Raw genomic sequence first — 288358 nt, 5'->3', positions numbered from 1 at the left:
GAGGCAGTTATATCCCAGGTCCTGACATTCCAAGCCCAGGGCTCCCTGTACTAGAGACGCCATTCCTGGGCCCAGGCACTCCCTCTGCCTGAAGTGCATGTCTCCAACCTGTTCTCCCCATAGCAGCCAGCATGGCCATTAGAAATAACAACTAGTTCAGGGCATTCTCTTCTCCGGCCTCCACTGCCTGGCCACAGCAGAGAATAAAGTGCTAACTCCTTTCCATATTTCATTTCTTTCAAGTTATCCCAGAAAGGAAAACACCCAATTTCATCTTGATCATGCAGACACTATAGGCAGAAGATAAGGCTAGTTCTCTGGTCATGTGAATCTGATGCGAGGGGGCTGATGCATCTCTGCTGCCTCCTCTTTCATCTAAAGGTGTCACACACAGCAACCTCTTCCTCTGAGGTCAGAGTGTCTGTGGGATGCTCAGGTTAGCCACTGGACCAAGATCTCTTCATACACTCATGAGCTGGCCATGGGTTTGGCTTAGAAATGAGCTCACTGCAGTGGATGGTTCTTTGGTCGTTAGAGGTCATTAAATATAAATGTTATTTTAAAGTAGAAAACTATGATGATTTTTTTAAATGACTTGTATTGATTTGACAAGGCTGCTATAACAAAGTACCATAGACTAGGTGGCTTAGATGACAGAAATTCCAGAAATTGCCCAGTTCTAGGGGCTAAGTTCAGGGTAACTGCAGGGTTGGGGCCTTCTGAGAGCTGTGGGTTTTTCCCCAGCTTCTGAGCTATCTTAGTTCATATGCACTGCAGTAGCAAAAATACCATAGACTAGGCGCATAAACAACAAATCTGCATTTCTCATAGTTTTGGAGGCTGGGAAATGTGAGATCAAAGGGCTGGCAGATTTAGTGCCTGGTGATGGTCAGCTTCCTGACTCACAAGTGACCGTCATCTTACTGTATCCTCCCATGGTGGAAGGGTCTAGGGCATTCTCTGGGGTCCCATTTATAAGGGGACTAATTTATTCACGAGAGTGTCCCCTCATGACCTAATCACTGCTCAAAGGCCCCACCTCTTCAGACATCACAGTGGGAGTTAGGATTTCAGCACATGAATCTTGAGCAGACACAGACATTCAGTCCATGACAGGCAGTTCTCTGGCAAACCTAGGCATTCCCTGGCTTACAGATGTTATCACCCAGGTCTCTGGCCTAATGTTCACATGGCATTCTCTCCATGTGCCCATCTGTCTCCAAATTTTCCAGTCATATTGGCTTAGGACCCATCCTAATGACCTCATTTTAACTTGATTGCCTCTGTCAAAATCTTAACTCACAGTGCAGTTGCATTCTGAGGTACTGAGGGTTAGGACCTTACCAGAACACAATGTACCCCTTAACACAGCCTATCATCATACCAACATAATCCTTGAAAACATATATGTATATATATATATATGTATATATGTTTTCATATATACCTATATATGTATACACACACACACACACACACACACACACACACACACACACACATATATATATATATATATATATATATATATATATATATATATGAAACATTGGTTGAAGGAGAAGGAAGGAGGGAGGAGGAAGAGGAGCATACAAAGGTACAAAGTCTGTTGTGCAGATTAAATAAAATAATGCACATAAAATATTGTTGCTTAATAGGTGCTAATTCTCCTTCCATATTGCCTGACAATTTTTTCTTCAGTGAAAAATGCTAAAGGGTAAGTTTTTAAAAAGATAAAATCATTATATGCAAATATAAAATGAACATATATTAAAGGTCTTGTTTAACCTATTAATTAATGAGGGAACCAGAAAGATATTACAATTCTCCAAGAAGAATTCAAAGAATAACATATACGGGCATAAGGAATATTACTGAAATAAATTTGCAAGTGCAAAACTACTTTTTAAAAAATATTTATTTTTCAGTTGTAGTTGGACACAATACCTTTATTTTATTTATTTATATGTGGTGCTGTGGATGGAACTCAGGGCCTTGCACGAGCTAGGCAGACGCTCTATCACTGGGCCACAACCCCAGCCCCGCAAAACTACTTTATTGAACTGCTTCATTTGCATTTTAAAAGATAAAAATCATTTGCATGAACTTCTTTACAACTTAAAAATTTGTAAGTTGACTCAAATATAATGGAAGAAAAAGTTATCCGAAAGAGGGACTAGAAAGGACAGCTCACACTGGTTTGTATTTGTTTGTTTTTATTGCAACAATTTTTTTTGACAGAAATGAATCTTGAACAAGTAGACCTTCTTGCATTCTTCTACTTTTCAAACAATGTAACAGTCAGCAAAACTAAATTTATAATGCTTCCAATTATAAAAGTGTTTAAAAATATGTTTTGAAACCAGCCTAGTATCTCAATTTGAAGGAACAAAAACAGTCATTAAAAAGATGGGAACATGCCCAGGGTGGAGGCATATGTTGTGGTGTGAACTGATCAATATAATCCATAAGTCATAGACATAGGTTATAGATTATAGGAATAAGGTAAGATAACATAAAAAAGCAACAGTAAGACATAAGTTCATGGATAAGTTCATCAGGCATAAGCCTAAGTAATAGTAATAAAATCATGTAAATGTAAGACATAGGATTTAAGCCACAGGAAAAAGATATGGCACAGTGAAAGGTGATAAGTCAGTGTGCCAGTATAGTTATAGATAAATATAGGCTGATAGGTTAATATAGATATTATATTATAATCAATATAGCTGTGAACAATTGTGTTAGCTTGATCATGTAGACATAGGCTTATAGATATCAGTAGTGAAATGATGAGTAAATGAGATAACTGCAAGCATCAAATAAGTCACTAGTACTGGGATAGCAGGAATGGAGTCACTGTGGCTATATGAACAAAACGTGTGGCCGTAGGGACTCCATCTTAGCTGTTCTAGACACCATCTTAGTTTTTCTGTTACTGCTCCTGTGAGGAGGGACCTGCATGACCCATTTCTGAGAAACAGAAATGAAAGCTTTTTTAAAAACTTTTTTTTAAAAACTTGTTTTTCAGGCTGGGGATGTGGCTCAAGCGGTAGCGCGCTCGCTTGGCATGCGTGCGGCCCGGGTTCGATCCTCAGCACCACATACAAACAAAGATGTTGTGTCCGCTGAAAACTAAAAAATAAATATTAAAAAAATTCTCTCTCTCTCTCCCTCCTCTCTTTAAAAAAAAAAAAACAAAACAAAACTTGTTTTTCTGTACTTTGTACCCCACAGAATGTACCCAGCTCAGGATATGTTGGTGGTCGTGGTGAGCTGCATCCTGGGTTTGAGTGCATTTATGGGTCTACATGACTTTAGAATAGATTATCCCCCCCACACACTCAGCTGAAAATCACTCAGGATATGGTTGTCTAACACTTGTTCCAACCTGAGATGCGGTTAAGCTAACTAGTTTTTTAGCTTCTGTAACTTGCTTGCTTCATGACGCTGAGAAAAGCCCCCGAGTTGTGGTTTTCGTCCTTAAATTCCCGAGACACAGGCCAGGAAATTGCTGTTCTCCCACAGAGCATCAGTCTCTATGGGACCTGGCCAGGTAAATAAAGCTCTCTTGGATCTGAATTTGGATTTAGAATGTTTTCTGAAGCAGTTCCTCATAACAACATACACCTGTAAGCCCAGCAACTCAGGAGGCTGTGTCAGAAGAAGAGCAAGATCAAGGCCAGCTTGGAAACTTACTTAGTGAGATCCTGTCTGAAAACAAAAATAAAAGGTCTGGGGATGTAGCTTAGTAATACAGCACCTGGGGTTCAATTCCCAGTACGGGGGGAAGGGATGCAGGAGTAGAAACTCTCTACAGACACATGATAATATAACAATATTGGAGTCCCTGCTGGTAATGACCTTCCCTTAGAAATGTGAATGAAAAAGAGCAAAAAGTAGGGAACAGCCTCATTTCTTCTGGTTGCCACTCCTGACCCATGGGGGCAGCTGAACTTAAGGTCGTTCCTGTGAATTTCCAGGACACCAAATAAAACACAGACACACACTGTACCTTTAAACAAGCTTCAGGCCGGCTCCTCCTCTCACGGCCTCAAGCTCCCCAAATGGGAGGGCGGGCGAGGGATAGTCAGGAGAGGCTGAGGAGACAGCAAGCAAGTTCAAGTTCAGAAGTGGGCTTTTATTGGGAGGACCCTCATTCTTAGAAAGTTCCATCCAAACAAGGTAAGAAGGGACATGTGAGTGTAATTCAACCCAAGGGCGTAGGGCGATGCCTACATCTGAAAACGTGTCCTCAAACTTCCAGGACCAGGGCAATGTCCAGGTCACTTCGAGATGTAGTGATGGTCAAAGCCTCTCCGCTCCAAGACAGAAGACATGAATCATTCAGAGTGGCTCCCCACACCTGGTCCTCATAAATCCCTCTGCTCCCTTGACCTGAAATGAGAGCCAGCCCCTGAAGGGGATACCTTGTGTTTTCCCCCCTCTAGGATTTCTGCTAGCTTAGCTCCTCCCACTCAGTGGGGCTCTGCCCTCCTGGAATTCTGTCTCCCTCATGGAGTGCCATGAGGGCAGAGGCCCTGTCAGAGTCATTTCTTGTCCCTTGCACCAGCAACTAGTAAACCTGTTTTTGGAGTCAGGTTAAAGCGAAGTGAATCTAATTGAACTCCTTTTCGGGGTTGTCCGCCTAGCAGATTTGGCAGCACTGCTAAAGCAGTACAGTCTTTTAGCCTCACCCACAAACGCAGCTTCCTTTCAATTGCTAACTCCTACTTAGCAGGCAATTGTACAAACACACCTTGAAAAGAGAAAAAGTCAATTTGCCCTCCTTTGACTGCACTGCAGCGTGTAAAGTTTGGAAAGTCACAGAGGTACCATTTAGTGGAACAAAAGGCCTACACAATTAATCTGATTTTCAACTTCTAATTACATATTAGTGGTAAATAACAATTGCCTTTTCTCCCTGGGCATAACAGGGCATCAGGTATTCAGGGCCTCCATAAGTGCCACCCTTTCCACTGCACAGACTGAGAACTTTATGGGAAAGGAACCCACATACAGATGAGTTAGAGTCCTTATATGTTAATAATTACCAGCAGTTGCAAAATAGTTTATGGTTTGCAAAGTATTATTCATACACATTATCTTGTTTAATTCCTACCATCATCCTGTGAGGGATGGATCGTCTTTCCCATTTTTAAAACAATGGTGCTATTGGCCAATGAGGGGAAGCTAAATGGGTATGGGCAAGGCTTAGACCATCTAACTGCAGAACAAATTCTCTTTTCCCTTCCTCACTCCTCCAGAGAGGGGTAAAGCAGAAGGATGTTCACAGCATCTTAGACACTCAAGTTAGAAAACAACCTGAGAAGCTCTATATTTAGGACATTACTGAAGTGACCTACCTATGTAATAAGCACACAAATCAACTATGACCTCTTTTAGCCTTTGAACATAAACATCATACTCCCTACCTACACCACCCCTCCAGTGCCTTGTGCATAGAATAGAGGGCTGGACAGGAAATGAGCTAAAATCCATAGAGAGATTAATCCTTGTCAGACCTTCATCTGAGCCCTTTACAAATATTAACTAATTTAATTCTCACAGCCATCTTTTACATAGAAAATACATAGAGAAGGAAGAAAATAAGGAGTGGAACAGGAGTCAGCAAACAACAACCAGTACACTAAATTGGCCCACTGATAGTTTTTTTTTAATAAAGCTTTATTGGAACACAGCCACACCTATTCATTTACATATGCTCTGTTGCTAGTTTTACAATATATAGCAGAAATGAATTGTTGTGATATAGACCATTTGGCCCACAAACCCTAAAATATTTACTATCTAGACCTTTACAGAAAAAGCTTACAAACCCTGACTTAGCTATACATCCCTATTTTAGCAAATACTTTATAAAGATATTTTATTCATGCATTTGACCTTCCCAAAAGACTATTTTCATGCACTTTATATGAAATGAGTTTCCTTCTTTCTTTCTTTCCCTCTCTCTCTCTCTCTCTCTCTCTCTCTCTGTACCGGGGAGTGAACTCAGCGGCACTCGACCACTGAGCCACATGCCCAGCACTATTTTGTATTTTATTTAGAGAGGCACTGAGTTGCTTAGCACCTTGCTTTTATTGATCTCTATGAACTCCCCATCCTCCTACCTCAGCCTCCTGAGCCACTGGGATTACAGGCGTGTACCACCACACCCGGCATAGGTGGCCTTATTGTGCACAACTCAGCACTTAGCACAGGGGCCGCCACAGAGGGGGTGTAGAAAAAGAATATTTGTTAAAATAGCTGTCAGGAAAAATTGTGAAAGTTATCAAAATGGAAAAAAAAAACACTGCATGTTCTTTCTAGCAGATCCTTAGGAATCTGTATCAATACAGAAAAAAAAAATCTGATATTTAGATCATTGAAGTTTCAGCAGAACAGAAGTACAAAGGCGAGAAAGAAAAAGTAGCCAAAGAAATAATGGTTAAAAACTCCCCAAATATGTTAGACATAAATCTACATATTTAAGAAGCTTCACATAAGATGCAACCCTCCCTCCCAAAACCCACATGAAGAAGATAACCCCCCCCACACACACACACACAAAAGCCCTCAAGAAGACATGTAATGGTCAAACTTCTGAAAGATTAAAAATAGGGGGGGATTCTAAACGCATGGAGGGAAGAATTATGTATAGAAGAAAAACAATTCAAGTGACAAAGGATTTCTCATTGAAAACTGTGGAGGCTCGAATAAAGTGGCACAATACTTTTCAAATACTGAAAGAAAATTGTCAACCCAGGATTCTATACCCAGCAAAATTATCTTTCAGAAATGAGGGAGAAATCAAACATTCTAAATTATCTAAACTAAAAGAAAATGGTAAAAAAAAAAAAAATCTTAGAACATAAGAAAGGCCAAAAGAAGAGAATTTTTTTGTACTTCTGTAAGTATGGAAACAAAATATGAGAAAACACAATATAGAGTTTGCATCTCCTCTTTTGTTTTCTTAATTATGTTATATGGTTGAAGCAAAATATTTCTAACAGTCTAATATGGGACTAAATGTATTAGAGAAACACTTAATCAATTAAACCATTAACAGTGAGGGTAAAAGAATATAAAGTAAAATAAAGTAACTACATTTACTTGAACTGACAAAATCATGAGATAATATACAGTTATAAGTTTATATATACTATAGTAGCTCAAGTAACAACTAAAAAAGCAATCAAATAAGCACACTCAAAACCAGAATAGATAAACTAAAATGGCACTCTGAAAAATGTTCAGGAAAAGCAGAGGAAAAAAAGCTGAAAAAAAGAAAAAGAAAACAAAATGGCAAACTTAGGTTCTGACATATCAGTGATGTTAAATATAATAGACTAAATACACTGACTAAAAGACAAAGATTAGCAGGGTAGATTAAAAGGCATGACTCAAGGACATACTACCTGGAAGAAACTCACTTCAAAAAGAGCAACATAGGCAGGTTGAAAGCAAAAGGATGGAGAAGGTTAGAATTGGTTTTCTCTTGCTACTGTATCAAATAACTACAAATTCAGTGGCTTTGGACAACACGGATTTATTACCTTAGGTTTCTGTAGATCGGAAATCTGATACAGTTCTTACTAGGTTAACATTTAGGTATTAGAAGGATGCACATTTATTCCTGGAAACTAGACAGAATTTATTTTCTTGGGTTTTGTTTTGTTTTGTTTTTTTCAACTTTCCAGCTTCTAGAGGTCACCCTCATTCTTTGCATGAAGACTCCCTTCTTCCGTCTGCAAAAAGTCAAGTCTTTTTAATAATGCATCACTCTGACCTCCTTCTGTCTCTCCTTTTGACTTTTAAGATACTTGTGATTACATTGAGTCCACCTAGATAATCCAAGACAATCCATTTATCTCAAAGTTCTTAACTTAATCACATCTGCAAAATCTCTTTTGCTGTATAAGGTCACATGAAAATTAGGACATGAACATCTTTGCCTACAACAAAGATATATCATATAAACATTAATTAAAGAAATCAGATGTGATTATATTAATATCAGATAAACTTCAGAGTAATGATTATTATCAGAGATGGGTTTTACATAATGACAAAGGATCAACCCACCAAAAGCACATAGAAACCATGATTGCGTATGAAAATAAACCATAAGATATATGTCTTAGTCCATTTTTGTTGCTATAACAGAATATCTGAGGCTGAATATTTTATAAATTAAAGAGCTTCATTTAGCTCACAATTCTGGTGTTTGGAAAATCAAATAACATGGCACTGATACCTGGTGACCCCCTCCCCCAACTGCATCACAGTATGTATATATGCTTATGAAGCATACAGCAAGATATACCATATTCTGGGTCATAAAATAAACTAATAAATACTAATAAATAATAAAATAAACTAATAACTACTAATAAAAACTAATAAATACTCTGTGGGTAGTAGATTCAACATAGTTCAAGATTCAATTCTCCCTAAACTAATAGACAGATTTAATACAATTCCTACCAAAATATCGGCAAGATGTTTTGTATACAAGATTATTCTAGAATGTATCAGGCAAAGAAATTAAAATAATTAAAGTAATTTTGAAAAAGTGGGAGGAAGCAGTCCACCTGATTTATATATATATATATATATATATATATATATATATATATATATATATATAAGTTTTAGGTGGACACAATATCTTTATTTTATTTTTATGTGGTGCTGAGAATCGAACCCAATGCCTCATGCATGCTAGGCAAGCGCTCTACCACTTGAGCCACATCCCCAGCCCCAGTCTACCTGATTTTAAGACTTATGATATAATTAGTAATCAAGACTGCATAGTATTGACAGAGGGGTAAACACAGATCAATGTAATAGAATAATAATTTAAAAAAAAAAAAACAGAAATTGACCCAACAATAAGCCCAACTGGTTCTGATGAAGGTGAAAAAGCAATTCAATAGAGGAGAAGTTGCCCTCCCAGCAAATGATGCCCTGGAGAAGTTGGATATCCACAGGCAAACAGACAATAAGAACATCAGGACACACAGGGATCATGCGGTATGACAATGATAGAAACAGATGGGAGCTATGCCATCGCAAGCCCAAGAATGCCAGGGGTTTCCAGTGACTCGGAAGCCAGGGAGAGGCATGCCTAGAGTCTACCCTTGCTGACCCCTTGATTCTGGACTTTGGCCTCCAGAACTGTGAGAGAATCCATTTCTAGTGAGCAAAGCCACCCACTTTGTAGTAATCTGTCATGTCAGCCCTAGGAAATTAATTTGGCAGTCTTCACTGTTTCCTAAAAACCCTGAACTCACGCTTGGCATCTTCACAGAGAAGTGCTATCCAACCACAGGGAGAAGTCAAAACTCAGACTTTCTGGGTCAAAGGCAGCTGCGAGGACCTTCAACTGCCTGGGCAGGTCATCCTCATGAGCCATGCTGCTTCCGGACTGGACACGCTCCACGAGACCCTGCTGCCTCCGCAGACAAACAAGGCACTCTGAGGTGACTGACCAGGAGAGAAGTAGCCTCCATGTTGCCCACTGAACCCCACTCACACCTGGCACACTAAAAATTGTAATGGAAGTAGCGATTGTGACATGCTGTAGATGTCATGAGAACTTACAGCCTGACCAAATAAATCTGAGTCCAGTTTCCCATCTGCCTTTCGTGGAGAGGTGGGGTGAAAAGGAAGTTTCTCATCCTACCTTTGGGTGAAGTTGCTACCTCCTCCTGTCACTAACTGCAGTGACAGGTTAAAATGAAAGTCAGAACATTGCTCATAAAGAAAGAATGAAAATCAGAGCAAAAACGGATTGCCATTGTTCATCTAGGAAATGGAAAAGTTAAATTGAAGTGTTGCTGGGGACAGAGGAGACAGGTGGCATTTGGTAGTCAGTCTCATAATGTTGGTGGGAGTGGAAATGTTTGCAACTGCTTTGGAGGATAATTTGGTAATGTCTATCAAAATATTTAATGTACATACATGTTGACAAAAGAGTTACCCTGCTAATAGTTTACCCTGTGGTTATTCTTGCAAACTTTGCTAATGATGTATAATAATATTAAGGTAAGAATTTTAATTTAACTTATAATTCCTAATTTAATAATTTGCTAATAATGTGCAATAGTAATAATGATACATTTGCTGATAATGTGCAGCACTATTTTAAAAAGTAAAGTACAAAAATTGTAAAATTCCAAAAACCAAAACGTTTTTCAGTAGAAGACTTGATAATTTCATGATGTACATCTATAGGGTGGATACTAAAACAGATATTCAAGGATATGTATTCAAGGATAGTTTTATTTTGGTTGGATTATAAGTCAATAAGTCACTTTGGAAAACTAAATCTGAATAAATGCATATCCTATACCTTCACATGTCTACTCCTATATGTACCCATACCAAAATGCGTGCATACAATCACCAAAAGCCGTCAAAAGAATTTCCCTATATTAGATGGAACTGGGAACAACCAAAATTTGCAAACATTGAATTGGATCAATAAATTGTGAAATGGGTATACTATTGGAATATCACCCACCAAAGAAAATAACAAACTACTGCTTCCTGCAGCAATGTAGATGAATCTTATAAACATAACATTGAGAAAAAGAAGTCAGAGAGAGAACATAATAATACATACTGTATGATTCCAAGTGTCTAAATCCCCAAAGCAGGCAAAACTAAATGAAAATGACTGTAGTCAGGGCAAGGTGACCTTTGTTGAGGTAAGTAATGACTGGGACAGGATATGAAGGAACCTATGGGGGTGGTGAGTAATGCTGCATCTCTTAATATGGGTGGTGATTATTTGAAAGTATTCACTGTGAAAATTCATCAAGTTTAAATGTTTATTGTTTCAATTGAAAATTTACTTAAAATAAATATATATAACTAAAAAAAAATTAAAAACATTGAAAAATGATGGAATGTTAAAATTTAAATGTCCTTGAGAATTATAGTGCTGTATTAACTCAAAGTGAAACACAGACTTAAATGTAACACATTAAACTATAAAACTTATAAGAAAAAAAAAATCTATAGGACTTATGGCTAGACAAGGAGTTCTTAGAATTGACACCAAAAACATAAAAAGCTATCCAGGAAAAACTGATAAATTCAACATCATTAAAATTAAGGATTTTCCCTGCATGGTGGTACTTGCCTATAATACCAGTTACTCAGGAGGCTGAGGCAGGAGGATCTCATATTCCAAGCCAGTCTCAGCAATTTAGCAAAACTCTGTTTCAGAAATAAAAAATAAAAAGGGCTTGGGGGTGGTGTGGTTCAATAGTAGAACACCTTTGGGTTTAACACCCAGTACAACAATAACAAAATTAAGAATTTTTGTTCTGTGAAAGATCCTGAGAAGAAGATGAAAAAGACAAGCTACATACACTTGCAAATCATTTATCTGACAAAGTAATAGTATCTGGTATGTGCTGTTAAAACCAGCAAAAGTATTAGTACCCACAATAGCCTAGATGAATTCCCAATGTTTATAATGAGTAGACAGGACAATCTAAGACAATCTCAGAACCAATACAGATTGTATAATTCCATTTATACACAATTTTGGATGTAACAAAATTACAGAAATAGAGAATATATTAGTGGTTGATTAGGAGGGTGTAGGAGCAGGTAGCAACAGACATGACCCAGGTAGTGACAGAAACGATCTTTGTTCTAACTCTATCATGATAGTATCATGACTGTGCTATTTATTATACTGTAATCTTGCAAAATGTTGCCCCTGGGAGAAACTCGGTACATATGGAATCCCTTTATATTATTTCTTACAATGGCATGCAAATCTATAATTAGCCCAAAATAAAATGTTTAATAATTGGTAAATATTTTGAATTTTGAACATCATGGTCAAGTAAATAATAAGCCTTTATAACTGTATAATCTTTACATTTTAAGGGTGCCTTCACATCTATCATTGTCTTGTTCACTCATGCATGCGTACGGTCATTGGAAACTTCTCTGTCAAGTGTTGTGCTTGAGCTCAGATTATAGTTATAAACCCACAGCTCCTTCTCTCAAGGAGTTCTCAGGGGCTGAGGTTGTAGCTCAGTGACAGAGTGCTTGCCTAGCATGTGTGAGGCACTGGGTTTGATTTTCAGCACCACATACAAATAAATAAATAAAGATCTATTGACAACTAATATATATGTTTGTGTGTGTGTGTGTGTATATATATATATATATATATATATATATATATATATATATATATATATAGTGTGTGTGTGTGTGTGTGTGTGTGTGTATGTTTAAAGGAAGCTTCAGTTCAACCACCTGAGGTCAACAGGGCAAATTTCATTATCCCCGTTTTATAAATAGGAAAACTGAGAACCACGGGTTCATTCGACTTGTGCAAAGTCACATAGTAGGTTCACCATGGGGTTGGCAGTGGGACTGGAGTCTTCTTATTGTCTCTGTTTTTTCACCCACGATAAAGCCCTCTGGGGTTGAAATGGGCTCACTTCCACCATTTATTAGATGTGTGCCTTTGGAGGTACCCCTTCATGGTTCTATGCCTTAGTTTCTTCCTCTGTGGAATAGATATGCTAATAGTCTACATCTTATGAACTCTGTAAGATTTCAAAGAGTTAATACATATATCACACTTACAATAATAGTTTACAACACATAGTAACAGCTCAATCAAATGTTATTGACATTAAATATTGTCCTTGCCCCAAATAACATGACATAGTAGTAATAACTCAAACAATTTCTTTCATAAGTCTCCCAACTATCATCAAATATCAATTAATATTCATGCATTACTATAAGGCAAATGGGTAGAAACATTTAAGATTTCTGTTGGAGGGAATGGAGAATTAATATGAATGAGTATGCTGGGCTATCTCAACAAATCTCAAAGACAGAACTGGGACTAAAGTTAAAAGATCTTTTTCTTCATGAATGCCTTTAAGAAAATTTTTTAAAGAAGGCCCATTTCAGACCCTCTCATATTGACCCCAAAGGGAAGCTGTAGTGTCTGCTCATCATCATTCACACCTTACAATTCTCTCTCCTCTCCCCAGCCAGTGGCCATATGTCAGGATGTGCGAGTGTTTTCCTGTAGCCAGATGGGCAAGGCGAAAAGACCATAATCAGTTCCCTTATGTAACAATACCCCATTTTTTCATCTGTCCAACAATCATGAATTAATTATAAGCCTGTCTCACCAACAGGTGGCACCTGTGATCACATGACCCTATCAGACCCACCTTCAAAATCAGCAGACAAACAGTCCATCCGAACGTGTAATGTAAATGCTCATCAGCTGTGTGTACAGTGATATATTAAGAATATAAATATTCTTTTATTTACCAGACTGTTCTTTTGATAAGAGTGTTGACGAAGCAGCTCTAAATAGCCCCATTGTGGAATGTCAGTTTAAATCAGGCCAGAGTATGTCTTACATTCAAAGATTTGCCTGTTGGAAAGTGGAAAACCAGCATAGTCGCATCAATCCCTGATACCTTCCAGGAGGCATATGGCCCTCACCAAGTTTCTTGGTGGATACGTCAGGGATTTTAAAGATGGTTCCAATTTCAAATGATCTCTTGTTCAACCACAAACTATCAAAGCCATTGAAACATCTCTTTCATCTGTACCTCACAATAACACAGAAATCCTTTTTCAATCTATGTGTTCTGATTTGAGATTCAGAAAATAAAGTCCCCGTTATTTATTTAAGGTCCAAAGGCTAGGAATGGTTGCGGTGAGATGGAAGGGAAAGCAAACTGTTTTCAGCCATGACACTGCCAAAAGGTCAGTAGAAGGCTGCATGTTCAGGACAAGCTCACCCACATGAAGGGTGTGCCTCCATAGCTCAGCTCCCCGCTTTCTTCCAGGAGAACCACTCTCAATTGAAAGACATAGTGTGGCCATTCAGAGTTGGGTATTTGGCACAACTTTTCTTGAAAACGAATGAACCTGTCACTTCCACGAAAACAAATGACTAATTGATTTTTGTTTGTCAATATCCAAATTTTAGCTGGTAAACCAAAGAGAGTTTGAGAAAACTTGTATCCACAGTTAATGTGACTTACATCAAGGTGAGAGATGAACACTGGGATCTGAGTGTTTGCATGAGATCCCCAAGGGGATGGAAGAGAATTGGGGGAGGCAGAGAGCAAAGGAGATTCCAGATAAGCAATCAGAGAAGCAGGAGAAGAACCAGGAGGAGGTCATGGAAGGCAAGAGAGGAGAAATAGGGAATATCAAAGACCACAGTCAGCGAGCAATGTGTCCACACAGAGGACTTAGCCGGCAGCCTTGCAGTGGGAGGGTGCATCCCAAGGTGGGTAGAGACCGAAGGGAGCCTGAAAAGAAGGGAGTGAGTGTCACACACTGTATTTGAGAAGTCAGAAAGGGTCTTGGGCTGGTGGCCTGGAGAAAAAGCAGGGCCCAGGGAAGAGATCAGTTGCTTGTTCATCTTTGTTGGTTATACCTCAGGCAAGACCCAGTGCTCAGATGGGTCTTGAGGTCTTCTCATTCCCAGCCTAGGACTCCATTCTGGTTGGGTGTCAGAGTTGTGCCTCTTGCTTCTACTAGTTCCAATAAATTATGTGTAACTTCTTATTTCCACCTTGGAAGTGAGTTAACCATCCACTTCTTGGATGCATTTTGAGGAAAAACTACTAAATGTGACACAAAGTTGGTGCATGATATTAACCTGGTCCTACTTCCTCCAGCAAAGGGTCACATGGAAATAAAAAATGTAACTGCCTCCCAAACACCTTGATCACTAACCCAGGCTCTCACTGAAAATCTTTTCTTCACTCTTGGGAAGGACCTTAGAGGGTAGTTTCCCACAGGTACATCTCACACCATCTGCGTTGAAGGGCCAGGACTTTTACATCTCCAATCCATCATGGACTGAATGTTGTAAAATATAATAAAAAGTGAATAAATTGGGACTGGGAATGAAGCTGAGTATTAGAGTGCTTGTCTAACATGTCCAAGGCCCTGGGTTACATCCCCAATACTGCACCTGCAAGCACACGCATGTGTGCACATACACATACACACAGAGAGAAGAGTTAATAATTAAAGAAATTTAAATACATATAATGCGTCATGTTTTATGATTAAATTCAACAAACAAAATTGAATTCCAATGATGTAATCAGAGCTAAACATATAAATAAGAAATCACAGAAACTACACATGGTGGTTGACATTGTGTGGATGTGATTTATAAATAAAATGAATATTGCACTTGTAACTTTTGTTGTTCAGTAATTGTAATTCTTAAACAACCAAGCACGAATAAAATAACAATCATCCCTATAGACTCCTATATTCACAATTGAACTTTTTAATGTAAAAAATGAGTTTGCTTCTTCCATAGTAACTTATTTAATCTAGATCAGCTTGATGATACATTATTCATAAGGGATAATTTATACTTAAACTCTTCCCATATTTTATTTTAATATCATTCATAATAGAGACATCAGTTTTCCAGACGTATGTTGGCAGGATGGAAGATAAGATTTAAAGACATTTCAGGAAACACAGGATGATCATTTTTAACTTTTATTCAAATGAAGCAGGTGATGCTGTATTTTCAACCTTCACCTTCAATCCTTCAAAAGTTGTCCATTCCAACAAAATATCCAGGGGAGCTGTATTTAAATTATCTTTTCATTTAAAAAAAAGAGAGAAAGATTCTACATTGATTGATTTCCTTTGCATGGGTCTTCACTCAGTGGAAAATAAAATTTTTAAATGTACTTTCAAATTTGATAAGTATTCAGTGGTAACATTTCACAGACGTGCACTAACAAGGTCCTGGCTTTGTTGATGATCACTGTTTACATTATGGGATGTGTTGTAACAATCTATAGACACTTGGTTCTTCCAAACTTCATTTTTTTAATGTCCTTAGATCTTATCTGCTATTGAAAAAATACACTTCATACCCTTCTTGCATGGAAGTATCATGATATTTTAAATTATCAAAATATTAGACAAATAAGCTAGTCTGGCTATCCACTTCACAGCTTTTAAAAGTCATCCCAAAGTAGCTTGTCTTGCAGAAAACAGAAAGAGCCCAAATATGTTGACAGAGTTTTTCTCCTTAAAAATCATTTTACTTCTGCATGCAGCACAGGTCATTTCAAATCACCTTCCATATTACCACATAATGAGAATAATGAGGGGAACATTTTGGCCTTACGTGATTCACAATTTCTACTCCAAAACAGAGTAGAATGCTTAGTTCATCTGACTTTTTCAATAGCAAAATTTTGTCAGTGAAGGAAGTATATTGATTTACATTCTGACACAAATCTCCTTAATCTGAGTAACTATGTCATAGTGACATTTCAAGAAACATACTTCTAACCAAAACTCAAGCTCTAAATCATATCTGTTTATAATGGGATCCTTCATAATTCTATGCAGCTCAGGGCTAGTTGTGTTTTTTGAAAGATGAAGAAAAAGAATGATTCCTTCATATCACCATCACATTCTTCAGATTAGTGTCCTAAACACTAAAACAATTTTCTAAGTTAGTAATGTCTGTGTATTTGTCAAACTTCAGCTAAATACGCTTTGCAAACTTTTGTGTTCTATGAGTTGGATTATCCTATCATTAGTTTCTGCACACATTGAGCAATGGTATCATTTTAAAATGTCACTTGCACCATATTCTTTGCTACAAATTGACCCAGCATTTACAAGTCTACCTCTTTGGCCCTATCTCCTGGTCATGTCTCAATAATTGTCCAGTGAGCTGAGCATGGTGGCACATGACTGTAATCCCAGTGACTCAGGAGGCTGAGGCAGGAAGATCAAAAGTTCAAGTCCAACCTCAGAAACATAGAGAGGCCTTAAGCAACTTGGCAAGACACTGTCTTAAAATAAAAAAAGAAAAAGGGCTGGGGGTGTACTCAGTGGTAAAGCACTGAGTATCCCCAGTACCAAAAGTAAATAAAATAAAAATTGTATAGGTTTTTTTTAGACTGAAGAGATCTGAAATGAAATGCCATTTAATTAAAAGCCTATAAAGTACTAATGATAACATGTGAAATACTGAGCATCTGCTTTTGTTGGCTTTTTAATAATTACATTTTTACATTTGTTATTTCAGCATTCTTTCAAATAATTTTTTTTTTGCTTTGTATGTAAGACCACGTAAGTTTTGATGAGTTTATTTCTTTATTAGGTGATTTCTACAAATATAAACTCTGTTTTTAAACACTTCACCATCAATGAAGACTACAGATGTGTACTTGGTCTATGATATATCATATTCCCAGGTCAAATGGGTATGCATGGTTTTGATCATCAGTTTTTCAGAGTAACTTCCATTATCATCATTTGGCTGACTACTGTCATATTCACAGAAGTTGTGTCTTTTCTTGATCAAGTGGCCTTGTTGGCTTGTCCTGCCATCTTGAATTACAGTTAATAAGAAGGAGTACAAATTTTACCTTTCTAACTTCACTAAAATGTAAATCTTAAGACAGACTTGATTAAAATGTAACATGATTATAAAATAACCATTTTAATAGCTTACATTTTCTCTGATTTCTCTGATCTTTGGGGTTGCGATTGATGGACCTTAAATACTGCATGTTGTCGTCTGGTCCTATGCACTAGTCTTGAGCTTGCCCTCACACCCTGTTCTTCAAGTCCATGGATTGTGCAGTTGTTGGGTGTTGCAGCAATGTCAAATGGCTATAAAAGTTTCCAAATGCTTGCTTTCAGTTCTAACACTTAAAGAGTAGCACCAGTTTCTATATTGCTAATGTCTGGATCCTGATTTTTCCCAAAGGCCCATATGGTAAAGTCTTGGTTGGCACCACTGGGAGGTAGGGGAAGCTTTAGGAGGTGGGACCTAGTGGGAGGTCCTTAGGTCATTGGAGTCATGCCCTTAAAGGGAATTAGAGGAACCTGGTCTCTTCTCATTCCTTCCTCCCTCTCTCCCCACCCTTTCTCTCTCTCTCCCTCTCTCCCTCTCTCTCTCTCTCTCTCTCTCTCTCTCTCTTACTTCCCCCCCGACCCCCGTCTCCCCCTCTTCCCTCCTTCCCTCCCTCCCTCCCTCCCTTCCTTCCTTCCTTCCTTCCTTCCTTTTTTTCCCTTTCCTTCTTTTTTCTCATACTCGGTACTGAACCCAGGGTCACTCTACTACTGAACAACATTTTTGTTTTTTATTTTGAAACAAGGTCTCCTTAAGTTGCTGAGCCTAAACTCAAACCTGACCCTCTTGTTGCCTCAATCTTCAGAGTACCTAGATTATAGGCATGTGTCAACTGTGCCCAATATCCTCCCCTTTCTTTCTTTTGCTCCCTGGCTATGAGATAAATTATTCTATGCTGCCATGGGCTCCCACTATATAGTGTTGTCTTGCCAAGGCCCAAAGCAATGGGGCCAATCAATCATGTGCTGAAATTTCTGAAACTGTGAGCCAAAATAAATCTTTTCTCTTTATAAGTTGATTACCTCAGTATTTTGTTATAGTAAATGAAAGCTGACTAACACATCAAAACTTTATTAAGATCTTCTTGTCACTCAATCCCATTTTTTTTCCTTCTTGAAGTGCAACTCTTTCATCTTCTTTATCTCTCAACTTATTTCTCTAATATCCCTGAGCAAATCAAACTGCCTTCTTTATGAAGTAAACTGTTCCTCATATCTTCTGCCATTTATAGTGTCTTCTACTCCCCCTAGCTCAGCAAGTAAAAGTGCCTTCTGTAGACCTACTGTCCTCAGAGAGACTGTGTGTGGAAGGGAGGAAGAGTGAGGTGATGATTATATAGCTTGGGAATTGGAATACAACTGTAAATACACATATTTATAATTTGGATTTCTGTCCTAGAGCAAAATAAAAATAAAATAACCGAGGAAGCATTAGAAAACAGACAAATGAAAATATACCTTGAAGGAACGGTTTTCATTTATTTAAATAAATAATTTACTTAATTAATAAATTAAATACAAAATGGTTTTGAGAGGTGAGCTTTCTTTGTTTACATATTTGATTTTTAAAATAACAAGTATATATTTCTTTTATATTTTAAAAGCTCTATTTTTAAATATGAGATGGTTTAACAGATTATAATTTAATTAACATTTTTGATGGCTGACCATACACTATGTGCTATATTAAGAAACTCAGCTGACAAAACTCAGTTGTGCTCCCTCCTTCCCCATTTGGGATTTAACCCAGGGCTTCACACCTGACAAAGCAAGCACTGGGCTACATCCCAGCTGTTTCTATTTATTTTGAGATAGGGTCTTGCTAAATTGCCCGGGCTTGCCTTGAACATGTGATCCCTCCGGCTTCATCCTCCTGAGTATCTTGGATTATAGTCTTGTGCCACCAAACCTGGATATCACTTATGCAAATAAAAGGAGGATACCAGTGATTTATAAAAAAAAAAAAAAAAGCCCTTTATCAGAAGTTAAGAAAAACATTATCAGGGTTCAAATAGAAGAATGAGCCAGAGATAGGATCCAACTATCCATAAAACAAAACAGAAAAATATTAAGGTTTAAAAGAGAAAAATATTCACCTTCAGTAGCCATTAGATGCCAGTTAAGCAACTGGGGTCACCAATTTTTCATCTCTAAATTGTTGAAGGTGCCAAGCAGTGGGGACCCTGAGTGCTCCAGAGACTGGGTGAGGCTGGCTTCCCAGAGACTGCAGGTGGCAGTGTCAGCTGGAACGAACGTTTACATTTCAGAAGCTCTTCAGATTTCCACAAATGTTTATGAAATACCCACTTATTCTTTGGTAATGGAATGGAATTTGCCCCTACCCTCAGTTCCAGTCAGTAATTCAGATGTAACATGAGCTCCTGTCAGAGCAAGTTGATTTTTCTGGATTCCACAATGCTTCTAGTTGCTAACTTCATACTATTCTGAAATGATACAATTAGAAATCACATCAGGAAAATTTGGCATCTTTCATTTTCTTTACTTATCATCAAATCCATGACAGACATACACATGGTCAGAGAAATGTCCCATTAAGACCCTTATGTGGTGCTGAAAAAAAACGGTTAAACATTGCCCCATATCCTTCTTTGGAATTCTTGCCTGACAGGAAACCCTAGTTTCTATAAAGAAACAAAAACTAGTGATGTAGGCATATTTTAGCCAAAGCATTTAAGAAAGTCATTTCTGATATTCCTGTTTTCCTCTCCGAAGCCAATTTGAAAGACATTATTTCATGCATAACTTTGTAAAGTCTGCCCTCTACTGTTCTTCATAGTCAACACAGCCAATATATGCTGAGCACCTTCAATTTGTCCTGCAATGAGTGACACAATGTGACAATATGTCAAGCATAACAAATAAAACATGCTTAACTCATACTTAATACTTACTATAATACCATAGTAAAGTGCTATAATTCCTATTTTACATTTGAGAAAAACTGTTCAGAGACATTAAGTAACAAAGGAAAATACAGAGTTGATGAAGGTCCTGGATTGTAACCCTGGTCTGTGTAATGTTAAAGCTCTGTCTTTCCTCTTGGTCACATTGTCTCCAACCTGCTTACATCCTGATAATTTAACAAATAATCGTATGCATATTTTCATCAATGTCTATTATTGCAGAAAACCACACAGATGCACACACAAGTACAAAATTGGCCACAACAAACATTGAAGATGAAACAGCCATTCAAATGCAACTTGAAGACACATTCAGACTATTTAAACATTCTTGTAGTTGCATGTAATGCTTCCTTGTCAAATGGACATGAAGGTCCATAGACGGCAGGCTCCATTCCTCTGGGCTTGAGGTGAGGCAGAACATCATGGCAGAAGAGAATGGGAGAGGGAAATGGCTCACATGATGATCAGGAGAGAGAGAATCCACTCCCTAAATACGAACTCTACACCCGAAAGCCAGGCCCCCACCTCCTCCAGCCACACCCTACCACCTTCAGTTACCACTCAGTTAATCCCTATCAGGGGATTAATTCACTGATTGGGTTAAGACTCTCTCAACCCAATCATTTCTCCTCTGAACCTTCTTGTATTATCTCAATTTACGCTTCTGGGAGACACCTCACATCCAAACCATGTTAGTGGGTGAAAAAAAAAAAGGCATTTATCATTGAATGCTGTTTTTTCACTCCATGTTTCTAAAATATCACCTTTTGGTGATGGCAATCGATTTTAAGCAAAAATATTTCTGGGAAAGATCCACTCAGGATTCCACACTCAGACCTCAGCAGGGCAGAGCCCATCCTGTGAAGAAACCAGGAGACCCCATGTGAGCTTCCCTCCTCCTATGTCTGCTGACCAAGACAACAGGGACTTTCCCAGCTCCAAGCCACAAGTCAGGGGCTCCCTCTGCAGGGGGCAAGGATTGCCACAGTGTAGGAACAAGAGGGTGAGGAAAGGGAACAGGTGCACTGAGAACAAGCACCCAGGAGCTGTGGTTTGGGGCTTTGGGCACTATGGTCCCCAGTGGGTTTAATTCTATGTCCTAGACCATTGTTTAAGCTCTTCCTTTACTTTTTACTCTGGTTTTAAATCTGGCCCCACCCCAAGCCAGCCAAACCTAATAAGCAAAGAGGCTCTAGGTTAGATTGTTCAGGGCATCAGCAAAGAACAGATGTTATGCTCCATCCAACAGGTTAAATAAAGAAAATATAAGAACCAGGTTATTTATAAGGGTTCAAGGAAGCCAGAAGGTGATGCCCCTGAGACTTACAAAAGAAAGAAGCCATTACTACCCCTGGACCTATAGAAACAAAGGAAGGGCGAGGTTGCAGAACCCAAAGAGAATAGCTGCAAGAATGGGACAATGGCACATTGGAATGGAGCTATGGCATTTCATTGCAGGGTTCCCTGATCCATTGCTTGGTGGAGATTTAGAAGAACAAACACCTTGACACTCCACCCTCCCTTCTGAAGTCTTGGAGTGCCTCTTGCTGGCCAAACCCAGCTAGAAGCCAGAGGGCAGAGTAGCAGAGGTCCACACAGGTCAGCCTCAGATAGCACAGAGTTGGGAGAGAATGGCTTAATCAGATCTGCTGGATCATGTGAAAAAGTTAGAGCATGGGGCTTTCTCCACCTGCACCAATAACACATGAGCTGGTACAGTGGATTGGCTAGAGATGCAGGGTTTGCACTGAAAGCAACTATTATCCAAATACTGGCTCTATCACCTCCTGTCTCTGTGACCTTGAACCAATCACGTAAGTTTTGTAGGCCTCAATTTTCTCATCTATGTAATAGGTATATGGTTTCTGACTGTCTGATTCCACCCAGGTAGGTGTGCTGGGTTTTTCTTTTATAGTATCATCACTCTCAGTTTGTCCAGAAACCCATCCTGTATCCTGAAGGGACCACAAGTATCCTGGGGGGTATCCACATGGGACTATTCAGAGAGAGAGTTCCATGAGGTCACCTGACAGAAACAGGGATCCCTCTCTTGGTCATTCTAAATGTGACATTCAAGAAGGTCCTGCATGAAGGACCTTCTTGCCTGCATGAAGAACATCTGCCACAGCTTCAGTCCCTAGTGATGATATAAACTCATGTCAATGGCAAGGGATACAGAAGCATCTGGAAGCATTGGCTTGACTTCTACCCAACTCCCTGATGCTGGTCACAGACTCAGGCTTGGCTATTTTTCAATGAAGAAGCCTCAGCTCCCTTCCCAGCTCTGCATCTAGTCTTCTTTGTGTCTCCAACCCCACCCCTTACAAGACCTTTTTCTCTCTGGGGGCAAATGTGAGTGCAGGAGGAGGAATTTTTTGTTCTCCCCTATTATTTTTTTTATTCTATTGCCATAGAGCAATGAACTTTCAAGATACCTGCATCTATAGGATGGGGACAGATGATTGTTAGAAGGACTGGTTCACCATGCTACTCAAGGTTTTACTTATGGATGGATATACATAGGTCACTAGCATCCCTCCAGGAATCACTCCTGGCTACTTAACTAGGTAGGAAGGAGCTAATGTCTAATACATTCCTCATTCAGACCAATCTACAGCCTCTGGGACACCTCAGTTTCCCGAGTATTTATCCTCAGCTCAACCTCTTCACTTTGAAAGTGGTCACTTGAGAGAATTTCCTTTACTCTTTCATTCCCCAGAGTGCCACCAACTGAAGGCTGTGTGTGTATGAGGGTCTTTTCCTAGAGTCAGGAGTAACAGAGTCACTGCAGGTTGGTAAAAAACTGGGTGTCAGGAGTCACTATGCCTCAGAAGTCCTCACAGGTTTTGGGGAATCCGAGAATAGATTTGTCCAAAGTTCAAAATCAATGGAGAGTAGATCCAGTTGTTAGACTGACAGCTTATTAAGAAACTCCCCTTTAAAAAATGCTAATAAAGATTTGGTGCATAAACCTTTGGTGTATTAGCTAAGAGGGTCTCCAAACCCTTCATCCATAGGCTGGGTATACCTACCTTGACAGTGTTGGGAAACCATGGGCCTCCGTTAGAGGCTGGAGTCAGGAGACAGTCCATGAAATTAGATCATGGAGAAGCAAATAGAATATGAGCGTGTTTTTAAGGAAGTTACATCCCAGAATAGAAGAGAAAATAGACTTAGAAAATTTGCTGGGCTGCACATGACTTTTCCTTCTCCCATAGATAACCTGCACCCTCTCTCCTCTGAGGAGGACACAGTTCAAGGCTTAGAAGAGCCAGGCACGTGTTTCCTAGACCACGCCTCCCATGTGGAAACTTGAAGCCAGAAGAGACAAGTTCTGGTCTCCGATGCCCATTCAAGGTGCTTTTCACTGTGAGTCAGCTTCTCTTTGTAGTGTTGAAGCTGCTGTCCCAAGGCCAAGGTTCACAAACTCAAATTCATATGCTTTTAAATTTAATGAATATTACTCACAGCTAATTATTCGGAGGTTCTAAAAGCTAGGGGTACAACAGGGATCAAAGCAAAGTTTCTGCCCTCCTGGAACATTCCATGAGGAATACAGACACATTTATGATATAATGTCAGCTGGCTACAAATGCTACAAAGAAAAACAAGTCAAGGTAAAGACGAGGCCAGGGACACAACCGAGTGAAGTTAAAGAGGAATAAGACAAAGAGATTGGCAGGGATATGGCAAATGGCAAGCCTCATGCTGTCTAAGGGAAAGAGCTTCTCTTTGGTCCCAGCCCATTATGAAAGTGTGGAGCTAAAGTTCCTGGCCCTCTTGTTATAGAAGAGAAACAAGCAAGTAGATTTTATGTAAAATATTTCAGCTTTTAAATATTGGAAAATAGTTTTAAAACACTTTTTAAACATTCTACAGATTGATTATCTTGTCTGAGAAAATATTTGATCATAGCTACTAGTTTATAATTTTTTTTTCTAGACCAATGAGAATCACTGAGGAGCTTTTTTTTTTTTTTCCCATAAGTACCAATGTTTGGGTTCCTCTCTAGACCAGTGCAGACCATAGGACACAAGGCCCAGACTTTTTTTTTTAATTTAATCTCCATGTTACTTCTGTTTCTGATTAGGGGACACCAACTTGAATCAGACCAATCATATTTCCCAAAACAACTTAAGAACTCTTTCCCCTCCCTCGTTCCCATTCCTTCTTTCAAAATGTATTTAAAGGCATCAGAGAACTAAGCCAGCAAGGCAACCAGGTCTTTAGAAATCAAAACATCTAAGTTAAGTGCTTCTACAGTGAGATTGATATTTTCCACTTGAATCATTTGCTTATGTGTAAGCGGTGAATGGTCAGGATGTTGAATACATGAAGTAATCAGGGATAAATGTCAGAGAAGCTCAGAGGAGATTTCAGAGATCTTAGTATTATGAAGAGAGAAATATTGGAGTTCAAAATCAGCAAGAAGAAAGACATTAAGTTCTCAGCCGAGATACCAAGTTATCTCAGCACAGAAGTTATGGCTAATGAAAAATAGCCCAATCCTCATGAAGGCTGAAATCCAGTCTCTAGAATAAAGGTCCTCTACCTCTACTCTAATTGTCTGCCATAAGTGAAATTTTAATTTTCTTTGAAAAAGATAGCATGATCTGGGGCCCAAAATTATCTCCAAAGCTTTTAAAATATCTACCACAGAGTCAAAAATTTCTAGGCATGTTAGAAAATAATATTTTTTTTAAAAAAACCTTCAAATCAAGAGAAGAAATATACCCACAATGAGGACACATAAGTTATTAGACACAGGTTTTAAAATGATTGTGATTAATAAGTTAAAGGAAATAAATGACAATATGGAAAATTTTACCAAGGAATTTGAATCTATAAAAAAAATCAAATGAAGATTCTTTAACAGAAAGATAATGCAAAATCTAAGTGTTTTAACAACATATTAGATACTACATAATGGAGACTATTCGGTGGAAAATATCTAAACTGGAGGAAATATGAGGAGAAGAGAAGGATGGAAACACAGAAAAGAGCATAAAAGACACATGAAATACAGTCAACAAGTATATCGATTAGGTATACTTGGAGTTTTAGAAGTGAGAAGAGAGTGAAGCAGAAGCAATATCTGAAGATATAATTGCCAAGAATTTTCAAAAGTTAATGAAAGAACCAATCTACAGATTTAAGCATTGCAAAGACAACGGCATATTAAAACTGCTAAAGAAAAAAAATAATTTTATGCCTGCTAGAGACATAAAAACATATGATCTTTAGAGCAACAAGATTGACACCAGACCAAAAACAAATTATGGAAGCTAAAGAGACAATGAATAGAATAATTTCGTTAAAGCCTAGAAAGAAAAGAACTTCTCACTCTGAATTCCATACCCAGCAAAGATATCCTTTGAGAAATATTAACCAAAATAAAAGAAAAAGACACTGATAGAATTCATCACCAGAAGACCTATAACAAAAAAAATTTTAAAGAGACTATTGAGATGGGTAAAATAACAGTTCCAGTTGAAACCTGAAAATACAGGAAGAAATAAGGAACAAGATACAGGACAAGTGGGTGATGAATCTCAGTGCATCTTGACAACACAAAAGACAATAATTTCTTGTAGAGTTTGGAAATTTTGTAGAATTGCCTTGAAGGAGTAGAATAGTTTCTGGGAGGGGACATGAAAGGGGTTTCTGAACTAGCAATATTTACTTTCTTCAGGTATGTTACCTTGTGGAATTACATCAAACTGTGCACAGACTGTGACTGGTAAGATTTTCTTTATGTATGCTAGATTGCCATCTTCAAACTTTATTTATTTGTTTCTGTGGTGCCTGGGATCAAACTCAGGGCCTTTGTGTGTGAGATGGATACTCTACCACTCAGTCACATCTAGCCCCCAATTTTTTTTAAAAGTCTTAAAAATTAGGGGCTGGGGATGTGGCTCAAGCGGTAGCGCGCTCACCTGGCATGCACGGGGCACTGGGTTCAATCCTCAGCACCACATAAAAATAAAATAAAGATGTTGTGTCCACCAAAAACTAAAAAATAAATATTTAAAAATTCTCTCTCTCTCTCTCTCTCTCTCTCTCTCTCTCTCTCTCTCTCTAAAAAATTAATGTTTCCATGCAATTTTGATGAATAAACAAGGACTGAAGAAACATTTACCTCCTTCTCCATATCACCCATATTTTCTTGAGGATCCAGCAGAAGACAACTCCAATTCCAAAAGTGTTTTCTTTTCATTCTATCATAAATTATCTCCCCCCACTCTGCATTTACAATTAGTATTAATAGCATTTACTAAACATCTTTCTGTTTGATTATGCACAGGGAAGCCTCCACTTTAATAGCCAAGCAAGTCCATTAAGGGATGTCCCTAAGAAAAGAACAGGTCTCCCCATTCTGGGAGGTCCATCAACCACTAAGCAGAAAATAAACTTATTTAACCATCTAGGGATGCTGGGTTCATTGTCTTCATTCAGCAAAGAATTGAAAGACAGGACACAGAAATAGCAAACTAGCCCCAGCATCAGCCGGCAGCTGGATTGCTGGCAGCTGGAAGTTTGCTGGGGAACAGATAGGGAGAAAACCGCTCACATCTGAGGAAAAACTATTTACGTCTGAGGAACAGATAGGGAGAAAGGACGGATGCACATGTCAGGAGGATAGAAAGGCTATAATGACTTTTTGTTGTTCCCTTTTTATCTCATTCTGTCTCGGTTTTGTTTGGCGTCATCTTGTTGGGTTGTATTATAGTAGAAATACGGGATCAGAAATTAGTAAAAAACAAACTGAAAGAGTGTTAAGTAAATTGTTAGAGGAAGGAGGCATCTCAGTAAAATCAAGAACAGTCAGGGCATACGTTGATACAATACAAAAATGTAGCCCATGGCTTTTTAAGGAGGAGTTGTTAAATATATCACAATGGAACCATCATGGTGAAGATTTAAAAAGAATAGAAAAGAAAAGCCCAGGGACTCTGCCAGTTGGCACATTGTCATTGTGGACGTTCGTATCTTGTTTGCTTAGTCCAAAGCCTTCAGTTCAGACAATGGTAGAGGAAGGAGAAGACATAATGATTCAAGTAAAAGAGAAGGTCTCTCAAGTTAGTCAGACAGAGGAAAAGATTCAAGTAAAAAAGAAGGTCTCTCAAGTTAGTCAGACAGAGGAAAAGATTCAAGTAAAAGAGAAGGCCTCTCAAGTTAGTCAGACAGAGAAAGAAAGTGTAAAACAGAAAAAGCCATCAGGGGGAAAGTTACAACAGGAGATTGCTACTAACACCTTTCTATCACCAGAGGGTGTAAGTGTCCAACCAACAGCACCACCTCTACAGGAGACTGCTACTAACACCTTTCTATCACCAGAGGACGTAAGTGTCCAACTAACAAGGCCACCTCCATATGCTGGGAGGTCCCCAACCCCCGCAGTTGATAGTTGGGATCCTGAGACAAGATCTCAAATATTAACATGCCCTGTATTTGAGGCAGGAGGGCAGCGATTTTACCAAGTTTTAAATTTCAAAACAGTGAAGCAGCTAAAAGAGGCTGTAACAACCTATGGTCCTCAAGCACCCTTCACTGTAAGCTTGGTCGAATCCATTAACAACTTGAACATGACGCCAGCAGATTGGGCTAATATGTGTAAAGCTGTGCTAAATGGAGGACAATACCTGTTATGGAAGGTTGCCAATGAGGAATTTTGCAAGGAGACGGCTAGGCGAAATGCAGCAGCTGGTTATCCTCAGAGAAATCTAGATATGTTGTTAGGAAAGGGACCTTATGAGGATCAGCAGCAACAAATTGCATATGATCCTGGCGTATACGCACAAATTGCTGCAGATGCAATTAAGGCATGGAAGACTTTACAAGGACATGGAGGTTTACAAGGTCAATTATCTAAGGTAATACAAGGAGCTAATGAACCTTATGCTGAATTTGTAGATAGGCTTATTCAAACAGCTACCAGAGTTTTTGGGAATACAGAACAAGCAATGCCATTACTAAAACACCTGGCTTATGAGCAAGCGAATCGTTGGTGCAGAGATATCATTAGACCATGGAAACATGAAGATTTAAACACATATATTAAATTATGTAGAGACATTAATGAACAAGAGCAAGTCGTGGCAGCTGCAGTAAAACAGGCTTTAGATGCCAGAGACATTAATGAACAAGGGCAAATTGTGGCAGCTGCAGTAAAACAGGCTTTAGATGCCAGGCCAAGAACATGCTACAATTGTGAACAAACAGGACATTTTAAAAGGAATTGCCCCATTGGAGGAGGGTTTAACAAAACTAGGTATCCAAGGAGTAGAATACCAGGTATTTGCCCACGATGCCGTAGAGGGAGACATTGGGCTAATGAATGCCGTTCTCAAACCACCATAGAGGGTACTCCATTATCAAAAAACGAACAAGGACCAGGTGTTTATCCACGATATCGTGGAGAAAGGCATCAGGCTCCATTGCCAAAAAATGGACAAGGGGGCCCAATGCTCCGGGGCCCAAAACCACAAATATACGGAGCACTGGAGGAACCCAGCAACCCCATCAGGGTAGTGCCCAGGACACATTGTCCATCAGATCCCTCATCAGACAAACCAGAGGGAGCGCAGGGTTGGACATCTGCGCCTCCGCCAGAGCAGTACTAACTCCAGAGATGGGAGTTCAAATCATTCCCACAGGGGTGAAAGGACCTCTTCCCAAAGGAACAGTAGGCTTATTATTGGGACGCAGCTCTTCTACTCTAAAAGGACTTATGATAAGTCCTGGGGTAATTGATCCCGATTATGAAGGTGAAATAAAAATTATAGCCAGTTCTCCAAAGGGTATATCAGTAATTTCACCAGGAGATAGAATAGCACAGTTACTAATAATACCCAGCCTACATGATAAATTTTCCAGTCGTACTGTAGAAAGAGGTTCCAAGGGATTAGGTTCCACAGGTGTAGATTGGGCTATGCTTTCTTTAAATTTAGATTCTCGCCCCATGCTAAAACTAAATATTCAAGGACATGAATTTAATGGGCTACTGGATACAGGTGCAGACCTTAGCATCATCTCTCGTCAAGAATGGCCAAAACATTGGCCATTACAACAAGCCACTCAAACGCTTCGAGGCCTAGGAGTGGCGACTAATCCCCATAGAAGTGCAATGGTATTAGATTGGAAGGATCCTGAAGGATGTGAAGGAACTATACAGCCATATGTATTGGATCATCTTCCCGTAAATTTATGGGGACGAGATGTCCTAGATCAATTAGGTTTGACATTAACAAATAACATCAACCAAAATGCACCCACTATTATGACTAGACAAGGTTTTAGGAAAGGAAAAAGATTAGAAAAACAAGAACAAGGTATAGCAGCACCAATACAAATAGATCAAGGAACAGACAGACATGGGTTGGATTTTCAGAAAGGGCCACTGAGACAATAAAAATTACTTGGAAATCAGAAAGACCAGTATGGGTTCCTCAGTGGCCCCTGACTAAAGAAAAGATACAAGCAGCCCATGACCTGGTCAAACAACAATTAGCGGAAGGACATATACAACCTTCTGTATCTCCCCATAATACTCCCATTTTTGTCATCAAAAAGAAATCTGGTAAATGGAGATTATTGCAAGATTTAAGAGCCATTAATAATGAGATGGTTATTATGGGACCTGCTCAATCAGGGATTCCTCAATTGTCTGCTTTGCCAAAAACCTGGTATGTTTTAGTTATAGATATTAAAGATTGTTTTTTTTCAATTCCAATTCATCCTGAGGATAGTCCACGTTTTGCATTTACTATCCCTGCACTGAATCATGAAGGTCCTGATCAGAGATATGAATGGAAAGTACTCCCTCAAGGGATGGCTAACAGCCCAACTATGTGTCAAATTTATGTTAACAAAGCAATCCAGCCACTTAGAAATCAAAATCCTGAACTACAAATATTTCACTATATGGATGATGTATTATTAGCACACAAAGATAAAAACACATTTCTAGAATGTTATGCCACACTTACAAACTTATTAAAAAATTATAATCTAGAGATAGCAATAGATAAAGTACAATTAAATTTTCCAATTAATTATTTAGGAGTTCTATTATCCTCAACCATGGTCCGTCCACCAAAAATTCAAATACGAGTAGATCAACTCAAATCACTTAATGACTTTCAAAAGTTATTAGGAGACATAAATTGGATAAGGCCTTATTTAGGTATACCAACAGGAGAGTTGGGACCTTTATTTGATATCCTAAAAGGTCCATCAGATCCAAATTCACCCCGAATGTTAACGCCTGAAGCAAGAAAGGCATTAAAAATCATTGAAACATATATGGAAAATATGCATTTGGATAGAATTGATATAAGTTTGCCTTTATTATTTATTGTACTACCAACAAAAAATATTCCTACAGGAGTATTTTGGCAAGAAGGTCCATTATTATGGATACATTTATCTTATTCTCCTAACACTATTCTTACTAGGTATCCTGAGGCTGTAGGACAATTAATACTCAAAGGAATAAAAGCAGCAAAGGGAGTGTTTGGAATTTCTCCCAATAAAATTATTACTCCATATACTATGAATCAAATTGATGAGTTAGCTAATGAGTTAAATACTTGGGCAATAATCATGTGCAAATCTAATGTTTCATTTGATAACCACTTACCATCTAATCCTTTATTGTCTTTTTGGTCATTGCATCCTGTAATTTTTCCAAAAATGACAAGAAAAACACCTATCATGAATGCTCCAAATATATTCACTGATGGGTCAAATAATGGTACAGCAGCAGTAGTTACCCCTGATCAAACTTTTACATTTTTAGTACCCAAACAATCAGCTCAAAAGGTAGAGCTTAATGCAGTTTTACAAGCTTTTGTGATGTTTAAAGATTCTGTATTTAATTTATTTTCTGATAGTCAGTATGTAGTTAATGCTATAGTATCTCTTGAAGATGCTGGTAGGATTTCCCCTTCTTCTACTGTTTTCTCTTTGCTTTCCACTATACAAAGTCTAATCTGGGACAGAAAAGATCCATTCTTTATAGGACATATCAGGGCACATACAGGATTGCCTGGAGCCCTTAGTTTGGGCAATGATTTAGCAGATAAAACTACACATGACATACATATTTTCTCTACACTAGAAGAAGCTATAAATTTTCATAAAATGTTCCATGTCAATGCTAATACTTTACAAAAGCGTTTTAAAATAACTAAGGAACAAGCTAGACAAATAATAAAACAATGTCAAAATTGTGTGACCTTTTTACCACAAGTTAATCTTGGAGTCAATCCTAGAGGATTGATACCTAACCATATTTGGCAGATGGACGTCACACACTTGCCAGAATTTGGAAAATTAAAATATTTGCATGTTACAGTTGATACTTCTTCTGGATTTTTGATGGGCTCCCTTCATGCCGGAGAAAAAACTAAAGATGTTATAGCTCACTGCTTACAAAATTTTGCCACTGTGGGTGTTCCAAAACAGTTAAAAACAGATAATGCCCCTGGTTATACTTCTACCTCTTTTAAACAATTTTGCTCAACATTTGGCATTACTCATATAACAGGAATCCCATACAATCCACAGGGACAAGGCATAGTTGAAAGAGCTCATCAAACTATTAAAATGTACTTATTAAAGCAAAAAGAAGGAATTGGGAAGGGGTATATATTCCCCAAAGATAAACTTAAAATAACCCTTTTTACTCTAAACTTTTTAAATTTGGATTCATCAGGACTTAGTGCTGCGGAAAGGCATATGTGTCCAAAAAATGTACATAAGCCCAAGGTACTTTGGAAGGATATTCTAACAGGACAATGGAAAGGTCCTGACCCAGTAATTGTCTGGAGTCGGGGGTCTGTTTGTGTGTTTCCACAGGGAGAACAGCAGCCGATTTGGATTCCAGAAAGATTAACTAAAGCGATTTCTACAGACCAAAAAGAAGATGATTTGGCTCAAATCCATAACAACTGATATCCAAAACTCCAGTTTGGCTATTCTTACATCTGCAACAGAACCAGGATGCTTTTTTCAATATCTATTTTATTATTGCCCTTTGCCATATCATGAAGTTCTATTTTGTTTTTTGAGCTCATACAGACCTAGGTTAATGTTTTGCTGATCAGTTCTATTTTTTGACTATAGAGTTTTTAAACATTGCAATGGAGATTTCACCTGTAAAAAGTTATAAGGCCTTTACTATAATGTTATGTGTTGTATGTATTATGTTATGTGTGCACACTTGTGTTTTGTGTTATATGTTTGAATGTCCATATATCATATATGATGAGCGCTCATGATAAAATGGATCCAAATTTTTTTTTTCACGTGATTTATATGGTTTAATTTATATTGGGTAAACAACTGTTGAGGATTGTTTTAATATGTAAACAAAAAAGAAGGTTAACAGATCTGTTTGTTTACTTTCACCTTTCCTTTTCATTATATTTAATAATTCTCTTAAAGATAATGTAAATTGTTAAGAAAATTGTTTTCTTTTAGTGCCTTCTGTAATGTTACATAATTTTTTCTTTAGCCATTATTGCCAGAATTCCTATCTTCATCCCAGTGCCGGTGAAGACAATGTAAATTGTTAAGAAAATTGTTTTCTTTTAGTGCCTTCTGTAATGTTACATAATTTTTTCTTTAGCCATTATTGCCAGAATTCCTATCTTCATCCCAGTGCCGGTGAAGACAATGTAAATTGTTAAGAAAATTGTTTTCTTTTAGTGCCTTCTGTAATGTTACATAATTTTTTCTTTAGCCATTATTGCCAGAATTCCTATCTTCATTCCAGTGCTGGTGAAGTCAAAGATAAAACCAATCTACAGCTTCTACAATAGCCATCACTGAACTGCTTGCAGAACTTGCCTGGACACATTGTGAGCTCACCTGTATGCATTTTGAACTATCTGTTGGTGCAGCGACTTGTGGTAGTGTTGGGGTATTTTTGCTGATGATGTCACCGGTGGTACAATTTTTCAAAGGAGCCCTCAATTGGCTTAATGTCATGGCATTTTGCATCCTCCTCTACTAGTGATGATCTAAAATTTGGGGGCCAACAGAGGTGAGGCAAAGAACCTCACCCCCCCACTGGTGCAAAGGCCTATCCACAAGTATAGCTGTATGCTGGACCGGTAGTCAGTGACGGGTATGATCCAATTGCAGTGGTACCAACCTAAGACAGGAGGCTGACGCCTAGAGGTCAGTTCATCCGATGACGGGTAAGGACCATATGTTGAATTGGACTGCCTAACAGGCACGGTCCCTAAGCCACAAGCTTGTTGTTTAAACAGAGAGGGGGAGATGTTGAGAGCCACAGCCGAAGGGGCCCCAGCAAACTTCCAGCTGCCAGCAATCCAGCTGCCGGCTGATGATTGGCTCACAGCGGCCCCAGCAACATCTAGCTGATTGGCTCCTCGGCCCCAGCAACATCTAGCTGATTGGCTCCTCTGCGGTGATGCTCATTGGACTGTTTCCCTGCCCTTTCAGACCACGGAGCTGCTCATTGGGGGACTTTTTGGCTCTGCCCACGTGACCCAGCCAATCGGCCTCAAGAGCAGGAGGTTTGTGGGAGGTGGAGAAGAAGCTTAGGTGGGGAGAGACAGGCTTGTGGAAAGCCGGTGGTGGCAGTTGAGGCTCTGAGGATTTTTCCTGAGAGGCTGTTTGTTTGGCGTGTTTGGTTCTAAAAATAAAGTTAGTTTCTTTTGACAAGTGGCTCCTGATTGTGCCCAGCCAGACTGCGGCACCCCAGGTTTATCGCAAAGGTAACAGAATCAAAATTCTCCAAAGAGAAGGGTCAATGGAAATCCAATGGGGGACTTTTGGCCTGTTCTTTTTATGGTCTCTGGAATTTCCTCCTTTCCTTATCTCCTCCCTGTCCATTCTCTCCTCACTATTATTGATTGGTGCCCCCTCTGTTCACACGTCTGTTTTAGTTTTTCTATTGGATCTCCTGCTTAGAAGCATGAGTATGGAAGTGTCTGTCTGATTGGGGTCCCCACTTGCTCATGTAAAGCAGGAAGTTAGTTGACCTCCTTAGAAGACCCTCTCCGTGCTCCTTTGTTCTGGTCTGGACACCGGACCTTCTCACTTGTCATCTTGCCCTGGCTGCCTAGGCCCTTCTACATCTTCCTCACTTACTTGTGTATTTAAAGGTTGATGTTGCTCTAGTTAAGCCCTCCTGACTAATTAAGAGAAACGTTGTCTCTGTTGCTGATCTTAGTCTCTCTCCCTGATCTCTCAGTGCCTTGTCCCATCACAATGTCTGGTGACCCAAATCTTGTACATCTCAGTCAGCCTGACTTGAGGAGGATACCCGGATCTCTGATTACTATTCCTCTCTTACTTCTATCCCATTAAAGTAACTGCTCAAGCATAAAACCAGAGGGATTAGGTGAGACAAGAGTAGAAATCCATTCTGGAAGTGTTTATTAGGACTACTGTACTAGAAACTCCATTCATGGGAATTCATCCTGAGGAGATTAATCAACAGAAGCAGGAAGATATTCACTGAAGCATTAACCAGACTAACAAAATAATTAGAATCTGCCTGAATATTCAGCCATAGGGGATAAGGTTTGTAAATTATGATCAATTCACTCAACTAAATATTATGAAGTAGTTAATTGTGACAGAAAGTCTGTATAATAAGATAGAAAATTTATTAATGCAAAACTCAGAATAAAAAATAGAAAGTTGTGATATATAAAATTACACATGTATGTAGATAAGACAAATAAGAAACAAAAAGACACATCAAAATAACTTAATTTACTAAGATGTTTAAAATGTGGTATGCTTTTTCTTTTGTTTTGGTAACTAGTGATGCATTTATAATATTCTTTATGTATAAAATAAAACCTTTCCCCAAAACAATATTAGTTATGGACTAGGGAGATTATCAAATTGAAGTAATTCATTGGGCATTAGTTTCCCAGTACACGTTTACATTTCAAAAGAGGAGTTTGGGGATTCAGAAGTTTCAAGTCCATAGCATAGGGATATACCCTTGGACAGGAAGATCTGCCCTTTCTCTTTCTACTTCTTAGGAATAAAGGATAATTTTGAGACACTGGGGCCAAAATAAGACTTCAGGTTTCTCAATTTCCAGGATAAGTTCAGTTAGCATTCTGTAATGCAGACACATGGCAAAGTTCTAAGTCCTCACTTTTACCAGTAAGAGTTTTCAAGGCCAGCTATTCTTTTACTGATAAGGAAAACAGAAATAACCATTCTAGGTATTTTAAGCAGGAAGAGAGTCAATCCAGGGAATCTGATGCTTAGTAAACAAGGGGCTGAAGGAATAAAAATTGGGAAAATCTCTGAGCCAGCCTTAGCAACTTAGTGAGACCCTAAGCAACTTAACAAGACCCTATCTCAAAATAAAAACATTTAAAAAAAAAAAAGGCTGGGGGTATGGCTCAGGGGATAAGTGCACCTGGGTTCAATCCCTGGTACTCAAAAAAAAAATAAATAAATAAATAAAATAAAACAAAACAAAAAACTCAACTATCCTGGCAATAGGCAGAACTCATCCCTACTTCTCCAACCCATGAGTAATCCAAAATAAGCTTTCTTGACACTCAGGACTCCAAAATAAAAGTCATTTGCTTTGATACAGTTCTCAGACAGGAAATGTGATGAATTCCTCCAGCTCTCTTTCCCTCCCATTAATGCAAGGGTGAATTGATTGTTAGGACTTCCATAGTCTCTTGGGTCTAAAAAAGAATGGATGTGACTGCAATCATTCTTTTCTGGACCCACAGCAGGCTAGCTGGTCATGTTGTGATCTCTTTTATCATCTCAGGTTTTAAATGAAAAAGCAGGGTTTGGTCTAACCATTGTCTCTCAGAGACAGTACCCACAATAACCCCACTCTTGGCTTGACCCAGGACAACTGGCTATTCTTTTGAATCTCCACTTTTTAAAATTCGAAATGGGGCAGGGGCCCATGTCAATCTAGTTGGTACATAATCTGGGTCGTGCTCAGAGATGAGTGTCACAGCCTCATATTATCTTTGATCCCTTATTAGAAATTCTCAGAAACTTCATTAACAAAAGAAATGATACCATTCATCATAGCTAATATTCCTGAGAGCCTACTTTGTACCAAACATATTGCTAAGTTCTCTCTTTGTGTTTTATTTCATTCATTTTGGAAACTAGCTTGAGGTAGATCCTATCATTACACTTGTTTGATAAAACCAAGGATTTACCATTGGACCAAGGTGCTACAGCAAGTAGTGGCAAAGCCACTGTCTTATTCATCCAATATGACTTTGGTTCTTTTCCTATTTCTCCACAGCTATTTGCCTGCAGGGGACTTTCCAAAGCATAATACAAAGGGAGCTTAATGTTCACTAATGCAGTAGTACACTTGTTAAAAGCATTAATGACATGATACCAATATCGACTGTTGCAGTGAGACGGATCTGTGTGTGCTGTGGTAGAGAGGTTGTTCCTAAGATCATTTTTATCCTATTCTAGACAAGGAGCTCCAAGAAGTAGGAAAGACCTGGGCCTCCAGCCAGCCAAAGTTAAATACGAGTTGGAGAATGGTAAACTTCATGTCCTTGACTCTATCCACACTCAACAGAATTTGAGAGGGATTCCTAGCAGAATAGAAATAGAGGTGCTGGATCACTGAGGCTGATCATTGCTGTTCTTGGTGTCCCAAAGCCTTCCATTGCCCCTCAGGTACTGTCAGGAGTGTGTGTATGGTAGAGAATGTTCTTCTGTTCCCCTCCTTACTCTGTTCCCCAACACACACCTCCCAGCCCTAAAGGGGGACTGCCCCAGAGCTTGGGGTAGAGGGCCCCGGCATTGCACAACCCCAGGAGGTGACATCCACATCCAAGTTTGTGTTCATGGTTGTTATGGTTTAGGTGTGAGGTGTCCCCAAAAAGCTTGCATGCAAGACAATGCAAGAAGGTTTAGAGGAGAAGTGATTGGGTTATGAGAGCCTTAACCCAATCAGTGACTTAATCCCTTTATAGAATTAGTTGAGTGAAAACTGAAAGCTAGTAGGGTGTGCCTGGAGGAGCTAGTGGGGTGTTAGGGGTGTGGCTTGGGGTATATATTTTGTATCTGGCAAATGGATTTTCTCTCTCTCTGCTTTCTGATCATCCTATGAGCCACTTCTCTTCACCACACTCTTCTGCCATGATGTTCAGCCTCACCCCAAGCCCTGACAAATGGAGTCTGCTATCTAAGGATTGAGATCTCTGAAACCATGAGCCTGAAAATAAACTTTACTGCTCTACAATTGTTCTGGTCAAGTCTTTTAGTCACAGCAGGAAAAGAAAACTGACTAAAACAATGGTTTCCCCATGAGCTTTGCAGTCTGCAACATGGCCCTGTTAGGATGAGGCATCCGATGGCCAGCCAGACCAGCAATCACACACAAGCACCTGTCCTCTGTTGTCTGGGACCATTTATTAGGGATGAGTCCGTAATCCTTCCTGGAACTGCACCTACAGAATGGACAACTCCAGACCAAGGAAGACCCTGAGCTGGCAAGAAGAACGCTTTGCAGTAGCAGCTGGATAAGTCTATGTTCCAGGAGAAACAATGAAAGACAACTTGGCATTCTCCTACTAATGGGTCAGGAGGGACAAAAAGGTACATCTCCACCTTCAGGCATAGCTGCAGCCCCTTAAAATTTGCACCTGTGAGATGGCCTTTGCCTTACCTCCCAGGTCAAAGGGGACCTGCTCTTCCTTACCTGAGATTGAAGAGGCCTTTTCTATGTCAGAAGTCCAAGTGTTGAGCTATGTCCCAAGGACACAGCCTTGGAAGGGGAACCAGTGTTATCAATACCCTTCCTGGCTGCCCTGGGGGTGAGATTGATGTTCTGATGGGGACAAAATCAGAATTAGTTTCTATGACTGCTCAGTGCTGCACGAACACCAGACCAACTGGAAAATTTAGCCTGAGAATCCAGTGGCACTGGAACATCTTTGCAAGAAGAAGATAGGGTTTGAGTACCCAGCATGCTGGAGGAAGCCAGAGAATGTAGTGTGGGGTAAGAAGGCAGGGGGTGAGCAAGGTAGGGAACAGAGACAGGGAACCCTGAGGGATAGTCATGAGCACTGTGGGGAGGGGAGGGAGTGGGGGCACTCCTGGGAGGTGAGAGTTGTGTGGTGCAGGGCCAGGCTCCTGGGCATAGCCACTTGCCCCTTCAGCCTCTCTCCACCATTCCTGCCTGCAGCCTATGCCCCAGCCTGAGGCACCTGCTTCCTCCTGCTTCCCCATCTTTCCCTGCCCACGTGCCTTCTCTCCTTATCTCCCTTTTAAGACTTAGCCTATACCAGCTCTGAGAAGTGATTCTTGCTAATCCCCTCTCCTCCCACCCCAGCCTGGATAAGGGCTTCCTACTCCAGGTCCCCACAACACCAGCCACAGACCTCAGCTCAGCAGATATCACACTGCGTCATTATTTTAAATGCTTTTCCCCCCTTCTAATCTGTCAGCTTCCTGGGGCAAGGAACATGTTCTATTCATCTTTTCACTCCTTGCATGGGGCCTGACATATAAGATGCGTTCAAAAAGTCAAGTGAATGAATTTAAGAAAAAAAAAACAAAACATTTCTTTGGATTCGGCTGAAAAGGCAACTGCAGTCATTTGAGTTGTGCAATCTCCATTGTGTCCTCTTTGAAAAACAGTTTCACTTTTCCTCCTCCTCCTAATGACTCATTTCTGGGGCGGATAACACATTTCTGAGGTGTAGAATTTCACCTCGTCAAAGCCATTGAAAATCTGTTTTTGAATGTTCCTGTCTAAAGACAAAAACATGAAGGGCGTTTGGAATCTCTCAACTCGGTGTTGAGTGATAGAATACTAAAGATGTTTTGGAACCCCTTTGGTTATTGCAAAGCATCCAAAGAAGAAATGTGTGGGTGAATAATAAAAACAAAACATTCCCATTGGCTACCTGTTCAGATGCTTAATAAATGATAGTCCATGCTGAGTATTTGGTTAAGTGATCCGCAATCATTTTCTCACTCAATAAAAATAGCCCCTTATTGTCTCCACTCGAATGAAGATGCTGAGAATCAAAAGACAGAGATAAATTGCTGGTAAGGTGGTAGATGCATGATTTGAACCCAGGTCTGTCTGTTTCCCGAATGGTGCTGTCTTCTAGACTGAAGGCATTCATGAAGCTGGATTAATTTTTGACAAAGTAGTGTGGGCAAGGACACTCAGGCATTCCTGGGTACACATGGTTTTTAGTAGACAAATGAAGAACATCTGCCCCAGATGAAACTTATACCCTCACTAGCTGCAGCCCTAGTGGCCTTCTCCTGCCCCCACCTACCACCGACACCCCCAACCCCCACCCCACAAGGGCATAAAAGCTTTTCTCTACCAGTAGCAAAGATTCTAGCTCACTGCTTAATTACAACTTACTGCTCCTTGTCCCAGCAGTACCATGGCAACAAGTAGCATTGGCACAAGAATCAAAAGGGAGAAATGTTGCCTAGCAACACAGTAGTAGGAAGCACTTTAGGATTCTGCAGACCTGAGTTCTAGTTCTGATGCCAACCACCTGGAGCTCAGTGCATAAGACCCAGCTCCTCTGAGCCTCCTTTTTTTTTTTTTTTTTATCTGTAAAATGGAAACAATAATAACCGCCTTAGAGAACTGTGGCAAAGACTGTGTAAAAAGTAACTCATTCCATACATGTGCGATTACTCTCCAGGTCATTATTTTAGGGGAAAAAAAATTACAGGGCTTAACCAGAAGAGAAAAAGGTAAAAGATTTACTAGGATGTGACCTAGATACTCGGAGGAGTGTAAATTGATAAGGCTTCAGAGGGTCATTAAGTGTCATCAGTCAAAATCCAAATATAGATACCATTTGGTTCAGCAGTTTCATCTCTAGGAAACCGTGCTTCAGACATACCTGCTCATGTTCACAGATATATATGCAAGGTAAAAAAACTGGAAACCACCTAAAATGTCCATCAAAGAGGGACTACAAGAGATGAGCTCACTGGAAACTGGAGAAGCTGAAAAGAATGAGGTAGCTCCTATTCACCACATGAAGAGGTTTCTAAAATTTGATGTTGAGTGAAAGAAAGCAAATTCCAGACACACACTCATTGCAAGTATACACATCAAATGCATCTCAAAAATCGAAGAGAACCTATAAGAGAAAATTAGTTGTCCCCAAGTTACTTCTTACTGCTCCTGGAAGAGGCTGCAAATGTTTGGCATCTCTACTATTTTGCATATGCCATTCCACCTGCCAATCCTCTCTTCCACCTTGTGAACCCCTGATCATCCCCTGGAGGGTCTCTTCTCTCTGAAACGCTCCCTATTCTCTCACCAGTGGATTTCATATCCCCTCCACATTTTGTCTTGACCATAACCTTGGTGATTTAGCTATTTGTTTATGTGTCAAACACACCCCCTTCCCAGTAGACTTCGAGTTCCTTGGGTAGCAGAATCACACCTCACTCACCTCTTTAAGCCTGGGCCCAGCAAGCTCCACAGTGCATTAGTAGAAACAAGAAGTTATAACCCTGGTAGAAATAAGAACAGGTGGAAGCTCAGAGCCCCAGTTCTCCAAAAGTCACTCTCCCCAGCCATGGCTTTGTGTTTATTGACCTGAGAAGGGGCATTCTAAGGAGAAAGGAGAAAAAGAAAGCCATAGATAGGGAGGGACATGGGTAGAAATCCCTCGAAACAAAATCCCAACGGAGGTAAGGATGTCGGGAAGCCATTCACAATCTGGGCAGCAGGTGGCGGAAGTGACCTAAATTTCTTAGGCCATCCCTGAGGGAAGCCACACTGGGGAGATGGGAGAACCAAGAAGATGGGGGTACTGTCCTATGCAGTCTTCCATCTCCTCTGTCGTGGCACAACACATAACGGAGGGCAGAGGTGGAGTTCTCTCTAGGATTCTCCCAGTGGCTAGTTTTGTTTTTTGAGAATCCGCCTTCCTAGGGGAGGGCATTCCCACCCCAGACCAGTGGCAGTGGTGATTAGTAAAACCTCTCTGAGGGGCAACTTGGCAGCACTTCTCGAAAGGAGAACACGGAAACCCGAGGAGACAAGTGACAGATTAAAAGTCAGTTAAAAGATAGAGCTACAATCCCAGATTGGATGGTTATCATTATTTAATTTTCCTCTTCTGAGAATGATTGATTAGTAAGTTGTTTTAAGGATAGAGAAGTAAACAGATTACTCTGTTTTTATAGTAATAGTTCAATTTATATTGAGGTAGTTATTTTAGTAAGTTTAGTAGTTGTAGTTACAACTTTATATAACAGTATTTATTGTCATACTTTATGTAACAGATTTATTTATGGTGAATAGAGGCATGAAGTACATAATAGCTAAATGGGCTAATTAGATACCATCCTGTTGCTGGGGAGGTTTGTTGTTGTTATTATTGTGCAAAATATATTTATTCTTTCAAGAAATATTTATTAAACACTATTTATGTTTTTTTTTAAACTTATGAAATGACTACCAACTGCCAGGTACTGTTTTGAGTGCTGGGAATAAAACATCAGTAACGAATTCCCTGTGCTTATGGAACTTTCAATATAATGAGGGAGATACATAAATGGCAAGTGGTTATAACTGCTGTGAGAAAAAAACAAAACTATAAAAATACAAAGGAGTGATGGAGGCTTTTATGTTTAATTGGGTGCTCAAGTCATTAGATGATTACTTCAAAAAGAGGCGGCAGGTGTTCTGTGGGGACTGGACCGGCACGACTTGGAGTAGATACTGAATAGCTCAGTTAAGAAAACGTTGTAATCATCCTTGCAAATAATAATGTTGACTTGACCAGGGCTTCTACTAGTTGGAGTTCTAGAGAGATCAAGAGAAGTAGATAAACTTGAGAAGCTTTAAGGAGGGAAAAGCAGCAGCCCTTGGTGATGAATTGGAGATCGGATGTGCAAGATAAGGAGCTCCAAGAATGGCTCTTGAATTTCTGGCGTGGGTACCTGGATGGATGCCACCCTCTAAAAGAGAACACTGAAAGAGGAGCAAGTGGGTGGAGGAAGACTGTGGGTTTGGTTTGGAGCCTGTTGAATTTGAGCTGCTTTTGAGATTTTCCAATGGAAATCACAAGTCAAGAGCTAGATCTAAGGGCCTGGAATTCAGAAAAGAGGTCAGTCTGCAGATAAAAATTTCCAAGGTCTCTATAGAATCTGTGGAGAACTGAAGCTGTGGGTGAGGCAAGAAGCACCTAGGGAAAGATATAGAATAAGAAGAGGAGAGGAACACAGCACTTGATAGTGAGAACAAGAAGGGTAAGCCTGCCAAGGATACAGAAAAAAAAAATCAGGGAAGAAACTAGGAGAATGTTTTATTTTTAAAGCCAAGGGAAGAAGGTTTCCAGAAGGAGTAAGTGGTCAATACTGTCAGTCTCTGTGAGAAGGCAAGGAAGATGAGGCCAGAACAACAGCTTGGATCTGATGAGGTCACTGGTAACAGCTGGGAGCCATTTTGGTGGCATGTGGTGGCATCTATGGCATCCTGCATATAAAGTGAGGGGAGAGCAAGGGAGGAAGGAAAATGGAATAAGCTGAGATGACTCTATAAGAGCTTTACCAGAAAGGAAGAGAAAGAAATGGATGAGTCCACAATGTCAGGTGAGCCATTTGTGCAGTACCTGGAGTCCATCAGGTGGAAAGTCCATCCCTGGAGTCCATCAGGGGCCATGTATAAAGGAAGACCTTCAACCAGGGGCTCCCATCTTTGGCGGTGCTGAACTGGAAGAGGATGCAACATGGAGGCAAAAGAGTGCAGCTGAAGAGCTTCACCCTCGAAGGGCACAGAAGCAATATGGTAGAGGCAGCACTGGGAACAAGGAGGTCAGCAACGCCTTCCAGCCCTAAGACTGCAGGTGCAGAAAGTCATCAGCCAGGCTGGGGAGGGCTGTGGGCTGCATGGGGTCCCCAAGGCCAGCCGGCCTTCCATGCCAGAAAGGAGTAGAAAGGAGCACTTGGGAGGAGAGTGGTTTGGTAGGTGGGGAACACCAATTCCAGAGGATTCAGTTGCAAGATTTGGGTGGTCATGGGTCAGGTCCAAGACACAGAGGTAGCCGAGGGCACCATGGGAAGGCTGGAACATCAGGAAAGTGAAGGCCAGGAGCACTGGCAGTTTGGTTCTTAACTGATTAAAACAGGGATGACCAGAACTTTGAAGAGGGTAGGCACCAGGTCTGGTGGCTGCAGATGGTACTCTGTCATGCCCTGAAGCTCCAGGGACATCAAGTGAGAGGTGGATTGAAAACATCCTTGGAACTCTGACCACTTGCCGTCCAGCCCCAGGATGGCAGACCCAGGGGACTGTGTCCATGACACAGAGACACTGCAGAAACCATTAAATTTTTTAAAAGTCATCCAACCTCGAATCTCATAAATCAGAGCTGTTCTCTCTTAGCTTGCCTTCCTTCCAGATTCTCAGTGACTTTTATGTACTTACATTGATCACATGGTTTGAGATTCTGCCTTTTTTTCCCTCTGAATATTACATAAAGTATTTTCCACATTGTTTCATCTTATTCATAGTTAATCTTCAATATGGTATGAATAATTGCTGCTCTCACTAGGGGTGTTTTTTGTAACATGAATATCTAAAGCACTCCCTGCCTGCCTCCTATATGTATGTGTGCATGCGCGCGCGCGCGCACACACACACACACACACACACAGAGACAAGTAAATGCTTAATGCAGGTGTGTACCACTGCCATTAAGGATTATCTACAGCCCATTAAGGTGTCTCAAGATCTGTGATCCCGTCTTAATCTTTTTTAACACTTTAAATAATTATCAGCAAGCCTGTTTCAACCCTTCCTCTTTCTCGCCCACTCAGGAAAACACGCAAGTGAACGAAAATGACATCATTATAAGAATAACCTTGAATCCACCCCAATTTAAAACACAAGCAGCTCCTTTGAAAACTTTGGGACATTTACTACTGATGGTGCAAATCACTTGCTATGTAATTGGGGCCCGAGTGGATCTTTGCCAATGCTGTGGAGGGCCCTGGCTGCTGGGGAAGACACGGTACGGGTGTGGCATGGGAGTGTGGCCGGCCCCACTGTGGGCCTTGGGGCTTGCACATCTGCTCAGTGGAGGTGATGTTTGACTTGCCTTTCAAGGAGGAGAGAAAGCTATTTCCTGGAGAAATCTCAGTGCTGCCCAGCTGGGGACAGGTGAACTTTTTGCAATGACTTCAACTTGATGTACCGAGGAAAGAACTGCACGTTCTGCTGGCCAAGGACTCGTTGAAAGACTTGACTTCTCCCAGGGAGAAATGGGAGCAGTGGAAGGTTTTGAAGTCGATGATGTTATATGAATACATCTTGGTTTGAAAATTCCAGTAGGAGTATATAAGAGCAGAGAGCGGGGAAACGGGAGGCCAGGCTAGAAGGGCTGAACAAGGAGGTGGAACAGTGGGGGCTGGAGGACCTACCTGATCAATGGCTGTTCTCTGAACTTAAGGACTGAAAGAGAAGGCCATGGCCTGATCTACAGATTTCCTTGGGGTCTTCGTTATAGGCTGCTATGCATCTTGGTGCAGCAGGTGAACACATCCCGCCTATAGCTCATAGCACTGTGTCATCACATTGCCAAATATCATTCCTTGACAGATTAGGGTCACAGAATCTATAAGAAGCTTTCCTAAAATGAAGGACTTCTGGGAGGAATTTCTTTTTCTTTTTGGAAAAATAAACAAAAACAAGGAAGCTGTGGGTGTGGCTCAGGGGTAGATCCACTTGGATCAATATCCCCAGGACTGCTCAATAAATAAATAAATATAAGCAAAAACAATAGGGAGAGAGAGTCCCCCAAAGAACTCCCCTCCCAATTTGCTGGTTAACAGAATTAGGAGAGTTTAAGGAGTCATGTGGACCCCAACTTGAATCTTTAATTCACTTTGACCTGAAGCAAGTGACATAATATGTCTGACCCTCAGTTTCTTCATCTGGAAAATGGGACAATATTTTCCACCTTGGAGGTCTATGGTAAAGACTCAACAGATAGAACCTACACACGCCCCTGAAGTGGTATTTTAGGAACCTATGTGCAGATTCTCTTATTCCCACTCCTCCAATGTGGTCCCGTAAGAGTTAACTCACAGATCTTAGAACCACCAACCAGAGCTGAAAAAACAAAGGGTTTGAAAGGAATATCTAGTGGGTGTACTTCCAGGCAGAAAAGGAAGGGAGATGAGATGCTACCCATTAAAGCTGACTAATTCCACTGGAATTATGTGCAGGACAAAGGAGTTTAATTCACTGAAATCTCTGGAGTGTTTCAAAGAAACACTGTGAGTGCCTGTGAGTCCCCTTCCAAAGCTCCACACGCCTCCTTTGGCAGAGGCGGATCCCTGTGGGTGTGAAAAGGGGCTTCTTGACAAAGAAAGCCCTGAATTCTAGTCACTGGGAGCTGCTTAGCTGCCAGGCACAGAGGGGATGGGAAGCTAGGAGAAGTTGGGTTGGGCCCGGCAAGCTTCCCTGTGACACCCCAGCTTAGTGCTGCAGGGCTGGGTTTGGGGAGGCACCCAAGGCTCTGTGGTCGGCTGGATTCAGGGCCGGCCAAGGCTGACTCACTGCCTAAGAGGCTGGCAGCTTGTAGCAGACCTGCCGGCGGCCCAAGCGGCCCAGGGGTGAGCTCATTAACCACAGGGATCCTAAGCAATGTTGTGCTCTGTCTGTGGGGCAGAGAAACCCCATACCTAAGACTGGACTCCCCATCCTTAACAATCGCTCTCTCCAGAGAGAGGGATCCAAGTGTCACTTGCCACTGTGTATCCCTGGTGGTTTTAACATCCTGCCACTTTTCCTTCCATAAGGCAATTCACAAAATAGCTAATGACAGATGATGTCATTCCTGTGCCTTGGTGAGAAGTTCACATGACTACATTCATAAAACAGAACTCAGTCCTTGGTCAGACACCGTGCCCTTATTTGGAGTTTGGAAAGTATGGGTACCGTCAATATACTAAACAGAGACCTCCCCGTCTGTGGCAGGAAAATCCACAAGGCAAGGCTCGATTAAACTTAGGGAAAGTACTTCCAGCAGGGCTGCCTACCTGGCAAAAATTCTGCCCATTTCCAAGGCAGACAGCAACAGAGAAACACAGAACACACTCATGCATGCATACACACACATGCACGTGCACACAACATACATGTGCACACGCACACGATACCTATAATACCAAAAAACATTTCCCTGGAAGAAAAAGGAAACATTTGAGTTTTCATTCATCCTGACAATCAGTTTGTCACAGAATAATAGAGGAGATTAATGGTATCCTTTCTGGACAATCAAACAACAATAACCATAGCAAATGCTCTAAAGAAGGTACCTCTTAGGTGTGGGTGATTTTGAAGCAACAAATTATAATTGGCTTCTGCAGGAAAGGGTGGCAGCCTCGAGAGAGCGAGAGTCTGCTGCTGGCTGACTCACCTGGCTGCAAAGCACTCCCCATCAGCCATGGTGCTCTGACATGTCCCATCAGTGAGGCTTCCCTTGATTTAAAGGTTTGAACTCAGAGTCCTCTTTCAAAATTTTTCCATAACATAAAATTTACATTGTCAGCACTGAGTTTAAGAGGGAACTGGGGGCAGAGTCCTGTCGGGGGCTGGGGATATGGCTCAGTTGGTAGGGTGCTTGCCTTGCATGCACAAGGTCCTGGGTTCAGTCCCCAGCACCACCAAAACAAAAACGAATCCGAGTCCTGTTGGGTTTCTTTTCCGTCCTTCCTCCATTCCTCCTTTCTTTTTCCTCCCTCATTTTTGCTTGTCCCCTTCTCTCCTCCCTCTATTCTGTTCATTTCTTTCTTCCACAATTATCTAGTGAACACATGCCATATGCTGCAGGGGAGGCTGGAACAATCTTGAAGAGACTGAGGTCACAATGGATCCAGGACCTCTCTTTTTTTTTTTTTTTCTCCATGATTTGGGCATGACTTAAGACTGGGTTTCCTTACAAGAAAAAAAAAAATGGGAATCATAAGGAGATCTACCTCCTAAGGTTATGGAAGGATTAGATGACATGGAGAACAATCTCTCCAGTTCCTGTTAACCCCAAAATGTCCTGCCTGCATCCTCATTGTCATTCCAACAATGTGGCTGGAGGCTCCGTTTGCAGATTCTAGTTGGACAGCTCATATTCCAGTCCTTGCCCCTGCCTACTAACAATGTGACCCTGGACAAGCAATTTCTCTGTGACTTAGTTTCCCCCTCTATAAAATGGGGCTTATAATGATATCTACTTCACAGGGTTATTGACAGGATTTAATGAGACAATATTTATAAGGTACAGTGCCTTGGCACATGATAATAAGAACTCAATAAAGAGCTGTTATTATTATGGCTGTTGTTATTGTTGTGCCAGAAATGTGAACAGAAAAAAAAAATGAGAAATACACTCCAGTGGGAAAGCCAGGCATATTATTGCCAACATGGTAGAATAAGTAGAAGACAGAAATATTCCACGCACAAGGGGAAGGCTTAACTTTTGGAAAGGGTAAAGAAGATGTCTCCAAGATGTCGAAAGGGGAAGTGAATAGCTCACCTGATGGACAGGTGATGGTAAAACCTCATCAGGAGTCACTTTCTTATTTTCCTCTTCCCAAATGGATTCATGAGTCTCATCTTAAATCCAGACATCTCTGGCATGTGCTCAAAGCTGTCTATATCTGGTCCAACCTCTATTTGCTTGTACTCTGATAGAACCATTGTCCCCTTTATTATCCCTCAGTCTGACCTTCTTACCTTTGACCCCTCCACCATTTCCATGCGCTCTCTCTTATATCCACCCATGTACAGATCCTATTTGACCTTCAAAACCCAGATCTCCACCTGCTCTTTGAAAACCCAATTCTGCATTGCCATGGCCTCCTCCGCCTCCTTTGCACTTCCCGGAATACTACAACTGGCATTACAGTACCCCTCCATCTTGCTTTTTAGCCAGGATTACCATTTCTCTCCCATGATAGACTCTCTACTCACGGGGTCCCCATTTCTAGTATTTTGCACCTCCCTGCCCCTGATCTTCAACCCCCCAAGTCCTGCCCACTCCTCCTCCACAGTGACACAGTCCTACCAGCTCCCTGCCCATCTTCCCACCCTGTCCTCCCAGGCTCCTTCACCAGCCCAGGCTATTGAGTGCCTGGCTCCAGGCTCTTCTTCCAAACCTCCCCCAATGTTGGTTGTATAGTTTGTCTCCCCGCAGCTCCTGTGTTAATGCAGGAATGTTCAGAGGTGAAGTGTTTAGGTTATGAGAGCTGTGACCATCAAGTGGATTAATCCATTTGATGGAGTAATAATTTGAAAGGGCTATTGTACTGGGTGGTAACTGTAGGCAGATGGGGTGTGGCCGGAGGTAGATCACCAGGGGTGTGTATTTGCAGATTATAACTTGTTCCCCTGGTGTGCAATTATGTTCTCTCTCTCTCTCTCTCTCTCCATCCCTCCTTCTCTTTCCTGGCTCGTGGCTAACAAGTTTTCCTCTTCATTGTCCTTCCACCATGATATTCTGCTTCATTTCAGGCCCAGACCAATGGAGTTGGCCATCTGTGGACTGAACCTCTGAAACTATGAGCCCAAAATAAACGTTTCCTCCCCTCCATTGTTCTCGTCAGGAATCTCAGACACAGTGCCCAAAAGCTGACTAACACACTGGTGCAGCCGCAGAGATCCATCAGGGCTGAGAATTGGGGTTGAAACCTGCTTTCCACTCTCTACTCTTTGGGACCTTTCAAGTGTTAAACCTCATGTATGGATTATTCACTCAGAAAAAATGAAAACAAAAATTAAAATAAATGAAAAACTGAGATATATTCAATATTCCTTATTTATTTGGTCCCCTCTGAGTTGGTGACTTGGGAATCTCCCCACCCTGGGGCCCAGGACCTCTTGGCTCTGCCATCTAGTGCTTCTGACCTTGTAGGGAACAGACATCGTGGCTCCTTGGCCTTCTTATAGGTCTGTGTGTTCTTCCTGGAAAGTGGCTACAGATAGCCTTGGGAGAATAGAACCAGTCATGACAACAAATCTTCTGATTGAAGTCCCTTTTTGTTTAGAAATCCTGTTTGCTTAACTTTTAAGTTCTTGAGAAATAGGAAGAAACTTTCATCCTTACCTAGATAAGTAAGACAAAAGAACTTTGTGTCATTCTGAGTTTGTGATTTCAGCTCCCAAGACCAGGAAACCCTGCCAAAGACCCAGGTCCAAGACAGTGCGGGCAGCAACGTGGGTAAGGCTGGGTGGCTGTTGGCATTGCCTTTGAGAGGAAATAAAGGGGGAGCAAACCCCTCTGACCCATTTACCCCTTGGCAGTCACAATTCCTGTTTCTTTGTGATTCCAAAAGATGCCTAAGTGTATGGACACAGCCACAGCTTTTCACAGATTTCAACTTGGTGAAAAAGTCATGTGATGACCAGATCTTCATCAACCCTGCACAAAATTAAATACAAAGTCTTTAGCAGTGCATGTCACCTCTGCTAAGCACTAATGTTGATCAGTATCCCACCAGCAGTGCCCGGTGCTGGTGTGGGGCTAAGGGGTCCCTTCCTGATCTTAACAAGGCCCAGGTCTTCCCAGACCCCATTCCCCACGCCAGCCATGGCAGATCCCTGGGGCCACCTCTATCCCTGGAAACTGAGAAGTGCTACCGCTGAACTAGAGCCAAGTGGGGTGGGGGAGGGCACAGCATCTGATAAGTGGAGACAACAGAAACAGGGCAGAGGTGGGAGGTGGGTCTGGGGAAAAAACCCTGAGGTTCAGAAGGGAGGAATCTGAACTGTAATCAGCAAGAAAATGTGCTTCCAGCAACAGTCCTTCCTTCCGCCTGCCAATTTTTTGCAGCTGCCAGTTATCTCCTATCTTTTCCCTGAGTTGCCATCTGACATTTGTCAATCCAATTCCAGGTCACGAAACTTCAGCCAATTAAAAGCAATTATCCCTGCATGGAGGGAAGCTTACACCCAATTAATGGGTCATTTGAAAGGGCTCTTTGGCTTCTAAACAAGATTTTGTTTCTCATTGTTGAATGCTCCAAATAACTTTTTTTTTTTTTTTTAATAAGTGAAAGTGACATCCTCTGTAGAAATGCCAGCTGACTCAAGGCAGTGCAGGCAGTGATGGTCTTCAGCCTTTGGGAACTGTGGGTTCAAAGGCAGGAGCAGGGCTCCTTGAAGGCTTCTACCCACATATTTTTTTTCCTAAGGCAAGAAATTTCAAATTAGTGTTTGTTTTCTTTCACAATCAAGGGCTTTGCATTTTCCAGCAAAGTGCCTTCTACCAGGAGGAATGTTATAATCCAATTCAAGGGGATTTTAGCTCATGAAAGAGGATTAGGAGCCATTGGGTAGATGACAAGTGGCAGCATATTTCCTATCAAGAGCCTCTTAAGATTTTTTTTCCCCTGTCTGGGAGTTCTGCTCTCTTCACTGTAAGAAGCTCAGAAGAAACACATTAGAAACTCCGGTAACTTCTCTGCAGAGTGCTTCTGCCACCTTGCCTTGCAATTTGCTGAACATCATTTAAAAAAAAAAAAAGTCCACACTGCCTTTTCATACTTTGAGGCAAAACAAAAATCTCTGGAAAGTGAAAAACAAGATTATAACCAGCCGAAGGCTCTTGGGCACAGGTGGTAAAAGGAATAAGATCTGAATCTAATCCATCTCCATTGCTGTATCTCCATTGAGCCAGCCACCTGGTCCCCAGAAAAGGGTAAGACAAAGGACATTCTCTGTCCCCAAACCTCAGTGATGCCCCAGACTGGCTTCTCAAATAGGAACTGTCACATAAGAGACAGAGACAGCAGAACCCAGGCAGCCTGAGCCCAGCTCCCTGGTAGCCGCCCGCCCAAGACTGGCTCTTCCCCAGGGCTGGGGCTCCCAGCGCATTCTTCTGTGGGATGCGTAACCTGGGAGGAAGGGTGAGTAGACAGCCTTTCCCAAACGCCCTCTGACTCACAGGACAAAAGAGGGCTAATTGTTTTTCTCTTGGCTGCCTAGTGAATGAGAGCACCGGCTGCAGTCAGCCCCTGCTGGTCCCAGTCCTGCTCTGCCACTTTGCAGCAGTGATGCTTCTCCAAACTTCAAATCAAAGGGAAGAGGAGTAATGCCCACCTAACGGTCATTGTAAAGAGTAAAGCAAATACGGTATAGGGTAGGGCGAGGCCCAGGAGATGTCTGCTAAATTTGAATTATCCACCATGTTAAATGAGCCAAAAACACTGATTTGCAGTTCAGAGCTGCATTCCCCCACCCCACCCCCACCTTTTAAGGAATAAAATTATAAAGTGCTCCAAAGCACTTTATGCATTCACAATGTAATGTACTCATTCCTCTGAACTTGGCTTTGGCTATAGCAAAATATATAGTGTTTATTTATTATTCTGCCATATGAGTTTTTATTTTGCTTTTAACCAAGAGTTACAAGATCTTACTTAACTCTAGTTCTCTTAACTCTTAATTTCTAGCTTTTAAACAAAATTTATATTTTTCTGTTATCAATATGCAAATAGCACAAGTGGCCAGAGAACATACACACCACCTAATAAGAGGAACATCAGTGGGGAAACCTTGTGGGAACAGAAGCAGAAGCCGGGATGCAAAGGTCCCTTTGCCCTATGCATTCCAGGGCACACACAGGGATTTAGAAGGGCAGGACTGTGACTCTAGGGGAGTGACCACAACCCTTGACTCTGGAGCTTTTAAGCTTCATGATTAGGGAGGCACTGGCCTCTCCCTTACTGTGACTGTGATTGAACCCAGGGAGGGTTTACCATGAGCCACATCCCCAGCCCTTTTAATTTTTTTATTTTGAGACAAGGTCTCATTAGGTTGCTGACAACCTCGCTAAACTGCTGAGTCTGGCTTCAAACCTGCAATCCTCCTGCCTCAGCCTCCTGTGCTGCTGGGATTACAGGCGTGCCTGGCCTCTTTTACTTTGTTTTAATGGTTTCTAGCTCTTTTCTTAAAAGGAGTTAAAAGGAGATGGACACTTCTTTCTGGTTTTCTTCATCTTCTAAATAAGGCTCCTCTTTCGTTCTCAAGGAGAAAGGCCATTGTCTAGACTATAGGCTCTTATTACCCTGGAAAAAGCCACTTGTTGCTTATAATCAATTTGTCCTCACAAGTAGGTTAATTTTCTGGATCCTGAGAGCCAAGGGGATCATTTCAAACTGCCCCACTTCAGGGTTCTGGTGAATGTGGTTTTGTCTTGGTCCTTGGTCCCACTGAGCCTTTCCCTGCTGGTTCCCTGGCCCCACTCTGCACCTGGGCTCTGAGTTTAGAAGCTCAGTGTGGACCACTCCTTCCCTCCAGGCACCTGCCCTGAGGTCCTGCTATCAGCAGGACCCTGAGCTCCCTCTCCTTGTACAGATATTCTGAAACCAGCCAGCCCCTCTGCCTGCCACTCAGGTGGAGACGGTCCCAAGGTTACCAGCAGAATGATCACATTTCTGCTCGCATGTCTTCCTCCCTCGTGTATTTCTGCCAACTCATTTTGAAAGGAACATTTTTTAAAAAAAAATGCTTTTTCTCTGTAAAGCCCTTATCTCATTTTTTTGCTTCTCTCTTTCAGGTTTTTGGTGTATTGATTTGATTGATTGCTAGTACACAGCCATATTAACCCCAGTTACTAGTGGAAGTGTTCATGGGACATCCTTTCTTGTTGCCAGGGCCAATAAAGAGTTAAAATAAAGACACGGTTGTTTTTCACTCAAATTCCCCAAGGAATTCAGAGTTTAAGGAAAAATGGGGTCAGGAGGCAGGAGTGATCTAGAAGGAGACACCAACATGTGAGCAAATCATTGAGAGGCAGTTTCTTGCGGTCATCCTTGACTGATTGATAGTGTCTCTTTTTTCCCACATCCAATCTGTCAGGAAGTCCTAGTGGCTTTCCCTTGAAAATGTATCATGCCTTCATCCTGGGCTCACCACCCCACTGCCCCACCCTGCTCCAAGTCACCATCTCTGCCCGAGCAACACTCCACCTGTCACTGCATGGTCCTCTCAACCCCACAGAAACCAGCCTGAGGTTTTTAAAGAACAAAGCAGATCACTTTACTCTTCTACTCAAAATGCACCAAATGCTCTCCTGCTCAGGCAGAACAAACCCCCAAAGGCCTTATTATATTCCTGAGGCCCCACCTCCGCTGTTCCTAACCTTGCCTCTCACTCTCCCTTCTCCAGCCACATTCTCCTACATCCTGGTAATTGCCTCAGGGCCTTTGCAAGCCATTTCCTCTGCCTACAACTCTCTCCCAGATGTCAGCTTGGCTGGTTCCCCACTCCATTCAAATCTCTGGTCAACTATCACTTGACTAAAACAATGTCTTTCAGTGGGGTGTGGTGGCCCATGCCTGTAACCCCAATGACTCAGGAGGTTGAGGCAGAAGGATTGCAAGTTCAAAGGTAGCTTCAGCAACTTAGCAAAGTCCTAAGTAACTTAGCAAGATCCTTTCTCAAAATTAAAAAATTAAAAGGACTGGGGATGTGGCTCAGTGGTAAGCCATCCCCTGGGTTCAGTCCTTATGTGTGTTTATAAAAACACACATTTATACAAATACACACAAAATGGAAAAGCAGGGACTTTGTTCATTGCTTTATCCACAACACCCCTAGAATGATGCCTGACATAGCAGTTGCTCATTAAACATTTGGTAAATGAATAAGTGAATGGACCATGCCTAAGTGCAAATCCAATAAGGTTAGTAATAATAACTCTAATTACAAAACACTGCAGAAGCACTTGGAAGAAGAAGCCACCAGCAATGCTTCGGGAAAATGAAGGAGAGGAGCTGGTTAGGCAGGGGAAGCTTGCACAGGAGGTGATGTTCAAGGATACAGCCAAGCCAGGGCTGTGAGAAGGGTACACCAGAGAGTGGAAGCTGCATGGAGGACATGGAAAAGCACAGCCTGTTGGGAAGCACGAGTGGCTCAGTGTTCTAGAACACTTACTTACACAGGAGAAAGTCAGAAAGCAACTGGAAATGAGATGGAGCCAGGGACAGGGACCAGGTATCAAGAATGAAATATGTCTTGCTGAAGACTCTAGATTTTATCCTGTGATAAGGGATGGAGGAAAGATTCAGCAATATGGGGTGATGCTAAGAAAAATTGCTTTGCAGCCATGGGCAAGATGGATTAAATCTGAGAGCCCTAGGCAGGAAGCTGAGTTAGCTTATTACTAGGGAGAGATACGGAGACCAGAACTCAGGAGAACAACAGAGATGGAGGAAAGGTGTAAGAACTAAAGAAACAAGACCCTGGAACCATGGCAGGTGAAGGGTGCAAGGAAAGAGAGCTCAGGTAACACCGAGGTTCAGCTAACAAACATATGGCCCTAGGGTCAACGGCCCCTTCCCATGACCACCACTAACCATTGCAGACCCTTCCTCTGAGGCATGACTTGGCCTCAGAATCCTCCTCAACACATGGTTCCAGGCAGCTATTACTAATGTGGGGTGAGAAGTCTCTCTTTCTCTGTCTCTCTTTTTGTTGTGGTGGTTGCAGTGCTGGGGACGGAACCCAGGGTCTCACACTTGCTAGGGAAGTGCTCTACCTCCGAGCCACACCCCCAGCCCTAACTAATTGGTTTTGTTATTCAAGTATAAATCTACTTGTCATTCCTGATATTAGATTTCTAGTTGGAGTGACAGTGTGGGACTATTGTGAGTTGAAATGACAGTATAGTAAAAGGGGATTTCTGTAGGTTAAATTTGACCTTGGGGAATGGCGGGAATCTGGATGGAGATGTGTGGCTTGGAGGGGGACAGGGGAGGGAACAGAGGAACAGCTCCCACACCTGCTGAAGCCCAGCGCTCCACAGGAACCCCTGCTGTATCTTTCACCTTCCCACCTAAGGACCAGGAGCACAGATTTATCAGCCTCCCATAGTCCTCACCCCTCTAGCCTCAGCCATTCGGGTCTGGATTCTGCCATGGTTTGAAACTCACAGTGGAGTTCAGTCCCCCCAAGAGGTGATCAGAGGATATAAAGAATCTGACTGTGGTGTTTACAAGTGAGGTCTTTGGGAAGCCATTAGGATTAGATAAGGTCACCGATGGAGCCTATCTTCATGGCTCTTTAAGACAAGGGAGAGAGACACGCACGCGTCGCCTGCTTCCATGGGATGCCCTGAGCAGCCTCGAGTCTCTGCCAGCGAGAGAGTCATCGCCAGATGCCGCCCCTCGACTTTGGACAAGAACCATGAGCCAGTTTTCTTTACAACTTATCCAGTCTGTGGTGTTATGTTATAAGCAACAGAAAACAGACTAAGGCAGGATCCTTCTCTCCTCCCAGCTCCATCAGATGTCCCCTCAAGCCTCGCTGTCATTGTTCCAGCTGCACTTCATTCAGTTCTCTGTCCCTCCCGCCCCTGTCATGATATCTACCCCTCTTCTCTGCTCCTGGCCTGGTCAGTGTCTCTTCATCTGCGTGATGGATGGTAGCTCCTCCAGGAACCCCTCCCTGATGCCCTTCAAACACTAGGCTTCCTCCTTACAGCATGGCTCTGTCCCCCAGTGCTGCGATTGCCTGACTTTGTCTTGTCTCCTCCCACAACCTGTGAGCCCATGAAGGTGGAGGCCATGCATCTAGACAGGGCAACTCTCCACACCTGTCATGTCCTTCTTTACATTTCTGGGTGCCACCTCCACATGCAGCCCCAGACCTGCCAGCATCAATCAGCTTGCCTCCCACGGGCACCCTCACCTCCCCGTATCATAGCTTGATGGAGGAGGAAGGAGGTAAGGGTGGGAAATGAGGGACCTCGGGGACCCAAAGCAGCTTCTGATTCATCAGACTTAAAGAGGGTGACACTTGGAGCTGCCTCTCCACCTCCAAAAGAAATAAAAATGTACCTGTGACTGTCCAATCCCTCAGGTTTTATTTTCATAAATTGAGTTGATACTTTACTCATCCAAGAAGCAGAATTCCAAGGGTCTAAGGGATGAATCAGAGTTTGCGATCTGATTGGTTCCTTGGGAGAAGTTTGTTTCTGCAGGGGGACTTCTCCAGACCTGAGATGACGGCTCAGGTGAGTGCAGAATAAAGATGCCTATTGGGCAACCAGATGACCAAGAAGCAGTTTCTAGACACTGCCTAGCACTCCCCCACCCCACTAATTTCTGAAGAAGGCATTTCTCTGAACAAAGCTTATTGGGAAAAAGACACCAGAGACCTCTGGGTGCCAACAACTAGTGCATTTGGGCGCTCATTACATTTTTGCAGAACAGAGAAACACAGAAGGATGCTGCTTTGGGCTGGGGAGGGCATTAGGGGAGGAACTGGGGAGAGTGGAGTAGAGACAATGCCGTGGAAACTAAAAACGGAAAAACTGGGTGGGGGCTAATGAGTCACTGAAATTAATGGGGGTCCTGAGCGTCTGTCTAGTAGGCCCCTTTTGTATGCCTACCTTGTGTCACACACTCACTCAACAAACATTACCTGAACAACTACAATGTGCTCCACACTGATCTGGTTGGAGAGGCTTAATGTTCAGACTGAGCACAGTGCTTACTGTTTAGGGCTCAGGTTAAAGAACACAGATGTTGCAATCTGACAGATGAGAGTTCAGATCCCGACTCTGCCACTTACTAGCTCTGTGGTCTTCAGCCAGTTAGTAATCCCAGATTCAAGTTCATATGGATGCAATAATAACTCAATAGTGCTGTGAAGAATAAACAAGAGGATAGCACATAGTAGGCCTTCTCTCTGAGCTTGCTTTTGTTATTCATTTATGTATTCATTCAGCAAATATTAATTGAGGACTCTATTTATTATTACTACTCCAGCCCACTCTCTTTCTTGTTCCCTAAACACATTTGATATCTTTGTCTTGTTTTTTTTCCAACATCTATGTGAAGACAGAATGGGACAGAAGAGTCTTCACCAATTTAGAAAAACAGCTTTTATTGACTTGACTAAATAGGCATTCTACCTGCCAAATACTTTTTATTCCCTCAAAAAGAGAAAAATCATTTATCATTAAATCAGTGGGCAAAATGCCTTCTTCCTCAACAGACAGCAGATGCTGCTGGCGGTACTTCTGTGTGAGCGCCTGGCAGGTGACCGCCAATGGCAACCACAGAGTTGGTTGGTGCAGCCCTGAAATGCAACACTAGACAGACCTGGCCAGTACCACCTGCTTGGAATGTCCCCAGTGCTAACTGAGGTCACCAGCCCAGCTGGGATTGCACGTCTGGACAAGATTCAGGTCTGTTCCATTGTCACCCAAGGCCCAAGAAGCCAGGATACTGATCTGGCCTCAGTGAGGAAGAATGCTCAGGTGACATCCTAATACACACTTCAGGTATGTGCATGTGTGCACGCGTGCACGTACACACACACACACACACACACACACACAGAGTCAGAGCCAGGATAGTTGTTTCTAAGCAATGAGCCTAGAGAAGATCCTGGCTAAAAAGTAAATAAGCTAAAAAATGATTCTTGGCATAAGTGGAACATTTGAATACAGGTGGAAAGTAAGATGACATTACAGGATCAAGATCAGTTTTTGTAGGTATGAAAAGTATCCCGGGTGGGAGATGGGCTTAGTTGGGAGATGTATACTGAAGTCCTAAGGGGTGAAGTATAGCCTCATGGTGTCCAGACATTAACTTCAGACACTGTAATGACATAAAGCAACAGATAAGGCAAATATGCCAAAATGTTCACAATATCAAGCCTTCCAACGTGTCCTTATGTTTGAATTTTTCATAAGGAATAGAGACAGAAGAATTATGAAGAAGAAACTAGCCACCAACATATTTAAAAAGCTGAAGTTTTCATAACAATGTTAACTTACCTAAGATGTATGCAGATTATTAGTATGAATAGAACAGTGAAGAAGAATGGGGGAGGAGATTCTGCAGACAAAGGGAAGGGGCAGAGCCACACAAGGCAATCTGATGAGCCTCTATGGAGGAATTCATCCTGTTCAGCTCCTCCTTTTACATATTCTCACCCAGGCTTTACAGACAGCCCCAGGAATGTGATTATGCTCTGGTTTGTGTAAAGAAGGGCAGTGTAACTCAGAGAGATCAAAGAAGGTTACCTAAAGGTATGTGACATGTAAGTGTCAAAGCCAGGACCAAACCCAGGTCTTCTAATCCGAAATCTTGTGCTCTTTTCTCACATCATGTGTCTTCCCATGAGTTCTAGAAGCAGATCTTGAGACAGGGATGCAAGTGCAATGAGTGTATTTGGGAGATTCAGGGACCAGTACTAGAGGAGCAGGAAACTGACAGAGGGAGACAGCCTGGCAGGGGTGTGTAGAGAGCCACCCACCGCAGTGGGCAACCAGAGCACAATCCCCTGGGGAAAATCCAGGAACAGAATAAAACGCATGCCTCATAATTATCCCACCCAAGGGGCGAGAGAGTTGGGATATTTATGCTCCAATTACCAAGAACCATTGATGGCAGGCTGCTCCCGGGAGTGTTAATTCCCTGGCACTTGCTTGTTACAGCAGTTCTGAAAAATACTGTCTTCAGACACAGAGACTCAGAGAAAAGGTTGACCCAGGCCCCCTGGGTCAGTAACGTTCAAGGGATGTGACGGGCACACTGACAGTGTCTGCCACTCCAGGCTCTAGAGACTGCTGCTTTCCTCTCCTCACCAGCCAAGCACAGGCAGGGATCATCTTGGCAGATGCAACACTGTCCAGGAAGTCTGGCCCCTGGGGAGGTGAGGTAAGACTGGAAAGCCCTTTTTTTGAGGTCTGCAGCCTTCTATGCAGGGGGAACCATGTGAGTGAATGGTGCCCTCAGAGCAGTGGCAGCAGATCCTGCAGGGCAAACACACGCAGATACTTAAATGTGCACACGGCACTGCTGTTCCTGAAGTTACTTTGGGCCCTACAAGGCTGAGAATAAACCAACCAGAGGAAGAAGTTCAGCAGCTGTTCACTGGCATGTAAAATCATGAATGGGAGCTCATCACACCTCCGGACACCACATCCAGCCCCTCATTAGGCTCACTTGGGGGCTGCAGACAATCCAGAGATGGGCAGCAGGCTGGAATGAGGATGGGACCCAGTGGCATGGTCCGGCAGCCCTTTCACATCTCATTACTCAGGCTGACTACAGTGCTGTGCGGAACCAGACGCGTCCAGCAGAAAATAGCTTACAAATGGGAAAATACTGGGCAGCGATGATTATTTAAAATCTGTTTTTAAAATTTTATGGCCATTATAGCTCCAGTAACAGCACTGAAATGATTTCACCCACAAGACTGCAACCACCCATAAATCAGGCTGCTGTCGTTTCACCACGTTTTCTTCCAGGGAAAAAGAAGACTCTTGGGAACCAAATGGTAAAGAATGCACATGGCAGAATGGGACAGAGTGAGGCAAGTCACCCAAAGAACCTTCTTCAGGTTCGAATGCCCTGAAGAAGGAGGGGGTCAACCCTGGAGCTGCTGGTGAAGGAAAGTCGTGAAAGCAAATGTCAGCTGCACTGCCCTGGACCATCTCAGCCTTAGCCAGTGGGTTTTGAGTGTCTCCAGTTCTGGCAAGACAATCCCCACAATAAAATCCACTGTATTAGACACACAATTTTCCTAGCTGCTCTATTCTGGTTCCACGTTTGCGCCCTTAGGACTCCAGGACATCTGCCAACAGAGATGTTGCTTGCTCCTGTCTCCCTGACTGAGTATTTCGATTCCCCGTGTAACAAGTTTTCAAGAAAAAACAAGGAAGGCATTTTTTTTTTCTTGCCAGAATGACATAGGACTTTTTATGAGCTGGATACCATTGTAAGCCTGAGTGCTTTACATAGATAGATTCATTTTCATCCTCACGATGACAAAGGAGTTAGATACCAGCTCAGCATCCATTTCACAGGTGAGTAACTTGAGGGGAAGTAGTTTTTCCACAACTAGCTAGCAAAGTGGCAGAGGCAGAATGGGAACCCGAAAGTCCAGCTTGGGAGCCTGTGCTCTCTACCACCAGGCTACACTGCCTCCCTCGTTAGAGTTGTTTAGTTTGGGGGTAAAATGCATATGACACAAAGTTAGCACCTTCACCCTTTTTGTAGTAGATCGGTCACACCAGGGACATTCACATTGTTATGCAACTATCTCCACCAGCTATCTCCTGAACTTCGCCATCATTCAAACTGAAATTATACCTATTAAGCAATATCTCCTTCTTCTCCCCTTTCCCCCAGAAATATCTTCTACTTTCTTCCTCTTATTTGCCTATTCTTAAAAGTGGACTCAAACAATATGTGTCCTGTCATGTCTAGATTTTCACATTTAACATCATGTTTTCGAGGTTCATCCACATTGTAGTGTGTATCAGAATGGCATTCTTTTGTAAGACTGAAGAGGGTTTGGGTGTTTGCAGATCCACTGATGGACATCTGGCTTGTTTCTCTTAATTCATTCTGAGGCCCCTCATCATTTTATCATAGGCCAGGGCTTCTTCTGCTGCTTTGGCTCCCTCTGGTTAAGTAATTCCTCCAAGATACACAGCTGATAAGTATCAGATGGCTTCATGCTATTCCATCATGTAATCGTACCATAAATTCCTTAGTTATCAATGATGTTTACTGAGTAACAAGTCTTTGATTCTTTAAGTAACATCATAAGAAACATATCTGTGTGCATAGCTTTATCTTTCTTTGGTGTTAGTTCCTTAGGTTTTATTTTTAGCAGGCCATTACTGAATCCAATAGTATGAGTATTTTTATGGTCCTTGGTTGCTAAAATATTTCTGAAATGCCAATAAAGAAGGCCATTTGAAGGTTTTATGCCAAGGATCTGGTGTTGGTGAAATTGTAAATCAGGAAGGCTTCCCATTTCTACTCTGAATTTAGTTGGTTGGTTATGGTTGGTTTTGGTGTTAATTCAACATTCTCAGCCTGACCCAAGAATGCCCAATGGCATGTAGTCCCATGGCATTAGGTCTTACTTTTCCCTGGTGATATCTTCTGTCCCCTAGATATTCTGTCTCTTGTCCCACTCTTCTTCCACGTTCACTCACTCTCATACTCAATGAACCTCCAATTTTTGGTTCAGGGCTCATAATTGTCATAAAGAAATGAGGAAGTGGTTACACCAAGCTATCTAGGAGTGATTTGTGATTTGTTTTAAGATAGGTTCCTGGGAATTTGCCCTAAGGAATTTGCTCAGAGTGATATGTGTGAGGACATTCCTTGAGGTGGTGTTGGCAACAGTAGTGGTTAGACAGCCTACAGATCCAACAACACCGGATGGTTCAGTAAATTATGATAAACCATACAATGAAATGCCATAGAACTAGCATAAATGATAATGTAAATATACGTTTATTGACTTGAAATGGCAGTATTCAATTGGGGAAGTACATTACAGACCACTTAGTATAATTGAAATTTGGTAAATTAAAGTATATATACACACATATATGTATATATTGTGCATATAAATACACACACAAGTAGGGTGGGTGGTGTGGTGTGTAAAATATCAACAACAAAAAAGCCAGAAGGACACTGTTTTAGTCAGCTCTTTGGTGGCTGTGACTAAAATACCTGACGAGAACAACTTAGGGGATGAAAAGTTTATTCTGGCACCTGGTTTCAAAGGTTCAGTACATGGTCAGCCATCTCCATAGATCTGGGCCTGAGGTGAGGCAGATCATCATGGAGGAAGGGCATGGTGGAGGAAAGCAGTTCAGAACTTGGTCACCAGGAAGCAGACAGCTCTGCTCGCCAGGAAATCCCAAAGTCACAATTCCAGTGACCTTTTTCCTCCAGCCATGTCCTACCTGGCTACAATTACAACCCAGTTAAATAATCCATATCAGTGGATTAATCCACTAGTTAGATTTCAACTCTCATAATGGAATCATTTCACCTTGAACATTCTTGCATTGTCTCACACATGAGCTTTTGGAATCTAACAAATGGATACCAAAAGTTTTTCCTTGGGATAATGAGAGTAAGGAAGTTTTTTTCCCCTTAAATCTATTTTCTAATGATCATACATTACATATGTCATCTTTTTTTAAAAAAATTAGGTGCATAGAGTTGGTGCTGCCTTGGAGAGAATGAGCATGTGAGTGCTTATTTCAAACAATGTGGCAGGTGGGTGGGACAGAGTGTGAGGCTGGGAGCTTGCCAGGGACCCTCCAATCCACAAGCACTGATACGGGCTATTCCACCTGCTCCTCATCCTGGCCCCCCGTCAATGTGCAATAAAGAAATAAGGGGCTCACACTGGTCTATCCCTCTGCAAATGACTATAAAAAGCAAGTTGATTTAGGATTCCATGATTCCCTACCTACTCTAACATATGCTGAACATTTCTTTTGTGTGCTTTTGTTAAAAATGCTTCTTAAATGAGCTGGTGCCCATATGCCCCAGGAACCAAAAATGTGGCTAGGTAGGCTGGCATAGCCAGGTTTCTATAATTCACTTCCGTGGGTTTCTAATGAGCTCAGTCAACTACAGCAGGAATTTCCCAGTCCAAGTAAAGAAGAAAACAGACTCAGAGAAGTTAATTCATTTGCCCAAAATCCCACAGTTAGTAAATGGTGACATCACACTGCCCAAGTATAAAGAGACCCTACGTGTCTCAATATTAAGTATATGACTGCTGCATCCTGTCAGTGGTGGCCCTGCTCATTAATCTTTGATTAACAAACACAGACAGGGTTAGCCTTGGAGGGCACAAGATATGGCTGCCATCTTTAGGGAGCCCATGGTCTGACAAAGAAGAAAATTTTTTTAAAAACCCTATTACCACACAGACTCTGGCAAATAATAAATAGAAATGCGGGAGCCCCTCACTGACCTCAAGTCTCCATGGACTTCAGGCTGAAACCTTCTGAGGGAGAGGGAAGATGTGGGTAGGTGGGGAGTGGGCAGAAGGGGCAGCCTCTGCCGGTTGAAGGGTCAGGAAAAGACACGGAGTTGGTGTGATCTAGACACAGAGGCTCCCGTGTCATAAGTGGAGTGGGGATGAGATGAACAGAGTGAAAGAAGAGGCTAGAAATACAGAGCAGGGCCAGGCCAGGCCATGGGACCTCCTTCAGGAACCTGTAGGAGCCACATTAAAGTCTGTTGAGGAGCCAGGCACAGTGGTGCACACCTGTAATCCCAGCCATCTCCGGAGGCTGAGGAAGGAGGATCACAAGTTCAAAGCCAGCGTCAGCAACTTAGCGAGGACCTAAGCAACTCAGGGAGACCCTGTCTCTAAATAGAATACAAAAAAAGGTAGGGGATGTGGCTCAGTGGTCGAGTGCCCCTGAGTTCAATCCCTGGTACCCCCCCCCCCAAAAAAAAAAAAAAAACTGTTGAGGAAATGAGAGTCCTGATTGGTTCTCTCTGTCACGAAGCCCAAAAAACAGAGGGCTTGAGCTCATGAATGGAATGTGGTAGAAAAGATAGTACTGAGGCACTGTGGTTAGGACGTGGAATTAAAGATGGCCATGAGAGAGGAAGAGCTGAAGTAAGTTGGAGCCTCGGTAGCATCATCTGAACTTGTGTGTGGTCCAGGGTAGGTGCTCAACAGCTGTAGGAGACTCTGCTCTGGATGCCAGGCAAGAGCAGCCAGGCTCAGAGAGAGCAGGCGAACAGGAAGAAAGCTGCAGTGCCCTCCTGCCACCTATCTAATTCCCTGTGCTGGGTCCTGTCATCTCAGCTCCTTTTCACGCATCACTGTGCTTAGTGTTTGTGGAACAGGGAGCAGGTGGAAAGTGATTCATAATTACTATTTTCTGCCCCAGGAGCTGTTACTCCTTTTGTATTCCAAGACATATGGCAACTTTCCAGTAAATACTTTTTAATGGTTTATTAATTGATTGGTTGATGGAAGAGCTAGCAAGCAACTTAGTAAAATCCTATGAATTTGGGAGGTTCCTTACCAATTCACCCGCTAATATCCTACCATGAAAACAAGTTTCCCTGATCATTGTTACAGTGGCACAGGAACAATCACACAGCATGCTGTCCTTTCCCAGGCCAACACCACCTGCTAAGGAGGAAGTTTTAATGATGTGGCCAAGACCATCCAGAGAATAAATGGACAAATCTGAAATTAAAATTCCTGTTCCCCATGCCTTGTTCCATATCCAGGGCTGCACTCCGTACACTGATACCAGACAAGAAGGAAAACCCTAATTCATCCTCCAAACTGTGGTCTCCAAGATCCAAGATTCCCAGCAGAGAAGAAAATCTCATAAACCCCTTTCCTTAGAAGCCTATGAAAACATCCCTGAAACAGAATCACCTGCTCTTCTTCCACTCATTTCTTAGGTTACTGGGTCATTGTTCTGTTTTGGTTTTACATAACAGGCACCCAGAGAAGTTTCAAAACTTTCATTTCTTGACTAATTCTATCAACAGCCATCACTTCAATTCTTGAAACCGTAGTGTTCGGAACCACAGAGAGGTAGCTGACTACCTTCCTGATTTTGTGTCATGTTTGGGCCAGAGGGACAAAGCTGGGTGTATGAGAAGCTCGTTAAGAAGCATGTTCTGGTTCAGAAGGTCTGGGATGGTACCTGAGGGTCTCCATTTCTAACCAGCTCTCAGGTGGTGCTGATGCTGATGGTCCATAGATCACTCTTGGAGCAGCAAGGATGTAGAAGACACAGAGCAAACGATGCATTAATTTCATTCTCCTTAGAGCCCTGGGGGGAGACCCAGAGTTGACTCTGTCTGTATGTTGGGGGAGATATGAATTTTAGAGTTGGACAGATGCAGTCTTAAATCTGTTTCTTTATTCACCAACCTCTCTAAGCCTCGACTTAAGTGTTTGGAATTCAACAATGTATACGAAGAATGTAGTGCGATGACTTGTCAGTCATAGAAATTGCCCAATTAATGGTTGCTAGCGATATTGCTTTTGGAAATAATAGCATCAGGAAGATGTTTTAACTTTCCCATTGACTGCACTACAGATTTGTGGGGGGGGGGGTGTAGTATTTGTGGTCAGAGTCCACCTACCATCATTTTGAGTGCCTACTGTAGGCATTCTGGAAGGCCCATCGATTTCTCTACCTTCCTTCCCTGAAAATTTTCTTGCTTCATGCCTTTTCTGCTCAACAGTCTACGTCCCCTTACTCCAAACAACTTAATTATTGCAGGAGAAAAAAAAAAAAGAGAGAGAGATCTGGCAGGAATTGTCACAGCCTAGGGCACCATCACTCTTCTCTTCTGGAGATGAGTACTGGTGTGACCCGAAGAGGAACAGAAACCATGCTCCTAGCTGTCGTGGTCTTCTTCCTCCTCCCCCCACATTCATCCCATCCAATGAAGATGAATTTTTCACCAAGTGCAGAATTGGCCTGTGTGTGTCCACTAGAATGTAAGCTACTTAAAGGCAAATGGGGTTTTTTGTTTATTTTTCCCTCTGCTAGATCACCAGAGTCTAGCATAGTGCTGGTATATCAAAGATACACAGCAAATGATTTTTAAAATGAAAGAATGTGTGTTGTTCTACAGAGAGAGCTGTGATAAAATGACAGGAACATTGAATATGAAATTAGAATGGCTTCCCTCCCCACCCCACCCTTCTCAACTGGTGTCACTTGAATGCGGGTGTGACTTTGAGCAAGACGTTCATCTTCTTGGGCCTTGGTTTCCCCTTCGGTGAACTGAGAATAAAGCAAACCCATCCTTGTCATCAAGTAAAATATTGTATATAAAAATGCCTGACACATGATCAGAGGCTGGAAGCTGAATATTGGGCCCTCCACTCTGTCATTTGATATTACCATACTTTTAAATCACAAAAACATTTAAAAATAGATGAAATGCAAAGATCTCCTGGAACATCTCCAAGTTAGAAAAAAAATAGCCTTTGTTCGCCAGAGATTGAAATTATGCCTATATATGTATAGAGACCTAAGAACGTATATGAATCTGACACTGACAAATGTGGAGCGTGTGGAAATGCCAACCACTCTGCTATGAATCTGCTCTGGGGGAGGAGAGCAACGTTGCCAGGAGATTTTTATCCATTTGAAAATGTTACCATTCACCCAGGGAAAGCCGGAGAACGGCAATGGGACAGTTGGATCCAAGTGCTCTGACATTTTATCGTCGACAGACACCGTCAATGAATTTAGAAGCCGGGCTGCTTTATTCGGTGTTGAATTAAGAAAATGGCATATTACAAAGAGAAGTGGAGAAGGCTGTCAAAGCCTAGGTTTCTGATGGATTTCTTTTTGTCACAGATTGTTCCCAAATAAAGCTTCTGTATGAAAGTGTCAGGGGGTTTAGCCATGAAGAAGTTATGGCCCACTTCTTGATCATAGATTAATATTCATTGAGTTTTATGTGTCAAGCAGTAAGCTAAGCACCCCGCTTGGAAAACTTTATTGAATCCCCATAAAATCCCTCTGAGAAATGTTTGCCAGATGAGCAAGCCAAGTTGCAAGAGGCAAAGTGACGTGCCCCCATCACCCAACCTAGGAGTGGCAGAGCAAGGGCTCCAATCCAACCCATGTCCATCCCCACCACAGCACTGGAAGGCTGAGAGATGGCTGAAGGGCGGACAGGAGGAGGGTGGAAGACTGTGCTTGACTTTTCCAGCAACAAGGGACATCTACCACTTACTAACACCATGGTTTTAAGCATGTTACTTAATTTTCCTCATCAGAAACTTGAGGGATTTAATAATAATAAAAGTGGCCACTTGCTGTTCAAAAATTTTATGTACAGTATCTCTTAACGTGCTCACGAAACCTATTATAAATGAGGTTTTATTATTATTATTCCCGTTTTCCAGAGACAGAAACCAATGGTGAGGCACAGGGCTTCCTAAGTGCTCTATAAAGGAGGGCTGTCACCAGCACGAAGCACCACCTTCTCGCTTGCTCTTTGCCAGCGCTCCCCAGCAGGACCACTGCTCCACGCCTTCCTGAGAGCTGTCCAGCCCTTTCCTGAACGCCCACCTTCTCCTTCCCTTCCTCCCCATCCCTCTCCCATTGCCTGCCCAAGCGGCTAAGATAAAACTTCGCCAACACGCCCTCTAGTGGCCGATACGACGTTTCTTTCCCAAACCTGTAACATTTTTCTATGAAGTAACAAAACTGAATTCTTAGAATGTAAGCTCTAGAGGAACAGCAAAGATGATCATAAGAATTTATATGGAGGTACCAAAAGCATCCTCGTAAAGTTTCATGGATGGCTACTAGTTATAATAGGCAACAGTAACCGGGAGGTTGCAATGTGTCGGGTGTGGAACAATTTGACCTTTTAAACCCCATAACCAATCTGGAATTAGGCAAACTTACTGTCATCCCTTTACAGATGTGAAAATTGAGGCAGAGAGTATAAGCGACTTGCTCAAGGTCGTCATGTCAGAAGTTGCCTAGCAGTTACATGTACTAGCCATTCTAAATGCAGAGCCTAGCTCTGGGACTTTGTGCTCTGAGAACTCGGTTCAAGAAGACATCTGGGATCTAGGCCTATTTTTGCCACTCTGGACCTATATCCCTCATCTGTAAAACAAGGGGTTATGTTTAATGACTTCGGAGAACCACGGCTCTTTGGAGGTGTAGACCCTCATTTATTCCTCCAGTTTCACAGATATGGAAGCCAAGCTGTAGCCCCCTAAGGTAGTAGCAGGCAGAGCCAGAACCATTTTATCTGACCCCAAGCCCTCTCTTCTGAAGATGCCTTTCCAAGTTCAGGATCATGGCCACTGGTGACTCTAGTTATCCTTCTTTAACTTATCCATTTCTCTGCTTCTCTAGTTCTCAGATATATAAATGAAAACTGGAATCAACATTGCTATTTTTCTGAAGCATCTAGGATTCCATTCAAAAGTTTCTATCTCTAGAAATCCACAGAACAATTGGATAGCTTTGGATCTGCTTTCAGTATAACTGACAAGACAAAGAAAAACATGTGTATAAAAATATATATAAATATATTACAAAGAAAGATATTTCTTGGCAAGTGATAACATTATATCCTATTTCTTTTTCCTCCTCTATGGTTTGAGGTCGGTTAATTTGTTTAGCTGAGGCTGGATGTTGCTAAACTTTTAGATTTTGACACAGCAGAGGATGAAAGAGGAACTCTCCCATTTAGGGTGCACAGGGGTGTAGGGAGCAGTCCTAGGGTGCTATGGCAATGCCTTTGAAGCAATGGGATCTTGTGGAAACAGGACTGTTGGATTCTACAATCACCTGAATTTGGCCTAAGCCCTGGCTGCCTGGGGTAGCGCCTGCAGCCCAAACCAGGTGATGCTGGATTCCAGCCCTTGCTCTGCAACTAACTAGCTGTGAGATTGGAGGCAAATCACCTGATCCTCTGGGACCCTTGTTTTGTTCTACTGGAGATAAAATGCATATGAAGATGTTTAGCATAGAGCTGCCAAATAGCAAACTCAACTTTTCAGTTTATTATGTCAGTACAGTAGTCAAAATTATCTTATTTTCTTAGTGAGTCAGGAAAGGAAGTGGTTATATATTAAACTTTTTCTTGTTAATCATATTTGGGTTCATGTACCAGAAGTTAGGTAGCCCATAAAAGAGGGCCAGAAAGACCTGATGTCTGTTTAGGCAAACAAAGGGATAGCTTTTGTCTTATTGCCTTGTATTGGGTTTTCACATCTAGTTGTCCCTTCATAAAGCAAACTTTTAGGGAAAACAAAGCCATTTATTCTTTCCTCTTCTTGTAAAAGAAAAGTGGGGTTAAGGAAAGTGTAGTGACTTGCCCAGTGTCAGATAGCAAAGCCTCAGACAACATAAGAGTAGACTCCTAGTCTGTAGTTGCAAGTTGCTTCCTTTAGATATACAGTTGCTTGAACTGGATACTCTCTGATTCCTTCCAAATCTGGTAACGTGGTTATTAAAATCTCAGACTCTGGTGTCCAAGAGACAGGGCTATGTTCAAGTTCATTTCCACTCCTTGTAAGTCCTGTGAATCTTTATCAGTCAATGAACCTTTCTCAGCCCACTTTCCTCATCTGTAACACAAAGCAAACGATTTTACTGAATGTATTGGCTTTCAGCGAGGATGAAAAGAAATGGTACAAGCGAAGCATATAGCACAGCAGCAGGCTGATGGTAAGTGCTCAAAGCCAGTCAGTCAAAAATGGACAAACTGAATAGTGACTCACAAGAGTTGGGCTTAGAGTTCTGAACTTGAATTGGAGCTAAGGCACCCAAGTTTTCCATCCATTAAGAAATACATCCAGGGGCTGGGGATGTGGCTTAAGCGGTGGCGCGCTCGCCTGGCATGTGTGCGGCCTGGGTTCAATCCTCAGGACCACATACAAACAAGATGTTGTGTCCGCCGAAAACTTAAATAAATAAATAAATATTTTAAAAATTCTCTCTCTCTCTCTCTCTCAAAAAAAAAAAAAAAAAAAAAAAGAAGTACATCCATTTTGAGTTGAGTTTTGTGCATGGTGAGAGATAGGCATTTAATTTCATTTTGTTGAATATGGATTTCCAGTTTTCCCTGCATCATTTGTTGAAGAGGCTATCTTTTTTCCAATGCATGTTCTTGGCACCTTTGCTAATATAATTATAATTTTGTGGGTTAGTCTCTGTGTCCTCTATTCTGTACCATTGGTCTACCAGTCTGTTTTGGTGCCAATACCATGCTGTTTTTGTTACTATTGCTCTGTAGTTTACTTTAATGTCTGGTATAGTGATGCCACCTGCTTCACTCTTCCTGCTAAAGATTGCTTTAGCTATTCTGGTTCTCTTATTTTTCCAGATGAATTTCATGATTGCTTTTTCTATTTCTGTGAGGAATGTCTATTCCTTCCATGTTCCTTTCCCTATCCCACTATGAATCAGCCTCCTTATATCAAAGAAAACATTTGGCATTTGGTTATTGGGGATCGGCTAACTTCACTTAGCATTATCTTCTCTAACTCCATCCATTTACCTGCAAATGCCATAATTTTATTCTCTTTTATTGCTGAGTAATATTCCATTGTGTATATATGTCACATTTATTTTTACCCATTCATCTATTGAAGGGCATCTAGGTTGGCTCCACAGTTTAGCTATTGTGAATTGTGCTGCTATAAACATTGATGTAGCTGTGTCCCTGTAATATGCTGTTTTTAAGTCCTTTGGGTATAGACTGAGGAGAGGGATAGCTGGGTCAAATGGTGGTTCCATTCCCAATTTTCCAAGAAATTTCCATACTGCTTTCCATATTGGCGGCACCATTTTGCAGTACCACCAGCAGTGTATGATTGTACCTTTTTCCCCCATATCCTCGCCAGCACTTACTCTTGTTTGTCTTCATAATAGCTGCCATTCTGACTGGAGTGAGATGAAATCTTAGAGTGCTTTTGATTTCTCTAATTGCTAGTGATGATCGAACTCTAGATAGGGCAGAAGGGTTGAAGGGAAGGGTGGGGGCATGGGGTTATAAATGATGGTGGAATGTGATGATGATTATTATCCAAAGTACATGTATGAAGACACGAATTGGTGTGAATATACTTTATTTACAATCAGAGATATGAAAAATTGTGCTCTATATGTGTAACAAGCATTCCACTGTCATATATAAATAAAAAATAAATAAAAAGAAGTGCATCAGATCATGGAAGCTTCTGGAAGTTTTTCAGTGCTTTGTCCTTTGGTCCTCTTTGGTACTCAGACACAAAGGGCCATTCATGCCAACTCTGAGGACTCTGAGGGCAGGGACCGCATTTCTTACCTGTTTCAGCTGGAAACAGCATCATTGGCTATAACATGAGAGATATGGAAACTTCCCAGGGAAGTGGAAGGTTTGGAAGTTGAAAGCTTATCCAGTGCTGGCACACAGAATAGGCAGCTGTGATACCATAGAACGTCACCCTGTTGTCCTGCTCATCTCTACATTTAGCAATGACAACACACTAACCTCTCCAGCCGCTCTCACAGGTGCATTTGCCTATTTTGCCTCAGTGTACCCCAAGTGCCTTTCTCATAGAACCTGTCCCCCTGGGCTGCAAATATCTGTAGCCCAGATGTGGCTGGGGACATCACTGCTCTCACCAACTACCTTGAACCCAGACCCCATATTCCCAAAGAAAGCAGAACCACCTCAGCAACAAAGAGAGAGAAGAGACTCTACAGAGGGACTCATGGGAAGGCCCAAGAGAGGCCTGTAGCATTTTAAAAAGTTGATCAAAAGCTGTGCTTTAAAATCCCAGCTCCCTCACCAAAGCCTGTTCCCCAGGTGCTAGTTGTGCTATCCCCCCTCCTTCCTTTCCCTCAGGCTACCCATTTGTGTGTGTGTGTATGTGTGTTCCCAACAATTTGGTTCTAGCCACAAAAACTAGAGGGCTTGCTGGTCCCAGCCCTTTAAAAAGCATTTCAGCCACCACATCTGTTCTCTGCCAAATCACGCCTCTGGCATCCAAGCCTCATCCTTGAACCTCCCCTCCAGCTCTAGATTCCTGGCAAAGGCATGTGTGCAGAATTTTTAAGAAAACTGCTTTTTTCATAAGGACTCTCTCGAGCCTCACATAATTTCAGGCTAACTTGACCATGAACTCTTCAGTAATAACAGACATATATCACCTGCTCGCTGTGCCGGGTGCTGCCCTAAGTGCTAGACCTAGATCAATCACTAGCTCTCAAGACAACACTTTATGATGAAGGGCCATTGTGGACCTGGCTTACAGATGAAAACCCGAGGCATGGTCAAGTAGCTTGTCCCTGGTCACCCAGCAAGAGGTAGATCTGGGATCCCAACCCTGGCTGGTTGGCGTCAAGTTCACATTCTTAGCAATATAAGGACAATGTCTGGATGGGTCCCAATACCAGCCCCTTGTACAAAACATACCCTCACTATAAAGAGATGCCATTTGCTGAAAAGCCAAAATTGCTGGATCTTCTTTTCTAGTGACTATTTCAGAGACCTATTCCCCTCCTGCCCACTGCACCATTCCTTAAAAAAAAAAAAAAAAAAAGGAAAAAAAAAATCACCTGTGGAGTTGCCTATTAGGTGTCAGGCACCGTCCATGGCAATGGAGCAATAGGGACATATCCGGCAGAGTCCTTGACCTTGTGTGTAGAGGTCATGGCCAGTGAGAATGACACGGGAGCCAGCTAAGCAGCACAGAATTGCAAGTTCAGGAGTGGACGTATTCTAATACAGAGGCGACCTGTGAACCAGCGAGTGGCAGGCCTCGGAGAGGGAGTCAGGGGAACGGTGGGGGGAGAAGCCATAACCGGCAGGATTTTGAAGGAAAAAAGGATGGAAAATAATAGCTCTCCTGTTAGACCTCAACACCATTTCCCAGTTCAGTCCTGCTGGATAATACGGAGAGAGAAGACGGAGCTCAGGAGGGGCCAGCCTGGCACAGCCCTGGCTCCCAGCAAGGAGCAGGGCATTTCCCTGAGGGGTGCAGGGGTCAGAGAAGGACCGGAGCAGAGACAAGCCAGGTCCTCTTCTTCTTCTAGGAGCTGCCTGAGGATTCAGGCCTGGGAAGGTGAGGTGGCCAAACTGGCCGGCCCACTAGGAGGCTGTCAGGATGATCCACACCGGGAAAGACGAGGGCAGAGGAGTGCTGCAGAGTATCTTGAGGAGATGGGAATCTGGACTCACAGACTCCGCTTTCTGTGTTGGTGATGGTGCGATGGTTTAACCTCACCGGTGCAGTTCTTATTATTTTTCTTGGTTACTTCTCTAGATTCCCTTGACTTGAGGTAAGATTCTCTAACTGATGGAACAGTGGGATCCACTTTGCTCTCTGGTTGTATTTCCTGAACTCTGGTCCATGCCCATAAAACCAGAATGACAAGCATGACTCTCCCTGAGTTGTTAGAACTACATTCCTCACAGTGCAGAGGGACCTAGAACAGAGAACCAGAATTGCCTTCTTTAATGGGCTTATTTCTTTTCTTCTATCCTCAGGGAGATTCAAGTTCAAGATCTCTGACCCCAGATTCAAAATGCTGTGCTGAAATTCCTTTTACAAGAGGGAGCTTGCTGACGTGTGGCACGGGTCAGTGACTTTCTGGCAGGACTCTCTTCCCAGGCCAGGTTTTCCGTTCTGTTATCCTCCCTGAGGGTCAGGGATACATCACCCCATCGAGGTGGGCATCATGTGCCCATGTCATAGACATAGACATGGATGCCAAGAGACCAAGAGGTAAAGTAACTGTCCTCAATCCCACAACTAGTGAGTAATAGGAACTCAGATTCAAAGTCAGGTTCAACTCTGTCCAGGCTGCTGGGTCGTTTCTCTCACACTGCGCTACTAGACATTGTTCCTAGTCTGCCACACTGTCCAGAAGCCTTCGTGGGGCTCAAGCCCTTCACGAGCTGACTCCAGTCCACACTGCAGCCTCGGCTTCCTCACTCTGTGCTTCTCTCTCCCTGGGCTCCCACCACAACCAACCACAAAGCATTGCAGGAGCACCATTTTCTCCCAGGCCATAGAAATTTTGTAGTGCTCTCTTGTCATTCTCTCTTATCTATATACCTTCTCCCTTTCTCCACCTGGAGAACTCTCATTTAACCTTTAAGATCCCATTCAAATATCCGCCTTCTAGCCATGAGGCAGTTACTGCCCTCCTGCCCAGGACTCCCACTGCCCTTGGTACCTACCTTCATCACATACAATCCAAGCAGTTCTCTGGTCTCCTCTGTCTGATATTCCTTTTGGTAATGATTCTATAATTTTTGTTTTTGGGGACGGGGCCCTTGCTATGTTTCCCAGTCTGACCTTCAACTCCTGGGCCCGAGGCACATGCCACCATGCCTGGTTATGATTCCATGTTTAAGAATCCACTGCAGGCAGATTCTGTGTGCTGCCAGCCTTTATAATTGCTAGGCAGATGCCACCCCCTCTCTGTAGAAAACATTCACAGTGTTCCTACGATGGAGTCAGGCAATTGTTCTAAGACGAAATCCTTCCTGGGTGGGATTAACCATCAGGTGAGCTGTGGTTCTGTTCACAGTGCTGAGAGTGTGGTGGCTTTCCTCGTTTTGCACAAGGCACTACATCCCATTTTTAAAATTATGACTAAGTGGAATCTATGCAATGTATGGGCTGTGGAACCTTGACATTAAATTAGCCTCACACTGTCCCTGCTCCTCCCACTCCCTCTCTATGAATAGTAGGCTGTGCAGACAGCAGGACAAATGAATCAAAAGTGACAACACTTCACCCGGGAGGCTGAAGCTCAGGACTAGGAACAGCTGGCTGAGGGGTTGTGAGCCACTGCAGCCTTCATTTTCTTCTGATCTTGTTCCTTTGGGTGGAATATTGTGTCGCTCTCTGCACACCTGATTGAGCTGGTCATGAAGATAATTACTAGGAATGCAAATATAATAATGAACAGTTATCATTAATTGATTACTATGTTACAGACAGTTTATATACTTTATCATGCTATCTTCACCATGAACTTGCAAAGTAACAGCTTTGAGGTTAAACACTGATTCTGTAATCAGACAGATGTGGCCTTAAATTCTGACTCTCCACTCCCTAGCTTTGTGGCCCTGGGTCATTCAATCTCTCTGAGTCATGTACTCCTTGTGTGTAGAACACAAGGATAATAATTACCTCTCTCCTTGAGTCGTTTTGAGAACTACATTTGTCACAATGCCAAAGAACCCTGTAAATGCTTATCACCTTTCTGCCATACACCCTATCATGCAGGATGAGGAAACTAGCTGAGAGAGGTTAGATGGTATGCCCACAGTCACACAGCTATTAAGTGGTGGAGCTGAAATTGGAGCCCCATCAGTCTCTTCACAATGCCCCCTTTCTCACACAGCAGGGCCGTGTTGCTGAACAGTTAAGAGCACAGCTAAAAGAAAGAAGGAAGCAACAAGAAAAGGAAAGAAAACAGAGCACAGCTGCCTGGACTCAAATCCTGGCTCTGCCACTCACTGAACTTTGTGATCTTAGGCAAATTATTTACCTGCTTCTTCTTCTTTCCATCTAAGAATTTTAAAAATAGGCACAATAGGTCTGTTGTGAGCACATGGTGGTGAATGTCCAGCTCTGAGAACTGTGCCTGATATCAAGTGCTATACAAGTATTTGCTACTAACACTGACTTCCCTAGTTTTCCAAACACTGGGCCTGGTTAGATCCCTGTCACAGTGGGCAAGGTGAAGAGCAGCGATACCTTGGGCAGTTGTTCCCAACAGCTCAGTTCCTGCTTTTCTAAGATTTTCCCAGGCCCCAAACATTTCCATTTTTTTTTTCAGTTGCTCCTCATGTCGATGCTCGAGTGGCTTCATTCACTGGGCGGGGGGGGGGGGGGGGGGGGGGGGGACTCTCAGCTTGGAGCTATTGACATTTGGCCTAGATAACTCTTCCTTGGCAAGGGGTGCCATCACATACATTATGAGCTGGATTCTACCCCCTACATGCCACTACATCCCCACCCAGTCGTGACAACTGGAAATGTCTCTAGACATTGCCAAAAGTCCTTGGGGATCAGAATTGCTCCCAGGTATGACTTGCAGGTCTGGAATGTCACTCTCCACCCTGACAAATTCTCAAAGTGTAGTTTGGATACTGAATGTCTTGCAAGGCAGCTGAAGCTCCTTTGACACTCCGGTGGCTCCTTTCGGTCCTTGAACTTGCTGAGTGCTTGACCCTTGGGTCTTTTTTTTTTCTCTCACATGATCTGCTTCCTGTGCAGATGATTTGGGGCCTAAAGAGCATCTTTCCCCCAGAAACCTCAATGTGCTAGAGACCATTCAAAGCCCCCTCTCAGCACCACCTCTCACACACCCTGAGGTGGCCTTCACCCACTTCTGTTCTTTTGCTCCACCCCTCTTTAAGGCCTGGGTTCAAATGCCACAGGCTGCAGGAAGTTCTCTCGGATCCTCCACTAAAACTCTTGTCCCTCAGCTCTGTTGTCACTGGGCTTTGTTTGTGACCTATCAGCTGTTTATCCCCAAAGCTTGTTAGCTGTTAGAGAGAAAGAGCCTCCTTGGGGACTCCTACAGCTCCATTCATCTGCTTAGTGCAAAGCCTTTCCAAGCAGATATTCTTTGAATGGAGTTTTATTCTAACCCTGTCCATAAACCTTTCGATCTCTTCTTGAGTCCTAGAACATCAACACTCAGCAATTCTCCTTGGCATTCAATGCCCTCCCCACAGTCTCCATTTATCTGGGCATCTAGTCCCTCCCCAACAACCTGCCCTCAAACACTGCACTTGGCTCAGCTCACTTGGCTTCCCCCAGGAGGAGGTCTCCTTGCAACCCACCCACAGCTGCCTTCTGAACCTGGAACACCAGCCTTGGCTCCGAGTCCTAGTCATCCCCAGCATGGCTCAGCTCCTGGTTGGCTGCTTTGAATCCGTTTTGGAATGAAACAGAAATAAAACAAATCCTATGGAGCTTTCCATTTGTTCTAAAAGGCAGAAGAGTGGAGTGATTGGTAGAGGCTAACCGACCACCTAGGCGCGGGCCAAATCCCACCTCTATAGATTTGACAGCACCGTGACTTTCAGGTAGTTCCTGCCCCTTTCTACCTTAGTGTCCACATAAGTGCTGGTAGCGTAGGGTAGTTGGGAAGAGTCAGAGAGTATCTGTGAAGTGTTCAGCCTGGGGCCTGGAACAGGATGAATACTGCAGGTCCATCAGCTGCTGTTAGCTTTTCCCTGACCAATCGGCTGATCTCCCTTCTGAATCCTTACAGCCCTTGGACTATGTATCATGAAATGTGTCCTTCCATTCTATACTGTCTGACATCAGTCACTTGCAGGCTTTGGGGCTTGGTTATCCCAGTGAAGCCAGCTATTCATCCTTATTCAAAGCCTATCTGTTGCGTTCTCACTATGAGCATCGGCTAGGCACTGTGGACGGCAGTGTGCAGATATGCAGGGTTTGGACCCTGACCTCTAGGAATTTACAATTTAATGAGGAAGATAAGACATGAACAATAAAGAGCGATAACTTAGGTCAAGAAAGATTGGTGTCACTGGAAAGGTATGAGTCCAAGGACAAGAAGAATCCCTCTTGCCTCTGGTGAGTAGGAAAGGAAATGTGTGCCGTACAGAGATGGAGGGTGGCAAGGCTTGATGGGAAGACATTAAGCTTGGGCAGATGTGAGGTGGTGGGAAGGCAAGAGTTTGTGTGAGAAACTGGGTCTAGTGTGACAGTGGCTTGAGGTTTGTGAAAATTGGAGGCAAGGTTAGAAGGCAAAAGGGGGACCTAAATACAGGGCTGAAGAAGTTGTGCTTCTTTCCTGTGGGAAGGGAGCAACCGAAGGCTTGGGCATTGTCCCTGCTCATGAGTGCTTAAATTTGTGCAACTAGCAGATGAATCCAGTAGGAGCAGAAAGATCATTTTTGAGATCCCGATGACAATTCAGGAATGAGAAGGACAGGGTGGGCTTCAGGTAGCCACTAGGAAGATAGGAAGGGTAGATGGAGGTAGGAAAGACCTATGAATGTGAAGGACATGGATGGCTGTGCTGTGTTCATGTTATCATCTAGTCACACAGCAACCAAAGGGACCCTTTGAACTGTCTAAGAGTTCATGCCACTTCTCTCATCAAAACCTTCCAATGAGCCAGGTATGGTGGTGCATGCCTATAATCCCAGCTACTTGGGAGGCTAATGCAAGAGGATTGCAAGTTCGAGGCCAGCCTCAGCAACTAGGACCTTGTCTCAAAGTGAAATAGAGAAAAAAAAAAGTTTTGGGGATGTAGCTGAGGGGCAGAGCACTTGCCTAACACAGTGAGGCTCTGGGTTCAATCCCCAGCACCACCACCCCCACCATCAAGAAAAAAAGAGAGATGGAGAATGAAAAAGAAAACCATCAATGATTTCTCATCACACTTAGAATTAAATTCCAAACCCCTTTCTGCTTCTGACAGCACAGTCTGTGTGTGCATCTCTGGCCTCCGCTCTTTGCTGTCAACTGTTACTCTATGCATTCTAGCTACTAACCTCTTTGCTGTTCCTCAAGCACCCTCCCACCTCTGAGTCTTGCCATCTGCTATTCCCCACCTGGTGCACTCTCCCCAAATCCCCACGCACAGCTCAGACTTTTAAAAAATTATTTATTTATTTTTGTACTGGGGACTGAACCCAATAGTACTTAACCACTGAGTCACATCCCCAGCCCCCTTTTATATTATTATATTATTATTATTATTATTATTATTATTATTATTATTATTATTTTGAGACATGGTCTTACTTAATTGCTTAGGGCCTCGCTAAGTTGAGGACATTGGCTTTGAACTTGTGATCCTCTTGCCTCAGCCTCCCAAGTTGCTGGGATTACAGGAGTGTGCCACTGTGCCAGGCATGGCTTCTTCTTGAATGTACTTCCTCAAAGACACTTTCCTGGTAAAAATAAGCAGCAGCTCCACCCCGTCACCTTCTATCTGCTTCGTCTTTATTTATAGTACTTGTAAATTGCTAACTGCCAATAAGTCATCCCTGCTAGGATGCAGGTTCTATCAGATTGGGTCCCTGCTGTATTCTCAGAATGAATGAATGAGTAAGTAAATGGGGGAGTCAAGGAGACACCAGCATCTCTAATCTGGTTAAGTGGGAGGACAGTGGAGCTGTCATGAACCAAGATGAGAAGCATATAAAAAGGGAGAAGTTTGGGGAAAAAAAAAGATTAAGTCAATTTCCAACATTTACACTTGGGGTGCCAGCCTGATATCTCAAGACATAATCCTAGAAGGTAGCCAGACCGAGGACTAAAATTCAGGGCGTTAGGATTCAGGAATCCACCATAGAGGGGTGATTACTCAGCCGTGAGGCTGGATGGCCAAAAGGAGGAAGGACCAAAGGCCTATGTATGAGATGCATCAAATAAGAAACCAGGAAGAGAAAAGAAGCTTTTAATAACTGTCCATGGCTTTGGGGAGTAAATCCCAAAGACTCTCCACGTCCCCACAGGACCCTGCATGATCTGGCCCTTTCTCCGTGGTTCTGGCCACATCGCCATCTGCTATTCCCCACCCCTAGTCCCTGCCCTTCCGCTTCCCTGGCCATCTTTCTGCTTCTTGAAATTGCCATGCTCCTTCTCACTCCAGAAGCTTCACCGTTTTTCTCCCTGTTCCTGGAAGCCACCTCTCCAAACTCTGCCACTCCTCACCCAGCTAACACTCATTTACCGTGCGGATCTCAGCTTAAACATCACTTCCTCAAGCTGTCCTTCCTTGACCTGACTTGCCCTCCCTCTTTTCTCTTTGCTCGTTTATCATCCCGCACGGTAGGTAGCTGATAAAATAGACATGACCGTTTGATGCGTATCCTATTAGATCTGAAGTTGAAGGTTCCAGCGGACCAGTGGCAAGGCCAGTGTTGTTCACCACTGTACCCACAGTACCCCGCACAGTTGTGCAGACACTCAGTGAACACTTAGTGAATGGAAGACCTGAAACACTTGCAAGAGAAGTAGGAGAACAGAAAACATAGAGTGACGTGAAGTCAAAGCAGACTTTTCAAGCAGGACCAGGGCACTGGCGCTGTCCAAAACTGCAGGTAAGGAATGGCAGGCTGAAGACCAAGGACAGCCAGGGAATCCCGGGCTCCAAGAAGCCGGTGTGAACAGGGAGAGGAAAGAGGGGCTGAGCCCTGGAGACAACAAGTGACAGAGAGCGTGGGTGGGGGAGAAACAGAATCAGCTAATGTAGACCACCATTTTAAGGAATTTGGCAGTAAAATTAAGAAAGGAGGGGGAAGGTTTATTTCTCCAAGATGGGGAAAAACAAGGAATGTGGTGGAGGCTCAAGAGAGATGGCTGGTCCTCCACAGTTAAGAAGGAGACAAAGAGAGCTTCGGAAAGTGGGGTTCGGTTCTAGGAGGTAGAAAGGTTCATAAGAGATGGTGCAGGCTGTGGACAGGAAGCCAGTTAAAGGTGATGAGAGGGTGGCCTGACCGCAGAGAGAATCTTCCTGAAACAAGTGACTGAAACAGAGCCAAACACCCTGGCTTCCTGAACTTGCCAATCACGCCGTGGAGGAGCAGGGAAACAGAAGGCGATTGTCCAGGACTAGAAACTGGCTGGAGGGGGCGTGTTCCTGCCGCAGCAGGAGGCAGAGAGCAGGGCTGGGAAAGAGCACCTGCGCCCAGGCTGGGCTGCTGTTGGAACGTTAAGAAGAGGAAGGACATGGGACTGTCAACACTGAAGCATTGAGGACAGACCGTGGGATAGGTCAACAACACCTCACCACACAGGGATCCGCAGAGGTTTCAAGAGCCAAGGAAACCTCTACCCAAAACTTCCAGGTTCTTTTTGTTTGTTTGTTGGGTACTGGTGATTGAACCCCGGGGCATTTAACCCCCGAGCCACATCCCCAGCCCTTTTTGTTTTTTATTTTGAGAAAGGGTCTCACTAAGTTACTTAGGGCCTCTCTAAGTGGCTGAGACTGGCTTTGAACTTGCAATCCTCGTGTCTCAGCCTCTTGAGTCACTGGGATTACAGGGACGTGCCACTGCACCTCACCCTTCCAAGTTCTTGATCATATCACAGAAAATAACTTAAGGATGAATCAGAAATGAGTGGCAGAGTGAGAGACTTATTATAAAGGGACAGTGCACACTTGAGGATGCCACTGTGGATGATCTCAGGGTGAGTTGCATTGTCTTGGTCTGGAGTTTTAACGATTATAGAGGAACAGCAGCCAGGAGCCTGAATTAGAGGTGGAGTCAGGGTGAGTTATGCAATTTCTTGCCAGATTTCCTTGGCTTGTGCTTAGCCCTCGAATGTTCTAGTCACACTACTTCCTACATAACATGTCTCATTAGCATTTTAAGTCTTCAGCCAGGAGTGTGTATCTTAGGATCATAATGAGGACAGGGTCATTTCTCAGTCACCCAAGTCTTTACTGTGCATGTTCCCTAAAGGAACATTTCCTCCAGATGTCTGAGGTTATCTTGCAGTGTTGTTGCCACTGGCAAGCCACAGACAAGGACATAAGCACAAGGACACAGGCCAGGTTGCCTACAAGTTATTTGTTTTAAGGGTTTATGGGTACCTTTTTATTTTTATTTTTTGAGACTCACTATATTCTTAAGTTCCTACTTCAATATGAGCTTGGAGACCACAAATGGGAGCTGGAGATGTGAAGGCTGTGAGCCTTGAGGAAAGAGCCCTGAAGTCAGTACATCATGACATAGAGACACTACTGCCTGGGTGGAGGGGACTCCAGCAGAGAAAGTCAATCGCAGCACCATGGCAGAGTTTGTGGTCTGCAAGAGGGAGTCTGAGGCTTAAGGCTCCTCCAAGAGGGGAGAGGACAGAGGAGTGGAGGACCAGTGGCTCCATTGGAGAACTCTATGGGGAGAGCCATGTCCCCATAGGCAGTAGTTACCTTGGCAGTGATGCTTGAGAAGACCCTGACCACCACGGGTGTTCATTCCCATTGAAAAAGCAGCAGCTCTCTGGGACTTAGAGGGAAGGTAGAGACTGAATCCATAGAAGATGGAAAATGAGATAGGAACACTCTGCCCACACTGGTGTTGTAGAATATGGAGTTTAAGTCATAGGAATCAGTTCATTCCACTGATAATTGTTGGGGACGTATTCACTAGAGTAATATAGATGAGACAGAGTCACAACCTTATGGAGCACAGAGAAAGCTGCTTGTATTTAGTGGTTTGGACTCAAACCACAGCTTTGCCCCTCAAAGTAAACAAGTTACTTACACTCTTATCTCAATGTTGCCATTATAAAATGGGAATGATAAAAAAATAAATAAAATGGGAATAATAATAGGATCCCCCTCATGGACTTGGAATGTAGATGAATGATACAATACACAATGATAACTTGGCATTACATCTGGCATGAGAATTATTACTATTAATTACGATTCAGAAGAAGTGCTGGAGTACAAGGAGGACCAGAGGACCTCTATTATGAGAAGAAATCAGGGGAACTCTTTTACCGCTTTAGGGTAAGGACGTCTTTCAAAGAAAAACATAAAACTCAAAAGCCATAAAACAATCAATGTTCATTGATACTGATAAAAAAGAAAATGGGAAGCTTCAAAGAATGTGCACCTTCTATCTGACAAGAGACATTATTAAATAAAAAGTCAAGCTGGAAATTTGGAAAAATATGTTCAACCTTTTTAATGGACAAGAGTTTATGTGCACACTATTTTAAAAGCCATCATAATAGTCAAATTCATAGAGATGAAAAGGGTAAGAGTAGTTACCAGGGGGTGGGGAGGTGGGGAATGGGGAGTTTTTATTATTTAATGGGCACACAGTTTCCGTTTTGCAAGATGAAAAGTATTCTGGAGATGGATGGTGGTGACAGTTGCTTGACATTGCGGACGTACTTCATGCCAGAGAACAGTACACTTAAAAAATGATTAAGACTGCAAATATTATGTGTATTTTATCACAATGAAAAAAAAAATACATTACAAATAAGTAAAAATAATACTGAACATTCCGATGGAAAGTTGAAAAGTGGACATAAACAATGGTTTACAGACACGAGTGGTGATTAAATATAGAAAATTATTCAGTCTCGGCGCTTGAGAACAGGAAAGCATCTGACCAATTAGATGACGAAGATGAAATGCAATGCTAACACCCTGTCATGGCTGGGCAGCTCCAGACACTCTTAAGCGCTGTGGGTGGGAGTGTAAATGAGCATGGCTTTTTTAGAAGACAATCAGGCTGCAGCTATCAAAATACAAAATGGCATGTCATTTGATCCAGTGACTCTGCACTTAGGAATATCTCCCGGAGAAATAGCCACTCACACGTACAAGGGTCTTTATTCCAGCATTGTTTCGAGTTTTTGAAAAATAAAAGTTACCCAAAGAGACATCAAGGTTTTTTTAAATGATGGTCCAAGCACACATTGGATCAACAATCAGTCATTGAAAAATCAAAGTTGCTCTCCCTATTCTAATGGGAAAAGAAGAGAAAGTAATTGGAAAACAAGTCACTAGGCAGCGGTATTGTATGATATACATATAGGAATTTCCAAAAATAGCAACAGTTTCCTTTTTATTTTTAAAGAGAAGACTTGGTGTATGTTTGTACATGCAGAGAAAAGAACCCGTTTGGGTTCATGTACATTCTCATGGTCACCTGGAGCCCTGAGAATGAGAAGGGAGGATTTTACCTTTTCCTTACCCATTTTTGGAATGTTTGCTTGTGATTTTTCCTAGGAACACTTTCTAATCTTTGTCATAAAAGATACAAACATGGGGAAATGTGGAAGAAAATTGAAGAGCTTTAGGAGCCCCAAAACTAATAACCATAGAAGGGACAGATGAGAGGGGGTTGCAAGGTGGATGGGATTGTGTTAAGTGGAGATGAGGATGGTGACATCCTGAGGTGAGGGAGGTGAGCAACTGGGAAGCAAGTCCGGGACACTTGTCAGTGGTGTGAATGGGAGCAGGACACAGAAGCTGAGGGGGGCAGAGAAAAAAAAACGTCACTGAGTTGATAAAATCAACTCTGCCAAGTTCTAAGTGGAATGTTGACTTACAAGAGTAAGTATATTTATTCATTCAAAAGTATTTATTGAGTATCTACTACATGATATAAAATAAACCCAAATGGATTCTTTTTCTTTCACATTGTTTTAAATCTAATGGAAGAGGCAGGAAAAAAAATACTGGATTTAAATGAAATAATTGGCAAGGGCTTTGGAGAAAATGCTGCAAGTGACAAAATGGAGACTTTTCTAGGCAAGCCCCCTCTAAGGCAGTATGTCCAAGCTGAGGCCTGAAGGATAATAAGGCTCCAGCTGAATGAAAGGGTTGGTGGGAGGGCAGAGGCTTTCTTTCTTTTTTTTTTTTTAATAGACACAATACCTTTATTTATTTTTATGTGGTGCTGAGGATCGAACCCAGTGCCTCACACATGCTAGGCCAGCACTCTGCCACTGAGCCATAACCCCAGTCCACAGGCAGAGGCTTTCTAAGCAGACAGAAGAACATGCACAAACACTGAGGAGAGGAAAACCTTACTGGAGACAGAAGGAAAGTCAGCGTGACCATTTTCCAAATAATACCACAGGTTTGCCTTTTAGGTCTTGCCTTATAGCACTAGCCCTGCTGAGGACCCAGTGTGCCTTCCTTTCAGTCTTGCTGACTAATGGGCTGGCTGGATCATGCAGCACTTATAATTATTATGTACTTAATCCAGTACCCTAAGCTCCCTTCCTGTATCATTAGGACTTTGCGGGGGGGGGGGGGGGGAGTGGCGGATGGAGGGCAATACAAATATGCTTTCTTACTCTGTCTTTAAAAAGTTAAACACAGAAATCGGTGCATCCTGAAATCATTACCCTTTTGAAACCAAATACCTTACCTCTGAATATTACTCAAAATGACACCAAAAGGCAAAAGGCTCCAAGAAAGAAGGGCAGAGAGGCTGACATTATCTGAACACCAAAGAGCACAATGGCAGACTGTCAGCTCAGCACTGTAGAGTTTCCAAGAGACTAAGATGGAGTAGCCACAGCACCTGTCCTGAGGGAGCTCCCAGTCTTAAGCAGGGAAGGCTGGCCGATGCCTTGGACCAATTCCATACAAGACAAGAACTGCTGAAGGCCCAGGGAGCCATGAACTCAGCTCCTACCAAGGAGGTCAGGCCTGGGGACCTGGCTGGAGGGAGTCCACAGGGATGGCACTCCAGATCGAGAGAGGAGCATAACTGAGAAAGAGTGCTGTGTTCTCAGGACATAATTACAGGCAAGTGTGGTCAAGGGCCAGGGAGTGGCTGCTGAGGAGGCAGAAAGCTAGGCAGAGTCAAGGAGTGAAGGCCTTGAATGGCATGAAGAACTGTGGAATTCCTGTAGGTGTGTGTGGGAGGAGCATCCCTCAAAGGATTTTAGGATCAGCGAGGTGACTAGAGCTATGTTTAGGAGGATCTCTCTGTTGGTGTGGGCAGAAGGAAGTCTGAGAGCAAACAGATGAGACCGGATTCTTGTTTGGGGCCCTCTGTGCCCCCTGCATTGTAGATTGCAGCACACCCCAAAGGTGTCACACTTACTGTCTTCTCTAGGGAAGGCAAAGTTGTGTCTTCAAGCACACCCCTGAGGCCCAAGCACACCCCTGAACCCCGGTCTAGGAGACGCCTGTGGGTCCTCAGCAGTCAAAGCTGAGACTGGGCTTGGGGCGCCTTCCCAAGGGGAATAAAGAGGAAGCTGATCCTTCACCAACCCAGGAGAGAACCAGCTTGGTGCTGGGTTATTTCCTAAGCTGAACTTTTTCAATGACTTTATGTTTCAGTTTGGGAAAGCCTCGGTCATCCAGGAGCTATTTTTCTGGCTACAGATCAACAGTGGCAAACACGAACCCCGGGAACAGGCCCAGAGTCCCCAAATGATTAATGTCCTGTATTGTGAGATGTCAAAACGCATGGCTAGCCAGAGCTTTCGGAGAGCCAGGGAGCGCCGTGTGATGGCAGTCAAGTCCCTCCGGTCACTGGAGATGGAGGGAAGGATGATATAATTCCAGCTGCTGAGTCAAAGAAATTGATTAGAGGCTCTCAGAACTAATCTCCATTGGACATTTACTTTCAGGGAATGTTCCGAGCACAGGGTATATCCGTGGACTCTGCAGGGAAGCCCCATCCACCCAGGTTTACTGTCACACTTTGCTAGACCCACTCCTGGCCATGGCCAATTGCAGCCCAGCCACTCAAACTGTCACATATCAATTGCTTTGTTTGTCTTATTGTCGGCCTGTTTTGGAAACACTGTCCTAGTCTCCTGTGTGACTCATAGGTTAAGGAGTGTGAGTAATTCCTCTGGAACTCACTTGGAACAGGAGGGAACCCTTCCCATTTGATTTCCGGTCCTAAAAAAAGACAAGATAGTTCACCCAGGAGGCTAATGAGTTTTCCTCTTCAACAGTTAGGGTGGCCTAGCCATGCTTGGAAAACCGCCTTTAGTGCAGTAGGGTTTGGAAATCTGAACACCACTAGCTTTAATTCAGAATCACAAATTCTGACACCAGAATAACATTTTGTTGTGGTTTGTTTTACGGCTGAAGCCATGGTTTTGTGACAGAGGAAACCCAAATGACATCTCTCAACGAACCATGGAAGTTGGGAGGAATGAGCAGCCAAGCGTCTCTTCTCTTCCTTGGTTGTTGGAGAGTGAAGGTGACCTGCCCTTGTCCTCTTCCTGCTGATTTTGGCTGTCCTTCTAAGCAGTGACGTGGGCTCAACAAAGCGTTCACCCCCAATGGGTGTGGTTCCCTTTGTAGCCAGAACAGTTTGGCGTCCACTTCCTGTAGCAGAGATGGTAAGTGGCTCCATCTCCCTTTGTTCCTAACTAGCTTCAGAGAGGACGAGCCCCTTCCTCGGACTTGGGTACCTCGCAGCTTTTCAGCATTGTTGGTATGAAGTGTCCCAGCATTGCTGAGAGGGAACCCAGTGAAAAGTCCAGTCACATCTTAGGACCACAGTTATGGGAAGTTTTGATTTTCTGCTTTACATAGTTTTGTACAGTTTTAACTTTCCACAAGAAGTATAGTATAGAGAGAAAATGAAATCAAAGGCTGATCATGTTTATTTGGAAATAGTTTCTTTATTTTTTTTCCCTTCATTCCTAGCAGCTGTGTGACTTTGAGCAAGTTCATTAACTACTCTATCCTTACCTGTGAAATAAAGAGAATAGCATACGCCCTGTAAGATTTTTGACCACTAAAACATATATGTGAGTATTCAGAATTCAGGCACATAGTCAAGCTTTGTAAGCCTCCTTGTTACTGCTGTCTGTTGACTCTGTTGATTGCCAGTGCCCAAGACCCTCTCTCTGAAACATGGCTGCCAAGTGGTATGGAATGTAACTCTCACCCTTTGTTTTGTTTTTTTGAGAAGTGATCTCACTATGCTGCCTATACAGGTCTCAAATTCATGAGCTCAAGTGATCCTCCTACCTCAGCCTTCCAAGCACTGAGACTGTAGGCCCATGCCACTATGCCTGGTGAGTGCACTATTTCTTGCACTCAAAAGGGCACTATGCCCTTTTGAGTTCAAGAAAGACTGTCAGCCCTAATGAGGAGGCCATTCTCTCAGGAAGATGCTGGAAGATAGAGACAAGCACACGTGTTTCACCACTTTGTCTCCAATCTTTTCTCCAGAAAGAAATTGAAAGATCACTGTCCACTCCATACTTCCTCCAAGTACAAGTCAGACTGGGCCACTCCCTACTTGAATCCCTCCGAAGTCAGATTCCTTACCTGCCCTCATTATGAACCACCCCTGTTCACCTCTGTCCTGGCCCTTTCACTCTCCCACTGGCTCATTAAACTCTGGCCTCCCACAAGCCCCCTCCCACATCCATGGGTATCATGGGTCTCAGCTTAAATGTGGCCGCCTCCAATATTCCTAATACAGCCCTGTTTCTTTATTTCACAGGACTTGACATAAACTATAACTAGTTTATCTGATTGCCTGTGGCAAACTCTCCCTCACTAGTTTATAGGCTTCAGGAAGGCAAAGGGTGTACCTGAGCTGTACAGAGGAGCACTCAGTGGATACCACCTGGGAAGGGAGTACAGGTGGGTAGAGAGAGGGAGACAAGGGGAGAAAGGGAAGGAGGAAGGAAAGAGGGAAAGAGGGAAGGGAGGACAAGGGGGAGGGATGCAGGAGGGAAAGAAGAAAAGATGGATTGAGGGTCAGCAAAACACAGATGGTGTGGGGTCATGGAGAATGGAGAGGAGGAGAAGAGGTTCCAAAGCCCAGATTGACGATGGCATAAAATGCCTCAGAAGGAATAGCCTGCAGGTCACCGGGACCACTTGGCACACTGTCCCACCAATTAAAATTAATGAACCAATGTGTAGAGCTGATAGTAAAATGACAGGAAAAACTGTGAAGTTAATGGAGTTTTTCTTTCCCTCCAGGGCTCTCTGTTTCCATCTGCCCCTTCCTAGTGGTGTTCCTTGGAGGTATGTGGTGTGAAGAGCTCACGGGCACTAGAGAGGGAGGGCCCTGTAACACCTGCCACCAGCTGGGTGACTCTGGGAGCATTTCTTTTCTGAGCTTGGGATGACAATGCCTTCTTCCTGGGTCATTGTGACAATATTGAAAAGTTTTGAAAAGCCCCTAACACATAGTCAGCACTAAAAAAAAAAAAAAATGTTCATTCTTTTTCCTTCCCGTGACTGCTCATATTCACTCCCTCCCATTCTGATTTAAAAAAAAAAAAAAAAATCAATGGAATGGCATTAGCTCTCCTGGGGGTTTTGGAATGTGTATCTTTCTATATCTTCATGGAGTTTTAAAAATTAAAAAAAAATTAAATTTTTTGATTTAACAAATTCATTTCAAAATAATTCACTTTAAAATAATATTTGTTATTCATTCCTTCTTTTACAAATATGTCTTGAGCTCCCACAGTGTGTCAAATATCAGGTTCGATGCTGATAGGATGAGGGAGCAGGAAATAGATGCACCACACTCAGGAGCTCATTAGGGGAACTGGCTAGTCTGTTCTGAGGCACAGTGAGGAGGGTACAGGGTAGCTTTCAAACTCCAGCTGCAACACAATCACTCAAAGGGCTCATTTAAAACAGATGTCTGTAAATCTGGAGTAGAGTCTAGGGATTTGCATTTCCCAGGTGCTGCTACTGTTTGTAGGTCAAGACCACATGGAGAATTGTTGGAACTGAGTATCAGAGGGGAAGGGGAATAGAGGATCAGTAGAGGAAGTTTCGGGAGAATCCGTTTATCTTTCTCTCCAAGATATGATGTTTTTCTTAATAAGGATGAATTAGGGTTATTCCAGGTAAGTGCACAAACTTCAGAGATTTTGAAGAGACAGGAGGATCTGAAGGCTTAGTGACCACAGTTGCTGGGGCCCAGTTGCCTTGGACTGCTCCATTTCTTCTCCCTGTCCTTCAAATCTTTATTGAAACCAAAGCAATTTCCTGACAACTTTCCTCACTTCCTGAGGCAGATTTGGCCATTCTCTTCTCTCCTAGCATTTGATACACTCTTCATCATAAGAACTCTGTCACTGGACTATAAATTGCCTTATTGACCTATATTCTTCATTAGACCATGAATATTTCAGGGAGAAATGAAGGGCTGTGTCATCCCTCCCAAGATCTCATTTAAGACTTAAATGTTTATTGACTGCCAAACTAACTGGTTGGATAAATAGATGTGTGTTTAATGAGTATTAAAAAATGTGGTGCCAGGAACAACTATCAAAATGGGTACTATGTGTGGATACTGAGTCAGGAGCAGCAGCTTTCTTGTCTAACAAAGGTGGGTTCAGCTCTTTGTTTTCCATTAGCCATATAATCTTGGATAAATTACTCATCATTCTGAGCTTCCCTCTCATTATTAGTACAATAATGATATTAATCTTTGAATGTTTGTGAGGATTAAGTGAAATCGTAAGTAAAAAGTGTTTAGCATGGTTCTTAGCATATAGAAAATATTAAATGAGATGAAATTCAGCCTTTCATAAAATAAAGCAAAAAGGCTGGGAGGTAACACTGTCAATTAAAGCGATTTATAATGTTTGCTTAATATTTATGTCCAGTAACTAGGCAGCAAAATTTGCAGATCACTTCATATATATCATATTAATTTTGGTCATTATTTTTTCAATATTAAACTCTGTGTCCTCAAGTCAAGGAGATAGAAGGAAAAGCTGTTTGAGTTGATGTTTAGGATATCATTGTTGATTTTTAAAAACTCTTACTCAGGAAAATGAGTAGAGCAGGATAAGGAAGGATTTCAGAGGCCACAAACAAGGACAACTTTTATTGAGAAATGTGTCCAAAGAATAATACGTCAGAGAGAAAGACAAAAGCAACTCTTTTTTGAACAACCTATATACATTATATATAATAAAATATATTTTATATTAAATAAATAAATATATTTCCATTGATGTTAGCAGCATAACTAGATTTTAAATGATTTTAATGTATAGTATCAGGTATTCTTAAAGCTGAAGTCCTATAATTTTTTCTCTACATTCCGTGAAGGAAATATTCAAATACACACACAGGTTATTTTAATGTTTCATTCCACAGGTGGTTACTTTATTGATCAATTCCCAAGTGTGCTCTTTTAAAGAGCACTTAAAATGTTTCTATTTTTAAGTGAAGCTGTTTTAAAAACAGATATTTAATATTGGGCAACACCCTTGGAGAGGAAGAGTGTTGTTAGTAAATCAAGTTCTAATGACCCGGGCAGGACAGAGCAAGCAGGACTCTGTCGTTGCTGAATTGGTCTCAAAAACAGGAATGCACAGGAAATGGGAGGACAGCAAATTTCAAAGCACAGCAAAATCCTCATTAATGCTGAACATGGCAGTCACACTTCAGCTTAAAATGTGCTGAAACAGAAATAAAAAAACAAACATGAGGCCCTTTGGGTCTTCAGCTATACACGAAGATGTGAGTGATGTGTTCTTCTGTGGAGTTCCATGATGATCTCTGACAACTGTTTTTCCAAGAGCTTTTATCTTCAGTTTCATTCTGGAGACAGCTCCTCGTGAGCACCATCCTCAGTGTGTTCAAGCATGCACCAGAGACCATCCTGCAAACAGAGTCTTGGAGAGGGAAGCTGTTCAATTGAAAAGACAAAAAGAAGAAGCAGCAGCAGTTTCTGCATTGCAGTTAATGGATTCTTACTACTTGCTTTGCAGAAGATAAGTGCAAGTTTTAGTAGCATGGTTAGAAAAGATTAAAGTGGGATTTGCATTTGTTTTGTTTTGTTTTTCTATTTTTTTGGGGGGGTTATTTTATTTTAGAGAAAATGCATTTTTCTAGCATAGAATAAGAAGCCAAATGGAATGTTCATTCACTTTTTCAAAAGAATATGGTACTTAATATTTTAGAATCAAGACCCTATTTTCTAATCGTGATTAATCCAAAACATTCAAATGTGATGAATTGCAAACAATCATTTATAATATATCCCTTTGGAAATTTGGAAGCACTTTTTAATGGGGGAAAATGGATATTTTCCATGACTGTATTTTCACACTAATCCAAATCTAGTTAACCCATAATATACCATAAAAGGAGAGTAGGAATAAAAACTATTATATTTTCATTTCTCCTAATAAAAGTTCTTATTAGGTAGTACTATTTCAGGGACAGAAAGAGCACAAACATTAGCTTCAAAGCATCTGAAACTTGAGTTGAATCCTGGGTCAGCTTTGTGGTACTGGGCAAATAACTTTACTTACCTGAATCTCAGTGGCATCATCCATAAAATGGGGACAATGCTTACATTGTGGCTGTGAGGATGATACATGATTGAGTACAAACTTGTGTCAGAAGTGTGGGTTTGGATTCAAGCTTTGCCATTTACTTGCTGGGATCCTTGGGTAAGTGATTTACCTTCTATATGCATTAGTTAAGCATCCAAGGTAGTTATTGTTATTATTATAATTATGAAATATGCTTCCTAACAGTCTCTCTTTTCAGAACTGGGAATTAAACCCAAGACCTCACATTTGCCAGGAAAGCATTTTCTTGCTGAGTTACATCTTTGGATCCCCTGCTTCTTCTTAATAACAGTAACAAATTGTTCTAAGTTTAAAAATTAGACAGACAGACTGATAGATACTAGAATTACTTGCCTAATAAATTGATTTGGTCCATGGTAATTTACCCCTATATATGGAAAAGAAATTTCGTCCCTAGATTGGATAAATGAAGGCATGAAGAAGAAAGGGAGGTTTGTGTCTAGCCAAAACCACAATTTCAGACTCACATTTGTTTGGTTTAAAAGGAATGTCAAATGTTACCTATTTTTCACCAGAAGGCAAACAAGCAACAAGTCTCTGCAGCCAGACATAGAAAGTATTGTTTTGAAGAAATGGAAAGGCGATCTCAACATGCATGGGCAAGATTATTATTCCACTGCCTTTTAATTGCAATTACCATACTAAAAATAGTTGCATTGTACTTCATTCATTTATCATTGTTCAATAGCCCCATTTGTGGAATATGAAAATATTTGATGCTTTGGAAATAAAGACAGCTGGAGGCTTAAAACCCGTCTGAAGTATTCAATAGAGTGAGGGCCTTAATGTATTCTTTTCCCCTGGTACAATGAAAGACTTTGTCAGCTATAACTTTAATTCCTAGAATTAGGCAGGGGTTCGGGAGGAAATTATATTTTAGTAGGGAGATTGCCAACTATTTTAGCTTCACCTTCTTGGAAAGGTTAACTCCTAAACATTATAATAAACCAGGAGTCATGGTGACTTTCCAAGATGCCAGAATGCCTCTGTGTTAGGAGAAAGAGAAGGGGAATGAATGAGGTGGGCATTACAGGAAGAACCAATACATCCTTATCTTCTAAAACCTGCTGTCCCTTGGAAAGCATGGAGTCACCAAGACAATGACCTCAGGGGAAAAAAATATATATACCTTGTATGTAACTTTCCTCATTTGGGACTAGATCGGGTCCAAATGATGGGGTTTGGGTATGAAGTTGTGGTGTTCTAGTGTGGACAGTGCTCAGTTTCAAGATGGCACTTTTGTCTGAAGTCTGGGTTTGGATTAAAGCTCTGCCATTTACTTGCTGGAATAAGTTATTTACCTTCCTCATGCATCAATTTCCTCTTCTGCAAAATAAAAATAAGATAGAAACTTGCCCTAGGGTTGTGTCAATTATATTGGGTTCAGTCAACATGTATAACATATTTAGAATAATACTTGTCATAAGGTAAGCACAATGAAAGGGTTAGTTATTTCATCTTGGAACTGTAAATTCACAATACAACTCTTGGTAATCCTCAAGTCATCTATTGAGATAAAAACGAACTCCAAGGCCTAAAAGCAGATCACCTTGGAATTTTCCAGGGATCCCAGCCCAACCAGGGCAAGTCATCTCATAGGCTGTCCAATTTGAGGGTGGATAACTGATGACTTTAAGGAGAGAAAACCAGAATAACATTAAATGGTGCCAGGAAACACATGGAGTGTTCTGAGACACTTGGCTCTCTTAGTTTCCTTTTAAAATTGTTTTTATTATTATGAACAACTTTGCAGAAAGTTTATCCCATAATCTCTTCAGTAAAATGTAATTATTGAGTTATCTCTATGAATGCTTACAACCCTGTCCATATGTACGTCTTATTCACAAAATTTTAGTCACTCTATATAAGACAAGGGTCTTGATTTTCATGAAATATAACATTATTTTACTTGACATTCTTCTATATATTTATGGCCTAACTTTATATTTAACATTTTAAAGGCAGTATAGTGTTTTATCCAGTTGACACCACTTATTTTCTCAAAGAATCAACTTGCTTTTCCTTATTGTTAAACTCCCTGATTCCTGCAGTCCCAAAGAAAAAAGAAAGAAAAGAAAAAGGGAAAAAAATCAAAATACTTTAACTTGTGTACGTTTTTGTTTCTTTTTAGGCCCTGTGAGATAATTTATCTGAACATTTTTTTAATTCACTATCGGGCCATTAAACATATAAATTTTGATAGTGACTACTCTAAAACTTGACCAACAAATGATAGAAACAATGCAATTAATGAAGAAAATAACCAGAAATTTTATTTTTATTCTTTTGTCTCCTTATACTATAGAATGTGGTAATTTTTGCTGAAAGCAAAACTATTCAGATAGCCAAAATAGCCAAATTGTGCTGCCAGCTAGAATCTCATTCATTCATTTTTTAATGCAGCTAATATTTATTGCTCACCTATTATTTGCTAGAGATTATTCTAGGTGCCCCTTCTCTTATGGACTTTTTTTGGGGAAGCATTCAATAAATAAATAAAAAACATAACAAAATGTCAGGAGTCTCTTTTTAAAATTTTATTTTGAGATGAGGCCTTGCTAAGTTGCTGAGGTTGGCCTTGAACTTGTGATCCTCCTGCCTCCGTCTCCCAAGGAGCTGGGATTGAAGGCCTGCACCACCACACATAGTCTTGGGAAGTTCTTTCTGATGAATGAGTAATGAAAATGAGTAATGAGTGCTTGAATCCTCTGTGTCTCTGGAGGAAGATACTTTGTGTGCGTCCATAGAAGAACAGCAGCTCGTTCTTAGGTCTCTTCATTGTTTTTTATTCATAGTTTCAAATATTCATTTTTGTGAATGTGTTCATGCCTTGACAGCTAGGGGCAATACAAGAGTGGACCATATGGACATGGGGGATATCCCCCTCACAAAGTGTATGAGAAGACAAGAAATCACAAGTGTGACAAGTGCTTTGAAAGAGGAAGTGTTGGGTGCTGTTGCAGCAGATCTTTACAGCTAGGAGGTCAGGGAAGACTTCCCTGAGGAAGTGACCTTTAAGTGGTGAAGAAGGCAGGAGCCATATCAATGTGGACAAAAGGCAGCAGGACTAAAGGAAATGCATAGGCAGACAAGGTCAATGTATAACCTTGATTTTGCTGATGACTTTCAACTTTGTCACCTATCCAGTCTACCAAGGGTTAAGAAGTCACATCATTTGATAACATTTTCTTGCCACTCTCTGGCAATGCATGATTCACATGAATAAAGGAAAAGGCAGAGTGCAGGGGTTAATAATAACACAACTCAAACTAAGTGACTCTGTTCATATTCAAGATTTGTGTATCTTTATTTGCAGTAAGTTTTATTGTCAATCGATCTTTTTGATAGCTGGAGTGCCCTTTGGAACACAGAACTTGGATCATAAATTTCCCAAAGACCACTTATCAAGCTAAAGTCTTTCTGGTTTTGTATTTAACTCAAATGCATATACGTTTTCTATGATTTTAAAACATAATTTATAGCAAAAGGAGAACTGGCAGCAGGAGGAGAAAATATCAAAAGCTTTCAAGAAAAAAATAAGTCTCATTTCCTGTCTACACCAACTGATCCTTTAAAACCCAGTAATGATGTAGGGCGGGAAAGCTGTGGTCTACTCCCATAAGCCTGTACCATAGAAAGCACTCTGAGGTTCAAAAGTCCCCCAAAATGTTCTTCTCAAAACCATTTTAGTAAAGAAAAATTAGAAAAAAATGTGAATTTTCAACCAGAGGGGTTTGCATAATGGTTTATAGTTCTTCATATAGTAGAATATGTTGTAACCATTAGAAATCATGTTATAGAAGAAGCTTTAATGGCATGAAAGAATATTCACAACAGATTAATTTTTAAAAAGCAGGATGCCAAATGAAATCTCAGTGTGATAAAAATTAGATCAAAATACAATGCAATTATAAAGGAAACTTGGCGATGAACATACATCAATTTTAATGTGTTTTCCAAATTTTCTGTCACAAATATGTATTGGTTTTTCAATCTGAAAAAATGCAATGGATATTACTGGGAGTTTTTAATTGCAATGAGAAAGCAGAGATTTATGTAGCAATTATTTTTATAATTTGACACACGTGCATGCAAAATGGGAGTTTATCAGGCTGGGGCTGGGGCTCAGAGTACTTGCCTAGCATGTGTGAGGCACTGGGTTCGATTCTCAGTACCACATCTATATAAATAAAAATAAGGGCTGGGGATATAGATCAGTTGGTAGGGTGCTTGCCTTGCATGCATAAGGCCCTAGGTTCAATCCCCCGTGCTGCAAATAAATAAATAAATAAATAAATATAAAGGTCTACTGACAACTAAAAAATATTTTTTTAAAAAATGGGGACAATAATGTAGATGAACCTAGAAGACATGCCAAGTGAAATAAGCTAGTCACTGAAGAACAAATACTGCATAATTCTACTTATATGAGGTATCTAAACTAAATACACAGAAGCAGGGACTAGAAGGAGGGGAAAATGGATAAAAGTTATGTTATTCATCTACAAGATGAATAAGTTCTAGAGATCTGTACAACACACAGTAGGGCCTATAGTTAAGAAAACTATATTGTGCGCTTTAAAATATGTCAAGAACCAGACACCATGGAGCACACCTGAAATCCTAGTGACTCAGGAGGTTGAGGAAAGAAGATGGAAAGTTGAAGGCCAGCCTCAGCAACTTAGCAAGACCTTGTCTCAAAAGTAAAATTTTAAAAAGGGCTAGAGAGTGACTCAGTAGTTAAGCACCCCTGGATTCAATTCCCAGTACCACAAAATATGTTTAAATATATTATGATAGACCTCATGCTAAGTTGATTACAAAAATAAAAAAACACCCCACAGAAAAACACAAGGAAATTTTGGGAGGTGATGGATATGTTTACTGCCTTGTTTGTAATGATGGTATCATGAGTATGAATACACTAAATATGTGTTATTTTTGTACTGATATACTTTTTGTACTTATTTTATACCTCAATAATCCTTTTAAAAAGTCCAATATGAAGTACACTTAGCATACATATTTCTTTATTTCAACAATAATAATAATTCATGATCAATAAACATCTTTTTCACAATATAAAAAAATGGGAGTTTATCTTAGGTAGGTCTTGAATTCATGGCTTTTGTGAGTTAAATAAAGGAACCAGAATTCATTGTAGTGGATCCAAACAGGCCTTCTTGCTTGGATAGCATGTGGAGCCAATCAACTTTTATTTTACAAACACTAAAAAAGAAAGAGAGGGCCAATGAAATAAGACAACTTTATGAAGAGTAACTCTTTATAAGGAGCAGTGCTAGGAATGATGGTTTAAGTACTGCCCCATGACACCACTTAATATCCACCACCCCAATTGCAGATCTGCTCACAGGAGCATGCAAGAGGCATTCTGGATAGTGTGTTGGGGACCCTGCATGCTGGTCACCCCTTTATTTTGTTTTTATGGAGGACATGGAATGTATGTGTGTATAAAATATGCCATTGTTTTTATGGTCTCTTGATTTTGTGTTATGCTTAGAAGGGCTTTCAAGATTATAAAAATTTTACCCATATTTCTTCCATATTTTTCATAAATTCTAAATTCCTGTGGGTTATATCTGAGTGTAAGGATAGGGTTGGAAGCAGTTTTTATGCATTTCTATATAGCTAGCTAGTCGTTTCATTAGCATTTATTGACAAGTTCTTTTTCTCTCAATAACTTAAAATTTACTTTATAACTCAATTTTTGTATAATTTGGGTCTGTTTCTGGATGATACATCTTTTCATCCATCTACTGGTCTGTTTCTATACTGATACAAGACTATTACCACTGTTTTATATTTAGCTTAGATAGTGTGTTAGGTCAAATTGTCCCAGTTGATCCTGATCCCCTTTTTTCTTTTTCAAAAGCATGCTGTAATTTTGTTTGCATTGCTGCATTTCTTAAATGACTTAACACTTTGTTTTGCAATATTAATTAGAATAGATTCTTCCCTTCTTTTACATTCTCCAGAAAGAGAATTTCAGTGTACTCATGATATCAAAATAGGACAAAATCTCTGTCGTATTTTCAAAGACAGTATCTACCTGTTCTGCAGGGCTTCTGTTGAGAAGTGATATAGCCACAGGTGCTTCAGCTCCCTCTAGCCAGATGGAAAAGCCCCCTTCACACTGGAGTACCAAGATCTCTGGAGCCTTGGCCAGTTCTGCTAGATCTAATCTAAAGCCTAATTACATGGTCTAGGAAACATTCCAAATGAGATGTTGCTGTTCTCCCAGATACTATGGCCAACCCATTCAAGAAAGAACCAAGGAACATCTTTTGAAAACCATCTGAAAGAGCAATTAACACTGGTTAACCCATTAATGACTAGTTTTATATTAAAAAAAAATCCTGCTTTTGTATACCCAGATGTCAACTTAGGCTTAAGCAGCAAACCATTTATATACATATACACACTTTCAGCTGGGTCAGCTACTAAGAAATAGCTGATTCTTTTTCTAATTTCCCCTTAAATATTAGAGATCTTCCAGAGGAGATGTCTATTCCCTGGCACCATGTTGTGTTCACTTGTTTCTGGCTCTGATTCCCCCAACATCCTGTGGTAAATCTGTCTCCAGAGTTTCCTACGGTCAAACCCCTTTGTTTCTCTAGCTGAAGACTTCTCAAGGGTAGTTTTCCTTTATCTTGCTTATAAACCTGTCTGTTGAATCTTTCTAAACTGGGTCCTTTCCCTTTCTTGTGTCTCCTTCTTTTGCTCTTCTGACTTTATTTTCTCTTCTGATTCTCCTTTCATATCTTTTGGCAGCTTTGGGGAGCTTGACTCAACCCATGTTCCCCAACTGGAAATCTGAACCTTCCCTGTCTCAATCTTTGTTTCCATCTCTGTCTCTCTCCAGGTGGTCAAGGACATTCATGAAGGACCATATACAATGGGGTGGAGGGCAATGAGCTAGAGAAGCAGTCATAAGGCAGAAAGGCAGAAAGAAGTTGAGTCCAGTGGCCACATGATGCCAGAGAGAGGAGAAAATAGGAGCTCCCTTCCCAATGGCACCTTAGTTCCAGTCCTTCATGAGGACTTGCTGTGCTTCTTACTGTAGGGTTTCACAAGATCCCCCTTGTCCCTTCACCATGCATCTCCGGCTTTGGGATTAAGTTAATTAAAGAGGCTTCTATTTCTTGCATGCCCTGAGTGTGAGATGCCATGAGATCCCTGAGGCAAGGTCCTGGGTATTCTTTTCTCTACATAAGACCCCAACAGGTTGGAGATGCTATTTTTTAATAATATCACCTGTAAAATGATGACTCCTTAATCTATACAATATCTCTTAAATATCATGTTTCTTTGTTTGCCAAACTAATTGTGAAATAAGTAATTTAGCAAAGTAGCTAAGTGTGAACTTTGGGATCAGATTGTCAGAGGCGCCTGGGATCTCAGGACTTCTGTGTGCATCTGTAATAACAGAAGTGCCTGTGAATAATAGAAGTGCCTGCCTGTATGGGGGGCTTGAGAATGAATGAGGTAATGCACATAAAATTCTTAGGATAGTACTTGACACACTGTGAAACTACAATAAATTTCGTTATTTGTAACAACACAATTCTACTTGGTTTCCCACAAATCTTTAACATGTTCACCTCAGGACTCCCCAACTTCCATGTAAAAAGAGGAAGTTATGACTTCATAACTTCCTGGTCCTGTCATTGGCTTCTCCATTCAATCCATCAGACATGGAATTTGACCTTTGGTGTTAAACTTCAGATCTATGCTTACTCACTGAAATCAGCAATTCCCAAAGCCAATTGCATCTCAGATCCCAAAGATATTGAATCAGAATCTTCCATATTGGAGCTCAGTGCTTTATATTTAAAAACAAAACAAAACTTCCCAGGTGATTCTATGGGATCTGGCCCTTGCATCAGGGGCCATTGCAGATTATACTACTTTATCCCTCGATACCCCTATAAAATGGGAGCAATGAGTTAGTAAGTATCTATTTCATAGAATTGTTCACAATGATACCTAATACATGTTGAACCTTTACTGTATGCTGTGTGGGCTGGGGATATAGCTCAGTTGGTAGAGTGCTTGCCTCACATGCACATGACCTGGGTTCAAACCCCAGCACCACCAAAATAATAATAATAATAATAATAACAACAACAATAACAATAATAACTGTATGCCAGGCTTTCCATGTATTTCTCAGTAAACTCTCACAATAAGTCTCTAAAGTACATATTTGGTTATTCTCATTTTACAGATGCAGAAACTAGGGTACAAAGATGTTAAGCAATTTAATAAAGGTGATCCAGCTAGCAAGTATAGACAGTGATCATATGAACTGCAAGGGTTAATGTAATGATTATGTTAAATGTATTTAAGGCATCTGCTACATGGTAGATGCTCAATAAACATTTTATTTTCCCTTCCTTGTATTCATATGATTCTATTCATGCCCAGTGAATTTTAGATTGAGAATCATACTTTAACAATGCTCTAGAATTGACTATTTAGTATTCTGGAAAGTAAAACAAAAAAGGGGGGCTTAGGTACTTAGAAAATGGAGGTGTTTGGGATCTCCAACAGAGAGAAATACTAAAGAACAATATAATTACAAATGGAAGAACAGGCACATATGAAAAGAGAGACAGTTTGCTACTAAGGGTAGGAAAAGACAGGGTAATAAACATTAAAAGGGAAAAAACCAACATATAAGGATCACCTTCCCAGAAGAATAGAATCCTAACGATAACTTTCCTAGCCTTCCCTCCTCAATTTGACCATCAAATTCATGCTTGGACAATTTTTTTATGGAAAGAATTTCAATTTATCAAGCCAGAAGGGGCTCAAGTTGTTAGAAAATTCTTCATATTGATTCTTCTAGAGTTTCCACTTGCAGGTACCTCTTCCATTCCTTAAGGCCCCAAAGGAGAATAAGTCTAATTTGTCTTCTATTTGACAGCTCTCCAAATATATGAACACAGTTACCTTGTATCCCCTGAAGCTAAACCTTCTACTTCCTTTAATCTTTCCTCATATGACATAGTTTCTAGTCTTTTTACATCCTGGTCCCTCTCCTGGTGCATGTAGATAGTTTTTCTTTGCCAAGTATTAATTGCAGATAATAGTCCATGTGGGTCTTAACCAACACCAGGCAGTACAATCACACCCATCTTGCTTTATATTAGATTTCTATTGATGCGGCCTGAGACAGTGTTCTTTTATTTGGCAGCCACAATTCACTGTGGTTTCAAATTGAGTTGTTTATCACTTAAGACCCTTATCTTGCTCTTAAATGCATCTGTTAAGACACCTCTGAGCTGGGCATGTAAATGGGCCTGAAATCCCAACTACTCAGGAGGTTGAGGCAGCAGGACCATAAGTTCAAATCTGGCCTGGCCAAAGTAGCAAGACCACATGTCAAAAAAAAAAAAAAAAAAAGCAAAATCAAAAGCAAAAATAAAACAAACAAGCCCTATATCTGTCCCTATCCTGCCTTTGAGCAGTTGATTTCCCAGGGTGTAGGACACCATATTTATCCCTGTTAGAGGCATATTGGATTTAGCTAATGTTATATAATGGCATCTTTTCCCTTCTGGCTTTGTATCTTCTGGAAATGTGATGCAAGTCTCCTGGGTCTTCATTCAGGACACTGCTTAAAAGTCCTGAGGTCCAGACCTTGGAGAGTTCTGCCATCCTGATGTGAAATAGAGGCTTCAGAATAATAATAATTAAAAAAAAATCTGGTTTGAATCATCATTCTGCCACTGACAGAGGTCAGCTAGTTAAACTCTGAGTTTCCATTTTATCATCTGTAAAATGGAATAATAATAGCTTCCTCACAAACTGGTTAGGAAGATTCAGAGAAAAATGCCAGGAAAGCACTTGGCACAGGGCCTGGCACATAGTAGATGCTGCCCAAAGGTTGGTTCTCTCTACTCTTTCTTCTGATCAACAGTCACTCATTAATCAGAATCTTAGGTTATGGTTATTTAGCTAGTTACTTACTAGTCCAATTAATTATACCAGCATCCAGCCCATAGTTTTGTTTTTGTTTTTTAAATCTTGTCCATAATGTATTTTCAAGTACTTTGCTCAAGTCTCACTTACATAGAGTGTCTATGGTATGGGGGCAGAGACAAAGTAAACAGCAGTAAGATTACACCTACATGTAAATTTAGGAAAAATAGAAAGCTACCAGTGAAGTTGGTTGACCTTGAAAATAGTCTGCATTTAGTCTACAAGCAGGCAATAGATAAACATTGCGTGCCTGCAATGAGCTGGGGATGCGCAATGGTTTTGCAACAATTTAAACTCAGTGTCGAGATTCCAGGAACTTGAGTCTAGAATACTAGAGTCACAGAGGCTAGTATGGGTCACAGATTTAATGATTTAATTCCATTTGTTCGTGTTATCCAGCCAACAATCATTCATGGAGTACTTGCTAGGTGTCGCCCCGCCTTCATCCCATTAGATGCTCAAAGGGAAGGGTCACGGATAAAAGAAGCCAATTGTTTTCAGGTAGTTTTAACATTTAGAGGGGTGGGGAGTTCTTTGTGCTAGAGGTCCTCTGCTAAGTGCTTGAGATACAAAAATAAGACAGATTCTCCGTACTCTCGGCACTCAAGTCACATGTTGTTATGGAATTTTTTATTTTCTGTAACTCTCCTTCTGTCTAGTTCCTTAGATTTTGTTTTTCCTTTTCTTTTCAGTAGAGATCGCGGTCGCTGGGATGGTGTCTGCCACACAGTAAACACACAGTAGATCAGAACCTTGCTACTGGAAAGAGCTGTAAAGGAATCCTTCTGCGCTTGAGTTTTCTCTTTTGAACAACGACAATGACAGCTCCGCGGGACGCCTGGAGGTCAAGAATAATGAAAGGAACGAGAGAACACTTGCAGTTCTGGGGTGGAAAAGCTTCCTAGAAACATTAAGTATTCGTTCTCTCTTTTGGACTTTGGCAAACCAGCGGTTTTTAGGACAAGTCTGACACTCTGTGTTCCTAAAATTTGGTTTCCTAGATGGAGCAGGAGCGAGGGAAGTGAGGAAAAGCTACGTTTAGGCAGGGTGTTCCGAGTAAAGAGCGCGAAGGAGAAGAGGTCAAATCCGGGAGTCGGATGCCAACCAAAGACCCAGTGAAGAGGGACGCGCCGGGCGAATGCGAGAGCGAAGCGTCCGCACCAGCAGCGGCCACGGCCAGTGGGAGACCTGAAGGAAAAGGGAGAGGGCAGGGGCGAAGAAATCCAGAGAGAGTGTGTTGATTGGTCCCCTCTTCGGGGCGTGCGCTCTTGTGCGCCAAATGATTGGTGGCGGGAAAGTAGCAGGTAAACCGGCTCCCTGCCGCCCTACCATTGGTCAGCGGTCTCTAGAGCCGCCACGCAACTGGCCAGTGGGCCGCAGAGCCGCGCACGGATTGGCCAGAAACGGCCGCCGAGACCAGCTCCCTTCGCGCATTCGGATTGGCTGGCGGGAAGAGGCAGGTATCCGGGCTCCGCGGCTCCCCCATTGGTGGGCGGGGAAGGGGGGTTGGGCAAAGCGATTGGTGGGCGGGGGGCCGGGCCTGGGCCGGCGGGGAGCGGATTGGTCGGAAAGTAGGTTAGTGGTGCGACATTTAGGGAAGGCAGAAAGTAGGTCAGGGACGGAGGTGCCTGTTTACCCGCGCCGGACTCACCGCCGCCGCCGCCGCCGCGGGATCCGAGTGCGGGCGCGGGCGCGGGCGCTCCGGGCGAGCCACGGTGAGTGTCGGGCCGCCTGAGGCTAGCGGCGCGGCCGGGGCACCCCGTCGGAGGCCGTTAGCACCCTGGCAGGCGCGGCGCCCCCGCTGCCGCCCGGGGCGCAGCCCGGCCGCCGGGGAACCCTGCCCGACGTGCCCGCTGCCGGCCTTAAAGGGCCCGTACTCGCTCCCTGCCCCCACCCAAGCCGCGAGGAGGCTGCGCCCCTTAAAGGCGCCGCGCCCGCCCGCCCCCATCCTCCTAGCAGGGGCCGGCACTGCCGGCCCGGGCGGGCAGAGGTGCCGCAGGCGCCCTAAAAGGCACAAGGAAAGTGTCCACGGGAGTACCCACCTTCCCTTCGCGGACATCGCTACCTGGCGGGAGGAGGGAGCAGCCAGCTGCCTCTTAAAGAGATAGCTCTGCCCTTTGGGAGTAATGATCCGGCTGAGGGCGAGTCCTAGGATATATAGTCGGTAGCAGCAGGGACCCCCGAGGGAACCATTTTTGGCGGCTGTCTCCCGAGAGCGTTGGGGGAACGATGCCTTGCCTGCCCTTCCTCCCCTTCTTCACTTCCCTTTCAGGAGCCCGTGAGGCTGGGTGGGGGCGGGGAGGGCGTCTCCGTCGGAATGGGGAGTCCGAGTCTGCCCGCCCCTTCGGCCCTGTAACTGGGGCTGGTGCTGCACCCGGGAATCCCCGACCCGGCGTGGAGCCGACCCCAACCTGCGAACTTTCGCCTGGCGAGCTCCGACCAGGTCCTGGGCGTCCCGGGAAGATCCCCCCGTGGGTCGACAAGGGCTACCCGACGGCGTGGGGATGTCGCCCGGCGCTCAGGTGTGGCCCCGCTTCCGGCTCTGGAGCTCTGGAGCCCCGCGGAGGACGCCGCGAGACTGGCTTCTGCTCGGGGGTTTGACAGATGTCGGGGAAGAAAAAAGATTTCCGCTAGCGATTGCTCGGCGTTGACTGTCAAGAGAGCTCAGGTTTGCCCGGAGGAAGAAGTGAAAGGTAGAAATTAACACCGACCTTGTGGGGCACGTGTCAGCCACCCCGAGGGGTCGCGAGAGCAGGGAGAGCACAGGTGCTAGATGATGGGCGCAGGAAATGGAAGGGCTGCACTGGACACTGGCATCTGTTGTCAAATTTGTGCTGGCCAGTGGGAGATCCGCTGAACCTCCCGCCACCCCAAGCCTTATTCCTATTCTCCTCCCAGCCTTGGTCCTTTTGCGATCACCTATCCTTGTTTGGGCACTTTAGTGCTTGCGGTCTCGGGTCTCTGCTGTCCTTACATCGCTGCTCAGCAAGAAATTATTAGCCAAGTTTTCTCACTTAGCTTCCAGAAATCAGATTCAGTATTAATGGAGAACTTTTTTTTTTTTTTGACAGTATTTCCAGGATCTTCGTTTTTTTTGTCGTTGTTGTTTAATCCATAAAAGCTATCTATTAGATGCATATCATTTCCACAACATTTGCTTGTCATTTGTCCTTTTGACATGTGCTTTTCCCCTTTTAATCTATTTTTATATAACAACTATTATTTTAATTCTTCAGGTCTCATTGATATCAACATCTGTCAATTTGGGTTGGTGGAGTTTTTAATTAATGTACCCGTTGAATCATGAGCTTAAAATAATCATTGCTGCTCCTGAGCAGTTTTGAATAATCTTATGCTTTCCGTGCTTGCAAGACTTAAAAAAAAAAAAATCAGTGCTTTTAAATTTGATTTCCATATAATGAAATTCCAAAATATTTTTAAAATACAAAATATAATCATCACGTTAAGCATTATTGCTGAGATCACTTTATTGATCATTTTAAAAACAGTTTGTTGAGCATATTTAGAAGACTTGGAAATTTCCTAGGCAGGATTTGAAAATGGATTTGTAGAGGTATTTTGATTCTGATTGTAGACCTAGACAGAGAATAGTAAGAATATTAAAATGGTACTTAAATTTGTATCTTATTCCAAACCCTACAATTTAAAGGGAGAGAAAAGAGCACATGTGGTGGAAAAGCACTAACCTGGAAGTTAGGAGCTTCTAGCCCAGATTGGGGCTCTTTGGGCTGTGCCTCTTGGGACAAGTTACTAAATCTTTCTGGGTTCTTTTTTGCCTCCGATGGAAAGTAAGACAATTGAACTAGGTTATGTCAAAGGTTCCTTCTGCTCTAAAGTCCTGTGAGTCTTTAAATATTTAATACATTTGAATTCAGGTTGATATTTACCTCCTGGAACCTCCATAACATATGAGCTGAAGTCCTATTTTCATAGGAAAGCTAAGCAAATCAACAGAGGGTGTTTTAAGGGATCCATTTCAAATGATTTATAAAATGAGGACTACTGAAGAGCTTGCTATTTGCAGGAGAGATTTGCAATGCCACAGGTCAGGAAAAGGTAGTGAACAATGTCAGATTTATCCATTTATACCAACAATCTTAATAGAATATATATTCTAAAAGATAGACAAAGCACTACAGAAAGACTTGGCTACATTAACAAAACTACATAAATATGTAAAAAAATTAAACTAAATATTTAATCTCTCTCTTTAGTGTAGAGGTTGCCTTCATCTATGAGCTTTATCTACTTGTAATTCCATCAACTCTCACTGTGTAGAAGAATATCAACATTAAAGAAAGTTTCTGCCCCTTACAATGTTATAATGACAGACAATAATTTTAGTTAGTACCATGCCAGCTACAGTAGTCACTTGCAGGGAAATAAAGTCCTTTGTAGACCTTGAGGTTTAGTTAGGAGCTCAGGGATATAAGCATGTCATCCTTTTCCACAGTCTTATCTTTCTTCCTTGTTACTTTTTCATAAGATTCTGACTTACCCCAAATATCCACCCAGTCTTTTCTTCTCTAACTCACAAAACAAGACCTATTCCGACTTAAGCTTCTCAGTTTCTTTTTCTTTGTATTCAAAATATCCTTTCCCTGTTGTCCCCTTCTTTCCGCCCAGTGCAGAGAAAGCAAGTGGGTCCCTCCTCTGTTTCCTCTGATTGAGCCCTCACAATGGACAGGAGCCTAAGACCTGGGACTTGGGTTCAAGCTGTGTGGCCTTGGACAAGTGCTTCATTTCTCTGACCTAAGCCTCCTCCTCTGTGGTGTAATGACAGTGCCTGCCTCTTGGAGTCTATATAAGGATCAAGGGAAATGTGCCTGTAAAATGTCTAGCAAACAGGAAGCTTTTCTTTGATGCCAGCTACCAATCTCTCCCATCTCTGCCAGGGTCATGTCACTAGAATCATTTGGGCTATTTGTCCTCAGCCTCCCCACCAAGAGAAACCTTTGTCTTGACATAGAACATGAAGTACAGAAGAGGAAGATGCATACCTGCTATGAGGTTGTTGTACACCAAGCAATTTACATATATCTATACTTGGTCACCTGAGTCTCTGTCTCCCTTTCCACCAGTCTCTCACAGAACAGTAGGCATTACCTCCTCCACTGTCATCTCCTGCCCTATGGCTTCTCTCCCTACCTCCCTTCTTTATTTCTTCCCAAAGTTTCCTCCAAGCCAGGTACAGTGGTGTACACCTGTAATCCCAGCTACTCACAAGGCTCAGGCAGGAGGATTGCAAGGGCTAGGATGTAGCTCTGTAGTAGAGTACCCCTGAGTTCAATCCCTGCTACTGAAAAAAAAAAAAAAAATTCCTCCAAAAACTTTAAACCTCCAATTCCAGGGGCCTTATCTCACTCTTAAATAATTGTTCTTGGCCCCTTTGCAGCTTTTATTTCACCTGTCTTTTCCCCTTCTGAAGACCCCTCCTCATTTCCACCTTGGGTCGTGCTGCTTTCTTGAATCTCTTCCTGCACACACTGAGGGTTGGTATCTGTCCTAGCCTCTCCTATTCATACTGCCCTTCTCTTCCTAGGGCTCTTCTCTAGTTCTGCCCTGTCCCTCTGGCTTTGGGTGCTAGACATTATTGGCTAATAGCTAGTCTTTATGGCCTTGAAGTTGCAGGTTTGTAGACTATTTGCAAGCAGTTTCCTCCAGAATCCTCATAACACTATATCCCTCCACCCGCAAAGTTGTCTTTTGAGGAAGTTTGGATGGGTTATTTTGAACACAGGCGCCAGATTTCATACCCCAACTCTTCCTTACTTGTTTTATGATCTGTGTCATGTTGCTTTTATTCGGTATGTCTTGGTGTCCTATAAAACTGGGATCAGCCTTCACCTCCAAGAATTGTGGTATAGATTGAATGAATTCAAATACTGGAAAAGCATGTCAAGTTATTCACGACACACAGCAAATGCTCAGTGGGTGTTGGCTTTCAGTATTGCTGCTTGTCATTGCTTTGCCCAGCCTCCTTGACCAAGTGTGTAGGGTTTTCCATATCCAGCTCACCTGTCTGCCAGACTTTGCTGTGTGTCTAGAACTGTCCAGACAAGCTGGAGGTCTATTCATCCCCTGCACCAGCCCTTGGCCCAGGTCTTCCTCACCTCCCCCAGTCTTCCCATGTCCAAATCTTCTTCTGCTTTCAAGTCTAAGCTCAGGAGCTTGATCCTGCAAGAACTGTTTCTTCATTTTGTTTTTCTCCTCACACCTGGCAGCAGTGTCCCCAGCCTTTGACCCATCTCTGATTTCCTTAGATTCTGCTATATATCATGTTAGATTGTCTCTAGGAATCTCTTTCCTGCTCCCCTATGTTGACCACTTTGGAAGGAGTTATGGTTTTCCCAAAATGATAGGCAAAGGGAGCCTTCAGGACATGCATGACCAGTGCATATCCCAGTTAAAGATCTTGAGGAAGAGAAAGAATAGGATGAGCATTTAGGGATGAGCAGGGGGAGGAGGGATGCACACCATAGAGAGCAGGGATATGAGATGACAGATGCAGCAGGGGCATGAGTGGATATGGCTGCAAGTGATTAGTTCTCATGGAAGGAGAGTTTGAGGTGGAGACTTAGCTTCAAGGGCAGATGAGATTGGATAAGCTTTAGTCATCTTTGCTTCTGAGGAACGTTGAGTGCTGGCATATAATAGAAAATGATTTTTACTTGAGTACATGTTGTCCTTTTAAATAGTATAAACTCATGTTTGTCCAGCTTGGGTAAAGAAGGGGATGGATGGTCTGCCTAATTTTATATTCTAGTTAATACTGTATCCACCAGCTTTTGCACATATATGAGGTAAAACATTTACATGTATTTATTCCTTCAGCTACTGTTTGAAATGTGCAATGTGGCAAATTAGGGAGCTTCTTTGAGTCTGATTTACCTCACTTGCAAAATGAGAATAATATTAATTATGGTAATAGAAGTTAACATTTATTGAGCACTTTCTGTGTGCTAGCAAATGTGTTGGTTACCTTAGATGTCTTTGGAACTACCCAGTGAAATTGGCAACATTATTATCCTTATTTTACAAGTGAGAAAATTTTATAAATTGCTCAAGGTCACTCTGTTGATAGGGTTGGAGCAAGATTTGTGTCTGGTGGACTCCACAGTCTATTCCAGACCACTGTAGCAGATGTCTTCTAGGAGGGGCACTGTGTTAGATCCTGTGTGGCATGTACCCAGCACTGTGCAAGAGCCCACTAGGCCTTTGGTGATTGCAAATCATTGTTATTGTTGATAAGTGTGTGTTTACCTCCTTATAGCAGGGATGAAGGCCTCTACCATGGGATATGAGGGACACTCATTCAGCTGTTACCCTAATAGGAGTTATAAGGGCTTTTGGGTATCTTCTCACATCCCGTTGTGCATGTTGGCCTCTTGCTTTTCTGAGACATTTCTCTGATTCAGACCCTATATGGCTCAGCCACCTCCTTCCCAGGCTGCTTTGTATGAGATGAACCTCCAGACCTAACACATTGCCTCTGAGGAGCCATCCACAGAGCTCTTCATGCGAAGGAATCCTTTTCAGAAGTCTCTCACCTTCATCCTCCTCTCCCTAGCTCCTTACCCCTAAGACCAGCACCCTCACCCTTGTGTATCTGCCGTTTTAGTGTATACATATTATTGTATCTTTTAAATGCCAGTTGTTCCCCGAATACATTCAGATAGTAAGGGAAACATTGTTTTATGTCAAGTACCTGTTACATAAAATGTGTTATATAATGTTCAAATATATACTGCACAGCAAAGTCAGATATCACTTTGTTTTTTCAAAGAATAAAAGGATAATAATCACCGGCTACACTGAATATAATTAATCTCTAATCAGAAAGTAGGGAAAGACATGCTCTGCCCTCAGAGTTACCGCTTTGAACCCAGCTGTCCTTCTTGGGTGTTCTGAGACTAGGATGCATGGGAGTTGTCCTGTACCTGCCAAAGGGTGCTGCAGTGAGATTCCCTGGAAGTTGCCTTTGTGGGGAGGAAGTTCCTTGACATCTTGCTCATTTCTACCCCAGCCCCTCATCTAGGCAGAGGGAAGTATCTTCTTTTGTCCCCTATACTTAGATTACCATGGTCAACCTCCTAACAGGTTTTCTGGTTTATTCTCTACTTCTTTCAGTTTCCCCCCACAGGATGTGATCAGCTGTGTCTTCTAAGAACATCCTGTGTCCAGTCTTCTAGGCCTCCCAAGGCCAACCCTGCTTTTCCTTGCCAGCCTGCCCCCAACCTCTATCTTGAGATCCAGCCCAGTCCTGAAGTTCCATCCTGCTTGTCATTTCCCAGCCCTCCCTTGGCCACCCAGTTTATACTCTTTTCTGCTGTACTCTTCACTCCATTGTTCCTTTTACCAGAAAGACCTCTCGTCCTTGACTGCTTGCCTTGAATCTCACTTCTTCATGAAACCTCGTCTGAGGACATTTACTCCCATTATACACTAGCTCTCTTTACTTTGATTGCCAGCAATGTATGCGGAAGGAATGATACTTCATAATTAGCAAATTGCCATAGCATGCCTAATTAGGAAGGCCAGTTCTCTTATTTTTTAATTGTTTCATGATGAATTACCTTGTCCTCACTTCCCACTCTCCAGCTCTCCTCATTCTTTCACTGGGTGGAACTCACTGGATCCCTACCATGTGCCTGGCACTGCTCTGGGCACTGAGGGTACAGGGGTGAACAAAACAGAGGTCAGTAGGAGAAGCAGACAGTAAACAATAGGATACGTTAGCCACTGGTGGTGACAGGTACTGGGAAATAAATCAAGTAGAGTAAAACAGTAGTAATAATCAATGGTGGCAAGAAGGTTGCTTTAGCTATGTCATCAGAGAAGGGTTCCCTGAGGAGGTGACACTTAGCTCAGCTTCAGAAAGATCTGGGGGAAAGTATCTCAGGAAGAGGTGATAGCAAGTACCAAAGCCCTGAGATTGGAAGTAGTTTGATGTTTCTGAGAACAGTGAAGCCAGCATAACTAGAGTAGGAGTTCCTTTTGTGCAGATATTTTCTCCCTCCTCCTTCCTCCTCATAACTCCAAACCCAGTGTTAGAAGGGCCCTACAAATACTTGTATATTGAATTAGAGCAGTTGCCTTTGGTGATGTTATAACTAGTAGTTTAACTGTACCCTGCTCAGCAGGTCTTTTAATAAAACATAATGCATTGTTTGTATGCATTGTTGCATATAAACAAATTAAGGGTCTGAAGGGTTTCCTCATACGTGTACTTGTAGCATATGTCACCAACTATTACTGTTTTAATTACGTTGAGTATAGAGCTTCAGACCTTAGAATTCTGTTTTACATGCACAACCATCTTAAAAACAGGTTTTTCTCTTAAAGTTTATTTGTAAGGTAGTTGATGGAAACTTGATATAAGTTATTCTATATAAAAAAAATGGAACTAAATAGTGGTTTAGTTTCCAGGCAAGCCCACAAAAGCTGTTTAGTGGCAACTATGGCTGAAATCATAGTATTTAGTACTAAAGCATTATTATAGCATTGATTTAGCCTTCTTTGGCTTGGCCTCCTCATCCATATTGCACTATAGTTATTTAATATTAGCATTAACCATTTACATTAGTCGCTTCTACTGTTTTTCTGGTCTGTCAGAAAGTTTTATAAAAGGAATTTTTACCTTTGTGCCATTAAGATTTGGTCTCATGCTTTATAAATGAGAGAGCATATAGTAGGGAACAGCTGGACTGGTCAGTGGAAGAGGTCCAGTCACCAACTTGCTGAGTAACTTTTGAGTAAATTGTCCTCATAGAACATTGATTTTTCAGGTCCTTCTCAGCTATGAAATCCTGTGTTTTCTTACCATAACAGAAAGACATACATATACTTCATTGTTCAAACCTGCCCTCAAATGTCCACCTCTACTTTATATGGTATGCAAATAATGAGAAACTCAAGAAGCTCCTGTGTATAATACTCAGCAGTTCAGCTTTCAATATGAACCTTGATTTCGATCTGCTATCTTTCTTGATGAGTTGAAAGAAATTTTATCCTAGAACTTTTGGTCCAGATAAGATTCCTGTGTTCTTGGCCAACTTATCTCCTATATAATTATGTAAATCTTTTTTTTTTTTTCTTTTAACTCTTGGGGATAAAAATGGTGACTATGGTTTGTTTGCTTACGAAATACACTTACAAGTGCCCTTAGGGAAATGGAATGAATTTGCAGGAGAGAACAGAGCTGAAAGAGTGTGGGATCAAAAACAATTTTAAATGTTAAATGCAAAGCTATTTTCAGTATCCTGCTGGAAGAAAAGAAATTTTTTCCCCCAAGGCTTTAGAAGAGATTTCTGCTTCAAAGGAGAAAGGAACCTAAGGTTTGGCAGTGGAAGAAACCACTGATCCTTTAACCAACTGCTGCCCCCCCTTCCCCACCTCTGAGTTTTGTTTTTGGCCTCATGGGCCACTTTGCCATTTGAGAGGTTTGATATTTAAATGACGCTAGTGGCAGAGCTCAACTGGCTGTGTTGAAATGATTGAAGTGCAGAGTGCTATGGTGTGGATGTCCTCAGAGGATTCTAGAGTGAGGGATGCCTCCTTGGGAGTGACAGAGCACTTTTAGCACTGCCCAGTTGGTCAGTTTTGAGTGGTATATTCCTTTTTCTGTGTGTCTTACTTGAAAACAGCAAGGAGTTGGGCCAAGAAGTTATTGCTTCGTGGACTTCACATTGGAGCTAGAGGGTGGTATTGTACCTGGCTTTCCTCCTTAGATGCTGAATAGCAGGAATATCATCTATTTTTTGTTCCTACAATATCCCCAGCAACTAAGTGTACAGAATACTCACTCAATGGATACTTGCTTATTCATTCAGTGAGTGGATTTGGTTTGGAGAAAACCTCAAATTTCCTTCACTCTCTAACAGAATAGGTTCATGAACTTGGGGTTGTGTGTGTGTGTGTGTTTTTTTTTTTTTTTTTTCCCAAGCCTGAACCCAAATTCTGCGTTTCCTATGGACCTGAATTACCATTTCCTTTGGACATTTGTGTTTTTTCTTATTCTCTGTTAGCCAGATATCAGTGCTTTTTACTGATGATGAGGAGTTAACTGGCCATGGTTGTCCCTCCCCTGTTCATGTTCATCTTTATTTTATCTTTAATTGGCTCCAAAGTGCAGCAAATCAGTAACTGAACCACATCAACTAGAAGGAAACATATTGCATGTTCATTTGGGCATAGTATGATATGTTTATTTATTCAGTCAACATATATCTAAAAGGAAATATGGCAGGCACCATGCTAGGCCCCGAGGAAGAGCAGAAATAGTTGTTAGGACCAAGGAGTCTAAAGCTTCTTTGGAAAGATCATCCAAGGCCACATGTAATGCTGATGACATAGTCTAGAGTATAAATGCTGCAGGAATTTAGAGACTAGCGAGGTGTCTTTAAGTGTTGTAGAAGGGAAATGACTTTATGAAAGTTGTCAAGTTTAATTTAGACCTTTAATCTTATCTAGGATTTAGATTCACAGACAAGGTGAAGACAGATCCTTTTGGGGTTGGATATGTGGGACCACAACAGAATTAAAAAGCACAGGGTGGGGATGACCAGTTTGCATTCAGGGACCCAGTGTTTCCTTGGAATGGAAGGTTCTCAAATAACAGTGGGAATTTAAGTTTAGAAGACATTCAAGGCCCAAACACAAATTCCAACTTTAAGATGATTATAATTACCAATGTCTATGGAGTCCTTATAATGTTGTTAGCATTTCACAAGTATTAACAAAATCTTCATGAAGTAGATACTATTGTCATCATTATTTTAGAGTTGAGGAATTTGAGGCACAGGGCAATCTTAAGTTCACGTAGCTTGAAAACAAGCCATGGAGGTTATTGAACACTGGACTCTGCTACCTCCCAGAAACTTCCAGGTGCAAAATTTGGGCTTGAGGGCTTGCTTTAGAATCAGAAGCCAGAGCGGATATTTAGCCTGCATCACCATTTTGTAGAAGAGGAAATGGTGAAGTTAAGTGACAAGTCAAAGTTTACCTAGTGAGGTAGAGACTAGGGGGCAGTGGAGAACCACTGGAATTTTTTGGGTTTTTAAAAAATTTTTTTTATGACATGAAATAATTCTCCCGAAAGCATGAATGTATTAATGTTCTAGTTGCATTAGAGTAGAGAGAGGGACTAACTGCAGCAGAGGTTGAACAGGAGGTTAGGAGGTGAATCCAGGCAAAGAGGGACAGAAAACCAGAACTCCGAATTAATTGACAATTATGTTAATCGGCATGGCTCTTATCAGTCTCCCTTTAGATTTCTGGAGTGTGGTGAACATCTGCCTCTGTGAGTGGCTTTTAAGTGTGTGAATCTGCACTGTACTGTGACTGAGATGCCTAAATTAATTAATTCTTCAGAAGCAAAGCACCATTATGGAAGACAGATGTTTAAAAACAAATACCCATATTTTCTGGAAAGAACACCAGGTTAGGAGTCCAATAATCTGTACACTAGGCTGCTTCTGCTACCTAATCACCATATACCTAAGCCAAATCACTTAGTGTCTCAAACTGAGCCTGATTTCTTGTCTGTGGAACAGATGTAACAGTTCTTGTCCATCCCTTTACAGTGTGGATCTGATGCTGGAGTGAAATGAGGGAAGAATGCGGGGTTTAAAGTGGTAATGTTGATTTTGGGCTCCAGGGAGCAGTCCTGCAGTTTTGATAGTGAAGGTGTATTGTCTAGGAGGGTCCCAGGGAAATTCCCCTACCTCCAGGGCTTGTTTAGGGATGTGGCGCTGTCCGCCACATGGGTGCTGACAGGCTCCTCTCTGCTGGGTAGGGCCATGTTTTACAGACAGTTATGCATTTCCCCCCCCCCCCCCAAAGATGGAGAGCCACAAGCCTGGGCTTGGATGGAAAATTAGGCCCAGATATCCATGTGAATCTGTTTTTCTCTGGGAATACCTCTCAGGAAAGTGATGGGCAGCTATGAACCAGAAAATCAAGTGTCAGAATCTAGCCAGCTGGCTAGTTGGGCCTTCTTGGATGTTTCCCCTATTCTGAGGCATTAGGCAAAAATCCAGAAGAACCTTGATTAGCCTGGGGAATTAATGGATGAGCCAGCATGCTGTCCAGGTAATAACTGGTTATAAAGCCTGTAGCAAAGCCATGACTGGAGATCTGCCAAATCTTAATTTTTGTCAGCAATACATATGTATTTACGCTTGTTAATAGTAGTACCTAACCTTTTGACTGTTGACCATATGCCAAGAACATGTCTTTTCTCATTTATTCCTCACGGCAGCTCTGTGGGGTTGGTGGCATAAGTTCCATTTTCTAGTTAGGGAGACTGAGAGCCGGAGGTGCCACAGATGATGCACGCTAAGTGGAAAAGCTGCAATTCAAACTCAAGATAGGCTGGCTCCAGAGCCTGCACTCTTAACAGCTGCCATTTTCCTCTTATTTTTTCCTGCACTCCAAACTGCAGAAAAATCCCGGCTCCATTTTGAGGTTTCCGACAGTGCTGTGCGTCTTTGGAACGTGGTGTCGGTTGATAGACGTGTTGCCATGCAGTGGCCTCAGCTCACTGCAGCTCTTTTCTTTACAGCCCATGACTGACGTCCTGCCAGCTGCTCTGAGGCTGGTGAGCAAATGGATGCCAGTGATGAATGCAGCAGAGAGACTTAACTCTTGCCAGCTAATGCATGTGGAGGAATTTTAAAGACAGTAAAAGAGATTGCTCTTGGTCTGCTTTTCAAAGAGTGGCTGGGTAGCTTGTAGTCGGGTCTAGGATTCAGAGTGATGCTCATCGGAATCTTGCTGCTAAAGCTTTTCTAAACAATGCCATTTTACATTCCTGTGGGATATATAGTCATTTTTTATATATGATGTCATATTTAATCTTCACCGCATCTCTCTGGACTGGGAAATAGCCTTGAGAGTTTATTGACAGCTGGTTGGTGGCAGAGCCAGGACTTCCGTATTGCTTTTTTGACTATAACTTCCACACTCGACTCAAGTTTTCTCTTTGCTTTTCTATTGAAGATGCTCTTAAATGTTCTGATTCACCATATTTAGAAGTCAGCAGGAATTATTAATGTGAACTACTTTGTGCTGTACACTGTTACTGAATCAGAGTAAATAAAAGTCATGTGACTGTTGTGTTGTGTTTAATTGATTTGCACCTCTCTCTATGGTACAGAACACACATATATCTTTTTTGATATATTACTTGGAACAGCTACCTTTTTACCTATAAAAGTCCCAAGGATTTAAAGATAATAAAACATGGAGTTTATATAACTTCTTTTAAAAGTTGACCATCAAGTTCTTGCTCAGGAGCACAAGCTCCTATTATGACAGTTTCCATGGAGATGTTACCTTGCCGCACATTGGTTCAACTTTCAGTGCCTTTTCTAGCAGTAGAGTGAGCTGCTGAAAGAGAAGACTGGTCGCAGTTGTCACCTCAAGCTCTCTCCCCTACTGTTTCTGTAGGAGGCTGATTTGCTTTTCTGGGTCCTCTTAGTTTTTCCTGTGACCCAAGCATAGATCACCTTTGAGGTTCTGGTGATTTCATTTTTTAAGTTTCCTACAAAATAAAATTGAATGGAATGCTTTTTACATACATGTGAACATTCCTTTAAAGCATTGAATGAGGGGCAAGGGGCTTTGCTAGGAGAAAGTGGTCTCATTTAAGCTTCTTGGGCAAGTTCCTCTGTTAAGGAGCCCTATAGTGGCTAAAACCAGGTGGAAGTTGATTTCTCTCTCTCCTTTGCCAGTCCAGAGTGGAGGGGGTCCAGGTATGGTATCTTGAACATTCTATAATTTTAAGGGGAAGACCTGGAAGTGGCCCATTCTCTTTTCCAGTGGCTGGAACGTAGTCATGTGGCTGCATAGCTGCAAAAGACGCTGGGAGATATCTTTAGTTAGGATGCCACGAGTCTAGCAAAGTGTCCGTTTTTAAGAATGGAAAGGCGGACAGCACTGGGGAAGGCTAGCAGTCTACCAATGTGGTGGCAGCAACAGGAGGTGAGTAGAGTTGGAAGCTGGTGCTAAACAGCTGGGAAGATACCTGAGTGCAGGGTCAGAATCTAGGAAGCCACACTGAAGCCAGGTGAGTGCAGTCATCTAGAGGTCAGGGTAGCTCATCCTCAGAAATGGCCCAGCCAGGTCACACCCAGAGCAAATCTGAACAATCCAAAAGATGTTAGATTGTCAATAAGAGGAGAGTCATCAATGTGAGTGGTACTTTAGAAAGAGCACTGGATGAGATGTCAGAACCTAGGTTTGAGGCCAGCCCTCTCACCTCATAATCTGGGACAAAATACTCCAACGAATGTTTGTTTTATCATCTAGAAAAGGGAAATAACTGTGATGGCCACCCCCAAGGCTTAGTGTAATGCTGCTAATGAATGGGGAAGCTCTGAAAACTACAGGTCCTGGAAACATGCATAGCATCTGGTTTATTCACCCTTGTAGTCACAGCACCCAACCTGGTGCCTGGCATGGACACGTTATTGAATGACAATGTGAAATATTACAAGGAGTGAAAAAATGCATGCGCTTAAGGACATCTTGCCTAAATAGTCTTCTCTTCCAGGCAGAAAGGTTCTTGTGCTGTCTTCCATCCAAGCTCTTGGCCCACATGTAGAAACCAGGTGTTCACCAAGGACAAGGGCAGACAACAGGGCAGCACAGGACACATATATCCTTGGCTCACTCCACTCTGTAGGTGACAGGATACAATGAAAAACATCTTCCACCTGCAGATTGGAAGATGAAACCTTTCCAAAGTCACTGAGACTTGATTTCTTGCTTCAAAATACTAAGTTGCAATTATAAAATTCTTCTGTTGATTTGAAAAAAAAGTCATTTGTTCAAAACAATACATATTTAGTAAAAGGGAGAAGCAGACAAAAGAATATAAAAATTAGCTTAATACTATAATGGGGCATTTCTGTCCAAATAATAGTAACTTTTTCCTTTTGGTGGGGAAATGGGAGCTTAATTGAATAATTAGTTTTGTTGTGATTTTTTAAACTTCATGAAAGGCTTCTATTATTCATTTTGTTGTTTGATTTATTCACTAGAGTAAACTTCTTTCCTGGAACTCTATGGAATATTTTTAGATGGACTTTACTGGGAAAAAGCAGCTACTGAAATTATATTCACAATATTCTCAGTTTTTTAAAAATCTCATTCATAGAAGGAAAGTGCACCAAATATTAACAGTGGTTCTCACCTGGTAGAATCTTATTCTCATCCCTTTCTCTGTAGTCAACATTGCATATATCACTTTTGTAATCATAAAAGGGTAGTAAAAATTAATCTTACAAATTAATACTCTTAAGCCAAATCGAGAATTTCTGTTTTTTGTGACCTGGCCTGGGCTATATACACTCTTAAGTGGACCTAGACCTATGGAGACTGCTTCCTGAATGAGGCATTAAGGAGCCTGTGATGAGGAAGCTTCCCTTCCACACAGCAACTAGCAAGCTAGAGGCTCTTAAGGTGTTGGGAAAGTATTCAAGTTAACGATCCTTCCATAACCTGGCCAGCCTTTAGTACAGTTATTTAAAGAAATGAATTCTTCAGGGTCCCTGTCTACTGTGTGACTTTTTCTCCTTTATCATGTGCTATAAGTATCACAGGCAGCCTGACTGCATTATGCTGGCACTGGATGCCCCTGCCCCTGCTTCTCTCAGGCCCCTTTCATTTCTGATGTTCTTGTTCACAATCATGACTTTGTTCATGTAGCTTCTTCCTTCCAGCATCGTTATAGACTGAAGAGAACTCACTGGTATCCTTGTCCTTCTCCCTGTGAAGCTTCCCTCCCTCTTTGTCATTGCTCAGGTGAGTGACCTGAGAGAGTGTTCGTGAGATGGTGCAAATAGAAGGGGTTAGGACTGCAGAGAAAGCCGGGAGCACTGGTTGGCTGCAGAACTTTGAGGAGGACCCTGGGCTGTCCATTCAGCAGTTGACCCACACCTGGCAGGGCCGGCTGTGGTGTGGCTCTTGAAGACAACTCCTTGGTGTTTGAAGCCAGATAGCTCCCAGCTGTGCCTTCATCTCTTGAGGTCCTTCAGTATGGTAGCTGCTGCTCTAGATGCTGGCTCTGGGGACAGTGATGAGCAGGCAGACCTAGTCTTGGCTGACTGGAGCTTTCATTGTCGGGGGGGAGAGAGAAGCAGGTAACAAGGAAAATCAATGAAAATAATTATAGGTTGTAAGAATGGCCTCAGACGAGGTGACGACTGCCTACTTAGAGTGGAGTAGAAGGGCCAGAGTTGGGATAGGAACCCAGGTCTCTGATTCCAAAGCCTGGCTCTTTCTTAGATCCTCTGGGTTTATTGATGGGGAGGAATGAGATTGAGAAGACTTCTAGGGAGGACTGAGCTTCTCCTATTCAGACAACCTGGGCCAGACCAAGGTCTTCAGAGGGAGATTCAAAAACTGAGGGCATGAGCAGGAGATGGCTCTCTTGGTCACTCTAGTTGTTCATCCCTGAACTGTACCAGGTAAGTAGTCATCTTTCTGAAGAGTTATGGGCCAGTTTATACGCAGAAGCCTAAATTTCATGCTGCAGTTTTGTCTGAAGGCACACTTTTATTTTCTCTCCTATTATTTTCAGCTCTTTTTAAAAAATTCATATAACATTTTTTATTGTGCCAAGTAGAGCCTTTAAAGACAATTGTCTTATACAATCACCTTTATTTCAAAAATAGACAAATTAAAACTTAAAAATTGAAAGACATATTCTCAAATCAAGAGTAGATTCTGAAATTGAATGATTGAATATATTCTGCTTTACGACAATCTCTGACTTTCTCCTTTTATTTCCAACTCTTAATGATTATTTTTTTGTACTGAGAAATGAATCTGGGTTATCACTTAGTCTTATCACTAAGCTACATCCCCAGCCCCTTAAAAATATGTATATTTTTAAAATTTTGAGATAGAATCTCCTTAAATTGCTGGGGCTAGCTTGAAAATTATGGTCCTCCTGCCTCAGCCTCCCAAGTCTCTGGGATTACCCACATGCACCACCATGCCTAGTGAAAGAATATTTTTATTGGTGCAATATAATTTTACATAATGGTGGAATTCATTATTATGTATTCGTACATGCATACAATATAACAGTGTAATTTTCCTCCTCCCTCCCTGGGCCCCCTTCCTTTACTGGTCCCCCCTCTGTTTTCATGAGATTCCCCCCTCCTTTTTTAACCCCCATCAGGGAACTATTTTTAATTGACTCCCCCTTACTTCCCCCTTACCCAGCCCCCCAAAGTCCCTTTCCTGATGGCTCAGACTATTGCTGTCACACATATGGAGAATAGTTTGCCTTTGCTACCCTTTCTGAAGCTCTGATCAGATCAGCAACACTCACAGACCCTTCTTCATCTCTGTCTGCTGGGCTTTAGACAATGCAGAAAAGCTGGTGGCTGACAAACCCAGGTTATTTCACTGAGCATCCTGACTGAGTCTTCTTTTGACTTCCCTGTCAGATGTTGAGGCTGGCCATTTGTCCAGTGCTTCACATTTCCCATTTCTGGAAGTCCTCAGGACCTTCAGATCTGTGGAGTCTCAGAAGCTTTCTTCCTGCAAACATGAATGATGGTGCTTTTCTGGCCCCTTTCCTCCCAGTTTCCTTCAAAAAGAGCAGAACCTTTGGAACTTATCTTGTCCCTATTTGATGCATTTGCCAAAAAATTTCCAGTTATTCATCTCCTGAAGGGGGTCTGAGGAATCACTTGTTTTTCAGAGCTTCCTCATTCCTCTCCTACCCACGAACAGTGACTTTGCACCAGAGAATAAGTCATTCATCCAGTGATCATTTAATGCTTCTCCCAGGGCCCAGGAAGACTCTTTGTTCCCAAATCAAATTTCCTTGCAGGGAGGGAGCTTATTACTACTCTTTCTTTGGTTGTTGTACTTTCCTTTAAAAGCATATCTGCATCCATGATATGAAGAAAGGGTAGCCTGCAGAGGGCCTGGATTCAAACCCAGGGGTGGGAATGTTCCTTTGGAGAATGTACTCTTTTGTCCCCAAATATTTGCTGGCTCAGAATTGTAAAGTTTTGTTTCAGCCTTAGTCTCATGGTTTCACCTAATTATTTAGCACATGGTTGTTGAGTCTGCCCCTCATGTTCACGGTCATCCTTGGTAAGGAGGCCTTTCACTTCTTATCTCCTGCTTGTGGTTCTGTGGCCTTAAACAGCTCTGACCCCCATCTTGATCCCTATGAAAATGTTGTCAGGAGCTTTCGGGACACAGGTGCTATTTGGCCTCAAGGTGTCATTGCTCCCATTTGGAACATGCCTGTCATAATCTTTATAACTCAGACACATCTGCAGACCTCCTTTTATGTGGCCACATATAAAGAGTAAAGTACATTCAGTTTTCTCTGGAGTAAGCAACTTTATTTTTAAGCTTTTATTTAACAAAAATAAATTTGTGCAATTTTATTTTATTTTTTAAGTGTAACCCATAAGTTGCTTCTTAGTGCATTTGAATGACTTCCTCCCTTCACACGGCCTTGGTCTGATGGAACCTCACCTGGCTGGCAGGTCTTCCCACCCCATACCCCTCAGCATGGAGGCCTCCCCTGTGAAGGAGGAATGGCAGAAATGGTGCCTTCCCCTGTTTTGAGACAAGACAAGCCTGGAGATGGTGGGAGGGTTGAGGGGTCATCCTCTGGCTCAACATCAGTTGCAATCTACTCAGCACCTGGCATAATGGGAAGGCACTGGAGCGTGAAGAGCAAGAAAATATCTGACGTGTGTCCACTGGCTGCCTGTGGACTGATGTGGGGAGGACAAGAGTGAGTAGGGCCTGGGTTAGGAAGCAGTTGCCTGGTGTCCAAGCTGGCACTGCTGGTGGCTGTTGGTGTGAGAGAGGGCAAGACATAGACTGGCCTTCACTGGCTGCCCTTGCTGTTTGTCCCCAGGCCTCAGCCCCCTGATCCATGATCCTGCCCTTCCCCAAGTAGGCCAGGCCCCCCGAAGCTCCTGCTTCAGGGCAGATACTCTGCATTCCCCCCTGGAGTGCTCTACTCTCTGCTTCCCAGTCCAGCAGCCCTGCCACTGCCTTGCCCAGTGACCTTGAGCAGGTTATCAGATCCTCTTGAACCTCAATCTAGTCTTCTGTGAAAGAGCAATTATTGAACCTACCTCTTGGAATTGTGAGGGTAACATGACATGTAGTGGAGTGTGGTTATTGGAGTAGTCTCCAAAGCAGTCTCCTTCCAACGTCATCCTGCTCCTGAGTACTCTCTGCACAGCAATCCTGTGATGTGGGGGTCAGATCAGGTCAGGCCTCTGCTCAGAACCCTTTCAATAGTAGCTTCCTATCTCACTCAGAGGGAAGGCCAAATTTAAGCATGGCCCATAAAGTGTCCCAGTAGTTCTCTGACCACTTCTCCAACTCCTACCCCACAAGGCCACACTACCTGTTAATCAGGCTGGGTTCTGCACAGTTCAGTGTGGTGCAGATGAGTGGTGCCACACCCCTGACGAACAAAGTCTACAACTTGTGTGACTGTCCCTTCTGGTCCTGCCTGCCCTTCTCTTGCTTCACTCCAGCCACATTGGAATCCTTCTGTCCTTCAAACATGCTAGGTGTGCTTCCTGTTCAGGCTGTACCTGCTGGCTGCTCTCCCTGGAACGTTATTCCCCAGGATGCTGGTATGACTCGTTTGCCCTCCTTCTTCAGGTCTTTTCTTAAGTGTCACCCTATTGTAAATTACATCGCCTAGCCCACTGCCCCCTGGATGTTCTCTTTGTTTTATTTTTCCTCTTAGCAGCTGTCATCATCTAATGTATTATATATTTTACTTAATATTTGGTTTATTGTCTGTTGCCAATAGATCATTAACACTGCGAGGACAGTCCCTGATGTTTATGTTACTTACTTCTCCATTGTCAGTACCTAGAGCAGTGTCTTCAGTAGAGACTCAGGAAGTAAGTAAATGGGTTTGTGCTAAAGCAGGTGGAGTGTTGGGTGCAGAGCTTAGCACGTGGGAAACACCCAGTAAATGTTGGCTGGCCATTGTTTTTATTGTTGTTGTTAATTATCCTTCAGGGATAAGTTCAAATGTGGCTTTCTCTGAGCCCTTCACAGCCCCTTCTCAGGTCAGATTAAATCATCACCGCCTCTGTTCTTGGTTCCTCTGCCCTCTGTGCTCCTCTTTCTGTTTGGCATTCATCATGCAGCATTAGTGGGACTTGTCTCACATGTTTTCCTTTTTGAATCTAAATTCCTCCAGGCAAAGGCTGGGCTTATTAGATTTGTATCTAAGGCACCTGCATCCACCTATCAGCACACAGTAGGAGCTTCAGAAGCCTTTGTTACTGACAGCTGTGGCAAGTGGAATGAGCTTCTGATCTGTCTGCTTGTCTCCAGTGTCACTACCTAATGGTGTACCTCCTCACAAGGAGTTTGATAAACCCTTAAAACACTTAATGACAACAATGTAAGTAATAAATTTTGGAGAGAAGAGTACCTTGGATGATGTCTGGGTGGCCTACTTGTTCACATGGGAGAGTCTGGCCTTTTGGTTACTTGGGCTTTGAGGAGTTGGAGTCATTCTAAGGAGATAGGTGAGTAAGATCAGCATGCTTGGAAGAGGCTGGGGAGAGAAAAAAGCCCAATCTGTTCTGAAAGGGATTTGGAGGTGGAGAACATTGCTGCTTGGGGTGGTACCAGTAGGAAAGAGGCTCCTGCCCAGTCTGGGGAGGTGCTGAGAGCCTTGGGAAGTATGAGAAGTTAGGAATTTGGGGTCCTTTGAAGGGAGGACCTTAAATGCCAGGGTAATAGCTTTGCCTCTTGTATTTGGCAGGAGGGTTTCGTTGTGGATGTTTTGAGGGTGTGGGGTTTGGTGCCAAGAGGAACAGGGGACATAGGAAGGAGGTCTGGAGTCATTTTTTTTCTTCTAGAGTGGAGCTCTCTTGTGGGTCCTGCAAGTGGCATACAGAGGGCTTGCACTCAGAGATCAGCCTTGGCACTCTGAGGGGCAGCAGAGTTTCAGCTAAACTAGCACAGTACAGGGGTAATTAGAGTAATTAGAGTACTGAGTAATTAGAGGTCTTGGCTAAGAAACTCAGCCTCTTGGGGTTTCAATTTCTTTATCTGACAGGTGAGCAGTAAGCAAGTCACATCCCTCATGCCTTGGGTCAGGATTAGCCTGAAACTTGGAAAAGGTTGAGCTGTCCCACAGGAGTCAGGTGGCTAAGGACAAGGCTTGACAATGCATGTCTGGAGGGTTTGAGCATTGTTCTCTCATCCAGAGAGAGATTCATTCTGTAAACCCTGAGAGCATTCCCTTGCCATTCTTCTTGCCTGCTTTGGGTTAGAATTCTAGAAATGACCTTGACTCCTGGAACCTTTCCTGTCCTCTGAAGTGGGGTCCTTGGTTTGGATCCAGCATTCTCATTACCTGTGGCTCTGGCCCAATTTTCTGAGAGGTCCTCTTAGCTTTCCCCTGATGTTCCTTGCATCTGACCTCAAAGCCCGGGCCTAACCTGCCCCAGTTGAGGCAGCCCTGATGGCATGAGTGCATGGATCCTGCAGTTTCCATCCTGTTCACTCTGTTTACCCTCAGCCTTTTCCTACGAGGCCCCCTAGTTTTCCCCACGTTCATTTGAGATGGCTGCCTAGTATTCAATCAAGGAAATGTCTTCAATAAGCCATGAACTTGTTATGGAGCTTTTACATGGCTTCTAATTTTTGCTCTTCCAGCTAATGCTACATTAAGCCATCTCTGTGTATTATGGAATCATTTTATTAAGTCAGCATTTATCTAGCTAATGGCAATGGCCAAGATTCAATAGAGAATCAGATGATTTTCTTTTTGCAAGAGGAATGTTGTGAAGATGCACTAAATTTATTTCAAATGCTGGAGACCATCTTTGTTGTATTTTTCATGAATGAAGAAGCAGGGTAACAGTAATGTGAAATTGGGAATAAGTGAAAAGCTGGGTATATACGAGAAATTCATAATGTATTTGTTAAGTGGGGAAGCAAGTCAATAAATCCTCTGCAGGAGCAATCTACCTGTGAAAATTGAGGAATTCGGTATCCCTGCATCTGATGCTTTGATTAAAACAATAATGAATTTTTTTTTAAAAAAAGTGATTGCTTCTTAAGGATTTTTAAAGAAATGCCCTAAAACAGTGCATAATAAATAGCATTTCTGAGGAGAAACCATATCTCCTTCAGCAAGAATGAGCTTGTCAGGTGCCATTAGCGGTGGAGGCAGTCCACAGGCTCGCTGAAAGGATTTGGCTCTTGTGACCATTAGGAAATGACTGGAGCAAAACTGACAAACAGTCGTCACTGACTAAGCCCCCAGTACTGTTTTGAACCCGAGATCTGTGTAGGCTCTGGGATGTAGGGAACTCTCCTCTGACCTGCTCATTTGCTGTTTTTGTTGTTTTAATCTCTGGTTATTTATGAAGTGGCTCTAGGCTTTGCATTTCAGTTTAATCCAGTAAATGTTGACTGAGTCTTTATGCCACATAAGGTTGCAGGGCATAAAGATTTGGGGAGAAAGAACACATTGCCCCCTTGTTCCTGCGGTACTCATGATCTGGGAGTGGGAAGGGCAAAACAAGTTTACAGCTGATGATTATTTAAGGGAGATTAAGAAAGGGGCCCTGGCAGACACCAGGCCCATCCTGTTAGGAAAGGGAGAAATTCTATCTCATTTTGGGCAAGGGAATTGAGAAGAGTTTTATGGAAGTGGTTGGTTTTATTGACACCTTGAAGGACAGACTGAAATGGAGGCTGGACATTCCCTGCAAAGTTGAAAGTTCTGAGTAGAGGATATGGAGAAGGAAGGACATGGGGCTGTTGGGATTTGGTGGAAACGTTGGGCATGTGTACTAATAGCCATTGGGGTGTAACGGGTGTCAGGCATAGTTCTAAATCCTTATATGTATTAATTCATTTAATCCATATAATGACCCAAGTGAAGCACTATCATTATCTCCATTTTATAAACAGAAGCTAAGACTTGTAGAGGTTAATCAACACTCAAGATCACACTGTTAGAACCAAGATTAGACCCCATTTATGTGGCTCCAGAATCTGTGCTGCTAACCACGAAACTCTCCTGCCTCTGATGTGAGGAAGAATGGGCACTAGACCAGAAAAGTGGACAGATACCATGTTTCTAGGCTTAGAATGTCAGCATTTACGGTGTAGAGCTGAAAGAGGGGGCAGAAATGGCCATGAGAGGGATTGGAGAGGTGGGACAGGGAGGTTAGTAAGAGCCATGAGGGGGCCTCTCAGCAAGGCCCAGGCTGCAGAGTTGCAGCAGGTGAGCCCAGAGAGTTTGGGGCCAAGGAGAGAAGGGCAGGGGGCCTCTCCTGACATGGTGCTGTTTACTCAGGGAGAAGAACAGCCATTGGGCATCACTGTCCTGTCCTCTTATCTGTGGAAAGAGGCAAGTGTGACAGAGGGGGCAGGTGAGAGCTGGCACTGCTAATTTGGCAGACCCGGTGGCTTTTCTGCAGCCTAATGACTTTTGAAAGCTGTTTTCTGTGCTGAGACACAAGTGTGACTTCCCCCATCTGAGTGCTGTGGCAATCGCTATTTTTCCTGGAAAATTGGGCCCATGTGGGCTCTGCGTGTGGTTTATTTGAGTTCCATTTTTATAGCCTTATTACCTTGTCCTCATGATGTAAGAAGCCTCTCTCTCTCTTCTCGAGCTTCACTGTGAAAATTGTTTCTTAAAAGGCACAAAGTGTATCTCGTCATTTGGGAGGTGCTCTCTGAGCAGCGGTGCTTTTCTGCAGACTGCACACACACTTCTCCTCGCCCCTGCTAGCACTCCTCGTTGTGTTTCTCTGATCGTTGGCAATTTACAGAGAACGTTGAGGCAGCTCTTGAATCTCACCACCTAAGTGTTGGCCAATTTTCTTCTGGAAATAGTTTATGCACGTAAATATCCATTCAACTCCTTTCTTTGAAATGTCACCCTACGGATGACCCTGCCAGGGCCTGAAACCTGGTCTGGTCCTCTGGCCTTGAGTTGATAACAATAGCCATTAGCATCCAGGGAGTCTGGGCTGTTACCAGGCACTGTGTGAAGGGATTTATGTTCATGACCTTAATTATTTCCAATCCCTATGAGGTAGCTACTATTATTTATCCAGTTTTACAGATAAAGAAAACAAGTCCTAAAGGAATAGAGAGACACTATGCAGCAAGTAAATTCCAAAGCTGGGTCTCAACCAGGTCTTTCTGACCTTGGAGCCCATGGGCTTGTTTTATTCATTCATTTATTCAACAACAAATGCTTGTCTACAATATACTGAGAACTGTTCTAGACTTAGGGCATTCAGCAAAGGAAAAAAAAAGGCAAAAATTCCTGCCTTCTAGCCAAGGTATAAGTGGGTTGTTACTGGTTCCATCACTGGGAAGGATGCTACAGGAGTTCACAAAAGAAGCAGGACTTTGGAAATGGGAAATGACACTGCTAGCTGTCTTTGGGCCTTTTCCCCTTTATTCTTTGTGTGTTGGCACCAGTGAGACATGGCTGCCTATAGGCTCAGTTAGAATCCCAGTGAAGGGGAGCTCCTTTCTGTGCATCTAGCTATTAGTTTTAGAGGAAGGCTGTGATTGGCCCACTTGGATGATGTGCCTATCCTTTGGGTCAGTGACTGCTGCCAGGGATGGAAGTATTTTAATGTGGGCTGGATTGTAGGCCCATCTGTTGGGGCAAGAAATCTTTTTAGGAAAAAGGCAGAAGATATATATATTTGGGGAAGATTAAGAAGACTTTACCTTGGCTTACTGTAATAGGTTTTGAGGAATTTATCCTATAGCAATGCAGGAACTCTTTGTAGCATTTTAAATAGGGAACTTGATCAACGTTAGGTTTTTGTTTTGTTTTTTTTAAATCACTCCAGACACTATATGGGGTTTTGGTTGGAAATAAGTGACTGGAGGTAGGCAGGCTGGTTAGGAGACTGCCAGTGGGGCTCCAAGGAGAGCTTCTGAGATCTAAGCTTATTAGTCCTGAGTATTTCTATTTGCATTTTACCTCTAGCCACAGCATCGGTGATGGGGACTTGACGGGGTGAGGGTGGGGGTCTGGAGACAATTTGGAAAACCTGATTTGGTGACCAGTCAGAGGCTGGAAGGAGATGGCCTTAAGAAAGGTTCTCACCTCCACCAAGAGGGTAAATAAATATTCTCTGGAAGGCTGGCCTTATCATTGAAAACTAGTTATTAGTGGTGGCAGATTCCGCATACCTTCTTTGCTGTGATTCCCTAACTGGAAAGGGAGGCTGACTGCTTGCATGTTCCTTCCTTTTAAAAGTTTTCATTGGGGGGGGGGGGTGCTGGGGTGGTGGCTCAGTGGTAGTGTGCTTGTCTAGCATGCGTGAGGCACTGGGTTCAATCCTCAGCACCACATAAAAAATAAACAAATAAAATAAAAGGTATTGTGTCCATTAAAAAATGTTATTTAAAAAAGTTTTCATTCTTTGAGAAATCAGAAAAAGGAGGTACTGTCAGAACTGCCGTGGAGAAGTGGATAGATGAGTGAAGGATACTGCCCTGGAGACCTACAGTCCCACAGCTTCCCCAGGGTATAGCTCTACTTTAGGCTTTTAAGGAATTTAAGCAAAGAATGACATGATGTGACTCAGGTTTTAACAGATTTCCTCCTCTAGTAAGAATAGACTGTGGGTAGAGGTAGGAACAACACTGAGGGTAGAAGCAGGGTCCTAAGTTAGGAGACGATTGCAAAAATCTAAGCTGGTAATGGTGGAAATGGTGAGGAATGTTCATATTTTGAATGTAAAAATCAGTTTGGGTGATGATTGGATATGGATTGAGAAAGAGAGGAAACAGGAGCAATTTCTAACCTATGTCCTGGGGGAAGAAAGGTATTTCAAACTGAAAAGGTATTTCAAACTAGATGCTGTGAGGAACAGGTCTAGAGGGAGGTCAGGGATCTGTGTCAAGCATGTTAAGTTTGAGGTCCCTAAAGTGGTCTCAGAGTGTTCCTATTTTGTTGACTTCTGTCGCTGGCACTGGCTGCTGAGTGTACAAATCAGGAGTTCAGAGAAGTCCAGATTGAGGAGAAATCTGAGTGATCATGATCATCAGCAAGGAAGTGATATTTGAATTCATGAACCTATGTGAGATTACTAAGGGAGTGACAGTGAGGGATGCAACCAAAACAGGAGGTGAGGTGAGGAGGAACAGCCAGAGAGGTGGGTGTAAAACCAAGAGAGAAAGCTATCCTTGAAATCAAGAGAGTGGCCAAGCAAGAGGGAACAATTAACTGGTGTCGATACCTGCAAGGTGAGGAGGATTAAGGCATGACCAATGGATCCAGCAACGTGGAGGACAGGCCAAGTGCATGCTTTTGGACCTAAGCCTATTATTAAAGTCATAGGTCCTGCCCTGAAGAAGAATATAATTGTGAAAAAAAAAAACACACATTTAGAATTCATCAAAATAAATCCAAGATGTGAAATGTGAAGATTGTACCATGGGAATTGTGCAGAAGAAGATAATACTTCTGTGGAGAGGATTGAGTCAGATTTATTTATGTATTCATTTATTCATTCATTTTACTAAAACTTATTGGGTGCCAGGGACTTATTTGGGAAAGAGTTATTATTTAATGGATATAGAGTTTCTATTTTGTAGATGAAGAATTCTGGAGGTAGATGGTGGTAGTAATGGTATAATAATACAATTGTACTTAATGCCACCAAACTGACCCTTAAAATGGTTATGATTATAAATTTTATGTTATGTGTATTTTGCCACAATAAAAAATTGGCAAGGAAAAATGCACTTTTCTTCCCTCCCCGCAACCACGAACTTGATTTGGGATATGATGTTTGAAATGAATGGGATCAGTAGATGGAGATAGTGTGGAGGAAAGTGGAGAAGACATCCAACTAGAGGGAATGCTGAGAGGGGACTGTGTGTTTGGAGACTGATTACCAGTTCTACCTGTCTGGTGGTAGGGTCCCCTGGGGAACCCAGGCCAGATGAGGCTGCAAAGTCAGGGCAGGCCAGTTGGTGCAGGCCTGGTATTCCGGCTATGGAGTTGGGCTGACCTTAGATTCTGGGAGCCTCTGAAGGTTTCTGCCCAGGGGAGTGTCATTAAAAAGGTGTGTGTTTAGAGTGATCTCTTTAATCCTTCCTGGTAAACTGTTGCCTATTTAAAGCAACAGGATTGAGACCTGCATGCATTTCTGTGGTGAAAATTGTGGCCTAACAGAAGCTTAGCTACCCAAGCATGTGTTAATAATGAATTGAGTAGGTTATTTTTCCACTTTTTTTTTTTTTTTAAAACAAATACTTATTGAGGACCGTTTAAATGCCTTTGGTATTCTGGACAGTAGGGATAAGGGGTTGGGTGAATTAAACAGGCCTCTTGTCTTGGAAAGTCTATAATCTAGAGACCCTCATTTCTAAACAAGAAATTATGCCATGTGTTTTACCACGTGTGTTACCAGAGTTCAATGGGAATTGAGAGGAGGGGCTACTTGGCCTGCCTGGGACACCCAGGAGGCTTCCATGGAACAACTATGTAATAAATTTGAAGAATAAGTAGGGATTTTCTAGGCAAAGAAACAAACATGGGCACCCTAGGAGAATGGTCATTCAAAACTTAATGCACATTGTGAATGTAAAGAAAATGTCTAAATATTTTCTTTAAAAGCTAAACTTTCTATTTCATTGGCTTTTAGGTGGTGTGGGCTAGAGTGTATGCTTTTGGATCCAACCTCGACTACTCAAATGTGGAATCCTAGGCCTTCATTGGTAAGTTTGTTTGATCCCTTCTTACCAAATTATGCGATTGAGAATTGCAATTTGGCATGAAAGGAAAGGCAGGTATCATTAGCAGGTAGGTGCTCTACAGAAGTTCCCAAGCCTGAACCCTAGAGAAACCTATAGAATAGGTGAAAAGTATACACAGGAGAAGTGGAATCTTTCTGTAGGTTTCTGTGGTAGATGCAGAGAGGGAGGCTGGAGGTAAGGATAATCCAGGGTTACAAGGGACAAATACAGTTGTCGTCATAGAGAGGCAGAGCTTTGGTTTTGTTTTGAAAATAAAAGTAGTTTGGAAAATATCCAGGGAAGAGTGGGTTAAAATTTTCAGAGCTTGAGAACATGTGTGTAGGACATGAAGAAAGTGAGCTCAGCGATGGACCCAAAGGAGCAAAAGCTTCATGCAAAGGAGTCATGGGCAAGGACTTTGGCAGGATCTACTGGCATATGATTACTCTAGCCCACAGTCTGTCTGTCTGTCTGTCTGTCTCTCTCTCTCTCTGTCTGTCTCTCTCTCTCTCTCTCTCTCTCTCTCTATATATATATATATATATATATATATATTTTTTTTATAAAGAGCCATATGCTAAATATTTCTGGCTTCCTGTTATAGCTATTCAGCTCTGCTTTAGTGCAATGAAAGCAGCCATAGATGATATGTAAATGAATGGGTATGAGTTCATTCCAGCAAAACTTTAGAGAATCAGATGGTGGTCTGGGTTTGGCCTGCATGCTGTAGTTTGTCAACTCCTTTCTAGACCCTGAGTGCCAGGCTAAGGCACTTAGACTTTATCCTGAAGGCAGTAGGAACCCATCTAAGTTATTTTGAGCAAAGAAGTAAAACAACTGAGGTGATGTTTTAGAAACATTCACTTGGTAGCTGGGCAAGAGGCATGGGGCTCTGTTAGAAAGCAATAGCAGCAATCCCTACATGAGGACATATGGCTAATAGTAATGAGATTAAATGAACTATAGAAGAGATGTTGTCAAGGAGCAACCAATCACATTTTCAATCTTTTTAAAGACAGGAGTCAAAGAAGATGAAAATTTAAATTTAGTTGGGTTCACAATGGTATCGTTGACAGAAGTGTGGATGTTGGGGTTGGAAAGGGGTGGTAGATGCATCTGGCTTTAGATGTGTTGAATTCAGGATATCAGGATTGATCCATAGGGAATGTCCAGTAGATAACCACAAATGCAGGATTGAAGCCTAGACTGAGAAGGTGAAGTCTGGATATTCAGATGGAAGCCATAGTTTTAAATAAGTTGTCTCCAAGATGAGCAGAAGGCTGACTCTGGGGAAATGTGCATAACTTCAGGATGGGAGGAAGACGGTGGAAGAGACCCAGAGGCCCTGGAGGAGAGAGTCCCAAGAATGGAAGAGGTTGGGACAACAGAGACCAGACAGAAGGGATCTGAAGGAAAAGTGCTGAATTTGTGCCTTGAGGACTGTCATGTCATGAGAGGGGAAGAAGCCAGCTTGCATGGGGTCAGACATCACTGAGAGATAAAGAATGGAGATATTTCTAAAATATACCACTCATGGAGATTGGGGAAGTCAAAGAAGGTAGACATGTAAGATTTAAGTGTTTGCATGTCAGAGTGACATTTCTTCCCTTTGGAGGCAGGCAGAACATGCTGTGACCAGTTCTTATTGCCTTCTTTGGAGCCAAACTATGTTTGGAGTTTGTGTGTACACTGGGCTTGTGATTGTGTTCTTAAGGCTCCCTTTGAGGTGTGGTGTTCATAACTCTGCTACAACTTGCACCATGGAATTTGGCCCATGTTTGGACTTTTGCCGTGAGACAAGATGTGATCTGTTGGGTAAATAGTTGCATTTACACAAACTGGAGGAAACAATGGAGTGGACCAAAAATTGATATAAAACTTCTTACTGTAGAGTACTTAAAAGTACAGGGGATTTGAGACAATTCATCAAGTCATTCAATGATGTATCAATTTGTGCTGAGTTTTTCAAGGGTATATTCTGTGGTTTGAATTCTAAGTAGTTTTTGAATTCAGCAGTTGGATACCTAACAGTAAAAGCAATGTGTTAACTGTTGGTATAGTAGGTTAACTGTTGCGGCACTGTTGATGAAACACTCGTTGTGTACCAAGTACAGTGCTAAGTGCTCTGTGTGTGTCATTTTATTTCATCTTTACAATGATCTATGATGGGAGATTTAGTGTTCCCATTTCAGCAGTAAGGAAATCAAGTCATTAAGAGGTTGAATAACTGGCCCAAGGTCACAGGGATTTGAACATAGTTCTATATGACCCCTAGTTTATGGCATTCCCTGTTTTATGTCACCTAAGTCTGGAATATCTCCTCCCACTTACGTAGAGGTAGATCGAGCTCTTCAGGTTAAAAATTGAGAGGCCATAGTGGGTGTTTCCACATCCTAAGAGTCTTTTAAAGGGTGAAAGAAGCCAAAATGTCCTTCAATTTGGTGAAAGTGGAAGATGGGCTTGGACAGCAAATGTCATTAGAAGGCTTGAGAGGCAGATTCCAACCCTAACTCTATGGCAATTGCAATGTGGTTTTTTGTTTGTTTGTTTGTTTAAATACTTGCTGTTTTTCTAAGCTCATCTCCAACTTCAAGCCTCAGAGGCAAGGTCTTGTTAGGTCATCTCACTGCATCCCTAGTGCCTAGAGCAGAATTGAACATGGAGTGTGTACGTTCACTAATTTATCTGTTGCTTCTAATGAATCAGGTAACTTAGGACTCGGTGCTCAGCCTTTGTGTGCCAGGCACTGCTCTCAGTTCCGCAGTTGCAGAGGTGACACAGGACCAGGTCTGTTGTCAGGAGGCAGACACCCTAGGTAGATGAGATGTGTAATGTGACCTCAAGCCCACCCCACGGGGGCCAGAGGAGTTGGTGTGGGGTGGAGAGCAATGAGACCCATGGAGCTGGGAGGTGGTCAGGAAAGGCCTCTCTGACCAGTGGAGCCAGACAGCAGCACGCATGTTGGGGGAAACAGGAACCTCTGGAGTGACTACAGCTTTCTCAGCTGAGCCCTCAACTTTTCCTTTTTTCCAACTGTTCCCTCCAAACAGGGCTCCCCCCTGAGGCCTCATCTCTGGCCTTCCTGTGTGGCTTGATCTGCTGTCTTCTGGTTCTCCTCCAACCTCATAGACCCTGACCTCTGAGGCTTGCTTGGCCTGTTCTGTCTTCTTTGTCCTTAGCTTGGTCCCTCTTAGGTCCTCCCTGGTGTTTCCTGGGTGAACTCATCAATTGCTCTCTCTGCCCTGCAGCCTCACTGGCCTGCCTCAGAGTCAGAACCTCACCCAGGACCCGCACCTCAGTCTCCTCCCTGCCCTACCCTAAGTGCCCCCTCTGCCTTGCTCCCCAAGGTGCTGGCCTTGGTCTGTGCCCCTTCAGTTGACTCTACTTCAGGAATCATCCATGACTTGTCCTTCCCCCCGTCTGTCATATTCCACTGAGTACTATGTCCTGAAAAGTCCTTCTTCTGATTTTTTGGAGTCATTTTTCTTTTCTCCCCCAACTCCTTTGTTTAGGATTCATTATTTGAAGATATATAGATATATACACACTCATATACATATATATATATATATATATATATATATATATATATTCATGTATTATATATATATTTGTTGTTGTTGTTTGTTTTTTTGTTTGTTTTTTTTACAGTAGCTCCTCCATTGGTCATCCTGCCCATCTTTATCCTCCTTCATTCCACCACACACTCTTGTCAACATGTTGTTTCTAACTCACCTATCTCATCATGGTTTTCTTCTATTTAAGACTCTCTAAGGGCTCCGGTTCTTACAGAATAAAAGCCAAATCCCCTTCTGTGAGCTTTTTTATAACCTGGCTTTTGGCCACCTTCCTCATTCCACTTTTTCCCTAACCCACATTTCCAGCTTCAGCCCAGCCACCAACAGCCATCAGCTCTGGTGGCTTTGCCAGTGCTAGGTCCTCTCCTGGGAACCACCTGACCCCTGCTCCTCATCTAGGTGACTGAGTTCCATTTTCCTCCAGCTCTCCTGTATACTCCTCCCACAACCTGGAGATGACCTTCCTCCTGCCTCCCAGAACACCCTGCAGGGCTGTTACAAAGCACTTATCAGTGTAGCTGTTGACTTTCTTATCTGTAATTCTCAGTAAACTGAGCTCCTTAAGAATGGAGAAAACACACACACACACACACAATCTCTCTGTTCCCAGTGCCAGCCTAGTGCACCTGGCTCAGGAAGTATTTGTTGAAAGAGTGAAGATAGCAAAGTCTGTTTGTACAGCCAAACAACAGATTTAAAATGCAATCAGATACACTTGGATTTGGAAGTTCAGTGGCCATTGAGTTTGATGGGGCTAAACCTCTTCTCATCTTTGAGGGCAGGGCAGGTCATTCTACATTTGTGCTTGTGGCTACCTGTTGTGTCTCCCAGCATGCTGAGACCTCTGGAATGTCACTTCCCTATATTCTTTGCCTCTGACTTCTTAAAATTTTATTTATTTATTTATTGCTCCTATGTTGATAGAATAATAATTGCAATTCAAAATGAAAAATAATCCATCAAGGAATTCTCAGGAATGAGGTCCACCTGCCTTGGTTTTAGACAAATCCAAGATTTCCTAAATTAGCTAAAATATTAATTCTTATCAATCTCTGATAGACCCCCCCTCCCTGCCCCCAACATAGAATGCAGTTTGGGCTGGAGGATCAGGATTCCTAGTTGTCCTCTGAGGCGGGGGACACCAAGGGCATCTTTATCTTTGTTTGGAACCTTTTAAAGTCCACAGTGAATGTGCACTGAGGAGTAGCATGAGTAGGAAGGGGTTCTGATCCAGGGATCCCTGGTCAGTGTCCTCATTTCCCATGGGAGCTAGCACATACACCAAGATTGTGGAAAATAAATTCACATTTTCATTGGAAGCATTCATCTTGGTTGTCTCCTTCACTTCCTGTTCTGCAACAGAACTTGTGCCAAGATCACGGCTTTTATTCCGGGGCTTACAGTAAGCTGGGAAGGCCTTCCAAAAGACTCATCTCATATGGAGGGTCCTGCTGACTAGGAGCCCAGCTTTTCTTGCCTGGAAATTCTTCTGATGCTGCCTTCCCTTGCAAGGGACTTCCCACAGCTGTTTCCTCTGCATAGAAAGCTTTTTCCGGGTTTGCCTGGCTCATACCTGATTACCCCTCAGATCTCAGCTGATTTGGTGGTAGCCTCCCTTGACTTCCCTGATAGGAAGGCCGGGTCTCAGCCTCACCTTCCCAACATGATTACCTGCTGCTGGTGGAATGCTTACTGTCAAAGTGCTTGGTGGTTAACTACTTCATATTAGGGGTTTGGTAGATGATGGTGGGTGGAGGAGTGTTGTTATTATCACAAAGACACCATATGAGAAGACAAGGGCCCCACCCAATGAAATCTCTGGCAAATCAGGGGCTGGTCCCAGGTGCTGGCCTACAGGTGCATGATCTTCACTCATACCCTAAAGACCCTCTGCCACACATCCCAGCAGCCTGTCCTCCTGCACATCCCTAGCGCTCATCACAAAGGTCATCTTATATTTGCATTTATTTGTGTGGTTATTAAAGAATGTTTGTTCCCTGCTGGCAGCCCCTGTAAGTCCTGGGATGATAAGAGTACCCATGACTCTAAGTAGGTGCTCCACAGGGTTGACTGACAGCCTTAGGGAACCACCCACTCACCCATGCTCTTTTATCATGGGAGTCTAGGCAATGGCCATAGAAGAGCCACCCCAGACCCCCACTTCTTGGACTCTCGTGAATGTGTGCCTGGGGATTAACCCTCAGCCTCACTTGGTTCCTGCATCAGGGCTCGCAATGGTAAGGAAACATCTGTGCCATGGTGGGCTCTGTCCTTTCTTCCCACTCCCTTTGCCCTTTTCACTACCCTGCAAGCCCCTTGTTGCCCATCTGTAAGGAAATGGACCCTTTTGTCTCCCAGGACAGAGCCAGCTGCTCCTTCTCTGGTATCTGGACTTTCACACACTCTGAGGATGACTGACAGTGGCGGGTCATAATGACCTTTGTACCTGCCATCCTTGTCCTTCCAGAGCCTGTCAAGATCAGACCAGCCCTGGCCTGTGGTCTCTGTGGCAGGGCAGTTATCTGGACATCCAGAGCTCAGGTCTCTACCGAAGGGGTAAGGGAGAACCAGAAGTAATTTCCTTAGGAGCAGTTGCTCCACGATGCAGTGTGTAGGTGTTTGTGTGTTTATCTTGCATGATGTTTTTACTTGCATCATTTATCACCTTGCTGTATTTCCTTCTCTAATGTGCCACTAGGGATAATAGAAATATAATAGCTCTTGGCTAAATAAATATTTTCTCCTCTCCCAATCCAAGAACACCTTTCCCCACCCCACTCCTGACTTTGGTATCTCAGTGACCTCTTCACCAGCTTTTTGTGCCTATCAGATCCCTGTGACTGTTTAGATCACAATGATGTGAAAACCCTCTCTAGACTCCAGACAGCTGGGCAGGGACTGGGCAGCAGGGGGAGCCAGGTTTCCCAGGGCACCTCACCAGGCCACCAGGGCCCTCTAAGGGCAGCCTGGCTGAGCTCCAAATGACTCACCCTGTTTTTGAGTGGGAAAAATAAAAACTTAAAAATGGCTTCTGACCAAGTGGGGAAAGTGGACAATGGGGGAAGGAATGTTAGCTAGGCCCTAAGGACATTTGCCAGCAACAAACTGAGATGGGCTTAAAGCACAGATGCCCCCGAGACATCTCCTTCAAAGGGCACTTGGTTCTGGAGGCAGATCCACTTCAGAACATCAGCTATAGACACCAGCACAGGGCCCAAGGCACATCACCAGGCTCTCTAAGCCCTGGGGGTCCTCATCTGCAAATGAAATAGGAGGAATGACCTTTATTAAGTTTTTGTTTGAAGGAAATGAAAATGTGCTTAGCACCGTGCCTGACATGTAGAAAATACCAAATACCTAGTATCTGTTGTCATCGCTATTGTTTTTAAAAGTATTATTGTTGGTAATAATGTAAGACTGGACAAGAGATAAAGCTTAGGATGCACAGTTAAAAGGCCTAGTGAGTAAGTGAGATGGCAGATAAGGGAAGAGCTTTGTGAATCACAGATTATGTCCAGATATTATTAGCACAAATATATATCTGTTGTTGTTTTGGCTTTGGAAAAAATGGATAATCCCAATTTTATGATGTTGAGTCTAAGTTCTCTGTTGTTTTTCTTTTTTGTTGCTGAGGGAGGTTTGTCAGATAGGCCTTTGTTGGAATCTTTCCCAGTGGCTGTGTGACCCACATTGGTGATCCAGGGTGCCAAATGCCTGGACAGCACCTGGCAGAGAAGAACACTGCAGTGGTTGATGCTATTATTTAAAGATTTTTATGATAAACATTTAATGGGTAATAGTAAGTTTTTATAGGTTCATTGTCAGCAAGTTGGGAGCAGTGGCCTGAGTTACTCTTTACTCTGGAACTGAAAATTTCTGCTGTCACAGTAGGGTGCCATTTGCTGTTGGACATTTGAATTGATTCCAGTTTTGGCCTATTACAAATAAAAATACTATGACCATCCCCACCCCCATACACACATACACACAAAATAAATACACTAAGTTGTGTGCCTGGTATAGGTAAATAAGTGTAAACAGTTTTCTTCCAAATGTAACATAGATTGCTACCATTGTTTTCACAAGTATCTTAGAAATATTTTCTTAAGAACAATTGCTTGACTTTCTTCTTTCTTCTCTCCGTGTAAGACTGGACATTTCCCTGTCCTACCCCATCTTTCTAAGAGTAAAATGAAACAAAATTAGTTATTTAAGAAAAAGTAGATACCCTCAGGCTCAGGTTGAGAACACCCCATTGATGGGATGCATCTGGTCTGCAGATGTATTTTGTTCAGTGTTCATGTGTTCTACAACCTCTGAATTAGCAGCTAACATTTAAAAAATTGGTAGGTTTTGTGTAAAAATCCAGGTTCATAGCTCTTCATGGGAGATTGATCAGTCTTGCATCTCTGGGTCTATCTTCCTGTGGCCACGTTGAAGAGTGGTTCCCTCTGCCTTTGCCCTGCACAGTCTCTTTGTGCCTTGCATGATGGCATGGCCTGTGGGTAATTGAGTTTATAGCCCCTAAGCTACTGTGCATAATAAGTTTCACATTATTTTCATCAGCAACTTTGATCACAGATAGGAAAGTTATTTTACATGTTAAGTTATCATTCATATGATAACCCAAGTTGCCGCAGTATTTTAGGCTTTCTTGGATTTAGTAGGGTTACCTTTCTCCTACTAAATCCAATTTAGTGGAATTTCATCATTAGGAATTCTTTAATCTTTATTAAGGCTTTTATGTCAACACAAAATGTTGGATAATGCAGAATATAAATGTTGATAGCCACTGTTTAAGGGAGGTTGTAAACAAAGTGAATTGCTTTAATCCAATGTGATTTTGAAAAATATTAGACAGTTATTTTTTTTTACATTCTCATTAAATTAGTTATAATTTGGCAAAATGGAAGTAGGTGAGGGATGTGAGATTCTCTTTTCCTTCTGCAGTGTTTCCTTAGACAGACTGGAACCCCTTCCAGCCAGAGAGCAGCCTGCTGTCATGCTCAGAGGGTAGAGCAGCTTCCAACGGGCTCACTCCAGGGGAAGTCTTTAAAAATTGTCATTTTTCCATGAGCTCTTAAGAACTGATAATTATATTTTTATATTTCTTGAGCATGCTATAACAATTCAAACAACTCTGAAATGTGTTAACTAAACAAGAAAGCCTTCTGTGACCCCCATTTTCAAATATTCCCCAAAGCTAACCACTTTCAAGACTTTGTTGTTTATATATTTCTGGACATGCTCCTGTTCCCCAACTTACACTCTGCCCTTATCCCTAACGTACATGGTTTTACTTTTTTATAAAAATGGAATCTATGCATACTATTCTGTAACTTTCTTTTTACAACTTTAAATTTTTATATTGATATTTCCAAATTGATATGTAAATGTGTATTTTTTTTTACAGTTGTACTCCAGTTGTAGATGTATTTTAAGTTTATTTAATCATCCCAGTATTGGTAGACACTTAAGTTGTTTCTGATCTTTTGCCATCACAGCCATGTCTGTTGTAGAAATTTTTGCACATACCTGTGAACTTTTTTGCACAAGATTTTCTATGATATAGATCCTAGAAGAGGGGCTTTTGGCTTAATCCACCTACCATTTAAAATTTGAATCAATATTGCTAAATCACCCTCCAGAAAGGCTGTGCCAATTCCCAGGACTATTGTGGCTTCAAAACATACACAAAAAGAAAGTTTTAAAACTCACAAATATGCCATAAAATGACATTATTTGTCTTAGAGAAACATTCAAAATATATGAATTGGTGGATTTAACTAAATGATTTCATATCTTCACATTAGTGATGGTTATCATCCTGCAAGGTGACAAAAATGTTTCATAAATGTTGTAATCAATTATTAATTACCTAAGGATACCATTTATGCCAAGTAGACTTTGGAAGAATAATAGCCAAATCATGGCTTCCATTTTCCTACCATCACGGATCTGACTGATCCTTCCCAACAAGGCCTGAGCCATCAGCACCTCAGCAGAGTCATCATTGGAAAGGACCTGGGAGGGCCAGACGTTAGGCACAAGAGACCTGGAGAGCAGGGACTCATAAGTAGTGCTGTGTGGCCGAGACAAAGTCTCCTTTACTGAGCTGGTGATGGGGAAAAGAAAGGGAAGTGATGTTTCCAGACTTCCTGTGGCCACTTTTGTTTGCAGCTTTCTCCTAGAAATGCTAACATTTACGTTCATGTTTTCAAAGCTTTCAGGAAGGATCTGAAAATTCTTGGTCAGAGGCCCTTACTGATCTCACATGACTGAGAGCTCCTGGCCTAGGCTTTCTGCTTTTCCACAGAAAGGACAGATGGTTCCTTCATCACTAACTGCATGTGACATTTTGAATTCCATCTTCTCTGGAGGCCTTCTGTCTGCTTCTCTGAGATGGTGTTTGCCCTTTGTTTAGCCACAGCTCCTCAGAACTAACCTTCTTTATGAGGCTGCAGTAGATTTGATGCCTAGATCTTCTGGGTGCTATCAGCTTTGTTCGAACCACACTGGGCATTCTGGTCCAGAGGAAAGGGATTTGGAGTCAGACCCTGGTTCAAATCCTGACTTCATCATTTTCACTAGCAGCGTGACCCTTCGGTTGGTGACCTCACCTCTCTGAGCCTCAGTGCTCCCTTCTACAAAATAGGGACAGTATTTCTACCACAGGAGCAACTGGAGGAATGTTTATATTTGAAAAGGGGTGTTTCAGATGTTCATCACAGAATTAACACTCTATAGTGTGAGTCCTGTCTCAACTTCCTGAAGTACAGAGAAGGTTCTTTCTTCTCTGGGGATTCTCTAAGCTGGTGGCTACTGGCGAGGTCTCTTGGGGTGAGAGGAAGGTTACCCCTTGAGTACTCAATTCATATTCTCAGGAGCTCAGTATTTCATAGAGAAAGCCCAAAAGGCAGAGACAGTGTAGAGAGCACAATAATAGGAATTGATTAATAGGAAAACATTAATCCTCTAGATAGGGTAGGGTGGAAAAGATCATCAAGCAAAGAGGGGATGTTGAGCAGAGAAAATAAACCATAAATAACTAAGAGGTAGTTCTGTCCATCAGTGATAAAGGAACATTGTTTTTGTTTTGTTTTTTCTTTTTTTTTTTTTTTTTGTTTTGTTGGGTGTTTTTTTTTGTTGTTGTTGTTGTTTTATTTTGTTTTGTTTTGTTTTGTTGTACTGGGGATTGAAGCCAGGGGCGCTTAACCTCAGAGCCACATCTCCAGCCCTTTTTTATATTTTATTTAGAGACTGGGTCTTGCTGAGTTGCTTAGGGCATTGCTAAATTGCTGAGACTGACCTTGAACTCACAATTCTCCTGCCTCAGCCTCCTGCGCCACCAGCAGTAACATTCTTTTTTATATACATGTTAACTTCTTTTGACTCTTGCCAACACACTGATATATTCAAATTCAGCTCTTCTCTTTTCACTTTCCTTTTTCTCTCACTCTGCTTTTCCCTTCTCCTACCCCGCCTTAAAATACTCAGCAACTAAAAATTTCTTAAAGAATTTCTTTATGCTTCCACTAAGTCCTCAGAGGATGCTATTTTCTCCTACTAAGACTTTACAAGAGCTTGGATATAGCTCTTTTTTCCATTCCTTTTTCTACAGTATACATAAGTTCTTTGCTTGTTCAGTGATGATTAGATGTTTGCTGCATGCCAGGCATATATGTCATCCCACTTAGTCCTCAGGACATCAGAACAGCTTTGTGAAATGGGCCATGCGTTCTTTTGGATAGATGAGGAAACTGAGGCTTAGGTTAATATACTTATTACACAGTCGTAAGTCAGGGAGCCACAGTTCAATTCCAGGACTCTTTTTCTTATCCTTTGCTGCCTTGCTGAGTGTCCTGCACACAGTAGGTGGGCAACAAACCTTTGTGTAAGTGCATGAGAGAACTTCCATCCACCGGTCAGTGTGATCCATGCTGTTGGTTTTGTAATCCACTAGGTGCAGTGACGGCTGCCTAGTTACCTGAATCACACAGCATCATAGTTAACAAACAAACAAACAAAAAACACTATTTCCCTTTCCTCTCACTTTTATTTGTAAGATATTTGTTAGCAGACAGGTCAGACTGTTAAAATGGTATGCTTTGCTTTGTCTCTGCCCATTAAAAGAATGCAGCCAGTGTTCCAAGCCTCTGTTCTTCTGGTGACATCTCAGTAACCATGGGCAAATCACAGCCCCTCACCAGAACCATGTTTCTATGGTGCAGTCTGGGACCTCATGGTCCACAGGATCTTGCACGCTAGAGGACCCTGTGTCATGGAGTGAGGCTTTGGAATGTGTTGAACGAATGCAGATGTTGGTGACTGGTGGACCTGGCTGTGAATCTGTATTTCCCAACTCTGTGAACTTGGGTGAATCACCTTCCTCTCTGGTACTCCTTGTCCTCATCTGTGAAGGAGGGCTGATAGGCCCTGCTTCCTAGATTGCTCTCCAGATTAAATGAGAAAGGATGCCGGCTTCCTTCCCTCTGCCTCTGACTCCTGGCGTGTTGGTTTTGCACTCAGTGGGTGTTTCTGTAGTTCAAACCCGAAACACCTGCATCAGATGCAGAGCTCATGATGTCCCATCATGCCCTGAGATATCTGCTCAACTCTTAGATTCTCGAAGCTCTTTTTTATTGTTAAGCAGCTCCTCCAGGGAAGATGTCATTCTACCCCATTGAGCTTCATTAGTGCCTCAGTGTGGACGGCGCCTTACTTTTTTTTTTTCACCTTTTTTCCCTTGCAGACAGCAGCTGCAGTGTGAGTCAGTTTGCACATATGTCATTTCTTTCGTTCCTCTTTGCAGAGAGGACGACTCCATTCATTTAGTTATGTTGGCCATGCGCAGGCTTCATGTTAGGTGACATAGGCTAGGCTTACAGCCACTGCCCTAGGCAGGAAAGGGGTAAGTGGCTCAGGTGGCACGTGGGCTGCGCCATCACAGAGATATGCACTAGGCTGCTATGAGAGAAGAGAAGGGAACTCTGGCTGTCTCTTAGGGAGTCAGAGAGAGCCTTATAGAGAAAAGATGATTTTTGAGTGAGTGTTAAAGATGAGGAGCATTCTGCCAGCTGTAGAAGTCCAAGAAGAGCACTCCAAGCAGAAGGGACCACAGGATAGAGGCCAGAGTCCTGGTAAAAGGTGACAACTTGTTACATGTCTGCAGTGGGCGCCAAGCGGTGGAACCCAAGTTGCCACTATGGTGGTCACCCATACACTGACAAGCCCCAGCCTGAGCCTTCTTCTTGAGCCCTCAACTCACAAACCCACTGCCCACTTCACAGCTATACTGCCAGGTGTCACGGGAACGCAGACCCAACATACCTAAGCAGAACTCTTAATTTGTTCTTAAAAAGAAAAAATAACCTTTCTGCTCCACAATTTTCCCCATCTTATGTGACACCACCCAGGCCCGAAATGAAGGCCTCATCAGTGATACTGCTCTTCCTTCATTCCCCCATGCTGCCTGAGTGCAATTCTTGACGACACTCCCTTCACAGCACACCCCAAAAGCTACCGCTCCTCTCCACCTCATATCAACCTCTTGCTCTCGGTGGGTCTCTCCACTTCCCTCTGGCCTCATTCCCCAAAAGGCGAAACCAGCTTTTCCAAAGAAGAGAAGTGCTTATCACTTTCTTCCTCAGAACTCTAGTGGCTTCCTGGCATCCTTGGAGTAGATTCTGAACTTCTGGCTATGGCTGCCAGCCCCCTTCACGTCTCTGTTTCTCTGTCAGCACTCGCTGCTTTGCTTACTCCACTTCAGCCACTCTGCCTTTCTTGCTGCTCCTCTTTCTTGCCCTGGGCCTTTGCGCTTGCTCTCCTCAGCCTTCATTGCTCTTTCCCGCACATCTTTGCCTGGCTTACCCTCACTCCACTCTGGTCTGCTTAAGTGCTATCTCTCACCTGTCTACCAGAAGCACCCCTCTGTCGCCAACCTCAGCAAACACTCTGTTCTTTTGCCGTGCTTTATTTTTCTTCACTAGCACCCATCACTACCTGACTTTATATTATATACCTGTCCTCTTGTTCACTGTTTAACTTCACTTGGATGTAAATCCACAAGGAGGGGCCTGGTCTTATCCATTGCACACACCACTCCAGAGCCTGAAACTGAGCGTGGCACATAGATGGTGATCATGAAACATTAGATGGGTGATGAACAAATGAATGAGTTAGCGCATGCCTGCGTGCAAGCTAAGACTTTGGGATTTATTCCATAGGCATTGCAAATCTAGTAGACATCTCTCAGGAGGTGAGTGACGTGGTCAGCACTTTTATTTTAGAAAGCCAGCTGGTGGCAGTGCGGGGGCTGGTCTGTGGGAGCGAGGCAGCAGAACTACTTGAGAGGCTGTTAAAATGGTCTAGGAAATTGATGCCGAGCCTGTGCTACAGGAGAGATGAGGGGGAAGATGATAGGACCTGAAGACCTCTTAGTATAACTTGGTGTAGTGATTCCTTTATAAAAACAGCAGGAGGGCTAAGCTGGCCCTACTTGGGACGCTTTTCTCACAAGCAAACATAAGCCCTGGGGTGCATGTCTGTGCAGTGCTATTGGTGCTCCAAGGAGCACTGGGAGCTGCCCTGCAGCCTCCCCCACTCGATCTTTCAAGAAGAGTGGGGTCAAAGTGGTGGAATCAATGAGTGTGGCTCTTCCTCCTGCAGACAGGCCCCTTGATCTTCACATGAAGGAGTTCTTTCTTGTAGCGGCTACATTTCTCCATATTTGACTCCAGAGCTGACTTGCTGTAACAAATTATCCCTGTTTTCTTTTCCTCCTTTCTTTTTTTTTTTTTTTTTTTTTTAGTCTCTGCCCAGGTTCCAGGCCAGGCTCACTGATAACCAGGGATTCAACATCTGCTTCTCTTAACATGCCCAGAAGCAAGCCTTGCCCCCTGCAGTCCCAGGCAGTCAGGCCATGGGTGCGCACACACTCCTGGTCTGGGCGTGGCCATGCTGTCTGGTGCTGCTTTTTTGAGACTTACTTTCCGGACTTGAATTATTCCTCCTTCTTATAATTTAATCCTTTCCAAGTTTTGATGAAAATCCTTTTGCCTCTGAGTAAATACATTCTTACCCACCTTGCTGAAGTGTTCCTCTGTGTGCCTAATGGGGGGTTTATCATCCCAGTCTCTTAAGCCTTGGTCCAGATGCCAGTGATATTTCCTGAGTCCTGTGAAGTGAAATGCTGTACCTTCTGTATATCAGATGCTCACCTCCCACCTCTCCTCTCCCTTCCAGAGGTCCCTGTGATATAGGGAAGACAGGAGCAGCTATATTGGAGAGCTTCCTGTGTGCTGGGCACCCTTCACATGTGTTCTGTCTAGTTGCTACAAGTCTGCAGCAGTGAGGATTTCCTTCCTTCCTTCCTTCCTTCCTTCCTTCCACAGACGAGGAAGCTGAGGCTGGGCAATGCAGTAGAGCTGAGTAGTTAACAGTATGGACTTAGAGCTGAGCAGACCCAGGTTGAGTCCCAACTAGCTGTGGTCCTTGGGAATGCCACTTAATCTCTTTAACTTTCTTTTTCCAGATCTAGAAAGTGGAGATAATATAGAGAGAGTTTATATAGCTGCTGTGAAAATTAAATGAAATAGCATATGCTATTTTGTAAGTACCTAAGTGCTTGATTACTGTGTGTTAGACATCATGCTGTCAGTAAATAACGGCATATTGCAGATACAGTTGTCATTGTCATTGTCGTTATCATCACCATCACTGTCTCTGGGCCACATGGCTAGGATTTAGGTGGAGCCCTGCCTGGTTCCAAAGCCTGTATTCTTTTTCCTGTTTCATACTGTTGCTCACAAGTTCCTCTTGCCTAAGACTCTCTGGTCCCCAAGTTGGCTCCCTGTTCTTTTCTGATCAAGCTATTTTTCCCTCTCAAGGCTACCGGCTCAAGCTAAAGCCCAGCAGTTTCTCAGTTCCCTTTAGCTAAATGCCTCTTTTCATTCTCTGGCTGAGCAGTTTCCAGTTGCTGACTATCTGCGCAAGAGCTTTGACCATTTTCTCTGTCAACACCAACTTGTTTACAGTCAAAGCCAGGGGTCTTCCTGTGTAGCTATGTAGCTGACACCCTAAATAAAACAGGAACAGCAGCAGAAAGGGTTGGTAGATGCTTCTAGTCTTTGGGGGTCACAGATCTCTGTGAGTCTGGAGAAATTTATAGATCCTCTCCCCAGGAAAAATGCACATGACAAATACTCACAAGCCCAACCCTTGTCATGAAATATTTACCCTGAAATTCCCCCCAGGGATCACAGATGAAAATTTCTGATCCTGAAAGTTAGGTTATGTGCCCTTTTGTCCTCGTGCTGCTTCTCATTCGCAATCATGCAGCACTTCACATTTCTGTAGGATGCTGGTAGCTGAGGGATGTCAGGTATCCCAGTAGCATTTAGAAATACCCGTTTGATTGATAATATTTTCCATTTGTGTTTATTTCTCATATTTGAGAAATGTATTCACACAGTAGAAGTTCCCTGGCCATTTGGATGAGATGCACCTGCTGACTTGCACATAAACTTAAGCCATAGCCTGCATCTACCAGAGAGATGGAGTAGAGTTTTTTGGCCCCAAACGTCAGACTGAAAGGACTGTTATTTGGATTTATAGATTATAAAGGGGGATAAACTTAGCTTCCACAGAATTTAATGTTCTCAATTCAGGTAAATATAAATATCTGCTTTCTAATTTACACATTTTTGAAATCTTAATTTTAAAAAGAGTATGCTCTCTCTCTCACCAGGGATTGAACCCGGGGGTGCTTAACCATATTCCCAGTCCTTTTTTGTTTGTTGGTTATTTTGAGACAGTGTCTTGCTAAATTGCTTAAGGTCTTGCTAAGTTGCTGAAGCTGCCTTTGAACTTGCAATCCTCCTGCCTCAGCCTCCCAAGCTGCTGGGATTACAGGTGTGCACCACCATACCCTGCCCTTTGTTCGTTTGTTCGTTCATTCATTCCTTCCTTCCTTCCTTCCATTCTTCCAGTTTTCAAGGTATAGGTTTTGGAGAAGACAGATTCAAAGCACCTTAATTCCTCAATCTCAAACTTGTTCATAGGTCTCTCCTTAGAACCTTTCCATTGAACCATGGAATACGCCTGCTTTTTCTAACAGTAACAGCAATAACAAATGTTATTGCCCCATAAAAGAAGGCCCCAGAATCCTCTCTTTTGCTCTGCTAGGGTGCCAGTACTTTCCATAGGAGATGGGGCTAGATTTTTATTGTAGAAACTGAATATATTATATAAAATAGATCATTTGATACAAAGCTCTTTATTTCTTTATTATTATTTATTTGGTGCTGGGGGTTGAACCCAGGGATGCTTTACCACTGAGTCACCTCCTCAGCCCTTTCTATTTTTTATTTTGAAACAGGGTCTCGCTAAGTCGCTTAGGGCCTCACTAAGTTACTGAGGCTAGCCTTACTATCCTCCTGCCTCAGCCTTCTGAATTGCTGGGATTACAGACGTGTGCTACTGTATCTGACTACAGAGCTCTTCATGATGAACAAATTTTCCTCCAAAGGTTTTCTTCTTTGCCTTTTCTGAATTATAAGAGCAATGGATGCTCATTACAAAGCCAGGATTAATACTCTTAATGTCTAGTTTGAATTCCAGCTTCATCAGTTATTAGATGCCCAATGCTGGGTAAAATACACACCCTTTCCGAGCCCTGATTTTTCTCATAAGATGGGAGTTCCAATAGTTTCACCTCATAGCACTGCAGTGAGGTGGAGAAAACATGTCTGTACATTGCCCCAGAGGTCTGGCATGGATGAGTTTCTTCATGGGCACCTACTGAGCACCTGCTAAGAGCCAGAGACTGTTTCAGTGGCTCTGGAAATAAGTCAAGAACAAGACAGAATTTCTGTTCTTCTGATGCTCACATTCTAATCAGAGCAGACCCAAGTGCACGAGATCATGTCAGTAATCAAGGAATTAAAGTCCAGGGTAATATAGGAGTCATAGGAAACACCACTTTAGATTGGTAAGCCAGGAGGGACCTCCCTGAAGAGGATCAATGCTTTGTCCCCCTCCCCATTTCAAGTATTCCAGGACTCCTGCTTTTAAAAATGCTGCCCAAGTATATTGGTCCCAGTTTTGATTTTGGAAAAATCTGACTCCACAATACACATCAGTTCTCTTTTGGGGGGGGGTATTTATTCACTAAGGGGCTTCCCATTCAGAGTTGAGTTCTTGGAGTGTGTCACGTCTCAGGGCCTGTGAAGATCTTGAGTGCTCCTCTTGGACTACTCACCCAGCAAGCCAACAGTGAATGAAGAGCCTCCTGTTGGGAGGGAGAGTGATTTGTTTCTAGCCAGGACCCATTTTGCTCAATGCTGCTTTGAGCATTCTGGTTACTAAGGAGCTGGAAGTGATTTCTCTCTCAGTTCGAATGTGGCACACTGCAATCTCCTGATTATCTGCTTGCAGTTCTTTAAGGGTTTGTTGAGGCCACACAAAAGCTGGGTGGATGGGCAGTCTCAACTTGTGCACTGGCATTTGATCCTAAGAGCTGTAAACCCAACACCCAATGCCAACCACATTTCCCCTCTTGAGGTGTGGTAAGGACTTTTAAACAGCCGTTTCAGCCTGCTGCTTTGAGCAGCGGTAACCCAAGCTGTTTTGTGCAGAAGCTATTTAGAAGGGCAGGCTGCATCCAACTCACCTATCATGTCGATAGTTGACCTACTTTTGTTTGACCTTGATTTGTGCAACACAATTAGAGAAGCTGGTCATAAATGCACTTCTACCAGATTTTAGTTCAACGTGTGACAGCCCGAGATCTTAAACACACACATGACCCAGACAGATGGACAAGGTGGTTAGTTTTTCACTAACCTCTGAATTGTAATTCTATCACAAGGAAAAGCCTTAATTTCAAGAACATGGGACAATTATTTGAGACTAGATACGATGCCAAAGCAGCAGGCCTTGGTTCCTTGCTACAGGGCAGCTTAATCAGGAAGTGGCCTAGATGGCTGCCTTTCAAGTAGGTCCTTGCAGTAGCTTGGCAACAGGCACAGGGTCATAATTGGAAGAATTTGGCTCTGAGTGTCTGTGGGTGTTTACAGTGCACTATAGGGCAGGGCTTCTCTTATTTATAGAATATTTTGAGCAACAAGCAGCAGAAGGCTGAAAAGCCACTAAATCTCGATTTATTTTTAACAAATTCCATTTTTCCCCTCATCCCAGAAGGAGGACTGAGTTATTAAAAAACAGTAAAAAATACATCATTGCAGAGCATGCCATATCTAATTATGGGGTTGCCAACGTCGGCCTGTAGCCACATTTTAAGGGCTTTGTAAATCAGCCATCCATTCAATCTGCGAACTTATATGACTCCTATTCTTCATTTAGATGTAGAACAAAATCATTGGCAAGTAAGGGCTGATCAGAAAAAGTTCTTCCCGTCTAAATTAGGAGATGGAAGGTATAAATATAGAATAGTGTACTTATGTTCTCAAAGGGAGATAAAATCATTCTTCATTGTCCATTATGCTTAGCTGCACAAACATGCATCCCGGAGCACTGAATACCCACTTTAGGATTCTCACTCATCGCAGTGGCGGATCTGTGCCACCCACAGGAGCAGTGTTGTGCTGTCTCGCTGAGCCCAGCCCTGAGTTATTACCCCCGTAGTCAGGAAAAGGCATGAATTTGTGCATTATGCCTGTGTTCTTGTGGTGCATTAGAGCTGGATGAGACTTCTGAGGCCTCTGCTTCAACTCTACCTTACTAAAAGTGGGAAGCTGAGTTTCAGAGATGGAAATATTGCCCAGGGTCTCACGGGGAGTCACTGTGGGGTCGTTTTGGAACAGTGGTCTGTGTTTTCCCTGTGTCCTTGGGAAACAGTGGATTAAACAGATCTTATTTCTACACTTTAGGGGTCCATGGACTCAGAAGACACAGACACTGAGATGGTCCAATAGTGGCCATACCAAAAGTAAACCAAGTTATATGTGTTCAACAGGTTCCTTAAGTGGTAGAGAGGGTGGGAATGGGGAATTTTGTAATCTGTGTGTTGGATACCAAGGCAAAGGTGACATTGGTTGATCTCTGGTCCACTTGGAGAAGTTTTACAATTGCTATTAAGGTCCCTGGTGGGAAAAGGTGCAAAATGTTTGCTGAGTTGGAGGAGGAAGGGAAGTATGGTACGGCAAGTAGTGGGTGGCAGTGAAAATGAGCTGTGGGACTGGATTGTTGAGGGGATTTCCTAGGAAATCAGAAGGGAGGAAAGAACTGGGGCTCAGGCCAGGGGCTGGCAGCCTGAGTTCTGTGGAATGCACTGCCCTTTACTGGGATAGTATGTAGGTGGCCTGAGTGATCCTGGTGGCCTTGTTTCTGACTCTGGCAGCCAGTGCTACATGTTAGAGCCAGCATATGAGGTAGAACCTATGTCCCTTTTTGCCCTGGGCTATACATGGTCAAGTTCCCTGGGCCAGAGGGGCTTTGGGTTCTCATTCTCCTCCTGGGGTTTGGAGGGGCAGACTGATCTCAGGAAACCTTCATGGGGGAGGGTGGACTATGGAATCACCTCCTGGTGGTGCTGGAGACCAGTGGTTTTAGAGTTTGTGAGTAGGCCAGGCAGGGGCTGGTCTGGGCCTAAACTAAGGCTATAGCAGTCAGCCGGGAGAGGAGTCAGTGGAAGAGGAATGCTTGCAGGAGAGGAAGAAACAGTGGGATTTGGCTATAGACAGCCAGCCAAACCGAGTGAAGGACAGTGACATGCTGGGACATGAATTACCACTGCAGGGGAGGTAGGAGGTGGGGATGGAGGAACTGGCACAGTGGCCGATCCAGCAGCTTGGATCCAAAGCTGGGCTTTTGGATTATTGAGTACATTCTCTCTGAGAAGAGGTGTACTTCTTCCTCAGTGAGATCCTAGCCAGTCTGGGCAGTTGTTCTCAAACCTGTCACCAGGCATTTCCAGATGGCAAATAATTAAATGAGTACACAGAATATCCCCAAGGCCATCTCCATGCATGTTTTCCTTCTAATCTTTTGATACTCACAGGCACTTTTGAGTTCTCAAAGTTGAGACTGTATAATTAACAGGGAAGTATATAGGAAATAGTTGGAAAATAGCTTATGAGCTGTAGTTTGGGAATTAAAGTTTTTTCTTGGTTTCAACAAATGTTTTTTGTTGGTAAAATAGTTTCTATTTTCAAATGTATTTTTGTTTTTTTTTTAGTTTATAAAAGTAACACGATTTCATGATGGAAAATGCCTGCTTGTTATCCCACCTCTGAACCAATTTTTAGGGAGCAAATTCTCTTTCTCTCTCCCTGCCCCCTACTCCTGGCCTTTTCTCTATGCCCCACTGTCATTTCCTGTGTGCAGCTCGGCCCTAGAGACTTATGTTGGCAAGACCTAGGTCGGGGGTTGTGTCTGTGGTCTGGTGGTAAAGAGATGGTAAAAGGCCAGAACCCTGATGCTTTGCTGGAGAGGGGTTGGGTTGCCTGTGAACTGGAATGACCCACTGGCTTCCAGCCTGGTCATTTTACACTTGGATTACTGCCATGGCACCCAGCAGGTGCTTGAGAAATGCTTTTGGTTCCTGGAGCCACCACTGCCATCAACAAATGGTATTCTGAGAACATCAAGTAAAAGTCCTGAAGGTTGTGAATGCTAAGACTTGTCCAAAGTCCATCTTCCTTCTTCAGATTGAGCAGCCACACCCTGGCTATCAGCACTTTTTTTCTCTCTTTATCAGAGCAATAGAATGGTCCACTGGGAAGGGGTATCAGGGTTACCTCTTTTGGCCAACCTCCAGTGCAAAAAAGGCCATCTGCTTGGTTCACCACAGCAGCCTCCTAACCCTAGCTGGGTACCTGCACACCAGGCATCCTGCTCCCTCTTTATGGTCATCTCTGACTCTTAGAAAATCTTTCTTTGTTCTAACCGTATACCTGCCTCTTGGCATATTTCCTCATTGACCTAGTTCTACCCTTTGTGGCCACACAGAGCAAAGGTCTGTAGGCATGGCCCAATTCTACTTCCAAAGTTTGAAAATAGTGCTTCTGGACCCATGTCTCTTTCTCTACTCTACTTGCTTTTTCTCCTCCACAGGGCTTATGTTCCCTAGTCCTGCCAATCATTCCTTTTTAAAAAAAAATTTTTTAAGATGTTGATGGATCTTTATTTTATTCACTTATTTATATGTGGTGCTGAGAATCGAACCCAATGCCTCACACATGCTAGCAAGTGCTCTACCACTGAGCCACAATCCCAGGCCCTGCCAATCATTCTTTATATGACATGGAATCAATATAATCTTAATAACAGGGGAAATTTGCTGTGTGTTTGCCCTGTGCTAGGTACTGTGGTAAGAAGCTCCCTACATGGATTGTCTTCTTTGCTACTCTCAGCCTCCCTATGAGGTGGCTACTGTCATGGTCCTCACTTTATGAGTCAGAACATCAAGACAGGAGCAAGAGATCAGAGCTCATCAGGAAACACACAGGCAAGAGCAGAGACTTGGGCCCAGGCTGTGCAACCCAGAGCTTGTGCTCTTCGCTCTGGTGCTTGAATATGTCACAACCTTTTCTGTGTAGTGCTAAAAATAAGCCCATGCTGCACCAGGCTTGAGCTGGCCCTGCTTTAACTTATTTTGCAAGAAATCATTTGACAGGAGCCTGAGTTGAACCATTTTCCATGAAACCTCTTCAGAGTTTATTTTGACAGAATGGACTACAGGGCAGAGGCCTCTGCACTATAACCAGCAAATGGGCTTATCCTGGCTCTGCCAGGCCCCTCGGGGCTCCTGAAGTGGTGGGATTAGATCAAGGTGACAAATGCAGGCTATTAATATTTTCTTTTCCCTAACAAGATGCCTGATGCAATAGATTTCTTAAAGTTTCTAGTCGTGGCTTTAGGGCCTGAAAGTAAAGGGAGAGAGGTGCCTACGAATTGCAGAACTAGATTGCTTCTTCAAATACTGAATGCAGAATTCAGTCTCACAGAACCACCCCAACCATAATGGGCAGAAGGATGTGCTGAACATCTGCCCTCCAAAGCTGGGATGTAGATGCCAAATGTGATGGCTCGGGCCAGCCCCGCTGAGAATAGGGAAAGATGATTCCTGACTTCTTCCAAATCAGGGATGCGTGGGCCGGAGGACTGAGAAACTGGGATTAAACCATCTTTCTCTTTGTGAGTTGCTTTTCAGATATCATACACCCCAGTCACTATTTTCTAGAAATTTAAGCGGTAAAGTGAGGGACCTGGTCCCTGAGGTATGGGCCCAGACACTTGGAGAAAAATCACCTTGAAGTAATAGAAAAAGCCCTGGATAAAATCTGCCTCTGTCATTACTGAAATGGGGCCCTGAGCAGTGACCTAACCTTCCTGAAATGTTGTGTCTTTATCTGAGAAAAAAATGGGGGTGATAATAACTCCAACCCACAAGGTTGATAGAAAGATTAGGTGAGACCCTGCATGGGTGTAACAGAAAGCACTTGGCACAATGTCTAGCGGTGATAAACATCAGTATTAACATAGCAATTTCCTTCTTCCTCCACTATTCTTTCTCCTTTCCTATTCCTGCCTGCCACTGATAAACTATAAAGCTTCGGGTAAATATCTTAACCTCTCTGCCTTTTTTGCCTGTAGAAGGCTGACTAAGGCTACTGGTTCTGAGTGAGTATATAGCGCCCTCTACAGGATATCTGGGTGATTGTCACAGTGACCCAGACAGGACTTCTGTACAGGAAAGGATAAGGATGCTAGTAGATGTAATGCTTGGGGAACAAAGAACTTTCTATCTACATAATTGCCTAATGTTCAGTTGACATTCATGTACGTAAAACCCTGTTTGTTGTGATCACAGCCTGAAATCTGACTCTATTTTACACATAAACAGTTTTTGCATGTTTTGTTGTATACTCAATTTTCCAGGTATACAACTACCAAGTATATGACAACCTATTTGTTATAAAAAGGTGCAGTATTTCACTGTATCATGAATAATGACTTCTGGTGGACAGTGCCCCAACATTTACATATAATCTTATTTTAACCAACTTTAATTCGTTTCTTCTTTGTATAGTTAGGGCATTATATTGTTTGGTTTTGAAGTTATAAGTGTGGGCAAATTATGTTATTGACCAATTTCATTTTAAGAGAGTGAAAGGCATCTTAAAAATATTCATATGGCATCTTTTGAAAGTATGGGGGAGGGCATATGAGTGTGTGTGTGTGTGTGTGTGTGTGTGTGTGTGTGTGTTAGTTTATAAATTAGCTGGAGGAACCTTAAGTCAGACTTGAAATAAAAAGAAATGGTTTTATTTTCCTTAGAGAGATGTTCTTTTACATAAGGATATGTAGTAAATGTCAGAAATTTTAACTGCATCTATTGATTGTCAGAAAAATAAGGTATTCCGCTGTTCCCTGTCCCTTTTAAAAAACACAAACCTAGAGTCTAAAACAGTTTTGTCTTCAGCTTTTTCATCTTTGCCCTCTGTTCTTTTCATCACTCTGCCTGTACATACATATATTTTTAAAACATCCATGTGTAAATTTTTTTTCAGAGAGGTTCCTAAACCAGATGAGTTCCCTGCTCTTTCCTAAGTTTGCTTTGGTTGTTTTGCCTGACACTTGGCCTGAGTCAGCCTGGCTCTGAAAGCTGTAAGCAGGCCTGAAAACCAGGCAGCAATGGGCTTCTCAGGGACCCCCACACCAACTCAAAGGCCAAACCTGGGGGCTGAAGTGGGCCTCCCATAGGCTTTCTGCTCCATGCTTGGGCTTCCACCTGTCCACAAGACCCCAAGGACTCTCCAGGAAAACCAGGGGGTCTGGCATCCAGAAGGATCCCCAGGAGGGAGCAGCTGTCACTAGGGGGCTTGCTGCCAGCATGCCTGGCCCAAGCAGCAGTGCTTGGCTCCCCTTGCATGGGCATCTTGTGTAGCCAGTCATCCAGAACCAATCATAGCACCTAAGGACCAACACGTTTTGAATAGACATGAGGGTGATGGCGCCAGTTGTGAAATGTGGCTTTGGTGGTAATGTGTGTGCAGTCAGTATGAAGTCCCTCAATGCTTCTTTTTTTAATATTTATTTTTTAGGTGTAGATGCACACAACACAATGCCTTTATTTTTATATGGTGCTGAGAATCGAACCCGGGTCCCGCCTGTGCTAGGCGAGCGCTCTACCGCTGAGCCACAATCCCAGCCCTCAATGCTTCTTTTATTATAAATTTATCAAGGACTTGGTCTAGAATAGCTGGTGTTTGAAGATGTCCCTGTTCTTTGTTATTCATGTCTTTTAAAACTGGTTGTCTTTTGTATGATGTTGATATGGTTACAACAAATTTCAATACTTAATAGAGAGGCTTACAGTTCTGCTGAGTCCAAAAGTGATACATGCTCATTAGGAAAAGTTTGAAATGAATAGTAAAACCAAAAGATGAAAATCAATACTCATTGTCTCAGCCCTAAAGACAGCTACTGTTAACATTTTGGTTTACTTCCTTATAATCCTTTTTGTTTTTGTTAAATTTTATTACATAAATAACTCATGTTCACTTTAGAAAAAGATGGAAAATTGAGGCATGGTAATAAAACAACAGTGACCCATTACACCAATTGGAGACAGTAGTCTTATTCTGGTGAATTTTCTCTTTATCTTTTTTTTTCCTGTAGGAATATTGTATACATAATCATGTGTCCTTTTTCACCTAATATTTTTTTTTCAAGAATATCTCCCATCTTGTCCTATATTATTAAGTATAATTTGAGTGGTTATATAGTATTTCATCTTAATATACCCATAATTTATTTGTAAATCCTTTCTAGGGGAACATTTAGATGTTTTTGATTATCCCCTATTACAGTGTTATAAGAAAATTCCTGTATATTCATTGATAAGTATTTGTCAATATAGGTTAATATAGATAGATAGCTATTAAATAAATACTGTGTAACAGGTGGTAACTTTCACATAATATTTAGCTTAATTTTACCCATGAAATTACACTGACAAAAAGGATAAACATTTTTAAAGCTTTTAATAAATAATGCCAAATTTCTTTCAGGAAATTTGTACCAGTTTATATTCTGATTTACAGTGATTGACCTGTACATTTACTAGACCTTCACTAATATTGATTTTAATCTTTAAAATGTAATCTTTGCTAATATGAGCAGTGAAAGTTGCATCTCATTACTTTTTTTTTTTTGAGGGTATTAGACTCAGAGGCACTTGACCACTGAGTCACATCCCCAGCCCTATTTTGTATGTTATTTAGAGACAGGGTCTCATTGAATTCCTTAGAGCCTTACTTTTGCTGAGGCTGGCTTTGAGCTCGTGATCCTCCTGCCTCAGCCTCTTGAGCCCCTGGGATTACAGGTGTGTGCCACCGCCCCTGGCTTCATTATTACATTTTGATCATGGTGAGGTTGATCCTGTTGTCATATACTTCTTTGTCTCTGTGTTTCATCTTTTGGTGATTTCCTGTTCAAATTCTCTGCTTGTGTTCCACTGAGCATCTGCCTTGTATTGCTTCATGAGAGGTTTGGGTCTGGATTTGGTTGGAGCTTGTTTTCTTGCAGAAAGGATGTCTCTCCTTCCCCTGTACAGAGCTCTGGAGTCCATCAGACCTGGGTTTCAATCCTGTCTCTCCCCATCATGGGCTGAACAATCGCATGTGGTTCCCTGATCTCTCAGAATTAATTCTTCGAGAACTAAATGAAACATCCCTCACCTGCACAAAATAAAAGCCGGGTGTGTGATTTCTGCTGCTACAGTTTTGGTGTTATTTTTGTTGTGACCCTGCACTGAATATTTTTTCAGAAAAAGATTGTCTCACACTGTACAACTAAGGTTTGTTCAGATCCTAAAGCCTGTAAAACTTGCCTGCAGTAACCAAAGCTCAGAAAAACGAAGTGAAATCACTTAAGTTTTTATTATTATTATTTCTCATGTAGGAAAAAGATACATGAAAGGAAACAAGCCATTTCCCTTTTATTTAAGAGGAATCTGTAGGACTGTTCCTGGAGTCAGGACACAACTCAGACCAGCATCTTCGACCTGGGACACAGGAAGACCCTGAGACACATCACAAGGTGAATCATCTTGCTCACACTGTGCTTGCCAGGGCAGGCCAGTGGACAAGTCCATTTGAGAAAGGGTTTCAGTAGTTCAGGGTGGAAACAGAAAGCATCATCTGGTTAATCTTTAAGTTATTTCCTTAAACACATCTGCCATATCACCAGTGCTCTGGATCATTCATGTGGTTTTTGCTTCTTTTGGCAGCCTGGCACTGTGGGCAGGAGGGATGGGTGTGAGCCTGCCCTGCCCTCTTTGTCCCACTGGGACAATTTTTCTTTTATTTGCTGAGTCACTGAAGCAACAAAGCATGAGTAGAGACACTCGGCTCTGGAGTTGGGCCTACCTGAGTTCCAAACCCTGTTCTGCCCCCTCCCAGCTGTGCCATCTTGGACAAGTTGCTTCACCTCCCTGACTCATGTCGTTTTCTACACAGAGTTAATAACAGTGTGTTTCCCAGAAGGCCATTTAAGGATGTAATGAGATATGTCTCGGCTAGCACTGTCCTGGGCACCCGTTTGTTGCCCAGTAAGTGGGAAGTGGTCCAAGTTCTGCAACTGCAAAGGGCCAATTGTCTCCTGTCCACCTCCACTTGGCAGCAGCACAGTCTGCAGTGTGACCCAGACTTCTCACAGCTGTCTCCACCTAGCACATCCCAAACCAGGGGCTCCTGCTTGGATGGTGGAGGACAAAAAGGCCCCTCTTCTCCAGCCATCACGCAGGCTTGCTCCCAGTGAGTGGGTGGATTTTTCACTCCCAGAGGCTGTGCAGTTCACAGACTGGGTGTCACCCCCATGTCTAGACAGTCAGGAAATCCCCATGGTTGTTCCCTCAGCCCACCAGGGCTGCTCAGCCTGACTCCTTACCCCCACATCCCTCCATCAGCACAGCCCCTGCAGGTACATCTGGGATTTAGCCCCTCTCCGCTGGTGCTGAGGCTGAGCTGCATCTCCTCATTCTCGACTGTGACAGTTGTCTCCTTACTCACCTGCCCCACCTTCATCCACAGGTGTGTGTGCATACACACACACACACACACACACACACACACACACACACACTCACTGTCTCCTCTCACCACAGTAGCAGTCAGACTGAAAACCTGAGTGGGACCAGGTACTCCGCTCAGAGCCCAAGCTGGTCCTCACAGGGCTCTGCCAGGCCCTCCCTGGCCCTGTGACTGCTCCTGCCTCCTCAGCTTTCCCTCTCACCCGTTGCTGTCCCGGGCCTCCGCCCCACTGCCCTCTGCCTGCAAACACCTGCATCTTCCTCTTGCCTCCTCACACATTGCCACCTCGGGACCTTCCTGGTTGTCCTTGTCCCTGTTGCCCAGCACTGTCATTGGTTATTGCCTTGGCTTGCCATCCTCACCAGCATGTGTATCAAATGAGGTTAAGGACTTTTGTCCCCCCACCCCATCTCCAGGGCAGCCATGGAGAACAGTGCCTGGCACTTGGTTCTCTCAGCAAATATTTGTTAAGAGATTAGCGAGTGATCGTGGGCCAGCACGCTAACAGTGTCTTCATTATTACAAAATCATCTCAAATTGAAATTTGGCTGCCACACGCAGTTTGTGGTGGAAATTTACTCAAATTACCAACCCTTTCACCACAGACCTGGCACTGGGTTGCTTTAAAACTTGGGGGTAGTGGGACACAAGGTGCCCCCAGTGCTGCTCAGCCCTGTGTGGCTGTTGTCACCCCACAGCCCTCTTTCACTCTGGTGGTGCAGCCCCACCCTGGCAGCAGCTGTCAGCGTCCCCTCCTGTGGGCTCCATCTCCATAGGGAAATCACTGTCCTTTGCTTTCTCCATCTCATCTCCCTGAGCAACCCCAAATTCTGTTATTCATCACCGCTGACGTAACTTCCTCATTATCCTAGTCCAAGCTTTCCCTAAAGGATATTTCTCTCTCTCTCTCTGTCTCTCTTAGTAAAACAAAAGGGTTGGGTTGACTTATTCCATTCACCTTTCAAATTGTTAGGAGTCCGGCAGAGCTTCCTGCTGCAGAACGCTGGCCTCAGGGGTGTCCTTCAGCCCTCTCCCCAACTCCTCTCCCCAACCTGCCTTGCCAGCTCTTCAGTTTTAAGTTCCTCATGCCCCCTGTGGAACCCCTGTCCTCACCATCTGTGAGCTGCTTCCTCCCTAAGTTTCAAGTCTGGATTTGCATCTTTGGCACCAACTCTTCCACAGCCTCCTGCCTCTCCTTTTTAACCAGCATGGGGGCGTCCATTTAGTGACCATGGTTGGCTAAACATGCCAAGCACTTTTCATCATTCATCTTCCCAACAACCCATGGAGGGAAAGGTAATTGCAGCTCCTAGAGAGTCACCTGACTTGCCCAGGACACACAGCCATTAAGTGGCAGAGCTCGGATTGGAACCCAGCTGGGATTGCACTGCTCACCACCCCATCCCACTGCTCCTCATGTACCCAGAGTCCTCGAATTCTTTTGTCCATATTGCCCCCTGCTGTTCCTGATCTGGGGGGGAGAATCCACTAGCCTGAGGTGCCAGAAAGGCTACACCCCTAGGCATCCAACCCTGGATCTGCACCTGGGCCCGACCTCACCTGAGGCCTTACTGCTTGGCAGTGCCCTCCTATACTTCTTCCTGGTCTGTTCTCAGGGCCTGTCCCCTCTTTATAATTGACCTAGAGGTGAATGCCTTGCCAGATGAGACCCTTCAGTATTCCTTTTCTCCACTGCTGAATAGTTTTCCTACTTTCCCTATGTTCTCCAAGGTGTGTGCCTTTCTTCCAAGTCTTGACCCTCCTTGGTCCACCCACTGCTGCCCACCCTAGCTTATCCGCAGCTCCCACCCAGAAACAGAGCACACTTCAGGGGCCTTCCTAACCTGCTCTCTCTCACACCAGCATCTCCCCTTTGCCACTAAACAACAGCAGTGCATTTTCTGTTTCCTTTAGAACAAGATACTGTTTTTCAGAATTTTCTTCAACTTGAGGCAGTAAGTTTTTGGTGAAAAGATTGCTCTTCCCAGAGTCTTTAGGACCAGGTTGTCTTTTCTTACTCTAGCATTTAAAAGCAAAAACAAACAAAAAACAATAAACAGAAAACAGAGTCAGGCTTATGTGTCTTCAATTAACAGGTCCTAGAGTATGACATGTCAGTCCTTTTTGGTGTTGAACAGGTTTGTTCCTGTGCACTCTTTGGATGCAGGGGCATGACGAAGCTGAGGGTCAGGAAAAGAGTTTTTGCCTTGTGTGGGCTCCTTCCCACTAAGGTGGCAGGGCAGAAGGAATATGGCAGAGAACTCAACCATCCAGCCAAGTCCTGTAGCCCCAAATGCAATCATTTGTCTGATGTGATACAGAAATGTGTACGTCTCCTCATGCCAGGCCCTGGGCTGGGCGCCAGGGTGCAGAAGAGAGTGAGGCCTGACCCCTGCTCAGGGAGGGGCTACACCTGGGATCTGTCTTTGTAGCTTCAGATCCATTGTCATCCTCCAGGTAATGCAGACAAACCCCAGGGCCCAAGCTGGAGGGAAGACTCTTAGAGAAGAGCCCTGATTCCAGATGCCTGGGGAACAGGCTGAGTGTATAAGGTGCTGAGAGGCAGGGGTGACACCTGACCCAAGAGCATGCATGGGGCAGAGACTCTTCAGAGAAAAGTGGAACAGGAACCTCAGAGCTTGGGCTGTTTCAGAGGAGCCAGTAAAGACATCAGCAGGGAAAGGGAGGCAGGGTCCCAGAAGAGAAGACCTTTAATCCTGAATGGCTTTGCAGAGCTGAGTTCCTCTCAGTGTGCCACATTGATCCCTTGGCCGTTAGATCAAAAAATGTGTGTATGTGTATACTTGGGGAATGAGAAACTTGATTGTCTCTGAATGTCATACTCCATAGTCATCTTTAAAGGTCCAAGAAGCCCTGCAGAAAAGGAACCTGACTATTTAATCCAGTTTTCTCCATATTTAGAAGGCCTCTGCTTCCTCCCCACCCACATATCATTAATTCCCATGGAATTAGTGTTCCAAGGAAGACCTTTGGTAAGCGTTGGTTTGAAGAAGTTTGAAATCCCTAGAATTTTGATGGAAGTCATACCACATAATGGAAAAGTATGGTTTTAATTAAAACCTGGGCTTAAATCCTCAAAAATCCTAGAAAATCATCAGTTTTGGTAAAGTTACTTACCTTCTGGGGCTTAGTTTCCTCATCAGTAAAACAGGAGTGATAACATTAGCTATCTTATAAAGCTATTGTGATGGTTAATGAGAGAATCGTAACAGTTCCCACTTACGAGAGGGCTTCTCGTAGACTAGACACCGTGCTAAACACTGTTATATCTCTCTGTTCACATCACTCGGGGCAGGTAATGTTATCATACTTATTGTACAGGTCAGAGGCTGGGTGTTGTGCCCAATGTCACACTGCTGGTACATATTGGACCTAAGAGTTGAATGCCAGGTGAAGTCAGGATTTGAAACCCAACCATCATCTCCCATCAACACGCCCTCAACCACTGTTGGCTGGAACATACAAGCACTAAGTAGTATCATTGCTTGTTTTAGGATGGTTCCTGGGTGTTTTGCGGGGGCAGGGAGGGAAGGGTTGGTGGTTCCTGAGACTCCATGTCACTCTGAAGTCCTTTTCCTCAAACCTGTGAAAAGAGTCATCTCCTTGATTTGATGTCCACACAGTTGCTTCCATTAGGACCATTGTGTTTGCTCTGCCTTCAGTTTGGGCAGTTGCTTAGCTGTCAGTTGAATGGTGACCACTCCCACTTGTACCATCAGTGCGTCTATATCCAGGACCAAGAGTCCTCCCAGAATTCCAGTGGGACCATAGCTTCTTCTCACTCCTGTACTTCCATGAGAGATGTGGAAAGGTTAAGAAGACATTTCTTTTCTCATTCAGCAAACACCGCTGGAGTTCCTTGCTGGGCTGGGTGCATGTCCTTGGGGAACTTACAGCCTAGTCTATTTCATGATTCGTCATTAGACCTCCGAGTCCCTCTATCTACCCTCTGTGACTGAGGCCGGAACTCTATGGCCTTTCCTCCATCAACTGCATTGTTTGATTCACAAAGTGCTCAGATTCACAAACCCTGTGAGATCTCAACCATCCAGCCAAGTCCTGTAGCCCCAAATGCAATCATTTATCTGATTTGTTTGCTTTCAGGGTCCCCAAGCACCTCAAGCTACCAGTAGGATTGGGTATACAAGTGCCACAAATAGGGCTGTCCCCTAAGCCCCTGACAGCCTGTGCTTCGCAGCCTCCTCTGCTCAGAACACTCTCCTGACATCCCTCCAGTCCATCAGGCAAACACCTGCAACATCTGATCCCAGGTTCATCTACTCCCTGGTCCCTTTTGCTTCCACTGCTGCCCTCCCCACGTGCACACACACACACACACACACACACAAGCCAGCCAGTAAGCTGATTATTTCCTCATCTGTTCTGCTCATGTGTCCTGCACACGCCCCACGCTAGGAAAAAGCACTCCTTTCTTAAGACCCTTGACTGCCACCTGCTGGAGATATGTCATAAGGGCTCAACAGATCTTTGCCACTTACAAATGCACAGGACCCTGCTGGAGTGGGGTAGTGTGTCCTCACAGTGGCACAGCCCTGCCTATTGTCTTGCTGGTGCTGTCACATGTTTATATAAACATTCATCTCTCCAGTGGCACTGAGGCCATCTTGAACGTATGGACTGTGGATTGCTCCCTGGGTCCTCATTGCCTTAGCTTCTGCTGATCTGGGTACAAACACCTACTACCTCAGGTTCAGAACATCCATGTACTGCAAAGCAAGACAACTAAACTGCCCCATGGAGCATCAAGAGGGTCTTGCAAAGGGGACAGAACCCCACCAGCCTCCTGCCTCTGCTCAGAGGCCACCATCATCTGAACAGATGAGAGCAGCTCAGCCTTCATTCCCTTAGCAAGCTAGGGAAAATGTGACCAAGGCCTCCGCTGGCTCTCTGGTCAAGGAAAGGAAAGCAGTATTTCCAGAGCATGTCCCGCACCCAGGGCCAGCTCCTTGAAAGCTTTGGGAATGCAGAGATGGCAACACATGGCCCCCGGACAGCCTGGGGTTTGTGGAGAAGTAGACCAGACAGGATAGTCATACTGTCGATTTACTATTAACCACATTTCTCTAAGCCATGCCCTGTTAGGAAACCACATCTCTGAAAGCTGTCAGTCACCCTAGTAACACCATGAGGTTGCACACAGTGTCTTAGCAGAACTCCATCTAACTCACACTGCAGGTGGCACTGGAGGAGAAGAGGAGTTGGGCTTCCGTTGGGGTCCCATTTTAAAAAGAGAGGAACTGGGCTGAGTGAGGGCTGACTATTTCCCTCTTTGCCCCAGCTGCCAGCCACCTCAGAGAGAAAATCTATGTGCTCAGTTCCTACAGTTTTCCTGAACCTGAATTTCTTCTTCTTACAATTTCCCCTCATTTCTTCCCCAGGAATGCTTGTTTTTAGTGTTTGTTTTGTTTTTGTGTTTGTATTTTACTTTTGGGGTGGTTTTTGGAGACAGGATTGGCAGCAGCATGGTGGTTAGGAGCGTCAGCAGTGAAGCCAAGCACACCAGGGTTTCAATCCCCATGAGCCATTTTAAGCAAGATAACTCCTTCTCCAGTCCTTGCTTCCTCATCTGGAAAGTGGGAGTAAGGACACAGTATACAGATTGTCCTGGGTACAGCCCTTTGCTTCAGTCAGCTTTTTTGCCACTGTGACTGAAAGACCTGATAGGAACAATTTTAAGAGGAAAAGTTTATTGGGGAACTCATGGTTTCAGAGGTCTCAGTCCATGGACAGCTGGCTCCATTCCTCAGGAGTCAAGGTGAAGCTAAACCTCATGGTCAAAGAGTGTGGCAGAGGAAAGTAGCTCACATGATGATCAGGAAGCAGACAGAGACAGACTCCACTCACCAGATACATAATATATTCCCCAAAACCACACCCCCAAGACCCACCTCCTCCAGCCAAACCTACCTTCAGTTACCACTCAATTAATCTCCATTAGGGTGTTAATTCACTGACTAGATTAAGGCTCTCATCTCCTCTAAACCTTCTTGCACTGTCTCACAATGAGCTTTTGGGGGATACCTCACATTCAAACTGTAACACTTTCCTCCCAAATCAGGCTTGATCTGGCCCTGGGCTCCTAGTCTTTATTTCCTTCTTTCTATGTGTGTCAGCTACTTTCCAATGAATTGTATAGTGGTTATAACTAAGTGACCAACTATTCCAGTTTTGGGGGACAGAAGGATTTCCTGGGGCAGACTTTCAGTGCTCAAATAGGAAGGTCTGAAGCAAACAGACAAGTTGATCACTGTCTTCATCCATTTGTGATGCTATAGATAAATATCACAGACTGGGTAATTTATAAAGAAAAGAAATTTGTTTCTCCATTGTTCTGGAAGCTGGGAAGTCTGATAGCAAGGTGCTGGCATAGGTGAGGGCCTTTGTTTTATGTCATCCCATGGTGGAAGGCAGAAGGAAAAGAGAGCAAGAGGGGGCTGAACTGAGTTTTAAAACAAGCCCACTTGTGAGGGCAGAGCCCCCATGACCTGGTTACCTCCCACCAGCCCCCTCCTCCCCCTACTGCTGCATTGGAGATTAAATTTCCAACACATGAAGTTTGAGGAACATATTCAAACTGTAGCAGACACTCTCATAATAGGCAACCTCAACATCTTGGTTGCTGTCTGCCCAAGAGCTTGACTGCGGGGTAGGGGCGGGGGAGGGAGGCTCTGCCTAGGAAACTGCCAGTCTCATGAGGCTGTCACTTCTGCTTTTAATCATTGATCAGAACAGATGGCAAGGCCAGGCCCGCCCCCCCCCCCACCACCACCACCAGGGTGCAGCACAGAATCTTCCCACAAGATGGAGCAGCTAATCACATGAATGTGAAGGCAGTTGACCCAGGTCCCCTTTCTCTTCCTTCAGCCTATGAGGTGCTGGACCAGGAACCTAGGAAAAGAGACAGGTGTCTGCTCTGGACGGAAGGTCTTGGATGTGGTCGGCTTCCTATACACATGGTGGGGTAGGTTTCAGAAGGGACGGCAGCCTTGCCCTCCCCTGCTCAGGGGAATAGCTGAGTCTTCTTTTGGTACCTACTAGTGGGTGACGCCCTTGCCTTGAGCTTCTCAGCAGCTGTGACATCTCTGCAGGAGCAGACAGGCTATAACTCCTCCTCTGGCTGCCTGCTCTTTAGGGTAGATCCATGAAATCCCTTCCCTGTGCTCAGAGGAGTAGGGGCTGAGGTGAGAGAGGCTGCCCCCGGCCCCTGCGTTCTTCCCAGGCACACTGCACAAGGCCCTCTGTGCCCTGCTTTCTGTCTGTCCAGCAGGCCTCACCACCTGCCCTCCCAACACCTTTGGGAAGCTCTGACTCAGAAGTGGGCATGCATGTGCCTCCTGACCACAGGCAGGCTCTCCTGAGAGTGTCCTCACTTGTGCCACTTGCATTGCTGCACCATGGTGGCCCTCTGAACGCACTTCCAGCAAGGTTCCCTCTCGCAGGCGCCTAATGCTTCTGGAGCCCCCTCCTTGACTCAAATCCCTTTTGAAAGTGTAGCTGGGGGTCTTTTGTTTGTTTTGTTTGCAGCGCTGGGGATTGAACCCAGAGCCTCCTGTGCTAGGGAAGTACTTTGACTCTGAGCTACATCCCCAGACATTTCAAAAAGTTTTATTTTGAGACAGGATCTCACTAAGTTGCTGCCTCTAATTTACAATCCTACTGCCTCAGCCTCCCAAATAGCTGAGATTATAGGCGTGTGCCACCATACTCAGCTTGTTTTGTTTTAATTATTGTTCTTAGATCTAAGAACACCTTCTTGAAGGGAAAGAATTTTCTAAAGTGAATGTCAAGTATCACAGCAGGTTCAGCTTCCTCACCTTGATTAAGATCCTAAGAAAGTCCTTCTTGACTTTTATTTTATACAGATAGTGCCAAAACCTGTGTTAGCATTTATTCTTATAATTTCAATAAAGTAAATTTGAGTATTGAAAAAAATTAATCAATGTAAGACATTTCCTGTGGAGTTTGGTGCTGAAGACTTAGTAGAACCTTCATCTGAGTTTCAGGAAAATGGGCAAGGGGATGAGGTATGGGCATGTTCAGTGACTGCCCCTGGAGTGAGGCTGGGACCTTGGAGGGGAGGCTTTTATAACTAGGACCCTGCTACATGAGGATCAGAACCCTCTGCAGGGAGAGAAGTGAAAGGAAAGCAGTTCCCCAGCGACGGGAGCTAAAGGGAGCCACACCCACAAACAGGTGCAGCCTACAGAGAGGGAAGCCAGTACCCCTACAACCCTCTCAGTGTTAGTATGGCTGGGCTGGGGCAGCAAGGGGAGGTGGGCTACAGATTGAGCAAGGCCTAAGGGTTCCTGCTGGGGAGTTTGGGAATTATCTGGAAGACCTGAGAAGGAGCAGCGAGGCCACCAAAATGTTCTAAGTAAGGGGGAGGGTTCCTGTCTCTGAACACAGTGGGCAGAGTTGGTACTAGAGAGGGGGCAGCCAACAGAGGCAGTGACAGGAGAGAGGGAGGTGGCTGGACCATCCCTCAGAGGGCTGTGGAGTTCTGGGTGTGGGAGGGAGAAGGAGGATGCCCAGAGAGGTGCTGAGTAGCTGATTTGGGGGCTGGGAATGGCATGCCACTCGGAGAGGGTGGAATTGCACACGTGAAGTCTGGGGACTTTTTATCTGTTTGCCACTTCTTTACCAACTGAGGCTCCACGGTTTCATGTTGTGTTATTTGCACATGTCTAGACTGGAGTCAACAGAGTTGGACTGAAAGACTCTGAATCAGATTGCAAAGAGGACTAAATCAGGAGGGCAGCAGCAGATCTCTTCCTAGTTCTAGTCCACTTGAAGATCCAGTAATGATCAAGACAGAGGTCATGCTCCGAAGACTGTAAGAATTAGCTGGCAGAATGTGAAATGCCAAAATTTCTGCTTCAGAAGGTCAGGAAAGCCCCATCTAAAGTCTAAATCTTGCTTTTTTCAGGCAGAGCAGGCATGGATCAGGAGGACTGGGAGGCCCTTTCTTCCTTTTAGATCAGTTCTTTCCAGATGCAGGAATCTGCCATGTAGGTCAGAGGGCAGTGAGGGCCCCTTGTTCTTCAAGGGAGGGATGGAGGGCACCACTGACACTTGGCTGATCTGAGCCCTTTGCAGAATTTCTTTCTGTCTTAGCTTCATGTGTGCTGTGCCCAGACAGGCTTGGGGTTCATGGACGTTTTCTTAAATGTATCAGCTGGCTTCCTGTTATTAGTTTCAGATGGCCTTGCTGGCATTTTTTGTGGCTTAATGTTTTCTGTCATCTTCCATTGTTCCTGGTCTTGGGTTCAGGTGACTGCCTTCTCTAATGCAAATGCTGAACAATGTCTTTACCAGTGAATATAGCTCCTGGAAGCCAACCATTCTCTAGCTGTGTGACCTTGACTAATTTCTTTGTCTCTCTGTGCCTCAATCTCTTTGTAAAATGGAGAAAACCATAGTATGTACCTCCTTGGTGATTTTCAGGTTTAAATGCATTAATCCACATAAGACAATAAGGATGGTACTTTATGCAAAAGAACACTCTAGTGTTTGCTATTATTACTTAACTCAGTAGGAGAAAAATAAAGCTCAATTACCTTCCTTTCCTTAAGAACATGTCTAAGAATCCATTTTTAGTACTTGGAAGGCATTGTTTTTCACAGAAAATGTCTCCTGCCAGGTTCCTTCATGTATTCTCAGCTTAGGTTTAACAGGGAGCTGAGGATGGCCACGAAGCTGGCCAGCGAGTGCATCTGGAGCGTGGCGATAGACGGACAGTGAGCCTGTCCTGCAGTGCTCTCCTGACTCCCTGAGCTGATTTTCAAATTCATTTATTCCAAAGTGACCTGTCTGGGTTTTCTTTTCCTGTGGTTGTCCCTGTAGGTTTTTGGAAGAAGTTGACTGCCTGAGAGGAAATTACAAAAACATGAAAATCGCTTTGAGGTGACCGACAAGTTCAGCAGCCCCTTGCTCCTCCCAGGCTGGCACTGAGGTTGAGAGCTGTCACTTCAGGTAATAAGTAAGTCCCTAACCCCAGCCCCGTGACTGTGATCATTGCTAGCTCGCATTTGCTTGGCTGTTCAAAAATAGGGGGTGGAGGACACCAGTGGCACCTGTGTCTGGCATGTGGCCTAGGAGCCAGGGCTCTTTAAGTCCCCAAGGCCTGGCGGGTGAGTGCTGTACTCATTCTGAGCCCTGCTTCTGTAAATGTTAGCAAGAGCGATGACAATAGTGGCAGCCCCTCAACAGGGTTAGTGGTATTAAGTGTAGTTATCAAGTTCTTCCTGAGGGATGAATTAGAGAGAAAGGCCAAGAAATCTCTGAAAATTAAGGTTAAAAAGAGGAAAAAGATGCATTCTACTAGATATTAAAATGTATTCTAAAGCCTCCCTCTTAGCAATGTGTTACTAAATGGAAAGAACTAAATCATGAGAACAGAGGAGAAAGTCTAGAAATACATGACAAATCAATAGAAGTAGCATTTTTCAATTATTGGTAAGACGATCTATGGTCTGATAAATAGTATACCCAGAGGGAAATAAGAAATCCTAACTTTAACTAGTATACCAAAATAATTTCCAAACAGATTAAATTTGTAGATAAAAAAATAAAATTAAAAGCTTGGTATGATGGAGTACACCTGTAATCCCAGCAACTTGGGAGACTAAGGAGGATCACAAGTTCAAGGCCAGCTTCAGCAATTTAGCAAGACCCTGCCTCAAAATAAAAAAGGGGGCTGGGGCTGTAGCTCAGTGGTAGAGCGCCTGCCTCGAATAATAAAGATATTATGTCCAACTACAACTAAAAATAATTTTTTAAAAATTATTATTTTTTTTAAAGAGAGAGAGATTTTTTTAATTTTTTTTTTTTTTTTTTTAGTTTTAGGTGGACACAACATCTTTATTTTATTTTATTTTTTTAATGTGGTGCTGAGGATCGAACCCAGCACCCCGTGCATGCCAGGCGAGCATGCTACTGCTTGAGCCACATCCCCAGCCCCCCTAAAAAATTATTTTTAAAAATAAAAAGGGCTAGAGACAAAGTTCAGCGGTACAGTGCCCCTGGGTTCAATTTCCAATGTTGCAACAAAGGGAATAAAATTATATAAAAGTATTAGTAGAAAGAGTATTTGTATTAATTTCAGGTAAGAAAACATTTTTAAAACATGTCACTTTGAGCACTACACACAAATATCATAAACATGGTTAAAAGGAAAATAAGTATTTGCAACATCTATGATGAACAAAGGACTAGTGTTCCTAACGTGCACACCCTAACATTCCATTGGCTGATGGGACACTGCTATGTGCTAACTCTTTGGTGTTCTAGCACCAAAGAGGCAAAGCCAGAAATCAAGCCAAAGTGCTCTCTGGGCACTTTCAGCCTAGTGGAGAGGACAGCCTGTAAAGAAAGAAAGAAGGGAATTGTTGTAGGTGAAGTCTGGATGAGGGCTGGGTTAGGGTGGGGGATAGATTTCAGCAGGGGCAGGTTGGCAGGGCTCATGTTATACGGCTATTCAGGCTTCACTGATGAAGTGACTGAGCAGAAATGGAGAAGGGAAGGCAGCTGAAATCTAAGGTTCAGCAATAGGTTGTGCTGATGAACTAGATGTAGGCTGTAGAAGAAAGGAGTCAGGGAGGCCTCCAGACTTGGGGCCTGATGACCAGCGGGAAGTACCACATACTGACCCAGGAATGGCTGAAAGCTTGGTGTGGGAAGAACTGGGTTTTGGTGGTAGATGTTTCGGTTCTCAGTCTCTGTTGCATATTCAAATGGAGATTGATTGGTTATCAAACCTGGATGGCTGGTTAACAAACTTGAATTCGGGGCAACCTCCAGGCTGCAGATAGACATTTTTGGAGTTATCAGAGTATGTCTAGTAGTTGAAACCATGACATGAGGCAGGTGGAGCCCCTAGAGAGTGAATGCAGACAGAGAAGACCCACAACCTGTGGGACTCTCATTTAGAGGTGAGGAAGTTGAGAAAAAAAGCTAAAGATAATGAAAAGGAGTGAACACTGAAGTAGAAGGAGAATCACGAGAAGGTGGCATCTCCCAAGTCAAGAGACTGATGAGGAGAGAGCAGCTCTGCAGGTCACGGCTGGAGGGTCAAGGAGGGAGGGCCATTGGATCTAGCTATCTGGAGGCACTGGGGAACCCAGATAGGGCTGTTTGAATGTGATGATAGGCACAACAGCCTGATCTGAGTTAAGTCATAGAGAGTCAAACCAAAAAAACTGGAGACATAGAAAATGGAATAATAGCTAAAGGAGGATAGTGTTCAAAAGTTTGTTTTTCCCAAGATAGGAGTTATATAACATGAATGTTTAACCAAATGGGAATAGTCCAGTAGTGTAGGGAAAGTGGATGATGCTGGATTGGGCTCAGGTCAGGGTTCTGGAATGATGGTCTTGGGTAAGTGAGAGAGGCAGAATTGGATCAGGAGTCAGGGCAAAGGGATCCTCAACACCAGCATCTAGGTGGCTGGTGCATGTGGTCCTGGCATCTTTTCTCAGTTAAATAAGAAGCAAAGTTATCAGGACTCAGGGTGTGGTTCACTGGTAGAATGCTAGCCGGTATACGTGAGGCCCTGGTCCCAGCACTGCCAAAATAAAAAAAATAAAATAAAAAAGCAAAGCTATGGGCTGAGAGTGAGGACCAGGGAGATGTTAGAAGTTTGAAGAAAAGAGAAAGTATGAAGTCTTTGATAGCAGAGGGGAGAGTAAACGCTCAGGGAGTGAAGGCTGCCAGCAGCCCTGCAGGTATCTGAGATGTACATTTTCTCTTGTCGTATCCAGGGGCGCAGGTGAAAACGGGATGGAAGGCCATCATGGTAGAGAAGTGGAGCATGAGTAGACACAGGGGAAGACAGAAATATCTATAAACATAGGACAAGAAAAACAATGACCTCCCCCCTTTCAAGATGGCAAGAGCTTTTGGGGGATAGAAATTATTTGAGCTTTCCAGGAACTCAGGGTTTCAGTGGGTTCTACAATGTACAATGTAGGTACCCTTTTGGCCCATCAGCCCCACTTTTATAAATTTATTCCAAGAGATAATAGCTCAAATGCACAGAGATACATGCACAGAGATGTTCACTCTGCAGTGCTTATAAATGTGAAAAGTTGGCAAACCCAACCAGAAGGGACAGGTTGACTAACCCTCCTGTATCACAGTGATAGTGGAAGGCAAGACTCACACTTATCTTCTTGTTTTTCAGATGAGGGAACTTGGGCCTAGAGGGAAGGAGTGACAGCTCCAGTCAGATCCCCTGGAGCTGAGAGCCCTGACTGCCTGCAGGGCCCAGCCTCTTCAACTGGGTCTGGAGTTGGAGTTCCTTAGAAGGTACTTCTCATCCTTTTTTGTGGGCCAACTTACTATGTACTTATAAAATACAAATTCTCAAAATACTTTGCATATTTGTTTATGACACCTATATTTTATTATGCAAGGGAAGGGTGGATATAAAAGGACATTGGGGAGACAGGACAGACTTTGCCTGTGCTGAGGATAGAGAAGAACCACATTGACTCGCCCAAGTAGAATTTTCTTGTATTTTCTGCTTTCCTACAGTTTTTTTGTAAGTCGTAACAAAAACACAAAGATAACAAGTATCATGTTCATTTGTTATATTGATCATATATTTATTGATTAGAAGGAAATAAAATAGGAGTGGCAGAGGATATACAGGACACAGGTTGTCTCCTAGTCCCTGGTTTCCGGTATAGTTCTTCCATGGCCCGCCCAATTCAGGACCTAGAGAAGTCACCCAGCTTGTCTGGGCTTTTGTCTTTACCAGAAAAATGAGAAGATGAGCCTAAATTACCTACAAAACTTTTAAAATAAATGAGATGATCTTTCCATTCTGCTATGTGCCTGTCCAGGGCTGACTGGGTTAGATATGTTAGTGCCAGAAACCAGCCCCAGTGTCTCTCACCGCCGTCCAGGACCTCCACCACTTGACATCAATGCCCACTTGTAACTATTCCAGAGCTCCCAATGGCGGACCAGAGAATGGACATTTCCTCGACAATCAGTGACTTCATGTCCCCAGGCCCCACCGACCTACTCTCCAGCTCCCTTGGCACCAGTGGTGTGGATTGCAACCGCAAGCGGAAAGGCAGCTCCACTGACTACCAGTAAGGCCTCTGGGCTCGTTTTCCTCTTGCTAAACTTGGCATCAGTGGATGGGTGTGGAGATTTTAGGGCCAGCCCCCATTTCTCTCGGGAGAAGGGACGGGAAGGAAAGGTCCAACTCTAGTGCCGTGCAGTTGGTTTGGGCTTTATATTCTCCTGGATTGCAAGCAAGGAGGGAGGCTCTGGCACTGCTGAGGTGTCTACATCCCCCTCCCATCCCCAGATTATTCCACATTAAGGAAAAAAGAACAGCCTTCACGCCAAATTCTGCCTTTTACTGCTTTCCCCCTGTTCCTTTGCTCCTTCGAGCAGGAGGGCTGAGTCTATGGATGTAATCTCAGGGGTTTCAAAGAGAGCTCTCCCAAGGCCTCTCTTGAGGAAGATAGCAAGTACCAGGTGCTTAATTAATGTGTGTGGAATGGATGAGTGGAGGTCATCTCTGCAAACAGCTAGGAACATTGACATTGTCCTTAAACATTACTTTAATTAGTATGTACCTATTATGTTAAATAGTATTTCTGTTTCTTTTTAGACTTGATGACTTTTCTTTTGAGTAAGTAAATTTTCCCACTCTCCGTCCACTCTTCTGCATCTGTACGAACTCCTAGGGAGGAAGGCAGCATACATAGAACATTTCAAAGGCACATTACATTTTGCTGAGGCAACTGCGTGGGATCTTACCCAAATGTCCACTTAAGAGGTTTTCTTTTGTTTAATGAGGGAAAATCTCCAAGGAGGTATCCCCCCTACAGCAGATGTCCTTTCTGCTGAAGTTCACAGGTCGAATTTGGGGAGCACAATGGCTGGAGGTCAGATGCCCACTAGGAGATGCTATGATTAATATGTAAGTTATCCCAGATCATTGAGAGAGCCAACGCCCAGGGGATGGAGAGTGGGTGTGAGGACTGAGGGGATTCTTCCGTAGCACTAACTCCCCAACAGAGACCGGGACATTTTTCGTGAACCCTTTGTCTCAGGCAAGTGCCAATGGAGCCACTGACATGTTCTAAGACCTCTGTTACCTGGACCTGTGGTTTCCAACCTTGTCACCACCCAATACCCTTCCGGTTTTCCTCAGGACCCCCATTTGCAAACCTGCTGTCATTCGTGGAGACTCAGTCACTTAAGCAACCATATCCCTTTCCCTGCTGTTTTCCTATGCTAAGACCATGATCATCTCCTCATCTGAAACAGTCAGCCTGACCTGAGTGACACATACAATTTCAGGGAAAAGGAGGGGGCTTGTTTTCTGATGAGGCCTGTGTGATTTCCTCTGTGTCCTAAGGCCTCTGGAGTAACTTTGCCTTGAGGGACACAGGGCACTCGCTGGGATCCACTGTTCTAGAATACCGCTGATTTTGACCCAGCATTCCTAAGACTAGTTCACATTGTTAGGAGGGTCATAATCCCTCCTTCTTATGGGGTAAAGGAAAAAGGAGAGAAACCCAAGTGACAGTCAGTGCCCACCTGTTAAACATATGGGCCGGAGAAGGTTCGACCTGACCCCCAGGAGAGTTTGGAACTCTTTCCTCAGGGAATTGCAATCTATTTTTATTGAACCACAAAATGCCATGAAACTTGGATTTCTGGGGTCTGTGAAAGCGAGGCAGATCCTTGTTGTGATCCTAGGCTCCACACTCCCCTCCACTCCAACTCCACAAGCCTCAGGGTTCCCACCTAGTTGAAAGTATAACGTTTGGTAGCAGTGCCTTTGGAACGCTGCCTGGGGCTCTGCTCAGTACTCCTTTGTCAGTGCTTCATTAGTCCCTCCTCACCTACCCCGCACCAGGTAGATATATATGCACACATATCTTTGATGCTTGATATGTTTTGCAAATGAAATAAGCTCCATTTATCCAGAATGACTAGGGAATGAAGTGTTAATAGGCACTTGGATACTCTGGCTAAGAGTTTCCATAAACATGTGTATTCCCAATTTTGAAACAGTGAGAATATGGTAGAATATATTTAACACATAAACTCTATTGAGACTTTTGTTTGATAATGTCAAAATCCAGACCAGGTTTTGCAGCAGGTTCAACTTAATTTTTTTTTTTTTTTTTTTTTGGTCTTATTCATCATTCATGTATACTCTAGCTATTTGAGCTCTCAAATTGTTTGGTTTCTGGATAAATGAGAGCCTTCTGTGCTGTGATCAGAAGCCATTCTGTATGTCTTTATTAACATGCAGTCACGTCCTCTTGTTTTTGCAGAGAAAGCATGGACACAGACAAAGATGACCCTCATGGAAGGTACCATGAACCTAGTAATTTGAACTTTAGTGTCCTTATAGCCATTTTCTTTGCACGATTACATGTTCTATTACTTGGGGCATGTTCTACCTTGTCTCAATTGGAAATAAGCAGAAGGTCATGAGCCTCTGGGCTCAAGACTGTCTCCCTCCACCCCAGTCCCCAATGTGGCTAACAATCAGGAGTCCTCGTGTGTCTGTGGAGAGGTTACGGGGATCTTGCAGGAAGGAAAATGGAAAGGTGTAACTTTGCCGCACATCTGCTGGGGGTTGCATTTCCATCTTTCTCTTTCTTTTTTCCAGGTTAGAATATACAGAGCATCAGGGAAGGATCAAGAATGCAAGGTGAGCTTGGGCCCTTGTTTTGTCTAGACTGCTCTGGTCCTGGCTGCATAGAGGGTGGCTGAAGAGGCTCTGTGCAGTTGCTCCCTGTCTGCAGAGTCTTCTGGGCACTGGCACATCCTTAGGGACATTGAGAGGAGGTAGTGGGCCTTGGTTGAATGTAGTCTTCTGCTGTCTATTGCCTCCAGACTGAGCTGGACTTCACTTATTGCCATCTAAGCATATTTAACCTGCAGAAAATTAGTCTAGGCTAGTTTTTCCCACCTCCAGAAGGTTACTCCTTCCTGACCGAGGGCCCTCCAGAGGAGACATGACTCAGTGACCCATCCCATCCCTGGGCTGCGCCCTGCCTCCCACGGGAGCCCTTATGACACAGTAAATTGCATCTGAAGGCCAGACCTAGGGCACATCCTGCTCCCTTGAGTAGGTCTTAACTTGGTCCTCCCTGCCTCCAGCCATACTTATTGACCTCTTCTCATTGGGCCCTCAAGCTTCCCTGCCATCAGTACCAGGGCCATCTGCGCCTGTATAATGACACAGAAGTAGGGGCCTGCAGAAAGTAGCTAACTTTTTAAGTCCACTGCGACTTCTAGCCTTTCCCTTGCAGACCAGACTTTGCAGGAGGTCCCACCCTCTGTAGCTACATATCCATTGTTGGTGTACTTCCTTAGGAGGACAATTACAAATGGCAGGGAAGTGTCTTCCTGCCAAGGTGGGTGGCCACTCCCAGGAGGGAGTAGTGTGACATCCCTCAGAGAAGCTTGGGGACTGGTGTGGGGTAGCATCTGCTGTACCTAGATGGGCCCTGGTTGATCCAAGGATGGCAGTGTTGATACAGGCCCCTCAGTCAATGATTCTCAGACAAGAAAGAAGCGATGCCCTCTGCAGGCCACACAGCAGGCTCTGCGTAGGCCTCAGAGGCACCCACTAGGGGACGTGGGGCACTCGCTGTGGCTGTTCTGGGTGTTTAATCCTGTTAAACCTCCACCTCCATTCTTCCCTCTTTCCACCCCCATCTCAAAATCCAATTTTATAGATATTGAGAGGAAAAGCAATGAGGAGAAATTAACAATTCAGTTTACTGTGAAAGGGAAATTCTTTTTCTTAATTCTAAGGATAAGATGAGCCTAAAAAAAACTAATTCTGACATGACAGTGAAACCATTTTGGGGTGACTTTAGTAGAAAAGTATAATTTGAATAATTTTGCAAATTCTAAATTTACCTGTTAGATGAATAATGAAAACAGTTACAACTCATTTATTTTTGTCATCGTTTCCTTGCTGCTTGCACATGTTTTATAAGAAATCATTTTTCATCTTGTTCAGGGAAGCTCACAGTCAGATTGAAAAGAGGCGTCGGGATAAAATGAACAGTTTTATTGATGAATTGGCTTCTTTGGTACCAACGTGTAATGCGATGTCCAGGAAATTAGATAAACTGACCGTGCTAAGGATGGCCGTTCAGCACATGAAAACATTAAGAGGTGAGACCCTGGGCTTTATTGTCCTTTACGTCCTTGCCCACAAACGATACCTAGAAGTTCCTGAGTCCCTCAAGAAAATGGTGATTACTTGCAAATGTGTAGCCCTGTGTAATGTGCCTTTGCTTTTTGGAAATAGATAATGATGCCAAAGAAGCAATTATTGAGTATATGTGGGTACTGAGATGCAGTTTTGCAATCAGACTTCAGCTGTAAGCTTTGCATACCTCTCTGAATGCACATGTTGCTGAGCTTTTGCGTATCAGAGGGCACAACTGATATCCCATCTTACATGTGCATGTATTGGGTCCCACCCTTGCACTTATAAAGATCAGAAATGTGGGTGCACACAGTGATGCAGAAAAGTCAGTTTCAGTTCTTAAGAGAAACATTTAACATGACTTCTTTGAAGAGTGAGTCACTGGTTGATAGATAGTTCTTGCTAAGTTTTATTGTCAGGAATGAACACTGATGATATTTTCATCTTCCTGGAATTTTCCCGAACTAGATTGACTCTTTATGAGGGAGGCAGTATTTTCCTTCTTTGCTGAGTGTGGGGAGGGTGAGAAAACAGAGGCAGAAAAGTGGAAGTGACTTATCCAAACCACAGGAGAATCTGAAATATATCAGGCATTTTAGTGAATGCTGTTCCTGGAATTTTCCATAGTTAGACTTGGACTATTAAATGAAATTGGAAAGTGGGTACTCAGTCATATCTGACATGTGTGGTAAAAGAGTCCCATCTAATATTTGATGAGGCCACCAGAAATAAGAAGTAGTTGTTTTTGTTTGTTTGTTTGTTTCTGATTTTTTATCGTTATTCCAAAAGAGATGAATGTTGTATCTTAGGCTTGAAGAATGCATTCAAAAATTCATTTTAGCAAAGATGATATAGGTTATTACGAACTAAATTAAATTGGAAGGGAAAAACGTAGAAAAGTTCAAGGTATAATAGAGCTGCTTCATTTTATTCCTTTGCTATCCTACACATGGTTCTGAAGCTTCCAAGTCATTTACTGCTGGCATTTTTCTGTTATTTTTCTCCTGAAAAATACCAGATTAACAGCCTTTTAAACACAGTCTTGTCCCCTTTCAGTCCTGGGCACTGGAGCTGCACTGTGATAGTAGCTAAGCTCATTAACTACCCCCACCAAGAGGAGCACATGCTCAGGGACCTCTGTAGTTCATTGCTCAGGGCCTGGGTGACCGGACTGTTTCTCGGGAAGGAACATTTAGAGTGGTGACTTGACGGACTGATAGACAACTCCCAATATGGAGCTTGGGAGGTGGGAACCCTCCCAGGAGCCTCTACCAGTTTGCAAAATTAAAAACTTCCTCCTATTATCTCTTGGTGTTCCCCATAAGAAAAGCACGCTTGTTAAAGCTCATGCCGGCCACATTGTTCTCTTTCCAAGGGAGTTCTCCTTGGCATGGTAAGATTCTGCCTAAAACCAGATCTAGCCCTGTCTCATTGAAGTAAAAAGAAGACAAAATGTAAATCCTAGCTAGTAGGGTCTAGGCTTCATCCAGAAGGTTTGAGGTAGTGAAGTAGAGTGAGATACTGTCTGAACATAAAATCTATCAACTATTCCTCTTTCTTCCTCCTAGGTGCCACCAATCCATATACAGAAGCAAACTATAAACCAACGTTTCTATCAGATGATGAATTGAAACACCTCATTCTCAGGGTAGGTCATAGCTATGGAATTATTTTCCACAACATTGATTTTTATAAATTTAGAGTGAGTGCCTGCATGTGGGGAGTTGGTGTCAACACTGAGTTCTTTAGGATCCTAGTCCTCAGGTCTCTACTGCCATCTTATTGTTTGGGCAGACTTCATGTTCCTTCCACAGAACCTTTCGCCTCTGTTCTGACATTGCTTAAGCAAAAATGGAAGGTCTGTGCTATTGTGATTTTAACCCAGGAGAGGCCGGATTTTGTTAAAAATAGGAGAGAATAAGAGTCACATTTCTGCATCAAGGTTTTAGAAAGGGGACTAAAACTGATGACAGTTGAAACTTTCTCTTGTCTTGATATAACCACTGGCACAAAAATGTCCACCTAAATCTTTATACCAAAATCCATCAAAACAACAAAACACCAAGAGGAAAATGAAAGAGGCACATGCTTTCCTCTGCTTGACTTTGGTGCTCTGTCTTGCTCAGTCTCTGCACACAGATGATTGAGATGGTGCCATGGGGACTTGCTGACTTTCAGGGTGAGGTCTGCACAAAGCTCCAAGGCATGTTGCTGGATAGAGTAAGATCAACTTGAAAATTGAAGGGAACGAAATGGAAAGACATGTCCTCTTGCATACTGTAAAATGAGAAATAGAAAAAATGTTAAAGGAAGGATGTCTGCCTCCTCCTTACACACAGCCAGGGCCAGCCTTCCCCATCCAGCCACCTACAGCATCTGGCCCCCATCTTTCAGATGCCATCAGGTGCATTCTGGGTGGTATGGCAGTAGACTGTCTCCCATCGTTCAGTAGAAGTTTACAAAACCCCTGGATAGAGGGCAGCCCAGCTGGATCTTTGGATCACTGCTATCCATTTTCAACTCAAGCTAGCTTCAGACGCTCTGTAAGTCTGGCCCATAACACATCATAGAATTCTCTCTTCATTCCCTCATGATGCGCTCTATTAAGCAGGAAAGCTTTCAGCTGCAAGGAACCATGGATATGATAAATAAATGCAGATGTTTTTCTCAAATGTAAGTGGTTCCACATAGGTTCTGTGGAGGTTACTGTGTTGGTTATTGAGGTCAGCAGGAACCAGGCTCTTTTATGGGGTTGGGGAGGCTTTAGACTATCTTTCCTTTTTATCAGGAAAGGATATGCCTTCCCAGACGATTTCATGTCTAGAAATATGTCACTTGGTCACCCCTAGCTGTAGGGCAGGGTGCAGACAGAAGCAAGTATACAGATTTCCTACTATACATGATGAAGCTAAGCAGAGAGAAGGACATGGGAGCAGGAACTGACCCCCCAAAAGTATCTGCCATAACACTGTCCAAAGCCACATCCATTTGTTAGATTTCCCTGCACGAGTGGCTCACACAACCCAGCTCATCACTTAGGCTGATGTCTGGTTGGCCTGAGGTTGAGTGGTGTCATAGAAGTCACCTTATTACTGCCACATTTTGGGCAGCTTCAATACTGCTCCTTCCTAGTTCTCTTGTACATGAAATAATGTTAAGTGAGGCTTTTTACATCTTGTACAGATGCAGTTTGTGTCTGAACTTAGGACTTCTCTTTTATCTCTGCATTCTATTTTTTGGATGGCTATACTATACTATCCAGCTTGTCATTAACAACCCTTTGAATCTTTATGTGACATGTGGTCTGCTAGGCATGCCTCTGTGCCCTTAATGCTCTTTTATTCACCAATTGAGCAAGCATTTTTGTATCTTTGCTGGTTATATGGTACCGTGGGCAAGCATTTTTATTCACTAATTGGGCAAGCATTTTTGTATCTTTGCTGGTTAATGGTACCGTGCCAGGAACATCCAAATCAGTGGGGCTTCAGGTGGGGCTCAGGTTTCCTAGCAAGAGAGTGATGGTCCTTTGGCTACTACTCCCAGGACAGTTATTCAGATATCCAACTCGCCCCTACCTCCTCGTCCTTTCCATAAAGCTTTGTTCTCAGGGAGGTTCTCACTGAAGTAAAAGTTAAACTAGGTCTGAGCATCTCTGGAGCTGCTGTCCGGGCTGCCTTCATAGACATTTGACCTGTGCAGTCACCTAGGGCCCCTGCTTGCTTGAATGCTCTGTTGTCCACCTTGAAAAGCTTGATTTTTTGAACAAGGATATCTGCATTTTCATTTTGTATTAGACCCCTCAAATTATGTCACTGGCTCCGATTAGCATATTAAGAATTTGAAAATTTTTAGGGCAAAAAAAAGTGTGTGTGTGTGTGTGTGTGTGTGTGTGTGTGTAATGTTCCTTTTGAAATGTCACATTTAATAATTTTTTGTTGCTGCTTTTGAAAATAATTTCCTATCAGATGCCTGCATTGATCAGGGTCTAGAACAAGGATTATACTCCTATTCAAGCTGAGCTCCTCCTTGGACTTTTCTTCTACTCCTCTGTTTCGTACACCTCATGGGCTCTGTCTTCCCTGGTGAAGCTTGTTTCACCTCAATGGCACATATCAGTGGCTGTGAAATACTGTCCAACCCCTTAACACTTAACACTGCCAGGTGTCCAGTAGCCAGAAATTTACTCCATAGAAAGCAGACTCCACTCAAGTGATGTCAGATCAGACCCATTAGTCAGCAGGTAGTAGACTTCCACTAGTGCCAATCTGACTAACCACTCTCTTTATCTAGTGCTTTCAAAATATCTTTTAAAAACTGTGTCATGGTCAGTCAGCCTGACCAGCTTATAATGTCTAGATACTCTACGAAAATGAGGCAGATGCTACCAGGACCTCTGTGCCACTTACTCACTAGTATCATGTTCCCCAAGGAGGCCTGCCCTGACTGTCCTTGTATACTTTGGAGCTAGTAGTGTTCTCCCAACCCCTGCTCTTCAGCTGTCCCCTAGGGCTCAGCTCCTGCACCTGGGATCTGTTTGCTAGAGTGCCGCAGAGTGGGACTGCGTGGAGCCTCCCCTGCATGGACTGCTGTCACTGGCCTTCACAACCCACTCACTCTCCCCTGGATATGTTGAAATCCTCTTTGCTGATGCCTTAGTTCAGGCCTGACTGCCCAGTATTCCCACCAGGATGTCTCAGTCACCTTTTTCCCAGACCCCTTTTGTACCAAATAACCACATCCGTGAAAGCCCTTTTCCTATGAGATATCAGATTGTCTGCAAGATGAATAAGGAAGTTATGAGGGCCCTATTTTTTGACAGAATGAGGCTTCCAGCAGATGGTGCTTGGAAAGTTACTTCCCCTTTACTATCGTCCTTTGCCCCTGGGTCAGCTTAGGGACCTGACTTAGGGAAGGATCCTCCCCAAAGTCCTCTGGCTGGGTGGCCTGCCAGGCTCTCCTGGCAGTAATGATTCTGTTTCCCTTTCACTCCCTCCTTCTAGCCCACACCGTTCTTTTACCTTCTGGAGCATGAATTCATTTCCTAGTTCTTTGAATTAAACTATATCCCAAAGGCCCTTTTGTAGAAAAGAGAACAGCATTTCTCTAGCTTCTTGTAAAGAACTGACTGAAGACTTGTGAATAACGTAAGCAATGAACCCACTGTGCATTAGGAGAGCAGAGTCTTAAAGGCAAGGGTGTGATGGAGTAGGAAGCACTCTCCTTGTCACCAGAAGACCCTTGCACACACAGACGGAATAGCCTATGCTCTCGGGCACTGTAGCTTTGGCATCCACCTGCATCAGTCACTCTGCCAAACATCCCATCTCCGTACCTGTCTTTGTTGGCATCAAAGATTTTTTACCTGTATTTAAGCTGAAGAAAGAATAAGAAGAATCTAATGGGAAATTTTTTCTTTTTTTGTCTCACTTAGAATACAAATGGCCCAGCTCTAGCTTGAGGAATAATATTTGAAGGCAGTAGTTTCCAACCCTGTGTACATTTGAATCATGGGATGAGGGTTAAAAAAATACCAGTGACCTAGTCCTTTGCCAGAACATCAGCCTAAAAATGAAAACAAAACCACTACTCCCAATGTTGAGAACTACAGTTCTGGAGAGCTCCCAGTCACTAAAGGTGTTCAAGTTGAGGGTAGATGGTGGCTGAGCCACTGGAGAGGGGATTCTGATCTCAGAGAGTCCTTGCAATCTCAGGTTCTATAGTTCTCCATAGAGTTGTTATAATTGGAGCAGTGGAACATAATTTATCTGAACATAATTTATCGTTCAATAAAGAGGAAATTCTTAAGCCGTGTTCTGTTTTGAAACATAATTTTAATTGAATTTTTCCTTAAAATCATTAGATGACAATATGTCCGACTTGCAGAGAATCATATTATCCTCATAAAGTCTTTATTTTTAAGCATCCTGTTCTTAGGATACCAGTGACACAATCAGTGAGGGTTCCTGTGTTTTGGACAGTTAGAAAACAAATCCTTGATTTGCGATCAAAGTGAGTACAAAATGTGTATCCTAAAGTATGATAAATTGATTATCCATTTCTCCTGATTAGGCAGCAGATGGATTTTTGTTTGTCGTAGGATGTGACCGAGGGAAGATACTCTTTGTCTCAGAGTCTGTCTTCAAGATCCTCAACTATAGCCAGGTATTGTTCACACTTCTTCCAGAAATTTCTCAAATTCTTAACAGAGAAATGGATTTAAACTTATTTACCCCAGCAGAAGGGCTAACACTGATCTGATCAACAGCTTTATAGCTTTCTTATTGAAGCAAAATAAATATCCCACAACTGTATACTAGGGTGGGGAGCAAGGCTATCTGTCAAGAGAGAAAGGCAGGTAATTTGATACCTAAGAATAAGAAACTTGGAAATCCACCCCATGTGTGTTTGCGATGATGTGAAGCTCTGCCAAGCTTCAGCTTCCTCTAAAAATTAACTATAATAAACCATACTTTTTACGGTTGTTTGTATGATCAAATAAGAGTAACATATGGAAGCTTCTAGAACCAAGCTTTTCACCTGTTATGTCCTCAGAACTTCTGTTCATTCATCCATTCACTCATTCACACACTGGTATTTGTATGGAATCTCTATAGGCAGAATTGAATAAAAATGGCATTTAAATAAATTCAGATTTATGTAAATTCACTTTTTCCAAGATGTTTTGTTCTTTCTAGTCTTAGAGCACAGGTATGGAGGAAGTTTTATTATCTCTGTTAATACATAAGGTGACCTGACTTGCTTAAAAACAGAGACTTAATATCAGAGCTGGTATCAGAGCCCACAGCCTCCATTCTTCCTTCTGACATTTTACAGGGAACTTGAAAATAAGTAAAAAAGAATACATACAGCCAGAAGATTCTTGCCTCAGAGGAGCATGAATTGTTTATATAATTGAACCTTTTCCCTCATAGGTTATCAAAATCAGCCTCCTGATGCTGATATATTTTCATGCTCATATAGGAAATATTTGAGATTCCTCCTGCTTAAAAATACAAAATAAAGACAGAAGATGTACAGACGCTGAGCACATGCTGCTTCACTTATATTCCACCTGCAGTTGACTTGTTATTTTTAACATTTCATCCCCACAGAACGATCTGATTGGTCAGAGTTTGTTTGACTACCTGCACCCTAAAGATATCGCCAAAGTCAAGGAGCAGCTCTCCTCCTCTGACACAGCACCCCGGGAGCGGCTCATAGATGCAAAAAGTGAGTCGAGGGGAGTAGGTGTGGCCTCAGCAGCGGCTCCTGGGACCACCGAGCCCCCAGCAAGCAGGGAGATGTGTGTGGTGGCTTTCCCATACCCTTCCTACCTTGATGCCCTTTTCCTCAGTTACAGCTGCCATCTGCAGCTAAATGGAATTATCTATGTTCTTTTGATTTTGTTTTTTGGTGGTGTTTTTTAAAATTTTACATAAAGAAGAAAAAAGTTCAATGTCCAAATTCTTTGGAAGAGCTTTGTCTTGATTCTTTTAGTCTTCCCGCCCCCCCCCCCCACACACAGTCTAGAAGTTCCCAATTACATGCTCCTGAATTTAAAGTGCTCACAACACTTTCATTTGTTCTCCCAGAACAAATTGCCTCTGTATATCTGAATTGCACACATGCAGTCTCAGAAGATACAAGTAAGAAAACTCCCAGTGTAAATATGATGTTTCTTTGGCCCAAATGATTCCTCACTGGGTTGGCTCCTCCTCCTGGTTTTCTTTCCGCAGCAGGAGAACCATCACTCACATTGTCTCCTGTTTCTCACTCCTGTACCCTGTCCTGCGCCTCCTGTGCTAGGCCCCAGGAGCTCTTTCCTACTGATCCCACTACAGCTAAAGAACGTGAACTCTGAAAGCTGGCTTACTGCTAGGTGCACATCCTGGCTCTGCTACTCACTAGCTTTGAGAAAGCTACTTAACTTCTCTGTGCCTGTTTCCTCATCTGCAAAATAGTACCTAATTAAATAATTGAGTTGTTGCAAGAAGTCAATATGTTGATATACTCCATAAAGAATGTGGGTCAATCCACAGCACACAGCAAGTATGATAACAGTACTGGATTCACCATGGTCCACTGAAGTCATGGTCTAACTAGGTTCCTGCTTCCAAGTTCTTCACATTAATCCCTGAGGGAAATACCACAGAGGAATTGCCTTTAAAACATTCTTTTCATTAAGGCACATTTTTTCCTGAAAGTAAAATGTAGTCCCTGGTACCCATTGCCCTTTATAGTCTGGCCTTGGCCTCTTTTTAGTGTGACCTAAGGAGAACAAGATGGTGTTTTGTCCTAGCCTTTGAGGCTTTTACCATATAGTCAGCATACAGCACCCTGTGTCATAGGTGCAGCCATAGAAATAGCACCAGGTGTCAAGAGCAGGATGAGTCATGCTCATGTGGGCGTGAGGACAGGCATCACTGAGTAGATGACAGCTGAGGTGGATCTGTAAAGATTTAGTATTTGCCAGGTGATGAAGGAGGAGAAGAGCAGAGAAAACCATGTGTGGACAGGTATAGAGGTGTACAGTCTTGTGGCCTGCTCAGTGCCTCTGGATCAAATGTGGAGGAAGGGGACACAGTGGAGGACTTGAGCTGGGTGGGACAGATCAGGGAGGGAGCAATATGGGGATAAGAGAGGAGGGAAGAATTGCCCGGAGGAGTCTGGGCAGCAGCCACTCCTCCCTCTGATTGCTCCTATGCTGGCTATGGGATGCTTGAGATTTGCAGCCCCCACCTTCCATACTGCTCAGCCCTTTGCATTGTAAGGAAGCTGTACATCAGAGCACCCCAGGAGCACCCAACATGGTCAGACCAATTGAATTTGTTTGTGGAAGAGCCCGGCCCAATAGAAGCAAAATGCAATTACAAACAGAAACTGCATGTGATTTTATATTTCCTGGTAGCTACATTTAAAAAAAGTAAAACTGAATGTAAAATTAATTTTAATAATGTATTTCATGTAACCCAACAAATCCAAAATGTCACTTTGACATGAAATAATTACAAAAAATTAATAAGTTCTTTTACTTTTTTTGGTATTTTTTTGTGTGTTTCACACTCATAGCACTTCTTTCCTCGGTTCTGAAAAGCCATAAGGACGTGCTCAACAGCCACATGCAGCTAGTGGCTACAGCACAGGACAGCACAGGTCTAGAATGGGATCCAAGAATCTATGTCAAAAGAGCATCTAAGGGATTGTGGCCTACAGCCAGGTCGAGAATTTTAGGGAACCCCAATTCTTCCTTTCCATGCTGATATCTAAACCTTGCCCACCCTTCAGGTCCCAGCTGGAGTTCTTCCTCTGGGAAACACAGGTTGTCCTTGCCATTTACTTGACATAATAATACGCTGTTGTCACTGTTCTCTTCTTGGTGCACTTCCATTTCCCCTTCTCATTTGTGAGCTGCTGTTAGAGAGGAATGCTATGCAGTATTTCTTTTTATCCTCCAGAGCATCTAAGCCATTTGTGCACTAGTGCTTTCTATATCATCTTTGAATATTTCCCAATTAATAACACAGGGATCTTTACTGCATTTTTTGGAGGTCTAAGCTGGGAGAAGTGTTCTTTTTGCCTTACAGGGAGACAGTAAAGAAACAGATTGTTCAAGGTCACGTTCCCCCTCCTGACAGGCAGCACCACTCTCAGTTCATCACATTTTGTGTGTTGATTTGCAGCTGGACTTCCAGTTAAAACAGATATAACCCCTGGGCCGTCTCGATTATGTTCTGGAGCACGACGTTCTTTCTTCTGTAGGATGAAGTGTAACAGGCCTTCAGTGAAGGTCGAAGACAAGGACTTCCCCTCCACCTGTTCAAAGAAAAAAGGTACAATTTGACAGTTCTTTAAGATCCTGGGAGGAGGTTTGCTTTCTGCAGTGGAGCCCTCTGCAGAGTGCTGGTTCAGTGGTTCCTCATAGCCAAGTCTGCAGCCAGGCCCTGCTGTCCCTCCACAGCATAAGGGATGTGGGGAGCAGGGGACAGAGCCACAAGGCCCCCACATGTTGCCACAGTGACAAAGATTTGTGGAGAGGCTTCCTCTGTTGAAATTCTGTTTATTATAATATGGTTGGGAAAGAATACCATAAGCCACAATTCTAACTGCCTTCTAAGCAATCCACGAACTTCACCAGTGACCTCTATGCTGCTAAATGCAGTGAACACTTTTATTTTTTTTTTTAATTTTTTATTTTTTGCAATCACACAAGAGTCTTTATTGCAAGCTCGAGCCTGGACTCACAACTGTTTACTATGCAGCGGTCCCAGGGAGTGAGTCCTGGTCCTTTGTTCAGTGAGGATTTATAGGTTTTTTGGGGGGATACTCTATGCGTCACAACATCACACAGCAAATCATTTCACACCGCAGGAAAATCAAACAACAACTCTTAACATTGATTAGCACATTCACTGGGGGAACAAGTTGGGTAGGGGTGATTGGTAGTGAACACTTTTCATTGCCCTTCCTTGTTGCCAAGGGTTCTCTTCCCCAGCATTCCATGAAACTACTTTCTTCTCAACCCCATCCTCTGCCACTCCAGCTCTCTTCCTGGTTCCTTTTCTTGGCTCCTCCCCTCTAACCTGGGGCTTCTTTCCTCAGTCTACACTGATCCACCAGTAATATCACCCACTCCCTTAGGTTTTTTTTTTTTTTCGTTTTGTTTTGTTTTTTGGTTTTGGTCTGGCACTAAGGACTGAACCCAGGAGTGCTCTATCACTGGGCTACACCCCCAGCCCTTTTTAATTTGAGACATGATTTCAATAAGTTTCCCAGGCTGGCCTTTAACTTATGATCCTCCTGCCTAGTTTCCCAAGTAGGTGGTATTACAGGCCTACACCACTGCACCCAGCCCCTCCCTTAGCTTTAAGTGCCATTTACATGCCAATATTTTCCAAGTTTACATTTCTAGCCCAGGCTTTTCTTTTGAACTCCAGATTTTTTAAAAAATGATTTTTAGTAGTGGATGGATATTTATTTATTTATTTATACGCAGTGCTGAGAATCAAACCCAGGGCTTCACGCATGCCCAGCGCTCTACCCCTGGGCTACAACCCCAGCCCTGAACTCCAGATTTATAAATTAATGGTGGAGTGAATGTATCTGCTTTGATATCTCAGGGGCTTTTCAAACATGATACATGCCAAAGTAGCCACTGGGCTCCCTCCTTTAATGTAAATGGCACCAGCCAGCTATTCATTCTAGAGGCTGGGAAGAAGCCTTACTCCTCCCACCACCCACTCCTCATTAGTTACAAGTCCTGCCACAATGGTCTCATGTGCAGAAGTTACCTGCAGTGTTTAGCCATCTCCATGCACCACTATCACTCAGGTCAGGCTACCCTCAGCTGTCGCCAAGCATGATGCGGTAGGCTCTGTAGGTTTTCCGCACCTCCATAAAGCTACCAGGATGACCTATTTTAAATAAAATGTTTTTATCAGTTACCTGCTTAAAACCCTTTATTGTTTCCCTGGCTTTTGAAGAAAATTTCAAAATATTTAACATGAGCACACAACCCTGCCACTATTGCCTGCATTTAAGCCCTGCTGCCTGCCTTTGAAGCCTCAGCCCCTTTCTGGACAAGGCCTCTGCCCATTGCTGTCACTTGGATTGAAGTTCCTTTCCCCTCACCCCCGACAGTCCCCTTCACCTTCTTACTCTGGCCTCAGTCCACCTTCTGCCTTCTCATGGCCTCCCACAGGCTTTCTTTCTAGTGCTTTCTTAGAGTTGCAGTTCTATAGCTACTTGTGTGATTATGTGTTTAAAAGTCTGCCTCCCCGACTCAACTGTCAGCTCCACTGGGTGTTTCTTGTGGGTTTTCCACTCTGTTCTAGTAGCCAGCACACATGCTTGCTGAACTCTCCTTGTCAGTTTGTTTGGCGTTGAAGTCCACGGGTGCTTCAACTGAATGACATCAGCAACAACCCAATCCAGAAAAGTGGGAGCCAGTCTTATTTTCTTTTATGCCTGATATTCATGCCAAATCCTACAGTTCTCAGAAATCTCTCCTGCTTCCCCAATGCTGCCATCATTCAGTTCTTGTCATCTCTTGCCACTGGCTTTGAACCAGCTGTCCATACTTCTGGTTTCCACTCTCTTCCCATTCATCCATCACCCTCTAAGTACCCAAGCCATAATTTGACTTTGCTATTTTCCCACTTGAACACCTTTGGAAGTTCACCATTCACTGTCTGAAAAATAAATAACACATTTATTTGTTAGCAAACAGTCCAAGACCCTTGTAATCTGCTCCCAACCTGCTTCTCAGCTCTACCCCCAAGAACCTTCCTTTTCATTTCAGCCACCTGGAAATCTTGGCCATTTCTTATATAGGGTATGTCTCTGTGCCTTTGTACATTCTCTAAACTTCGCACATTCTAGTCCCTTAGCCACTGCTATTTCTTCAGTAGCCTCCTATATTGATTTTTCTGGGAGCTTTCCTCTCCTCACATAGATTGAGGTATTGCTTCCTCCATATATGGAAAGCCCTTGGTGATAACTGGCTCTACTAAACATATATGACACTGGGTGACTTTAGTCTATTGGCCTCATTCACCAGAGGCTCACTTCTGAAGGATGAGGCCTTTTTTTAAACTTTTGGATTCCTTAACTACATCCTACCTCACCCTCCACTGCTTGTGTGCCTCCATGACCCAGACCCAGCACTGATGCTAACCATGGATTTTGCTTTCCAGCAGATCGAAAAAGCTTCTGTACAATCCACAGCACAGGCTATTTGAAAAGCTGGCCACCCACAAAGATGGGGTTGGATGAAGACAATGAACCAGACAACGAGGGGTGTAACCTCAGCTGCCTTGTCGCAATTGGACGACTGCATTCTCATGTGGTTCCCCAACCAGTGAACGGGGAAATCAGGGTGAAATCCATGGAGTACGTTTCTCGGCATGCAATAGATGGGAAATTTGTCTTTGTAGACCAGAGGTAAGGGTCTGCATATCACCCTTGAGCAATGATGGCAGAGGATTATGAACCCTGAGTTGAAAAGCAAAGAAGACTGGGCTGTCAGCTAGCTTTCCCAAGAATAATACTAAAATTGAGATTCATTAAGATATTAAAAATAGAGATTTTCTGTGTCATTCTTTGATAAACAGTTAAGTGGGGAGATTTGACATCCAAAGCCAAAGAAAAATAGTAGACCTACTCTCTAAATCTGTGAAATACTCCAGGATCATTACTTTGATTGAAATGTAAATCCTGGAAACAATTATGTAGTCCTGAGCTCTCTAATACAGTAGTCATTAGACATGGTAGCCCCATATGGCTATTTAAATTTGAACCTAATCAGTTAAAATGAAAAATTCAGTTCCTCAGGCTCACTAGTCACATAAGTACTTGATAGCCACATGTGGCTAATGGCACATAGAACGTATCTATCATCACAGAAAGTCCTATTGAACTACAGTGACCTAATCCAGCCTCCTTGTTTTATAAGTAAAGAACTGAGGTCCAGACTGAGAATCAGCCTGCTGCCAGACTCAGCTGAGAACCCGAAGTACTATAATTCCCTGCTCCTTGCTGCCTCCCTTAAGAATATTTGCAAGGTAATAATTTTTCTGACCACTAGAGATAGCCACAAAATGCTTGAAAAGGCTCTTATGGGCCCAGCTGCTAGAGCTTTTGGAGTTTGGATTCCTGATTTTTAAAAATAGGCAGTAAAAGTGAGAAGTTTGCGCTTGTGTTTAGATTTCTACCACATTTTTACCTAATTAATATGGTCACCATCTAAAAATCTCTTAAAATTTCATTTCTTGTGATGCTAGTCCCCTTGAAAGGCTTCTTTGCTTGGTTCTGATTAAACCCAGAAGCAAGAAGACACACATCAGCCCTCGGAAACCCACCTGGCTTTTTTGGCTCCAGCTTCGACCTTGCTCCCACAGGCAGGGTTCATTCATTGAAAACTTGCTATTAGCTGTCTAAATGGCTTTTTATTCTTAAAAAAAAAAAATCCCTTATTCTCTTTTAGGGCAACAGCTATTCTGGCATATTTACCACAAGAACTCCTAGGCACATCATGTTATGAATATTTTCATCAAGATGACATAGGACATCTTGCAGAATGTCATAGGCAAGGTAAGCTAGGCTATAAAAAGGCCATAAGTGTCCCACTACTTCAAGCTTAGTCCATATGATCTCCCAGAGAACTCTGCCCCCAATGATGTGGGAGTCAGCCTCCCAGCCCAGAGGGGCCCAGGACTCTTCAGGCCTAAGCATTTCTAAGGACAGGAGACTGATGTCCCAGGCACCATTTTTCTGCTTGCAGATTCCCTGTCCCTGAGGGCATGACACTTTCCTCTACATAGGCCATGGCAGTCTCTGGAAGGGTTTACACAGATCCAGAATAGATTTAGTATGCCCTGACGGATCTGGTTCCTTTCCATGCAGGCCTGCACAGTGACCTGTGTTTTCCTTCTTGTCTAATGGCGTGTCCATATGTGTGGCCTTCTGAGAAACCAACATTGACTCCTTCCTTTACTGTCTCCACCAGATCTGTCCATTCAGTTCAGACATGCATTTCCAAAGACTCTACTTTTTACCACCCCCACTGCTGTGACCCTGGTTCTTCAAGCACTTGTGCCCACCTAAGGACCTGTGATAGACTCCTAACACTCCTCTTCCTTCTCACCTCTAATCCATTTTCCATAGTTGTCCCCACTTATCCTCAGATAGTTTGAGAGTTTGAGCCCAATAATGTCACACATTGCTGCTTAAAACCCTCTTGCCTTTAGACTCAGGCTCAAAGGCCTTTGTTAGGCATTTGAAGTTAAGACTTCCCACCTTCTGGCCTCCACCCAGCTTCTCAGCTCCACTCCCCATCCATGCCTGTGGGGGGCATGCCTCAGCTACATTCCCCCTCTTGAAGGCGCCCACCAGACCCCGACACTCCAGAGGCCCTACTGTGTTTTTTCCTCCTTCCTCCTCTTGGCAAGCGGATTCATCCTTCAAGACTCTGATTTCAATTCCTCTGTGTAGCCTTTGCTCACCTCCTCTCTTGAGGGCAGAAGTCACAGCCTCTGCTCTCTAGTGCCTATGTAGGAAAGGTACTCATGACGTATTTGTTACATAAAAGAAAGAGGTTTGACTAGGTTAGTGGCCTCTATCAAGTAAGGTTTTCCTAAAATTGAGCTAAGTGATGTACTCCCTAGGGCTTTACGATGAGAACGTATCTTTTGGATGGTGCGTTCTCACTTGTTGATGTTCATATTAGAGTTGATTCCAGTATTCCCTAGAGCCTTAATTTCAGAGATTTTGGGAAAAGAGTGATAGATGAGCAAGTTGAAAGGCTCTGAGACCCTCAGAAACAACCTGTTCTCTGAAGTGTTGACCACTGGCTCTCTTGGCTTATTAAAGTGATGTGTCAAGCCCGAGTCCCTTTTTTAATTTGGTATTGGGTGTCCTGTTTAATATGCTGGGTTGAAGAAACTATTGTTTATGGTTTTTTGCATTTTCAGTTTTACAGACGAGAGACAAGATTACAACTAATTGCTATAAGTTTAAAATCAAAGATGGTTCTTTCATCACACTACGAAGTCGATGGTTCAGTTTCATGAACCCTTGGACCAAGGAAGTAGAATACATCGTCTCAACCAACACTGTTGTTTTGTAAGTGTTTTTCTATGTCAAAAGCTCCTTGCTTCCAAGGGAGGTGCCTTGAGATTCTTACCTGGGTAAAGGGGTACAGGCAGCAGCCAGTATCACATCCTTTAAATGCCACCTTGCTAATGTCTTGTGAAGCCTCAGGATGGGCGGATTGCAGAAAGGTTTGTTAACAAAGGACAAGCTTCAGTCCTCACACCATGCAGGGCCTGACTTGTGGAAATGTTCTAGGAAGCAGCAATCTCTCCTTCCAGATAAAGCAGTCAATCTTTGAATTCCACAGGTCCTGCATGCTGGGTGTCCATTATACTGCTATGAAGGAAGGGGCTGACCATGCCTGAAATGCTCACATAGGTACTAGCTTACACTGGGGTGTGACTCTGGATAGCAGAGCCCATGCCTCTCAGGCTGGAGGCCCGAGCACTGGCAGCTGAAGGGCCCTCTCAGAAGCTGCTCCATTTGCTAGATGAGCAAGAAAAAGGAGGAGCTCTTTTTTGGCAAGGCCTGCTCCCCATACCTCCTTCCCTGAGTTATCCCCCCATGATTAGAGGTGAGGAAGGGCTGGGGCTGGCAGGAGAGGTGGCACTGTTACAGTTGCCACTTGCTGGACTGCATCACACAGCTTAGGAAGGAGCAGGCAGGCAGTGAGGCCAAAGGCCGGGATGCTATCCATTATGTTATCAAACAGTGAGGAGACCTGTTCAGCTACTCAGACACACACTTCATTTTCTGGCCTGTCCAGGTCCAGAGTGGACACCGGACACCTTGGCCAAGGTGAAAGGTGCGCGGTTCTGAGCAGGCCTGACTCACGTTTCCTTATTGCTGGGATGTTCACAGAGCCAACGTCCTGGAAGGCGGGGATCCAACCTTCCCGCAGCTCACAGCGTCCCCTCACAGCATGGACAGCATGCTGCCCTCTGGAGAAGGTAACTATGTACTGCCAGGGCATTGGGGTTTCCTGTGAGAAGCTGCTTGTGGCCAGATATCTTCCCTACAAGTACTCAAGGTCCCCTGCTGTCACTTCTGTGGAACCAGGGAGGCCTTGAGGGGATGAGGTGCTGATTTCCCTCAGTACTAAGGACATTGTCATCTCACTTTCTGTGTTGATCCTGGAATACTGGGAACTCATTGTTGCACTTCCTAAGGCTACCTGGACCCTGGAAACCTTTGAAACAGCAAACTCCTTGCTCTTCTTGTGCTTTCCTCCTGTTTTGAGGCCCAGTGGCAGTGGTGTGAAGTGCTCTTTGGTAACTGTCACTGGTTCCTGTGGTTGGGAAGAAGGTGTCTATTGGTACTGGGGTGTTGTCATACCCAGTGGGTCCTCCCTCAGGGCTCAGCCTTGGCACCTGCTCTCCACGCTGGACTTGCCCTTCCTGGGACCATTCTGCTTGCATAGCTTCCTACCACCCCACTGACAACTCCCACCCACAGCTCTGGCCCCAGTTTTTTCCCTGAAATTCACTCTCTCTCTCCAACTGGCTCCCAGACAAATCTACTCAGAGTTGCTGAGGCAGCTGAATTCAGAATATCCTGAACTGATTCTCTGCACTCCCCGCAAAGGTTGTTTAAGCCAGAACCCTGAGTCTTGCCTCTTCCCCTTGGTATCCAAACAATGAAGTTCTGTCCTTTTTTTCACCTCATCTGCTGCCTGGTTTACTGCCAATAACTTCCTAACTCCAACTTCACTGTCCCCATACCTCATCCTCCACTCTACAGTCACATGCAGAGTAACAGCATTTTTGATCAACATCAGACCACATATACAACAGTGGTCCCATAAGATCATAATGGAAGTGAAAAATTCTAATCACCTAGTGATGTCATGACCATTGTAAGGTCTAGAGCAACACATTACTCACAACCCTGTTTGGATACACAAATTCCACTGTGTTAGAATTGCCTACAGTATTCAGCAGGGACATGCTGTACAGGTGTGTGGCCTAGCAGGAACAGCCTGAATATGCCATGTAGCCTCAGCTTTTGGTAGACTAGTCTAGGTTTTGTGTAAGTCTGGACATTGACAAAACTGCCTCAAGATGCATTTCTCAGAATGTATCCCTGTTGTTAAGCAACACCTAACTCTAGCTCACCCTCTGTATGGTAGACTTATAATACTCCAAATATAACTTTGTGCCTTTTTTGTGAAAGCCCACTGGTACTCCTATGGACACTGTCCACATTCATCAGTACAGCCTCGAGGCCTCTTGTGATCCGAGTATCTGCTGGACCAGTTTCACCTCACACCCTTGTTGTCATCCATGAGTCCTTGGAGTAGACTCCAAAATTCTGTCCTGCCTCAGGGTGCCTGCACATGCTGCTATGCCAGGAATAACTTCCCCTCCTCACTTCTCCGCCAAGCTAACTTACAGAAGATTCAGCTCAGAGCTAGCCTCTTCTGGAAAGCTCCACATGGCCTGGTTGGATTGGGTACCTCCCTCATGCTTACTTGCAGTGAACACACTTTGCTCTAGTTCCATTAGACTGTGAACTCCTTGAGGGTGGGGATGCTGTCTTATCTCTGCAAACCTGGCACAAAGCATAGTGGTATTTGGTAAACATTGGGCACATGAAGAGAATAAGCTACTTCATATCAACCCTTAGTCCTCTGGTCCTGGATGGAAGTTGAAGCCTTCCTTGCTAAAGTACCTACTCCTGACAAAGCACCACCCTGATATTGAACTTTGAGTGCATCATGGGATGAACTGATTTTCATTTAATACATAGTGGTACTTCTTCCTCAGTTTTCCCCTTTCCCACTCTCAGATTCCTTTGTTGTAGGTGGCCCAAAGAGGACTCATCCTACTGTTCCAGGGATTCCAGGGGGAACCAGGGCTGGGGCAGGAAAAATAGGTCGCATGATTGCTGAGGAAATCATGGAAATCCACAGGCAAGTAAACATTGTCGGGTTGCTCCCCCAAACAAGTGGTTTTCAACCCAGGGAATCTCCCCCACAAGGAATGTCTTATAATGTCTAAAGACATTTTTGGTTGTCATAATTGGGTGGGAAGTTACTGCTAAATATCCTATAGTACACAGGCTATTTCCCCCAATGACTGACCCTCAATGAAAATGAATCCAGTCCAAAATATCAATAGTGCCAAGATTTAGAAATCTTGGTATTTCTTAGAAATAAAGAAGCTAAACCCAAACAGGATAGAACCCAAGGGGATTAAAAAAAATTGTACATATTGATGGACCTTTATTCATTTATTTATATGTAGTGCTCAGAATCAAACCCAGTGCTTCACACATCCTAGGCAAGCGCTCTACCACTGAGCCACAACCCCAACTCCCCAAAAGGGATTCTTGAGGAGGCTCCATTTCTAATACTTTGATATGACTCAAGGAACTTCCTAATAAGGATGACATACATTAATAAGACAGAAGCAGAGCTGTGCACTGGCAGAGTGAGCTGGGCTGCAATAAAACATCCATTTCTTCAAGCTACCTGGGGGGTAAGCCAGAACCTTGACTCTTAACAGCTCCCCATGACATCCAGACACAAATCTGCTTGGTCAAACAGATCAGCTAGTGATCAAGTGATCTAGTGATCAAGAAGTCTCTTAGTGGAGACTTCCTATCTATAAGAATGAAGAGCTTGGAAGCAGACCACTAGGGGTTGTGTCCTGGGTCTGCCTCTCTACCTGGCTGAGCTTAGGGGAGTCACTTAACCACCTGGCATCTGTTGACTTAAACCATAAAAGGAAGGCACAGTCTGTCTCCCGCGAATTGCTTTAGTATTGTGAAGGAACTCAGCAGTCTCTGGGACACAGCCTGACATATAGTAAGTGCACTACAACTGTGAATTAAATCTGTCTTTAAAGGCAGATAAACAGTTCCTGTTAAGTCCATCTGATCTGGGGAGTCAAGAGGGTGGTAACCAGATAGTTAGGAATGTAAGCTTAATGGAACATCATCATAGGAAAAAGGGGGAAAAGATTAATATTTTCTGTTGCCACTGGATTCTCTTAGACTGGCCTGATTTTCCTGTTGACCATAGAGGGGCTCTATCCTTGTGGGTAGCTCAGTTCTATTCCAGCCTCACAGAATTGGTGGATTTGGTTTCTTGCTTCAGGAAGGAATGAACGGGTAGTATGCATTATAATCGGGTTCAGACCAGTTACTACACATTCTATGCTTTGTGTGAGACTATTTAAAAATAGTATCAGAATCCTTAACCTCAAGGACCTTTGAGGTTAATCTTTGAGAAGTCTATTTTCTTTATAACAGGAAAAGCAGAGAATGCAAGGGCTGAAGCAATCAAGGGAGGAAAGTTCTGAACAAGGTCTTAGTCTGGTTTTGCCATGAGGGTGGATATTCCCTCTAGAAAACCATGCACACTCCTGAGTGGGTGTATGAGTAGCAGGTTCAGGGTCAAGGACCAGGCAACCTAACTGGGCAGCCGTTGTGTAGGAGGAGCCACAGATTATGAAGAGAGACTGTTAAGAACCCTAAGAAATAATGCCAAGAAGTTTTGTGGGGAAAAAAAACAATGGGAGACCCCACTCACCATTGGATGCTGATCAGGTGTCCAAAGTGTTGTGGAAGTACCCCTAGAATAGGGAGAGATGAAGGTGGGTATGTCTGTGAACCTAAGGATGAGGCCTCCCCTACAAAGATGATGCAGTCAATAAAGAAATCAACACTCTAAGGACTTGAAGCTGAAGGTGAAATAAGAAATAGTGAAAAGGCAATTCTAAGATGGGGAACCTGGGAAAATAGTGGTTTCATAGTCATAAGCAGGCAAAGTTGTGAGACACCCAGCAATTTTTCAGTAAGTAATTAGTAGCCTTCTGTGTGTGCTGAGAGAACATATGCAGTTGTATCCTGCCTTCTAATCCAGGAGAGAAAGAAAACTTGTCACTCACAAATCTAGAGAAGTAGGCAGTGCAGGCCAAGAGCCACAAGACTTCTGGCAGTAGAGAGTGGTCCTTATGTGACCCAAAAGCTGCATCTATCCAAGGATGAATTGAGAGCCTGGTGGTGGTAACACAGCTGCCATGACATTTCCTACTCTCCAGCTCTAGGGTCAAGCCCTGGCTCCCTTTCGTGAGGTCCTTCAGCCTGACAAGTTTATGTAGATTTATAGTTGTAAGTCTTTCCTTCTATAATAAACCTGCTCTGATGAGATATTCCGAGAAAGGCCCTTATCTACTTTCCCTAACCTGCTGCTTTAGGGGCTGCTGTTACTATTTCTACTACTGGGTTACTTTCTAGGTATGGCTGAGCAATCCTGGTACCTTCCATTTCCTAAGCACATGCACTAGCTAAACAATATTTATAGGAAAGAGAGTAAATCATTTGTTATGGATTCCCATTCATAATATCAAAGTGGGAAGTTAAACTTCTAAGATCTTCAACCCATCTGGATTCTGTGAGGAAATAAAACGGGCCACTTACTAGAAACTCACCAACCTGAATCCAAGGGCTTTGTCACTGAGAGCCTTGATTTTGGAGTCTCCCTTCTGAATCAGGTGCCTGCAGAACAAATCCAGTTCATCACCTGTTTTTGTAAATAAAGTTTTATTGGAATATAGCTGTGCTCATTTATATATTGTCTGAGGCTTTCAAGTCACAATGGCAGAGTAGAGTAGCATGACAGACCATGTGGCCCACAGATCCTAAAAGTTACTCTTTGGCTCTTACAGAAAAAGTTTGCCAATCTCTAGTCTATATCCTCATCTTCCTTCTCACCCTTACCCACTGAAAAAACACTCCTCCTCTGGAAAGAGAAAAGGAAATGTAACTCAACTCTTCTCTGACAGGATAAGAGGGTCATCGCCTTCCAGCTGTGGCTCCAGCCCATTGAACATTACAAGTACGCCTCCCCCTGATGCCTCCTCTCCAGGAGGCAAGAAGGTAAGGTTGGGCTACAGGGCCTCCTGTGCAAGTTCTGAAATGTTGGGGTGAAAGTGTAGAATCGCAGTTGATTATTGAAGCAAGTTTAACTGTTCCCCCCACCCCCAGGAAGTGCATGCATCTGTGTAGCTGGCTTCAAAGCAGGCTGGTGGAGCTAGGGAGGCTTGCGGTATCCTCCAAGGCTTTACTCTATGTGAATATGGGAATGCAGAAAGAACATTCTAAGGAAAGAGGGGTTTTCAGTCCATTTTGCTGAGGGGACAATTCAAAAGTTTCCATGAGGAAAGAAGGATCAGTAAGTAGCTCAGATAGGAAAGTATCTCATTGTCTTCCAGGAGTTTTCAAAAGAGAAAACAGCACTAGCATCTAGGGCAGTGGCTGGAAACAGCAGCAGTAACACTTTGGAAATCAAGCCAGGGTTTATAGCTGCAGCATACTTGGGGATCTGCCACCTAGGTTTCCTGTGATGTGACAGCATTGGGCATAGATAGTTTATCAGTCACCAATGCTCATAAAAAGCTGGCTTTGAAGTCAGCACTATGAAGAGGTTTGGAAACCACTCATCTGTTTTCATTGTTGCCAGAGAATTTACAAACCAGGGCCATATTGTTAAGTCATAAATCTATTCATAGTGCCCTATGTCCATATAGGTTATCCTGGAGGCCAGCATCTTTGGACATAAAGTCTTATTTCCCCATTTCACTACTAAATCACGAGTTTACTTAGGTAGAACCTATATGTAAATTAAATATGAAAAGCAAGGCAGGGGTTTTTACAACTGGGCTCCTCAGAGGCTCAGGATACTACCAAGTGGGATCAGTGTGGAGGTAGATGGTAAGGAGAAAGAGCAAGGGCAGGACTCCTGCATCTACCAGGACAGCTTTACTTCTATTTTAATGTGAACCTTATGCAAGAATATACATTTGAAAAGGAATTTCACTCTCATCCTAGGGTTGAAAGTCAATAAATGAGTAAAAGCATCGTTAAAGTATACCAGGGTTTGAAGCCTGGATTTGCCACATGCTAGTTGCAACCTTATACAACTTTTTAGCTTTAATTTTCTTTGTAACGGACTATTATTGATTAGAATATTTAGCATTTTTGTACATGAAGTTCTATTATGAGAAAATATATGCAAAAGTGCCTGGTCCTTGGGAATGACTCAGAAAATATCATCAATAAATGAAGTCCCACCTATTGTTTGCCAGTTGAACTCTTAGAACTATTCTCCTATTGTTCCCCTAGTCCTTCTCCGTATCTCCTTAGAGTGGTCTCATGGTCCCTGCTTCTCAATTCAGCTTCTCAGCCCTTGACTCTTAGAATGACCAAGGATTCTACTACTTGTATTTGAAAGCTTATCATTCTAGTATATGCTTAAATATTACTCAGAGAACTTTTCACTCTCTCATCCTATCCTCACAACTTTACAGATGACAAAACTCAGGATCTATGGCATTTATTTAATAAGTAGGGCCGCAAACTACAATTCAGGTTTTGTCACTTTTGGTTCTTTTCACAAACTACCAGTAATCCAAAGCTGTATTTTGTACCATAAAGCCCAAAGCACTCTTCAGGCATTTATAAAAATTTCCCCTTGTCTTTGGGCTTATAAAAATGGGTCTGGGAGAAAAAATTTTGAATGTTTTCTCTTGAGATGAGTCCTCAGCAGTAGGACCTGGAAGAAAAGCAGCTTAAACAAGATGAAGTAAAAAATGACAGCAGCATTAAATGGTGCAGCAGATCCAGAAAAGTAAAAGTGGCCCTTCCTAGCCACTTTCAAGGGACTGTAGGGCCAAAGTGATTTCCATAATAATGCTAAAACATTACCTTTTTTTCCTGCATTGTATTCATATGTACACTATAGTGCCAAAGTGATGCTGAGTGAAGCTGCTGGTGCTTTTGCAAAGAGCAGAGCAGTGGCTCCTAACTACAGTAGAAGTCCTTGTATTCTTCACCATCAAACACTTCTAATAATAATTTAAAGCCAGTTTCATTTAAGAAAGTCCTTTAATAAGGCAGTACTCAGAGAAATGGAAAATCATTACTTTAGAGCACTTGTGCTACGTACTGAGTGTGACAGTTGTCTCAAGAAAAAGACTTGTGGAATTAAGTTGTGAACTAAACTAGCTGTTTGTTTCACAGGACACCAGTTCTACTCCAGCAGACTCTGGTTATGTGGACTTTAGTATTTAGCGCACATTTTTCAATTCAAGAAAAACAGCTAGCAGTATTTATTGCTACTGATAAAATTCGAGCTTTCAAACAAAAACTGGAATGTTAGCATGTATCTGCTACTTTGATACAACAACTTCATAATTTATGGGATGGTGTTAACAATGGTGATGTTTTCATTTTGTGTGATGAAATGTGTCAACATTAGGAAGATCTACATAACTGTAAACCAATATCCTATAAACGACCAATGCACGCTATTTCAAAATTATTCAAGATAAGTGCCCAGATGCATCAATGGACCTTAACATAACTGAGTACAAAAAACTGATAATGTTTCAGATTCCATAGTGCAACTATAATGTTTAAAAAACTTATACTTTATGCCAAGTGTTGCTGTAATTTCAAAGAACACCACAAGTACCTGAAATCCCTTTTTCAATTATCTGGTGAGAGGCTGGACTTCCTTCATATATTTCAATCAAATAACATTTACAAATAGACTGAATGGAGAAGCAGATATGAAAATCCAATTAAAATCTCAAGTCAGTCATTAGATTTGCAAAAATGAAAAATAATGACATTCTTTTTCACTGATTATTTTGGAAAAGTCATTTTTCATTAAATTGATATTAATTATTCATGTAATGGGTTTGCCATATTTAAAAATGTTAGTCTTAATTGCAAATATAGTAAATATTGGTAAATACAGCCGACAGAAGCAAAACTTCTTTGGAGTCCTCAATAAATTTTATGAGTATAAAGGTGCTGTGTGTGGTGGTGCACGGCTATAATCCCAGTCACTCTGGAGGAAGAGCTTAAAAATTTGAGGCCAGCCTGGGCAATGTAGGGAGACCCTGTCTCAAAATAAAATTTAAAAGGGGCTGGGGGGTAGCTCAGTGCTTGCTAGTATGTGCAAGGTCATGAGTTCATCCCTAGTAGGGGGGGGGAGATAAAAAGAGCATGGTAAAGTGGTCCCTAGGCCAAAAGCTGAACTGTGGCAATAGCTGTAACACCCCCTTCTGGCAAGGCCTGAAGTCACTGCTTCTCCTGAAATCCAGCAGCTAACAAATTGTTCCCTCACTCCTGTCCAAATAATTCTCATGGAGAAAGAGCTGGGAGGGGAGAGGGATTTTGAGACAGAATTAGGAGTTCTACTATTGGGGAGCAGTATAGTGTTCCTCAGTGGCCTATCTTAAGAACATAAACCAGAAGTTACTGGAGTTGGCACTTATAGTATACTGGATGATCAAAGGATTACTTCTAGTATTTTGTTGTTCATTTGTGACTCTTTAGAGCTGTTTCTTCACAGCTTGTTAATAACCCCTATTATTTTTTCTTCAGTAACACTTGTTCCCCTTACAGGGGAACTATACTGCTGGGCTCACTGATGTTTAGGCCTTGGCCTTAAAGTAGTATTGTGGATAGCATGATCCTTGATAGTTGGGATTTTGTTCAGCTTAAGTCACCTGTGGGAGCTGAATCAAATGCAGATCAAAGAATACTGTGAGGTAGAGCTTTTTTCTCACTAGGACTATTCCTCATAGTTCCTTGTTTGAAATCAGTTTCCAGCAGGAAACTGAACCAATTGGAAGCTCTCTCCCCTCACCTGCCTTCATCTTTCCAACACGTTTCATTTTCTTAATGATATCAACACATGATACTTACTGAAATTTTAAGATTATTAAATAAATTTAAGATAAACTTGAGATTGGAAAATCTCACCCTGTCCCCCCCCCCACCCTTATGTTTGTAGATTTTAAACGGAGGGACTCCAGACATTCCTTCCAGTGGCCTACTGCCAGGGCAGGCTCAAGAGAACCCAGGTTATCCATATTCTGATAGTTCTTCTATTCTTGGTAAGTGGCATTATTATTCACTTCTATTGCAATGAGCTTGCAATACACCTGACATAATGTTTTAAGAACTGATTGTACAAGACAAGCTAGTTCTAGATAAATTTGACAGGAACAAAATAAATATTTAAAGTTTGTTTAAAATAGTTCAAAGTGGACTTTAATGATTGTATTTTGGTGGGGATCTATATATGTCTACAACAGCCTAGACATATTTTTTTTCTCATATGTGGGGCACAATCTTCAGAGGAAGAGGTTCAGAGGTAAAGCCTTAAAGAGTGATCAATAAGAACCAGGGTGATAAGTCATTAAGTGATAACAATTATTTCTCCCATTGCATCCTCTTCTTGATCTCTTTTTTTCTACATTCTCCTTTCCTATTTGCTATTCAGTCTGTAACTTTCCCTTCTCCCCTTAAATAGTTATCAGAATATTAAAATGAGGTGAACGCAAACATCATTTATGTAATTTTAAGCACTTTGCTCTCATTTCTAAAAAAGTTGGTCCTTTCCTCTGATAAACAGCAAAGTTGAATAAATGTATGAATGTATATATGCTTATGGCAATAGAGCCCCAAAGCAGCCTCTCTCACCTTACTTTTAAATATAATTTTCTAATTAAATGTTGCTTAGAAATTGCTTACTAAGTCTAAAAACACTTTGGAATTTATAAAGTCACTGACTAGTCTTTATCTCCACAGGTGAAAACCCCCACATAGGCATAGACATGATAGACAACGACCAAGGATCAAGTAGTCCCAGTAATGATGAAGCAGCAATGGCTGTCATCATGAGCCTGTTGGAAGCAGATGCTGGGCTGGGTGGCCCTGTTGACTTTAGCGACTTGCCATGGCCGCTGTAAACACTACGTGTTGCTTTGGCAACAGCTACAGTATCAAAGTGCATTACTGGTGGAGTTTTACAGTCTGTGAAGCTTACTGGATAGGGAGAGAACAGCTTTTATGTACTGATCTCATAAAAGCCATCTCAGAGCCATTGATACAAGTCAATCTTACTATGTGTAACTTCAGACAAAGTGGAACTAAGCCTGCTCCAGTGTTTCCTCATCATTGATTATTGGGCTAGCTGTGGATAGCTTGCATTAATTGTATATTTTGGATTCTGTTTGTGTTGAATTTTTTAATCATTGTGCACAGAAGCATCATTGGTAGCTTTTATATGCAAATGGTCATTTCAGATGTATGGTGTTTTTACACTACAAAGAAGTCCCCCATGTGGATATTTCTTATACTAATTGTATCATAAAGCTGTTTATTCTTCCTTGTAAGAATCCTTTACTATAAATATGGGTTAAAGTATAATGTATTAGACAGTTAAATATTTTTAATAAATGTTTCCCTTGTTCTATAAATACTGTTCCCACTTCAAATATTTATTAAGAAAAAAAATTCCTACATGCTGCAGGTCTGTATCATTAATTCCAATAGTGGATATTTAAAAACTATCCATGCCAGTAACATTTGCAATGCCTTTCTGATCTTCATAACAACTCTGGGACTTACACAATTCCCCCTTGCTACTAGCTTAGATGTATTATGAAAATAATTTCCAAACTGTGGCCATTTCTATTTAGTGAGAACAAAAGTGTTACTGCTTACACACATATCAAATCCTCTGTCTGAATTTCAGGATCACATGTAAACAAACTGGCTTCTCCACTGCTGCCCCTACTTGCAGTAATATGGCTTCAAACATTTAAGTGATTCCAGAACCAAACCACCTAAATAGTTCTGATTCCTTCTTGAATTAGACCACCAAATACTTAAAAGAGCATTTGCATGAATAATTTGCTAAACAGAGCAGCACAGCATAAAGGAAAAAGCATTTAACTAGTATCAGAAACTGGCTCTGAAATCCAGTTACCACACGCCTTACTAAGTCATCCACCTTTCATACCAGGTTGGATGAGAAAATGCTCTCTTTAGTTCTGAAAAGATTTATAGTATATTTTATAATTAGTAGGAAATTTAAGTACCTCATCACACATATACCAAATTGAATTCCTTGTGCTACTATTTGATTTCTAGTTGTACTTACAGCAATAAGACAGACAAACATGAATTATGAGACTAAAAATCTGGTCAAGGTGTTTATAAATTTGGTCAGAAACATTAAAACAATGGAATTTTATTTTGATGAAAAACTTGAGTTTACAATCATTTAGTAAATGAAGAGCAAACACTTCATTTTCCTATCCCATAACTCTTAAGAAAAGAAAGCATTAGTAAATAAATATCTGTGAACAGATTAAGGGTAAGGCAGACCGGATAATAAACCACCTCTGATGTTCACACTCCCTGCATGTGACTCACTCTAAACAGGTGAAACGGCACTGGAGGTAAGTGAACTGATAAGATATGAGCATTGAATCTCATCCTAATCATTCAAATAAGCCCAAGACAAATACTTTTTAGCTCATCCAGGGCAACAAACTATACACATTTTACTGAAGGAATACTCTGATAGAAGCACTTATTTATGTTACACTGTGCATCGTAACTATAAAATGGCTTGAACAGTTCCATTTAACCACCATTTATAAAGTGCAACCATATAATATTCTGCATTTTATCTGGGGTGTGATGAACATCAATCTAGACTGAAAGTACCCCAGCTGCCAATTTCCACCACTTCTGAAAAGATCTAGATGTGTGAAAAAGGACTGTCCCCCATACAAAGAACCAATTTCACAAACCTACTGGTAAACAAATACATTTATATAACTGGAACCTCAGGATGCTAGAGTTGTACTCATTTAAAAAACCATTCAGCTACCTTTGGTCTTTAAAAAAGCCTACACTGCAATGTCCTAAAACGTTATGTGCATCTCACAATGAAGAGTAGCCTTGCAGTGCAGAATGAGGAGAGTACAACGTCACTGTGAAGAGTAGCATGCTATGGTTTTAAGGAACATCAGCATCACAGCATTGGATTCTGTGCATCAGGATCGAGGTCATTGTTGCCAGAAGCAGGGTGAATGGGAAGGATATCCAACTCATCCACTTGCGGAGTTGGGTGCATGACAACCAGCTGGTCCTGGGGAATGTCTGCAGCAGCTGCTGCCAAGTTGGTGATAGATTTACTCTTTACACACTGAAAGTCTACATGTCGGCTCTTTCCTTCTTCCTTCTCCCATGACATTCGGATAAAGGGTCTTTGGACATAGTTGTAAATAACTTCTGGGCGGCCCCCAGGTCTTTTCTTTACTTTTTCTTTGTAGGTAGGATAACCTGGAGGAAAGAAAGGTTTTAAAACTGAGGATACACACACACACACACACACACACACACACAAATGCACGCACATACCCACAATTTCTCATCCAATATAGCCTATGAGAGCTTATTTGGCACAGATTCTGAATAAATGGAAATTAAAACAAGGGAAACCAATATTCCATCCATCTAGCCATTTGATTCAACAGCCAGAAACTAAAGTCCTATTGATGTAATTCCCAAAGCTTTCTACCATTCTTTCAGTTATTCAATAAATCAACCACCAAAAACATTCTTAAAGTGGGACTATGAAGGAGATGGATCTCTAGTACAATGGTATATAATCTGGAGCAGATCTTGGGCTCTAGCAGTAAATGTCAAGAGTCATATTTCAGACATAATTTCCATTGAAACTGCTCAACTCTGTCACTATGAAGTAAAATCAGCATAAAGAATACACAAATGGTTCCAATAAAACTTAAAAAAATTACAAACAGGTAATGGGCTACATTTGGCCCATGGATCCAAGTCAGACTATAGTTAGAGAGAAAAGAAAAAGAAAGGCCTTATATAGCAGAGTAGTAAATAAAGCTAAAAACCTCCTAAAGATCTGCAGAATGTCTTCTTTGTTTCAGCTTTCATTCTACCATCATCTAAAGCATAGATCAGAAATGTTTCCAACTCCAGTCCCTTGTCCTTGATTCCTCCTGGACTATTAGAAAGTCTTTAAAATAAATTCCAATCTCATTGTATTCACTGTCCTGCACACAGAATCACCTCTCTACACAAATGTAATCACATTGCATCCTTACTTAAAATCTACCTTTGGTTTCCTTATGTTTCAAGGGGAATTCCACACTCCTTAGCACAGTATACAAGGTTTTTACAACCTTATTCCAACCTACTTAATTTCATCCTAGAACTCTCAAATGCACTGGCCATATTAACTCTACACTTTTCCCTGAATATACTTTGGTGCTTTTACACATAATTTACTGCAGCTGGTTCCCTCTTGGGCCCCCAAGCGCTATACTGCTGATCTACATACCCACCTCTCATATACTTTTTATTGAACAAAGAGAAGATTTTATTCAAGGTTTTATTAGTTTGTTAAATCTTTCATTGTTGTTGATGATGGACCTTTATTTTATTCATTTATTCATATGTGGTGCTCAGAATTAAATCCAGTGCCTCACACATGCAAGGGAAGTGCTCTATTACAAAGCCACCACCCCAGCCCAGTTTGTTAAATCTTACAGAGAACAAATTTCTGCTCCAGAACAAGACTAGGAAACCAGGGCTTCTATATATAGCTGAACTTTCAGTGAGATGAGCCAAGCCTACTTGTGTCTCGCTATTCCTGCTCAGAATGCAGAAGATAGAATAATTCATAATCTCATCTAAGTATAGACTTCATTACTCAGTCTTGAACTTCCTATATTCTAAGATAACTATACTTCAATAATATTACTTTATAGAGTTTTTTTCTTTAAATTTCAGACCCTGTTCAAAGTCTCCGTTGAGTACTCTGATGAAAGAAAGCTTTCCTGAGTTCAGGAAAGATTCCTAATGATAGAAGTAAGGCCATATCTAATAGGACTGCTGGATGGAGTAGTAGCCCATGCAGCCCTAATCTGCCTTTAGATTCTACCCTCTGAGGCTCACAGATATTCCATTAAGGGATGGGTGAAACAAACAAAACAAATTCCTAAGATGTGCCTTTCACTAAACTGTAATGTGAAGAGTGACTAGGCAGGGTTATTTATACTTTTCCACCCTCACTCCAGATACTTTGTTTAACAATATCCACCAAACCCCAAATCCTGCTTATAATTAAGCAGGTCTTAGATAACCTTGACTATAGCAATATCTGAACATAAATATGAATATGGTTATTATGGTATAAGAATATTTAAAAATATCCTTTCAGCATTATATTCCATTATCCCTTCTTAGGTACTAAAGTTCTACCTTCCCCACGTGTCTCATACACCAATCCAATTTAGCTCCCATGAAAGTCAACACATATAAAATTCTAAAATCAGACTTCTTTTGAGTGAAAGACTTGTCATTAGGAAGGCGGGCAGGTAAATTGGGAGGGTGATAACAAAATAGCTAACTTACAAAGAATCTGCATTTTTTTTCTTTGGTACCAGAAATATCTTATTTCTTCAGATGAAAAAATTAGAGACTTGATGGAAAAATATGGCTGGTAGTCTACACATTAATTTGGGAAAGAAAAGAATGTTTTGGATCTAAAAGCAGTTATGAAAGGAAGCCTGCTTAATTACTGTTTTGGCACAGTAAAGGCCAATTTATCCAAGGTTATAGTACATAGGCAAAAAGAGTTGCACACTGATTTTTAAAAAAATTCAATCTTACATAGTATTTCAAAACCATTCACAGATTCCAAAATCACAGAGGTCTGGATTCAAGTCCCAGCTCTGTTATTTATTTTCAATGATATACCTTTAATAGATTATTTAACCTTTTAAACATCAGTTTCTTCCTCTTAGAAACAAAGATAATGGTTGTGTAACCAAACAGCCTAATTCGAGAGGGGAAAGCTCTACAAAAGAATACCATTCTAACAAACATAAAAGGAACAACAGAATTAGAAAACGATCATTTTGTAATCTCTAATAAAATTACTGATTCAGGCATGAATTATCAAGTAGTATTTAAACCTTTAGATAATAGCAGGGAGCTGAATATTCTTATAGTCTCAAAATAATATCACACCAGGGATCAATTTAATCTTATAATAGAAGGCACAGACTGTCACTTTATTGATCACTTAATAAAGATTTAAAGTATGGCTTTAAATCTAATGTACAGTTTATAGGAATTATAGAAGAGGGAGAAATAAATGGAGGACACCAAAGGAAGAAGTAGGACAGATACAAAAGTGGGACAATTGTCTAAGACTCTTCAATAGAGCAGTGCCATAAATAACTATTTAAGATTGAGAGATTTAACAAGCAGTTAGTTATAAGATGTGGTCCTGGATGAGATCCTGGTTTGGAGAGACCAGCTGTAAAAGATATTTTTGGGAACCAATGGGGAACTATAATGTAGACTGGTTCTAAGGAATTATTATTCATTTTGTTGGGTGAAAAATTATTTTTAGAAAAATACTAAAATATTTTTTATAAGTGGACTATCATCACATATAATGTACTATTAAATTTATTTTAATAAGATTAATGATAAGTAGTACTTGCCACTAGGTCCTTATAACTACATGAAAATTCACTTAAGGGTTTAGCACCTCAGATACATTAAGCTAACTCCTACCTCAACACTTTTGCACTTGCTGTTTTCTTTGCCTACAACTGTCCAGCTAAACTCTTAATTTCCACTGTGATAGAAAAAGAAGTCCTCATTCTCAATATCTAAGTTACATGTAGCTATTATATAAATTATTCACTATCTGAGACCCTCCTACACACTAAGCACTAGCCCACATGATAGGTGTGCAATATGCAACTAGACTTCTCTCATGGAGCTCATAGCCCATGACTAAACACTATTATATGGTATACTGTTCTAAGGAGCACTTTCATCACTATGAAAGCATCAAAGCTTCCAAGAAGGTTTCAGAGGTTCTAAATTATAAATAGCAATAGTCAAAAAATAAAAGTAAAGTGGGAAGAAAGTCATTTCTAATAAACCTCATTTGATCATCACAACAGTCCTCTAAAATATACAGGATATTAGACCCATTACACTGATACAGAAAATGATACTCAGAAAGGTTGGGAGCCTTGCCTTAAGACACTTACTATGACCCACAAGACCTGTATCCTCTGACCATACATTACTTCTACCAACATTCATACCCACTGTATCTCTTCAAAGCTCTTCCTCACTTACTATTTGAGTCATATTTGTGGTTTTTGCGCCTCAGATACATTACACTCATTCCTACCTCAATACTTTTGCACTTGCTGTTTTCTTTGCCTACAACTATGCTTGTCACAGGCCTAAGCTCAAATGTCTCCTCCTCAGAGAGGCCTTCCCTATTCCTCCTAAGCTTAATTAAGTAGCTCTCAGTTGTCTTCTCTCCAGCTCTGACACCAGGCAGCTAAGTGCAAAATGACAGATGAAGACAAGCATGAGTGAATCACTTTCAGCAATTCGACTGCTTTTTAAGCCCGAGTATCCTCCCCTTCCCACAAAACTCCTGTTTCTCATCATTCTTTCCACATATCTCAGCATCCTATTACTGTGATTTCCAGCAGCTCAATCAGGTCCTTAATATATACTAATATATTACAAACACACTGTGAACTTACCTCATTCCAGTTACTGTTTTAGGTACTTCTTGTATTAACTCATTTCACCCTTACAATAACCTTAAGGGTATATACTAATGCTCCCAATTTAGATGAAGAAACTGAGACACAGAGTTTAAATGCATTAGCCAAGATCATATAGCAATTAAATCATGGGATTTGAACACAAGTAATCTCATTCTGGAGTACTTTTTTCTATTTAGACTACATCTTGTTATGACAAGAAAGATATTTGTTCTTAATAAGGATATTTTAAATAAAAGCAGTATCTGATAAGGCAGATGGAAAAATTCATTTAAACCATAAAATAAAAAGATATATAAACACATTTAAATAAAATGAAAGAAGTTTTGTAATTTGCATTTAACTTAAAAATAAGCTATTATACCTTAAGATGACAGTAAGCTACTAGTATTACTGTTTCTAAAAAAATTTTCAAAAGTGGTTTTTAATTCTATTTGGCTTCAAGGATCACCACTAGATAAGCAACCCTATTGATGTTATGGGAATGTACACACAAGCATGCCCACACACACCACATGGATTTGTCAAATTCACTTTTTCAAAAGTGAATTAGAACACACTGTGGCAGAAAAGAAAAATCATATCACTATATCATTAGGTAATCTTATGAATAATATCTAATGGCCTTCTATTGGTCTTCTTAAAAGAAAGTTATGTAGTTCTGTTATTTATCTCTTTCCATAGCAATCTGTAATTAGTTGCTGAATTTTTTCTTAAACTATTCAGACTATATTCTAAACAGGATACAATTAAAAAAAATTAATATAAAATAATGAAAATGACTTACCTTCAATTCCCAATCTAATCTTCTTAAGACCCCTCTCCTTTAAAACTGATTTGGCCACATCTCTGTTTTCAATGTACTTGAAAAATCTATATAATTTTGTGCTATAAATAACTGAAACAAAAAAAAGACAAATATTTTATGTTAAAATCAATATACTTAGAAATGAACTTAAATTTATCTTAATCATCAAACAGGCCTGATAGCCCTAAAAACCCAAAGACTGGATGCACTAATGCCAAAGCATGACTAGCCAACATGACAGAACAATATTCAGTACAGTTAATGTAGAAGCAAATGTCTACATAAGTGGAAACAAGAAAAGCTTTGATAACCAATCAGATAACCCAATCCATAGGAAGAATCTCCTTCTGAAAGATACATCACATACACAGTTATTGGTATGGGATCTGCCCTAAGTTTCAAATAAGAGAACCAAAAGAAGATATCAATACATACATCATTATTGAGTAGGCAAAGTAAAGGACTTTGCTAGATGCCTTCAAGGGCTAGTCTGAAGAGGGAAAAAAATGCCTAGTCAAAGAGTACAAAACAGATAAATTTCACATTTCATGGATTGAGCAACTATTAATAACTCCCCAAAAGACAAAGACCCTCCCCACAAACTGTTTTCCATTCAGGCGAATAGCCCCACTTAATAATACTGATGTTAAAAATGACAGATTCGAGCATGTTCTGCCAAGGTTAGTCTGTTTAGAGCAAACTGGTTTTGCAAAGGACAGACATTCCACTGACAACATGTTGAGTCTTCCAAATGGGCTGGGAACTTCAGGGAGTTAGACTGATGGACCTTCCTCGCCTTCTCTCTTTCAGGTGGAGTTATCTCCCTTAAAAGGTGAACTGCAAAGGTTTTATCAAAAGAAGAAAGACACACTCACAAACCAAACATGCTGGTTTAAGAGCTAATAAAGGAAAATACATACATGAATTCTATTCATGGGACAAACCTGTGATTATTACTAAATCCTTAAGATTACTGTTATTTTTAGATAAAGATTTTTTGACATCTCACAAAGGATAAAATTACATTTAGGAATCAGGCTGGAAAGGCTATCTCTATCTCCTCAAATGTATCTTCTTCAGGGTAGAACACAGGCGGCACAAAATCAAATATACTTAGACAAATTAAGTAAAAATGTTTTCAGTCCTTGTAAACTTCAAAGCTTAAAAAAATACAGGAAAACAAAAAAAATGTTGAAATAGAAAGTTTAACAATGGAAAAGAAAAGGCTGGTTCTATATTTCTTTGATTTCTGGTAATCTTTCATTTTCATCTGTTATGTTCAATTTTTTGTTCCACATATTATTTAGAGAAAACCACTATCAGGAAAGCACCTAAGACTGAGGAAGCAGCAACAGAAATGCCTATTATACCTATCCACAAAAGAACCAAAACACTCATTTAAATTCATCATGTAAAGAAACTATGTCAGTGTCAACTCAAAAGTATGTTAAAAACATCTTTAGAAAAATCTTTTTAAGAAGTTAACAGGGCTGGGGATGTGGCTCAAGCGGTATCGCGCTCACCTGGCATGCGCAGGGCGCTGGGTTCGATCCTCAGCACCACATACAAATAAAATAAAGATGTGTGTCCACTGAAAACTAAAAAATAAATATTAAAAAAATTCTCTCTCTCTCTCTCTCTAAAAGAAAAATATATATATATAAAAAAAAAACTCAACAAAGGGGCTGGGGTTGTGGCTCAGTGGTAGAGCACTTGCCTTGCATGTATGGGGCACACTGGGATCAATACTTAGCACCACATAAATAAATAAAGTAAAGGTATTGTATCCAACTTTAAAAAAAAAAAAAAAGAAGAAGTAGAAGTAGTAGTAGTAGTAGTAGTAGTAGTCAACAAAGTCCCGAGCAGTGGCATACATTGTAATCCTGTCTGAGCCCAGGAGGCCCAGACAGGAAGACTACAAGTTCAAGTTCAGCCTTAGCAATTTAATGAGGCCCTAAACAACTTAGTGAAACCCTGTTTCAAAATGAAAATAAAAAGGGCTAGGGATGTAGTTCAAAGGTGAATTCCTCCTGGGTTAAATTTCTAGTAGCCCTTCAGCCCCCATAAAAAAAGAAGTAAGTAAGAATACCATTTGGAGTCAGCTTGTTTTTAGAAAAGGGTATGTACAATGGAAAAATCTGAGATTAAGGATTTTGGTACTTTCTATAATCCTGTACTTTTTACTTAAACTAACCCTTACTGAGTTAACAGACTAGAGAACAAGGAGCTGGGCCATTTTACTAAGCTTCTTGAAGGTTAGCCATTTCTTCAACTCTTCTCCATCTATACATACTCAAAAAAGCTAATACTAAGCTCATCAAAACAAACAACAACAACAAAAACTTACAAAAAAAAAAAACCTGAATGACTCTAACCACAAAACTTTATAAGTAAAATAAGAAAAAAAGTCAATGTTGATCAAGATATGCTGTTTTGGTTAGAAACACCTGAAGAACTCATTTCCACAAAATCTTCTGAAGGGCCACTATATCTTCCAGGAACACAGAATATTTAAAACAGAACATCTGGAATTTAGTTAGCCTCAGATGATCCACAAATAGCAAACTACTTCTGTCCATGACAGATAGGCACAGTTTTCTGTATAGGGCCAGATAGTAAATACTTTGGGCTTTGCGAGCCATGCAGTCTCTGTTGCAGCTACTCAACTCTACCATGATAGCATGAAAGCAGCCATAGGCAACACATATAAACTTTATTTATAAAAACAGGCAACAGGCTGAATTTGACCCACAGGCTAGTTTGCTGATCCCTGGTATATGGTAAGAGTTCAATGTACTTGCTTTACAAAACCTGCCCTTGGATTAATATTATAAAAGATAAAGATATAATGCTGACTTAGGAGAAAGAAAGCATACCACAATACTTACTTTGTGAATATTCTTCTCCCATCTGTGGTGGATACTCCTCATCCCAATCAACTACATCATCATCTGTAAGCACCACTATATGGCATTCTCGTTCCCCACTCTGAGCACTAGCTACCATAAGAGGGAGGATCATTTCTTCCAAATAAAATTCAAATTGTCTACGAGCACCATCATTTGATAACTCATGCATCAGGGCACCTGAAATGAAACCCACAATAGTATCTTGATTTTTTGGATGACTGATAAGAAAAAGAAGCAAAACACAAATAAAACACCAGAATAGATCAGCAAGTACTTTGGAACCCTTCAGATAATATATTAGTTTTTAAAAAGTTCATATAGAAAATGGAAGAAAAGGTAGCTAACAAAAGAGAACAACCACATTCATTAGATGAAGGATGAGGGAGCAAGTGAGAGAATGATAAGCAGAAAGCTAAAAGGTTGTCTAAGAGCCAAAAGAAGGGTCAAAAAGAAATGGATGACTGATCAGTACAACTTAGAGGAAATGTTTTAAAGACAGGGATAAAAGAAACACCAATAAACTCAATATTGTTCCACATCTTCTAGCCAATTCAACATGACAAAAACAAAAAACTATTACTTATGACAGGGTCAATTACTAAGAATACATGAGATCAACTGAAAGACTATTAGCAACTAACTGAGTGGCTCAATACAAATGTATGAAATTTAGTAACTTTCATATATGTTAGTGTTTTAAAAATGTAAATGTATTTTACATATAACAAAAACATCAAAGAATAAACTTAATAAAATTATAGCATAAACTATATGAAGAAAATAATAAAACTATCAAAAGGACCTAAAAGTATAAATAAATGAACAGAGATCATTTGGAATAGGAGTTAATACAGTAAATATGTTAATTCTTTAAAAAATTAACTTCAGAGAATTCTAAAGGAAAACATAATTTTTAAAATATCCAGAATAGACATGAGTATGTTTGAGCCTGACAATTATAATATAGATAAAGGGAAAGACTAAAGATACCATAATAGGGTTCTGAAAAATGCAAGAGAGGGGCTGGGGTAATGGCTTAGCGGTAGAGCGCTTGCCTAGCATGTTTGACGCCTTGGGTTCAATCCTCAACACCCTGTAAAAAAATAAATAAAATAAAGGTATTGTATCCAACTACAACTAAAAAATAAATATTTTTTTAAAAAATGCAAGAGAGGGGTTGGGGTTTTGGCTCAGTGGTAGCTTGCCTAGCATGTGTGAGGCACTGGGTTCTATTCTCGGCACTGCATATAAATAAATAAAGCCTATTAACAACTAAAAAAAAAATGCAAGAGATAATAAAACCCTTATGAATTCAGCAAATAAGTTTATTAAGTCCTCACTATGTTCCAGGCACTACGAACACGAAGTCAAAAAGGTGTAGGCTCTGTTCTCAAATTCAAACTAGTCTATTGCCACAAACGAAAAACAGAGAGTGAAGGCTGCAGAAAAAGGGAGCAAGATAAGGAGAGAAAGGATAAGCAAATTCCATCTCTGCATCTCAATGACTCAAGACAGTCTCTGCTTCTGATCTCCCTTTTGCAATAGGCTCGGACAGGACTAGGTATGTAGTTTGGTGATGATAGAGTGCATATGCACACATACACAAAGGGCTTGGATGTAACTTCAGTGTTTTAGTCTTTGGTTGAAATCCCATTGCCTTCTATATGATAATAATGCCTTTCTTCTTGCGCTTACTGAATTGGTACCTTATTCAGACTTTAAATTTCATTTTACATCTTTTTATCAACCAAGGACATGGTATTTTTAAATTTCTTTTAGCCCTACGTCTTCAACACTTTTCCTAAAAAGTTCATATAGAGTTCAACTCTGGTTCTCAAAGCTTCTGGATGATAGTGCTTGCCTAGAAAGAGAATATGAACTCTGATGCCCGGTCAGAAGCTACCAATTACCATAGATTTTCTATGGTCTATGGTTAGTTCTAAGACAGAAGACTGAGAAGTCAGCTCCTCTCTGTACCAACTTTCTTGCCTCTAAATATGCCATTTCTTCTGCCTAGAACAAACTTCCTCTCCTTTATTCTCCGACAAGCTTCTCTAATCACCATTATTTGAGTTAGGTACAGCCTCTATGGGCTCACTTAGCACCCTATTTTTTCTCTAATGTCAATTGATTTGTTGGTCTTCTATACTACACTATAAGCAGGCATTTTTTTTTTAATTGTTGCCTCTTATGTACCTAATACCTGGTGTAAAGTGAGTACTCAATAAAAACACAGAATGAATAACTAATTACTATACAAGCATTAAACAAGTTATTAAAGGATATTTACTAATATTAACATTCACAATAAGTTCCATGTGGAAATATTATAGTATGTACAATATAATCTGTTAATATTTCTTCTCCTTATTTTCTATTCTTGATGTCCTTTTTCTTAAAAACAAACTCTTACTTAATATTGTATTTCAGGACTATTCATTTAATCTTCCCAGCAACTGTGTCAATTCAAATGTTTCCATTTAAAGAAGAGAGAACTAAGAAAGAAAATTTTAAGTAACTTCTTAAGAAACCCAAGTCTCTCTATTCAATGAACAGTCAGTACCTGTATAAATTCTTAAGAGACAAGCCTAGATATTTTAGTGCAAAGAACCATCCTAAATATTCAGCAAAGACACATATTCGCAGAAAAAAAATTTTACATTCAGATCTACATCTGCAGTATTCTTTTACATTTTTACAAGACCACTTCTAATCTCTTCAAGTCCTATAGTTTTATTTTTAAAATAAGGTCTTTGAGGACCTCTAAATATTTAGTAACACGTTAGAGTGATCTAGAAACAACTATATTATTTAAAAGCTATAAGTCTAGGAGAAACACATTACATATTTTTTTATTAAAAAAATCAAAAAAAATTTTTTTTTGCAGGGGTACCAGGGATTGAACCCAAGGGCACTTAACCACTGAGCCATATCCCCAGCCTGTTTTATTTTTTATTTAAACAGGGTCTTGCTAACTTGCTCAGAGCCTCTCCAAGTTTCTGAGGCTGGTCTTGAACTTGTGATCTTCCTCTGACCGGTGGGATTATAGGCGTGCACCACAACACCTGGCTTACAAAATGATTCCTATCTTTAATTTCATAACAAATAAAAGATACTTAATGGTGATGATAAAATAAACTATGTCCAACAGACTGCATAATTAAAATTCATACAATCTGTAAGAAATTCTAATGCTTATTTTTTATTCAGATGTCACTGAGATTCAACATCTAATCATGAAGGTTAATTAAAATGATCCCATGAATAATAAAAGACATAAATCTTGAAATTAAGGAATTATAATGCTCATGATTTCAACTAAAACCATTTTTTGAGACATGAAGAAATAATAACTTTGTTCAAATTTATAACTGTATGCTCCAACTATCCAACTACTTGACTTTAAATTTTCAAGTATCATTTGTAGAAAAATGGATTCAGAGACAGACCTATTTCTTTATCCTACCTATCAATATTTTTATGGAGACTAAAGAAAGTTTGGCAAAAATAATACCATACTTAGGACATATTTAAGTATATAAATATAAATATTTAAAGTAGGTGCCTTGAAAGTTTATCCTTCATAGAGGTTTAGACACATGAGTCTCTGAGAAGGTATAATAATACCACCCTGCCAAGTAGGGCTGAGCTTAGGTAATGAAATAAAGAGAATCGTATATATGGGGCTAGTACAAGGCTATAAACCACATGCACAAAGCTTTTTAAATAGCTCCCCAACTGCATACAGAAAAAAAGTTAACAGCATTAGTTTGGTATTTAAAGACCTTCCAAAATCTGGCTCATCTATTTACTCCCCCATCTCCTGATCCTAATATAAAGTTTCCCTTCAACTAGGTTATTCCCAAAATACACTTGTTATGTCTTTACTTAAAAAACTCAAGCTCTTGGATAAACTTCCTGACTCTAAACTATTCCTATTCATTCCTGTCTCCTCTGAACTCTTCCCAAGCCCCTCTAACCCATGACTTCCCCCTTCTGAAATTTCTCTGACCACTTAAAATCCAAGGAAAAATTGATACTTCTATACACTATTTTAACTTTTTTAATGTATGTCACCTCTTTTCTCAGGCACAGTGTAACAACAGGTGATACAGAGATGATCACCAATCAAAAGTTGGGATCCCAAGTTCTAAGGCCCTGCTCGGAGACTGTTTGAAGTTCCTCGATAAATTTACTTTAACATTACATATACCTGAAGTATAGGGATTCGATCTATGATTTGTAGTAACAAGTACTGTTTATGCAAATTATTCATAATTTCCACAGTACTCAGGATATTTCTCATATAGTAATACAAAAAATTATAAACTTAGATAATGTGATCTGAGGAACGAAGCCAAATCACACTTGACCAAACCAAGGCTCCCAAACTATCAAGGGGGAAATCTAGGAAAGTTCATTTTTAAAAAAATTAAATTATTAAAGTTGAAAAAAATTCTGGAAAGTTATACAAAGATATCATCCAGAACTCTGCAGACTTCCATAAATAATCTTCATTTGAAGCCAAAATGCTTTATAATTCAATTAAACAAATATTGAAAGTCTAACTAAGTAAACTGCAAACTTTCAGACTTTGCATGTCAATCTAAAATAATTCTACAAATCACTTACACAGAAAACATCATACTTACTGAGATCTCTACATTTAATAGTACTATATTCAAAAGAAATACAAAGATAATCACAAGCTTCTCTCAGCTCAGGAATAGATATGCCATCAGGACAACGGATTATTCCTGTCTTATAGTAATCCTGAAAAAAAGAAAAAGTAAAAAAAAAAAAAATGAATAAAATATATGGAGCACAAAATAGCCAAAACTTGTTAAGGGTGGGCTGTTGGTAGCATTTTCAAAAACAGTGGAGTCTGGTATTTCTTTATTATGGAATTTTTAAAGCCATGTGGGACCTTGGTTCACCACACAATTCATTTTTTATTTTACCCATTTTTTAGGTAAAAATTATCTAGTCATACAATTACCCAATAGCAGATGTCTGTCAGATATTAGAACCTAGGTCTCACCATTATCTTATTCATCTCTACTTTTTACTATATCTTACCAGTTCATATGTATTTTCCTCTTGGTACTTACTTTTTTTATATACAACTACCATAAAATTTTAAACTCTTTGTAAAAAGTAAGGAAATTACCTTAAATAATTACTAGAAAATTGAACAAAATTTAGGGGTTTTAGTTAAGAACTGCAAGGTCTTATCCAAGTATTAATGTATATAAAACAAAGTGCACAATTAGAGAGTCTTCTAAATAATATCCTTTGATGTTTCCATATTATTACAAACAATACCAATTATCTCCAAAATCTACTTTAAAAGTTGTTAGGTGTTAGGCACTGGAACAGATAAGTTATTCTACAGCTGTGATAAAAAAATTCTTAATGCCAACTTTATAGCAGGTCAAATGTAAGTTTAGAGAGCTGAAAATGAACCTCCCCTCCAAATTAAGACTTATCTCAAGATTTCTGAGGTTCAGAAGCACAATAACTAGTAACATAATTTCTAAAGTTGCTGTGTCAATAGAAGCAAAATATCTTCTGGTACTTGTCCAAGTACCAATAACCTGATCAAGAATGTTAGCATTTTATCACAGGATCCTCCCTTCCCTTTTCCCCCAAAATTATGTAAGGAAATTATATTTTACAAAGTGTTACACTTTATAAATCAAATCTTTATCAATAAATTGAAATTATAAGTAGGACTCTATGTTAAATTTAAATATTCCTCAAAACAAAGGTTAAAACATAAAAAAAGAAAAAAAGGTTTAAAACAAAAGATGCTAACAAATACATTTTGGAGATAATTTTTATACATTTGTATGTTTACACATTGTTAGTTTGGGGCAATAAATATGATATTTCAAATGCCATACTCATTCTCAGCAAAATAACTGACTTGCCATATTTAAGAGGGAATAAATAGTGTGACTCCAGAAACATCAGTACTGAATACTTAAAAAACTGCCTATGTACACCTAAAAGATAAATCTTCCTATTTTTATCTTCCTATGGTCATAAAATTTTTTACATTCTGTTCATGTGCTAAAGAAAACTTGAATTAGGTAGTATTTAAGAAAAACAATATATACTTTTCAAAGAGATATCCAAATAGAACTTTATTTCCATTATTTCCAATCTAAATACCTGCTGAGGAGGGGTCTTATGACGAAGTCAATACATATTAAAAACAAATACTCACCAGAATAGCTCGAAATACAGTGGAACCAATTCCTTCTGCCACTTCATACTCTCCCTTCTCATTGGGACGTGTAAAGTTATGTTCTCGGCCAGATCCAAACATCCTATCATAGTGAATAATTAAAAAGCGTGCCAATAGGATACTTAATTCAAAAAGGAAAATCAATTTCATGAACAAAAATGAAATAACATTATAACTTAAGCATTAAATTATTCAACAATTTATTATCAGCAATTTATTCTGGCAAACTTTACATGAAGGTAATATGAAAACTATTTTGACGTGGGGTGCTGGGGACATAGCTCAGTGGTAGAGTGCTTATACAAGGTTCTGGGTTCAATCCTTGGCAACACACACACACACACACAAAATGACAGGAATCAATAGTAAAAAAATTCCCTGTAAAAATAAAATTCCATGATAAAATTCAAAAGCTAAAGAACTTTCCAACTCCTTCTCAGGAGGAAAAATCCCCAAACAATTATTTTATGAGAAAAGGTAATTTTTATGCCCCAGAAAGAAAAAAGAAACAAAGTTTTTCCTTATACAGCTGTTTTCATTGTAAAGCTGGTGCTATAATGTAGCACATACAACAAGCTAAACTGGGAAAAGTGAATGTGAAGGCAAGCTGGGTTATTTATCAATCTTTCTTTAAGAGATCCAACTCATTCTTAAACTAGCATCTACAATAGAAAAGTAAGCAATCAAATGCTAGGATAGGCAAGAATGGAGAAATGAGGAAGAGAATGGAAAGTTTAAATGAGTATAAGGCTCTTAATATTGTTTTTATAAAGAAAAATAGAATGGATTTATGTTTTTTCAAGTCACATTGTTCACCTGTTAACAGTATCTATTTAGAAAAGACAATTTGCAAAATATGTCCTTTGCGATGAAAAATTTAATGTAGTACTCTTAAGAAAACTTAAAAATCATGATTAAAGAAAAGTCGAACCTCTGAATTCAATGGTACCACTATCCCCAATGTAAACATGGTTGATCCTAAGTGTTTTTATTCAATAGTTTCCTAATTTAAGTGGCTTCCTCTTTTGTTGTAACATAGAAATCCAGGGAGAACAAAGCTTTTTATTTCAAAGTTTCCAAAAGAATGCCAACTGCTTTCCAGTTCCCATGAATATTAATTTTCATCCCCAAAGAAATGCTTTAGTCAACTGACATGAAAAGAAGCTTTCACTGATTTAACAAAAAAAAAAAAAAGTCTTTCAAGAATCAAATGTCATAGAATTTTCTCAAATGCTGGAACTTTTTACAAAACGGGAAAGCTATTCTTTTCAAATCAGTAAGAACACTTAAAATCTTAAACCTGCTAAAGCAAAATTTTAAATATCTCTTTTTACCGTTTTACATTTTATGTAAAAATAAAAGTTTAATTAATAACGTCATCTTCCTCATAGCTTCCATTAATGGTGTTTCCCTATGATACTAGAAATACATAAAGGTATTTTTTCCTCATGGGTATAAAGTCTAGTGTCAATAAAGAGAAAACATTTAGCTACTCAAATGTACACAATGTCACAATGCCAGCATTTATTCTATATTCTGAGACACTAACAGATCACATAAGTAGACTAGAAAAATACATGGTTTCAGCACATGTAAACTTCTATTTCACTCATATACCCCTTTATTTTAATTTTTGACAATATAATTGATTTTACTTCAAAAAGCATTTGATGCTCACTTTGGACATCTCCAAAATGAAGTCCATATTGTTCATATCTTAGGTTAAGGTTCCCATAATTACAAACTTTAATCTGTTATTCTGTACCAGCACAAATTAGAAGATAACTATTAAGTCCTTCATTCTACTAAGAATACTTTTTAATAGAATTCCCCACCACCACCCCCCGCCAAGTACCTACAGCAAATTGACAATTCATGCTGACTTTTTCTTTAAAAAATGCTGATATCTCCTCTACTTGGTAGTTGAATCTGGGAACTTAGTGCAGGAAGCACTGCTAAAATCACCTGGTTAGATTCAATCCGTGGTCTTAATCTGTAACAGTCTTTTAGTATCCTCACTTTAATAATTAATATGTTTACTATTTCTATTGGTACTACAAAGAACTTTAGAAATAAAGCCAAATTTGAGCTTTACTCTAGCATGTTCTGGCTACTTTAACTTGGACAATAAAAAAAAAAAAAACATAGAAAGCCAAGGATCCAATATTCTTACAAGTCAATAAGCACACACTGAAAGTTAGTAAAAAATTAATAAGAATACCAATTTAAGCTGTTGTAATTACTGAAAGAGATAACACTATTCTGAGAACATAAAGCATAAACTTTGAAATCTCACTATTAATAAGGGTACTCTAAAACCAACAATTTATGTCACAACCTCCAAATTTATAGTTCTTCCATCCATAAAATGGGAATGCTACACTCCAACAGAGAATTACTGTAAAATTTAAATGGAAAACTAAAATAATGGCTATGAAAGTACTTTATAATTAGTAATATAAAGAACAAAAATACAAACCTGCCCAACATTGTATTTGGCTGTGCAGTAAAAATGGAAGGGTCTACAACAAATCTAGTGTTATCCACTATTAGTGTCACTCGTTCTGATGTCCTTACATTCCGAGCTCCTTCTTTTGCATTTTCATATACAAACACCATCTCCCCAGATGTCTTACAGCTACCATCTGAACTTGACTGACTACTGTTTCTGCTGCTATTCCCAGCACTGCTAATGGAACCATTTGGGGATGCTTTTTGAGGACGAGGACTGCTTGGACGAGAGGAACTATGATCTTTTTCTCGTTCTGAAATAAAGAAATTAAACAGAGTTATGCCAATTGTCTACAAAAAATTCAAGATCTGTACAATCTTTTAAAGTGTTTGATAAGTTGTTTTAAATCATAACATTTTTAAAATTTCAAATAACATTTTCAAAGGATATAATAAACATTCATTTACTTCACAGGAGTAAAAATAAACCATCAAAATGTTTTCTAAAATCTTTATTTAAAGACCTTTAAAAGGTATGTATTACTGACTAATGTTGACCCAGAAAAATATCAAAATTAAGGTAAATTTCATATTATTACTCCACTTAAAAATACATAGAAAGCCAAGGATCCAATATTCTTAGAAGTCAATAAGCACACACACTGAAAGTTAGTAAAAAATTAATAAGAATACCAACTTAAGCTGTTCTAATTACTGAAAGAGATAACACTATTCTGAGAACATAAAGCATAAACTTTGAAATCTCAGTGTTAATAAGGGCACTCTAAAACCAACAATTTATGTCACAAAACAAAAATATAAAACAATATTTTATATTTCATATAAAATATAAAAAACTCACTAAGGACAGCAAGAAGCATTTATTTTTTCAAACGATTTTCAATGTCTATCAAATAAAGTGGCCTTAGCAGCTGATGATATAGGGCTTTCTTCTCATTTGTACTTCTGTTGAATAAAGCAGTACTACAAATTTTATAAGATGCATAAATATCATCTATTGTTAGTAGAAAATATTACTAAAATTCAGGAAATTTTCTTTAGATGCTCCAATATTATATAAGGGAAAATAAAAACTAAGATTTTATTAGAAGTTCTATTTAGAGGCTACATCACTAAACTTTAAAGGTGACCTAAAAATGTACCTCCATCTCGTCAGTTTCATCAGCTTTTGCCAAATTCCTCTATGACTCAGGCTACTTAGAACACTCTGTACAGCACTGCTGATTATATAATTAGGTTTGCTATATCTCTAGAGATACTCTCACACCTCCCTTTTATTTTCTGTTTCCACAATGCTGAAAGCATCCCAAAAGCAAAATTTGTTAAAGTAATAAAACAATTTATTATAGTCTGCTATCCTGCTCTCATACATGGAATTCTGCATGCAACAAACTGTCAATTCATATTTATATTTGTTAATTTTAGCTTATAAGTAATAGTCTGTCTCCAAGGACCCATTTAGATACTGATAATTTCCCGTATAATTAGACACCAACATAAATTATTTGATTTTAAACAGACTGTCACAAACTATTTCATACAGTTACAGTATTTTCTGCATGTGTGCTGGGGAAAGAACCTAGGACCTTGCACATTCTGAGCTGGTGCTCTACTCAAATATGTTTCTCCACTTCAGGTACTAGGAATTGAACTTAGGGTCCCATTCTCTAGGGGATATAGCCCATTCTCTAGGCTATATCCCCAACCCATAGTCAAAATATTTGATTTGTCCCTTCCCTAGGGGAAAATGAAAACCAGCAAGCTCATGTTGGTTAAGTACACCTGCTTCAGACTGGTACCTTACAATCACACAATGTATTTACCTGTAAGAATAATGTTCATTTATAGTAATGAGTGGGAAGGACGAAAAAGACCTGAACTAGTTACTAGGAATGTAAAACACTTCACACTTTCCTTTCATCTTCTTTTTTTATTACTAAATTTGAAACACTGTCAAAAGTCAGAAAAAAATAACTCCATCAGAATTATTCTTTCCCTTTATTTGTTAGTATGATTAATCAGATATTCCTGTCAATAATTTACAACTATTTTATTGTAAACCACTGCTGTTTCTTGTAAGATAAAAATTAACTTGAATTTTTGCAAAATCTACATCTCAGTTTCAAAGCCTTTTCAAATTACTTTTTATAAGACTGTCCCAGACTCTTAAAACAAACTCACCTTTAAGTTACATCTGATAAGCTATTTTCTCATAGCAAGAATCAAGCTCAGCTAAAATAGAAACAAATGAATAGAAGCAGCTAGCTAATTTTACTCTTATGTATTAGGCACAATTCAATTTCACTGCTACTTTAAAAAGGTAAATACATGTTTTTAAGAACTGCTAAGAAGATTGGATGATTTTTACATACCAACATGATGCTGCCGTGTTGGAGAAGTAACATTTCTAATACAAGGAGTGAGCTGAGACTCTGCTCTTTCATGAGATGAATCTCGTGATCTGTCACTTGACCTTCGTCTATCTCTTGATCTTTCATGTCCACCACTAGCACCATGCAGACTCATTTTGGTGTGGTCAACTCCTCCTTTAGCCACACGTGAGGGAGTACTGATAAGTTAGAAAAGAAAATTGACCATAAAAGCAAAAAAAAAAAATTGCAGAAAATGCTTAAGAGAATATAATTTACAAGTAGCCATTAATATTTTAAGTGCAAAAATCAAAAGCTATTTTCCAATTGTGAAATCTAATTTAACCTCAAACCTGCAGGATGTATAAACTCCAGAATATTGTGTGTAGTGATCACATAATTAAACAATTTTTTATAGATGAGAAAACTACTTAGAAAGGTCAACTGACTTTTGAGTTAGAAGTAGAACTAATAATAGTAGTAAGTCACCCAGATAATTTAAATATTATTCTCACGTTCTTTCGATTTGTTTGTGAGAAAAAGGGATGAAGAGCATCAGCTTCTGACACTCTTTAAAAAAAACCAAAGGTGTGGGGCAAAGTAACCACCTGTCAAATAAAATAAGTCATCAAATACTAATTTCAAGTAACTCACTTTGAGATATCTTTCAAACACTATGATTAGAAAAATGTTTTGAAAAGCATTTCTCTGAAAAATTTAACTATATTAATTATATAAAATCATAGAATTTTTAAAATTTTAAAACCTCTTTATACAGAAGTACATCTATACCAGACAAAAACTGAAACTGTTAACTAAAATAGTTATCAGAGTTCATTCACACAATCATCTGTTAAATTATATGTACTACAGGCACAATCCTATGTTAAATGCCAATAGAAACAATAGCTTCCTCTGGGGCTTACAATCTAAGTTTAGTGGTAATATGTAAATATGTAAAATTTAATCAATTCAAAAGTTACCCCAACTTCTAAATGTAAATGTACCATATAAATCCCAAATATAAAACTACTAGAGGAAAGACAATAAATGCTTTAGGGTCTCAAAGGAAAAAGTCATTGCTGTAGATTTGAGTTAGTCACTAGGTATACCAGGCCCTGATAAACAGATAATATTTTAATAATCAGAATGTAATACGGGTAATAAAAATGAAAGAACCAGACATAGGGTCATTTGGAAATTTGTCATATTATGATAGTTTTAAAATATTGAGGTATATTTAAGAAACAGAAGTAATTTCATGGTTTTAGAGTAATACTTAGAATTAAAATTGTCCTTTAATTCTATAGTTGCTTGACATTTAGTATTACTTAATACTCTCAAAACTTAGGCTCCTCATCTATAAAATGTAGATCCTATTCACTTTCTAATGCTAATAGGAAGATCAAAGTGTAGTGAGTAGACCAGCAAGGTACCTGCCATGATATAATCACCTCTCAAATGCTAATTTGTTTGGTTATAAAAGATGAGCAAAATAAAGTTCAAAATTGCAAGATTTCTTAGGTCACACAGTATTTAGTAAATACTAATAGCACTATAACCTAAGCCTTTGATTCGTTCCAGCACCCCCTCCATATTATACTATTTCTTCCACACCAAAATCACACTAGTTAAAACTTTAATCTTCTTATATATTCAGAAAGTTTTTTAAATACTTCAGTGTTTCAGGGTCATTTCTTGTTGATTTGTGAACTATAACATTTTTCATTATTTTAGTGGTTTGTAGTATGAAAATCAATTATCATCCTGCTATAACACTGATTACAAGCATAGGAGATAGGGCTGACTTATTTACCGTGCAGGTTACTTCTAGGCAACTCTATGGAGTTCTCTCTCATAGATCTAAAGGAAAAAAAAAAATCTACTCCTCCTTTCTTTCTAGAGAAAACAAAAATACTAGGAAAAAATGTTTTTCTTCAAATGGAACAAACCAAAAGATTCTGCCACATTTGTGTTTAACACTGGAATTTCCAGCTCACTTTCTAAAGTATGAAAAAGAAATGAAATCAATGGCAATAGAAGCGAAGTGTATTTTGAAAAAAAAAAAAAACTCTTCAAATTATTCTAACTGCTAAGTTTTAATCACTTTCAACTAAGAAAGCATATTTCCTAAATGTGAGTCTGACAATTTAATAGACAAGATACCCAGACAATTATGGCTAGGGCAAATGTAGGCTAAATGTTTAGAATAAGTAAGGTCTAGTAAACTAATTAACTGAAGAGCACTTCCACCAAACATCTTTGTAGCTAAAAGATGCTGCTAAGCATTCTGCTGAAATACTGACTTCTTTCTACTGCTTAGATCTTAGATGAATGCAAACGTTGTCATAATACACTTCCATCTTTTGTTTTCATTCCCAAATGGAATATACTCTGAACTAGTCCTTCAAAACCAGATGTCACAGAAGACTAATTATGCCCTCCTCTAATTAAATAATTTTAGATCAGGAGAGTACTCTAAAGGCAAAATAATTAATATGTGAAAAAGAAAAATGAGGACAAGCAAGTTTAAAGGGGACAGCTCTGCTTCAGGCTGCATTTAAGAGAGTTTGAGACATGTGAATTGAGTACAGGTAAGGAAATGAAAAGTGGTTCATCACCAACATCTGCTTCTAGCCAAGACAGAACAACAAGATGATATTTACTCTTCTGTCTGAGACAACTCCAACAGAGAGAACATATTAAACAATGATTTGCAAAACAGTACATCAGGCAATGAAGGGTGGTAATCCCCTGAAAGAAAGCAAATGAAATAAGACTAGCAATTATCCACACTTAGTATCTTTAGAGTTTCCAGAATAAACTGAGAGAAAAACTAAGCAAAACCAGGGAAACTCTGAGTTAAAGATATGGAACTAAGCTGTTGAGATAATAACAGGTGGCTAGAAATCCCCCCCAAAAACAAATGCCGAATGTCTTCTCTGATATAAAGGGAGTGACTCAAGATGGAGTAGGGAGGAAGAGCATTAGAAGATGATTACCTCTAGATAGGGAAGAGAGATGGGAGGGAAAGGGAGGGAGAATGGGAATTGCATGGAAGATGGAAGGAGACCCTCATCGTTATACAAAATACATGTATAATAATGTGAGGAAAAAAAAAAAGAAGTGTGTCACATTAGATTGGGTAGAGAGAAGTGATGGGAGGGGAGGGAAGGGGGAAAGGAAGGACAGCAGAATAGACATTATTACTGCTGTGTGTATACAGGTGACTGCGTGACCAATGTGATTCTGCAACCTGTACACTCAGAAAAATGAGAAATTATATCCCATCTGATTCAAATGTATGAATGTCAAGGTCATTGTACTGTCATGTGTAACTTATTAAAACAAATTTAAAAAAAATAATAGTGGCTAGAGTTCTCAAAAAAGAATACTAGAGAGGGGAGAGCAGAAGAGAGGGAAAACCTTGGAGATCTACAGAATTCTCCTTGAGTACTGAGTTGAATACTAGTCAGAACATACATGTGAGAAAAGGACCAGAGGCCAGGAAAAGATAAAGAATTAGAAGAAAAAATGTCCAGCACTCATGAAGGACCAGGACTTGTCCCCACAAGTCAGACTTAAGAACCTCATAATTTATAAGGAATTAGAGAAAGAATCAGTAAAGTCTTACTTCTGAAATGAGAAATAATTAAACCTAGACTGAGCACTGATCCAGTCACCCTTCAAGTTAACAGCAAGACTAGAAGAACCCAGCTGCTTCCAAACAAATGAATACTAAACAAAGCTCAAGAATATTTATAAAAATAAGAAATATCAAACACCCAAAGAAGGTAAAATTCACAATGTACAGTATCCAAACAAAAATTAGAAGTCATGCAAAGAAGCTAGAATACATAACCGATAATTAAGAGAGATAAGAGAAATCAAACCAGAACTGACATGTTAGAATTAAAAATAAAGGCATTGAAAGTGTCATTATAACCATATTTTTCCAAAAAGTTAAGAGAAATCGAAGATTTTTTTCAAAGACACAAATATCAAACTTCCAGTGATAAAAATGACAAAATCTGAGATGAAAAATACACCTAATAGAATTCATGGCAGACACACATTATAAAAGAAAGGTAATAGGAAACACCCAAAATGAAACAAAGAGAAAACAGGAAAGTAAATAAACAGATCATGAGTATGCTGTGGGTCAACTTCAAGTGGCCTACAGATCTAAATGGAATCCATAAAAGAACAGAAGTGGGAAAAGAAAAGGGAGAAGAAATAATATCTGAACTTTTCCCAAATGAAAATTTAACAACAATAGAAGCAATATGCACAACAAATTCCACCCATACTTTGAAGACAAAAAAATAAGAATAACAATATTCTGTCAACCTAATTTTCTACACTGAGCAAATTATTTTACTCCTTTTCAAAAATAAAAGGGAAATATAGACTTTCAGTTAAAAGAGACAAATTCATCATGAGTAGACTTGAACTATAAGAACAGTTAAAAGGAAATTTTCTTAGAATAAAAATATTTGTAGATCCAATAATATGTATCTACACAGAAATGGAGAACAATGGAAATAATTGTGTGGGAAAATAAAACTTTTTCCTTACTGTTTAAATCTTAGAAGATTAGTCTAAACAATAATTGTAACTATATAATGTGGAGTTTATTGCATATACATATAATTTCAAGAGAACAAAGTTTGGGAAAAAAGAAATAGAAAACACTGTTGGAAGCCTTGTGTACTACACTACAAATAGTACAATATTACCCCAAGGCAGACTGACTAAAGATGTATACTATAAACTAAAGCAACCAGTAATAAAACAAAACAAAGAAATACAGTTAACATGCCAACAATGGAGATAAAATAAAATCCTTTTTTAAAAGATTCAGTTATTCCAAACGAAGACAAAGAAAGAAAAAAAAAGGAATACCAATGAAGGAAGAGGAAGGGAGGAGTACAACAGGGAAAAACAGCAAACAATTATCAAGATAACAGACTAAACTATGTTAATAATCACATAATACACAAAGTAAGCCATGTAAATATAACTGGTCTAAGCCATAAAAGCTAAGAGATTATCTGAATGGATAAAAAAGCCAGACCCAACTATATACTGCCTACAGGAAATATACTTTAAATATAAAGGTACCAAAAGGTTCAATATGAAAGGTATGCTATGCTAGCACTAATCCAAAGAGAGCAAAAGTAGCCATTCATTAGCAAAATAGAGTTCAGAGCAAAGATCGGTATTATCAAGGTATTTCATAAGAATAAAAAAGTTAATTCATTAAGAACATGTACCAGTTCAAATGTTTTTCTGAATCATAAGAGAATTTGAAAATATCTGAAACAAAAAGTGATAAAATTATGAGAACTGGATAACTCCACAATTTGGGTTAGAAATTTTTAACACCCCCCTTTTAAAATTATTTTATTTTTTTGAACACCCTTTTTGATTGACTGACAGGTAGATAGATATTGGTGCTGGAGATTGAACTCATGGCCTGGTACCTGATATAAGAATGCATCCTACCACTGAGATATGTCCCAGTCCTCTAATAATATTTAATTGAGCAAATAAATAGAAATCACTACACCAAGTAATACTATCAACTAACTTGACCTAACTGAAAATTATGTAACACTTTACCCAACATAAAACTCTTTTCGGGAAAATATCTCAACTTAAAAGAACTTTAATCATACCAAGTATATCAAGTATTCTCTGATTACAACAGAATTAAATTAAAATTCAGTAACATATCTGGGAAATTTCTAAAGATTTAGAAATTAAAGAACACCTTTATCTAAATAGCTCATGGGACAAAGAAGAAATCAGAAAGGAAATCAGAAAACTTTGAAGTGAAAGTGTTTTAGTCAGCTTTTTTGATGCTGTGACCACAACATGGCAAGAATAATTAATTAGAGGAGGAAAAGTTTGTCATGTGGCTTCAGAGGTCTCAGTCCACAGGCCGCTAACTTCAATAACTCTGGGTCCAAACTGAAGCAGTACGTCATGATGAAAGGGTGAGGCAGAGGAAAGCAGTTCAGGACATGACAATCAGGAAGCAGAAATTGACTAACCTCTGGACACCAGGGCCCAAATACATACTTGTAAGGCATGCCCCCAATGACCTACCTCCTCCAGCCATACCCTACCTGCCTACCTATCACCCAGTTAATCCATTCAAGTGTATTAAAACTATTTATTAGGTTAAGACTCTCCTTAAGACTCTTCTAATCATTTTACCTCTAAATTCTCTTGCATTGTTTTACACATGAGTTTTTGGAGGACACCTCACATCTAAGCCATAACAGAAAGAAAGAAACAAAAAAAATCAAAAAGTGTGAGGCAAGCAATAGAGTAGTATTTAGAGGGCAAACTACAGCATTAAATTCTTATATTAGTAAAGAAGACAAGTCTAAGGCAAATGACCTTAGTTTCTACCTTAAGAAAACAGGGCCTGGAGTTGTGGCTCAGCAGTAGAGCGCTCACCTAGCATGTGCAAGGTCCAAGTTCCATCCTCAGCACCACATAAAAATAAATAAGTAGGGCTGGGGATGTGGCTCAAGCAGTAACACGCTCCGTGCCTGGCATGTGCGGGGCGCTGGGTTCGATCCTCAGCACCACATAAAATAAAATAAAGGTGTCCACCAAAAACTGAAAAATAAATATTAAAAAAATTCTCTAAATAAATAAATGAAAACAGACAAAGAAATCAGGCATGGTTGTGCATGCCTATAATCCCAGAAACTCAGAAAGCTAAGGCAGTAGAATCCCAAGTTTGAGGCCAGTCTCAGCAATTTAGAGAAACCCCAACCCCAAAAAAAAGGGAAAAAGAAAAAAGAATAAGATCATAGCATTTGCAGGGAAATGGATGGCATTAGAGAAGATTATGCTAAGTGAAGTTAGCCAATCCCCCCCCCAAAATGCCGAATTTCTTCTTTGATATAAGGGGGGGGGTGACTCAAAATGGGGTTGGGAGGGAGAGCAAGGGAGGAAGATTACCTTTAGACAGGGAAAGGGGGTGGGAGGGAAAGGAAGGGAGAAGGGGAATAGCATGGATGGTGAAAGGATGCCCTCATCATTATATAAAATACATGTATGAAGATGTGAATTTGGTGTCAACATACCTTATATATAATCAGAGATATGATAAATTATTGTATAATGCTGTATTAAGAATTGTAATCCAAAAATAAATAAATGAAGGAAGGAAGGAGAAAATAGACAATGAAAAAATGAACCCAAAGAAAGTAGAAAACAATAATAAAGATCAGAGTGAAAATCAATATAATTAGAAGCAGAAAAATACTGGATAAAAACCAATGGAGGGGGGCTGGGGATGTGGCTCAAGCGGTAGCGCGCTCGCCTGGCATGCGAGGGGCGCTGGGTTCGATCCTCAGCACCACATATAAATAAAATAAAGATGTTGTGTCCACCGAAAACTAAAAAATAAATATTAAAAAAAAAAACAATGGAGGGCTGGGGATATAGCTCAGTTGCTAGAGTGCTTGCCTTGCATGCACCAAGGCCCTGGGTTCAATCCCCAGCACCACATTTTTTAAAAAAGGCAACAAAGCTGGCACTTAAAAAAAAAAAAAAAAAAAAAAAAGAATAATGAGAATATTATAAGCAACTTTATGCCAATAAATTCAACAATTTAGAAGAAAGGGATAAATTCAAACTTACCAAAGCTCACTTAAGACATAGATAAGTTTAATAGCACTGTATGTATTAAAGAAGTTAAACACAGATACAACATAATTCCATTAAAAAACCAAGTGGATTTCTTTATCAAAAGTGATAAAATAATTCTAAAATTTATAAGAAGGGGGATGAGGTAAAGGTCAGCAGTAAAGTGTGTGCTTAGCATATGCAAGGACACACAAACACATACAGACATACACGCAGAGAAATGCAAAGTTCCTAGAATAGCCTAAGTCACTGTAAAACAGAAAAGCCGAAAAATTCATATAAATTGATTTCAAGACTTATTTTAAAATTGTAGTAATGAACACAATGTGTTCTTGGTACCACGACACACAAGTAGAATAGACTAGAATAGAGACACCAGGAAAGTACCGTGTACATGTATGTGGACAACTGATTTTCAACAAGGATTCAAAAGCAATTCAGGGAAGAATTTTTCATCAAATGTGCTGGAACAAGCAGATATACAATGGATGTTTCACTTCCAGCACTTCAAGGTAAAAAACAAAACAAAACAGATCTCTCTGGTCAATAGTTCATATCACACACAAAAGTTAACTCAAAATAGATCAGAGACCTAAAACTATAAAACTTCTAGAAATAAAAAGCACAATTCATAAAGAGATAAACTGAAAATTGAACTTCTTCAAAATTAAAAACTTCATCTCTTCAAAAAATACTGTGGAGAGAATAATAAAACTATAGAGAGAAAATATTTGCACATCATGTCTCAATGACTTATATACAGGATATGTAAAGAGCTCTCAAAATTAAAAAAAAAAAAAAAACACCTCAAGGGGCTGGGGTTGTAGCTCAGCCATAGAGTGCTCGCCTAGGATGTGCAGGGCACTGGGTTTGATCCTCAGCATAAAAATAAAACAAAGGTATTGTGTCCAACTACAACTAAAAAACAAGAGAGTAAAAAAAAAAAGTCAAAATAATGGACAAAAAGTTGACACTACTCTACTATCATGTACACCTAAAAACAACAAATTTAAAAAAAAAGAGCCAGAGGGGCTGGGGTTGTGGCTCAGTGGTACAGCGATTACCTAGCATGTGTGAGGGTCCGATTCTCAGTACCACATATAAATAAATAAAATAAAGGTCCATTGACAACTAAACATATTTAAAAAAAAAAAAAAGAGCAAGAGAAAAAACATTACATATCTGGAGGGGGAAAAAACAGAAAAAATGTTTATATATATATACATTGTTAGTAGCTTTATTTGTAACAGCTTAAAAATAGAAACTACTTAACTAAATATCTATGAGCAGATGAAAGGCTAAACCATTTGTGTATATCCACACAATGGAATGAGACTTAACAATGAAAAAAGAATGAGACTCAACATTGACTCAAATTACAACATGAATCAACCTCAAAATAATTATGAGCGAAAGAAGACAAAAATTACATAAAATTCTAGGAAATAAAGACTAATGTACAGTGTTGGAAAACAGACTGGTGGCTGCATGGCATGAAGTACGGGAACTGGAAGGGGAGAGTTACAAAGGCCCCAAGGAAACTTTTGATGTGATGTATATGTTTCGTTATCCTGACTGAGGTGTGATTTCATGGGTGTATTACAAATATCAAAAGTAGAGTTATATACAAAAACTGGCTTTTTAGCCAAAATATAACCTGCCTGACAATACCCTATCAGGATGCTGCAACTTACACTTAAATAATAAAAGACTTTCTTCTCCTAACAGTCTTTTCCTCTTATGCTTTTCTCACCAGAGTTCCCTAAATTCTACTTATCAATCTGCACAGACTCTGGGATACCATTCTAATGGTTCATGGTCCCAAGAAACCAGAAGCATATATTTCAACAGTCATATTAAAGACAATTACCATCTACATTGAACACCATTTAAAAGCATACTTACAGACTAACAAATATTACCAAATAAGGTTATGATAAAAATTCAAATCAGCATTCTTAATCAAGAATCCTCTGAGATGACAATTTTCATCAACTAAGGAATATTATGTCTGTCATCTCTAGTTATGTAAATAAACCCACCTTAAACATAAAACCCAATTACTAAAAACCTCCATTATAAAATTTTACTACTTTATGAATAATGTTTTTGATTTCTATATATAATACCAACTTTTCACTTCATTTCAAAATCATGTTTCAAAGCATATGGTAAATGAACAGGCAGCAGTCTCTAAAAATGTTTAAATCTTACTAACATGGTCACTATTAGGAACAAATATCTATTTACATTAAATTTTTCTACTTATCTTGTATGGATTTCTGCATATAACTTTAGAACTTCATTTGTTTAAAAATTCTAATTATGGCAAGTTTTCAATAGTAAACCTGTTCCTAAAGATTGAAGAGAAACTTAAGGGCCTTGTTTTATTCAGTTAGGTACAGACTCCTACAACTGAAAAACAGTCTAATTCTTAAAGTAATATAGTTTTAAAAATCCAACTCTACTGCAAAGTTTATAACCTAAACCATGCTACTCTCTAAATGAATTACTGAAATGTGGTATAGAACACTATTATATCAATTTAAAAATATTGATATGTGTAACTCTGAGAATGGAACTTAAGGGCATTATCTGAATGAAATAAAAAAAATCCAAACCCAAAAGTTGGTACTATATAATTCCATTTATTTAATGTTCTCAAAGTGACAAAATAAATCATAGCAATGGAGAAACAACTCAGGGATCGCCAGGGGTACAGATGGAGAGAGGCGTAACTATAAAGAAGGAACATCAAAGAGTTTCTCTGTAGTGATGAAATAGTTCTGCATCCTGACTGGTGGATATTATATGGATCTACACATATGATAAAATGCCATAGAACTAACTATGTATCAGAAAAAGAGTGCATGTAAAAACTGATGAAATCCAAAAAAGGTCAACAGTTAATAAAATGTCAATTTCCTGGTTTTTGATAATATACTTCATTAGTTAAATTAAGTATTTAAGATGTTACCTTTGGGAGAATCTGGGTAGAATATATAGGAACTCACTGCATAATTTTGTGACTTCTTATAAGTCTAAAATTATCTCACAATAAAAAAGTTTGACACATAGAACAAAAAAGGCAGCAGACACTGCAGAGACAATAAAAAAAGCAAAGCTATAACCAATAAATTCAGTAATAAAAAGATACTATATACGTAAAACAAAGACTGACTGCTATTTTTAAAAATTTAAAGAAAGAATTCTTAGAAATTCCAAACACAGGGGCTGGGGTTGTAGCTCAGTGGTAGAGTGCTTGCCTCACATGTATGTAGGTACTGGGTTTGATTCTCAGCACCACATAAAAATAAACAAATAAATTAAAGATATTGTGTCCATCTACAACCAACGAAAGAAAGAAAGAAAGAAATTTCAAACACAGTAATATCAATTTTTTTTTTTTTCTGGTGGTGCTGGGGATTGAACTGAGGGCCTTGTACATGTGAGGCCCCAGTAAAGATTACTAAGAAGGTTGAAAGAAAATATTTGACATACACTCAAAAGTACAAAAAAAAAGAAAGAAAAAGAAATGGGCAAAAGTGAAAGGATAAGAAAATTATACAACTAATTAAAACAGGTCAACATGCAACTAATACATATGCTCTAAAGAGAACAGAGAAAATGAATGGGAATAAATTATCAAAGAAAAATTTCCAGAATTAACTGATATAAGCAGCACTCCTATCAGAAAATTGTTGACAAATACATAACACTACAATATCTACAATGTGAATGGTATACATTTACAGATGACCCTTTTTTTGCAATATGCACCTAATAAAACCATACATGATAGGTCCAACTCCCCTTAAAGGAATTATTTTCTTTAATTTTAAATACTCCCACCAATTAACATCATAACCTATTATATCATTATTCATGTTTTTAAATATAGGTGAAGTTTCACAGTATATATAGTAAGTCAGCACTTTCTTTTGTCAAATACTACTATATGTGTGCCCTTGTGTAGGAATATAGATATGAAGATTGACAAGGTTCTTAAAAACTTTCAATCACACTTTTAAAAACTTTTTTTTCTTAAAAATGAAGTGAGCCTCCTTGTAAATTTCTGATCAGATGTTCCTATTCATTTGAATTAGTTTGTCCTTAATAAAGAAGCATTATTTTCAATTCTAAATTTTTATTTTTAAGTGAAAATAACCTGTTTTTATTACTCTAACAAATATCATGACCCTAGTATTTTAAACTAAAGGTTTTATACTAAATATATTTTTGAAGCAACTGATTTATGCATGCTTTTATAAGCATTTTTAATGTGTTAAGACAGGTTGGCAAACTATGGCCTGTGGGTCAAGTTTAACCCATCACCTGATTTTGTTAACACAGTTTTCTTGGTAAACACCTTTGTCCATTCATTATAGGTTAAGCATCCATAATTCAAAATGCTCGAAAATCCTCTTGGGCACTTCAAGTGAGAAATTCCAAGCCTGACCTTATGTGATAAGTCACAGTCAAAACTCAAGTGCACCAAAATTACTACATAAAATTACCTTCAGGTTATATATATATATATAGTATATATGAAACATACGACTTTCTTGTTTAGACTTAGGTCTCATCCTTAACATACTTCCCTGTTGATATGCAAGTATTCCAAATTTTTTTTTTTAAACTGAAATCTGAAATATTTCCCAAGCATTTTGGATAAGAGATACTCAACATATATTACTGCTTATGGTTTCATTCACATTACAATACCAACATTCAGTGGTTGGGACAAAGACCTTGTAGACCGATATTTAAAAGTAGTGTGCAGATCTTTAAAGAGCTCACTTTTGAAATCATGCTAAGGATCTTTTATTGTCAGAAGAATATCAAAATTATATTTTTACCTAACTCCCTTAGATAGTCTTCCTTTCTTAAGAAATTTATGCTATGGAATCATGCTGTTTCTCTAATGAAGTATCAAAACTCAGACTGGTGAAATAAATTACAAGGCATGCATACATAAAACTATGTAATTCAATTATAATGTAGAAGATAATTTCATGACCCAGGGTATGTTCAGAATTTCCTTTTTCTAAAAGGAGAGGTTATATAATAGTTCATACAGTAATATCTAGAAATCATTTTTAAGTATACATGTGTGGTTTTTATACATTAAATGTATATCCAGGGGAAAAATAGGCTATAAATACCAAAATACTTAAAAGTATTATTTTGATAGGATATTTTTATTTTCTTTTATAGGCCTTCCAGTGTTTGCCAAATTTATGAAATGAAAACGTACTACTTTTCCAATGACAGGCATTATTATCTTAAAAGAATCAGCAGAACCACAGGAAAGTATTCTAAAAAGTTAAGATAAAAAGGTCTAGCTTGAGATTCTACTCTTATAACTCTATTACTATAACAAGCTTAGAAAAACATCTCTGGACCCAAAACCACAAATTTATATATGCATAATGTGATTAATTCAACTATATACATAAATAAGCCTTGACAACCAGCAAGATGACCAAAGTTTTAGACATTAAACGGGGGAAATCACAAGAACTTCACTGTATTTTAAGGAAAGGATGCAAAGAACTACATACATACATACATACATACACACACACACACTAAAAATAAAGTAATTTTAAAATACTGAATATCCCAAAATTCCTTAGAAAATAAATGATCAGTAGGATAGTGGTAATGATGGCAGAAGGAATAAAACATAGTTAAAATGCTTTAAATTGTGCTAACATTTCCTAATTAGGTAAGCAATGCCACCTGCCTAGATTTAAAACCTCACAGAAGAACAATTATCTTTATTTAGAAATTCTATCTGGTTGAAAATCAATTTTCACTAACCCCAAAACTTATCTGGCTTATTCTCTGTTTCAGTGGCAGTTGGAGATTTTTCTATTCAGAGTGCATGTTCTATAAAAGTCATTTTAAACATTAGGCTTTATCTTCCAAATACATTTAGTCCTGTAAAATACCACTAACTATAAGTAATTAAACTAATTCTTAATTAATCCAATATAAAAATATATCCAATTCCATCTTTAGAAAATTATTTCAATTATTTCATTTCTATCTTGAATTTTATTTTCAAATATATCAAAAATATCTCAAAATTAGTCTTTCCTTAATTAAGTTTTTATATTCATAAAATACAGTATCAAATGGAATGCATTCCCAAGTTACATTAAATAAAAAACATCAAAATCATGAAAACAACAAAAATATACTTCATTTATTTTAAATAACTTGCCATTAAACTGAAAGATATATGATCATTTTCATCTAGAAATGTAAATGATCACAATCAAACAAAGGCCAACATATCCCTCTCAATCTTTCCCTCATATTCGTATATGTATATAATTATAAAACAAAGATATCATGTAATAAATACATACACACCTTCCTTTAGCATATGCCAAGGTAGACACACAAAAACAAGAAAAAAATGTTGAAATCAGAGTATAAAGGGACTCTGCTCTTTCAAACAATGCAGCACTGAAAGCCAGGTCAGCATCCTTGGGCATTACTAGGAAACTTTAGCACATCTGATATTTCCATCATCTTCAAGATTCTTCTGAACAATCAGAAAATTTCCCCCTACCTCACCTCTCCACAGACTTCCTTTAGCTTTCCTCCCTCTACTGTGTAATAATGCTGTTGCAGATATATAGGCTTTAAATGTTCAGAGATTCAACCCCCTCTATATATTAATTCAGTTCATTTTCTCACAGACACTGACTCAGCCGTGGGTTGTGCAGCACTGACGTTTCTAACCAAACAGCATCGTGTGAGCTGTGATCATCCCATTTCTCCATCTCTAAACAGTGATTGGATATTGTAACTGATAGACAGGTGAAGAAAACGCAGGGGATGAGGGCTTAGAGATATGTAGATATGCTGCCAATGCCATCTGTAAAGCTAATTCTAGCTCTGACAGCTTGCCAGGTTTTAGAAAACTAGGATGCAGATAACATTCCTTTTTCCTTTCAATATTTGTGTATACATTCTGGTCAATAATGCTTTTCTTTAAAACCAAAGGGAAAATATCATCTGCACTTTAAGAATTCACTCAAGAAATATTCTTTTAAGCAACCGAACTTTTCAGTCTGCTGCTGAACTATGAAGTGATTTAAAAGGGAAAATGGAAAGCTCAGAAGAAATGAGCATGCGTACTTCTGGGGAATGAAACCTTGCGGCAAAGTCTGATATTGAATGTACGATGCATTTATCTTTAGCAACCTGAGCAGACTGCAGATCAGAGTTTTATATAGTCATTCTGCCCAACTCAAATATTCAAAAGCCTTAAGCATATATTCTTGCTATACACATTATACAGAAGAGGAACTCATTTTCTTTTTTAAAATAGCAAAACCTCCTCTAATTCAGGTGTAATCCCAGCTACTTTGAAGGCTGAGGAAGGAGAATCACAACTTGGAGGCCAATCTAGCAACTTAACAACACTTGCCTCAAAATAAAATAAAAAGGGCTGGGGATGTAGTTCAATGGTAGAAACTTGCCTAGCATACCCAAGACCCTGGGTTCAATCCCCAGGATCCCACCCATTACTCACCACCCCCGCCCAACACAAAGATTCCTCTAACTCATAAATAAAAGGAAAAATGTCATAATTAGACCAAATATACCTCAACCAAAATGACTTTTTAACATCTTTAGCTACTACCAAACCCTTCTATGTAGATATTAACTATACAACTACTCACACAGAAACAAAGTTCACTGATTTTTAAGTAATATATTTCTATACCACCTGAAGAGAGACTCCAGCACCTGAAGTCTATCTATGTCCAGAACAGCTTTCTCTATCTTTTATATCAGAGTGCTAGACAAATCTATATTCAAGTTGGGTGCAGTGGTGCACACCTGTAATCCTAGCAGCTCAGGATGCTGAGACAGGAGGATGGCAAGTTCAAAGTCAGCCTCAGCAACTCAGCAATGCCCTAAGCAACTTAGCAAGACCCTGTCTCAAAATAAAAAAGGATAAGAATGTAGCTTAGTGGTTAAGCATCCCTGGGTTCAATCCTAAACACACACACATACACAAATCTATATTCAAAAGAAAGTTCAGAAAATAAAGTACCTTAAAATTGTATTAGATAGAAATCATAAAGTCAATACCTACAAACCTCAGATGGCAACCCATCAGAACAGAAAAGACTGCAACCATTACTATTACTTTTGTAAATCAGAAAGTTTATTTTTATCACACCCAGCAAGGAAAGAGGGGAAAAATTCAAAACTAAGACACTGAAAAAATAAGGCTATTCAAAAATACATATAAACGAAATACATATTTAAACAAGATGACTTTTAGATTATCTACAATATTGAGACAATAAAGAAAACTATGCTCACTTATTTGTTTTGTAAATTTAAATCCCCAATTGTTTGAGATAGCAATAAGTCCAGCTCAAAAACTAACATTCTCAGTCTCCCTGATCCAGAACTGACCACAGGACACAGCTCTAGTTAATGATTAAGTAGATAACTGCTAGAAAATCTCAAGAAATTTAATTTCCTGATAAAAATGAATCCCTTTCCAACTGCTCCTTTTCCCTTTTTTTTCTTGTCTAGAAGGTAGACATGATGGCTAGAGCTACAATATCCACCTTGTGACTATAAGAGAAAAGCCAAGCAAAGCAGAGATTTTTAATCCTGGTATATCCTAAAGCAATTAAAAATACTCAGCCATCACCTACCTCTAGATGTCTTAGGTACAAAAAACTAAATCCCCAAATTAGGCCAACGTTTAGTCTGGTTTTCTTTTACAAACATCCCTAAATAAAATCCGTAATATTCAAAAAAGTAGGTAGATGCACAAATAAAACAAAATCAGCCACAAGTTGGTACCTTCAAGCTGGGTAATGGGAAACAGGGGTTCATTATACATAGTAGATTATGATAAATTATTTAAAAATTAAGAAAGAAAAAAAGGCTTTTTTATAAATTTCAGCTATGCTATTTATAAGTTCAATGGCCTTGGTCAAGGATATTAGCCTGTTTTTATCTGCCAAATGGAGACAATAATAATATCCAGAGCTCTACTTTCAGATCTGGTCAAAGTAATCTCCTGAAGGTCCCTGGCAGAAATTTCCTCCATCTACCTTAATACTTAATACTCTAATCACCTTAGGATTTTCTCAAGCCTTATTTTTTTTTAATTTATTTTAGATGTTGATGGACCTTTATTTTATTCATTTATTTATATGTAGTGCTGAAATTCGAACCCAGGGCCTCACACATGCTAGGCAAGCCCTCTACCACCAAGCCACAACCCCAGCCCTCAAGCCTTATTTTTGATACTGATTCATTCTCTGAACTTTACAACTCAATACCACTATTTAATTAGTTTGAGTACTCTAATTGTTCCATATGTGAATATTAAAGCATTTCCAAGCAGTACCCTCATATACTTTAAAATTTCTCCTAAACTAAGGGAAGATTCTCAATAAAATTTGCTAATGTTTGTTTTTTAAAACCTCTTAGTCAATCAGTTTATTATCGACTCCCAGCAGGTAGGTAGTGCACACCTGAAATCCCAGCAACTCTGAAGGCTGAGGCAGGAGGATCAAAAGTTTGAGGTCAGCCTCAGCAACTTTTTAGCAAGACCCTGTCTTAATAGATAGATAGATAGATAAGGAGTTGATCAATGGGAGAGTGCCCCCAGGATTCTTCTATTATAGGTACAGAAGGAGGGAGAGAGAGGGAAGGAATAAATAAATACACAAGTAAGTAAATAAATATTCTGGGGACTGGGGATGTAGCTCAGTGGTAAGAGTGTTTGCATTGTATGCAGGAGGCTCTGGGCTTGTTCCCCAGCACCATAAAAATAAATTAGTAACTAAGTAAACTCCCAAAGTAAAATTTTTTTAAAAGTCAAACAATACTTCCAAGTATTCTGTTTCTAAATGCATAGGGACAAGAGATCTCTAAAAATAAGCTGTTCTTTTGGGGCAGATTTTTTACAAATTAGGTTTAAAGTAATCTCAAAGAACTTCATGGTTTTTACATAAGATAATTTTTAAAATCAATTTACTGATATGTTTAATTTCCCTTTAATGTTTTTCATTCAAACAACCCTAAATATTATTGCAGCCCACCTTACAAAAGGATGAAAAAATTAATGAAAGGCTGAGGACATAGCTCAGTGATAGACAACCTGCCTAGCATATACAAGGCCCTGGGTTAAATCCGTAGCACTATATGGGAGAGAAGGAGGGAGGGACGGAAGAAATTGATTAATTAATTTACCAATGCTACATCTACCAAGAAGAGCTGTATTTGTTACTGAAATCAAACAGAATGGAAAAAGCACTGAAAGTTTTAAAACATTTTTCCCACTGTATGCATGTAGCTTTTATAAAGCAAACAATGGCTTACTTCCACCCTCATCACCTCTTCAGTATATAATGTAGCACTGTATACATGAGAAGAAAAAAATTGTGAATTAGGAAGGATAATATATAATTCACCTGTATAATAAACACACAAGAGTAGATAAAAATATAACCTCACACAATCCAATGCCTCTTTAATCTCAAAGACTAAGTAATTATCCATGAAACAGAAAAAGAACTAATGCCCCATTTGGAGAACACATGTATACTCACTAACTATAAACAAAACAAAAAAACATTGACATCATTTGGCATGTAATTATAAGTTAATAAAGTCAACTTCACATTAACATTTTACGATCTTATCCCATTAAAAGTCTGCAATGTCAGTGAACTTCTTGTCAGGGGACTTAAAAGTATCAGCCACTCATGTTGCTTAGCTGTAATACACAGTTTAAAAGTACCTAAAGTATTTCTTAAAAATTACAAAACAGATTTCAATATCATGGCATGTTTTTTTCAAGAAAGCTAGTATTTGTTATCAGTCATCAGGAGAATTTTATATCCTAGTTAGTTAAATATTCAATAATATCCTCTAAGCAATATTCACCCAGCAAAATCCTCTATGAAAACATGCTTACATACCTGTAATATGGGAGGTTTATAAGCTGTCAATTAATATCCTAAAATTTCAGATCACAAAGTATTGTAAATGAGGTATTCCTCATTTAGTCTCACAGCACAAAATGATAGTTTAAAACAAACATATAGATAAGCAGAAACTTTTGAAATGAATTTCATTTCATGCATCAAACTTTAAATGAACCAGTATGGTCACTCCAAAAAAGACTGATTTTCCCATTAGGATCAGTATGACAACATAATATAAATTCATACAGTTACAAATGTATTGAGGAAAACACTGACAAAACTATAAATTATCATGTGTAATCTGAACATATAATAAACTTAGAATACAAAATAAATTCCTATAGATTTTAAAATACAAAGAACTAACTGGTCTTGCCAGAGATTCCAATTAAGCCAATTATAATACTCGATCATGGAGTCAACTAAGATTTTAACATAATTTAGAGATAGAAATAAATCTTAAAACAAATGTGAATATAAAAACTTAAAAAGAAAGAATTGTTTCTCTGTAAGCTAATTAAGGAGAAATATAAACATGCACAATATTTTGTAAACCATCCCCCATACTCTGACAGGACTTGCCACAACCAAATGCAGTAGTAGTCTTTATAATCAGTTTTAGCAGAGCTTTGATATGTGAAATACATATTTTCTACCTACCTTGAATGTTTATAAAGTTTACGAGGTCTACTATGCAATTTCCGATCCCAATTCTCTGGATCACTGGAGTTACTGTCATAGGGATGAGGCCGTCCTGCCATCCCACTTCAAGTTTCCTCACACTATTGCTTTGAAAGCACACATGTAGCACCCATAACCTACATAAAAGAGTAGTGTTGACCTTTAAATCTATTCCACTCAGAATAAAATAGCCATAGAATTTTATGTACTTGATATTATTGTGACAAATTTTAAAAGTGATGAATGGATCATAAAACACTAAATATACAAAGTGCCAAAAATCAGATTACCATAAGCCCCAGGAGTCTTTTTAGGTACTTTTCATATGACTTATCTATTAAATTTGCTACTCCTATGTAACAGTTTGACAGTGTACCATTCATATCTAGTATATATATTTAACTCCTATTTAGATAGTCATGTTTCCAAACATGAATATAATACCAAAAGGCAAAAACAATTCCATAGAATGATTTCTTTATATAAATATCACTTGGAACACATTTCTTAATGACTAAAAGATGCTTAACAAAGCAACTAGTAACACCAAACAACAATGTTATTATTTCTTTAACCAAGTTAAAGAAGCCAAATAGAAATTTAATTTCTGCTCAAAAAATAAATCTATGTAAACATCCTTGTGTTTACTTACAGTGCAATTACCACAAGAAGGTGCTTTATCTATACAATTCATACACTTAACATCTTTTCATATGTTAGGCCTGTGACTGTTAAATCTACCTAGTCATATAAAATTGTAAGAAAACTCAATAGTGTTATAGAATACCTGGACTATACATTTTTAAAGTATATTCACATCTAATTTAATTTTCACATTCACCTTGCAATGTAGGTATTATAATTTCCATATAAAAAACAGCAAACATCTTTAGAATTTGGGTAACTTTATCAAAGTTCACAATATCACTATTCAATAGTAAATACTACTATTTACTCTTTATACTAAAAGACAATAAAAATTTAGTATACAGAATAGTCTTGATCTTGAAAAGTGCTCAGACTGAAGTATTTGGTTGAAAGTAGATCAGCCTGGGACAGCAGCACCCACCTGTAATTCCAGCAGCTTGGGAGGCTGAGGCAGGAGGATCAAAAGTTCAAAGTTAGCCTCAGCAAAAGCGAGGCGTTAAGCAACTCTAAACAACTCAGTGAGACCCTGTCTCTAAATAAAATACAAAATGGGCTAGGGATGTGGCTCAGTGGTTGAGTGCCCCTGTTCAATCCCCAGTACCAAAAGAAAGAAAGTAGATCAGATTTGACTTTCAGAGACTGTGAACACCAAAAGAAACCAAATGATAAACTTTGTTCAAATTTTTCTGACCAAATAAACAATTTGAACAAAGTTATATAAACTCGTCTAGAACCCAGGTGTCCTGTTGCCTGCTCTTATATACTTACTTTTTCTATACTTTTGTTAAGTTGAATTTGATGGAGAAAAGTAAGGAGAATCATACATAAAAGTCAAAGGGAAATCCCCAAATCAGGAAAAGACCTTCCTAAGTTTAATTTCAGTATAATTTCACAGAGAATGCCAAAGACAACTCATTAAAATTTTGAATTTTATATCAAAAACAGTAAAATAAATGGTTTTATTTTAGATAAACTATTTTTCTATGATTTTTCCTCATGGTTACCTCATACCTTCTTTCCAAAAAGTTTAAAATCATATAATAAATTAATATTTCAATAATATATAAATATTTCAATGAATGAAATAAAAATAATGGGAAAGGGGAAAAGGAAGAATTGCACAATGGCTGGTTCAAATCCCTAAGCAAATGCTACATGGTTTATTTTTTGAATGCTCCCAGAAAAGGAAATCCATTTCCTGAAGGATCACTGAATCATCAAAAATCAGTTATTAAATGAACGTAAAAACTATGAAATTACTTTGAACATAAAGATATCAATCTCAATTGAGTTTTTAACTATGAAAATATATTTACTCTAAATAAAACTAAAAAGCTTCAACTTTATATTATAGCTAATTATCCATACTGAAGAGAGAACGCAGAATAAAAGAAAAAGAGAACAAATCAGAGAAATAAAGGGAAAAAGTGATCATCAATAGAAACACAAAAGGTATAAAGAATAGTAGGAAAAAAATCAATAAGGAGGGATAAGTAAGATGAAGAGATTTAGCATGTTCTGTAGAATGAGATTTAGAACATTTTTCTCCTGACTTTACAGGTCTTCCAATAAATTATTTCAGGGATTAACATTTCATTCTTTACAAAGCATTTTTCCCTCTGCATCCTCACCAGCATACAAGACCATTTTTTCTCTTCCTTACACTTAACTATCAGAGACATTCCTCTGACTAGGATGGCAACAAATGCCCACTGAGAGAACAATCCCAAATCATGAGAGGCAGTGGCAAATAGGCAAGGAATAAGGTAGATTCAGATCCACTGTAACACACAAAACATAAGGGAAATGCCAAAGTTTTCCTAATTTGATCCTACTGAAAATAGTGAGCATATATTTATTGAAAGTAGTGAGCAAGCAAAAAGAAAAAAAAATGTTTAATGTTCAGATAAAGGCTTTAAAAAAGTCAATAAAAAAAGCATATTCACATTTGATTTGTCAAAAAAAAAAAAAACAAAAAAACCCTGAAGTATTTATTACCAGGTGAAAGATTTCTCCCACCCCTCACACCCAATAATTATGGGAGTATAAGCAGACTAAAAAGTGAAATTCAAGTTGAGATATCCTGAAAAAACATGCATGTGTCTACACGTTAGTGTATTCTTAAATTTTATAACTAACCTAAAGATAAAACTAAATGGTTAAAAGGTAACTGATATACAATATATACTATTTTGTGCCATACTCTGTGACTTATATTTGTCTGACTTCATTCATTCACTCATTCAAGCACTTACGGAGCATCTATTACAATACGCCAAGCCATCTGCAATATGCTGTCAGACATTATTTCTCAAAAAACAAACAAAAACCTCATTCAAGTAAGAGAAAAATGAACTTCTCATGACCTGCTCTTGAGTCTCTCATCTACCTACAGCCCCTTTACTCAAGTCTTTGCACTGTTAACCTACCATTTCTCCCCATTAAGTCTTGGTATTCTTTAGGATTTTATCTTCCTCAGTGGTTGCTTGGGTCCAAGGAATCAAAAGACCAAAAAATGAAGATAAAACCCTCAAGAACATCAGAATTAGTTTTCACATCTCTATTTTCACAATCTCTATTTCCATTATCACATCTGAATTCTTCAACAGGCTTCCCAAATTGCAAAACCAGTCTTGTTGTTTTGGCCTCCCACGTCAGCTGGAGTCAGCTCTACTCACTAAGTTTGAAACTTTGAAATCATCCCTGACTTCTTATTTCCCTACCTCAAGTCTACTTTAAAAAAATTTCTTTTTTGACTCTCTTCTCCCTTTCATTCATAAGTCTGCTGCTGACTTCATTTAAACCTCTGCCATCTATCAATAAACCTCTTGGCCGACTTCCTTACCACCATTCAGTTGCACATTTGCTCCACTGTAATCCAGATTTTCTTTCTGTCTAAAAATTCTTAATGACTCTCCATTTCCTATACCTAAACTCCTTAACATAAAATGTTCCTCCGAAATATGGCACTTGAACGCCTAAGGTCCATGACATATTAGGCAAACTAAAATATGCTCTTTGGCTCTTTTATCATCAAAAAAAAAAATGCTGGACTACTGGAAACAACATCTCTAGAAAGAATGTCACTGTTCATTTTATTTTTAGAGACAATGAAAATCATGCAGAAATCACCTGTACAGAAGCTGAAAAAACTGGGCTTGTTGATTAGGGACATGTGTTCCTCCAGATTACTAAAAGTTAACTGAGAAAAGGTGATTCAATTACTTTCCCTTATCTTGGATATTACTATCTCAACAAGGAGGGGCAGGAGTTATAAAAATCTTTAAAACAAAGGTAACATAAGTATTCCCTGGGACACTATTTACAGATATTATTAATGACAATGATCTATAGAAGGATCTTTTTTTTTTTAAACTAACAATATGAGACAGGAATTTAGGAACACAGAGAGCAATGAATCTCAAAAGGGGAACCGCCCTTGAACCACTGTAATACAAAACAACTTGTAAGCAACCCAGACTTCTTCCTAGACAGTAGCTTGCCTACTGATGAAAAAAAGAACAAAACAAGGTAACTACAAGGCATCTGGAGGAACTAAGTAGCAGGATTAAAACATGCAAGGGAAGGGTGAAGTACAAAGAAAAATGGCACAAACTGGGTAACCCCACCCTGACTTCGGTTCTAGTTCAGCCCCTTAGCTACTCTATAAATATAAGAACTCCAAACTAAAGCAACACAACATACTTTCTCAGTAATCGCCCATATTACATTCTCAAATGTGTGCTATCCCTTTATAATAAATCTCTTACCCTGCTACTCGTACCTAAGGCGTCCTTGACTTCCTTATGTAATATGTCAGGAGCTGGAATGTTCAAGTAAGTACACAAGATCTCTTCTGCCTCTGGAGAGACCTCTTTGGATCCCCTTATGTTGACATAAGGAAACAATTCATTCTGTTCATACTAGGTATCAATGAGCTAAGAAGTTTATATACATATATTTTAAAGCTTAAAACAACCCTATATTAGTCTCCTGTTTCATATATGAACAAATAGTGGAGTTAAGATTTATATCCTATTTGAACAAAAGTCCACATTCTTCCCAATGTAACCAAGCCAAGTAAAAGAAACTCATATTTTTGTTCCTCATTACCAACAGATGTCTTTTTTAAACTAAGCCATCATGTGGCATTGTCCATCCCATTGAGACCTTGATCTACTGTCATTACACAAGAGCATGTCTATTAACATGAAATGATTAGAAAATAATTCAAGTGTGGTAACTGGAGAGAAAGACCCGATGGTAATAAGAGACAAAGAGCTCAGACCCAAAAACTGTCATAAGCTAAACAGAAAGCCAAATATCCATTAGTGTGGGTAGTAGAGCTATGGAGAAGCTAAACCAAGACAACTGAGAGGGATAAATGTCCTAAGTTAACCTTCCTTATATAGAAAAAGAACCAAAAGGAGGAGAGAGAACCCCATAGAGTAAATGAAGTACTTAAGACTGGCAGACAACAGAATGAACACATGAATGTTCACACAGTTAATTCTACCTATATAGCAAACCTTCATATGGATCTAGATAAAAGAATACCGAAAGACCAGAAACTGAAAATCATTTGATGAGCCTCGACCCTTAGGAATGCAAGAGGGATGATACTACGCAGAAAGCCAGAAAATAGATATAACCACCATGAAAGCCTGAAACATTTCTAGAAAATATTTATAATTTCCTCATGATACTTAACCCATTTTAAATTTTCCCATGAAGTGTGACATAAATCCATAAATAGATAAGAAACTGAACACTCATTTTCAGAAGCATTAAGAACTGGAAGAATTTGGGGGACTGAATACTATACAAATAATCCTGAAGGACAAAAACCACCACGTAGAAACAATTTTTAAAAGAAATGGAAATCAAAGGGATGTAAAAGAACAACCTCCTGCAAATGCAATCAGGTAAACTGATCATGCAAGCTTAATTGCAAAAAAACAACTATTTAAATTTTTTTAAAAAAATGTTTTAAAGTTATTTAGAGACACTGGCCAAACAGTGAAAGAATTTACTTCTGAAAAACTACAACTTCAGGGACAGAATCGCAAGTTCAGTTCCAAATTTTTTTGCTGTGTTCCCTATCCCTCAAAATATGATGAAGGAAACCAGTGAGTCATACAAGATCAAAGTGGTAAAGAAAACTTCAGGGCTAGAAGTACAGATGGAAATTTAAGACAGACATACTGGAAATGAAAGAACCATAGAGAGGTGAGACACAAATTCTGAGCATAAACTCCGCTTAAATCCCTAGAAAACAAATGATTACACATGCATGCAGGGGAGACCGCAGGTAGCCTGCAAAAACAAAACCAGAGACCATAGATTATACCCTTAAACACTGGTGATATGAAATCGGAGTTTGATATGTTTTTTAACTGAGTGTATTCCCCAAACACATAAAATTCAAGCATCAGAAAAGTGAAGTCCTTACTGGTATCTGAGAACAGAGACCACCACAAGCCGACAAGCTAGAAATAAGGAAAGAATTCCCAGAAATAAAGAACCAACAGAGAGGGTAAATTCCAAAATCTTGAGTAAAATCTCTGTTTAGATTCTTGGCTGACCACCAAATTACATAGGTGTTAGAGGGACTCTCCTCTACCCTGTCCCCCAGGAGACCAAGCTAATAAGTAGCTGAAAGAAGGAAAAAATGAGCACAGATAGAACTGCTATAACTGCAAGAGAAACAAGTTTGCAATCTGAGTACAGGCAAAGATGGTTGGTTACTTCACCTATGTGAAGTTTTTGTCCTTCATGATTATCAGGAGGCAAATCAGCAGTCACTAGAAAGAAATCCACATAAGAACACTACAATGCCCAGGTTTCAACAAAAAATTATGAGACATGCAAAGAAAAGAGACAGTAAAAGGTAATCAATAAAAACTGACTCCAACTAAGCCCAGATGTTGGATTTAGCAAAGACTTCAAAACACTCATTATAAATATATTTAAACATTTCATTATAATTATGTTCAAACAAATATTGAACAATTAAAGTTCTACAAGAAGAAAACAATCTTGAATAACAAAGGATTCTCAATAGAAAAGTAAAAACTGTCAAAAAAATTCAGCTTTGGGGCTGGGGATGTGGCTCAAGTGGTACCGCACTCGCCTGGCATGCGTGCAGCCCGGGTTCAATCCACAGCACCACATACAAAGATGTTGTGTCCGCTGAAAACTAAAAAAAAAAAATACTAAAAAAAATTCTCAAAAAAACAAAATTTCAGCTTTAGCTACAAAGAACAATAAATGAAAAACTATATGGTCATAATAGCAGATAGAGAAGAAAAATGAACATTGCTGCAGAGACAGGTGGGATATCTAATGACACAATATCTAAATACTTTGAATCACTACTGAGACACACAACACGAATCAATGAATCTTAAAAGTACTGGGTAAATGAAATAATCCAGATTTAAGATAATGTATAGAAATACCACATAAAAATGACTAGTTGCCTCTGAGGAAACACTAAAATAAAAGGGGAATTTACTTTTCATTGTTTTTCCTTTTATACTATTAGAATTTTTTACATATTGTTTTTATGATATTGGGGGACACTGTAAGAAAATATATGGACTTGCTCTACTAAAGAAATTTCCTTCTTGTTAAATTTTACTGCTTAAGTATAGTTTTGGGGTATTATTTTTTACTGCTTACATATGGTCAATATGTATGCACTGGCAAAATGTTTATTCCATGTGTTCCCTATTATACTATAAGATTCTGAGGACAAGAACAAAATATAACTCATGTTTATGTTCCCATACCTTAATATAACTTGTATATAAATCTTATAAAATGTTTTAACTAAGACTAAAGAAACTGGGGAGCATTTCATGTAATATAATCCAACAATGCAGAGAAAATATAAAGTAGGAAGATTTATAAGCAGTTTTTAGTTTCCAGTTGCTTCTCTTAAAAGAATATTATCTTAGCTGGGTGTGGTGGCACACACCTGAAATCCCAGCAGCTCTAGAGCCCGAGGTAGGAGGATTGCAAGTTCAAACCTAGGCTCAGAAACTTAGCCAGGCCTAAGCAACTTAGTGAGACCCTGTCTCAAAATAAAAAATAAAGGGATGCTGTACTTTGTCGAATGCTTTTTCTGCGTCTATTGAGATGATCATATGGTTCTTATTTTTAAGTCTATTGATGTGGTGAATAACATTTATTGATTTCCGTATATTGAACCATCCTTGCATCCCAGGGATGAATCCTACTTGATCATGGTGCACAATTTTTTTGATGTGCCTTTGTATCCGATTCGCCAGAATTTTATTGAGGATTTTTGCATCTAGGTTCATCAGAGATATTGGTCTGTAGTTTTCTTTCTTTGAGGTGTCTTTGTCTGGTTTCGGAATCAGGGTGATGTTGGCCTCATAGAATGAATTTGGCAGAGCTCCTTCTTTTTCTATTTCCTGAAATAACTTGAAAAGTATTGGTATTAATTCTTCCTTAAAGGTTTTGTAAAACTCTGCTGTATACCCATCCGGTCCTGGGCTTTTCTTGGTTGGAAGTCTTTTGATTGCTTCTTCTATTTCATCTATTGTTATTGGTCTGTTTAAGTTGTGAGTATCCTCCTGACTCAGTCTGGGCAAATCATATGACTTAAGGAATTTATCGATGTCTTCACTATCTTCTATTTTATTGGAATATAGGTTTTCAAAATAATTTCTAATTGTCTTCTGTATTTCTGTAGTGTCTGTTGTGATATTGCCTTTTTCATCCCGTATGTTAGTGATTTGAGTTCTCTCTCTTCTTCTCTTCGTTAGCATGGCTAAGGGTCTGTCGATCTTATTTATTTTTTCAAAGAACCAACTTTTAGTTTTGTTAATTTTTTCAATAGTTTCTATCTCACTCCAGTAAGATTAGCAGCCATTATGAAGTCAAACAACAACAAGTGCTGGAGAGGATGTGGGGAAAAGGGTACTCTCGTACATTGCTGGTGGGACTGCAAACTGGTGCGGCCAATCTGGAAAGCAGTATGGAGATTCCTGGGAAAGCTGGGAATGGAACCACCATTTGACCCAGCTATTGCCCTTCTTGGACTTTTCCCTGAAGACCTTAAAAGAGCATACTACAGGGATACTGCTACATCGATGTTCATAGCAGCACAATTCACAATTGCTAGACTGTGGAACCAACCCAGATGCCCTTCAATAGATGAATGGATAAAAAAAATGTGGCATTTATACACCATGGAGTATTACGCAGCACTAAAAAATGACAAAATCATAGAATTTGCAGGGAAATGGATGGCACTAGAGCAGATTATGCTTAGTGAAGCTAGCCAATCCCTAAAAAACAAATACCAAATGTCTTCTTTGATATAATGAGAGCAACTAAGAACAGAGCAGGGAGGAAGAGCAGGAAGAAAAGATTAACATTAAACAGAGACATGAGGTGGGATGGAAAGGGAGAGAAAAGGGAAATTGCATGGTAATGGAGGGAGACCCTCATTGTTATACAAAATTACATATAAGAGGTTGTGAGGGGAATGGGAAAATAAACAAGGAGAGATATGAATTACAGTGGATGGGGTAGAGAGAGAAGATGGGAGGGGAGGGAGGGGGGATGGTAGAGGATAGGAAAGGTAGCAGAATACAACAGTTACTAATAGGGCATTATGTAAAAATGTGGATGTGTAACCGATGTGATTCTGCAATTTGTATTTGGGGTAAAATTGGGAGTTCATAACCAACTTGAATCTAATGTATGAAATATGATATGTCAAGAGCTCTATAATGTTTTGAACAACCAATAAAAAAAAATAAAAAATAAAAAAAATAAATAAAAAGTACCTTCATGGCAACACCTAAAAATAAATAAATAAATAAATAAATAAATAAAAAGGGCTGGGGATGTGCTCAGTAGTTAAGCACCCCCAGGGTCCAATCCCTGGTACCAAAAATAAAAATAAAAAATAAAAAAAGAATATTATATAACTATACCCAAGTTTTAGTCAAGGCATAAAGCACCAATCATCTTACTCTCAAATGATCACAAATTATAATTCAATTTCTAAATTGCTCTCAGGACATATATTTATTTAAAAAGTAGAAAAAAAGGAGGGAAAGTATAACATCCCTGGAAACATTTTTTTAAGATTACCAAATGAGTCCTAAATTTTCCCAAACTAATCCTCAAAATGCTTGGTTGCTTCACACAGAAACCCTTTCAACTGTCAAGGTTTATACTTTTCTGATCTGTTACAGTGAAAATAATACTTTTATGTAATTTCTGTTCAAATTTTGTTGACTTCTTAAGGTATTAATATGTTTTTTTTTTTTTTTTCTTTTCTCATCTCAAACAACCCAATAAATAAAAGAGTGGTGGTGTAGTCCAGTGGAAGAACACCTGTATAACATGGGTGAGACCCTGGGTTCCTTTCACAGTACTAAGGGAAAAAGAAAAAATGTTTGAAGTTTGAAACGCTTTTTAAATCTTAAGCATTTATGAAATATCTACATTACATGATTAGCATTTTAAACAACTAGCTACTGTTAAGAGTCCTAATTCTTAAAAACTTATTAAAAGCTATATGATTTTTAGTAGTCTAAAAGATTTATTATCATTTTGCTTTCTGCTCTATTTTTCCTTTTCTACTATAACCAAACAGTTTTGCCTTCAAAATCTGAAACGCCTTAACTGAAGCAAATCACCTTGACATATTATTTAACATAGGCAAAGCTGTAAGCTGCTGAAGTGCCTAATTAAAGAGGATTACATTCAGCTCCTAAGAAGGCAACACTCTTTAAAAAGGCACACTCAGATATTTTTAAATGTTAAAATCCTTAAAATTTTCTTTTTTTTCTACATGACAATTTTTTGTAAGTTATGTATTTTTTCTACATATAATCTTTATTATGATGCTCCATTTTGACCAATTTATTATTTCCCTTACCTTGTATTTCTTTCAGATTTTTTGCTTAACTGTTTATCTGCCATCAACTCAACAGGCTATAAAAAGCTCTAAATATGATTCAATTTCCAGATTGTATGCTATCCCATAGAACTCTACATGATAATGGAAATGTCCTATATCTGCATTATCCAAAAAAGTAGCTTCTAGTCACATGTAGTTTAATATTATGCACACGCAATATGTGTACTACCAGTGAAGAACTGAATTTTCAATTTTCCTTTTTAATTAATTTAAATAGCCACAAGTGGCTGGTAGCTACCATATTTATCAGCACAATTAGAAGCAGAACTTCCTCCACCAAAGAAGTTCTTTTCCTCCAAATGTTTCATTTTAAGAAACCTAAAATTTGCTCTGAGACAAAATACTAGTTCACAATGAGATATTCTAGATATCTTTGTGACTTAGTATTCCAGGCAGTATTCCATTTTAATTAAATAAAGTTATTTCCTTATATTGAAATATTCTTTAATTAAGGCTTATTAAAATAACTTGCTTTAATACCACATAGCCAATTATCACACCAAATTGTCTCTCAAATTTAATACACAACCCATAAAAATGTCACACCCAGAAAATGAATTCTAAAATATTTCAATTGGTTAACTATTTGAGCAGAAGATCCTTTCCTTCCTCACATCATATCCTCCACAAATTCCAAATTGCTAAAGAGTTCAAGTATAACAAAAAAACTCATAAAAAGTCAAGAAGAAAATATATAGGAAAATAATCTATATAATTAACTGATTCTCAGAATAGAGAAAGAATTGCTAAGCCAAAAATAAGAATAAAAACACCTTAAAGCCAAAGACTGACATGGGAATGTGCAATCAATCATTTTATGCCATCATTTTCAATAAAGATGAGGGAAAACATCAGGGATTAGAATCAGAACTACAGAATAGCTTTCAAAAAGTATCAGATTATATCACATAAGAATTTAAAAGTAAAAGATGACAAACTAGAGAAATGTTTATAAATCTATACTTTAAAATCTGAATGCTGTAAAGGAAAAATGGACAAAGTTTCATGAACTTGCAATTTACAAAAAGAATACTAATGATTAAAAAGAAGAAATAGAGCTGGAGATATAGCTCAGCTGGCAGAGTGCTTGCCTTGCATGGACAAGGCCCTGGATTCAATCACCAGTACCACAAAAAAAAAAAAAAGAAAAAGAGAAAGAAAGAAAGAAAGGAAAGAAAGATTTCAACTCATTCATAATATAAGAACACCACGTTACATCAGATGTTTAACCAATCAAAGGTTTGTTTTAATGATAACTAGGCAAGGGTTAAAGTATTGGGGAAACTGTCACTCAAGTTCATGGGAGTATAAATTGATTTTCAAAGTATATACCTTGACACCAGAACTCCTACTTTTAAATTTTTAACCTAAGAAATACATTTATCAAAGAATTTATGATAAAAGAGGGTAAGGGAGACTAATTTCCAAAAGCAGGGAACTGATTACAATACAGTACATTCTCATAGTGTTGAAGAATATAACATGGAAAATTATTACCAACAAATGCTTAAGAAAAGAACATAGGTTATACAATAAATAAATTGACATGTTTAACAAAATGTTAACTTTTAAATATAGTTTTGTGTTTCTTTGAATTTCCTTTTATTTCTTAAAATAAATATTTTAAGTGATTACATACAAGAAAAATCCTAATTTTGACTGTGTGTGATGTAAGTGTGTGTATGTAGTATAACTGAAAGTAACTGTCATTGACTTGGATTATCATGCCATTTTCTTCTTTGCCCTTTGCTGAATGTTCCAAATTGCATCTAATACTTTGATAATCACAAAGAAATCACTCCAAAGAAATGTAATTTCATAAGATATTTTACAAAGTACTCATCATAAAAAATTTTCAAGGTTAACAAATGTTTAAGGCTACTGTTAAATGTTACCATAATATTATTCACTATGGAAGCAAAGATGATTAGCAATGCCACAGCATTTTTCTTCTAAAATATGGCAACTGTTCTCTTTCTTAATGTTGTGAGCTTGACTAACACAAAGAGTTACATATATTTACAAATAATTCATATGTACTATCAGACCAGTATTATGTATATAATATATACAAAAAAATGGAAATGAAAAAAGAGAAATAAAAACTAAAGATTAAGTTCTATTGTTTTATTCACCCTATAGCATAATGAACAAGTTTTTCATAACATCCCTAGAGAGAAGTGCATGCAACCCACTAGAGAAAGCAATGGAATAAAACACTCAGAAGACTTGTAGATCTCTATTCTAGTCTCAACCTTCCTAATAACAGTATTTATTACCTACAACCTTTTTATCAAAATCAGTTAAAAGGGCTTGACCTATGTTTCACTTTTCTCTTCCAAAAATGGAGAGCATTAATGATTTTAAAGTACTTTCAGTATTAATATTCCCACTAGTCTCTAATAACTAAATATTCTCCTTTATAGGAAAGACTTAAGCAATTTCGAAAATTCAACAATAAGGAAACAAGAACATCTCAGTTAACAATTTATGGGAATTTCATAATTTTTTTTTAAGAAAACTACATGGGTTGGGGGTATATATAGCACAAGTGGTAGAGCAACTGCCTAGCATGTGGAAGGCCCTGGGTTTGATCCCTGCCACTGCAAAATAAACAAACAATAAAAAATCCTTTAAATGAATAAATGAAGAGCTGAAAGGAGCAGATTGCATTGCTTGCTTTCCAGATGTGAGAAAAATAAAATTCAAGCCCAGAGTGTATAAAACAAACTGCCCAAAATGAAATAATTACCTTTAAAATAATGCAGCATTTTGTGTATGCCTCTAAAAATAAGAAAATCATAAAAATGTTTGTTGCACAATTTTGTAGCAGAGATTCTTTCTTAGGTAACTGAGCTTTAATTTTTTTTTTTTTTAAGAGGGAGAGAGAGAATTTTTTTTTAATATTTACTTTTTAGTTTTTGGCGGACACAACATCTTTGTTTGTATGTGGTGCTGAGGATCGAACCCGGGCCGCACGCATGCCACGCGAGCGCGCTACCGCTTGAGCCACATCCCCAGCCCTAAAATTTATTTTTAAGCTGATATTTAATGTAGTTAAACCAGAAAACTCACGATAAGTTTTTACTCATTTGCTATAAGCAATAATAATCAAAGATCTATTTTCTCTTTCCTTGTGTCCATTTTTCTACCTGGCATTCAAATTAGGTACAATACTAAATTATCAGTCAGTGAACACCAATGTACAAAGTAAGAAAAAGAGCTTCCCATTGTTCAATGCTTACTAAAATAAAGAGAAAATAAAAATCGTTTAATTTCCAGTGGAAGAATCATACTGGCAATGCTGTAAATAATCATTTGAATTTTTCCTCTCCAAATGAGACAGGCAAATGTGAATAATTTGTAAATTGATAGATCACTAAGGGTAGAAAGGGTGGGAAAAAGGAGGCAATAATTCCAGGATATTATTTTCTGGGCATAAACACAAAGCAAAATGCTAACAACTTAAATTCATACATCATTTTACTATTTACATAGAATTTTATATGCTTTATTTCATTTCATCCTTAAATTCCTGGCAATTATGTTCTATGTTGTGTTAGAGGAAACAAAAGGGTCAGAGAGGCTAAGTAATTTTTCGGTCATAGAGCTAACAGTTGTCTTTAAACTCAGACCAAAATGATCCCAAATAAGGTATTCCAAGCAGAAAAATATGATTGCAACTTAAAATGACCTCAGAAAAGTATTATTCATAGTTTGTAATCAAGTAGAACTTCAATCAGTGAGTATCATAATAGACTCATCCCAGCTAAACACTAAATATTAACTTCAGTTTGTGACCAAAAATTCTAATAGATTACTCATTTAAACTACAAAAATGAAAATAAGTGCTCAACTATCTGTATTCTCTGTTCCACATTCACGGATTCAACCAAGAATCACATACAGACTTTTTTGGATCATTATTCCCAAAACAATACAGTACAGCAACTATTTGTTGCAGCATTTATATTATATTAATTATTATGAGTAATCTAGAGACAATTTAAAGAATATGGGAGAATTTACTATAGTACGTTATATGCAAATATTATTCCATTTTATAAAAGGAACTTGACCATATGAGGATTTTATATGAGGGAAGGGGGACAGGGTCCAAAGCACCAATCCTCAGATAACCAGGGATGATTATGCCATATAATGAGAGACCTTACACCTTTAACTAAATAATATAATTAAACTACTAATCAGGTGAAGAAAGATATTTTTATCAGCAAAGATACCTTACAACCCAGCAATCTATGACATAAGGTTTCATATTTAGTGTAAAATCCTTCCTCTTTATGTTCTATTTCAAGTACAGGCTAAATATCTTTTATCCAAAATGCTTGCAAACAGATATGTTTCAGATTTGAGTTTTTCAGATTTTGAAATATTTGTACTGACTCTGTTAAGCATCCATAATCCAAAAATCTGAAGTACAAAATGCTGTGAAAATTGTACTCAATTTATTATATTCCCATTCCCTATATTTAACATTTATCAACCTCTTCATCCTCTCCCAGTGAGCATCTCTTTGAATTCTAATTGTTCACCTTCCATCTCTAAGTTCTTCTTTACTATCTTCTTAGTAAGGTAGGTGTGTCAGTTTCAAGGATCCCCAAACAAACCTGAGTAGGCCATATTAAGGGAAATGAATCCTGTACTTGTAGCCTGAACCCTAGTAAAGATTTTAATAAAGAGATTAAAAAAAAATTCTAATATAGAATTTCCCGGAAATGCTTGCAACCAGAATTGATAGAGATTTTAAATTGGGGGGGGGGGGGGGAAGGGGGCTAATTTTGGAATCTGTGTGTGTGTGTGTGTGTGTGTGTGTGTGTGTACGTACGTACATACATACATACATACACATATATACACAAACACACACACACACACACACACACATAATATGCAATATCTTGGGACTATCCAAGTCTAAACACAAAATACATAAACACCTTATATATGGGCTGAAGGTAATTTTATACAATATTTTAATATTTCATGCAATATTTAATATTTCTGTTTACATTTAACAATCAGACTTGTGGCATCACGTTACTGCTCAAAGCATTCAGATTTTGGAGATGTAGGACTCTGGATTTTCAAATTAGGGATGCTCAACTGCAATTCTTCCTCTATTAATAAACATCTGCAACTACCTCTCCCTCCCACCCCTTAGTTTTAGTTCAGGACCAAAGAAACTAAATAAAGAAGTTAGATAAAATATATATATATGAAATTAATGGCCAAAAAAGTTTCTTATTCCTTCAACTATAAATTAAATTTACTCAGAATCATAGGTATTCCATTTCCTCCTCCCTCACAGAGGTCCACTCTGCTCAGATGAACCTACCATACACATGAACAGAAAATGTAAATCCTAAAAATTCGGAGTTTCAAAACGAACCAGAGGGCACCTTTCTCCTAGCTTCTTCAAATGCTCATTTGGGAAAGAATTTCAGAGGCTTTTTGGAGCATAGAGGGGAGGGGGACAGGACTATTTCCAAGAGAAAATTTCCTACTTTATGACTCACAGTAGAAACATGGGGAAAGGAAAACAATGCTCCCTCCAACAAGCACAATTTTCACAAATAAAAAAAACAACAACTCAGAAATGGTAAAACTCTCAGACAATAACACCTCACAAACATAATAAATATCTCCTACTCTTTCGCATTCTATTCCAGATAGACAGAGATTGGAGCTTGATGTGTGAAGACAGGACTAAATTGAAGAAAATCAAGTCTGCAAACTCCCTAAGCAGTTCTGATTAAAAACCAAATTCCATGTAGTCTTTGCATAAGTTATTACAAATTTAGTTGTAAAAAGCAGTACTCTTTGTAAAACTGAACAATAGAAAAAAAGGGTTCTTAACCATTTTGTCTTCATTTTCAAAACTCTGTCCCCTCACTTAGCTTTCTCTTACCTTACTCTCCAGTGAGGACTCTCACTTTGCTCTCCAAATATCTAAGATCCACCTCATACTTAGACCTGACATCTAAAGCTCCCACTCCCCCTACCCAACTAGGTATGAATCAGATTAAAGTACTTCTCATTAATGGGTAAATGAGTTTTAATCCACAAGGTTACTAAGCTCTACAATGCGTAAGGCACAAAATAATCAAAGTACCTATTCTTATAAGAAAAACTAATTAATCAAAATCAATCTTGCAATGGAAAGGTACGAAAGAGACATAAGAGTGCCTGCTTTACAACACACTTTCCTCATCCCATTTGAAAACGCCCCTCTCCCCATCTGCCAGGGAATCAATATTTTTTCCAGTAAAAGTGAATGTCTTGGGCTGGGGTTGTGGTTCAGCGGTAGAGCTCTTGCCTAGCATGTGCGAGGCCCTGGGTTCGAATCTCAGCACCACGTAAAAATAAATAAAATAAAGGTATTGTGTTCAACTACAACTAAAAAGCAAATATTTAAAAACAAAAGAATAAGTTAGAAAATTTTTTAAAAAAGTGAATGTCTAGGAAAGCAACATAGAATGGCACAGCCAATAATAAACATTCAAATTCTGAAATGGACTATAGAAAGACTCCAAGATTTAAATTTAAACATTAGTTGCAAGTACATAAAAGAGTTTTTAAATCAACCAATTTCCTTACAAGATACCTATATATAAACTTTGCTCAGAACTCTGAATAATAATTATATTATTAATAAAAATATTATTATTATTTCTTTTTGGCACTGGGGATTAAACTCAAGGGCACTTAACCACTAAGCCATGTCCCCAGCCCTTTTTATTTTGAGACAGGTTCTTATTAAGTTGCTTGGGGCCTTCCTTGCTAAATTGCTGAGGCTAGCCTCAAACTTATAATCTTCCTGCCTCAGCCTCCCAAATCACTGGAATTACAAGTGTGTGCCACCATGCATAGCTAGAACCCGGAAAAGCCATAAATACTGACAGCCTTTCCTTCAGTTATTTCTACAGTTAAAATGTTAATATAGTAGTACCTCCTTGGACTCGAAGTATAGTTCCATGTTCCCCAGTGGATGTCTGAAACTACATATAGTACAGAATAAACCCTATATATAACTACATTTTTTCCTATACATACATAATATGATAATGTTTAATTTATAAATTAAACACAATGAGAGATTAAGAACAATAGTAAACTGAGCATGGTGGCTCACACCTATAATTCCAGTGGTTTGGGAGATTGAGGCAGGAGAATTGCAAGTTCAAAGCCAGTCTCTGCAACTTAATAAGGCCCTAAGCGACTCAAAGAGACCCTGTCTCAAAAAATAAAAAGGGCTGGGGATGTGGCTTGGTGGCTAAGAAAGAGAGAGAGAGAGAACAATAAAACATGAAAATTATAACAATATACTGTAATAAAAGTTATAGGAACAGTCTCTCTCAAAATGTGTAGATCTTAGCAACCTCAGCATACAATTTTTTCTCTTAAGTCAAGAAATTTCACTTTTTTTTTTTTTTTAACTTAAAAAAGCCCTAAAGGGCTTCTTGTTGGCACATTTGATTGCCAACATCATTACCCCTGGGTTTAATAAAAGAAAAATGAAAAAAAAACAAAAAACTATCTACTGGTTTCAATTAGATTTGACATGTTCCCTCCCTAAGTCCTTCTAAAGACTGAAATTTTAAAGCGTGAACTACTTGCTTTAAACCTCTTTTTTTTTCAGTTATAAAATACATTAATTCTGACCTATAAAACAGCTCCTAGAGAACAGAATACAACTATACACAAGTGTGGGTTTGATTGGGCCACATGCAGTTATTTTCAATTGTTTTAATTAGCCATCAATATTTTTAAAAATCAAGAGACTGCATGTAAAAATTGAATTTTCCTGTATTCTCTTGAGAAGGCTGAAGACTGGGCCCATATTCACATACAGAACTAATCAAGTGGACCTGAAAACTTGACATCCCTCCTAGAAAAGGCATAAACTCTCCATTGGACTTCACATTTTCATCACATAACTATTACCAGAAGACATGTGAGTTTGTTACCCATAATCTCTTTTGAAAAGTGCATATATTCCAGTTTGCTTCCAAACTTCAAAGTATCCTAAATGTAAAAAAATCACAAAGCAAACCACTGTTGTTTATAATTTCATGGTTAATAACTTAAAATTTTCACACAGCTTAGAAGAAAGGATGAGATAGAACAAAATTCAAACTGGTAGAAGAATAACATACAGCAGGTTAAAAGCCCATCTGAAAGCATTTTGGGGAATGAGGGGAAAAAATGGTGTAAGAACTCAAAAACACTACTGAGACACTAGAAGGCCTTCCTGATTGAACAATGTTCCTTACCACACTCCATACTTCAGAATCTCCTTTCTCTCTCCTTATGCACAATAGCAGCTATTAAGTCATAAACTCTTGAAAAATATTAGAAAAATTTCTGAAACACATTGGCACTTTCAAAAATAACTCCTCAAACACCAGTTTCAATTCATCATCAAATTCTTTCCCAAGTATTTTTTATTGCTTTCTGCTTTATATTCAAATGATAACCACAGTCTCGTTCTTTCAGTTGGTCGTGGATAGGCTTTCCAATATGAAAACTTGGCCCTTGTGCTTTCCATTCTTTGTCATATCTTTTACTACAATTTCTAGTCTCTTTCATTCTAAATTTATCCCTCAACTCTTCTCTAAAAACATTTTTTATCATATTTGCATAGTCGGGGTAGGGGAAGAGGTGAGCGGGTCAGGAGTGGGAAGCAACGTCCAAATAAAATCAATAAACATTGTGCTGCCTTATTCAGATTGTTAATTTAAATAAAAAGCGTGAAAACTCCTGAAGTCAAAATATACTTATAAAATAAATTCATTTGCTAAGGGCACAAAGTAACAAGCGAATGAAACTCTAACATGTCTGGACTAGTGACTTTTCATCATGGACTCCAAATAAGAGAAAAGAGAAGTGGGAAATTTGTTCGGTCCAGGGATGGTCACATTGGCCCAGTCACACTAACAAAATACCAAGGGAGGTCTTCCCTCCCTCAACCCTATTCCCAATTACAAGGCGTGTTAAGGCACTTGCATCTGAAGGAAGGAAAGAAGGAATCAGAACCTTTTCTATGCAAGTTTTGAAAAAACAAAGCTTTACCATACACGATACTGTCACAGCATAAAAAAATTACTGGGGTCTCACCCTTGTTCACCTGAAGGGAGACCGCCCACCATCTTATCCCCTAAAAGGGAGACGGACAACTCACCACCCTATTGTGATGCGCCCTCCTCAGGATATCGCTGCCTCAAGCCCAGAGATGACAGGAAAGGGGCGGGGCACCGGGTTACTCTGCCCTGGGAAGGAGGGATGAAGCCTTCATCCCTGGGGGAAAGGCCTCCGGACTGCCAACCAAACAGCAGCACCCCAGGAAACCCAAATCCCAACTCTGCCCCTCGGAGCTGGGTGCCAGTGGCCCGAGTCCAGAACGCCACCCACGCTCCCCTCGCCGTGTCCGGCCACCCAGACCACTGCCACAGCAGCCCGGCTCTCCAGCCCAGATTTCGCCCTCCGCCCCTTTCCTCCTACGCCCCCGCCAAGCCCAGCCTCCCACGCCGCCCCCACTGCGCTCCGCAGCTATGCCCATTCACCCCGAACCTGTAGGCCCCGTCGAGCGTCCACGGAGGATCAAGGCGAAGGCCGAGGTCGGCGACGCCTCCGCTTCCTCCTCAACCGGATCCCTCCAGAGCTTGCTGTGAGGCGGCCACTCCGGCGGCTGCACCTACCAGAGCCGCCGGGCAGGTTGCAGGCCGGCTCCTCAGCCGCTTCTCGCGAGAGCCCGCAATCTGAAGAGGCGAGGCTAGCCGCGATCTCGCGAGAACAATGACTCTCCGCCCAGGGTGGGCGGGACGCCGAGCGTGAGCGCAATTGACGGAGCTGCAGCCTCGGACGGGACGCTTACCCTGGGGACTGACGGGGCTGGGGGAAAGACACAGTGAGTGCGACCCTTCACAGACGTCAGCTCGGGTTCAGCCGCGAGGAGTTACCCCAGACCTTTGAATCCACATTTTCCCCTTGACTGCATGTCACCGTTAGAAAAAGCGGACAGCGTCTCCAGGCCAGAGTTAGAGAACGCCTCTGGGGCTCAGTTTGTTCAAAGAAAGCGTCGCCCTAACTGAGCAAACTCCAGAATCGCCCTTGCCGGAGCAGCAAGCAAACGTGGCCCATTGGGGCTGATGAACAGGCACTCGTTGTGACGGGTACCCTCTATTCCTAGTGTCCGCGGCTGCTTGTTTTTAAATGCTTAGTTGGCGGGAACCGGTGTGCCGGCTGAAACTATGGGAACGCTGCGAGTAAGTATGCTTCTTGTAGGCAGAAGTCGCCAAGTAATAGGGCTTCAGTCGTCCGGCATCACTGAGCCCAACTTTAGACTATAAAAGGTTGAGAATTAACAAAACGTGGTCTTCACCCTAGAAGCGCACATCCTGGGGGCGAGACCCGCAGAATAGGTAATCCCATTCGGCTGTGCTAAAGGCTGAGCTGCTCCCAGTGAGCCAGGGTAGCTGAGCTGAGAAGTAATAACCCGCTAGCACCACCTGCCATGTTGAGAAAGCCTGCACCTGGGATGACATTTGAGCTGAATCTTAAAGATGAGTAAGAGTTATCCAGTTTTGAGAAGAGTGGGAAGGGCGTTGCAAAGAGGATGCAACAAGGAAGAGGACCTGGTTTGAGTAATTTAGTATGAAAACAGATTTTGCAGAAAGAACTTTGCTGAAATCCTTTAATCACTGTTTAGTTCGGAAACTCCCTGGCTCCCACGTTTGATACCCAACGTGCTTTCCAAATCAATGTTTATGCTAAGGAAAAGAGCAGTTGAGGTGGACCATTATAGGATAGTGAGCAAGAACTTTAGATATCAGAGACCAAATGAAAACAAGTTATTGTCATAGTATATTGTTATTATAGTCTCAACATTCTGCTGAATTGAAAATTGCCAATAATATTTGAAGATGTATAGTTTAAAAAAGCAATATGATAGGATCTTTTTATATAGGTAATCTCATAGAGAAAGTTAACAGAAAATCCTCAGCCCCCCCCCCAAAAAAAACTAGCCAATCTTGATTTATTATCAAAATATCCTGTAAACTATGCTCAAAAGAGATAAATCTAGGGCAAAATTTATAATTAATGAGGTCTGTCAAACAGGAATCACTTTTTTATCAAAATAAAAGCTATCATTTTCTAAAGAGAAGTTCTGGTATTTCACTATAGATCTCTCACCAATATCCCTTTAGACCTTCATATTATTATATATATTTATGTATAGATAGTTCCAATTGACTCACCCTATTCTCCTTACAAAAAACCTAGCATTCATTAAGAAGACAACAAAAAATCATCCTAATCATTCTATGAGTCAGTTGTACTATTTAGTATAATTCAAAAACAGGGATTTTTCCAGGAAACATTAAAGAATCATAATAATGAAAGGTTTCTTGGGAAACGTGGAAGCTTTTTTTCATGCTAGATTCTGTTCAAAGTATACTTTGGTGAGGGAACTGGGGTTGTGACCCATTGGTAGAGCACTTGCCTAGCATGTGTGAGGTACTGGGTTTGATTCTCAGCACCATGTATAAATAAATGAATAAAATAAAAGTTCATCAACAACTAAAGACATTTAAAAATACTTTGGTGAAGTCTGAAACATTTCATGCTCTTATTCTTCAAGAAACATAAAAACTAATAAAGTTCCATTGTCCTTTGCTTAATTAACCTTTCAAATATTAATTTTGCAATAACTATACATATAGTAGATAATACTATTGATTAAGATCATCACAAATTTGTCCTGACAATAATTTATCAATGCTAGCTGGCTGACTGCATAGACTTAGGTTCAGATCCTTGATGCAAGTCTTTCTCTACCAATATCAGTGTGCACACCAAAGAGGTCAATACAGAAAGAGAAGTTTCATATAGAAGCAATGAATATACTCCTTTGTTTACCCTTATTACTATATTATAGCATTTGAAATCAAGATTCTTTGAAAGCAGAACATAAAGTAGGATAAGTTTGAACACTTGCTTGGTAAATTCATAGTAAACCAGAGACCAAGAATCCTATTTATTTATTTTTTCTTTTTGGTGGTAGTAGGGATTGAACCCAGGGGTGCTTAACCACTGAACTACCTCCCCAACCCTCCTCTTTTTTTTTTTTTTTTTTTTTCCTTTTATTTATTTATTTTTGTTGTTGTTGTTTTGTTTTTGAGACAGGATCTCACTAAATTGCTAAGGGCCCCGTTAAGTTGCTGAAACTGAACTTGTGATTCTCTTGCCTCAGCCTCCCAAGCTATTGGGATTACAGGTGTGTGCCAGATAAGAGGAGTTTAGAGAAAGCCTCTTCCTCATTTTTTGATTTTCAAATATGTTCAGCTCAAAAACTAATCTTTATGCTAGATTGGCTCTATTTTAATTTTTAAAGCCTGACTGGAGGTGTAGCTTACTGGTAGATCTCCTCCTGCCTTGCATTTGTGGAGCCCTGGGTTTTCTTTGTACTACAAAGTTTATGCATTGCCACCTAATGGCAGGTATGGGGAAAATATGGTACACAAGGAATTCTATCCCTGTTCAGCACATGTTGTGTATTTATTGGTCAAGACCCTTATAAGAGAAGGCTGGGAATGTCCCTCAGTGGGTCTTGGATTCAATCCCCAGCACCATACATACATACACACACACACACACACACACTACTAGGAGAAATACAGACATTACTAATATTCATATTCTAGTGATGAAAATGAGATATAAGCATAAAAGGAAAACAAGTAGGGTTTTATGGAGAAGTAATGTGCTGTCATGAGGTCACAGAAAAGAAAAATTACTTTGAGGGTTGACGGTGTTGCTTAGTAATAGAACACTTTCCTAGCATACTCAAGACTCTGGATTCTATCCCTAGCAGAGCAAGAAAAGAAGGAAAGGAGGAAAGTAAGATTACTCCTTACTGAAGAAATGAAGGTAAAGGAAAGGAAGAGAAGAGGAATGAAGTTTGATTTCAGCCCTAATTGACAGAATTTATGCATAGGAGAAAATAGAAAAGGCATGCCTATGGAAAGACCAATAAAAGCATATAAATGACAAATATCTTATAAGGAACTGAAAAACCAGCCTCTACCTCAGAGCAAAGCCTGTCCAAGGAAGCGGGCGTGACCCTTGTCCTTGGAAAGACCCACAGAGCACTCCAAGGCACATACCCACCCTGATGAGTTGTTTATCTACAAATAACAGAAGAGATCTGTAGCACCAGGTGTCCCTGACTCAGGCTAGATGAGGACCTATAGCAACCCCCTAGCAGCCACCAATCAGCATGAGACAGGGAAAATACCTGGGATGCCAGATAACCCTCCCAGTAGTTTATGGTGGTTGATAACATGTTGGGAAACCATGTAGTTCAGCATGTACACCCTTCGTGGCTTAAACCAATCAGTTCAAACAAATCCCCCTCTTGTACTAACCAATCACCCTTACCCAACTTGTTCCTGCCAGTGAATGTGCTAATCATGTTTTAGAGTTGTTTTATGATTTTCCCGCGGTGTGTGATAATTTGCTAAGAGATGTTATGATGTATGTGAAGTCCCTGCCTTCCCCAAAGAGTGTATAAAACTGCTGCAAACCCTGGGCTTGGGTCTCTCAGCGTCACCAGTTGCTGTGTGCGCGTGCGGAGGACCGAGCTAGCTCGCATTAAACACCTCTTTGCTGCTTACATGGATCTTGGTCTCTGGTGGTCTTTTGGGGGTCCCAAATTCGAGCATAACATAAGCATATATGAAGAATTATTGAGTGAATTTAAAGATACTTTTAATAATTGGAGATTCAATATCTATGAAGATATGAATTCTTTAAAAATATAGAGGGAGGATCAATAAAAAAACTATAGGTTTTATTTGAATGTAAGGTGTGTGTGTATATGTTAAGGCAGAAATTTAGCAACTGGATTTAAACTGGAAATATGAAAATGGAAAGGGTAAAGAATAACCTAAACACTTTTGTAACAATGGTCCACTATGCTTTGAATGTAATACTTGCTGCTCTGCCACTGCAATGTATTTTTAAAATGCCCTGCTCCTCCTTAATCTCTCCCTATCCCTAATCTCAGGGAAAATAGTATTACCTTTCTTCCCCATTTTAGGCAGTTATCTGTCCCTGAACACACACCTACAATAGACTTTGGGGATGGTACCAGAATATCTCCCAAAGTAACTAGTGAATTACAACACCGGACAGTGAATATGTGAAATGTAGCCTTTAAAAGCCCCCTGTTCCTGCTGATGGGCAGAAACAGCCTTTGGGACAGGCATTCCCTTTGCTTCTCCTTTGCTAGCAAAGCAATAAGACTTCTTTTTCCTTTTTCTCAAAACTGTGTCCTTGTTATTGGATTGGCATGGGGGATAAGGACCAAGCTTTTGGCAACACTTTGTTAAAGAAAAGAACAATGTATGATGAAGTGTTTTACCATATATTGAGAACAGTTAATGTAAAGGACGATGGAAAAGCTCCGTAAACTCAACAAGCCAAAACAACTGTTTACCTGTCCGAGATTTTATTAGCAGGACCATAGTGGCCAGTCGCAGAGGAGAAGGGAGGAGAGGGGGAAGGGAGAGAGAGGAGAGGAGGGGGGAGAGAGGAGAGGGGGGAAGAGGGAGGAGAGGGGAGGGGAAGGGAGAGTAGGAGAGAGTAAGACTAAGAGAAGGAACAGGGTATTGATATTTATATGGGCTTAACACAGGATGAGGAGGAGCAAGGCGAGTGGGCTGTTACTTCTTCATTGGCTGAGAGTTCACGCCACTTCAGGGATTGGAGGTGTGCCATTCAAAGTTCACGCCATGCACAGGGATTGGAGGTGATGGTTCGCGCGCCTTCAGTGCGTCATGGACCTGAGATCCCGGAAGAGAAGCACTCCGGGCGCCATCTTTACCAACGGTTAATATTTGCACAAGACAAAAAGATCAATTGATTAATATAAAAACCCAGAAGTACTGTCAAGCATACATATACTCTTGGTTTACAACAAAGGTAGCATTACTGAAAGGTAGACTAAAAAGTATGTCTTTTTTTATAAAAGGAGAAACAATAACTGAGAAAATTAATATTCTTGTGGGTGAAGCCAAAATTAGGCAGTCAGTGTAGATAGATAAATGGAGTCGGGTCGGATCTAGAAGGCCAATTTTGAGCAAGTCTGGGAAGTTGGAGACTGTCCCCTGAGGTATCTTATCAAGAATCTGCCCCTACTCCACCCTATTGCCAAGGTAACCAGTCCCAGGAATTTCCCCTCCCTATAGGGAGCTATAAGGTTGTTATTGAAAGAATCCTCCACGCAAGACAATTCGCTGGGGAGAATTCCAATTTTATTGCAAAAGGCTGTGTGCTTATATAGATCTAAGGAGAGATGGCAGGGCTTAGATAAATGGCCTCCCGTTTATTGGCAAGTTCTTCCAGATATCAGTTCCGGAGCCCAGGAATTAGTTCTTATTGGGGCTAAGTTTCCCCACCAGCGAGATTTAAAATTGGCGCCGGCAGGAGAGTTCACACCAGCAGGAACTTTTCGCACCACTGCAGAAAAAGGGGAAAGTAGGAAGAAAAGGTCCTTAGGCACCATGTTGGGGTTTTTCTCTGGGGTGCGGCTGCCGTTATACTTTTCCCAACAGTTATTGTGTCCTTGTCTACTGCATCCTGCCCTCCCCGCTTCAGCCCACCTATTTCCCACCTTTTGGCCACATCACCAAGCATTCCTGGGCCTAGTCAAGTCTGCAGGAAGGAGAAAGATAAGGGGGGAAAGGCTGGAGAACAAAGGAAGCCTAGGACACATAAAAAGGGCAGAACACCTTGCTTCTTGGAATACCATGGTACCAGCTATGGCCCCCTTCTTCCTTGCAGGAGAAGTCTATATTACCCCTTTTTAAATAAACCCTGCTTCATATGCTTGCCTCGGCATGCTTCTCTAATGTTCAAACTTCAATATGTAGGAAAGTAGGACTTGTCATAACCAGCGGTATCATGGGGAAAAAAAACTTGGTCTCTACCTTGCACCTATACAAAAATCAATTTCAGTTGGATTATATATATAAATGTAAAAGTCAAAAAAAATAGTGCTCCTAGAAGATAACATAGAAGAATATCTATTTCGTAAAGGTAACTCTGAGTTCTTAAATTGAACACAAAAACACAATTATAAAAGGTTGAGAATTTTGACTACATTAAGAATCTTACTAGCCAAAGGATAAGTGAAATGACAAGACCCAGATGTACTACTGTTTTCTTTTTCTTTTTTAACACTTTTGAATTGTCACATGCTAGGCAAACACTCTCCCCCTGAGCCATAACCCCAGCCCCTGTTTTCTTTTAACATAACAAAACATATGAGGCCAGATACTTTATAAAGAAAAGATGTTTATTAACTCCCGGTTCTAATGGTTTAAGGGCATGGCACAGGCAGTGGTTTGGCCCTGGGGAATCCTCATGGAAGGTGGCATCACAATGACAGTGTAAAAGAGAGGGTTCACATGGCAACACAAGAAACCAGAGAGAGGTGGAGTCCAGGATTGCTGTTTAACAACAATCCTGTGAGAACTAATCAAGGTTTTAGAAGAACTAAGTTGATTCCTTCCAAGAACAGGGCCCTCAATGGCCTAATTATTTCTCACTAAGCCTTAGTTCTTAAAGGTCCTACCACCTCATAACAGTTGCATACTGGGGACCAACCTTCCAAACCAAAACTTTGGGGGACAAACCACATCTAAACCACAGAAATAGATAACTTACAAAAGTGGGTGGGGGATGAGTCAGGAGGATTGCGATTTCAAAGCCAGCCTTGGCAACTTAAGGAGACTCTGTATTCAAAATGAAAAATAAAAAAGGGCTGGGGATTGCTCAGTGGTTGAGCGCCTCTGGGTTCAATTCCTGGTACAACAAACAAAAGAGTCAGTATTCAGAATACATAAAGGATGTTTATATCAATATCAAAAGACAAAGAGCATAAGAAAATGAAAATGAAAATTTAATAGGCACTACACTGAAGAAAATAATGTTCAATAAATATATGAAAAGATGTTGGGGCTGGGTATGTGGCTCAACTGGTAGTGCGCTCGCCTGGCATGCGCGGAGTGCTGGGTTCGTTCCTCAACACCACATTAAAAAAAATAAAAAATAAAGATGTTGTGTCCACCTAAAACTAAAAAATAAATATTAAAAAAATAAAAAAGAAAAGATGTTAAATTGCACGAGTAACCCAGGAAATAAAATTAAGAGAACAAGGTAGATACCCATCAGACTGGCACAATTTTTTAAGTCTCATGATATTTGGTATTGGTAAAAAATGTGAAACAAAAGGAACTTTCATACAGTACTATAGGCAGGAAATATAAACTGCTACTGAGAAACTGATGTGACTCCATTTTTGAAAATAAATAACAGCAGCTTCTACCTCAAGGCCTGTCCTAAGGAAGGGGGCATGACCCTTGTCCTTGGAAAAACCCACAGAGCCTTTCTAGGCACATAATCACCCTGCTGAATTGTTTGTCAGGAGAGATCTGCGGTGCCAGGTGTCCCTGACTCAGTTAGGCTAAGTGAGGACCCATAGCAACCCCCTAGCAACCTCCAATCAGCATGAGACAGGGAAAATACCTGGGATGCCAGATGACCCTCCAGTAGTTTACCGTGGTTGATAACATGTGGGAAACCATGTAGTTTAGCCCATACACCCCTCGAGGCTTAAACCAATCAGTTCAAAGGAATCCTCCTCTTGTACTAACCAATCACCCCTACCCAACTTGTTCCTGCCAGTGAATGTGCTAATCAATGTTAAGAGTTGTTGTTTGATTTTCCTGTGGTATGGAATGATTTGCTGTGTGATGTTGTGACGCATAGAGTATCCCCCAAAACCTATAAAATCTCACTGAACAAAGGACCAGGACTCACTCCCTGGGACCGCTGTGTCGGAAACCGTTGTGAGTCCAGGCTCGAGCTTGCAATAAAGACTCTTGTGTGGGGCTGGGGATGTGGCTCAAGTGGTAGCGCGCTCACCTGGCATGCGTGCGGCCCGGGTTCGATCCTCAGCACCACATACAAAACAAAGATGTTGTATCCGCCGATAACTAAAAGATAAATATTAAAATTCTCTCTCTCTCACTCTCTCTTTAAAAAAAAAAAAAAAAAGACTCTTGTGTGATTGCATCTGATTCTGCTCCTGGAGGTCTACTGGGGTCCCAGGAATGTGGCATTACAGTATCTCCTAGCAAAGGTGAATATGCATACACTATAAGAATCAGCAATTCTATTCTTAGCGCATATTCATTTTTTAAAAATCCTCACAGGTATAAGAGATAAGTGAAAGAATGCGCAGTGGGAATAATATAAAAAATATTAAAACAATCCCCAAATCCATCAAGAATAAATGCATAGATAAGCTGAATTTTACAATGAAAACAATACAATTGAAAAATCTAACTATGCATACCTGCATCAACAGGGATGAATCTCACAATATTAAGTGGAAAGTACAAAGTAATAATTTTGAATTTTACACACACACACACACACATTCACACATAGTTTAAAAGTTGTGGCAAAGATGGATGACTCACTGCACAAAACTTGTGCTTTCCTAGTGTAGAGTTGTCATGCGGAAGTATCTAGTTAAAGACTACATGTCCCAACTGCTCTCAATCTCCTTTTTACACTATTAAGTATGTTTATAGGACTGTTATAATCAATATAAACAGATGACATCAACTTTTCCAGAACTGGCCCCCCAAATTTCACATTTCCAGCTAACTGGAATGGAACGACCCTATTGTGAGATGGTAGGAATGATGTCCCTCGCCATCTTGTGAACCTGTTTACCTGCTCAGTAATATAGCATCCCAGTAACCTTAATGTGAACAAGAAATAAAATCCTACTTAATTTAGGTGAATATACATTCAGGGTACATTGTTACAGCAATTTGATTATCCAAACTAATTTAGAAATGAGTACCTTAAATTGTATGCTGACTAGCAAACACCTAAAAATGAGGAGATTGAGCTTAACCATGGTGAATGGTAAGAAAATAGATGTCACAGACTGGAAAGACAGAGTTATGTGTAGGCAAACATTTGAAAAACTATTAGACTACCCAATCTAAAAAATAACATATATAGAACATATATGTATTCTTTTTTAAAAATATTTTATTTTTTAGTTGTAGATGGACACAATATCTTTATTTTATTTTTATGTGGTACTGAAGATCGAACCCAAGGCCTTGCATGTGCTAGGCGAGTGTTCTACCGCTGAGCCACAATCCAACCCTATATGTATTCTTATATATGGAAAATAACACATACATATAGAAAAGCAAGAGAATAGGGATATACATAAAAATAAGAATATGGGCAAAAAAGGTGTGTGTGATCAAAGAAGAATTTACAATAAAGTTCTAAGATACTGGCAATATTCTGTTACATAACCTGAGTAATGAGTAATGGCTGTTCATTTTATTTCCTTCTTTTAAAATTATATATATATATATATATATATATATATATATATATATATATATATATATATTATATACAAGTTTCAAGTATACAATAAATTTTGCTATTTTAAAAAGAAAATCATGTCAGTACCAAGTAGATTATATCACAACTATATAAAAATATTTAATTTATGGCACTAAAGGACTCGGTTAAAAAGTAAATATGTCTGGAGAAAAAGCATTTATAACCCTTAGGAAACTAGTTATGGAAGGGAATATCATCAGTGTTAAGGGTTTTTCCCTTCTTGAGAGATTAAAGACACATTCCCTTTAGGGTCAAGATAGAATAAGAAAGCCAAAAACCATCACTCATCAACATACAATTATAGCTTCTGGGTAATGTTCTGAGAAATTCTTTAAAAAGATGTGTAATCAGGTGGGGTTTGACCTCATATATAATCATCTACATAGAAAAACAAACTTAATGAAAATATGAGAATTTATAAAATAGTCCAGCAATATTATTGGATCTAAGTGATCATTAGAAAAATGAACAATGTTCCTCTATGCCAAAAAAAAGAACACCAACTAGAAAATATAGGGAAAACTTAGATAACCTTTAAGTATAGCCACAAAACTATGTAGTATTTAGCAATTAACAAAGGAAACATAAGATGTTTGCAGAGAAAATTTAATCTATTTAAAATAGCACAAAAATAAATTAAAATAAATTAGAATCCTTGCAATGTTGACACATAGGATAATTTAGTAAAGATGATAATTCATCCTAAAACTAGGATGAGAATAATTCTAACATTCCCAATGAAACTGCAGCTGGATGTTTTGAAGACGAGAACTCAACAAAGTCATTAAATTCATATGGTAATAGAAAGGTCTATAAAGAAGGGCTTGTTCATGCTGTATACTTCATATTGCAGGAACAGACAAATATCTCAGTAGAATAGAACACACTAACACAACTCAAAAATAAGCCCATGTTAGTGACATCAGCAAGTGACATAGGAAGTCTCAGGCTACCTGCCTCAAAGAACTATTGATTTAACTATGATATAGGAAGAAAAATATCTTCATAAGAAGTCCAGAATTCCTGTTAAGAAAGAGTATCCCAAATGAACACAAAGATGAGAAGAGTCACACCAAAATGGTAGTCCTGGCAGAAAAATTCAGAAAAGAATAAACATGTTCCATCTACCCAAACTTCAGTCATGTGGTGCTTAAAGTCAGGGATATGATCTTTTAAAAGTGCGGTTAGGCCAGGTGCAGTGGTATATGCCTATAATCCCAGCTACTCAGGAGGCTGAAGCAGGAGGATTGCAAGTTGGAGGCCAGAGTAGGCTACTTAGCAAGAGCTGTCTCAAAATTAAAATTAAAAAAAAAAAAAGGCTGAGGAAGTAGCTCAGCAGTATAGTGTTTGCCTCACACACACAAGGTTCTGGGTTCAATCCCTTGTACTGCAAAGAAAAAAAAGAAAGGGCTATTAAATGAAATCCTTGTCATGTGAACATCATATAGTGTGCTTACACAAACCTAGATAATATAGCCTACTATTCATAGGCTATATAGAATAGCCTATTGCCCCTAGATTATTAACCTGTGCCATGTTATGATACTGAATATTGTAGACAATTGTAGGTGCTATGTACTTATACATAATGTAGAAAGCAACACTGAGTGGTAACAATTATTTTTAGCTGTGTTATACTCTTATGGTACCACTACTATAAATGCTCTTCATCCCTGACTGAAACATTCTTATACATCTATGACCTCATTCAGAGATTACTGTTTGACACAACTTTCATTTCATCTGCCCCATGCCATTTGGAGATGAAGAGCCAGGAAGGTCCTTTTACTTGTCTTCAGAATCTTGAAATAGCTTGCATCCAGAGGATCCAGACCAACATGGCCCTGGGGAAGCCAGTGGCTGAGATCAAAGTGGGAATGGCCATGCTGAGGATGTGCCGCTACATGCTGAGGTTCTATGTGAATATGGCTCTGGATACTGAAACACAACCAATGAATTCCTTATATTCTCTAATGACCTGCACAGTTATTTTCTCACCTCCACAAGAGACACCAGAGAATGCTGAGATATTTATCACCTTAGAGCCTCTTACTTCACATGTGGATGGCACAATTAAAAGACAAAAGGGGAAGGAAAATCATATCAGTCTCTGTATATTTTCAGGGAATTTACAAGTCATGAAGAACCCTTCCTAGTCTCTTCAAATCTGTGGGTCTGGTTTCTGAGCCTCAATTAAGTAAATGAATTTTCTAGCTAGTATAGGAACCTGAATTGTGCTGCCTATAAACCTAAACATGCACAAGGTCAGGATTTTTCCAGACTGTGACCTGAAAACATGTAATTTCTCAACACCTCTGATGGTTACCATGTATACACCTTCACAATGAGACTACCTCAGAGCTTCTGTACCCACTCTTCTGACCTGGAATACCAACGGAGGGCGACATCATATAAGCCAGGAAGTTACAGGTGGTACAGTTTATGATGTCTACCCAGAAAGAAGAGCTTATGAGATAAAACTGCTGAGACATATACTCTCCAAGTAGTCTGACATAACCAGGGGTATATAAGTTAAGGAAATATCCATTTGTTTATTTAAAAGGAAGTTCTATCTAAGATTAGAATTGCAATAATAAATAATTGTTTTTAAGACCTGACTTAATTCTGAACACTACCTTTGCCTGGAGGAAGTTGAGCCACTCAAGAGGCCCACAGTGGAAGGTGTTTTCTTTCTTCTTCTTGAATGTTTCCCAGGGGCCACCTATGAGTTGTTGCTTCAGGATATACCCAAGAACTTGTTCCTGGAGTGCCTGGATTGGGTATTCATGAGCTCAACCCCTGAGGACTGGGGAAGAAAGTTTTCCTGTGTATATGCCCCAGGGATAGGAGAATCATGAGGCTGGAGATACTCAAAGAGATAGTGTTTCTAAGGATTAATTCAGGAGATGGAAGGAGAGTCAGGACTGCCCTTGCATGGACTGGAAGTTGATTCAAAGGGCACAGTGAAGAACTTTTTCAGCCCCCAGTCCAAAATTACATAAAATTTAAATAAACCTATGTTGACCTGGGAACTGAAGATGATTTTTAATGACTCCATAAAACTATAGCAAAATAGTAGATTATTTGATAGATGGTATTTGGAACACTGATTGTTCTTATAAAACTAAGAACATAAATAAAACCTGAACATAACATTTTGCCATACACAAAATCAATACCTGAAAGTAAATATAAAACAGATATAAGAGATAATTTTGTATCCAGTATCTAAAAAAAAGACTTCTTCTAGAAGAACTCCCAAAATACAAACAATAAAGTAAATAAATTATGTAATTAATTCTATGAAAATTAACCATAAAACCTGGGCACAGTGGCGCATGCCTCTAGCCCCAGCACTAAGGAGACTGAGGCAAGAGGATTACTTGACAACAGTATTAGCAGCCAGCCTCAACCAGAAAATGAGACTCTGTCTCAAAATAATAATAATAATAATAACAACAACATTTAAAACTTTCTGGGCACTTAGAGAAAAATATTTGTGATGTTTATATGCAAACAGAAATTTGTCTTAGGAGACACAAACTCAAATTTAACAGAGCCAGAAAGCCAATACAAAAACTGACAAAGGATTAAAAAATAAGAAATTCAGATAGAAGCCTAAATGGCCAACATGTAGACAGAAATTCAACCCACCAGTAATCAGAGATACACAAAAAACGAACAAACGAAAACTACCACTTACATCCACAGGGTGACACATTTTATAAAGACATAATTTTAAACTGGAAGAGGGAATAAGAAACAGGAACATTTAGCTCTGGTGTAAGCAGAGCCTCTGCTTCTGTTCCATAAGTGATCTTGTGAAATTTAGATCCATTAACCCAATCAACAAATCAAAGTGACCTGAACAGACACTTCTCAGAAGAGGATATACAATCAATCAACAAATACACGGAAAGAATGCTCACCATCTCTAGCAATCAGAGAAATGCAAATTAAAACTACTCTAAGATACCATCTCACTCCAGTAAGAATAACAGCCATTATGAAGTCAAACAACAACAAGTGCTGGCGAGGATGTGGGGAAACAGGCACACTCATACACTGCTGGTGGGACTGCAAATTGGTGCAGCCAATTTGGAAAGCAGTATGGAGATTCCTTGGAAAGCTGGGAATGGAACCACCATTTGACCCAGCTATTCCTCTTCTCAGTCTATACCCAAAAGACCTAAAAACAGCATACTACAGGGACACAACCACATCAATGTTTATAGCAGCACAATTCACAATAGCTAGACTGTGGAACCAACCTAGATGCCCTTCAATGGATGAATGGATAAAAAAAAATGTGGCACATATACACAATGGAATATTACTCAGCACTAAAAAATAACAAGATCATGGCATTTGCAGGGAAATGGATGTCATTAGAGCAGATTATGCTAAGTGAAGTTAGCCAATCCCTAAAAAACAAATGCCGAATGTCTTATAAGGGGGGGTGACTCAAAATGGGGTAGGGAAAAAGAGCATGAGAAGAAGATTATCACTAAATAGGAAAGAGAGGTGGGAGGGAAAAGGAGGGAGAAGGGGAATTGCACGGACGATGGAAGGAGACCCTCATCGTTATACAGAATACATGTATGATGAAGTGAGGAAAAAGAAAAAAAAAAGTGTGTCACATTAGATTGGGTAGAGAGAAGTGATGGAAGGGAAGGGGAGGGGAAGGGGCAATGGAAGGACAGCAGAATAAAATAGACATTATTATTGCTGTGGGTATATACGTGACTTCATGACCAATGTGATTCTGCAACCTGTACACTCAGAAAAATGAGAAATCATACCCCATCTGATTCAAATGTAGGATATGTCAAGTTCATTGTACTGTCATATGTAACTAATTAAAACAAATTTTAAAAAAGAAACTTAAAAAAAAGAAAAGAAAAAGAAAATGCCCAGTTTAAAAAAAAAAAAAAAGAAATTTAGATCCATCATTGGTCACACTAGCCACATTTTAGGTAAATGCACATGTAGCTACCATGATGGACAGCGCAGACTGTGGACTACATCATAATGGAAAATTCTATCAGGCAGCACTGATCTAAAAAGGGTAGCTCTTTTTTTATATTTTATTTATTTTTTAGGTGTAGATGGACACACCACAATGCCTTTATTTTTATGTGGTGCTGAAGATCGAACCCAGGTCCCGCCCATGCTAGGTGAGCGCTCTACAGCTGAGCCACAATCCCAGCCCAAGGGTGGCTCTTTACTGTACACTCCTTCAGTATTTTGTATTTTTCATACACAGGATTGACCAAAGTTAATAATGAATTAATGGCTAAATTATAGGCTTCGTGAACACTTTGTCTACTATTGTATGCATACTACAGGACTGACAAGTACATCACAAGTAATGGACATTAAATAGGTACTTGTCAAAATAAAAAAAATATTACAATTGTATCTCTTGAAATTTGGGGTTTGGAATACAGACATGGATTTAGAGAGGAACAAATGCTTTTGCACTCAAGTTTTAAAGTATTTTTTGCTCTTTTTCTCAGGAGAGCATTTCATTGTCTTTCCTGAAATGAAGAGGACAACAGTATCCAGTGAGAATTTGGGAACCTAGAACTTTGATATGAGAAATGGATTATGTTCAAAATATCAAATATGATTGAATTTTTTTGAAAATTTTTTTTTCATTTTGTTCTTCCTACCCATGTCAATATAAACATTGGGGTATTCACTATAACCCAAAAGACTTACTTTTAGCAAGAAAGAAACATTTCAGTACTTTTGATTCAAGATTAAATTTTTATTTTGCGTTATGAGGGAGACATGTGAAAATGTGCAATTTATTTCATAAGTTATGCACTACATACTTTTAAAAAGAATAATAGAGAAAGAATGATCAAAAGAGCTCTTTAACGAATAACAGTTAGATTAAAATAATCAATTAATATTGCAGCCATCAGGTCTAGCAATGGATTATATGCAAAGTTTGGTAACAGTAGAAATATTGGCATTTGGTAGTCTTCTTGGAGTTTAGAAAAGTGAACAGTGTGTAGTTTTGTTGCCCTAACTGTTCACAGCAGTGCCTTGATCACATCTGTATTCACTGGGATTTAGCTTTAATTAATACATCTACATCAGCTTTGTCTCCCTCCCCAAGACTTTTTGGGTGGTGATCAACAAGGATATTTTCCTCCTTTTGGGGGGATCTCTGGGAACCACCTTCTCCAGCACGTAGTGGAGCTCCAAGGCTAGGAAATCTGTGCACATCCTGTAATTTCTTTCGCAGCCATTCTATCCTCTCCAGGGAGGCCAAGTATTTCCCCAGGTTGTGCATAAACTGTATTTCACTCACAGCTCTCTTCCTGGAAGAACAGAAACAGAGAGGACGACTCCATTAGCTTCCCACTTATTCCATGCCTTCACCATGCAAAAGAGGTTGTAGTACTTACTTAATAGCTTTCCCATCCGTTCTTGTAAGAAAAACAATTGCAAGTATGACGATCATCACTTTTGCCATGTCTTTTGCAGACATCATCTTTACTAAAAGGAAAAGCAAAACCGAGTTATTTAAAAATATTCTACTGTTCCAAACCATATAATAATATTGATAGTAGTTTCCAATTATAACCATATAATCAATTACAGAGTGTATAGTAATTAATTGGGTTGGTTTTTAGGAGAAGCTTTTGGAATCAGCCTCTTTATATAGGGAATACTTTAGTAACATCAGATATACACACACATACTCTGAGATATTAGATTAATTTTCTTAAGTATTTTTTTTGAGATTGCTTGTGCAGGTTTGAATATATGAATTTTAAGCCACATGATGAATGGAAGAGTTTTGTTTTGAGGATTCCCACACATTTTATGTTGGCTATGCATAAATGCTTGAACAGGCTTGAAATTGACTAGTCTTAAAATTAGGTAAAAATTGTTATCAGTATTTACTTAGCAAATGTCATTTTCGTGATTAAACTTCATTTCAGGCAATGGCATAACAACCATAACTGCCAAATAGTAAAGTCTGATTTTGAGGGTCTTACTGAATGTATGCACACTTCTGGCATTAAAAAGTACATATTAAAGCACTTAAAAATCACATAATTACTTATATGTGCATTTTGAGCTCTGGCTCTTAATAAAATGCTTATCTACACCTTATTTCTTCTACTTACTTCACTAACAAGTATGTTTGAGTATAACTTTTAGCTCTTTCCTCATTTAATCGTAAAAATTTTCATATTAATGAAAAAGATTTTTACCTTAATCTGCATTTCAATATTTGCAAAGGCATATTTACAAGTGCTTTTTTCTAAATGTTCACTGTTCTGTCTTTTAACAGACATGTTCAATGGCTAAATACTTCTTCTTTTTTTTTTTTCAGTGTTGGGGATGGAACCCAAGGCCTTGCTATGTAAGCACTCTTCCACTGAGCTGCATCCCCACCCCATAGGTACTCCTATTTTAAAGGTAGCATAAGAAAAAATATAACCATCAACATATCTATGCATGGAGCAACAAAAGACCATCTCTTTTTTGGGTTATGTTGGAAATATTCACTGCAGGTGGAGGATGAGAGGATCAAGTGTCTAATCCTAGCTTTGTTCCATTCACCTAGTGACCTACAAATCTCTGCTTTGTTTCCTTGTTCTTAAGAGGGAAATAGACTTCTTATAGAAATACCATGAATAAAAGCCTTAAAATAATGTTAAATATCTTTAAAATTTGTGCACTATTTAAAGTCCAGGAAAGTTTAAAAAGTTGTCATTTATATAAAAGGAAATAAACATTCAGCCATTAATGGTAGTTTTTTCAACCTGAGCTCTCTTGAAGTCATAAATAAGCCATCTAGGTAAGGGTAGTCTGAAAGAAAAGTGAAATTTTACTCCACTTAACAAATATTCCTTTTTTAAAAAAATTTTAGTTGTAGATGGATACAATACCTTTATTTTATTTATTTTTGTGTGCTGCTGAGGATCGAACCCAGTGCCTCAGGCATGCTAGGCAGGTGCACTACCACTGAGCTATAGCCCCAGCCCTTCCACTTAACAAAAATATATTATTTACATCAGAACTATTCATTCACTACCAGCCTGTTTATTTCAAAATTTTTATAGACTACTAAAGCATATAATGCAGAATATTCATTAATTTTCTATAATTTCAGAAGTTTTTAAAAAAGTTATCCCAAAAGGCTTTCATCACAAAAATAAATGACTTATATGCTTAGCATAAATTTATTCTATTGTTATATTTAATATTTAATGTAATTTAACCTCTTTAAAATTTAATCATGAGCAAATAGCATATTTGTAGAAAACATGATTATCAAAAGTGTCGTGTAATTTAAAGTGACAATTAAAAGAGGACTTACCAGACAACTTCAGAGAAGCCCTTCCTTCAGGTGAAATTCAGCTGATGCTGTATTGATGTTTAGTGAACTTGAGGAAGCTGATGAAATGGGCTGCAGATCCTCAAGTGTGACTTTCATATATGGTTCTTCTGCTCATCAAGAAGAGCTTATTTATTGTTGCAGATGATGTCACTCTCAATTCTCGGGATCTCAACTTTAGTCCAAACAGCCACACACCCCCATTGGGTGGTGCCCAGTCCTCTTAAGTTTTTGATAATTGGATAATAGAACAAAAACAACAGAGTGCTAGGGAAAAGGGCTTATGCAAACTGTTCTGACAAATGTTGAGTTGTACCACCTAGAAAAATTCTGGCTCAATTGATGATATTGAGTTTATACTTTACAAAAATTCTCATTCTGAAGATTTATGACAAAGTTATCTTACTTATGAATGAAATTTGAAGTATAACCACATTATCAGTACAATTGTTATGATAATTAATCATATATGTTATGCTTATTTACAAGTCCTTTTCAACCACTCCAATTACCTTGATTATTTTCCCCCCAAAATACAGTGCTTTTCTTAAAGGAAATGTTAAAAATGTTTGAAATGGCTTTTTATGCATAATTTTAAAAGCTTCAAAAGTATATTATTCTAAAATTCATTTTATTCATGCATGTTAAGGTGTAGTAATAACTTTTGATAAGCACTATGTTCCCTCCTTTACATACATTATCCTACTAAATCTTTACAGCAGTCCTTAAGTGTGTTGCATTATCCCCATTTTCACACTAGGAAACTCAGGCTTGGAAAGCAAAGTTGACGGAGTTCAACATCAACAAGTACCAGGGATTGAACCAAGGGATGTTTAACCACTGAACCACATCCCCAGCCCCCCCCCCACCTTTTTTTTTTTTTAAAGACCCCATCCCTTTTTATATCTTATCCTGAGACAGGGTCTCACTAAGTTACTTAGGCCTCACTAAATTGCTGAGGCTGGCTTTGAACTTGTGATCCTGTCTCAGCCTCCTGAGCCACTCTGAGCCATACAGGCATTTGCCACCATGCCCGAAGAAAGAACAAAGGTCTTTATTACTCCAGAGTCACTTTGATTCTGATACTACCTCAGTTTTTCCTTTAAAATGTAGCCCTTCTTTGAACCTTATTCTCTTTTACTTTAATTGCCTAGCATTTTGCAACTTCTTTCTCCAGGGGTTGGGTCCCGATCTCGTGTCCCTCAAACTAATGATTGAGAGTCTCCTCCAAAACCAAATGGAAATATGATTCTACTATTTGTCTAATTTCAAATACTGCTATAGCCTGCTCATCACCATCAAAGCCCTTCAAATGTCTCTATTAGGGACATTTTTTAAAACGCTTAAGAAAAGTACTATAACATAGCTAGGCTCCTTTAGGCAACTCTCCTCTCAACGAAAGAGCCATTTTCAGTGTTGGATCAGTTCTCTTAGCTCTGGTTGCACCCAAGCTTTATGTAATTTTTTTTTCTGCTAAGCATTGCCAAGGTATGACTCTACCTCAAATAAAAGTCCAAGTTTCAGCAGTAACTGTATGGAGTCTACAATGAAAGATATATGTTAGTTCTATTCTGCTTAAATCTCACTTGGAGTGAGCTCCAGTCTCCATTTTAGAAGTGTTTAAGACAAACTGGAATATATTCTAAGGATATAAATTAGTTTGGTGAAAATGCTGAAAATATGGCATATGAGAAGTACTGGAATGAAACTGGAAAGGGCTGAAAAAAAGACTGGGAACGATTATATAGCTGCATTTCATTACTGATAGGGTTGCCTAAGCATAAGGAGTACTCTCTGTGGTTTAAGAAAGAAGTAAAGCTGGGCAGGTGGTGTACATTTGTAATCCCAACTACTTGAGAGGCTAAGACAAGAACCTCAGCAACTTATGGAGACCCCGTCTCAAAATAAAATAAATAAATAAATGAAAGGGATGGAGATGTGGCTCTGTGGTAGATCAATCCTAGGTTCAGTCAAGAAGAAAGAGGAGGAAGACATGGAAGAGGAAGAGGAGGACAAGGATGAAGATGAGAAAGAGGAAAGGGAAGAAGAATAAAACTGGGTCAATGGCTGAAGATTACATGGAAGCAGATTTGAACATTAAAATTGTCAAATTATGGCTGGGGTTGTAGCTCAGTGGTAGAGCACTAGACTAGCATGTGTGACGCACTGGGTTCAATCCTTAGCACCACATAAAAATAAAGGTATTATGTTCATCTACAACTAAAACAAAATTTTAAAAAAATAAAATAAAATTTTCAAATTAAGGAATCAAACACCATCTTAAATAATGAGTTCCTCATCCCTGAAAGTGTTCAAGTAAAAAGCTAGATTAGTAATTATCAGGGATATCATAGAGACTCATACAGTACAGGATTGAAATAGATAATCAAGAAATCCCTTTCAACTGTAAAAATCTATTGTTTCAATTTTTTTTCTTCTTTTTCCCCTGTCCTGGAGAACAAACCAGAGCCTTGTGTATGCTAGGCAAGCATTCTATCATTACACCCCATTATTGTTTTGATCTTTTAAAAGACTTCTGGTGCAAAGTCTACACATGACATCTGTGTGGTATTTTTCTGTTATTTTATGTTGAGGGAAAAGAGAATTAGAAATGCAAATGATTTTATAAACATATTTCCATTGTTATTGTAAAGCTATGATTAGCATTCTGATTTTGATATTTTCCCCACCTTTTTGGATAAGTTTGCTTAATCTATAGCCTCTAAGAATGTTGCAATTAGTGCTTTCCTTCTCTTCCTCCTGTTACACTTATTATAGAGCAAATTATAACACTGAAAGCAATGATATTATTTAGCTAGTTTTGCAGAAAAGTAAAGCAACTTGGACAATGATGGTTTGTTCATTCATTCGTTCATCCATGCAAAAACAGCATAGAATATATACTTTCTGCCAGGGGCTGTATTAATTACTGGATGATTGAGACAGGATCGCTGCCCTCAGATTCAACACATGACTACAACATAATGTGACAAGTGTTCTAATGGAGATATGAAGAAAGGCTTATAAAAGCACAGAGAAGGGAATGACCAAACTGCCCTGGAGTTATTGGAAGTTTTTTAAATTGAGAAGCTGCAGTATTCTCAAGGGTGATAATAGATTTTCCATTAAAGAAAATGAGACGGGACAGAGGGAACAGCACATGCAAAAGCATGGAGGCCATGAAGACTGTATGTTGAGTACACAGTAGTGAAAGGAGAGAGGAGCTGCCTGCTGACTCTAAAGAAGTAAGTTGGGGACAATTGTGAAAGGCTATTGTGTGTATCCATATTGTGTTGTCTTGCAGTCCTTTCCCAACTCTAAACAAGTGCATTAGTACTGTTTCTGTGTCCTTCAAATTTTTCAAAGGACTACTTGACCTTCCCACAAAAAGATGACATAGCTGCCAAGATTTGACATGCAGTTTATCTGAACCATCAGACTTGGAACTGCAGACATTAATTAGATAGAAGGAAATCATTTAGGAACAAGAAGGCTGAGGGCTATGTGGGCCCAGAAGACTGATAACACTGACAGAGAAGATCTGAGCACAGCTTTTTGCTTTGAACAGCTAAAATTCTCTGAAGCTGGAATATTCATGTAGTCTTTACATTTGGGAAAGATAAAGAACCATGTGTTGTTCTTTGTTATCTTGTTGGAAGTTTAATTTGAGAGTAATTTATTTTCTGTTTGCTCAGTAGGAATTAGTATGACTTTAGGGATCTAGAATAAAGAAGCTTTCAGGGCTGGAAATTACAACTACATTTCTACTAATCCCATGGTCTGTATACAATCTGAAACGAGTCTATCATTTTAAAAAACCGATTTGTTGAGGTATAATCAATATACAAAGAACCGTATATATTTAGTGTGTACAACTTGACAAGTTTGGATATATGCAGACATCTAAGATGCCATCACACAAATACGGTACTGAAGATATCCAACACCACAACCCACTTCTTTTTGGAAGAACACTTTACATGAGACCTACCCTCTTAACATATTTCAAAGTGCACACCATTTTATCTTCAAGCACATGTACAGAAGATCTCTAGAACTTATTTTGGATATTGTTTATCTTAACAGTTGACTCAAATGTTTGCTTTAAGCACTTCTGTGGGATATTGAATAACTTGCCACCAGCTCCCAAACATTTTTGTAGTTAGAGACAATGATCAAAATACTTAAAAATATTTTGCACATATTCACTGATGAATTTTAATTTTTTTTGTAGTATTTAGTTCCTTATTTTCTTTATTACCTCTTATTACTGGATACTGTGAGCATAGTTCCCTAATAGGCAGCATTTAATAAGTCACTGGTCTTTTTATATTCAGGATCTATTGCAAATTCTGGAATCCACTATTTCTGGGTAGGACTTGAAAGATAAAATAGGCACACCCATGGGGCTGGGGATGTGGCTTAAGCAGTAGCACGCTCCCCTGGCATATGTGCGGCCCTGGTTTGATCCTCAGCACCACATACAAACAAAGATGTTGTATCCGCCGAAAACTAAAAAAATAAATAAATAAATATTTAAAAATTCTCTCTCTCTCTCTCTCTCTCTCTCTCTCTCTAAAAAAAAAAAAAAAAAATAGGCACACCCTCACAAACAAAATGCTACTTGTTGTTTTTTGTTCATTCTATTGGTGAACATCCAGTTCCCCAAGTGTCTTCATCTTTTTGGGGTCAAGTGGATTGGAAGAGTGATACAATGACACACACTGTTTGCACAGGGCAGAGAATGAGAGAAATGGTGAATTACTAGATGCCTGAGATGAGAGACTCTTTCCAAATGAAGCAAGGAAGATCACTGTCTTGTCACACTGTAAACCTAGGGTCACTTGGGGAAGTCTCTTTTGGACAGAAAAGATTGCTAGTTGTGCAGAAGCTTCTGCACAGTTCTGTGACCCAGGGAAAGAATAGAACACGTTCTTGAGTCTTCTTCATTTGAAAGTTTCTTCAGATTTAATATACTCCCATTCTCTATTTTTTAAAGAAACAAGGAAAGAAGTAAACTCAACTGAGAGTCATTTTTTTTTTTTTAACCATAGGAAGAGAGACAGCCATAGCAACAGACCAACAGGCAAGCCGCAGAAGCTGTGTTCTCATACCTACCTTGCAGCACTGTGCATTGGAGATGCTCAAGACCTGGGTACAGAAGATGCAGATAGTGCTAGCACTTATTAGAACAGTTTAATCAAGGAGAGAAATCTGAGATTCTTGGTGTCCTTTTCCAATAAGCTGACCACACCACTGATGTCAGTTTATTGATCCTAAATATTTTCTTTTATTTTCCTGTTAATGTAATTTGCAGAGCAAGGGTTTCAATTTGGAGTTTAAATAACACAGCCTCTTCAGATAATGTGCATCTTCCTATGGATTACATAAATAGCTTTGTGTCACACATCTTTGACAGAAATTATGATGCAATTTATGGCACTTTAAAAATACATTAAAAATGTGTTTCATGTTCTTTTTCCAGTGGTCAACTATAGTTAATAAGTCATGTACTCTGAGTTTTCCCTTTATTTGTGTGAGAAAAGAGCAAGGCAGAAAATATTAGATTCCTATTAGTGAAGCTCTAAAACAATCTGGTTTCTCAAAACCCTGGCTCAGGAATGCTAATGCTGCAATCTAAATTATGGTTTCAATTCAGGTAAAGATTTTTGAGCTCTTATAATCAACCAGGTAATGACATTTGTAATCATCCAGGCAGGCAACAGTAGCAATTTCCCTACTCATAAACTTCTTCCTGAATTTTATCTTCATGTGATTAAAACAAAAACAAAAACAAAAACATATGGCGCCCAAACCTTTCAGAGTTTAAATTCCACATCTCAAATTGAACACTACCTTCTCTCCTTTGAGTTAAGAGCTTACAGATATAGTCATTATATGGGAAAGTGCTCTATTATAATGGGCATTCAAAAATGCATGCTGAATCTAAATCTGAGTAGAAAGAATCCCCCCATCACCAGGGGTCCCCAGTAATAAATATATTCATTTGTGGATGAACTAAATTATTTCTCATCGAACTGTAAATATCTAAATTACATACTTTGTATTTTCCTGATGATGTAGCTTTCCTTAACAGTACCCATTTTGTAGAATTTGCTTAAATTTCTTGCAGTTAAAGTCTATGTTACAATTATGTCGTAATATAGCTTCTACAGTGATCAAATGCAACTTATCTCTCTATTGTGCATTAAACAATCACTAATGAGAAAACATGGACAACATTATCATTATAAACTGAGCTCCCAAATGGGTGCTGATACAAAATAAAAATTAAAAATTCTGAAAACCACTCCTTGAAACTGATTTGTTGAAGCACATACATACCATCTTTCATGGCGTGAACTGCTTTTCCATTTTTCAGGATTGTATTTCATCTCTCTCTTTTTCTTTTAGAGAAATGAAAAGAAGTCAAAGATTTTTTTCAGGTAAATTAC

At 40.5% G+C, this 288358-nt stretch overlaps 3 protein-coding genes, 1 long non-coding RNA gene and 1 other non-coding gene across 18 annotated transcripts; 2 read left to right on the top strand and 3 right to left on the bottom strand.

Moving 5' to 3' along the window:
- The first annotated feature begins 99522 nt into the window (after nucleotides 1-99522).
- Nucleotides 99523-99594, top strand: Trnav-cac (transfer RNA valine (anticodon CAC)). The gene has a single exon. It is a non-coding gene; the product is annotated as a tRNA-Val (tRNA).
- Nucleotides 99595-101834: 2240 nt separating this feature from the next.
- LOC139706875 (uncharacterized) lies at nucleotides 101835-103731 on the bottom strand. The gene is made up of 2 exons (XR_011708551.1): nucleotides 103527-103731; nucleotides 101835-102322 (listed from the first exon to the last, which is right to left on the bottom strand). It is a non-coding gene; the product is annotated as an uncharacterized lncRNA (long non-coding RNA).
- Bmal1 (basic helix-loop-helix ARNT like 1) lies at nucleotides 103083-203038 on the top strand. Of its 11 annotated transcripts, none has more exons than XM_027942282.3 (20): nucleotides 103083-103199; nucleotides 130188-130260; nucleotides 167801-167929; nucleotides 171138-171262; nucleotides 171909-172056; nucleotides 174268-174306; nucleotides 174609-174650; nucleotides 175974-176131; nucleotides 177737-177816; nucleotides 182238-182330; nucleotides 183281-183398; nucleotides 185849-185998; nucleotides 188864-189107; nucleotides 190150-190256; nucleotides 191636-191786; nucleotides 192618-192706; nucleotides 194559-194667; nucleotides 197546-197639; nucleotides 201568-201670; nucleotides 202368-203038. In XM_027942282.3, exons 5-20 carry the CDS (start codon nucleotides 171917-171919, stop codon nucleotides 202526-202528), a joined length of 1878 nt encoding a protein of 625 aa, XP_027798083.1. In that variant the 5' UTR covers nucleotides 103083-103199; nucleotides 130188-130260; nucleotides 167801-167929; nucleotides 171138-171262; nucleotides 171909-171916; the 3' UTR covers nucleotides 202529-203038. The 11 variants fall into 11 exon arrangements, with proteins under 11 accessions (XP_027798083.1, XP_027798077.1, XP_027798082.1 ...); XM_027942276.2 differs by having other exon boundaries at nucleotides 188861-189107; XM_027942281.2 differs by having other exon boundaries at nucleotides 167801-167936; nucleotides 188861-189107.
- Nucleotides 203039-203784: 746 nt separating this feature from the next.
- Nucleotides 203785-263741, bottom strand: Btbd10 (BTB domain containing 10). 4 transcript variants are annotated; one of them, XM_071616381.1, is made up of 10 exons: nucleotides 263594-263741; nucleotides 263205-263292; nucleotides 243361-243518; nucleotides 224039-224235; nucleotides 221674-221959; nucleotides 219174-219276; nucleotides 217594-217714; nucleotides 212921-213118; nucleotides 210012-210122; nucleotides 203785-204917 (listed from the first exon to the last, which is right to left on the bottom strand). In XM_071616381.1, the coding sequence occupies exons 3-10, from the start codon at nucleotides 243459-243461 to the stop codon at nucleotides 204607-204609; spliced, it is 1428 nt and encodes a 475-aa protein (XP_071472482.1). In that variant the 5' UTR covers nucleotides 243462-243518; nucleotides 263205-263292; nucleotides 263594-263741; the 3' UTR covers nucleotides 203785-204606. The 4 variants fall into 4 exon arrangements, with proteins under 4 accessions (XP_071472482.1, XP_027798202.1, XP_027798201.1 ...); XM_027942401.2 differs by lacking the exon at nucleotides 243361-243518; XM_027942400.2 differs by lacking the exon at nucleotides 263205-263292.
- A 15867-nt stretch (nucleotides 263742-279608) lies between these two features.
- On the bottom strand, nucleotides 279609-282070 carry Pth (parathyroid hormone). Its single transcript, XM_027942252.2, has 3 exons — nucleotides 282030-282070; nucleotides 279958-280056; nucleotides 279609-279870 (listed from the first exon to the last, which is right to left on the bottom strand). The coding sequence occupies exons 2-3, from the start codon at nucleotides 280041-280043 to the stop codon at nucleotides 279609-279611; spliced, it is 348 nt and encodes a 115-aa protein (XP_027798053.1). The 5' UTR covers nucleotides 280044-280056; nucleotides 282030-282070.
- Between the last annotated feature and the right edge of the window lie 6288 nt (nucleotides 282071-288358).

This window comes from Marmota flaviventris, chromosome 9 (assembly GCF_047511675.1).
Source record: "Marmota flaviventris isolate mMarFla1 chromosome 9, mMarFla1.hap1, whole genome shotgun sequence".
NCBI classification, from domain to species: Eukaryota; Metazoa; Chordata; class Mammalia; order Rodentia; family Sciuridae; genus Marmota; species Marmota flaviventris.
The sequence above is the reverse complement of the archived record's forward strand: the minus strand, read 5'-3'. Positions and strand labels throughout refer to the sequence as shown.

Bases quoted from the DNA above. Each gene is read 5' to 3' on its own strand.
- Btbd10 (XM_071616381.1), bottom strand. From the start codon at position 243,461: ATGGCAGGACGGCCTCATCCCTATGACAGTAACTCCAGTGATCCAGAG. The intron at 221,960-224,038 runs GTATGTAAAAAT...TCTTTATTTCAG, and splicing joins AACACGGCAGCATCATGTTG to AACGAGAAAAAGATCATAGT. The intron at 219,277-221,673 runs GTTTGTATTTTT...TCACTATGATAG, and splicing joins CCAAATACAATGTTGGGCAG to GATGTTTGGATCTGGCCGAG.
- Pth (XM_027942252.2), bottom strand. From the start codon at position 280,043: ATGATGTCTGCAAAAGACATGGCAAAAGTGATGATCGTCATACTTGCA. The intron at 279,871-279,957 runs GTAAGTACTACA...CTGTTCTTCCAG, and splicing joins ACGGATGGGAAAGCTATTAA to GAAGAGAGCTGTGAGTGAAA.
- Bmal1 (XM_027942276.2), top strand. From the start codon at position 171,917: ATGGCGGACCAGAGAATGGACATTTCCTCGACAATCAGTGACTTCATG. The intron at 185,999-188,860 runs GTACAATTTGAC...TTTGCTTTCCAG, and splicing joins CACCTGTTCAAAGAAAAAAG to CAGATCGAAAAAGCTTCTGT. The intron at 192,707-194,558 runs GTAACTATGTAC...CCTTTGTTGTAG, and splicing joins CATGCTGCCCTCTGGAGAAG to GTGGCCCAAAGAGGACTCAT.